This window comes from Mytilus galloprovincialis, chromosome 4 (genome assembly GCF_965363235.1).
Source record: "Mytilus galloprovincialis chromosome 4, xbMytGall1.hap1.1, whole genome shotgun sequence".
Lineage (NCBI taxonomy): Eukaryota > Metazoa > Mollusca > Bivalvia > Mytilida > Mytilidae > Mytilus > Mytilus galloprovincialis.
Genome location: NC_134841.1, coordinates 67476439 through 67764796, shown reverse-complemented (window position 1 = coordinate 67764796; position 288358 = coordinate 67476439). Strand labels below are relative to the sequence as shown.

General features: G+C 31.9%; 8 protein-coding genes and 4 long non-coding RNA genes across 22 annotated transcripts in view; 5 read left to right on the top strand and 7 right to left on the bottom strand.

The window, feature by feature from the left end:
* LOC143072789 (uncharacterized) overlaps nucleotides 1-60936 on the top strand; it is a 115003-nt gene extending 54067 nt beyond the window's left edge. For 2 of the 5 annotated variants that reach the window (XM_076247889.1, XM_076247885.1), the window contains exons 2-11: nucleotides 8791-9632; nucleotides 38481-38644; nucleotides 43844-44044; nucleotides 45639-45736; nucleotides 48376-48426; nucleotides 49906-50055; nucleotides 53059-53277; nucleotides 55011-55157; nucleotides 56132-56375; nucleotides 57086-60936. In XM_076247889.1, the coding sequence (XP_076104004.1) occupies nucleotides 8815-9632; nucleotides 38481-38644; nucleotides 43844-44044; nucleotides 45639-45736; nucleotides 48376-48426; nucleotides 49906-50055; nucleotides 53059-53277; nucleotides 55011-55157; nucleotides 56132-56375; nucleotides 57086-58140 (3147 nt within the window). In that variant the 5' untranslated portion in view covers nucleotides 8791-8814 and the 3' untranslated portion in view covers nucleotides 58141-60936. The remainder of the gene's footprint in view (nucleotides 1-8790; nucleotides 9633-38480; nucleotides 38645-43843; nucleotides 44045-45638; nucleotides 45737-48375; nucleotides 48427-49905; nucleotides 50056-53058; nucleotides 53278-55010; nucleotides 55158-56131; nucleotides 56376-57085) is intronic. The other 3 variants (XM_076247886.1, XM_076247888.1, XM_076247887.1) reach the window with 3 other exon arrangements.
* A 2328-nt stretch (nucleotides 60937-63264) lies between these two features.
* Nucleotides 63265-71459, bottom strand: LOC143070724 (uncharacterized). Its single transcript, XM_076244904.1, has 3 exons — nucleotides 71054-71459; nucleotides 66632-66826; nucleotides 63265-63624 (listed from the first exon to the last, which is right to left on the bottom strand). Exons 1-3 carry the CDS (start codon nucleotides 71414-71416, stop codon nucleotides 63277-63279), a joined length of 906 nt encoding a protein of 301 aa, XP_076101019.1. The 5' UTR covers nucleotides 71417-71459; the 3' UTR covers nucleotides 63265-63276.
* A 7026-nt stretch (nucleotides 71460-78485) lies between these two features.
* LOC143072788 (glycosylated lysosomal membrane protein-like) lies at nucleotides 78486-86828 on the bottom strand. The gene is made up of 6 exons (XM_076247884.1): nucleotides 86675-86828; nucleotides 85361-85645; nucleotides 82875-83084; nucleotides 81361-81588; nucleotides 80045-80325; nucleotides 78486-79173 (listed from the first exon to the last, which is right to left on the bottom strand). Exons 1-6 carry the CDS (start codon nucleotides 86762-86764, stop codon nucleotides 78987-78989), a joined length of 1281 nt encoding a protein of 426 aa, XP_076103999.1. The 5' UTR covers nucleotides 86765-86828; the 3' UTR covers nucleotides 78486-78986.
* Nucleotides 86829-102437: 15609 nt separating this feature from the next.
* On the top strand, nucleotides 102438-166151 carry LOC143072787 (uncharacterized). Of its 3 annotated transcripts, none has more exons than XR_012977307.1 (3): nucleotides 102438-102555; nucleotides 162084-162331; nucleotides 165268-166151. It is a non-coding gene; the product is annotated as an uncharacterized LOC143072787 (long non-coding RNA). The 3 variants fall into 3 exon arrangements; XR_012977309.1 differs by lacking the exon at nucleotides 102438-102555 and adding an exon at nucleotides 102858-103181; XR_012977308.1 differs by lacking the exon at nucleotides 102438-102555 and adding an exon at nucleotides 158630-161212.
* On the bottom strand, nucleotides 104650-113521 carry LOC143072785 (uncharacterized). 3 transcript variants are annotated; one of them, XR_012977303.1, is made up of 4 exons: nucleotides 113387-113521; nucleotides 107400-107531; nucleotides 105637-105707; nucleotides 104650-104790 (listed from the first exon to the last, which is right to left on the bottom strand). It is a non-coding gene; the product is annotated as an uncharacterized LOC143072785 (long non-coding RNA). The 3 variants fall into 3 exon arrangements; XR_012977304.1 differs by having other exon boundaries at nucleotides 105641-105707; XR_012977305.1 differs by lacking the exon at nucleotides 113387-113521 and adding an exon at nucleotides 112636-112657.
* Nucleotides 113685-117605, top strand: LOC143072786 (uncharacterized). The gene is made up of 3 exons (XR_012977306.1): nucleotides 113685-113840; nucleotides 115673-115803; nucleotides 116977-117605. It is a non-coding gene; the product is annotated as an uncharacterized LOC143072786 (long non-coding RNA).
* Nucleotides 166152-173690: 7539 nt separating the features above from the next.
* On the bottom strand, nucleotides 173691-178406 carry LOC143072784 (universal stress protein in QAH/OAS sulfhydrylase 3'region-like). Its single transcript, XM_076247883.1, has 4 exons — nucleotides 178150-178406; nucleotides 176680-176760; nucleotides 175679-175791; nucleotides 173691-174109 (listed from the first exon to the last, which is right to left on the bottom strand). Exons 1-4 carry the CDS (start codon nucleotides 178217-178219, stop codon nucleotides 173882-173884), a joined length of 492 nt encoding a protein of 163 aa, XP_076103998.1. The 5' UTR covers nucleotides 178220-178406; the 3' UTR covers nucleotides 173691-173881.
* A 5363-nt stretch (nucleotides 178407-183769) lies between these two features.
* On the bottom strand, nucleotides 183770-206731 carry LOC143072783 (universal stress protein YxiE-like). Of its 2 annotated transcripts, none has more exons than XR_012977302.1 (4): nucleotides 206638-206731; nucleotides 191747-191827; nucleotides 185856-185962; nucleotides 183770-184152 (listed from the first exon to the last, which is right to left on the bottom strand). XR_012977302.1 is itself a non-coding variant. In XM_076247881.1 (4 exons), the coding sequence occupies exons 1-4, from the start codon at nucleotides 195593-195595 to the stop codon at nucleotides 183955-183957; spliced, it is 459 nt and encodes a 152-aa protein (XP_076103996.1). In that variant the 5' UTR covers nucleotides 195596-195724; the 3' UTR covers nucleotides 183770-183954. The 2 variants fall into 2 exon arrangements, 1 of the variants encoding a protein (XP_076103996.1); XM_076247881.1 differs by lacking the exon at nucleotides 206638-206731 and adding an exon at nucleotides 195523-195724.
* Nucleotides 206732-210607: 3876 nt separating this feature from the next.
* On the top strand, nucleotides 210608-218524 carry LOC143072781 (peptidylglycine alpha-hydroxylating monooxygenase-like). Its single transcript, XM_076247879.1, has 12 exons — nucleotides 210608-210743; nucleotides 211207-211261; nucleotides 212263-212350; nucleotides 212744-212856; nucleotides 213398-213475; nucleotides 213924-213972; nucleotides 214832-214896; nucleotides 215142-215225; nucleotides 216260-216336; nucleotides 217048-217101; nucleotides 217502-217551; nucleotides 218297-218524. Exons 1-12 carry the CDS (start codon nucleotides 210627-210629, stop codon nucleotides 218493-218495), a joined length of 1029 nt encoding a protein of 342 aa, XP_076103994.1. The 5' UTR covers nucleotides 210608-210626; the 3' UTR covers nucleotides 218496-218524.
* LOC143072782 (dynein axonemal assembly factor 4-like) lies at nucleotides 218516-235198 on the bottom strand. Its single transcript, XM_076247880.1, has 11 exons — nucleotides 234941-235198; nucleotides 232461-232611; nucleotides 231495-231628; nucleotides 229991-230101; nucleotides 229402-229483; nucleotides 226596-226723; nucleotides 226037-226137; nucleotides 225532-225612; nucleotides 222574-222646; nucleotides 220315-220420; nucleotides 218516-219676 (listed from the first exon to the last, which is right to left on the bottom strand). The coding sequence occupies exons 1-11, from the start codon at nucleotides 235061-235063 to the stop codon at nucleotides 219570-219572; spliced, it is 1197 nt and encodes a 398-aa protein (XP_076103995.1). The 5' UTR covers nucleotides 235064-235198; the 3' UTR covers nucleotides 218516-219569.
* Nucleotides 235199-240862: 5664 nt separating this feature from the next.
* On the top strand, nucleotides 240863-272582 carry LOC143072779 (uncharacterized). Of its 2 annotated transcripts, XR_012977301.1 has the most exons (12): nucleotides 240863-240987; nucleotides 247992-248069; nucleotides 254668-254692; nucleotides 261584-261660; nucleotides 262150-262343; nucleotides 262771-262842; nucleotides 263194-263399; nucleotides 265223-265291; nucleotides 265643-265848; nucleotides 266218-266286; nucleotides 267268-267331; nucleotides 268338-272582. It is a non-coding gene; the product is annotated as an uncharacterized LOC143072779 (long non-coding RNA). The 2 variants fall into 2 exon arrangements; XR_012977300.1 differs by lacking the exons at nucleotides 240863-240987; nucleotides 247992-248069; nucleotides 254668-254692 and having other exon boundaries at nucleotides 260952-261660.
* A 10088-nt stretch (nucleotides 272583-282670) lies between these two features.
* The window catches only part of LOC143072778 (uncharacterized protein C3orf38 homolog), a 6799-nt gene continuing 1111 nt past the window's right edge, over nucleotides 282671-288358 (bottom strand). The window contains exons 2-3 of the mRNA XM_076247878.1: nucleotides 285306-285499; nucleotides 282671-283475 (exon numbers count right to left, since the gene is read on the bottom strand). Of these exons, the coding sequence (XP_076103993.1) occupies nucleotides 282816-283475; nucleotides 285306-285499 (854 nt within the window). The 3' untranslated portion in view covers nucleotides 282671-282815. The remainder of the gene's footprint in view (nucleotides 283476-285305; nucleotides 285500-288358) is intronic.

Sequence of the window (288358 nt, the reverse complement as noted above, 5' to 3'; positions counted from 1 at the left end):
TTAAATCAATCTAGAATTATTTAATGTTTTCTAAAAACAGTTTACTCGATTTGGAACAAAATAGGGGATATTGATTTAACATTTTGGACCAAAATGGAAAATATGCAAGCAATACCTAAAATATTTTAACCTTTTATACGGATATTGGATTTTTTTCGCCGGATGATATAAATTTAAAACACAAGGCAAATTATCGATAGCTTCAATACACTAACTCTATTTAGATATTCTTAAATCAAAACAAGTTCAGGTTGTATAGAGTTTGTAATCCAAATTCGACTAAAACTCTCTATATATATTAGAACGATAATATCTTGCCTTTATAATTTCCTATGTAAGGTATTCCTGGAGCTAACGATTTTTCTACTCTTTCCTGTTTTTCTTTTCTTTAACTGTTAAAGGAACATCGGCCTGCTTTTGTAAAATTGAAAACAAAATAGAAAGAAAACTAATTTAATTCTAGAACGACGTGACATATTGATTGGTGTTTTGAAGTATATTATATCTTTTGGAGAGTTGGTCTCTAAGGAATCCGCGTTAATGTATAATTGTAAAAAATGAGGAGATGTGGTATGATTGCAAATGAGACAAATATACAACAGAATCCGAAAGAAGCGAAGTTAAACAACTATAGATCACCGTACGACTTTCAACAATAGACAATACCCATACTGTATGGTCAGCTGATAAAAGATCCAGCCATGATATGATGTGAAACATCTTAAACAAATACAAAGGGCTTGATGTATGACAAAACAATAAACGAAAAAGAAATGCGACAGACAGCAACCATTGACAACCACTAACGTGTGTCGTAACTCGTATCGTTTCAGATTTTGTATCGGACTAACCCACGCCATTGTATATTATGACGAGTATTATATACTTAGCTGAAGTCCGACTACAGGTTGGTGATTTGCTCCCTGTGTTAGAGACACATGGGGCTTAAAGTTGTTGTTGTCTTTATAACACATTCCCCATTTCCATTCTGTAATTTATTAGTATTACGAAGTGTTAGGCAAAGACGAATCCTGGTAAACTACTCTTATGAAGAACATTTTTATATTTTTTTTTTACTGCACTTGTTCTATTTGAGCAGTCAAAATGCGTTGACCGTATATGTCTATGTCATATACAGTCACTGACATGATATCACTTTTCCTCGTGAATATTTAAATAGAAATTGCCGAAATCATAATTAATTATTCATACGACCTATTCAACCTGTTCTTGTTTTCAATGTATACAACAACTCAAACTTATGTCTTCTGCAATTTTTATGAAAAAAACATAAATATTTCACTTGTTAATATATAACTATAATAAATCATCATGTTTTATGCTTATTGTTGATATTTTAGTTCATTCTTAAACAAATTCGTTCACCATCGATTGCGAATTTCAATAGGTAATGTCCATTTCATCGTGTTGTATATTTCTCCGCCTGCATATGAGGCCTTTTTATAAAAGGGGGAAGTTTACCAATATCTAAATCAAATGATAACATTAACACATTAAACAACAATGTTTTTTTTAGATTGCAGTATAAAGACAATATTAGTGCATTGACTTGACATATCAAGGATATAAGGATTCGGCCCGAAACGGAGAAAACAAGGCTCGGCAGAGCCTCGCATTTCCCCGTTTCTAAGCCTCATCCTTATATCGTTGATATGTCAAGTCAATGCACTATTATTGTCTATATAGAAAAAATTGTCACCAAGGAACCGCTGCATATACATTTTAATCATCTGTGGTCCCCTTTTTAATAATTGCCTCCAAATATGTTAAGGAAATACATAAAATTTTGTAAATCTTGAAAAAGCATGTAATAATTAAATGAAAATTTGCATGTTTTACGTTGTTTATGAGTAATCACAAATAGTATATTCGATTTTACAATGCCGACTGCCATGCCAGTTTTAATCAGTAAATATCAGATAGCAGTGTCTCTGAGAGCACCAGACAGATAAGGTATATTAATTGCCTTTGACATAAGGACATCTTCGCTAAAAGAAATAATTGTCTTTTATATTGTTGACCTGTACTCGATTGACCATTACATCATTGATTTTCTGTCTAACAGTCTTGTTTATTATTCTTGTATATTGATGATAGTCTAGTGTATGAATTGAATACGACAGTTAAGAGTCAACCTAACAAAGAACAATAAGAGTCTTGAGGCTTTTACCACTGAAAACCCTGATGAACACACGATTTAAAGGATATTGCCACACATCTAAATATGTAACTACTTTAAAAGTTGTAAAAAAGCAAGGCTTCTTTATAGCTTTTTAGATAGGCAAGATTAGATTGATTTCTTCAATTCTGTAATTCGATCAATTTAATTAAAATGAAGTCTGTGATTTCTTTATGCTTATAATATGCTTCGATGAGTAAGTAGGTCAAGGTAGAAAGGTATCAATCAGAACGTTATTGGATACATATATTTTGTATTGCTATGAGTTACAATTTATGACAAAAATCAGCAAAGACCCATCGAAACAACATCTGATACACAAATTTAATAATACTTTTAGATATTTGGATGATATTTTAGCTCTCAATAATGACGACTTCAGTATGTATACTAAAGAAATTTATCCTGTTGAACTTACTTTAAATAAAGCTAATACTAACAATGATCACTGCCCTTTCCTCGATCTTGATATATATATCATTAACGGAGTATATATATCTCAACTTGTACGATTCGCTCGTGTATGTAACAATGTTTTAGATTTTAACGAGAGAAATTTATGTATTACTGAAAAATTATTACACCAGGGTTTTCGATATCACAAACTAGTCAAAACATTTACTAAATTTTATCATCGGTATATCATTCGTAAATATAGCTCAACATGCAGACTTCTTATACGTTCAGGTATTTCACATCCAATATTTTATGGAAATATTCTTTATAAAGCACAAAAATGTCAGTATTCACCTCAGAAGCTAACAAAACCTTTAAATAGACTTATTAAGAAGGGATATAGTTACGATACTGTTGTCAGGTCATTAAAGATTGCATATTTTGGCGTTAATATTGATTAACTTATAGGGTCTTTGCATCGGAACTAAACACATTTATTCTTAATAAACCAGTTGTTGGCATGACACGGGTTATGTTCTTCTCATATATGTTATGATGGTATAATACTAAACCCTCACGGGGAGGATTGTGCCTGATATTCATATGATGAAGACATAATTTTTCAATCAGTTTAATTGAGGTCCGGAGCTGGCATGTCAGTTAACTGCTAGTAGTCTGATGTTATTTATGTATTATTGTCATTTTGTTTATTTTCTTTGGTTACATCTTCTGACATCAGGCTCGGACTTCTCTTGAACTGAATTTTAATGTGCGTATTGTTATGCGTTTACTTTTCTGCATTGGCTAGAGGTATAGGGGGAGGGTTGAGATCTCACAAACATGTTTAACCCCGCCGCATTTTTGCGCCTGTCCCAAGTCAGGAGCCTCTGGCCTTTGTTAGTCTTGTATCATTTTAACTTTTATTTTCTTGTGTACAATTTGGAGTTTAGTATGGTGTTCATTATCACTGACCCAGTATATATTTGTTTAGGGGCCAGCTGAAGGACGCCTCCGGGTGCAAGAATTTCTCGTTGCATTGAAGACCTGTTGGTGACCTTCTGCTGTTGTCTGCTCTATGGTCGGGTTGTTGTCTCTTTGGCACATTCCCCATTTCCATTCTCAATTTTATGAATGCGTTTTTCTTAATATCTACCCTAAAAATACATAAATCGAACGTATCATTTTTTTTTATTAGAAACGATGGTGCATATTGATAGATAAATGTAAACAAATGTTCTATATGCTAATAGAAACCAATTAAGTTATATTATGTTTATAGATTCATTTTTAGAGCTTACAGAATAGCCTTATATGCACGGTATATGAACTTTCTACATATACATTTACTATTAATAACAGTTGTTTGTTGTGTTTGAGCTTTTGATTTTGCCATTTATTGAGGGACTTTTAATTTTGTAATTTAGACTGAAATTTCGTGATTCGCTGAACAATAAAAAAAAATAGCATAAGCGGGCAGTAGTTGCCGAAGACAAATTCACGTACTTTTGTTTTTCAATGTTTATTTAGTGATAATATTACATGTATTTCTATGGTATAAATTGACTATACACGTTTATTACAGTTGTAAGCTTTGAAACTATTTAAATATAAATTTTAAGAGGAAAAGAGGTTAAAAATTGTCTCCCATTTCTTCCCAATATAAACTCCAATCCTGCTTTAAATATTACATGCATACGTTGCAAGTTACAATAGAAGTATGGTAGCTATAAATAGAGATTAATACATGGCCTTTTCCATATCAGCCTGGGTATCATCCCGAGACCCCCATATCAGCCCGAGACGGAGTCGAGGTGCTGATATGGGTCGAGGGATGATACCCAGGCTGATATGGAAAAGGCCATGTATTAATCGCTTTATCATATACTTCCGACAATAGTTTTATGTAAGGCAAATAAACTAACGCAATAACTAAAACAGTCAAACACTTTATAAAGAAAATTAAAATTATGAATCAAATATACTATAGTTGTCCAACAACAGCATCATTAACTCCTTATATATTTATGGTAACATTTCCTATAGAGGCATTTTGAAACATTGAAAATTTGGAAGAGTTTTACGATTATTACTACTCCATGTTTGTTGTACTATAAAATGATTCATAATTGTCAATGGCATTTGTTAGCAAGTATCAAACTATCCCCACAAAAGTTCTCGTAAATTTTGACGTCGTCATAAAAAACATCTGACGTCACAATGGAAAAGTAAACAACCGAAACCGGAAACACCGGAAGTAACTTGCACGAGAGGCACTATTATGGGTTTTGTGCACGAGATGCACCTGATATGGGTTATCAACCCGGGTGGGAAATTATGGCTTGTGTACTTCCGCTCATTACACATATGCAAAAGCTATCATATCAATGCTAAGTATATGATAAATTAAATTTATATTAATCCTGTAGAAAGCAGTATTTCATTTAAGAAACTGAGGGCCTGCAAGTTATTTTCTTTAGTGGTAATTGTTGTTGCAGACGAAATGAATTTACTTTCTTCTGATACAGATTTTCTGATTAAAGACATAATAGGAAAAAGATAGAACTTAGCGTATATCAGATGTCAAATTTTCCAAAGCACATTAAAGTAATTTTTTGAGACGAAAATCGGGCATATGCTATGTGACATAACATCTCCTTCAGACATTCAGAGTCTGTTTTATCGATCAAAGTGCCTTTACATTGTTAGACGTGTAACAATTGCTAAAGCCGTTGATTTTGATTTGTAGTCATTTATAACTTTATAAATTGACTTGAGTATTGGAAAATCCTGGGTTTTCAATCAGTGTTTACCTTATCATACCTTATTGTGTTTGTTTGAGCATGCAATTGATAACAAAAATACACGAGGATGCAACTATATAGTATGAAATTCATAACAGTGTAGCTATGGCCATTCATTGACTGGGGAAAATTAGGTGAACGTTCGTCTGTAATGCCCACTGCTCACGACGTACTTATCATAGAAACTTAAACTGTGAGGTCACCAAAGGTTCTAAACGCCTAAATAAAATAATTAAAAATACTAATAAGGAATAACCTTTGTAATTTGAAAATAAATAAAAATGGCCTTCAACACGGAGTCTTGGCTCACACCGAACAGCAAGCTATAAAGGTTGAATACTTAAAATTCTTTACTTGATTTTTTGTTATGGTTTGACCATCAATTTTCCTAATATGATATCGCACGTTCTTTCAGATTATTTTTTTTACTTAATTGGCTTTAAAACAATCGGAACAACTCGGCCTTTCTGGTTGCACGAAGAAATAACTATTGTACTGCGTAGCGAGAATGGCCGAGTAGTTACGATTGGCTTTAAAAGTTACAATGCATGATGTCGTCTGTTTATGTAGTTCATATGTGTTTTTCGTTTCTCGTTGGTTTTCCCGTTTGAATGGTTTTATACTAGTAGTTTTGGAGCCCTCTATAACTTGCTGTTCGGTGTCACAGGCGCTTGGGTGTATGATACAGATTTTTTTTGGGGATTTTTTTTTTGCTGATTAAAATATTCAATTTTCTATATTTATAATACATATCTATCACTTCTGTGCATGTCTCACCTAGTTTCGAGTGTTTAAACACTCGAAACTAGGTGAAACATGCACAGAAGTGATAGATATGTATTATAAATATAGAAAATTGAATATTTTAATCAGCAAAAAAAAATCCAAAAAAAAAAAATCTGTATCATACACCCAAGCGCCTGTGACACCGAACAGCACCCAAGCGCCTGTGTTCGGTGTGAGCCAAGGCTCCGTGTTGCAGGTCGTACCTTGACCTATAATGGTTTACTTTTATGAATTATTACTTGGGAGGAGAGTTGTCTCATTGGCACTCATACCACATCTTCCTATATCTATCTATATCTATACATATTTTTTTCAACAAAAGAATACATCACAAGAATATAAGTTTTGTAAGAAACGTGAGAAATTGTGTTGGACTTGAAGATAAGGCAAAGTGACAAATATCTGAAAGAATGAATCGTTTTATGGTATTAAACAAAGAAATCAAATGATTTTTTAATTATCCAGAACTCTTCACAAACAAAACCCACATGTATACGCATTGAATAAATAGTAGGCCATTCTTAAATGATCACACCGTAGAAGTAGTTGTGCTCTTAATCAATGAGATATTTTGTTAATTAACCCCATCAACTTAATAGTTTTTTTTTTACAATGGATAAACCTATTTTTTTATTATTATTAAATAATATCATCTCTGAACATTATTATTCTTATAAATGACACGGTTGTATGTGATGATTATAATAAATATTTAAAACAAATTCCTTTCAAGCTTTGTAAAAAGAAAGTTTCATTTTATGTATCGGAATGTGTATCAAGTGAAGATTTCAATCCCCACTGGAAGGCCTCTGACAGACTGGGTGAGCATAAAATCATAGCCGTTGACAAACAAGTTACAACCTACAAACGTTTTACTGTCGACCACACTGTTATGCAATTAGTTCTAATTATGTTAAGAACTATACCATTTAAACAAATGAATATGAGAATTGTAATCTACCCAGCTAAAAATTGATCTCAGCACTTCTGATAAGAATTACCATTGATATGGAAATAATTATAAATAAACTGTTAAAAAACATTTAATTTTATGAAGTACTAAGGATTTTGTACCCCAGGAATAGATTATCTTAGCCGTATATACGTATTTGGCAAAAAAATTTGAAATTTTAAATCCTCAATGCTCTTCAACTTGAGTGGAACAAGAAAGAACACTTGTAATCTCTTGCATTAATGTTCTTCATCTGTACATCTATCAGATGACTATTGGCTAAATAAATTAACATATACAGAAAGACGGTCCATAATGTCAAACGTTTAAGACTCTTCAAATATCTGCAGTGATGTAAATAAAAGATGTCTGTTTGGTGTATACTAGGCGTATTAATGCCTCGCACAAGATGTCATTTTGTCATTCGACATTTATATCAAAGAACAATGTTAAATTTGTTCTCCTGGAAGTAGTCTTCTTCTTCTTCTTCTTCTTCTTCTTCTTCTTCTTCATCTTCATGAAGTCCACCCTATCTGATGGGTCACCGCATTTAAAATTTTTTGTCCATTTTTAAAATTGCGTTATTTGAAATTTTATGTACTAGTTAAAATTTATTAAAAATATTAGTAACAGAGTTAGAATTTATTTTATACATTTATTAGTATCAAAATTCATTTATTAAGGCAATTATTAGTTCTATTAATTCATTACTGTTAAAAAACAGTGAGGAGAATGTTCCACAATCGAGTATGAAACACCAATATAATATGACTTGTGCAAATCAGAAACATGGTATCCAGGGAAAAATGGTTGTTGCAGCTTTCCAGTAATAAAGTATTGTCAATATATCCATAACAAGAGATTTGTGCTTTATCGTTGATAGTCTTTTCTCACCTGCTATGTTCACTTCCGCAGCTTTTGTTTTTGAAAATTAACTATCTAATAGAACGGTTTATCATAATTGATTGTTATACACATATCTCAAAACTGACTGAAAAAATATGTTATGCAATTGGGAATCTTTGGTTTGTTTCCAATTTATCATAAAAAGACTTTTGTTCTTCATAAAGACATTTATTTTGTCAATAATAACCAGTTGTTTTCGTATCATATTTGACATCTAAATAAATTAAATGCCTTTAAAATTAATTGTTTCGATGTACTTTTCTTTAAAACATACAGTACAGTAATTTGTTTAAATTATCTACTTTGGAGATGAGTAAGGATTAATTAGAAGGGTCGTAAATCTACAATGTCTCTCCATTTGTTATTTGCAGCTTTATAATAATCCTCAATCTAAATTCCTTAAAGCTTCTTGTATATATATACTATATACATATAAAAAATGAACTGTACGTGCAGACATGATTAAACTGCCAATTTCCATTTCTTGTTCTGTGCCGCTTAAGACCCTGAAGAAACTATAGAGATGATTAATATCAATTCTTTAAAGTAATCAGGCTTATTAATCTAATCTTAGATTAATTAGTAGAACAGTCATTACAAACTATTGATTAACTTCCAAAGATATTGAAGTTTATTTTGACGCAAGCAAACAAACGAATACGTTTTTAAACACTTTGGGAATTTTGACTACTAAATCATTTAAACAATAGAATATACAATGGAATACATACTTGTTATGTTTATTTTAGGTTCCACCTGTGCGGGCGTCGATCATGGAGGGCTATCGAAATTCACCGGCACAGCCCTTGCTGGACGTAAGTGATCATGATCGAGAACGACCCCTGTCATATTCTTCTGATGAGGAATCGAGTAACCCTGCAACACCATATAAAAAAGTAGAGGACAAAAACAAATCAAATGGGAATAGTTGTGCAGAAAGTGATGACGTCGAAGGAAATAAAGTAGAAAAAGAAAGCAGACAAAAGAAACATGCGAAATTTGTGTCGAGCTTGTCTCCAAAGATAACGCGATCAGATTCCGTCAAGTTTGGAAAATCAGCCAATGGTAATGTTAGTCGAAAGAACTCTCAACCAATCGGAAACTCTACACCTCCAAAACCGTCCAGACGTGTGCCAAGTTTAAAACTTAAACGTATGAGCATTGAAAGACATACTGTAACAGATAAATCAGATTCAAACATGCCGTGTTTACCAAATTGCAATAAAAACAAACAAGGAAATCCGTCTATAACCATCACAATAGATTCTGACGATGATTCGGTATACAGTGATTATTTAAATACAGATATGAATTATAAAAATGACACGAATAAAGTGAAATATATTGGTGATCAAACTTCTTTGTATGGGACACCTAAGGAAGAGCTTTTCACAAATTCTCAGGAAAATATGAATTATGAGCAAAAATCTAGTCCAACCTCATTCCTAAAGGAACAAATTGTGTCTTTCTTTCAACCTTCGGATAATAAACTTGCAATGAAACTATTTGGAAATAAGAATGCTTTGATGAAAGAAAAATTGCGACATAAACGAGTTGGGAATTGGGTTATACACCCATGTAGTAACTTTAGGTAAGTAACTGTGTCATAGAATGTTTGTAGCCAAAGTATATACGATATAATTTCCTTTTTATGCATTGGTAAACATTTCTGTAATTGTTTACTTTTCAACAAGTTTAATGGTCACTTCTTTGGTTTAAGCAAATGTTACTGCTTATGAAATTTACAAGGGCAACAACATGGTCAAAGTCTTTTCCGAATACAATTTTTCTAGACCTCCACAGCGTCGCAATAATTCAAAGGCGAGCACATGAGCAGCAGTGCCACAGTCATACTTTTTCCATTTTAGTTACTCACAGGGGGGGTAAAAGTGCTTGTACTATTTGTATGTCACATGTGGTGGTACTATTTGTATATGTTGGCATTTTTTGTATGTGCTGCCACTTTTTGTATGTGTTGGCACTATTTGTATTTGCTGGCACTATTTGCAAGTACTTGCTTTATGGTTTTTTCCTACACAATTTTATGCTTTCTTAAGTATGCATATCTGATAACCGTTTGTTTTAGCCTACTCAAAACTTAAAAATTATATCAATTACTGTCAAAGTAAAATGTTTATGTAAACGTATTGTGTCTGGAACTGACAGCATTCCAAATGCTTTTTCGTAAAACTGAGCCAATTGGGGATGGTACTGTCTAGTCTTGTAGCCTAAACCCTATCACACACTTCTATTCTAGTCGATATCTGCATCCTTGCATTCAGTCTTAAACTAGCCATTTCGGTAAAAAAAAACAGAGAGGCATTTAGAAATACCTTATTTGGATCTTTTCTAAACATTAGATAAATGTAATACAAATCTGTTTTATTACGTCATTTCCCAACAGTCCCATATTGCAATATTTTCTGGTTAAGTAGATGCAATCTTTCCACCGATATAAGGCTTTTGTTTATGCATGCATCAATGTCACATTTTTGATTAAATGTTTAAATGTATTCAAAAGCAAGCAAGCATATGACTCGGTTCCCATAGGAGCATTTGTAAATAAGATTCCAAGAGATATCTATTAATTTTTCGAGTTAAGGCGGCATTTCCGTTAAAATTGTTGTATAAGTGAAGCAAGAAATAAGTAAAATCACAAAAAAAAATGAACTTCTAGGAAAATTCAAAACGGAAAGTCCTTTATCAAATGGCAAAATCAAAAGCTCAAACACGTCCAACGAATGGACAACAACTGTCATATTCCTGACTTTACACAGGCATTTTCTTATGTAGAAAATAATGAATTAAACGTTTAATAACTAGTATAAAACTATATTGACAACGATGAGTGAAAAAAAAACAAACAGACATTATAGGTAAAAATGTCAAAAATAGGTGTACCGCAGTCAATATTGTGTTATGGTCAAGAGATCTTAAACGTTCTGCTTTACATATTCGATATTTATCTATAGAACGAGCTTTAAAGTTATCCTATATATACAAAGTGCAAAGTCAGGTGTACAACATGAGTATAAAAACTACATATATCGTTATCGATAAAGATTTGGGATCATCCAGATGGTTAATGAAGTAAACATTGAAAATAACTGCTGGTCTATGTATTCTTACAAATCTTATCTACAATATTTCATGCGAGCTATTCATATGCAATTGATATTGGATGTTGGTTTTGCCAATTTTGTTTTATAAAATATCAATACTGTATTTCGTGTTCCTAAAGAAAACTTTCTATGTATTATTCAAGTGCTTGGATCTGAAAGGTCAAAAGATCGGTTACATTGTCAATTTAGTCGATATTCCTTATATTTGTTTGGACTTTCGACATGAACAAACCTTTTGAATACAGTACTGTCCGATGTATACACTACTCATTGATTGTTCTTTATATCTTACTTTTTGACATTATTTTTAACATAGGTTATATGTAATTTAAATATCTTAGATCTTTCCAAGTAAAATCATCATACTTAACTTATATATCTTACTTTTTGACATTATTTCTATATCTTACTTTTTGACATTATTTCTATATCTTACTTTTTGACATTATTTCTACATCTTATTTTTTGACATTATTTCTATATCTTACTTTTTGACATTATTTCTAACATAGGTTAAATGTAATTCAAATATAATAAGAACTTTCAAGGTAAAATCATGAAATAACTAACGAGAAAACTAACGGCCTGAATTATGAAAAGACAAGATGCGAATAACAGCTATGACAGTCAGCAATAGACGACAACCTTTAATTTACAGACTAAACTCTTGTGACATGCACATTAACAATGTGGCGGGGTTAAATATAGTTTTAAATGCTTGACCCCTCCATAACCTTGGACAGTTTCATAGCGTCACACCATGAGAACAAAATGTAAAAATTGGGACTGGGACATGACCATGTGACGAGGTTAAAATAGTTTTTGAAATTTCCTCCTCCTCTCTTTTTGTTTACTGTGTGGATCAGTAGAATAACAAAATTTTCAATAAAAATTCAGTACAGGAAAAGCTTCTCACTTCTGAATTAAACCCTTTTAAGCACTTGTTTACAAATATTTGTCGAGAGGCCAATAATGCCAATATCTAAAATAAATTAGACAATCATAAATGGATCTATCAAACATAACAACTACTCAAGGAAAATAAATGCTACATAGGATTTCCTTATTTTAGTGCAAATGAGTTGACCGTAATGTAAATGATGTTCCTTCGTGTCCTATGTGGCATGTTGAGGATTTAATACGCAATTTCATGCCTTTCATTATTAAAAACTATTGATTAACACCATCACAGAATGTATAATTAATTTCAAATGACAATTATTCCGATTTTGATCTATCTGCTTACTTATATGAGGAAGCAATTTAAAACAGATCATTGTTGTCCGTTACAAAAATCTCGATTAAAATTGTTATTCGTACTGAAGTGGGTTATAATATTTCGTGTGGAATTGTTACTCTTTTAAACATTTAATTTTTGGACACAAAATTGATTCAAAGTTGTATTATCTAAGAGCTGCGATAATTTTTAATCTGTTAGTTGTTCCTACTTTCCATAACTATATAAACTCCTGTCATCAGTTCCTACATTGTGACATCACCGACAGAGACCTAACACGAATTTACACTAACAATGAACAACACACTGGATCTAATTACCCTTAAAGATCACCTGAGATCACCATTGTTTTAGGTCGGGTGTTCGTTTTTGTCATTCCCTAGGTTTTATGTAGTGTATAGAAGATTAATGTTCGATTCTACATCGTTTTATCTGGGAGGGGGACGATTTTGTCGCTCTCCATTCAATCTATAAGTTTTGGTTCTCTGTTTGGTAATCTTCAGCCTTGTTTATCGAACTCTTGGTATAGTTGAATGTTTTGGTAAATTATTATTATGTGGTTTGATTGTGAAAGAGGTATAGATCTGTCTGGAATCAAAACAATGGCAGAATTTCTAAGCATCCGATGGTAGACATGGAATCAGTAAATATCAAATCAATGTCTGATTACATTAAAAATTGTCTTTTTCTACATGATCGATTGTTACCTCGAACTAACATAATGCACGTGTTTGTTATATGAAGTTCGTGTATGCCAGTTACATGAAGCAAACAAATGAATTTCAATGCATAAAAATAAAAATAGAAAAATATATATTTAAAACTAATAATGTAACTCTAAGCTCATTACATTTTGTAAGTGCAAAGACTATACATACATTAAAATCTGTCGTGAAAGACCATCGCTTATGAAATGTAAAAGTGACAGCTCGTGCGTTTAGACCAGGTTCGTAATTATTTTCTCGCAATCAGTTTATAACTTTTGAAACCTTTGCCTTTATTTATACTAGGTGCTAGGCCAACTAATGACTTTTTCATATTTGTTTTTTTTTTCAACTGACTGACAAATTCAATTTAATGTTTTCTGATAAATAACCAGGAACGAAACTGAGAATTTCATAACAAAAGTATCAATACTCAGATTCTTATGTCCACGGCGAGCTCATGTAATCCTTCATTTTGCTTGTATGTCTCTGAGTGATGCTCTTATAAAAAATAATCCTATTATGTCCAACATATCATTTATAGACAATGATTAATCATCAAGTTTGATCACAGATACATCTGACGTGGAATCAGAAACAGCAGTATGTAGACATTTGGATCAAGGGCGGATCCAGCCATTTTAAAAAGGGGGGTCCCCAACCAGAGTAAAGGGGGGGGTTCCAGTTATATGCTCCCATTCAAATGCATTGATCGGCCAAAAACAAGGGGGTTCCAACCCCCGGACTCCCCCCTCTGGATCCGCCAATGTTTGGATCCACATGTTCAACAATTAATCCAGTTGATTATAAACCACCATCAAATATCGAGCATTTGGATCCATTTAAACAAATTAGTTAAAAACAGAAATGAAGATGAAAGTGATAAATACTCAAATGAGTGAGCAACCGTACACTACTAACAACAGTGATTTGTAGGGTAACACCGTTGTTGTCACATTTCCTTTAACCCATCATCTGCTTAATTCATATCAAAACAAAAACAAAAGCATGTATATATTTTGTATGATTAAAAAATAAAATGATTCTCAAAATAGTGTACATTTAAATCGTACATTTACAAACGTATGCATTGAATCCGTTACAAAAAGCCGCTTTAATGTAACGGTTGTTGGTCGCAGAATCATTAGTTGCAGTCGCTGTGTAAGTTTTGCGGATATTTAAAACGTTTTATTTGAACCATTTTATGGTTAATACACTAGAAAAGGAATAATAGTTCTATATTTGAAGACTTACAACTCTCAACTGGGAATGTCAGAATGGTATCTCTGCAAAATCCAGAACTTGTGTTCCTTAAATAGTTGTAGAAGGAGACGAATGTCTTTGTAATGTATTTATCGGTGAATGATCCTTTACGTGATATTGTCGTAATATTTCCGAGTAGAATAACATGATCTGATAATGAAGTGTCCTTTAGCGTATAATGTTGAATGATAAGTGTGGACAGTAGAAAACTGTATTATACTCGGATTAATATTTGTAAGCATCGCTAGAGTAAACAGTAATAAGCGTCTTAGGTTGATAAATGGTAAAACTTGATACAAACCAAGGTCACCAACAAGTTATACAAATGTTTTTACTGTCTAATTGTCGGGTTGCACAAGTATGGTTTTAAACTCTGTACAGTTACGATGTTCTATATTTCTGAGAATGAAAGAGCAAAACAGAAAAGTTATCTGACAAGTAACATACAATCTAATTTGAATATCACCTTACGTCTTTCAATTATCTATGAGTGCATTATAGGGTAAATTGAAAACAATTAAAAAAAATCAATAAAGGCTCTTGTACAAACAGTCTATAACTCAAAGAACCCATAAACAAAAATACACAAATGAGTGAAAATACGGTTCCTCCATGTCCTATTTACGTTTCAAACGTTTATTTGGAACATGTTATGGTTATTGCATTAGAAAAGGAACAATTATAGTTCTGTATTTAAAGACTTACAACTCTCAATTGGGAATGTCAGGATGATAACTCTGCAAAATACAGAACTTGTGTTCCTTAAATAGTTGTAGAAGGAGACGAATGTCTTTGTAATGTATTTATCGGTTAATGATCCTTAACGTGATATTGTCGTTATATTTCCGAGCAGAATAACATGATCTGATTATGAAGTGTCCTTTAGCGTATAATGTTGAATGATAAGTGTGGACAGTAGAAAACTGTATTATACTAGGATTATTATTTGTAAGCATCGCTAGAGTAAACAGTAATAAGCGTCTTAGGTTGATAAATGGTAAAACTTGATACAAACCAAGGTCACCAACAAGTTATACAAATGTTTTTACTGTCTAATTGTCGGGTTGCACAAGTATGGTTTTGAACTCTGTACAGTTACGATGTTCTATATTTCTGAGAATAAAAGAGCAAAACAGAAAAGTTATCTGACAAGTAACATACAATCTAATTTGAATATCACCTTACGTCTTTCAATTATCTATGAGTGCATTATAGGGTAAATTGAAAACAATTAAAAAAAAAAGCAATAAAGGCTCTTGTACAAACAGTCTATAACTCAAAGAACCCATAAACAAAAATGCATAAATGAGTAAAAATACGGTTCCTCCATGTCCTATCTACGTTTCAAACGTTTATTTGGAACATGTTATGGTTATTGCATTAGAAAATGAATAATTATAGTTCTATATTTAAAGACTTACAACTCTCAATTGGGAATGTCAAGATGGTAACTCTGCAAAATACAGAACTTGTGTTCCTTAAATAGTTGTAGAAGGAGACGAATGTCTTTGCAGTGTCTTATTGGTTAATGATCCTTTACGTGATATTGTTGTAATCTTTCCGAGTAGAATAACATGATCTGATAATGAAGTGTCCTTTAGCGTGTAAATGTTGAATGATAGATGTGGACAGTAGAAAACTGTATTATAGCAAGAAAGAAGCAATTGAAACTATCATACCAACAATCTTTTACTAAAAGTAATCTCATAATGAAGTGTCCTTTAGCGTGTAAATGTTGAATGACAAGTGTGGATAGAAGAAAACTGGATTAAACTAAGATTAATAGTTGTAAGGGTGGCTAGAGTAAACATTAATAAGCGTCTAAGTTTGATAAATGGCAAAACCTGATACAAACCAAGGTCTTCAACAAGTTATACAAATAGATCTTAAAAGATGTGGTATGAGTGCCAATGTGACAAATCTCCATCCAAGTCATAATTGGTAAAAAGGTTAATCAGACAGTATAGGTGAAAGTACGGCCTTCAACTCGGACCCTTTGCTTACGCTGAACAGCAAACACATGTTTATATTGTCTTATCGTCGGGTTGCTCAAGTATGGCATTAAGTTCTGTAAAGTTAAGATGGTCTATATTACTGAAATTGAAAAAGAAAAACAGCAAAAAATAACTGGCAAGATGCGTAAAATGTAATTCAAATATCACCAATCACTTCCTTCAATTATCCATGAGTACATTATATGGTAATAGTTTAAATTGAAAACAATCCCAAAAGAAAAAGTCAACGCTCTTATACTAGCAGTCTATTACTAAAAGGAACAATTTAAAAAATGCATAGATGAGTGGGAACACTGTTCCACCTTTTCCTAGCTCAGTTATACATGCATAAATATGGCATCGCAGCACGAACGGTACCCAACAGACATATTGAACTAACTAAACCTTGACACGACATCACACCAGGTAGAAAATTATATTCAAATACTTTGAAATGGTGTTATAGAAAGAAAAAAAGTATTATAGCATTTTTACAAACTAATACTTATTAACAACCAAATACATTTACTAGTTACTAGACCAACAGTCAAACATTTATTAATGTCACTTCAGTTGCTTGAAAATAAAATCAACTGAATAAAACACGATGTCGTGAAGAATCAGATTTCAATACCAAAATTGTTCGTTCCTTATAAACAGAGTTACACAATGTTGTTGTATGACAGATCAAACATCATAGATAATAGTTGTAATCTTTCCAAATAGTGATAGCTTAACATATGTAGGAAAAATACAATGAGCGTCAATTACAAATATGACCTTTGTTCTTAAATTAAAATTCATACAATTCATACATTTAGATTGATACTTTAGATATATCGCTTTCTGAAATACTGAAGGACGTAAAAGATCTGTCATTATTGTAGTTCAATCTTGACACAAACTATTTAAGCCAAAACCATTAAACAGATTGAGAGCATGCAAATCTAAAATGAACCAAAGAGAAAAGTGAAAATCGTCTATAGTAGTTAACATTAAATTACCTGGCAGTGTATTCACCAAAGATTTGGTTCAACAAAATGTCATAATTTATATAACAGCTGGGAATAAACAGACAAAATTTATACAAAAATGGCTACGACAATCTGTGTTCAACTAGGTATGTGCCATATAAGTCATCCCAACACCTAAGTACGGGTGGTCAAATGTTACCCTTTTGGGCTGATGGTCCTCCAGTTGCGATACCAAATAAGTAGTAAAAAAAACGAAGGTCTGTTGTTTCTGTTGACAAGACACGTGTTTCTGAGATAAGCGTCTTCATAAGTGTTCGAGATGTTTGAATTGAACATTAATTTTATTTAATTTGTTTATAATATATCTGTTATTCATGGTGATTTCTATACTTTTTCTCGGAATGAAAGAGTTATAACCCCTTTTAAAAACAACTTTATGATTGAAAGGTTTGAAATATTTTATGCTTAAATCTATTTATAGCTCGTTACCTTTTGTGGGCGCTTCGGTGTCAACCATTGATAACAATATAGATACTCTACCCAGTTTCTGTAGACTTTATTATTTTGTTACTGCCTGATTGACGTTTTACCATATCTACTTACGTTCACAATTTGTTAGCTTCTTTTCAAGTCATAAATTGAGTCTATTTTAAAGAACGACATGCCCGTTAATGCATACAAGTGCACAGATCAATGTAATCTTTTATTTATCACGCACTGAGTTACTCCAAAAAAGTTTATCATTAACAATAATTGAAATTCAATTATATTGCATGCGTCATAAACCAAAAAAAAATAAGATATAGAATTCACATGTTAAGATAATGCATTGATTCGTTCATCCCATTTCATATACAATATCAATCTAATTGAAATGCATATCCCATGTCCACGCTTCGCCTACAAGGAAACGCGGACACAGGGTGTGTATTTCAGGTAGGCTGCATAACATTTACAGCAGTTATAAAATAGTGTTAATCAAGGACATTATGAATATATGAAATAATAGTTTCGATGAATTGTTGTTGCCTAATTGTACGTCATTTGGTCTCTGGTGGCGTTGTCTCATTGGAAATATTACTACATCTGTTTATATAAATGTATTTTCCATTCAAAGAACTATGAAGAGATAAATATGCCGTTTCTACGTAAGAAAACACATAATCTGCCATTGTTTTGCTCATGTGTAAACGAATTATAAGCAGACTATTGCCACTATGCGTGTCTCTGAAATGTGTAGGTTTTGACCTTAGCAACAAGAGAATACTATCAATTTATATAACTTTTTTCACTGAAAAATCTTTATGATAAAAACAGATTCACAATAAACGAGTTGTTAAATAATGTGCAAAAAGATGCTTGTTTTTACATACAAAAGATGGCTTTGGCATTTCTAGAAATATCCTAATTAACACAGTAATGAAGAACCGAACCGTTTTACAACAGATAAGACATCAAAACACTAAATACTCGGCATTCAACGAATATTTAACTAATCCATTGTTCGCTTGGATAATAAACGTAGTATGCTGATCAGAAATAGAGAAATGTACACTAATTGTGCACAGCTAATCGTTTGTAAACGTTTTACAAGATAGTGAAGATGTTTTATCACTTGAGACACTTTTTGTTTTCCGTAGTATGATCTTCCGGATTGATTGTGGCTTTTAAATTTTATCTTTTTGGTCTTTTTGTTTTATTTCGACATGCATCATTGTCTCATTAATGCATTATTTATGTGCCAGACTCAGAACTGAACGAATGAACAAGGTTCGTTGCCCATTATCCCCAGCCCCTATATGCTCTTTGTTTGATATGGGTGTTATACCTTCAGAAATCAATTACAACTCTGCTTGTTTTAGACCAGACAGCACCTGTATGAATGCCAAAACCAAGAATACAGTCTGCGGGAGTGTTACGTCCAAAGATGCCCTATAGCTTTATATCCGAGGTGTTAGATATGAGATCATTTCATTGTCTCAAGACTTTGCTCATGAACTGGCTTCCTAGTACACTTGGTACAATAAAAAAATCTGATAATTAATTGTTCAAATAAGGCCTTTAAAAATAGTGGAATTAATGACTTTTGGAGTGTCAAAAACTCGTTGAAAGTACTTGATAAATTGCATGCATATATTGGTGATTTTGAATCTGTTCAAAGTTTTGATTTTTCTACCATATATACCTTTTTTCTCATTTTCTTATTAAGAAAAAAAATCACATCCCTATTTAACTGGGCATTTAAAAAGTCAGAATGCGAGTACATATGTTCAAACTCTTTTAGGTCATTTTTTAGTAGCAATAAACAAAAGGCCTATGTCAATTGGACATGCTTTGATACCATATATGCGCTTGATTTTTTACTTGATAACATTTTTGTTCGCTTTGGAGATTCCGTATATCGTCAATTTATTGGAATTCCAATGGGGACTAACTGTGCACCACTTATTGCGGACCTGTTTTTGTATTGTTATGAGTTACAGTTTATGACTAAAATTAGCAAAGACCCATCGAAACAACATTTGATACAAAAAAATAACAATACGTTTAGATATTTGGATGATATATTGGCTCTCAATAATGACGACTTCAGTATGTATACTAAAGAAATCTATCCTGTTGAACTTACATTATATAAAGCTAATACTAACAATGACCACTGCCTTTTCCTCGATCTTGATATCTATATTATTAACGGGAAGCTTAATACAAAAATATATGATAAAAGAGATGATTTTTCATTTCCTGTTGTTAATTATCCGGTTTTAGATGGTGATGTTCCCTTGTCACAGTCTTATGGTGTTTATACAGCTCAACTTGTACGATTCGCTCGTGTATGTAACAACGTTTTAGATTTTAGTGAGAGAAATTTATGTATTACTGAAATATTATTACACCAGGGTTTTCGATATCACAAACTAGTCAAAACATTTACTAAACTTTATCATCGGTATAAGGAAATAATTCGTAAATATAAATTAACATGAGGACATCTTATACGTTCAGGTATTTCACATCCAATCTTTTATGGTAATATTCTTTACAAAGCACAACAATGTCATCATTCATCTCAAAAGCTTACAAAACCTTTAAACAGACTTATTAAGAAAGGATATAGTTACGATACTGTTATCAGGTCATTAAAGGTTGCATATGTAGGCTTTAATATTGATTCACTTATAGGGTCTTTGCATCGGAACTAAACATATTTATTTACAAAAAACAGTTGTTGGCATGACACGGATTATGTTCTTCTCATATATTTTATGATAGTATGATACTAACCCCCTAACGGGAGGGATTGTGCCTGATATTCATATGATGAAGACATAATCTTTCAATCAGTTTAATTGAGGTCTGAAGCTGACATGTCAGTTAACTGCTAGTAGTCTGTTGTTATTTATGTATTATTGTCATTTTATTTATTTTCTTTTGTTACATCTTCTGACATTGGACTCAGACCTTTCTTGAACTGAATTTTAATGTACGTATTGGTATACGTTTACTTTTCTACATTGGCTAGAGGTATAGGGGGAGGGTTGAGATCTCATAAACATGTTTAACCCCGCCGCAATTTTGCGCCTGTCCCAAGTCAGGAACCACTGGCCTTTGTTAGTCTTGTATGATTTTTAATATTAGTTTCTTGTGTATAATTCAGAGTTTAGTATGACGTCCATTATCACTGTACTAGTATACATATTTTTAAAGGGGCCAGCTGAAGGACGCCTCTGGGTGCGAGAGTTTCTCGCTACATTGAAGACCCATTTGGTGATCTTCGGCTTTGACACATTCCTCGTTTCCTTTCTCAATTTTATTCCTGTAGTTTTCATGACTACGTCATCTGCTCTTTGTATCAGTTGGCATCGACCCAACTAATAAACTATTATTATTTCTTTACAAACTGTTCACAAAGGGTTCCTTAGTGAATTTAGCATGCTTGATCCTATGAAGAAAGTACCAATTTTGATTTTTTTAAGATATTCTGATTGTATCGTCCTGCAATATGAAATTTTATGCATACAGTTAAAAAAATTGACATACAATTAGGAGCAAGTTGTTTGGTGGCCAAGTTTCATGCTTGTTTTAGTTGTGTTAAATTACAAATTCCCGTTGAAGAGTTTCAAGACTTATTTCTTGAAACATGAATAAAATTCCATGTGTCTAGCGCAGGGTACAATTTTGTTAATAAGTTTTTATAATGACAAGCATAAGAGTTGTATCTTATTTTCATGTAATGGAGCAAGTCTAAAATATTCGAAATAAAGAGGAACAGTGAAAATGGTTAGATGAAGGATATTGCTTCTTAACTTACCTCATTTACTTTTCTGGGATTATCAATGGTTTAAAGCAAACACGTGGGAACTGTGTCTATTGTAAACAAAGATCGGTGGTCGTGTTTTACTATGGATACATGGTTAGTAGGTGAGGGTTTTGTTAAGTACACAGTTAGTAGAAGATTTATGTTCCTTAAGATCAAACGGTTTTGCCCTCAAATAAACAAACCTTGACAACATACATAGGAACCTGATGTTCAGGTTTTTTTGTTTGTTGATGTGGTTCATAAGTGTTTTACGTTCCTCTGGGTTTTTTTTTTATAGATTGGACCGTTGGTTTTCCTGCTTAAACGGTTTTACACTTGTAACTCTTGGGTCCCTTTATAGCTTGTTGTTTGTTGTGAGCCAAGGCTCCGTATTGAAGACTGTACTTTGACCCATATTGGTTTATTTTTACAAAAGTTGTCTCATTGGCACTGACCTATACAGCATCACTATATCCATAATTCTAATTTATAAAACTTTTAGACGAAAACATGTCTTTGAGATGCTGACTTTTTCAAACTTGACATTAGAAAGATCTGTTTAATGTTGTGTTTAAATTGCAATATCAAGATTCTTTGGTATTAAATTGTTATTGTGTTGAGTGCAAAAATGGATTCAAATAGATCTCTGCAATAGCCAACCAGGCACAAGTTACAGATTTAATAACTCCTATCGATCACTTTGATAACAACTGCAAAATATTTATCAGTTTTTTACCACTATGTCTAAATTCTACATATTAACGGATAGTTGGTAGGATAAACTAGTGAAACAATATGCTTGTAACTTGATAAGATATATAAGAGGTCAGAAAATGCCTCTTTGGCTCTCACTCCATATGGAATTAACTGAACCCGATATATCGTATACAGTTATTAGCACACTTTAATTTATTATATAACATGCTCCGCGTATCAGATTCGGAAATATAGACATGCATTTGTAGGGTATAATTGATGGTGGTTGGAAGTACTATTTCTTGATTTTTTTTATTTTTTTTTATTTCATTTATGATAAGTTTTGCATAAAATAACAAGAAATTAAAGTTTAAGAAAGGTAGAATATTCCAATTTATTTAATGATCAAACCTACCTGATTAAAACGAGAAACATCTTTCATTTTATTTCTGTTGTTGATTTTGGAAGGTAAACAATGATTCAAACCAGACATAACAGCCCGAAAACACGTTTGAGTCTTAATTAGAGAATTTGATTGTTTAATTTGGCATTCACGAACTTGGATTAGAACATTAAATTTTAATTCAAGTGCAGTGATTGTTTGCATGTCAAGCTGCAATAATAACCTACTCTATTAAATAACAGGAATTAATGTTTTACAAATGTTTTAGCATACTCAAGTTCTCCGGATTTTGTTTTATCTCTCTTAAAACAATAGATGAACGCACGCTATTAGCGTTAACATGACATTTTAATTTAAGATTGCCTCAAAAATAAAAGCCTTCTATATTTTATAAAAGGAAAACAAGTATACAAAACACAAAAATTCATGATTGATTGTTTGTTTTTGTCTAACGTCCAGTGGCAAATATATAATGATAATTATTATACATAAAAAGGAATCACCGCAGAAATACCCAAGCATGAATAAATTACAAGATTTATTTCACTTGACTAGGCAGAGTTTGAGAAATTCGCTCTTTTAAGACCAGTCCATCTATAGACAGTTATTCGTCCAGTTATTCGTCCCATATCATACATTCTGTTCTTTTGTATAACCGTTTGGTGACACTGATTAGTGATTAGAATTCAATAATAATTATAACGGCAATCATCCTTATCATACACATCTTCAAATAAACTGTTTTTATGCAATTAAAACATAAGCTCCGCCCGATCAGTTGAAATAACATTGGTAATATCTACAACATTTATGATTGCATCAAAAACTCGATTAATTCTATTTCATTTTATTACGAACCCAATGAAAGTTTTCCACAGTGCCATCTCTATCTGACCAGGCTATTTGAATGTTTGTAAGTTCATTTGTCCTATTGAATGAATACAATAGGTTTTCTCCTTTGTGTAGTTTTGTGTAGTTTTGTTTCCTGGGGCCTTTAAATTTCGTCTAGGATAAATCTATTACTCATTGATTAATTTAACTGAGTTGAAAAAAATCTTCTTAATAGACAAAAATAAAATAGCTTTTAGTACTCAAAATTGCAAAAGATGTTGTATTTATGCATCATTATTAATATATTTTTAATTTGATGAATGTAAACAGTGATTCAAACATTTATAAAATTTAATTTCTGACAAAATTTTAAATTTGTTGATTTTTTGAGTTTTACAAATAAATCTTGAAAATTATAATGTTCAAATTAAGACCTACTTAAATGTATTTTATAACTAAATAACAAATAAAAAATGCAAATTTCAATGGGAGCATTACTTAAACTGTTGTTAGAAATCAAATGTTTATGATAAAATCAGTGTTTATATTGTAAAGATTGATATTGTGTTATTAATATTAAATAAACACATCGTCACATGCAATTTATATATTATGTTTTCAGCTTTCCAATTGTGAACTTTCCATTTCTAAGTAGCAACATTCCAGCAGCATCTGCATACGGGATATATATCTCCAAATTGATACGATATTTCCGTGCTTGCATTTCCTATCATGATTTTCTTGATAGAGGGTTGCTGCTCACAAGGAAGCTAGTAAACCAAGAGTTCCAAATAGTGAAGTTTAAATCATCCATTCGTAAATTTTACGGACGCCATCACGAGTTGGTTGACGTTATGGAATAACCGTTTCACAAATGATATCGGATATGTTTCGTACGTCGTAACTACAATCCCCTTCCCTTTCATGAATGACACATATCGAATTAGACTATTTACCGGATTTGTTATCACATAAGCAACACGACAGGTGCCACATGTGGAGCAGGATCTGCTTACCCTTGCGGAGCACCTGAGATCACCCGTAGTTTTTTGGTGGGGCCTGTGTTGTTTATTGTTTAGTTTTCTATGTTGTGTCATGTGTACTATTTTTTGTCTGTCTTTTTTTATTTTTTAACCATGGCGTTGTCAGTTTATTTTCGATTTATGAGTTTGACTGTCCCTTTGGTATCTTTCGTCCTTCTTTTATATGTATAAAAAAGTATTTTTGTTTACATATAAGATATTTTTCTTACTCAGGTAATTTAATCAATGAGTGATAGATTTTTCTTAGAAGAAATTTAAAGGTCCAAGCAAATAGACTACACAGTGAACAATACCTATTGTATTCATTCAATAGGACAGGTAAACTTACAAAAGTTTAAATAGCCTGGTAAGATAGAAATGGTACTGTAGAAAACTTTTGAATAAACAAACAAATGTCGCAATGTTCAGGACTTAATTAAATCTGTATTTGGGTAAGATGGTGCAAGCATACGATTTGTATTCCGTCTTACACTTTAAGAAGCATGTAATCTTTAACTACTCTATTAAAATATTGTGTAAAAACGTTAGCATTTTTCTGAGTAAGTTTAAAAAAAAAATTCAAAGAAATCTTTTTTACAGTAGGTTAGCTTTCATTAGTCTTCACTATCTTATAGATTAACAACTTTTGGTTATGTTTATAACTAATATTAATCACAGATTGGGACTAGCAAGCAATCTTTAATTGTAGCTTATTTAATGTTAAAACAATTTCCCACTATAAACGAATGTTACTTTATACGAATATAAGGACTTTGTTAGCTAAATCTACAAATTTTATTATATAAGATGAATTTTTATTACAATAGATTAACATGCTACATGATAAAGATCCTTTGATAACTGATGACTAGACCTTACATAAAAAAATAAAGTCGTTTAACTGTTGAATTTTTTTAGACAATGAGTTTACCGCCGAAATTGGTTGCATGAGAAATGAACTGATTTTTTTTCAGGCTTTTTACCGTCTACCTTTTTTTATTTGTTAACATCGGTGTGTTCTAATTAAAAAGAAAATCACATTGTGTACAGATACACATATAAGTACTTAACTAATATCATAATCTTACAGTTTTTTTTTTTGTGAATAATATACAAAAGGACCTATCAACAGAAACCAACTTGATATCACCTTAATAAATATTGTAATATTATACAAATATAGCCTTTGTATGAGGTCGATACAAGGATATATTGACCTGAAAGAAGTATATTGACTGAGAACGAAGTCCGAGGTCGATATACTTCTTTGGGTCGATATATCCTGAATTGACCTCATAGAAAGGCTATATTTGTTATATTATTAATTTCTGATCACATTTGTATCAATCTCGTCATTTGATCTTGTTGGAATTTTATAGATATTATATTGTCTCTTAGACAATAATAACATATCCGTTGTTATTTCATTTACCTTCTTTTAAATTTTTTTACATCTTATGTATTTGAATCTTTTTCTCGTTAAATAATCGATCACAGATACATGTATCATTTGTTTCAAAACGTTTAACAATATCATGAAGTTCATTACCTGACGTCACGAAGTATATCGGCTTTTAGATATTCTAAAAATAACCGTGCAATATGCTTTTTGTTGTGCAATATGCTTTTTGCTATCCGCCGCTTTCTCTCTACCTTCGAAAATATTGTTTGTCATGTGACTTTCACTGAACGAATCACATTTGTTAAAATGTACGAATTAATAATATTATAAAAAAAAACACCTGTATTTTAAAATTTCTTAATTGCCAACCTCTTCAAGAATGTAAAACTGAACTATCAAAAAGACGGATTGTTTACTCCTAAAACACTCATCGGCCTATGATAAAAGCAGTAAATCTAATTGCTCGATTTATCAGCATGTCGGTACACAGATAGTTGTTAATTCGATAAACGAATTACATTTCACTAAATTAAATTCTAATTAAATAGCACAATTAAAGTTAGATAGCAATAGAAACAGGCTTTACACAAACACTGATCTACTAATATTGACAAATGTTAATTACAAGGAATGAAAAGGGACACAGTCACATACACATTAAAAGTAAAATCACAAAAATACTGAAATTTGAGGAAATTCTAATCGGAAAGTCCATAATCACATGGCAAAATCAAATAACAAAACACATAAAAAACGAATGGACAAGAACTCTCATATTCCTGACTTGATACAGGCATTTTCAAATGTAGAAAATTGTGGATTAAACCTGGTTTTATAGCGCTAACCCTCTCACTTTGATGACAGACTCATCAAATTCCGTTATATTTTCAATGATGCTTTAACTTAACAGACATAATAAATAAAATAGTCAAAATATGGGAACAGCAGTCATAATTGTGTAACAATTTAAAAAGGAACAATTTAACAGAACACAAAAACAATTAAAGATTCTGAATCTTTAAATATTTCCTCTCATTAGAGAATTACATCAATATTTAATATTTTTGACTTTTAAACTCGATGACATCTTGCATTCATTGAAACAATTGTATGTAATATATTTTGAATGTTTCATCGTTTTCACATAACTAAACAAATAAAGAAATTCTTTTTCGTTCTATCTTGCAATATATCTTAGCATCTTAGAACAATATTTGAAACGATCATGCCAGTGCCATCAACTGATGGATGACTAAGCTCTTTACAAAAACGTTGTTTTCCAGTATATATTTTGTTTCTTACAAATGTAAACAAAAAAAGGAAATATACTCTTGTCAGGTAATAAATTCTTCTAATCAAGTACCTGGTTTATCTTCATTCGATGTTATTTAAGGTTAATGACTGGAGTTTGTTTTTAACACTCTTGTAAAATAGACAGGTGTATACGAATACGAATAAGCATAATGATATAAAAAAGTTACTAGAAATGCCTAAATGTGTTAGTATTACATTTCAAAAGATTGTTTATGGCTTCTATCAATTATAAAAGGTAATCTAAATATTAATATTACATCTGTGTTAACTATGACATAACTTACGAAAAATAAAATAACAAACTTCGAAATAAACTCAAATCGGAAAGTCCCTTATCAAATGACAATTTCAAATGGTCAAACACATAAAACGCTGAGTAAGTTGAAACCTTTTTTTTCTCAATTTATAACCTGACATTTTTGTTATAAATCATGTAAGTACTAATATATAATTGACAACTGAGCTGATAATACCCTTAAGGACTGAAGGTCTAGAAACCAGAAGTTTCTATCGAACCAGTGATGTGTTATAAATGGCTCAAGCATGAAAAAATGTCAAGGGGAATTGATACTTCCTCTTTTATAATTTTATCATGCAAATAGTCGGAATTTGAACCGAATCAAACTTTATTGCCAACCAGTCCATGGAATATAACATAAATCTGATATCATCTTCATGTCAAACTTGTTTTTAAGGGAGACAATAAGTTAAAAATTGAGAATAGAAATGGGGAATATGTCAAAGAGACAACACACCGACCAATGTTGTTTGCATCGACATGTTGGGTTCTCAACTAGTAAGTTTTTTTTTTTTATTGCAAATTTCTCTCCACAATGCAGTGTAATTTTTTTTATTTACCTACATGAGCAGCACGACTGGTGACACGCGTGAATCTGGATCTTACACTTCCGGAGCACCTAAGATTCATCCCCGGTTTGTTTATGGTTTCTTGTTGGGGTATACAGTATTCTATATTGTGTTTTGTATGTAGTGTTGTTTGTCTTTTGGTCGTTTTTGGTCTTTTGCAATGGCGTTGTCAGTTTGTGTTCGACTTATGCGTTTGTATGTTCTTTTGTATAGTTGCCTGTCTTTAACGCACTTCTTCTATTCTAGAAAAAAAGTATTACGTCTTTGATTTCGTCTTTGATTCCGTCTGATACGTTATGTTGTAGGTTGATTATATTTGTCTCACTATGTGGATTAAATTAGTTTTAGTCTGATTCTTTGAAGCGCATACAAAGGAACATTGTAAGTTGATTAATCTATAGTTGCTACAATGGTGGACGCGTATTGAAAAAAGGCGTAGTTTGACATTTCTTTTAATACTTCTTGATGTGATTATTTTGCATGGGTTGTGCTGGTAAATGAATTGTAGTTTCTCATATTTGACCAACTTAAACAGCTGTTGTATTAGGATTCTTTTGAAAGTCAAAACCTTACCATTGTTTTGTATACTTTTATATAAATCTTAATATTTTAAAAGATGTTTTCTGGTTTTAAAGCTTCAGGACGGAGAACAAAAATTAAACCAACTTAAAAAATTATTGAAAATTTCTGAGCATATATGATATATCAGGTCTTTAAAAATCACGGAAGTAAAAATTCACTTTGTTTAACCATGTTCAAAGGACATATGTTGTACAAGGTCTAACAAATCTAGCAGATCCAAAGTACTAGTAGATCTTTTTTATCATATAGTATTCTTTACAACGATAGGATTTGAACTCTCATAGAATCATAGCTTTTCGTTTTGATAATTAACGTTTATTAAGATTTTCAATGTCTTATTTTTACAAACTGTTCCTGAAAACTTTTGACACACCAACATAAGCAATGCTATCTCACGCATGCAAACATCTGATGTTTAGTTATGCCGTCGTAATTAGAAGTTGTTATTGATACACGATAAAAACATCGCACCTTATCTTTAGACTATGAAGATTCCTTGTCTATATATGATCCATATGGCCATGTTATAGTTACGCATTTTCAGAGTTGGGCCAGTTACTATATATTCCTGAGACCCATATCGCCCAAATTTTGATATTAACTTAACTTGTAGTAAATAAAATCACCAGCGATTTGATTTATTCTGAATTTGCTCTATTGTTACTCTGGTAGCAAACTGCAATAAGATATGTGTCCCATATTGTGTGTATACAATTGAGAATGGAAATAAGAAATTTGTCTAAGAGACAACAACTATATGTCGGTTCATCTTGTCAAATGACCTCGAGATAATTTCAAAATATATATTATGGTTTATTTTAGTGTGATTTTTTTTAAATTTATTTTTATAGAGCACTCATTAAATCTGAATATGCTCTGTAATAGCACGGAGAACTTACAGCTCTGTAAAAAAAAATTCTTCAGTTCATAGTTTTTCACATCCTTGCATTGTATCAAATAGTTTTTAGAGAAAAGTATGAAACATGTACTCGTTGTATGCTTACTGTTTGACTTTCACTTATTCATAAGTGTTTGCTTAATCGTCCGAAAGCCTCTTGACAAGACGATTAAGGTACAGTTAAGGTTCGCTTTGACACAACAATAGTGCTATCATCTTAACATATCGATCGAACACAAATAACTGATTTGTAACCTACAACGGTTTTTGTACTATCATGTTCTTGATAATCTGTGTAGGCTGATTCAAAATGAGATGTTAAGTGACGTATGTTACTAGACAAATCTAATACAGAACAGCTGAAACAATCAAATAAAACATCTGTTCATTCTGTCTAATTGTTAAACATAGGGTAATGAGAGTTTTATCCTGCTATGTGGTTATGAACGTTTCCTTCTGACAGTAAATATACAATGTCGTTTGATCGCAGGAAAATCTTTTACGACCAGGAAGTAAAATACCAGTAGAATTTATAAACAAGTTTCTCAGTCTAGGGGTTTCTGATTTTTTATTAGAGTTGCGAACACTTTTTATCTCATTGATTTTAATAGTTTTTTTTTTTTTTATATTTCTTTATAATAGAAAAAAATTGAAAACAAAACGTTTAATAATTTCTTGCGTCATAAGCGCTTTTCTAGATTTACTTTCATCAGGAACGCTCAAAGCCAAACATTTGAAATCCGAAGATGTATAATGACCGAAACCGTTGAAAAGCTATATTCCAAAAATACCTAAAATAAATCCCGATGTTACATCAACAAGAATGAATAAGAATTTGAATCTTGTAGTGACTAGCTTGTTAACAATACGTTTTTACAACATTTATGTAGACAGAATGTTTTATTTTTTGTCAAAAAACCAAACTTTAAAAAGAAACAAATTTTAGGGAGAAAACACAGCTGTAAGATTCAATAAAACAATATGTTCTTAAATGGTGAAGCACTTGAAGTATCAAGCATTTGATTTTCAGCATTAAAAACACAATTAAGCAATTGAGATTGGGACACGCACAAAAATAACCTTTAACGGCACAAAGCCATGTATATCTAAAAGGCTAATTTTGTAAGGTCAATAAACATCATAGATTCAATACAAGATCCATTAATTTTTTACTTTTTTCTTAAAAATATCAAAGGTTAGATTCTTCAGTTTTCTTTGATGCGATTAAGGAATAGAACCCCTTTTCTATCTCTTTAAATTCAATCAAAGGACATGTCGTTTTCAATCCTAGTTAAAACTGTATCTTTACATCTTCTATACTATTAAACGAGAAGACCTCATTTTGTGTGTCGCTTCTCTCCCTTCCACAATAAATTAATCATCATGCCTCTGTGTTCTTTAGGTAACATGCATAGTCGCATTTGTCATCCATTCTTAGGATTATTCAGATTGAGTTATTTTGGGAGAAAACGACAAAATAGGTGTCCGCATATGGTTTCCGTTATCAGACTGACTTTTAGTCATAGACAAGACTTCCGGTTTTAAACATGCACAAGAACAACCAATCGTATGATAGATCACAAAAATGAAAAATAAATAAGCCAATCAGAGCGTTCTCCATATCATGGTTTTTAGATCGCAAGAACCACAACTATTATGCCTCCTTAGAGACAATTATTTTTCGCGTTTATCTATATGTAAACTACGATTATACTACTATAGTATATAGAGACTCTCTGTATTCTGTCTACTTTTTTTTTTTAAATATTTACTATCTAAGGGGTCATACCAGTTGCATATATATTGAAATAAGTAAAACATGTGGAAACAAGGATACCACATCGGCACTATCATTTACTATGTTTAATGGACCGTGAAATGGGGTAAAATTTAGGGTAAAATTTGGCATTAAAATTAGAAAGATCATACCCTAGGGAACATATTTACTAAGTTTCGAGTTGGTTGGACTTCAAATTCATCAAAAACTACCTCGACAAAAACTTTAACCTGAAGCGGGACAGACGGACGGACGAACGAACGAACGGACGAACAGACTAGAAAACATAATTCCCATAAATGGGGCATAAAAACTTATTGTTGAAAGTGAAAACTTTTACCTGAAGCCGGACAGAAGGACGGACGAACGAACGAACGGACGAACAGACTAGAAAACATAATTCCCATAAATGGGACATAAAAAATGTATTGTTGAAAGTGAAAGTAGTGATTTGGCCAAAATAAAAGTAGGGTAGAGATTAGAGGGAGGCAGGACTTATTCGGGACGTCGGGATCGGGTGTTTTCAAGCTCGGGAATTTGCGATTGATCCTTACGGGATGCGAGAATATTTTTTTTTAATTTCGGGATGTCGGGATATGAATTTCGTTAAAATATGCACCTCGGGATTTCATGTTTTTAAGCCCGGGATTTCGGGATCAGGGCCCCTCAGACCACCCCTCAAATGAGCCTTAGTCATTTATACGAGATTAAAATCCTACCATTGGCATGTTAATAGGGCTCTCAAAAGGAAAAGCACTGATGGATTCTCCTAGAAGCACATTTTATTAGAAAAATAATGGTCTACAAAAATTCATCCTACAACAGTTTACAAGGTGTATATGCCCGCGATTTCGCGGGTGTGCTCTAGTTAACATTTAAAGAGTCAACTGGCGGACAACATTTAAACGAAAAAATAAGCTTCTATAATAATATCTATTCAAAGTTGATCGAAAGTATGTATGTTTTATATTTTCAACCACACTCAATGATATTTGATATAATTCCTAAACGAATTTTACCTTTTGTACGACTTTGCCCCCCGCAGAGCTATAGAAAAACAGTACATTAACGGGTGTTACACGGACTCTTTTTAGACGATACACGGACTCTTTTTAGTTGTTACACGGACACTTTTTATGAATAGAATCACTCGTGTATGATAAGTGAGTTCATGGGCACTTTAACTTTCAATTAGATTTGAACTTTTTGGTTCACCGACTTATTTCCTGTCTTTTTATTGAACAAAATATTTACGTTAGCATCAATATCTTTTTTCCAGTAAAATACTATTCATATCAGTACACTAAGGGTTTAGACATTTAACTTAAAAAAGGTGGGGGGGGGTATGGTTTCTCCTAAAAAAGATATTTTGATCCCAAATTTTACGAGAAAAAAATTATTATGGTCAACAATGGTCAAGCAGATGACAAATTAATGTTTTGCATGATTCCTGATTTTCCGAATACCGTAAATACTGCTAATTTAAGCAAAAACATTTGGGTGGTAGCGTTGAAAAGTATATAGTTAATATACACAAAAAAGAACATACCGCCCCCGGGCCCTTCATGAAGCAAAATATTCGGTCAATAAATGTTTTCTTCAATATATGGACATGAATAGTATTTTGGACAACACTGAGAGTAAAGATATGATGATAATGACGTGTATATTTCAATAAAAATAAGACAGGAAATAAATAAATAAAAATCAAATCTTATCAAAAGATAAAATCCCTATGAACTCACCAATGCACGATTGATCCTATAAACAAAAAGTGTTCATGTAATACACGTCCAAATAAGCAGCAAATCTAGAAGAAAATCATTCAACTTATGTCATCAACTTTTGGGCGGTAATTTAAGCTGCGATTGGATCATAATGTAACACGTGTTTAATCCCGATCAAAACACGCACATCTAGAGACGAGCATGAATTTAAAAAAAAAATTAAAGTATATGCCTGAATCTATATAATATTTAGACAAAATCAATTTTTTCATAAATTTATACATTTCATTCACTTATGAAGTAGGAAATTCATTCTTTTGATACATTTATATTGTTATCGAATTTATATTAGTGGCGGGTCCAGGTCCAAATCTAGGACAAATAAGAGAGGGGGCAACTTTATGTCCCCATTTAAATGCATTAATCATAAAAAAGGGTTGTTCCAACCCCAAGGAACCCCCACCACTGAATGTTAAATTCGTGTATTTGGCAACAAACGAGCGATTTTACGATTTTTTTTAAGGGGGATGGGGGGGGGGGGGGATGTCATGAATGTCACATTCTGCATTTTTTCATCAAAAATAAAGATCAAAGCCTGTTTATTTTAAAATGAATTAGCCCCCCCCCCCCGCCCTTTTCCCTGCTTTCCTTTTCATCCATAAAAATTAAACGTTATCCTTCTTACCGCTAAATTATTTCTTTAATAACTTACTTTTTTACGAAGTTGCATTCTAAACTAGTCTTAAATGTGTACAACATTCATCTTTTACTTGAAATGGTTCTTTTTTTTTTTTTTTTTATCAAATTATAAGATTCCTGATTTTTTTTCTTGAACACGGTTGAAGGTAAATGAAAAAAATAAAGGAGTTTATACTGTAACTTACATTTACTGCTTTATGGCTATCTAAGTTTCTCAAATGTTTAGTCTTGTAAAATGTATTATTACTTTCTTGAAACGTCGTACAAGTCAGATAAAAAACAAAAGTAACAAAAGAAACAGGCCGGTAACAACCAGCCGAATAGTTTTTCTGCACTTGTAGTCAGGTCAAGGTCCTCGGCTATCGCCTCGGACCTTGACCTGACTACTCGTGCAGAAAAACTATCCGGCAACGGTTGTTACCGGCCCGTTTCTTTGTTACCTTTGTATTTTATCTAATACTTACCTCTAGTCATGTGACATATATTTTCCTTTGTCATGATCGTTTTGATTAGTCTTGTAAAGAGATACGCCTTCCTTTAAATTGCTAAAAAATTATAAAACTATTTATAGACGCCTTCTCTTTTTATAATCGATTGAAAATTAAACGCAGTGAAAACTCGACAAGTATAATGATCGTTCTAAACTACTAATGAAACAGCACATTATCCGCTTAAAACTTAATCCTCTGTCACGAAACTCGTCGGTTTGAAGCTGTTGGGTCTTAAATACAAGAAGTAAGACCGACAACAAGATATAGCACAGTATTTTGCTGTCGAACACATGCCGTACTCTTGACGATTCTGACAGTTAATAGTAATGCATTCTAATTATATTATATATACAATAAGAAGATATGGTATGATTGCCAATGAGACAACTCTCTCAAAAATAGACCAAATGACAGACTTTAACAACTATAGGTCATCGTACGGTCTTCTATAATTAGAAATGCTCATACCGTATTGTCAGCTATAAAAGGCCCCAAAATGATAAATATAAAACAATTCAAACGAGAAAACTGTCGGCCCGATTTATGTACAAAATAGTGATAGTCTAATTGAAATTGCGTCTAGCAATTTTAGACCAAAAACATCTCATTGTTTGAAGCATAAATGGCTGTCATTGGTACTATTGAAACCTTTTTTGTTTAATTCTTAATTATTGTATAAAAACTATCAAATGGTTCTACAATAACCTAATAATTTGTGTCCTCTGCTCGGTAATTTGTATGAAGGAATCATCATATCCAAAACTACGTGATATCCAGTATTTTTTAATCAGAATATTTCATTTGCCTTGATTTCTTATAGACTAATTTCCGTTTCAGACATTCTTGTTTATATTTTATTCCCTCGCATGGCATTGAATTATTATTTTTGATTACTAAACACTAATGCATTGACGCAAGATTACCACTTGAATGTATCAGTAATATTGAAACCTTGTTGACTGATAGACTCAGACTTTGATATCTTTACCAGGAAGGCAAAAAAAAATTACATAGCATGGTATTTTATATTTGAGAAGGCGAATCATCAAATCTTAGGAGTAATTTAATATCGGACGTTGCCATAAAGATATGCATGAAAATAATATCATAATGTAAAATCCATGTGGTACGAGTAGGAACAAAGCAGAAATCATTTTCAATTTAAATGTTGGTTATTTATTGTCCATGCTAACAAATATTTTATGCATATTTTGACGATAATTTTATAGAACCAAGTTATAAACTAATTGTCCTTCGATACCCATCTATATAAAGGCAACTTTTTCATGCCACTGTTCAATAGTCATAAATCGGTCAAGCGAAAACAAGTCTGGGTTAACAAACTAAAACCGAGGGAAACACATGTACTGTTAGAGAAAAACACGGAACAGCAGAAACACGAAACTGCAACAAAAACAAACACTAACATACATAGTAACGGACTATTCGATAATAACTGACATATTCCTGACTTAGTACATGACATTTTAAGAAAAAATTGCGGGTTGAACCTGGTTTTATGATAAGTCAAACCTCCCGCTTATATGACTATGTTTAATACACCGCTACAACGACAACACTACGTGACAGGAATACAGTACAAATAAACATAGTATTTTTATCAAATGTTTCGGACCCCTGTTCTTCAATTAAAATGAAACCATATGATTTATATAAAAGCAATTGCCACCATCTTATTTTTGTCGTGTCCATACCAAACATGATCGTCTTACCTGATTTTTAATTTTATGTCCCACTTAGGTGCATTATGTTTTCTGGTATATGCATTCATTCGTTCGTCATCTTGCTACATTGGGACATTTGAAATACTACAAAAATGTTTAATAATGCTGAAATACAAACAAAATAACGAAAAATTCGGTAATTCAATTTTCAAAATGTATGTTTTATGGACTGTTGCCTTTACAGTGACCTTTTGATTTATTCTGGTAGTTGTTAAATTACATAAATGATACATATATGTATTTTGGAATTATCATTTTTTTTCTACTGCTGTTCTAAACTATATAAACACACCTGTACACAAATAACATACAGATTTTGGCGTTAGTTAGGATGGTCGTATTTAATCTAAGATATTATTGTTGAATGAATGTTTTAATTAATTTAGGAACGGTTTTTTCAGCGATTTAACCATATATTATTGGAAAGCATGATAAATGCAGGGTATCCAATTTCATTTAAAGACATCTTGGTGTTAATATGAAAAAAATGGCCTAAATGAAAGAACTAGTTCTTTTTTAAATCTTTACAATTTTATCATCGATAAAAGTAAAATCATAAAAAAACGAACCCCGAGGAAAATTCAAAATGGCAAAATCATAAGCCCAAACAAATCAAACGAAAGTATAATTACTTTCATAATCCTGAATTAGTACAGGCAGTTTCTAACGTAGGTAATAGTTGATGAACCCTGGTTTTGTAGCTGGCTAAAGTGCTCACTTGTATGACAGTCACATAAAATTCCATTATATTGACAACGATGTTTGAACAATTCAAACAGACATGATAAGTGAAAATGCCAGCAGTCAACATTGTTTTATTATCTTAATCACTATTAAAACAAACAAATATGTAACAAAGAAATATAAAAAGGCTTATAGACAAAGCACATTTGCTAAAATGGAAGACAAGAATACAAAAATTTACAATAGCTTAATAACACAATGACAGGATGTATAAGTACTGAGCTTATGTGATGTAAATCAATACAGAAATCCGACACTTCAGTTTGCTATAATTATTCAATAATAAGCAGTCCAGTGCAACTGTAATGAAATAACAATGGATCGATTCCGGTTTATGTCGTTACATTTGATAGTTAATGCCTATATGATATTATATAGACGAATGTTTGTAAACCCATGAATAACGAGGTTTGGGATATCTGACAGAATTCTATTCATTACAACGTAATGGCATTGCTATACAACTAGCAGAAGTAATACTTTAAAATATTATAATGGGTGTCAATATTTTAAAATATTTCTTAGATTGCAACAGTGTTATTATCAATTAAATTCACCAAAAACTGTTTAAAATGTTGACATCTAGAAATGTTTTAATCAATAATTTCTTAGAATGTAATTTAAAATGTATCATTACTATTTTCCTTAATTTTATGATGTTAATTATTGTCAAAGAAATGATTATCTACATTTGGCATTGTAATGCAAATCTTAAATAGCCAATTGTCAAAGTAAAAAGGTCTCAATAAGTGGGTTAATGTACTGAAAACAAATGTATAACATATAACATGGTAATGTTCGCAGAAGGACAATAGATTGTTTTGTAAATAGAACATCTATTGACTGAAGGGTCGTTATGTTGTTTGAATATTGACAGAAAATTCATTGAATTCTACTGCCATAGACAATCGATGGAACACAAGTGTGAACTAATTTGAATGTATTGAATGTTTTTTAATATATAGGGCTGTTTTTAGATATAAAAGGAAAAACAAAGTTTATGGAAGTTTGCCAACAAGTATTGATCAGATTCGATAGGATTTCATTTTTTACAAATTTTTCATGCGTTTTGGTCATTTCTGGTTTTCGTTTCCTAAGACAATTTATCTGTTGCAGGAAAATTGGTACCGTTAATGTTATTATCGCATATGTAAAGTGAATATGTTCGAAACTTTAAAAAAAAAACCAGAGTAACAAAATTTCAGATATATCTGTATAAAAACTGATTAAATCAAATGTTAAACTTTACCAACCAACGGAACGAACGAAAAACAACTTGTATAATCCTGACTTTGTACTTGCATTTTCTACAGAATATGGTGGGTAAAATAGCCACTAGTTTTATCCTTATTTTTTTTTTTTTTTTTTTTGTCTTGAAAAGGAATGAATTTTAGTATTTTTAAGACTATGTGTGTGTTTTGTTATGTTAAGTTGTTGCACTGATCCTGAATATTTCCCTGTCATATTTTTTTCTCATTGTTTGCATTTCTGTAAGTCATCATTTTGGTTTTTGGTAAAAAGCAAAAGAGCGTGCATTTCGATTGTTGAGGATATGTTGGTTTATATAATTAAATGACAGATTCATAATTTATGTCTGTTATGTATGAATATTATTGTGTTGATAATACTTTTTTTTCTCAATTTCAGATTTTATTGGGATTTATTTATGTTAGTTCTGTTAATTGCCAATTTGATAATACTTCCTGTTGCCATATCATTCTTTAATGACGATCTCAGTACACACTGGATAGTATTCAACTGCATATCAGATACAGTCTTTTTCCTGGATATTGTTATTAATTTTAGAACGGGTATGTATGACATTAGAGTCAATTATTAATAACTTGATACATTGTAACATGAATTAGTGAAGGACTTGTTCGTATACAGTCAGAAGAAAGAATAAAGTTAACTTTAAATTTTTTCCAACATTGATAAAGAATTATTTGGGTTATAAGCTTTCACGGTTTTAATAAGTTTATGAATTTCCAATAGTTTGAATTCGAGCATCATTGAAGAACATTAATTGTCGAAATGCATCTAGTGCAGACAAATGTATACCTTAAATGTTATTAGCATTTAACACAACCAAAAATATTGTCATTTTGTTTTCATTCGTTTAAAGGTATAATGCAAATTTGTTGTAATATTTTTCTGTCTTGATATTTTAAATATAACTAATGTTAAAGGAGTAAATAGGGAATATTGAATTTGAAGGTTTTAAAAGTTCAAATCAAAGAACGTTTGAAATTGCCAATACTATTAACTTCCGATAGATATGTAAATTTAGATCGATTGAAGTAATAGAGAAGATAATAAAGAAAGGCGAAAAATACCATAGCAGTAATGAAACTCACAAGATGACAAAAGCGAGAAAAGAGGCAATCAAATACCATAAGTCTAAGAAGGACAACTCCCTGTAAAAAAAATCCCACTTTTAACGCTTGTTCGATTGCGCAAATTTCTGGAGTGACAATTCGATATTGTTGATGTTGCTTATTCATTTTTTACTCAGTACATCAGTTTTCTATAATATTTTTTTTACTCAAACAATATATACATTCTCACTCATTTTTGGTCAGTGTTATTCTTAGATGCCATTTTCTAAATCTAAGAAAGTTTTTTTTTACCATAAATATATTCATAAATTTGTCTACATGAAATTGAATATTTTATCCATTTCTATATAGCAACATTCCAGCAACGCCTGCATACGGAGTATACATCTCCCAATTGATACGATATTCCCGGGCTTTTATTTCCTATCATGATTTCCTTGATAGAGGATTGCTGCTCACAAGGAAGCTATTAAGCTAAGAGTTCCAAATGATGAAGTAAAATCATCCCTTCGTAAATTTTACAGACGCCATCACGAGTTGGTTTCCAAAACCGTTTTCACAGATGATATCGGATATGTTCCTTATGTCGTTACTACAACACTCTTCCCTTTTCACGATTGTGACCTACCGAATTATACTTTTTTACCGGATTTGTAATAACATAAGCAACACGACGGGTGCCACATGTGGAACTTGATCTGCTTACCCTTCCGGAGCACCTGAGATAACCCCTACTTTTTGGTGGGGTTTGTGTTGCTTAGTCTTAAGTTTTCTATGTTTTGTCTTCTGTACTAATAGTTGTCTGTTTGTCTTTTTTATATTTAGCCATGGCGTTGTCGGTTTATTTTTAATCTGTAAGTTTGACTGTCCCTTTGTTATCTTTCGTCCCTCTTTTTTAATTACGTCTTTTATGCCGAAATGGCAAATTGTCGTCTTTTCATTTTAAATAATTTTAAAAGTTTTTGACTACCTATTTGTGTTGCATCCCTTATTTAAGGTATGGCAAACGTTTCCGTTTCTATAATGTGAAAACCGGTTAAAACGAGAGGAACTTAGACGTTACCCTTTTTTGCAATAGTTAAACATTAAGACAAAAGTAGTTAACCGATATATTCTTTTAATAATTCAATTAAAACGATACAAAGCAAAGCAACTCGAACTTGAAAGGAACCGCTACAGGGTACGTCTACAGGTCAAGCGTACCTTGCTATTCATACATCTGCCGCCATTCAAATCCAAATTTAGCCAAAATATCCCAATCAGGAATTTGACTATATCGGATAGATTACAGATCCGACATCTATTGTGGTATCTAAATACCTAACCTAACACCGTGATGACATTTCAATAGTGAGTAAAGACAGAAACTCATTTAACAGGTCAATCAATTTGCGATGGTGACGTAAAACATCTGTAGTGTGGGTTTCCGTTGTTCTTCGTCGTATAACTCTGTTGGAATATGTTTTTCTTGTGTAAGCAGCACACATCTGTTATTGAAGTCCCTATATCGTGAACATAAATGATTGTTATGTATTCACTGTGAAATTTTAATGTCATATAATGGTACAGACAGTAGTTTATTGCTGGAAATGGGTATTTGACAATGGGAACGTGGAAACCATCACGTTTGTCATCTATTGTAGTTTTTAATAGTCAATATTGAGGAAAGGGGAAAACTACCTAGCTTCGGTAGTATCCTAAATCTCGAATTTTCTATTGCTTGACTCCTAACATGTCCCTTTTTTAACGAGATCTATTACTTTTCATACACTACAATTCATAGGATACTCGCTATTCCATGTTATTTTGGTAAACAGGTATTGCCTTCTACGAATTTACTGGATTTCCATGTTTACTAAAAGTTCAATACAATACATTTGCAGAATTATTTATTGATTTAAAGTTGTAGCATTCTTAAGTGGTTTTATCGTTGACTTTTCTTAAAATCTGTACGTCATATTAGATAATATATATATTGTCAGAATAACGAGAATGGTAATCTTTGCTTATGTCAATCGAATATGTTTGTATTCCCCAGGGGCTTATAAAATATCGCTTTGTACTAGAACTAAGTATTAACGTGTTCCTGTAATGTACACAATCAGTAGAAAATCACTGGAGTATAATACTTAACGAAACTTATTTTGGTTTCGACGATTCTTGTGTTATGAAGACAATAACACAAGAACAATAATATACTTTTTGTACATTCAAATTTGTCCTCTGGTGAACTCGTATAAAAACTGTCATAGCTCAGGACGTGTCAAGGGAGGGTCAAATGATTGGAGATAAGAGATTACAGCTTTGTCGTAGTACATCCTACTGAAGGAGCTCAAGGATCATGATTTAGAAACAGAACATATTAATATCTTTATTGTAGGAGTATTAACGTGCACAAATACGAGCGAAAACGTGAAAAGTTATACTAAATTGTATGTCACCCATTGTCAGATAACGACTAGACAATCCTGAAATTGTACAATACAAAAGATTTATTAGTTAACATTAAACTTGATAAATGCGCTGTTTTCACGGTTGTTTCATCAACATGATTGTATTGTCTGGATGTGAAAAAGGAATCGTCTGGCAATAAAACATAGTTAAAAGATGACATTCTCTATATTGGTACATTACAAAACTACCATTGTACACAAACTTGGCAATAAAAACTATTACATTTGATTGATCTCTATGGTTGTTTATCCAAAACTATCAAGGATATTATTTCCCATAGGAGTCATTGGATGAGTGTAGAAAACTCCTGGTCGAACTCAAATTGAAAGCTAAAGAGGACTTCTTCGTATTTGAGATTTTTATTTGCAAGCAAAATTGATTGTTTTTAAAGATATTAAATAAGCCATAAAATTTTATTAATGGCTTTGGTAAAGATCGGTGACACATGCATTTAGTCGGTTTATCTGGGTATAATCTCTCGGTTATATCATTTATTCAATATGCACGTAATGTCATTTACCTTGAGTATTATTGTTTAATCGACCAGGTTGCAATAAAAATACAGTTATAGGGGTATAAATAGAATAAGACGTCGAATATACGAAATCTAAAGAAGACAATCAAGGTTAAATATGACATCAAAAAGCCTAATTAAGACAGGTTCTAGTGAAATTTGTCAAACTTTATCTTGTCTGATATGGTTTTTGAATGGAAATGATATCATATACGTTTGTTTGAACGAAATTCTTAATTGTCAAAGCATATCTGATTGTATTCAATCGCAAAGGTCAACGTGCTTATGTTTTGTAGAATGTTATCTAAGATATCTTAAAAATGTCAAATTAATAATTCCACTTCTGGTATAACAGATCAACATGAAATATTTTTTCAAAAATAAAATGTGGAAAATTTACTTCAAATTTCAATAATCTTTTTTTTTAAATTCTGCAGCTCTTTGGTTAGTTTATTCAAATTGTGAACCTTTTTAAGTTTTGGAAAGTATGGCGAGTAAGATGTGCTTGTTGTCGACACACTTACTCTTTACCCTTTTGTGAACTCATATAATGCTTGAATTTATAACTCCAACTAATCTTTTTCAACGATTTTTTTCTTTTTTATACCAATATTAGTAAACGGCTACTTATTTCGATATATTAATTGATTTGAGGCATGCAAGACCTTAAGGCAAACAATGTCATGTAATGCCCATTTTCGCATCATATCTTGTTTAGGTTTTAATATAATAAAAAGGAGACGTCGTTGCTTTGTTCATGTATCAAAGCAGTAAAATGCAATTTTTTCACATGACAAGATTTGGCATGTGTTTTGTAGGTGCTCACTAGCTTGGTGTTCGTTTTGGATTTATCTTTTTTTTTCAAATTTTACTCTCCCTACCATTCGATGTCTATCACAACAAACATTAAATATATTCTCGAAATGTGTTTAAGGTAAAGAGTATCATTTCTGTACCTTGTGATTTTTGTTTCATATTCATATGTTTTCAAATTTCGATATTATAAGTGTTCTTAATAATTCATGGAAAAAGAAGGAAGCTGTCAACTTTATACGATTTTGGCTTTTTTAGCATTTTTTTTATCTGAGCGTCACTGATGAGTCTTATGCAGACAAAATGCGCGTCTGACGTATCAAATTATAAGCCTGGTACCTTTGATAACCAATTACCATATAGCAGAAAACATAAAAGAAGGTAAATTGGGTCATTGCAAACTTTGTTTACCAGAATCTTACCCTTAATTCATACATATCATTTTATAACAATACATGTATATTAGTTTAAACATATTTATTTATAGTGGATTGTGAAACAAGCTATTACAAATTATATTATCCCCTTTCTATTTAGCTGGTGCGAGTGCTGCCTTGTAGCGGCATAAGCCTGCACTTTTTTCGAAATGTACAAGGGTGCATTTTACGTGCAAAAGATATTGCTCTCTCTCTCTCTTAACAAGGGTCAGTCATGTATCGTCCCCTTACAACGGACTATCATCGTTTCTCAAGACCATACTTGCAAATGATGTCAAGGGAGAATCAAAAGCTCAGTCCATGAAATGTTTTCCTCGGAAAGAGAATCGAACCAGGAACCTTTGTGTTTGAAGTCCGATGCGCTCACCACTGCTCTCTATGTGTTATCTTTACAAGCTAAGTTAACCAATAATCTAGGTTGCATGAATATGATAATATTTTATCTATTTGCAGGTGTGATTGTTAATGACTTTGCAGATGAAATTATATTGGATCCAAAGCTTATCGCAAGACATTACATAAAAAGTTGGTTTTTCTTAGATTTATTAAGTTCTATTCCAATGGATTATATTTTCCTGTTATGGGATGCAGAGGCGAACCAGCTGTTCCATGCAGGTACTGAAACCAGATTGGATGTGACTCCTTATTGGCAAGGTGATCATTCTCGTATTTACACGTAGTTGTTCCTCAAGTCTTATGTATATTGAATTTTCTGCTCACGTTACTTCACAAGCTTTTTTTTTTGTCATTTACGAATAGTTAACCGTTCCCATTATTTAGCGTTCATGATTATTAATCAACGATTCCCTTAAATTGTTCTATAAAATAAATGTCTGGTCTATTTTTTTCTTCATATTAGAATTATTGATGTATTTGTGAAAATATGTAATATCAACAAAGACACTTTTCCAATTTATTGACGCTACAAATATTTTTCTTTGCATTTCCTGAAATATAATTTGAATTCTTATTTAAACAGAAGACGACCGTTCCACAATAGTTGTATTTAAACTTTCTTGCTACTATTTATATCCCATTATTATTTGCGTTTTATTGCTGGTGTGAGAATGGTCGCCTTGCAGGAAACATAGTCTACATTATACCTGCATGTTTATAGTGTATTTATTTATGTATCTATCTTTTATTTGTCAATGTTGTTACCTGTATAATGTTCGTGTATTTGCTTCTAGCTTTGCAAATAATTGTCGTCTTTCCGTTTTTTAAATCGTTATCTTTCTGTCAACATATTTGCTTTAGGCGACGTAATATCAAATTCATTTTTTGGTTTTTGGGGCATCAATTCGCCGTCAGTATACTTTGTGCAAAGTGAATAGTATCTTAATATTTTTGGCACAACTATGATAGATTTTATAAACGATAAGATTCATATATTCCTAGACGTATGCTTGACAATGGTCAAATTGGTCACTATAAACTGGTCAGTTCAAGGATGCATGTAGCATATAAAATCCACCAGTCAAATATTTAAATGATTCGGAATGAAAACAAATTACAATAACATAGTTTTTTTCTGATAATGGAAATGTATCGTAATACTTGATTCTGAGCTAATACATATGTCCATCGCTCATCATTGTCATTTTGTTTCTTTTATCTTTAAATCCTCGGAATATCCATCGTGCGAACGAAAATCTATCCTGATGAATCATAAGTAAAAAATAGTACTGACACCAAATAATGGAATGCCGCATAACAATAACATGTAGGATACACGTGTTGTGTCCGTTTTCTTTGTAGGTTGAGCTTCAACGTTTGAATAATATGGTCAATTGTTAAAGTTAAAGGAATCTTAAAAAAGGAATTCAACAACTACAGGATTTGTGAGTTTTCAGTCGTAAATTTTCTCAGCTTAGAATAAGGCATCCGTTTTGATCAACGTTGAATGAATTTAAAACTTCAAGTGTATATTTCCGTTAAATTGTATACCGCATCACATTGTAAAAATGTTTTTCTTTTTAGAACGTTGTATTTTATGTCAGTTAATTTACATTTAGCATTGCTAGGGGTATATAAGACGCAGTCTGTTACTTATATTTTATATAAATCATTTCCAGAATTGATTTTGATATAAGATTATTCTCATCTTGTTCATAGCACTTTTGTATATTCATATAGTATAGATATTCGTGCTTTGCTTTTATGGTTAACACACGATTTACATATGTGAAGAAACTAATAATTCTATATTGATATCGAATAATTTAACATGTCAACCATTATTTTTCAGGGAGAGCCCTCCGAATGTTACGTTTAGCCAAACTGCTCAGTTTACTAAGATTGCTCAGGTTATCACGTTTAGTAAGATATGTACAGCAATGGGAAGAGGTAAAATCACTTTCGATATATTTATGTACTATAGCTGTTTATTATATCCAGTAAAATGTCCCCTTTTATATATGATTTTATCCTTGACACAATATCAATCGGTAACCTCTATATTCATTGCAGATACACGTAAATTTTATAATATATAGAATATTTTTTTATAACTTCTTTCCAATTTTTGGGGGTATCCATTCAGTTCGAAAACTGCATAAAAAGTCTTCTAGCTTGATATGCCCAGTTGATTCCTCACTCTGAAATAAACGTGCCTGTCCCACGTCAGGAGCCAGTTATTCAATGTCGTCGTTTGTTACTGTGTAGCATAATTGTTTCCGTTCTTATATTTTTGTACATTAATTAAAGCGTAGGTTTTCCCGTTTGATTTGTTTTACATTTTTGATTTCAAGGCCGAACAATGACCTATAGCTGGTAATTTATGTGTCATTTGGTCTCTTGTGGAGAGTTGTCTCTTTTGAAATCATATCACATCTTCTGTTTGTACTCATTACCCAGATTCTTCAAATGAATATGTAACTAAAATATATAAAAGAAAATCTGGTGTGATTTCCATTGAGACAACTCTCCACAAGAGACAAAATGACACAGAAATTAATAACTTATCATCGTACGGCCTTCAACAATGAGCAAAGACCATATCGCATAGTCAGCTATAAAATGACCCAACATGACATATAAAACAATTCAAACGAGAAAACTAACGGCATAGTTTATGTACAAAAAATAAACGAAAAACAAATATGTAACACATAAAAAAACGACAACCACTGAGTTACAGGCTCCTGACTTGGGACAGGAACATACAAACAGAATGTTGTGGGGTTAAACATGTTAGCGGGATTCCAAGCCTACCCCTAACCTGGGACACTGGTTTTACAGTACAGAATAAGAACGAACTATAAAAATCAGTTAAAAAGACTTAACTCATCAGATGGTTAAAAGAACTATTACTCCAAATACAAGTGGACGGGTACTTGTACATCACAACAACAACAAAAATACATTAAGTACAGATCCAAGTATTAGCAGTTACTGACAGCTAGTTCAAGGCCACTAATAACTAATAAAACATCATACATCTAAGACTAAATCATCAATCAGTTCACATCCAACATCCGATGGATTTAGTGTTAAGATTACATACACATTCAGAGAAAAAGCATAAATGCATATTTTCAACTCAATACTGAGTGCTTAAAGAAACAGATCCCTAATATGCATCATCCATTGAATTAGAATTCAAACTGACAGATATTATTTTGAATTTGAAAAATTCTGTTACGACTTTTAAAACTTCTTATGATAAGCATGATCATGATGATGCTGAAATTTGCCAGCATATATGTAAATGTATATTAACACAATTGATATTATATATGTACATTTATCTATTTAACAATGACACCATGAACATTTCAGTGCTGGTTTGAAACTCTCGTTCCTTTCATTTCTCTTTTCTCTCTTTCTATTCCTTTATTTATCAATGTGTTTGAACTGTAAATTTATTGGCCAATTTTTCATTACTGTTGAAGTCTCAATCTTTAATCTTGATATCAGTATGATGGTTTTTTTACGCTGCATGCTGATAAATAGCATTCAATGGTATTTTCATAAATTAACACATTTGCACATTAAAAAGTCATTCGCTGCTAAATAGCATTAAACAGCATTTTTACGGTTTCTTAGCTTTTGCTCCTTTGAATTGATTTGCAACCATAATTCTAATATAGATCATCGAGTCATCATTTTAAACACTGGAGCTAAATTTTACTCCAGAAAGAAATTTTTATATTACTGGCGTTCTTAGCTTCTTTGACATTTTCTGTCTGGCAATGTGAACCATAAGTCAACATTTTCCATTACATTCAAATAGTATTGGAACAAAAATCATAGGTATTGAAACCATGTATATTATAAAATGTTCGGTGTTTTCCTTTCGTTTGATGTGTTTGAGTTTTTGATTTTTCCAATTGATAAGGAGTTTTCCGTTTTGCCATTTTAAATTAAATCAGATTTTATCAAGAGACATTTTTCAGGATTTTATATCGTTATATTTAACAAAGAGTTAGCACTTGGAATCAATATTGCTATAGGGATTTCCCTAAAAAAAATAGCTCCGACAACTGGTATTTTTTAAAGATCTTAGAATTAAATAATTTATTGCTGAACATTAAAAATGTTAGGGCATTTCATAAAATTAACAGTTCCAAAATAAATATGAGAAAAAGCTGAACATTGGATTATATCAAGTCATTGGGATTGAAGACAAAACATTTCAAACATGCTGGTTATTAAATGCATTGTGCATATTATGTATGTGTTTAAGTATCTGACAAATTCATTTTAGTCAAATAATCTATTGATAAAATATTCGGTTTAATTATTTATTTTTTTACGTGACAATTCTTAAAATTGATTGTGAGATTGTTTTCATTCCCGATAACTACTACAATAAACAGGAGTTAGTGTCCTCTTAAATTTAAAAAAAGTATAATAATATAAAGTATACATCAACTCTGTTTGCATTCAGTATATTTGGTAGTTATAAATTACTCCAATACCGCACCACGTACTGAGAATGTTATTTACCCATTGTAAAATGTAGGTATTTATTTTTCAATCAGTTTGAGGCCTGCCCTTGTTTGACAAAATGCGGACGTCGCAGGCGACCTGGGGTGAGTTGTCATCTGAAAAGTGATTGAACAATTATTTTGAGGTGATTTTAGCACATGACACTATGCTTTCTAGATGCACGATATTTTAGAATGTTAGATTATAAGTTTTAGCGGTAGATTTTATATAAAGCAATATTTTCTTTATTTAATTATTTTGCATCAATCATTTCTTTAGTTAATTCATCATAGAAGATCTCTCACCAATTTTGAAAAAAAACGGAGAAAACTCCTTATCCATTGAAGTATTGAATTTTCCGGTGACACTCTGAAGGAACTAGCCTGCGGCGTAAGCTGTGCCAGAACAAGTTTCGAAAACAAATTTCAAACAGTATTTTAGAAAAGTGAATGTAGACTTTTGTTTGCCTTGCAGTATGATTGGTTATTGCTGCTGACTGCTTCAAAGCTACAGTTAATACACTGCTTGAATTCAGATCAGTTTTATTAATATCATCAATGCTATGGTCTAAAACCTGCACAACAAATGTATTATATCAATATTTCATCTTTTCAATTATATATTGTTTAACATGACACCGATTTATAACCAATTGAATGCTAAATTTGAATTAGGAAGTTTATGTTTTAAACTTCAGTGGCAAACAAAAGTCTTTGGAAATTCAATATCTTAACCCTATGTTCAAATAAGGATAGTATCATATTCATTATCATAATTATTATAATTTTCATTTTTATACATGCAGCGAGTTCAACTGGTATGAAAACATTCACTTTTCTAATAGTTAGAAGTCTCAAAATAATTAAGTTATCTATAAATGTAAATCTTTATATGTTGTTAGGTTTTGTGGTTTAAAGAAATGATACATCAGGAATCAGCTATTTTCAACATGAACAAAATGTATGGTAACATTATATTGAGACTTTCAAATTAACATATATGTTATCAGTTAAGATCATGCATGTCACCTTTGTAATATAGTGTACTGTGTACAGAATAGAAAAAGTACGCATGAAACATTATCAGTTCAGAAAAAAACACGTAGAAAAGTTACATTATATTGCATATTAGAAAAATAACAATAATGGGAATTGTCGAAAACTGTGATAATTTATGTAGGAAATTACTTAGCTTATGTTTTAATATCTTGGAATTTATTGTGAATTGTAACAATTTGTCCTGGGATCATCAAATCATATACGCTTCATTTTACTTATTTTTGCTTGTGTGTATGCTGTTTTGCATCAGTTACACATTGTTAACTCAGTGTCACTTTATTTCTGCTTTTAACTTAGCTTTGTGATTATTTGCATGACTAGCGACTATTTTGGCAATCTCACTTACTACAATAAACATCGAATTTATAAATGCATTAATGCACTTCAACATTTTTTTATATATGATAAGAAACATGTCAATAGAATTTATCGAGCTAATTACTCGCCTTTATTTTTTATATATATTTTCTTATTCAATGTTGAAAATTTCTCATATTTCTGATTTTGTAATGTTATATTTTTCAGTTTCTTGCACTAGCTGGAAAATTTATGAGAATTTTCAATTTAGTTTGCCTAATGTTTTTACTTGGACATTGGAATGGATGTCTACAGTTTTTAGTTCCAATGTTACAGGACTATCCCAAAGATTGTTGGGTGTCCATTGAGGAGCTGAAGGTTTGTACCTCATAATTATTGTTCTTGTTTCTTGTTAGTTTGTTTATTGATATTGAACGATTGAAAACAGAAAATGGGATTCTCTAAATTTAGGCTTATCAGCAGCATAGCTGACGTACAGCAACACACACGATATATTTACGCTGCATCTCAAATCCTCCTATGATAGAAAGTTTTCTTTTAGTGCATTATTCTCTTTTTACCGTTACCTTGGTCTAAGTTTTTTTAAACAACGCGTTGTATATAAAGAAGTGGATTACAGTGGGGGGGAAAGAGATTTTTCTGATTATCAGGTTCATTACCAATATATTTGTGTTCATGGTTTTTTTTTTTTTTTTCATTACATACTTTCTCAAACAACTTAATTGCCCAATGTAATGTCGATATTTATCGAAACCGACTAGAGTTCCAAGACATACAGAAAAGCAATACGGAACAAACCGGAAAATTTAGAAGGACATGAAAGTGTCAGAAAAAATATTACAGAAATCTCCGTACAAAAACAAACTTGTTTTCTATGAATTTTATTAAACAAAAAGTAGTGCTAGTTGTGCACAAAAGAGGACATTGTAACATATGAGGATCTGGTTATTACTGAACTGAAATACTACACAACCTTCTATATTATTAAGGAGACAGAAGCATTTGGAATCGTTGGACATCCAAAGAAAGAAATATGTTGACTGAATTAGCGACTATATCACGCAAGTTACCCTTTTTGTTGAACGAAGAAAGAATTTTCCCTTATTTAAATAAGTCAGTTTTTGGGGTTTTGTTTTTGACATTTTTACCTATTAATACCGTTTGTTTTTGTCGCACATCGTTGTCAATGTAATGGAATTATATGCGACTGTCATACAAGTCGGAGGTTTAGTGCTATAAAACCAGGTTAAATCCACCATTTTCAGGAATATGACACTTGTTATCCATTTGTTTTTATGTAGTTAAGCTTTGTATTTTATTGTTTGCTTAGGGACTTACCGTTTACAATTGTCCTCGGGGTTCCGTAGTTTTATTATTTTACTTTTCAGTTATATTGATGACAATAAAATTTAGGAAGAGAAATACCTCATACAAATATTTTGATTCGTGAACAATATAAATTTACAGATAAGCATTTTTGTATTTTTAACCCTGTTAATATCATTCTTTTTTAATGGAAGGCTAAAGCTTTGCTCAATAAAGTCGGCTTCATATGCACATATTCCAACAACCGAACAAGTTGTGAAATGTATACGTCATTGATAATGCTTAAGTTGAACATCTCTGTCCACAACATAGGGAACTTTGTGATATAAACTTTGAAATCGTCGTGGATCTGTAGTCGGATATTTTATTCACTTATAATGGTTTTTCGAAAAAGCAAATTTTATCACAACAAATAATCCTTCGCATTATTATTCGTAAAATGAAGTGATTTATAAAATAAAGCAATGCCATTTTAATTGGAGACAGTCACTCAGGCATATACAATATCAGCATTACAATTTTAAGAAATACAGGCAAATTTCGATAAATGACAGTGCGTGAGCAAAAAGGCTCACATATAATTGAATATAATTGGTTGAAAACAAATGTTTACGACAAAAGAGATGATTTAAGCTTCCCCATTGTGACCTTTTCATTTATATGTATCAACATTCAAGTAGCGCCTGCATACAATGTTTATATATGTCAGTTGATAAGATATTCTAAGGCTTTATTTTACTATCATAATTTCCAAGATAGAGGGTTCTGCTGACAAGGAAGCTTTTAAACAAAGGGATCTATATGGTGAAGTTGAAATCTTTCCTGTGCAAGTTATACAGACGCAATGAAAATTGTTTAACTCTTATGAAATATCCGTTTCACAGATGATAGCGAATATGTTCCTATGTCGTAAATTCAATTCCGTCCCCTTTTACTAAACCATTCTTATTACCGGATGTGTACTAGCATGACCAATACATCGGGTGCCACATGTGGAGTAGTATCTGCTTACACTTTCGGAGTACATAAGATCACCCTCAGCTTTGGTGGGGTTCTTGTTGCTTAGTCTTTTGTCTTTTTCATTTTTATCCATGGTTTTGTCGGTCTATATTCGACTTAGGAGTTTGATTGTCCCTCTGGTAACTTTTGTCTCTTTTTTGTATAGGAAGTCCGGTTGAAAAAAAACAGTTTTAAGAAAAAACTGCCAAAAAATAGTAATAAAGTAGTTTTAACAAAAATACCAAACTCCGAGATAAATTCAAAAAGGATTTAGTCGGAAGAAGCTCTTACAAAATCAAATTTCAGACTATATCAAACATCTAAAGGAATGACAAACAGCTGCCATATCTCTGACTTTAAGATTTATTATAGCTATTTGGCAAAATATTACATGCACTTGGTAACAACGAAAACAACCTCGTAATAGAAAATGCAAGCTCTTGTTTAGTTTTTATCAGTTACATACGATATTTTCATTCAATTTAAAGACTTTTATTTATTACTATTGCTTTTTTCTCTTTTGTAATTTTAAAGATTGGAATGAATAAACAAACGTTTAATGTGTATGTGTGTTTGACATATGTTCAGTACAAAAATACATTTTCAACGGATATTCTAAGTCGCAACAATTATATATGCATGTTTATCAAGAAGAACACGAAACGTATTTACCTAATCTGTAATTTATATTAATAACTTTGTATTTGCGTCAGGGTTGCATGTTCATTGAGTGTCCGGTAAGCACATAAATAGAAAACAACTGATAATATTCCAATTTAGTCTTTCTTTAAAATACAAAAACACAGATGTATTCCAAACGTAGAAAATGAAAACTGCCTTTAACGCCTAATTGGCATAAGCAAACATGTAGTTAGAACAACACTTCGTGCAACATAGTTTCTTATTGATGGAACTTAGAAGAGTTATATATATGGAAAACAAAATTAGTACCATTTGACATAATGTAGCATGTTATAACATTATGACGTCGAAAGATCATGCACCAGTTTGGATTGGTTATTTTCATTTTTTCAGGATGCTCCTTGGTGGACACAGTACACGTGGGCGTTATTCAAAGCTCTTTCACACATGCTATGCATAGGATATGGAAGATTTCCACCTCAAAACTTAACAGACACTTGGCTCACTATTTTGAGTATGCTAAGTGGCGCCACCTGCTATGCACTATTTTTGGGTCATACCACTACTATTATACAGTCTTTTGATACATCGAGACGACTTTATAACGAGAAGGTATGGAACACTCTAGTGTAATATTAATTACGCCTTTAACATGTTTAATGTTTTTTATTCCCCTTTATCCAAAACGTAATACTTGGAATCTTTCAAAACGAATAATAAAAGATTTGTATAAAATATAACAAATCAAGCATTTGCAGCATTAATATTTCTATAAAGGATTCCCTTATTATTCTTGATAGAACGCAGTCGATATTGACCCGGCTAAAGCTACGGTAAGCAAATTTTTATTCGAATAGGCTGCATTTTTGTTAAATCAGAAGAGATTGATATGATTCATTTTAAATCATAACCATTCTGATGAAGGACATCTATTATCCTAAATATGTATAGATAATCATTTTTAATGTTACTTTTGTTAGATACTGTTTTGAACACCTTTATGCGTTTATATAATTCATTTATATTTTACATGTATCGTTACTCGTAACGGTGTGTATAATTTTGAACTGAAACGCATCCAATTCATTAGTGATGACCATATCTAAATTACTTAAACTCGCAATTATACTAGATAATGGAATTAATACACCCACGTAAAACGTTTTGACCTAAGTCTGGTAGGATATCGGAAATGATTTCCATCTTATTGACCATATAAAAACATGAATAAAACGATTACTACACTGTGTAAATCATCAGTTATCGTTTAATAAAGCGTCGTAGAGAATTACATGTAGAGATTTCTATGGTTCTTAATAAAGAATGATTGTAATATGAAACAGTTTGATTGATGGATTTACGTCATAGTCGACTATTTGAAGTAAAATCAGCACTGGGTTTTTATTTTGGAACAAAAATGTAGTATATAATTTCAGTATTTGTATCATCTGTCTTTGGTGTAATATGTTCTTTTACAAAACGTTCAATAAGCGATGAAAAAATTTACTTTAATTACTTAGCAACAAATCTCAATGCCTTCTACAATACCTCATATATATATAAAGTAATTATAAATAAAGCAAATACCTACAGATATTCTTGATATAATAAGTTTCATTTGTTAGTAAAAATGACTGTCTTTCGTTAAAACAGCCTGAAACAATTTGTCTTGATTTCTCACAAAAATATTATTATTGGCAAACATGAACATGTAAATGAACTATGATATAAAGAAAGAAAAAGTTTTTAAAGACACATGAATTTTTGTTTAAAATTATGCAAAAGTAAGCAATATTTTATCTTGCGAGATGTTTAAAGTGATAAAAACGAAAATATTTTATATTTGTATGGGCGAACACTGAAGCACATTTGACGTACCATATACGGGCTATATCAAATGTGCTGCCGCTCATGCTTGTATAAATGGAATTGTGAGTCTTTCAATTCTATAACACAATTCTGCGGGGAAAAACGACTGTCAAATGGACATCATTGTAATGTTACATCGTTCTAGTTGTAGACACGTTTACGTTTGAAGCAATTATAACTAGAAAAAAATATTAATTAACATCTATAGACAAACACACCATAGATATAGAGCTTAATTTTGTATACCAGACGTTCCATCAGCTCGAATCAAAAAGTTAAAACAACGAATAAAGTTGAAGAGCATTGAGGTCCGACAATTTCAAACTGTTTTGCCAAAAATTGCTACGGTAATCAAGTGTTACTTTCATTTAAAACATGTTTTTAGACAATGTTTGAATATGATATTTGAAGCTCATGTTAAATGTCATACAATTGTGCATAACGTAGAACTAATTATTCACTCTTTAATATTTCAGTTTAAACAAGTAGAGGAATATATGATATTTAGAAAGTTGCCACATAGTCTAAGACAAAGAATTTCTGAATATTATGAACATAGGTTCCAAGGAAAAATGTTCGATGAAGAGTACATCTTAACTGAACTTAATTCGTGTCTTCGACAGGTAATGTTTTGGATTTTAATTTTCGTCTGCAAAAATTTACATTACCGCTTTTTGTCGGCCGTCAAAGAAGTGAATAAATAAACCCATCAAAGATACCAGGATTGAAACTTTGTATGCCAATGTGACGTCACGAGGTTCAAATGTTTTACTGAACAAAGTAAAATGGTACGATCTCAATTCGCCGTTTCAGAATCTAATGCATTCTGGGTAATATTTCCAAAAGCGTACACCAAAACGTTGTGATTGGTTTAAAACGTGATTAACAATAGAAATTCAACCAATGACGTAACTAGATTCTGAAAAGGCGAATTGCCGCAAAATATGAGATCAAGTATATCAGAATTTAAAGAAGCAGTAAATAAAAGGTTTGCACGATGTACTTCATGTTGAAATGTATAGATCTGAACATTTGTATTTTTCCTGAATATTTCCCCAGTTTCTCTACACATGAAAAAAAAGTCATAATACTTCCGCGTAATTCTGACGTTTACTAATTTTTACATAATGAAGTAATTATAAAACTGAGAGAATTTTCGTTTTTCGCCATCAACTTTATGTCATCTTTATAATGAGGAGTTATCTATTGTTTCTCCAATTACGCCATCCTTTAAGTTAATATTTGGCATGACTCAATAATCACATAACATTTGTTTAACTTTTGATGTTTGCTTTTCGTCTTATCGTACGGTAGTGAAAGAGGGATCTGAATCCTTAGTTTATTGTAAGAATAGAGAACCATCAGTTAGTTCGATGCAATCAGTTACCAATGCAGGCACAATCAAACTCTCTAAGATTAAAACAATTGCCAAATTTTAATTGTTTGTATCAGCGCAGTACAATATTTTAGAATATTCCTCATTTTCATTCTTTTTTTTTCGTAGGTTTTTGTTTTTAAAAATTTTAATAAACATTTACATTATTTAACGTTACATTTTCCTTGCACTAAATATTTAAAGTTCTGTTTTATCTGACAGGATATCATCAATCATAACTGTAGAGCTTTAGTGAAGTCCGTTCCATTTTTCACAAATGCGGATCCGCAATTTGTGTCGGAAGTAATAAGTAAACTGAATTTTGAGGTCTTTCAACCAGGGAATTTTATAATTAAAGAAGGGACAATGGGAACAAAAATGTATTTTATACAAGAAGGAATTGTGGATATTATAACAAAAGATGGGGAAGTAGCAACTTCTTTATCTGATGGATCATATTTCGGAGGTAAGCAATTGTATTCAATGAATAATTAAGGGAATGGTATAGCTACGGATGTGTGCTTGTGTTAAGTGGCACACACTTATATTAAGTTATTATTTTATCATTTTCTGTGTTTTCTGTGTATATCTATATTTTTAACTGTGTCTAATAAGTAATCTTTCCGACAAAAATGTTGTTTTTTTTAAAGAATAACATCAATGATAAAGGTGGTTACTTTAAATGTTAATACGGGACAGCTTGAAACTGAAATTGTATGAATGTGATGATATTTATTAATCCTATTTGAAACGCAATTAACTAAAATGTTTGATGTTCCGCAAACACACATAAACACAAAACCACATATTTTCAATAAAAGGTAAGACACTCATCACAGATACCAGGATGAAAATTGTGTACGCCAGACGCACGTTTCGACTAGAAAAGACTCATTGTTGACGCTCGACTAAAATTTATTAAAGCAAAATGAAGTACGAGAATATTGTAATTCAGTCATCAACATCACAATTTTGATCTTCCACATGTCATGTGTCTTTGAACGATATTATGATTCAAGGTTTGAGTTTCATGATTTACCTTCATCATGATGTGACCGTTTTAAATTTAACATATCTTTTATCATAGGAAAATAAACGATTAGAATTAAAATGCACGCTGATGAGCAAATATTCCATTACATTACTGATTTATACATAACCTTACCTATTTTCCAGAAATATGCCTATTAACAAATGCAAAACGTGTAGCAAGTGTTCGAGCAGAAACATACGTGAATTTATATTCCTTGTCTGTAGAACATTTCAACGATGTGCTGGATAGATATCCAGTAATGAGACGAACAATGGAAAGTGTAGCTGCAGAACGGCTGACTAAAATAGGGCAAAACCCAAGTATTGTAAGTAGCCGGGCAGATCTCGAAGAAGACCAAAAACTTGTTAACGAACTTGTCATGGAGTCAACTCCAGTAGTAACAAGTGCAAGTGAAGACGAAGATAAAGACTCAGATGATAGCTCAGAAAGTTCAAAAAGCTCGAAAAGAAAAAAGAAATTCAAATTTGATTTTACTGGAAAATTGCATAAAATTACAGAGGAACGAAAATCAAAGTCAAGAGAAAGCTTAAAGGATGTATGTGACTCTGAAAATAAAGTCAGAATGCGTAAAGCACCGTCTGGTTCTAACTTGTTTGGACTGAGGGTCCCTAAACTCGGACTTAAACATCGATTTGGAAGTGTAGGATCAAATCTAAACGCTTTATCTTCAGTACAAGAGTCTAGTCTAGAAACATGTCGGAGACCAAGCTTTTTAAATACAAAAATATTTAGAACAGGTAGATCACGTGAAAAGACTAAATCTACTGGAGAAGATTCTCCATCCTCAGAAGGTCATGGCAGTCTTAAGCAATATTTAAATGTTCCTATGTATAGTAAATCCAAGTCAAAATCGACGAACGATAATTCATTATCAAGTGTCTGTGATAGTTTAAGTAAGGAAGATCCTAAATCACCGCAACCTAAATTAGATATTCCTCCTGTTGATTCACCAGTCATATCGTCTAGTGAAGATATTCCTACTGCTACGACCCCCTTGGTAACGGTTGCTGTGAGTAGTCAGGAATCTGCCAAAAAATCAGAACAGAAGTCTCCTCCAAAGGCTAGCAAAAGTAAAGATAATACAAAGAATGTAATTCCGTCAAGTCCGCCAAAACCGGATCATTTAACGATAGACATTGATGACTGTGATACAATTTCCCAGAATTCCTTCCTTTGATAACAATGTTCCTTAGTTCGTTATTTTATTAGTTTCATGATGTTTTGTATAAATGATAGTTAAAGTTTATGTTGATAAAGTTCTTGATTGGTGGATAAGGGTCTGGATGGGATTCACTGAATAGTAAGTAATGCGTAAAAAGTGCTGAAAATTGACAAAGGTATAAAGATAAGAGAACAAATTGCAAAAATAATAAAAATAGAAGAATGTTGTGCTTAAATATAAAGTAAGAAAATAAGGGTCAAAATAGAAAAAAAAATGATTTAAAGAGTTCACGAATACAGAAATAAAGAATCCCCCTTCAGACCCTCATAAATACTCGTGTATAACTGTTATTTCTCTCTATATATAATTTAATTAAAGTGTGCAAAGTGTTACGTTTTGAAATAGAATATATTTGGATTTTTGTTAATTCTTTCGTAATGCTCTATTCTTGTATTTATTTAAATCAAGTATTACAGAGCCATTCTCAGGCTTAAACGTATATTCCGGAACAAAGTTAAAAGTGATTTTGTCCCGAAATAGCGTATAAATATATTAATAAAGATAACATCAATAGTGTTTTGACAGCGACTTAAAAAAAAATATGTTGGGCACATTTTACCCTGCAGTGTTGAATTGTTTAGGTGTAACACCACCAAATCATAGTACTTCACATCCGATCGCAAACAAAAAAGGGTCGAAAAATAATTTGACAGTTGTAGGTAATAATCCTACATTTCATTGCAGTAAAAAAATTCTGGGTCATAAACATATATCTTGGATTTTTCAAAGCACCATTTTCTTTTTTTTTTTTTTTTTTGGTGTTTATATAGAATATGTTGGTAACTTGAGGTTACATGGTTACTAAAGCTTGTACACAGGTAAAACAAAAGAGGTGAACATTTGAATGATTAACTTCTAGCGATGTTTTTTTTTTCTTATATGCAATGAAATGGTAACTATGTGAAAATTTGTCTAAAGTACGTGACTGCATAAAACTTTACTAACTCCAAGTATTTCTTTATTTGTAATAAAGATAAATTCTGCATAATTTTTTGAAAGGTGCAAATTAAACAAAGACAAATAGGAGAAAATCAATAGTGGTATTACACATTTACCTCAAAGGATCATTTTAGTTGTCATTAGATAGGAAACAATATTTTGAAAATACATTGATAAGACAACTCCCCAAAAAATAAAAAGAGGTAGCTGCTGGTCAACACATTGTTACCAACAATAGAAAAGTGCCAAAACAATATTCCAAGCAATAGCTCTGACGCAAAGAAAGTCGTGAATATATATAATACAAACCATAAATAAAACATAAAACGTACATGCAACCATTTACAAGGTTTCTGACTTATGACCGACATTTGAATTTGAAGCTTGTTTTCTCTTTTCTCTAAATCTAAGATTAAATTTTTTACATGCTCGAATATCATATTAAATTCCTAATTCGTTTAACCATGTACCATTTAGGATGCAAATATTCTATCTATCCCCCTTTAAGCCACGTGACAATTTGATTGATATACATATCCTGTGTTCATGCTACCCTTACAAGGACCTCTTTGTAGACAAAGATTGTACACAGGCTCTGCATTGTAATCAGATTGCTCACGTGATCAAAATGTGGCGTTCGGCGAAAGCTGGGTAGTCAGTGATCAACAATATTTTGCTTTTACGATAAAAACGTGCTTCTTTTTTAGAGCAAAAGATAAACTTCCAATTGCATTAATACATTGGTATTATAAAAGCCTTTGACGTTTTTTGTTCTCTCACTAAGGAAGTGCATATTTTTTGTGTGACTCATACCTGTAATATTGATTTTGATTTGTCCTAAAAGTATGTTGTCTATCTTCTGAATTAAAGCATTTAATTCTTATTATTTAGCATAATATAACAGATGTTCTTTTCCTATTTAAAACTTTTATACAATACAAAGTTTCCAAGGGCTTTCATTTCTATTTAATCTAAAATTGTGATAGAAATTTTTTCTCAAATTTTCATTTGACAATGTATGTTTAGAATACGTGTGTAGTTTTATCATGAAATTTTTTGTTTGTGCATTTTTGTATTGCACAACTTACATGCATAATGTATAAAAAATCATTCAGGTATGATTGATGGTTTTAGTGCCAAAGTTTTTTTATATTCGTTATACACAACGAATAAAACAGCTAGAGAACTACGGTTGTTCAGCGTTTAGTTATAGATTTTTTTCTGTTCCTTACTGGTTATTTACTGTTCCAATTGTGGTTGCTAACGTCACCATAATAAAACATTGCGTAAATGCAAGCGATGTTCATGAAGCATTGTATATTATTATGTAAACAATACTTTATAGGTTTTATAAGTATTTTTTGTTTGATTCACTTTAAAATTTTGATATGTTTCTAGGGATTCTTGCATTCAGAAAATGTCAAACAAACATGAATGTAAATTTAAAAAAAAGCGGTACTGTAACACATCAAGTTGTGGTTCGTTGACAGAAAATTTTGACATATAATTTCATCTTTTTTTTTTTCATTCCAATATCATTCCGTTTGACAGTGTGTTAGTTTTGTTAAGGCATTTTTTGTGAATTAATGTATTTATTTTGTATTTTACTGCGATATTTTTCACCTTGAAAAGTGAACAATTTAACGGACAACTTTAAATATGTTGGAATTGTTTTAATTGTCTGTCATTGATTGCATATTAAATTTTGTTTCTATTGACAATGCAAAGTTTTGTTAAACGTTTTATTTTTGTAGCAAGATGACACGTGATATGCAATTTCAAAATTAAATGAATAAAGAGTATCAAATAACAAACAAACACAAATGTTTCACTACATTATTTAGTTATTCTAATTAGTTGTCAACGGTACAAGGCTTGTAATTTAATACACCAGACGCGCGTTTCGTCTTCATTCAAAAGTCATCAGTGACACTCAGATCAAAACATTTATACAGCCAAACAAGTACAAAGATGATGAGCATTGAGGACCCAGAATTCCAAAAAGTTGTGCCAAATACGGCTAAAGTTATCTGTGTTTGAAATAAGACAATCCTTAGTATTTCGAAATATTCATATTTTGTAGACCGGAAATTATTCACCCTTCCGGAGCAACTGAGATCACCCCAGTTTTTCGTGAGGTTCGTGTTGCTTAGCCTTAAGTTTTCTATGATGTGTCTTCTGTACTATTATTTGTCTAGTTGTTTATTTTCAATCTATGAGTTCGACTGTCCCTTTGGTATCTTCTGTCCCTCTTTTATAAAAATTACCATATAATTGATATTTATAACACCGAAGTGCTGACTACTGGGCTGGTTATACCCTCCGTGACGAAACGTCACCAGTGAGTGCCATCGACCCAGTTTGGTATATATTTGTCCAAGGTACCAAGCTTATAATTTAAAATACGCCAGATTGTATATGTTGTTGAGATACTGTGAGTAGTTTTCCTAAAACAATCTTTATAACATTTGATAGAGGATTAATTTTAAACGTCAATGAGACATCAACAAAACAGCACAAAACAATCAAGACACCCAGAGGTAACATATGGTGTCGTTATTATATGCCAAGTTTTTAAAAAAGTGTGGGGTACATAGACCTTGTTGATATATATTCCGTATTAACTTCACAAATAATACATGATGGTCTTGATGTATAGATTCTGCGTACTGACGTTGTTTATCACCTTAACAACGTGTTGTATTGTTCTTTCATTTGTTTTAGTTCTATTATTAATATTACTTTTACTGTTTTGTCTGTTTTCTGTGATATCCATTTGACGTGGCTCGGTACTTATACATCCCGTCAATGTGTTTGTATTCTCCTTCATTTTACTGGTGTGTGTTTTGTATGTGCGACTGTTTGTGTTTTTTTGGTTCATATGACGCGACTCTGTTCTTTTAAAGATCCCGCCCATTTGTTAATGTTCTATTATATGTCATTATGTTATAATAATTGTTCTATTATAAAGTTAAAAATACTTTGAACGACAAAATTATTTTACTCACACAGGAGTATTTATTACATTGTGTACCATATGTGGATTAATAAAAATCTAAAGAACTTCTGAACGATTTTAAATCTCTGTCTGTTTCTGAAATTAGTTCTTACATACTTTTGATTTTTTAACCCTGTATACCACCATTCCCCATGTGAAATTATAATTTGAAAAAACATTGAACGGCAAAATTATTTTATATTTCTTCATATGTGACGTTTACATTTTATGACGTCAAAAAAGCGAAGCAATGCATGTGGTTTTTAAATTTGAAAGATGTTTATTGTGCTTTTTTGTTAAATATTTGTTTGTTTTGAGATTGTGACACAGTGATGTACCCATAGCTTGACTATTTCACCTATTATGTCTATTTTGATCACGGTTGAAGTTTACTATATTAAAAAATTTCAAGTTTGGAAGACTGACAAAGGAGACAGGAACAAAACACAGTAATTATCAGTTCAGTAAAAGTATCTAACTGTAGACGGTATTACGATAAGAGTGAGACTGCTCGCTGTTCTTTTGTGTTTATGTTTTTTTCTGTTAGTACAAATAATGGTATAAAATCATATAAAAAAAAGATTTCCCGTATTGGTATTTATTGTGGTATATTGACATCAAGTAGTATATCAAACAAACAAAAATAAAATATCGTTAAAAAAAACGTGATGGAAAACTTTTGACTGTTATTGTGTATTTACGTACAAGCTTAATTTGAAGACAGTAAACTGAAACATTTTACGAAATAATATTTTATCACCTGGGCTGGTGCAAAAAGGTTATTGTAAAAAAAATTATAACAGAACAAAAGCCTGTACAAATATAATTTAAAAAACTTACATCTTATACGGCATCTGTATATGTTAATAAATCGTCAATATATATTAATGAGTTGAATGAGAAAATATGTCAGAGAGATAGTAAGACGAGTGATGTAGATCTTTTTTTTTTTTTTATCTTTTTCGGTCCTTTTCTGTTCTTTTTTGTAAATTGTTGCACTTTTTTGTAAATCGTTGGACCACATTTTCGGGTCACGTTGACTGCTGTTTTATACCGATTTTTTCCGAAAGGAATTGACGATATAAGTGTATGCTGAGTACAAAGTAAATTGTTGCCACACACGAAAAGAAAACTCTAACACATGACGTTAAATTTTAATTCTTTCTAAATATAATATCATTTGCGAGACCTCCGAAATGAGACATTTTAATAAGTGAGGAGTACCCTTTATTTTCTACAAAAGTTTTCACTGGTGTTTGTCCTCCTGGAACGTGTGCGATTTCAACCGTCATTATATCTATATATAATTTATCAAATGGTATAGTTTCTAAAACTTGTAATTCATTCCCCTCCACATCGAGGCTGAAGAAGTCAACATGTGTAACACTTAAAGCTTTCAATATTGAATACAAAGGAAAGCACTGGACATCCACTATGTTATTGCCTGTCAAATTTCGGTTCTGTACTATCTTTCCTACATTGAAACTTTTTTTGAACTGCAGCTAAAAATTGATAAAAAGACACTTAGTATCAATTAAATTCGAAATAAAAAAAATATGATCCCGTAATAAGTCAACTAGTTTAACAATCGGTTTTAGGATAGGATTTATTGAAAAGTCTAGATGATACTACATAAGTTTGAAGGGAAAGTTCGGTAGTGCGAATATCGCCAAATTAAAACGCCATTGCTTTATTAGTGTAATCAAAATGTACATTTAGTTCCATGATTTTAAAAAAGCTTTTTATGAAAATAAATATCGCAAAATAAATCCTGATCTACAGTGCCGTAATTTATTTAGGCAAAGAAGGTTATTCAGTATCAATTTCTGATTGATGATACAACAACTAAGAATTTTAAAAGTGGCAACAGGTTGAGATGAAGAACACTTACAGCTATATTATACTAGTAGTCATATTGGGATGAATAACACATTAAAAGGGCTTTAAATTGACTTTGAGATAAAGAATGTATGTAATGCCTTAAGGTGGTACCCAACACATTAACTAAAATTAATTTGGCTCGTTTAATTTTCTTAAAATTTTGACAAAGTATTTACTTTGACCCTTTTACAAAAATATAAAAATTCCAAAAAATTTGAACCAACCGTTTTATCAGAAAAATTACACTGGTTATATAGCAGTTTGACAAACACTTATTTTGATCAATGAAAAGCTTAATATTCCCTTAACAACACAACGTAATTAAAACGTTTAGCTGATTTTATAGAGTTATCTCCCTGTAGTGTTAGGTACCACTTTAAAGTGAAATCGAGATTAAAATTATCTTTAGGCCTTTACGTGACTTACAGATAAAGAACATCTTTAAAGCCTTAAATAACTTTGAGATAAAGAAGATCTGTAAGACCTCCAAGTGATTTTGACACAACGAACATCTTTAAGGCCTAAAAGTGACTTTAAGATAACGGACATCTTTAATGCCTTGGAGTGACACAATTCAGAAATATGACAGTTGCTGTCCATTCGTTTGATGTGTTTTGTCATTTGATTTAGCCATTTGATTAGGGACTTTCCAATTGATATTTCCTCGGAGTTCAGTATTTTTGTCATTTTACTTTTTTTTTAGATAAAAAAAAAACATCTTAAAGGCCGTAACGCTTATAAATGACTTAAAGTTAGTTTTCAAGATCATCTTTAATTTTAAGTGATTTGGAGATAAAGATCATCTCAATGCCTAATTATAACTCTGAAATGAAGAACAGATGTAAGGCCTTTAAGTGACTTTGAGATGAAAAACATCTATAAGGTCCAACTGTGACTTTCAGAAAGGGAACAGATATTATGCATAACTATGATGTTGGAAAACAGCCTTACCGAGTCATTCAAATGAAGACTAGATAAAATGAACAGCTTAACGGCCTAACATTGACTTAAGGGCATACGATACAGTTACAGGGAAGGTAATGACGTTGCTAACGTAAAATGTTATTTTCGCGACGTCAAACTCTGACATATCGGGAAAAGATGCATTTTTCGACTGATTTTTATCATTCAAACTGATTTAATTTGAAAACGAGTGCATGGACCCCTATTTTTTAAAACAGCAATTTGTTTCATTTTGCAAGGAGATTATGTGACCAAAATTTTATAAAACTGTAAATAGCGCATTTTTTTTTAATTTTGATAAACATTCAGCAAAAAATGACGTTTTTTCCTCTATTCATGAACGTTTGATAAATATAGAGTTATTTCGGAATAAAAATTGCATAATTTTTAATGATACTTATAAAATACAGAAATTACCGATTTTTTAACAAAAACCATTTTGTGTTTATCTTTTAAAACAAAAAAGTTATGTCTTTCTTTCGAAAAAGAAAATACGGACACAAATCTGAATTTTTAGCAAATATACAACATTTCGAACTCATTTTACTCAAAAAGTAGCACATGAAGGTATATTTTTTATTACATATTTGATTTAATGAGGTAAAAAATAGCCTATATGCAAATTTTCATCAACTTGTAAATACAGGTTCAAAACGGTATCGTATGCCCTTAAGGGCATACGATAGTTACAGGGGAGGTAATGACGTTGCTAACGTAAATTGTTATTTTCGCGACGTCAAACGTTCAACTTATCGGGAAAAGATGCAGTTTTCGGCTGATTTGTATCATTCAAACTGATTTAACTTCAAAACGAGTTCATGGACCCCTCTTTTTTAATATGACATTTGGTTTGATTACGTAAGAAGATTATGTAAACCAATTTTTAAGAAAACGTAAATAATGCATTTTTTTTTAATTTGTTTATATACAGCAGAAAAATGACGGTTTTTTTCCTACATTCATGATCATTTGATAAATTTGAGTTATTTGTAAAAATAAAATGTACAAATTTATGCAATATTTATATAACACATAAATTACAAATAATTTAACAAAAAACAGATCGTGTTTATCTTTTAAAACAAAAACATTATATATTTCAAACGAAAGAAAAAATATGTCAACAAATCCGTATTTTAAGGAACTATCTGAAATTTGAACCTCAATTTACACAAAAAGTAGCACATGAAGGTATATTTTTTATTACATATTTGATTTAATCAGGTGAAAAATAGCCTACATGCAGATTTTCATCAAAATTTAAATACGGACTCAAAACTGTATCGTATGCCCTTAAGATAAGATCAGCAATCAGACCTTACTGTGTGTTTGAGATGAAGAAAAGATGTAAGGCCTAACTTTGATATTGAGATGACGAACCGCGATTACGTGTAATTGTGACTTTAAGATAAAGTAAATTACACGCTCTAATCCAGAACTAAGTAAAAGATATGCCAAAAGAAGAAAGTATTGCCATGTGTTTGGAATCATCTAAATGTTAAAGTCTAGTTATATAAAGTCAGTTTCTCTAGCTAAAATATCTAAGGAAGACATCTTGTCAAGATTCCTAACCGTTTTCAAGAAATTATTAAAACCCTCTCTTTCTATATAAATAACTTAACACTATATACTGAATTTATAGTTAAAATATGTTGTTAAACTTACCTTTACTGGATAAGGGTAAATACTAAGACAAGCGTTTATTGTAAATGCTTTTCTGTTCTTTTTCTTTACCAATGCATAGTTAGATGGGTCAGCTTCAATCAAAAGACCGTTCCAACCCCTCGAGCGTTCAAATATCAAGGTATTTGATCTGGTTTCTCCGTCGAGTGCACCACATTCCACAAAAAATCCACCTTTCTGAAATAATAAGTTAACTCACTGTTTTATTTATTGAACAACCCCCCCCCCCCTCCTCGCACACACACACACACAAAGATTATATTTTAGTTGTTTGGCTAAGAGGTAGGATTTTTTTTAAATCTTATTTGCCCATTTGTTGAAATCTTATGCACTTATTTTTATATGCATGCTGCTAAAAAAAAATAGGCTTACAGAGAAGTACCAAAACAAGACCTCGTTTTATTAAAAGATTAAAGAGAGCACCTAATACTTGTTTCAGGTCAATTGTTAGGTCAATCGTTTTTCGTTGCCATGCAGGCCAGAATATTACCTCTTGTCACTATTTTGTTACATGAATTTCTATAATATGACAGTATACTATTGAAAGTAAGAGATATAATTCATTAAAGTTAGAATAAAAACGGGTTGAACAAGTATTCTACAGCAAATTACAGAGAGGGGTATTCAGTATATCACATGTATTTTACGGCGTATTTAGTTACGGATATTTGTTCACATAGCTTTTAATAATAATGTCCGATTTCCGGAATCTTCTTGTAATATCCAAGTGCAATTAAAAAATTGGACTTATAACTCTTTCTTTTTTTTTTTACATTTAATCCAAAAAGCAAAAACAAAATCTGATCAAATCCTTGTACTTTTTTTATAGTTTTTAAAAGGAAATGTGTCAATGTTAAATGAAAGAAAAATTTATATAGAATCACTGTTATATTTGCAAAGTCATATCATCAGCATACATTAGTCAGATGCAATATTAATTATTGGAGAACATGTTCTCGCGTATTGTATAATCAACACCATAAAAGTCATATAGTATGTTACTATTAAGAAGGAATGTACTGCATGTCTTGTATATTGAACATCATAAAAGCGCAACTAATCAGAGGACGTGTTCTAATTTATTGTATATTGAACACCATACATGATGCAGTGTATCTTCAACATCATAGAAAACTCAGAATGTATGTTGCTTAGGGGCCACGTGTACTGATGATTTGTATCCCTACACGCATAGAAGACTCAGGACGTTGCTAATCAAAGCAAATGTCAGAACATCATAGAAGACACATAATGTATGTTGCTATTCAGAGGACATGTTTTGTTGCATTTTATCATCTTCAGCATCAAAGAGGGCTTAGAATGTATGTTGGTTATCAGAGGAACATGTGCTGATGCATTGTATCTTCAACAATACAAAAGATTCAGAATGTGTGTTGCTAATCAGAGCCCATGATCTGATGTATTGTATTTTCAACAGCAAAGAAGGGTCTTAATGTATGTTGCTTTTCACAAGATGAACAATAGCATCAACCCAATCGCAATATCATATGGTATTTGAAATATAAAGGGACAAGTTCTTGGTTAGTGTATCTTTACGATCATATAGTAGTTAAGTGGTGTGTTACTAATCATAGAACATCATAGAAGAGAAAGGTAACGTTTCAAACGGTCTATTACTACTTTGAAAACATACTCTGATATTGTAGTATCAGGACCAGGGAAGATTCAGAAATAGTGATACTCATACAAAACAAACGGTCAATTTTAGAGTTCAACACCAAAGAATAGCACATTGAATTCTGAAGTATTATATCATCAACACCAACGAAAGGTTAGTAGTAATTCTATAGTATTTTATCATTAACACCAAAGAAGAGTCAGTAACAATTCTAAAGTATTGTATCATCAACGCCAAAGAAAGTCAGATGGAATTCTGAAGTATTGTATCATCAACACAAAAGAAGAGTCAGTTGGAATTCTGAAGTATTGTATCATCAACACAAAAGAAAAGTCAGATGGAATTCTAAAGTATTGTATCATCAACACAAAGAAAAGTCAGTTGGAATTCTGAAGTATTGTATCATCAACGCCAAAGAAAAGTCAGTTGGAATTCTGAAGTATTGTATCATCAACGCCAAAGAAAAGTCAGTTGGAATTCTGAAGTATTGTATCATCAACAAGAAAGAAGAGGCAGATGGAATTCTAAAGTATCGTATCACCAACAGAAATAAGAGTCAGTTGGAATTCTAAAGTGTTGTATCATCCACACCGAAGAAGAGTAAGTTGAAATTCTTAAATACTTTTCAGAGAACATATTCTTGCGTATTATATCATGGAAATGCTGTATTTCATTATCAACACTAAAGTAGAGTCAGATGGAATTCTGGTTAATAGGTTCATCCAAATTAAATACGGGTCAGATAAAATGATACTGATCAAAGAACATATTCTTGTGCATTGGATCATCAACAACAAAGAAGGGTCATAGTTATCAGAGAACATATTTTTGGCATTTTTAATCATCAACACCATAAAAGAGTCACATAAGATGATACTGATCAGGGAACATATTCAGTTTTTGTCACGAATTAAATGGTATATTCTGGGGTAGAGTATCATGAAAAAAATAAAAACAGTCAGATAGAAATAGACTAATAAAAGTAGAACATGATCCGAAATATTGTATCAACAACACCATAGATTATGTGGTTGTATGTTACAATTCAGAGAACTGACTAAGGCGTATTGTAAAATCAACATCATAGAACCGTCAGAAGTATGATACTAATCAGAAAATATGTTTCGGTCCATTATATAAACATAAAAGATTTAAGTGGTGTTTAGCTAATCAGAGAACACATTCTAGCGTTTTGTATCATCATCACTAAAGAAGTGCCAAACGATATGATACTAATCAGAGAACACATTCTAGCGTTTTGTATCATCATCATCAAAGAAGTGCCAAACGATATGATACTAATCAGAGGACGTATAACTGTGTATTATATCATCATCATGGAAGAAGTATAAAACGATATGATACTAATCAGAGGACGTATAACTGTGTATTATATCATCATCATGGAAGAAGTGTCAAATGATATGATACTAATCAGAGGACGTATAACTGTGTAGTATATCATCATCATCATGGAAGAAGTGTCAAATGATATGATACTAATCAGAGGACGTATAACTGTGTATTATATCATCATCATGGAAGAAGTGTCAAATGATATGATACTGATCAAAGGACATATTCTGGCGTATTGTATCATCAAGATAATAGAAGAGTAAAAATATATAAAATTATACATGAATATGTTCTGACATTTTTGTTTTGATAAACACCATATAAGTTAAATGGGAAGTTACTACTCAAAGTTGAATTGTTTGAAAATCACAATATAATAGTCAGGTTGTGTGTTTTTAATTAGCGATGAAGTTGTGTTTTTGCATTATATTATCAACACCATAAAATTTTCAGATAGTTTGCAATGTTAATATTCAGAGAACGTGTTTCATTAAAAGCATATAAGAGACAGACGGCATGTTTGTTATCCGAGAACATGTTCTGGTGACGTTTATGAGCAACATCATAGAAAAAGTTCTTTAATGGTGTTCGCTACTCTTGTTTGACTTTCCGTCAGATATTCGGAATCTTCTAGTTTTATCCATCTCGTGCCAATAAAATGAATTCCGCTAACCCCTACTTTTCTTTTTATAGTTTTATTACAAATAGTCTAGAAAAACTTGGAAAATCTTATAAAATGCTTGTTGTTTTTTCATAGTTTTTTTTAGGGGAAAAGGGTGCCAATGTTAAAAGCATGAAAAATCAAGAACGAATCATTTCCAGCCTACTTTTAGATTGATTATATCTCAACATCAAGGACACGAACCGGTCATTTTCTTCTTTTTAAGTTTTGTTTTTTATATACAATCAATGTATAACAGTCTTTTGACTAGCTTGTTATATTGACACAGCGGAACGAACATCGCTAATTTAAAATTTCTCTTTATGTTGCAGTAAAGGTGGCAAGTGTTTTTTATGGACGGAATATTCTCATTTTCCATTGGAAAGCTTTTTAATGTAAATTCGCGTGTTAAACCCGCCCGTAAAAGTGTGTAGTTTTATAGATGTAATGTTTCTATCGTACAATCTTGATTTTGTGTTAGTCAAGAAAGGCACATATAAGGGGATGAACATTTGATGTGGGGGAAATGCAGAAGGGATTTTGTTACAGATTGACAATTCATCTTCGTTTGTTGCTACGCATGCTTGTTTTTTTAACATTTATTTTCACTGTCGTACATAATATTGCAAAGTTTAAGTTTTTTCTAGGCCAGGATATTCATTTTTCCGACAATCCGCTTACCCGGAAAAAACCAATGATCGTCCATTATCAAAGGGCTTTGTTTAAACATAAACATCAATACACTTACCTTAAAATTTAATCTGTTATCAACAAATGCAGCTTGTCCAATGGAAGGGTCCATTACATGAGGTTGTTTCAGATTGTATGGTTGGTCTGACGGGTTTTCGATCCAGTAATTTCTTATTAGTCTGATTAGACGTGGATCATCCATATCAACTTTTTGTTTATTGAGGATGTCCATCTCATCAAGGTAGTTATCGTTATTTGTTATTTGATCGATAAACATCATCGCTTTAGTATCCGCTCTTGTATCCGTAACAAACCAAATGTGTTGAAGCTGTGATGTAATCCCAAAAAATATCAAACAAAGCGCGGAGAAGGTACCAAGTTTGTAGTAATTAAAAAATCCCATTTTGGGTTGTACTAACATTTGTTGGAAAAGTTGCTATTTCGACCTTTATATATTTTAACTCTAAATGAAATTAAGACAATTACAAAATGAAAAGTAAAATGAAATTAAGACATTTACAAAAAAAATGAAACGTAAAATATAATTAAAACTATAAGTAGTAACGGAGCAAAACAGAACAGATTTTTACTCGGTGACAAATCCTAAGAAAGAATTGTTATATGCAATGACGTGAGAATCCAAACTGATATAAAATCGTGATAAATGAACACTATATTGACATACTTCTCATCTTGTTTTCTAGTAACATATTCAACCTTAAATAAGATAGTTATTATAACTTTAAATTGATTTCGATTTCCAATATGTATAGTAGATTTGTCGTATATAAATTAAAAAGGATAACATATGTTCCACAACGTTTGTATGAACTAATGCATAGGAAATAATTGAAATAAAACTCTTTATTAAAAAATAATATGAAATATATCTATGCACAAGTATAATGTCTGAGGGTCTGAATGGGGGGTCTGTTATTCTGTAAACATTTAATTTTCACCCCTTTTTTTCTCTAATTATCAAAAGATTAGACTTATTTTTTCTCTAATCTTCATTTTTTAAGGGCATTATTCTTTAATCATTTAACCCTATCCAAACCCTCGTGTCTTCTTTTCTTTATTCATTGTGGTAATTACATAAGAAGCTTGTTATACCTGACGTTTAAAATGTGAGGTCAATGCTGCATATTGATATTTGTTTATTAACACCCATGAACATAAGAAAGATGAACTGATTCAAACGATATATTAAAATAATATTCAGACTATAAATATTTAGATACTAACAACAAACTAGATTGGAAAATAAATAATGAAGATACCTTTTTACTTTTTACTTCAATAAATATATATGTGAAGCCAAGGTGGTCGAGTGGTCTAGCGCACCGGATACAGTGCAGGCGATTTGGTGTCACGATATCTCAGTAGCATGAGTTCGAATCCCGGCGAGGGAAGAACAAACAAAAACGTGTCCCAAGTACACGGATGGCCCATCCGCACTATCATTTTCTATGTTCAGTTGACCATGAAAATGGGATAAAATCTCTAATTTGGCATTAAAATTATAAAGATCATATCATAGGGAACATGTTTACTAGGTTTCAAGTTGATTAGACTTCAAATTCATCAAAAACTACCTCGATCAAAAACTTTAATTTGAAGCGGGTCAGACGGACGAACCAACGAACGGACGAAAGGACGAACGATCGGACGCACAGACCAGAAAACATAATGCCAATAAATGGGGCATAGAAATTTGCGAAAGCAAATTTACAGATCTAACATTGTTGGGTTGACGTTTAGACGAGTTATATATATATATACAAAACTTTGAGGAATTTTGGTCCTCTAGGCTCTTCAACTTTATTTGGTCTTTTTAACTTTTCTTTATTCGATCTTCACTGATGAGTCCTTTGTAGACGAAACGCACGTTTGGCATAAAAACAAAATTTAATCCTGGTATCTATGATGAATTTTTTTTTACTACAATTCTAGGAACAAAACAAACAGACATAATATTTATAGAAGTCAAAAAGTGGGTAACAGCAGTTAACATTATGTTATAATTTTTATCTGTATATATAAACAAAAAAGTGGGATTTTTTTCTAAAGTTTTAAGATATCATTATTTTTTGTATTTCATTCTTTTTGTTATTTTTTAAATTCCACCAAATAATTTAAATTTCAAAATACTATGATCGTTATAAAATTAAATAGTTTAGATATCTTATCAAACTTTAAAACTCCTAAACATGACGTTTAGTTTTACAATGTTCTAATCATTTCCCTTTTTATCTAGTAATGACAAAATATCTAACGTGAGGGTACCCAAATTGTATTTATTTTGACAGTTTTTTTCACCTTCGTTTATTAATGATCTAGACTCTAGTTTCCATCTGTGTTTATTTTTTAGATGTATTATTCTTATCTACCAACTGAATTTGAATCCATATTGATTCATAATTAAAAAAATGGGTTTAAACAGACCTACAAACGATGAAAGAAATGTAATAAGGAGTACCCAAATTGCATCCATGATTAAATTCACATCCAATAAAGTCGGATATTAAGATTTTTTGTTTTATTTGATTCAATATTTAGAACAATTTGACATTTGTCTATGCTTACTATTCATTTTTAAGAAATGAATGATTGTAGCATTTTTTTCTAATTAATTTTGTGGACGTCGTATGGCCAGTGAACACTCCTTCTGTTAATATATACTGTGGACGTTTAGTGTCTATTTGAATATCTTAACCTATGTTGAAGGACGACCATAGTGTCAAATCTTAAAAATACAAATTATTTAGTCTCTAGGAAATTATATAAGATTTTCTATGCTGTTTTTGTAAAATATGCCTAATTTGGGTACTCAGCATGCATTTAAGGTACAGTGACGTTAATATTTTGTATAGACTTATGCTTAAACTTTACGAGAGTAACCAAGGACATTTTAAACGGATTGCCTATGTTAAATCTATTTTTTATGAAACAGGGCTTAGTTCTATATGAAATGGTCAAATGAATATGGATATCATTGTTCCGAAGTCTATTCTATAACTGAATTTGACTGATCAATTTATTCAAAACTAGTTTCCGCAAATAAATCACTCATCTAGGGGATAATGTTAGCTTTTTATTTGCATAACGCTTGGAATTGTGGTGCCTGAAAGCTCTTCAACTGTATACTTATTTGGCTATTTAACTGTTTTGTTCTGAGCGTCACTGGTGAGTATTATGTAGGCGAAACGCACATCAAATTAAAAGCCTGGTACCTTCGATATCTATAAACACCACTGGGTCAATGCCAATGATGATGGACGTGTCGTCACCGAGGGTATTACCAGCCTAGTAGTCAGCACGTCGGTGGTGACACAAATATCATTCAAAAACCAATTGTTCAGAGAAATCAACATCAAAGAATTTTTTAAAAGAAGCAGGTTTCGTAGACTGATGCGATAAATAAATGGTTTTGATATGCTTTAAAGTGAACTAAAGGAGATAATGTGCTTCTTCCGGGTAAGGAAATGGTACTTCCGGTCTCATATGATAGCTTCTTTCACACTGATTCCAAAAGTATATACATAGTTTTATATACTTTTGCCTGTAAACCCGGATACCATTGACCACTTCCGGTTTACAGAAAGTCATTTCTAGTCTTTAGTGATAAGTAAATGTATTTAAATTACAAAATGTATCTATTCTGAGTACTTTTTTTATGAAAAAAGTGCAAAAATAGCTACTTCCGGTTTTCTCACAGGAACTCCTATAAGATGCCATTGGATTGTTTCAGACCAAATGTAACATTTCTTTATTACAATAAAAGAAAAAAATAAAGGCAACAGTAGCATACCGCTGTTCAAACTCATAAATCCATGGACAAAAAACAAAATCGGGGTAACAAACTAAAACTGAGGGAAACGCATAAATATAAGAGGAGAACAACGACACAACACTACAATGTAACTAACACACACAGAAACGGACCAAGCATCAGACAAAATCCCACGAGAATAACAAATACATGAACATTTGGCACTTGTTTTTTTATATATACCTTTCAAAATGTTTAATAAAATGCAAAAATAAGCAAAAGTCCAAATTTAGAACTTGACCTTGACCTATGACCTTGACCTCATTTTCTAAGCTTGGACCATGGAACCTCAAATTAAAAGGTTCCAGGGTTATACAGTTAAAAATTTATGAGTTACAAAAACATACCGACAAATTTATTTTGTAAAGGTAGATAACTCCTATAAAATTTCATCGAATCGCTTCGATCCAAGTTAGCTAAAAATTCCTTCTACCACTGTGGCTTTCAAATATTCAGGTTTGAGTGTTCCGCGGATGGATGTAAGTAAAACAATAAGTCTTTGGACGCATGCAATCAAGTGGTTTTCTTTATTTGATATTCCATTTAGTTCAAATGTTAGTGTCAATTGGAAAAAGAACATGAGCTTTTGTTATAATTCTATTGTTTGCGGAGGGCCTCTTTTTAAAAGTAGTAGAATATTTGTGTTTATATTGTTTTTTCCTGATTTTTCGCATCTTTACCTTAGTGTTTATTATTCATATCTATAAAGATGAGGAGTTCGCCACTGTAATATATACCAACACTAAAATAGTGTTGGCTTTAAAGCAAAGGTAACATTAAATGAAATTGAAAAGATTACGAGTCCCTGTACTCGGTTTTAAAGTCTGATAAAAAAAAATGCACCGTCAGACATTGAATTCTTTTCAACCGTAAAACAAGGTTATGGTAACATGATTTCAGTACTGAAATTAGCATTTAAAATCTATGTATAATTTATATTGTAACATGTTTCGTGACACATATAATTGTTTGTATGTTATTCTGAAAACAGAGTGTTCACTATATCCTAGTATAAATTGTTCTTATTTAACTGTTGATCTAATGCTGCTTTTGTTTTGATTTCGGTGAGATAGTGTGGTTGATCAATCGCTGGGACATGTCCCCCAACCCCACAATATATATTAAATAGAGGAACGTAAGTCTTAACTATTCTCTTCGTTCCTGGGGTATCTAGATTTCTAGATTTACAAGTAATCGTCGAATAGTCCCTTTTTCTTTTAGGCGATAAATACTGCTAATGAAACAAGCACCCCTACGTTGTATCGTTCATTTTTAGGATGTCGCCTTTCATTGTAAGGGTCCAAATTGCCTCTACATAATCGAGTGTTGATATCACAACTGAGATGTAAGCGTTTTCACTGCAAGATGAAGAACAGTTGTGCAAATGTCTACGGAGAAAGCCTAATGTTGAACTAGATTTGTTGCTGATATTATTTATGGGGGTGTTCCATTTTATATCTTTTGAAATCTTAATCTAGGTGTTTTGGCACAGGCACTTGTCTCAGAAAAAAAATCCTACAAATGTATATACCTTAATACCTTAAGATATATTAAGGTATATAGGGGGGGAAATCTGAGACAAGTGCCTGTGTGTTTTGGTACTGCTTGGAGTGTGTGCTTGTCCAGTTTGTAAACGTAAGAGTTTTCACAGCAAATCTTACTAGTAAAATTGATCATAATTACACTAAAATATGCATGACTCACACAAGTATTTTTACTCATAAGAATTTGTTGAGAAAATAGCCCTTGATCGTTTTGTTGTTCTTACCGGCCAAAACAATGTTGTACCTGTAAACTTGCGGACAAATAAACTCATCATAGATACCAGGACTAAATTTTGTAAATAAGCCGGACGCGTGTTTCGTCTACAAAAGACTCATCAGTGACGCTCGAATCCAAAAAAAATTTAAAATGCCAAATAACAAGTTACTGTATTGGTTTATAACCATATGTATACTAAAACTTTTCATCTTAATTAATTAAGGTTTTATATCTAATGATAGTTATGCATTGACTGTGTGTCAAGTGTCTTGTATATAATTAAGTAGCATCTTTTGGTTCTAATAAGATCAGTAAGAGTTCGGAAATTGGTTTTTTTTGAGAGTTTGTTTATAAAGCAGATTTTGCTTAAATAAGTGGATCTAAAGTATTCCAATCCCTTATGGTGTTGGGTATTCAGCTGTACTTGTATGAAACTGCTCTTCCGTGAGGCTGAGAACAGTATATCTGTTCTTGCGTCAGGTATTTGAAATTGATTGTTGTCTGTTTCGATTGTTCTTGGTGTTCAATACAAATTACAAAATTTGAAAAGTATTTAAAAACAATTGCCCTCATTACTAAAAATTGTGAGTTTGAAACCCTCAAATGGCAGGTACATGTGACTACAATCTTAATTGACTACGATTGACAGTTTTCCACCCAAAGGTTATGAGTTATATTAACGAGAGCTGAAAGTGGTATTAACACCAACAATCAATCTAACATGTAACTTTTTTACATATTGACCTTGTAATGGTTCAAAGGTTTAGGGATGGACAGTTTAAAACAATATACTAAACAGGTATATATTGTTGTTTTATATATTCAGTTGAAAAATATCTCATGCCTACTCTTGACAGGAACACAAAAGTTATCTATTGTTACAAATTTGCATACAAATTACAAATCCTGACCAAGACCAATGTATAACTCAATTTAAACCTCCAGACTCATGGTTTCTTTTTCAAGAATCAACGCTTATCCCTTGTATCTATATCACATAACCAATGGAGGACAAGACAATTTTTAAAATCAGTTCTTTTTTTGGAGTTAACCTCAAAGTAGTGTAAAGAGAGTTCAATTTTATTTATTTTTTCTTTGTATAATTTTACCAGACAAAACACAAATATCAACATAAATATAATTTTAACTTTTATTTATTAAAGTATAACATACAAACAAGAACAAAGATATCACAGTTAAACAGATAATGTGTACTTTTAAATGGATAGAAGCAATTTCAATGATAATTTACTGATTTCCCCTTGTTTCGCTTTAAACCGTCCATTTATTATTTGTAACTCAACTGAAAATTTGCAATTTTTCCCAGCAACCCTTACATTTTTAACTTTTTAACAGCAAATTTTTTTCACATATTTAAAAACACAATAAACATACTAATAATTCAGCCCATACATTTCCTATCAGATTTCTAGAAATTCTCATAGTACAAAATGCTGGTCTTCAATACTTGTATTTCAAAGTACAGTGCAATAACCCAATAACTTTGATTTATTCTTCATGTTCTTTTGACTAACATTTCATTGAATTTTTTTTTATAATCTGAAAATGTGTTTAATAATTCAGATATCATCATATCGTGAAAGCTGTTGAGTATAAACAAAAACTTATTTTGAAATTAACCTTTATATTTCAAGTGGAGGATAAAAGATAAAATATGAATAAAAATTCAAAAGGGGCATGTGTATTCTCTTACATTTTTACATTTTTTATGTGTATATTTCATATTCGAAACCAATTGATGTATTAGAATTTAAAAAAGTAAACTTCTAAAGATGAAAATAAATTTTATGAATTTTTAATCTTTAGTGCTCTTCTGGAGTTATGTAACTTGATAAATAACCATCAAATCTAAACATTTGAAAGCAAGAGAAGGAAAAATAATTACATCTTCTTTTCTTTATCATTCTGTGATTAGTTTCACAAAGAATCTTTCCAATTAAGGATGTTGACCTAGGAGAAGGGAAATAACTCTTAAAATCATCAGTACGTTTGTGTCAACCATTTTCAAAAATATATTCTAGGCTTCTAGGTTACATAGATTAGTTCCAATCTGTTTCAGGTAAATGCTTAAAATACTTTGATGAACTTGACTTTTACAAACTCATATCTGATTAAAAGAGTTATCTCCCTGAACCAAGGTTAACCCCCTTAAGTTGATTAAAATTATACTGAATAGTTCATGACTTATGATGACCTTTAGTTGTAAGATTTTTACCTCTGTCAACATTAATAATTGTTGGTGGCAGAAACTGCTTTCCTTAGTCTTTGTTTTACAACTTTTGAAGTAGCTGAGACATAAATTAATCTAAGACTTAAAAAGAACAGTCAGTAAAACTAATAAATGAGTATTTTTTTTTATCACTTCACTGAATTGTATTCAGTTTACAGACATAGCATTTTTAGAAACATCAACTAATAGAGGATCTGATTTTTTCTTTAGACAGACAAAAATTCCTCCAAATATAATAAGTACAACAGGTATACCAAGTCCAACAGATATCACAACAACCACTAGAGATGATACAGCATCCATTGGAGGTTTGCCGTAACCTAGGGAACCAGTCCTGAAACAAAAAAATACATAACATTCAAACTGGAAAATTAGTGTGGATTCATTTTGATTTTTAAAATAACAGCAATCTAAAATTTTCATTTTTAATCTTGTGTGTTTTGCCAACATTTTCATAAAAAGTGGTGGTATAAACTTTTTCTTAAACAAAACTGTCATCTAAAAATGTATGCAGATTAATGCATTTAACCTGAACTTGTTTGTCAGTATATATCAACAAATGAAGAAATTCAAACACATCAAAAGGGAGACAATTCATTCTATTTTAACAAAGATGATTGCAATTTATTTTCTCATCAAAATTTTACTGTTTGGGCTGGTTTGTTTTTTTCTTTTTTTTTTCTCTCTCTGCTAAAAACCTTTTGTGGAAAATTTCACAGCTTACTCGGTAAAAATGTTTAAAATTGGAGATTGTTTATTGTAATCTGTAATAAAATTAACGGTACCAATTTTCTTGCACCAGATGCTAAATTGACCTAAACCTTTCCTTTTGTTGTATTTTACACATGGCAGTCCATTTATTTCATCCTCAATTCATATGTAAGCCAAAACTCAGGCCTATGGATTTGTTGGTCATTCTGTTTAAGCCTCCCTTTGGTTTTTATGTACTCAAACTTGTTCATACTTTGTGGTCGACAAACTTTTGACCTTGAGCACTAACTAGCAACATAATGTTTTGCATAAAGTATACAGAAAAATTAGATTTAAAAGATTTACTGAAAAATTTAAAGGTGAAAACCATCTCAGTAAAGCATACATGGATGGAGAGTTGTCTCATTGGCACTCATACCACATCTTCTTATATCTTTGCATGTACCAAGCTTATAATTTGGTATGATTTTGTCCCTAAATTAATATGTACTAACCAAACAGTGTAATTAGTCTTTGTAAATGTTCCATCTTCACTTAGACCAAATGAAAAGTTTGTAGAGCTAATTCTCAATTTAGCCATATTTTCACTTCCAAAGTACGCCAAAACTGCACTTTGGTTTAATAAATACTGAACATCTGTCACTTTGGTCAGACCATAACCTCTGACATAAGTCCCAACGGCTCTTTCACGTTTTGCTTTAGTATAACACACTGGCTTATGTTGAAGAAAACCACCTTGTTCTTCTTTCTCTGGTTTGGTTAGCCAGTTTGATATCTGTCAGAAATAAATTGGGTAATATGAGAAATAAACAAATGGAACAAGAAACATAAATGGATTATTATATGTGGGAGATTATATTTACAATACACTTATTACAGAAATAAAAAAATTACAGCACAAAATTCTACAGAACAGGAAGCAGAATTAAAATTGTTTCATCAGTGTTCAAAATATATGAAAATAAATAACTAAACAAGCCCTCATCAGGAATACTTTGAAAGGTCCAGATGATAAAATTATTTATAGATGTATTTGTTGACTAATGTTTGAAATCACACATTCCTATGCAAAATGGGAAAAATAAATTTCCAGTAAATATGTTATCATTTTCTCTACAAAAAAGGAGTAAAAAAATAGGACAAAAAATTTATTCTGTATATATGTGTGTGTAATTGTTTCTAGATCTACATGTACTTACTTAAGTTTAGAATTATAAGATAGTGTGTTGGTCTTTGTATTACAATAAAAAAAAAAGTTCTTACTCCATCCAGAAATACCCAGTGTGACAATAAATATTATTGTAGATAAATATTACAATATAAATAAATTTGGTGTATTTACTGTCTTTTGATTGGTTAAAAGTATTAGTTTAATTTTCAATGTTGTCAATTTTTATGGCGACAAGCCCACTCTATTTATTGTAGATAAATATTACAATATAAATAAATTTGGTGTATTTACTGTCTTTTGATTGGTTAAAAGTATTAGTTTAATTTTCAATGTTGTCAATTTTTATGGCGACAAGCCCACTCTGACGTTGTGTATTCATACGCCAACATGTGTGTATGTACGTTGTTATTGTTAATATAAATAATATAAAAAGTTCTTTGAGCCATATTTTTGATAGAAATTTATTTATAATGATTGGCAATAATTTATTTTGAATTTATTGACCCATAAAATTAATTTTCGACTCTTCACATTTTACATAATCCGCTTTGCGGATTATTCAATGTGAAGAGTCAAAAATTAGTTTTATGGGTCAATAAATTCAAAATAAATAATAGCCATTCATTAAATAATATATACCGTGAACACCCCAGGTGTGTACTCATCATCTATTGATTTGGTCTCATCAAATTTCATATCTCTATCTGCAGGATCAGTACTAAATAATACAGTTTCTAAAGCAAATCTGGATAGTGACATGTTCCCTGTATTAATATTCATCAGTTTAAAGTCAAACTGACTGGTATCTTCAGTATACTGTAGATGGGGTAAATCTGTAGCTCTATCCATGTGGTCAAAAAACATAAACTGAAATTACAAGTAGAATATATTTTTTATTGTTAACCAAATGAAAGTTTTTCACAGAGTTATCTGCTCTTGGTCTAGATATTTTAACTTTTGTAAGTTCTTTTGTCCCATTGAATAAATATACTAGCTATTGTACTTCATGTAGTTTATTTACTTGGACCTTTAAATTTCTTCTAGGAGAAATCTATCACTCATTAATTAATTTACCTGATCACAACATCTTCTTTGTTGATTGAAATACATGTATAAACTCTATATGATGTTATATTTATTCAATATCAATAACATATTTTCAATCTGTTCAATACAAACACTGATTCATTTTTTGAATTATGAAAAGTGTATTTCTGAAGAAAAAAAAATAGTATTGCTCCAATGAATTTACATGTTTTTTGGGGTTGTTCAGTTATAGAATACATTTAGGAATAACTTGATTTAAACATAATCATTTTAAGTTTTAATTGGTCGAACACACACAGAAAAAGCATTTATTACATGCAAATACAGGAGGATTACATTAGTAATATACATTGTGATATGATAATAAATCCTGCACCAAGCAGTTCAAAAATTAATGTTTTACAGGACAAATTCTCTTTAATCTATATGGTGTGAATACTCATCTTTTAAAACAGTATTTCTATTTGGTTTGGTTGTTATTTGGTTGCTTTCACAAAGAAATATATCATTGTAAATTCTGTGTCTACATTTATCATAATCTGACACAAACATAAATTTACCCTTGAACACCTAACCAATTACAGATTTTGACTGTTCTTGCAGTCATGAGTCATTACACTTTGTAAGTTATAAGTGGCTACTTCAAATAACTGAAGATGTATCTATAATAATCTGTTAAACAATTAAAAAAAAAATATGACCTAATCGTAAGTACATGTACATCTACCGTTTTTAGTACAATATTTTTCCAGAATTATCTTTCTACAAATTTCCTGTTTGTCAATAAAACTCAATTGTCAGAATGAAACATTACTGGTGTGACTCAAATGATCCAGTCATATACTTAGGTAAAACAAAAAAGTATGTGTGTTAATTGTCATGTGATGAAAAAAATAGGGATTTTTAAAAATTTCAATAAACTTTTTTACATTGCATTTATGGGAGCAACATTGTGACTTAAACAGTGCTTAATCAAAAACGGTAAAAAAAACTTTAGGGTAGGGGATAAAAATAAGGGTAAGTGGGGATACAGTAAATTCGCATACTTTTTTGTTTGGCCTGAACAAAAATGAGCCAATGTATGTGCCTGTAAATTTTAAACTTACTTTAAATTCTAAAGAGCCATTATTTATTGTCTGTCCCATCACAGCTGAACTATTTTTAACCCTCAACTTAATTGCAGAATCTGATGAGATGGCTTTCAGATCAAACCATTCAAACATTGATCTAGAGAAGTCAAATACTCTAAAGGCTGTTTTGTTCAAATTTAATTTTCCAAGCTCTGCTACATCTGTTGTGTCATTGTATTGAAATAACTGAAAAGTAAATAAAAAAATGTACATGTAGGTTACAAAACAAGCTAACTTAATTCTGGTGCACATTTTGTGCCAGTGTTCTCCCCAGGGTCTTAAAGCACAGTGGTACCCTGGTGCTATATTTTCTACCATGGCGCTTTCTTGAATGATTTTATGATAGACTGTATAGGGGCTATGGTGCTATATTTTTTGGGAAAACCAGTGCTACTTGGTATGTTAATTTCCATGGTGCTATTTAAAAATTCTGGTGCTAATTGTGTGCCTTATATGATAATATATCATGAAAGTGACTTCAAGAAACTAACTTACTCAATGATAATATATTGTGTTGTCTTCAAGAAACTGACTTAATCTAATTGAAGCAGTCAGGGATATAACTCTATAGGGTTATTACAGAAAAATAACATACATTTGTTATTGTGGACTAAAAAATCAAAGAACTGTGATAACATCGGTATGTTACATGTTTCAAAAGGACAATATATATCATTACTCTAGTTAAAATGCATAAAAGTTCTATTGATATTACTTCTGTCTATATGTATACTTAACTATTGAAAGATATAACAGTTCATAGTTTGCAAATTTTGCATGGTACACCTATACGTTATTACAGAAAAATTATGCCTGTAATAACTAAAGAGTGTTATCACAGCTTCTCTATCTCACTTCAAAGCATTTGCTCAGACATAAATCATTCTTAATTACAATGTATTTTAATTTATTGTAAGAAATAATTACCCGAGCATGTAATGAGGTTCTGCGCAAGATTCTCTGTAATTCCCAAGTGCAGAGCTCCAGATAAGAATTCACAAATTGGGTTTTTAACCCACCATTTTCAAATATAATTGGGTAAAAAAGTTTTTTAATTGCATGATCAATTCCAATTCACCCCTCATGTTAATATCAAATTGGGTTTTTCACCACCAAGCTCCTTAATGTATTGGGTTTCTCATCAACACAATATTGAATATTTAGGCAATAGCAACCCCAGATTTTTTCCATCTTAAATATGTTTCTTTCTTTGTTTAGCTGTTTTATTTGGTTTAGGGTTAGGGTTATTTGATAGCTGTTTTATTTGGTTTATTCACTGAGGAGCAATTGTAGGTTTAATTTGTGTTCCGTTTCAAACCTTCTGCCAATTTTGTATTTTCTCATATAAACTGTAAAAAACAGATAGGTGTATTCACAGGCACTCGTCTTATACCTTTATATAATAAATTCTGCATGTGTGTGTATTCATTAATTAACAGTAAAATGAAAAAAAAATAGTATATAAACTCTAATTATACTTGAATGGTTTTGTTTTATTCCAATTTTCATAAATCTGGGTTTAGTTGTCTTTTATTAGAACTTTTGGTTTCTGATGCTTTATCATGTCATAATTGATTTGGCCTTTCACTTTTTCCATCTGATTTCGTTTTTGAGGAAACCCTGCCTGTTTAGATTAGCAATGTTCTCGTTAAGGTACGCACACACGCCCGTGTGTTCGATGGACACTTCCTAAAAACACTGGCTGAGTCTTGTTATCATCATAACTTTTCCTCAGCTTTTCAAAAGAAGCAGAAAACATGCTTCTATTCAATATTTTTACCGGACATTCACTTTTGTTTTAATTCAATGTATGTTATGATAAATCCCGAGCAATGCGAAAAAAATATGACTACATGACACACGCTAATTGGATAAACGTCGAGAAGATCGAAATGTTTTCAAAAACATGTGTACCCTTTGAGCAACGGAAAACTCTAACAGGGACCTATTTCAGCTACTTGATGCAGGGATCTATTTTTAGAACGAAAGGAAATTTCCAATTATAAATATTATAAAAATAGTTTACGCGACGACTGTAAACAGATAAGGGTAAATAACGCAAATGGTAGCCAATAAAAGGGTTGAGAACTCATGGTTTTGGCATATTATTGGGTTTTCCTTTGAATTAATTGGGTTATTGAACCCTGCAATGGGCAATTGCATTGGGTTTTTCATTATTTGTATTGCGTGATCATGCAAATACGCAGCTTATCTGGAGCTCTGCAAGTGTCATATATAATAAGTTATATTCCTTAAATAACCTAGCCTTGTTATCACAGCTTAGTTTATCCCTTAATAGCCTTGTCTCATTGATTAATCAAAAATATTAATTTAATTAAATAAATAGTTAGCAAGGTTATGCATTCAGTTTCTGCGCAAAGTCTCAAGTGTTCCCTATGCCCCACTATAAATGAAATAATTTTACTAATAACAAACATATGTTATTACAGATTTAGATTTACCCTTGTAAAGACAACTCCATAAGAATACAGTATTTTATAACTTGAATCTAGTTTGATTGAATATTCCATTTCTGTGATATTGCCCGATTTAAAGTTGTCCCAATTGATGCTTATTCCTGCATCTTTTGTTGTTTTCTCCGTTTTGATGACCAGGACTGTGGGAGGTCCAATGGCTGTGAGTATATAATGGAATGTATTTTGATCTCCAATAGCTTTGATGTAAGCCACTCCTCCTGCACAATCTTCCTTTGTGTCATCACACCCAGGATTTAATTCAGTTTGTATCTATAATTGAATCACATATTTTTATAGCATAAACAATTGTATCATATACATGATATACAGAACTACTGAACTAGACTGTTCAGCATTATATAACCGTAAAAATGAGTGCAGAATAAACATGATTTTCCAATAGACTTTTTTCATACTACATAAACATGTACATGTACAAATGAATCAACTTTAAAAATTTAGACCCCTCATTTAAAAAAAAAGGTGGAGGACTAAAACCAATTGTACTGTCCTCAAGTACCTGTGACTTTTGTGTCCCAGATGTCCGCGTTCAAGAGTTAAATAATATTTGGCCAATTTCCATTAAAAAAAAATGCATTATCAGATAAAATTTGTTTTATTTTCAAGTCAAATTTATATCAAATTGAAATAATTTTTGCTCTGCATCCTTGGCAGTGTGCTTGGTTCAAATTCAGCTATATTTCGTAGCAGAAATCTTTCCTATATTCAAAATAAGCTATTTTTGGAAGGCATGTGCGAAATCACAGGACATTTGAGGAACTCTCAGAACAGGACTGTTACAGGAGTTTCCCTAATTTTGGACACACATTACACAAAATCTTAACATGCTTAGGGTGAAACCATACAAACAGATATTTTTATGAAATAAAAGTATCTTATGAATGTGTTCACACAATATTATCCAATACACCTTATCGCTATGTGTCCGCCATTACTGGATATCACACAGGTTCCCGTAAAATTTTGACATCATAAAGCAAAATATCTGACGCCACAATGGAAAAGTAATTGTTGTTGATGTCAAAAGTTGAAGCGGCAGTGTCAGCCGGGATTAGCGATAAGGTGTATTATTAGCTTTATCAGTTGAATGAAGTGAAGTCATAAGTCTTACATGTAGGTGCGCGGATACACCGGACTGCACCGTATATTTAAATAATTTCTAATACCGAATATTTTTTTAGTCTTGGTTTTAAATTTCTCTCATATATCTCATTATTTGACAATAATAATTGAAATATATTATAATTATTTCGTCTTAAAACAAAATCATAGTCTTACCGTTCTTAATGCAACTATTGTCTCCAATAGAACAATAATAAGCAGAACAACTGAAAAAACTTTTGAAACAAATGTTACGGTTACCGCCATCTTTAAACTGTGATGATCACATGATTCATTATCAGCTGAGCGTCAAGTGATAACCAAAAGGTATGTTTTATACCCGCATAAAACTTTTAAAGTATAACGGACTGAAAAGAACTTTATTTTTTCTCTCAAATGAACTGTCACAGGTTAAAAACATATTGTTTTGAAATAGATAAATTAAGTTTTAAGTAAAAAGTTAAATTTCGTAATGGTCCATTTAAAAAATATTCCTCACAAAATATTTTGCCGACCCTAAGTCTTGAGGGCCTGGACAGGGTATTGGGAGCATGGGAGAGAGGGGGCGATACGGAAGGGAGAGAGGGGCGGGAGAAGATAGAGAGAGGGGGATTGAGAAGAGAGAGAGGGGCGCCGGGAGGAAGGAGAGAAGGGACAGGAGAAAGGAGAAAAGGGTTTAAAAGGAGACCGTGAAAAATGTGTATTTAAATTATTAAAATTTAGCAGGAATACAATTATTTAATAAATGAGTGAATCAAAAGATTCAAGAAAGTGGTAATAAAAAGTAAAGCAACAAAAAAAACAAAAAAAAAACCCGACTCCGACGAAATCTAAAAACGGAAAGTCCTTAAAAGAGGGACGAAAGATACCAAAGGGACAGTCAAACTCATAAATCCAAAACAACTGACAACGCCATGGCTAAAAACTAAAAAGACAAACAAACAACAGCACACACGACACAACATAGAAAACCAAAGAATAAACAACACGAACCCCACCAAAAAACTAGGGCCGGGTGATCTCAGGTGGTCCGGAATCTAACTGCAAAATCAAACAAATGAATAACAAAACGGTTATATTCCGAATTGGTTCAGCTAGGCATTTTCTTATGCAGAAAATGGTGGATTGGACCTGGTTTTATGGTTAGCCAATCCTCTCACTTGTATGACAGTCGCAGAAAATTGCGCATAGTAACGGAAAAAATATTCCGAACCTTTACACTAATTCATTACGATCTCTTATATATGGAAAAAGAAATGTCACCATCCTTATTTTTTTTTAGATAAATTGCTTCAAAGTAGACCGATATGCATAGAATTTGGCAGAAAAAGGATGACATTACTTAATATAGAGTAACGGTTTTTTATTTCCCCTGTCTGGTTTCGTAAATTTCCTATTAATTCTAACTGATTTAGTTTGATTTCCAACTAACAGGTCGGAGTCTGAGATTCAGCTTTCAAAATTTCATTGGGTGAACAGTGACTTTCAAGTACAATTTGAATTGATTGATTTGAGGTTGCAAAATGTCCGGTGGCAAATATTTCAGGCATGTTCAGGACCATACAATACAATTTGAAATGGATGTGTCTAAAAAAAACCACACATTTCTAGATCTAATGCAACCATAACAAAGGTTACAAAATCATCCCATCAGTTATAAAAGTGAAAGATAAAATAATACATGTTTTTAACGTAGTGACGTTACGCACGGTATTGCGTCGCAAGACGTAACATGTATAATTAACAAATTTGACGCCATAAACTAACTTTCACATTTTGTTATCAAGAGCGGAGTACCTACTCGGTCGACTTATATCAAATTAATACCATAAGCTGAAGAAATGTTTCAAAATTTATCATGTATAAGGCAATTAATTACGTAAGGATCGTTTTTATTTTCTGATCTGTGATTAGATGAAAACAAATGCAAATTTTTCCAATTTTATTTTGGAAAGAAAACATACCAACCTTTAAAAAAAATCTTGCTTCCGGAGCCGAGGGACACATGAGAAGATAAATTTAGCCTGAACATTTTTTTGACAAATTGACATAAAAATTTATGGTATTTATTTCATTAAAATCGGTCATATAATAATTTAGCAATATTTTTTTTTATAATGATTTTAGTTGAAATGATTTTTTTTTTGTTGAACTCACTTTTGTCCAATATCAGTATGTGTCTGTGTCTGAGTTTTCCGACTATTTCTCTATCTTTTTAGCACTGATGGTTTCATTTTACAAATACGTATTTATATAGTTGTTTAAAATTTATAAGACCATTGTAACTCGGATTCTAATCGGTTTCTAATCTATAAAGGTGAAAACTTTTGTCCATAAGAAATTATCCCTCGGCCCATCCCCCCTTTTCCCGTGTGTCTATAAAGGGTTTATTCCTTATGTGTGTATGTTTTTCTAATCTGAGTGTTATTTTGACTCAGAAGACCATTTTGGAATGAACATTTCCCGGCATCATTTTAACTGCCTAAACAGTTCGTAACTAGTGTGTATTTGTATAAAAGACGCCACTGTGCAGAAACGTCAAAATGACACCATTGGACATAATGGCTAGACATAGGGAATGCTTTCCGAAAAAAAATGTAAGGTCATAATGTTTGTGAAAACACCCGACTCATTTAGCCATTTGTATGAACTTATAGTTTGTATCTTATAAATATGTTAGTTTTGTATTATAAATGCACATTTAGTATTTATACAACATGTTTCACCTAAGGAATGGACAAAAATAACGTTTGGACATTGTGGCTAGACATTTGATTTTTAAAAATTCTGCTTCAAGAAAAAGGTTTTTTTTACATTTGAAACTTTGAAAATGTTTATCTTTTTCTGAACTTTCTATTGAGTATAGTTTTAATATGATTTGATTATTTTATAGGGATAATAATAAAACTGAAATTTTGATAAACTTTCCTCAAAACTCATTAAGACAGGTTCCTCTGCTGAATATTTCGTTGAAGGCTTGCTTCAAATTTCAGCCAATACCAAAAAACGGGTATGATGTTATAATATAAATCTAGTAGGAAGCTGATATACTAAATTTCGCAGATTTTATGTGCAAAATTACAACGGAACATAGAGAAATGCATTTTATTTAATCTGAAATGTTACGCCGGACATGCAATTTTTAACGCAAAAGTAAGATTTGTGAGTTCAATAAAATAAATGTATGGTGCAAAAATTTATAGATTTAACTTAAAATAAGAAAAACATGTCCGGGCCTTTCTGTAGATATATGGATGATGGTGATTTTATTTCTTTATAGGCAAATGGTTGCTGTTCTAAAATCATATAATAACGTAATTTTAATCCGAACGCATTACCGTGCGTAACGTCAGTATATTCTCTGTGTGATGTAAACGTTTGGGTAGTGTGCATAGTTGCAGACAAACCTTGCAAACTGTATTAAATGTAAGTTCAATTAACATTCTGTCTTTCGTGAAAAATGATATAATAAAAAAAAATCTGAGAACATACATGCATCCTCTATAGGTAAAACACTTGGTGCATTATAAAAGTTCCACCTTGAAATTGTACACTGTAGAAAAAAGAAGTCAGACATAGTGGAATATATATATATAGTTGGGAAATCTCAATTGTAAATCATGTCCAACTCAACAACAAAACACACCCATCCCTGTAAACCAAAGTGTAATTAAGATGAACCAAAATGATATTAAAATGTTTACGTGTTTTCAGTTTGTTTCTGAATTTGAAGAAATATATCAAACAAATATATCTCTTTTATTTTGTTTTGGCGTTCGGAGCGCTTTTCTTGGTTTACCTTCGATAATTATTAAAATAATTAAACAATTATTCGTTTATTGTTTGCCACTGAGTTTTATTTAATAAATTGTGTGATTGCAAATTTCAAGAAATATTTTTTGAACTACTAAATTGAAAGAAAAATATGTAACGGGGTCTGAGAGATATAATTTTATTTCGTCCCAACGGATGCGCATTAAGTGTTGACATCCCAAAATGACAGGCCTTTGTTAACTTTTTCCTCATTCCGATGTTGCTGTCCTGTGTAAACTGTAACTTTAAGATTACAGTATCGGAAATCTTTTCGTTTACAAGCTTCCGGAACCATATTTTTCTGTACAGTCCAATATTATTCCAAAACGGGTTACACTTGGAACATATAGGAAAAGTTGTGTGCCAAAATAACCAAGTTCAAGGACAATTGTATTATTCTTCTTTGTTAATTTCATTCCAAAAATCATGTTCTGCCTCATTTTCAAAGACTGCTTGTGCTACGTATTTTCAACAAATTATATCCCGTATTATTTGTCAAAAAAAATTTATTTTTCTATTTAGCAAGAAGCGTTTTTTTGTCAACCATTACAAAACGAATTGGTTTCTTACGAAATTGCTCAAATAGTGTCAGAAAAGTTCCCCGTATTTTCACAAATCAACCTTCGTTTCTATAGTTTTGATTTACAGGGGCGTAGCAGCCGGCTGCCGTACCAGTAATTGTCGTTGATACGGCATGCCGTACCTTAATTTTTCATAATTTATTGAAAAAAACAAAGTTTTTGCACGGGATTAAAGAAAACAAGGTTTTTTCAGGGAAAAACAAAGACAGAAAATCCCATTTTTGAGTCATAGGCAATGTAAACGGTATACATTTATTAATACTGGTTCAATAGAAATAAGGGGATGTGGTAGACTAGTAGCCAATTAATGAGACGAGTTGAACTCTTAATCCAGGTTTCACAATTTGTTAAAAGTAAACAGTTATTGTAGGTCAAACTGAGTACGGCATTCAGAATGGAGCCTATGCTCACACAGATCAGCAAGCCAAAAAAAAAAGTGGGAACCGAAATGAAAAAATAAATTATCGAAACTTTTTTTAAATACTTTTTTATGTCTAGAAGATGCAACCTTAGCCTACCAGTTACGATATTTTTGTGTAGCTGAACTTTATGTGAAAGATTTTAAAAACTTACCACGATTTCTTTAGAAATGATGGTGAATTTGGGATGTCCCTGTCAGAATCGGCTGAAAATGTTCTATTTTCCTTTGTTCATACATTGTCACAAAAATGTCAGTTTTCACCTCAAAAGCTAAAACAACCTTTAAACATACTTATTAAGAAGTGTCTCTGGCCTTTAAAATTGTTAGTCTTGTATTATTTTAACTTTTAGTTTCTTGTGTACAATTTGGAGTTTATATGGTGTTCATTATCACTGAACCAGTATATATTTGTTTAGGGGCCAGCTGAAAGACGCCTCCGGGTGCGAGAATTTCTCGTTGCATTGAGGACCTGTTGGTGGCCTTCTGCTGTTGTTTGCTCTATGGTCGGATTGTTGTCTCTTTGGCACATTCCCCATTTCCATTCTCAATTTTAGTTACGATAGTCAGTTCACTATAAAGATTGCTTATTTTAGCTTTAATATTGATACACTTACAGGGTCTTTGCATAGGAATTAAACACGTTTATTATAAAACCAGTTGTTGGCATGATACAGGTTATGTTCTTCTCATATATTTCCGGGCATCCTGGAGTTTCTCCCTACATTGAACTTGAAGGGGGGGGCAAGGGGGGTTCCAATAACAGCAAAACAGTAAATTTATTTAGCTTAAAACAGATAACAAGGAATTGAAAAGGGACAATAACAGATAACAGTAGATAAAATCTTAAAAGCAGTCCGGTCCAGGACCAATACAGTTGATTTTATTATATAACTGGTTTTATGGACCTATCTAGGCCTTAACAGAGACATTTCATTTTAGTTATTATCCTCATCAGGCATCCTCGGTCATATGTTTTCCTTTTAGTTATTTCAATTGATTTGAATTAAATATACATGTACGCATGGGGGTACAAGGAACATTATCCCCATTTATATGTTAAATTCAAATTTGAACAATTCTTAATATCACAAAAAAAAGTAAAACCTATGGCTTAGATGAGGATAGGCCTAGCCTAAAATATAAATCTTTATAAAAAAAAGTTTATGCTGCTGCCTTAGTTGGATTGTTATCCCCATGTTTGGCACCCAAAAAAAATGTACAAATTATAATTTGTATTTTTACTTTGTACAATTGTAATTTGTAAAAATGCAAATTGTAATTTGTACAAAAAATCCATATACGAAATTACAATTTGTACAAATTTCTACTTAAATTCACTGAAAACTGAACAAAATCACTAGTTTCTGTTTTTGTTTAAGGAATATTTAAAGGGCATTTGTAGATAACTTTTTGTGGTTTTCTTTTTTTCAAGAAAATGAAGCCAATGCCACCTTATATTACTTTAAACATATTTTTTTTCTAAAAAGCGATTTTGTCATAGAATTGCTGCACACTATAGAATTTTTATTTATTAATGACCACATGATAAACCTTAGTTATAAAAAACAAAAACACCCAGAGGAAATGCAATTGATACATGCATACAGTTAATTATGATAATATAATAGAAAGTGACTATTCTGATAGCATAATAGAAATTGGCCTGAGTGACAATTTGGATGACACCAAATGAAACAACACTCATGCATCTTATGTGAAATAATTGAATATGGAGAATGTGAGTACCGCATTGAAACAACTGTTGGATTCTTAAATGGATATTTTGTGGAGAAATTAAATTGAAACTGTTAAAGACACGTCTTTATTTGCAGCAGTTTCTGAGCTTCAACTTTCACTATGTTAAGCTTTTGACAAAATTATAGTCGGGGTTCTCTTTCATGTAAATACAATGACGGGGAGTAGCACTTCTAAATGTGAATGGTAGAAAGATGTTGTGTAATTACCAAAGGCAATATTTCACTCACATACTCAAACAAATGACAAATAACTATTTTTGTATTTTGTAAATAAGTAGATGTGGTATGATTGCCAATCAGACAACTCTCTAAAAGAGACAAAAAGACACAGAAATTAACAACTATAGCTCATCATACTGCCTTCAACTATGAGCAAACCCATACAGCATAGTCAGATATAAAAGGCCTTGAAATAACAAACGAAAAACAATTCAAACGAGAAACTGACGGCCTAGTTTATCTACAAAATACTGAACGAATAACTTAGCAACAAATAACAGCCACTAAATAACAGGCTCCTGACTAGGGACAGGCACATACAGCTAGAGTGTGGCGGGGTTAAACATGTTAGTTGGCGCCCGACCCTCCCCTAACCTTGTGCAGTGGTGTAACAGTACAACATAATGTTTATAATGTGCTCATTGAATTATAATTTTATACAGTGTACCAATGCTTTGTTATAACAAAATCCATACGATAAGTTATTGTAAAAGTTATAAGTGAATTTTAGTCAAATTTTGTACAAATTGTTATTTTTACAAATTCTAATTTGTACAAAAAATGTGTAAAAGTCAAAATACAATATATAGTTTGTAAGAAAAATGTGTACAAAATCAAAATACAAACTATAATTTGTACAAAATTATACATCTAAAAACATGTTCACAGACAGTGGAATTTATTACAAGAATAATGATAATGTAGACTGAAATGGTCCTAGACCCGACTGTTTTTAATATGTTCATGTGATGTATGTTACTGAAATCCTTCTGCAAATATATGACCTCCATATCACCAGTGGAAAGACCCCAATCATGCCAATAGATATATTAAGATGTGATATGAGAGCCAAAGAGACAACTCTTCATCCAAGTCACAATGTTCAATTTTCTTCAATTTCTACTTACGATTGGCTGTCAAAATGCTAACATTCCAATTTTCAATAGCAGTTAACAGCAAATATCATAATAACAGATAACAATAAAAATAATAGTCCTATAACAGCTAACAAGGAATAAGACAATAACAGCTAACAGCAAATATATTTTCAGAATAACAGATAACAAAGAATTGAATTAACCATTAACAGCATAACAGTTAAACCCCTTGCACCCCTCATTGAAGACGTACCCGTTGGTGGCTTTCGGCTGTTGTCTGCTCTATGGTCGGGTAGTTGTCGCTTTGACACATTCCCCATTTCCTTTCTCAATTTTATGATGGTATACTACTTAACCCCTAACGACAGTGATTGTGCTTGATATTCATATGATGAAGACGATATCATTACTCAGTTTAATTCAGGTCTCGAGCTCGCCGCGTCAGTACTTGAACTGGAAGTCCTTTGTTAAATTATGTATCATTGTTAATTAGTTTAGTTTCTTTTGTTACCTATTCTTACATCGGACTGATCACTCGGACTTCTCTTAACTGAGTTTTACTGTGCGTAATGTTGTGTTTGTTTTTTTACATTGACTAGAGGTATAGGGGGAAGATTGAGATCTCAAAAACATGCTTAACTCGCCGCATGTTTGCGCCTGTATCGAGTCAGGAGCCTCTGGCCTTAAACAAAACTTCCCAATAGTCCAAAACAATGAAATTTCGAACCATAAATTCGTAATACAGCCTTTAAAAGTTACTTTCGAAATGAAAATAAACTTCTTAAAATTAGCATAAAAATCTCTGTATTAAATTACGGTTAATACGTTTTAGTTAAATAAATAAGTTTCGAAAACTTCAACACTTGGCCTTACTTTCTATTCAAATTTTGGCAACGGTTCGTTCCCTAGTAAAATGACGTGAAAGTGACGTCAGTGCAGCGTTTTTGAAAGGTTATAAATATAATACCCGCGCTGCATGGGATTCTCTTGGTAAGATATCTGCATAGTATCGCCTATTCTAGACGATCCGTTACGTAGTTAATTTGCTGGTTGGTCCTTTTTATAGACTTTTATATAAGTGTCTAAGAATGTAACTTTAACACACTAATGAGTATTATAAAATTAGTTGTTATATTTTATATATTATTCACGCAATATTTCGCTAAACAAATTAGCTTCATCGGGCGTGTGCATCTATCTAGGTGAAATCGGATGCATGACAAAAAAATATTTATGTAGCTTGAGCTACACAAAGTTCGTGTAAAAGTTTAACATATTGATTGATGGTCTATATGAAACATATTTTTGTCGTTTATTGTACATAACAATTTTTAAATCTTAACAAATAGTTGTTTTAGTTAAATATAGAATGAAATTCATGATTTATTCCTTTGGTTTTGGGTAGAACTGTTTTTCATCCCTCTCATTAAGTCCATCAGGTTCAAGAGTACGTAGCTGATGCATCCAGAACCTTTCTCTCTGTTTTCTTTTTTCGGTGTCCCAATTTTGTTTTACCTCAATTATTTGAAAGGTGATATTATCAAAAGTATGTCCTGTTCTTAAGAGGTGTCTCGTAACTGGACAGTTTCTTCCTTTAGTATAGAACGACCGGTGATTGTTAAGTCTGATGTTGAATTTAGTTTCTGTTTCACCAACATACTGCAGCTTGCAAGTTCCGCAAGTAAGAATATAAATACTATTTTCCGTTTTTCAATTAGATGTAACATAGATGTTGTATCGCTGCTTCGTTACTGTGCTGCTGAAAGAGTGGCCAGTGTTAGCGGCTTTACAGCACTTACAATTGCTTCTACCGCATTGTTTGTAACACCCAAATTTAGAAGTTTCTTGTTTCTTTACTTTTGATGTCACAAGTTTGTCTTTGAGATTTTTGGGTCTGCGATAGGCAATAATAGGAGGTGATGGAAAAATTTCTTTTAAGGAAGAGTCATTTTCGATAAGACGCCAGTGCTTTCGGATAGTAGATGAAATATTTGTCAAATCGGGATGGAAGGTTACAACAAACGGAATTCTATCTTCACGGGTCGTCTTATCTTTGTATTCCACGAGGCTAGCTCGATATTTTTCTTGGGCTTTATCAAAAGAGTCTGTGATGTTTTTGGTTTTGTATCTTCTTGATTTCAGCTGTGTTTTTAGTTGTCCCAAACGATAGTTAAGTTTGGATTCCGAGGAGCAAATTCGCTTAAGTCTGATGGCTTGACTGCACACTCTTTGTTATATTAATCTAAAGATCTGCATACTTTTTGGTGATGATTCAAAATTTCATTTTTGAGTTATTGAGTATTTTGTAAAAAAGGGGGAGGGTATTTTTTTTACATGTTGTGCCGTATCTCAAAAACAATTTATGATTATTGCTTAAAACTTTATACAAGTCTTTGTTATATTAATCTAAAGATCTGTATACTTTTTGGTGATGACTCAAAATTTTATTTTTGAGTTATTGAGTATTTTGTTATATAGGGGAGGGTTTTGATTTAAAATTTTATTTTAGTGATATTTAGTTTTTTGTAAAAAAAAAAAACATGGTGGGGTTTTCACATGTCCCGCCATGTCTCAAAAACAATATATGGTTGTTGCTTTAAACTTTCTCAGAAACTATAAATGATTATTGCATAAAACTTCCACACAAGACGTCCAGCGTATCATGCGCTCATGGCGCAGCTGTTTATTATTTTTTTTTTGGTCTACTGATATTTAATGTGATAACATTTTTGTATACAGATTAGATCACATATTCACTTTTTAGATAATTCACAAAATGAAAAAAGACAAGATTTTTGGTCTTTGACCTTAAGGAATTCGCCTTTATATATTTGACTCTAATTTATTCACTGTGCATTATGAGAGCAAATAGAAAGATGATGTTTTTACAACTATTTTCAGTTAATTCACAGAATATTTATGAACTGAAACTCTTAAGATTTAATAAGAAGAATTATACTGTTAAGAATAGTATTAAGTAGACTATTTTTTTTCAAATGCAGTTTGTTTAAATTTTACATTGCTGCCCCTCCCATCCTTGCACCCGATCTTAGACAGCCTTTTTCTGTGCTTGGTCTTTCATCATCAGTTGATATCGTGCGTTGTGTATGAGGAACCCTAGTCTTCTTGATTGGAATTCTATTTGAGACATCAGGTCAGATGTGACTCTATATGTTTTGTAGTTTTGTAATTATCGTCTTCCAAGAGACGATATTAAGAATTGAACGATGGACAGTCAGTGCGTGAATGCTTCTTACTACCTGATTGGAAGATATTACGAGACGTGAATAATGAAAGTTTATTAATTGGTTAGGACAATCCAAACCTAGTAAATGTCCTTCAATCCCGTAGAGTATCGGATTTGACCTCTCTATTTTAGCAATTGGATTTTTCGTTCATGCATATTCATGATATTGGTACACAGGTAACTTTTATCTATAAATAGCCAAATCTTCTGGAGTTTCGTAAAAAAACAACGTTAAACCATATATACTACTTCATCTCGTGTAACCTCACGTGTGTGGTAAAATTTGTTGATTGATGCACGTAGCTATTCTGTTAAATGAATTAATCTACAAAGCGAGAGCACTTTCCATTTTCATCAGCTAAGAGACGACTAGCCCTTTTTAAAGGCTAATACTTGTGTCCATTAATACTTGAATTGTCATTTCACATGTGAGATCTTCTTCACGAACATTCCCATTTGTGTTTAGTAGGTTCTTAATTGTTTGTAGTATTGGATCTCGCAGGTAATTCCACGCTTCACATTCTATAAGCAAATATTCTATTATCTCTTCTTTACAGTCACAGGCTATACAATAACAATGATCTTCAGTTCCTTCTTTGTATATCTTATATCTTAAAGGTTGTAGCATATAAGTTCCAGTTAATAGTTTGATCTTGGTAGGTACTCTCTTGCTGTCTCTTGGAGATTGGTGCTTGATTTGCAATATTGGATGTATTTTTTTTAAGGATATTCCTGACGAAAAACTGCTAGAAAAATCTAAATTACCATCTTTAAAAATAAGAAGAATAAAAACAATTGCAATAGAAACATTTAAAATAATTCACAAAAAAGTCCGAGCTACCTTCATGATTTGATTGATATGAAAATTAACAAGCATGATTTAAGATCACAGGAAACAGCAGTACTCCCAAGAGTTCGAACTACTAAGTAATGCTGCACAAATCTGGAATGAGCTACCGAACCATTGTCGAATGGAAACATCTTTGGACCAATTAAAAAAATTGGCACAAACATGGGATCCAAGTAACAGCTCATGCCAGTGCAGTGCATGCATATCGGCCTGTTTTATTTTTACTTTTATTTTTTGTGTGATTATATGATTTGTGCAATCTTATTATTAACTTGTGCTATGTTTTAAGTGTACTATATGCTTTTAACTTATATATATGTCATTTATGGTATCTTCAAGAAGTACTATGCATTATATGTTTAAACTATGATTGTGTTGTTTTCATGACTTTTGTATGTGTGTATTGTATCAAGTTGTGTGTGTGTATTGTATTTTGTTATTAAGTCGATTTGAAAAGCTCACTAGAGCTTGTGTTATGTAGTTTATTGAATATCGACTCTAAATAAAACTTTGAATTGAATTGAATGGAATTTTTCCTGACATGAATATGATCACTGTTAAGCTATCGAAAGCCGGTATAGAGCTTAACTAGAGATGTTATTCGCTCAATCCAGTAGGCACTGATACCTTTTTTTAGCTTTATTTAACAGTTCATCATGGCCTTTTTCATCTGAATATCTAGCCACTAACTTCAAGTGCAATTTTCTAGATCGTATTTTAGCATGATTGTTTTTACTTCAATAAACCAACTGTTACTATTCATTGACTTGATGCACAATTGCCTCATTGCTAGTTGTTTTTGGGTTGGGTACATACATTTATGAAGAGGGTCATAACCTTAATTTAAGTGTATTTGTGCTTCTACTGGTACTAAGTATCGCGGCACAGGGGCATGCACGATGGATCTACCCTGAGGACACTATTGTGCGCGAAACGAGCGTTGAGAGCTTTAAAGCTGCTCTCACGAGACGTCAGTAAATCGACGGCGCCTTCACCCCGTTGTATTAAAGCCAGAATTGGTACCTACGACGTAACCATACAGATACAGATACAGATACCCTTAGTGCCTCATCTTGGGGTTACACTAATGACTGGACCGAATGACAGGACCGAATGACAGGACCAAATGAAAAATGCTAATAACTTTTTCATTTCTCAAAGGATTGATCTCAAATTTGAAATATAATAAGATTTCATCATTTGATAAATAGATTTTAGAAAAAAAAAGAAAAAAATTTGTAAGAAACTTTAGAAAACGTGACATGACCAACTCTGATAATGACAGGACCAACATCGAGAAAGACAGGACCAAATAAAAATGCTAATAACTTTTTTATTTTTCAAAGGAATTAGCTCAGATTTGAAATATTAAATGATATGTCATATTTTGAAACCAAAATGTTATAAAAAATATAGATTTATTTTCAAAAACTTTCGAAAACGTGACATGACCATCGCTGACTGACATGACCAACCTCGACAATGACAGGACCAGATGAAATTGCTAATTTCTCTTTTATTTCTCAAAATATTTTTCTGAAATTTGAAATATAATAAGATTTTATCATTTGACAAATAGATTTAAGAAAAAAATAAAAGAAAATATGTAAGAAACTTTAGAAAAAGTGACATGACCAACTCTGATAATGACAGGACCAACTTCGACAATGACAGGACCAAATAAAAATGCTAATAACTTTTTTATTTTTCAAAGGAATTAGCTCAGATTTGAAATATAAAATGATATGTCATATTTTGAAACCAAAATGTTATAAAAAATATAGATTTATTTTCAAAAACTTTCGAAAACGTGACATGACCATCGCTGACTGACATGACCAACCTAGACAATGACAGGACCAGATGAAATTGCTAATTGCTCTTTTATTTCTCAAAATATATTTCTGAAATTTGAAATATAATAAGATTTCATCATTTGAAAAATAGATTTAACAAAAAAAAAATAAAAAATTTGTAAGAAACATTAGATAACGTGACATGACCAACTCTGATAATGACAGGACCATGCAACTTCGACAATGACAGGACAAAATAAAAATGCTAATAACTTTTTTTTATTTTTCAAAGGAATTCTCTCAGATTTGAAATATAAAATGATATGTCATATTTTGAAACATAAATGTTATAAAAAATATAGAAAGTTTAAACGTGACATGACCCTCGCTATCTGACATGGCCAACCTCGACAATGACAGGACCAGATGAAATTGCTAAATACTTTTTATTTCTAAAAATATTTTTTTTAATTTGAGATAGAAAATAAGGGGTAAAACGTTAGGTCTGCGAACGCCCACCGCGTTATTTGAACTTTTTATTGGTATATTGTATTAAACCGAGTTGTAGAAATATTTGTATCTTATATATGTTATGTATATATCATTGTAATATCTTCTCTGCAACTATGTATTTGGTTTATGAGAATAAAGATCATTCATTCATTCATTCAGAATATTTTGTATATTAATTACCGGTCATAATCTGACACATCTGAAAACAATTATAAGGTAACAAACAAAAGGTGTGACATAAGCCATAAATAAGTTGATAAATCCAATAAAGATTGTGATGACAGTAATTAAAATCACATAATAGTTCATGTCGTTGTTTTATTAATATTTTCAGAACAGTAAATAATTATTTCCATGTATGCTTGAGTATATGCAGGGTATATCTTGATAGTTTTCCCCCTCATAATAAACAAATAAACATTTCTTGAAGTATGCCCGACCCTTGCATATCTTACTTATTATGGATCAGAGTTGAACAATTTCAGTAAAATAAAAAAGAAATTATGATTTTTCATCGGCCAGATCATATAGTCGATGTTGGTCAGGTCACAAAACCGCAAGCTTTCAATACGTTTTTTTTCTATATTTTTCTTATATGATGTGCGAAATGGTCTAAATTGTCATTATTTCAAATTTGAGAGGATTATTCTAACAAATGTTATGAATAATTATCATTTTTATTTGGTCCTGACATTAATTGTCGAGGATTGTCCTGTCATTGAATTGACAACGTTAACCAGGTCACATTTCAGCAAGCTTTTTATACCTTTTTCTTATTTTTACCGGTATATATAAAATGGTATAACCTTCACATATTTTAAATTTCAGAGAAATATTCTGAGAAATAAAAGAGTATCTATAGCAATTTCACCTGGTCCTGTCATTGTCTAGGTTGGTCATGTCAGTCAGCGATGGTCATGTCACGTTTTTGAAAGTTTTTGAAAATAAATCTATATTTTTTATAACATAAATGTTTCAAAATGTGACTTATCATTTTATGTTTCAAATCTGAGATAATTCTTTTGAAAAATAAAAAAGTTATTAGCATTTTTATTTGGTCCTGTCATTGTCGAAGTTGGTCCTGTCATTATCAGAGTTGGTCATGTCACTTTTTCTAAAGTTTCTTACATATTTTCTTTTATTTTTTTCTTAAATCTATTTGTCAAATGATAAAATCTTATTATATTTCAAATTTCAGAAAAATATTTTGAGAAATAAAAGAGAAATTAGCAATTTCATCTGGTCCTGTCATTGTCGAGGTTGGTCATGTCAGTCAGCGATGGTCATGTCACGTTTTCGAAAGTTTTTGAAAATAAATCTATATTTTTTATAACATAAATGTTTCAAAATATGACATATCATTTTATATTTCAAATCTGAGATAATTCCTTTGAAAAATAAAAAAGTTATCAGCATTTTTATTTGGTCCTGTCATTCTCGATGTTGGTCCTGTCATTATCAGAGTTGGTCATGTCACGTTTTCTAAAGTTTCTTACAAATTTTTTTCTTTTTTTTTTCTTAAATCTATTTGTCAAATGATGAAATCTTATTATATTTCAAATTTGAGATCAATCCTTTGAGAAATGAAAAAGTTATTAGCATTTTTCATTTGGTCCTGTCATTCGGTCCTGTCATTCGGTCCAGTCATTAGTGTAACCCCTCATCTTGCACTGATAGCCAATCAAAAAGCTCCATTCTTTATCAAGTTGAAACGACAAAGAATACAAAATTATTAAAATATAAACTTTCATATTTTCTAACATTAATCGTAAAATAAAACATTTGTATAACAGTTTCCACAAAAATTAAGGTAAAATACTTTATTATTTTAATCAACCAATGAAATCGTTAGCCTTTCATCTGAAGTAATGGCGATACATGCTGTCAGACACGAAGATCGAGAAGTTTAAACAAAATGCATAACCTTCAGTGGGGAAAAGTAAATTCGAGAACTCGAATTTAGAAAAGAGTGTATATAAATAAGTAAGTTTGGCTGTCATTGTCCAAAACTGACAGAAAGTATGTCTAAAGTGATCCCGAAAAAGTTTCAGATGAAAAAGTGCGGGAACTTTTTCAAAATAGTCTCAAAAATCTGAATATCACAATATTCCTCATTTTCTACCCATTTGTTGGTACAAGTTAATAAACAAACACAATTATTAAAGCATTTGCAATGACTAGATAAACATAAAAATATGGAAAGTAATTTCAACAAAATCTTGATGTTTTATATGCAAAAAATGAAAACATTGCTGACTTGGAATAATTTATGAAAATATCACTTCTATAACAATAAACAAACAGTAAAGTCCTTTTATCATAGGAACTTAGCACTCATATAGAATAAATAACATTATCAACAATTTTAAAAATATATCTTATCTATAACAAGGAAAAAACATATTTACAGCATAATAAAAATAGAAAATCAAAGTACTGAACCTCAGATGACCGCAGGTTCTTGTGGATGGTCAAAAGCACATGTCACAGAAACAGATCACATCTCTATACCTGAAACTGAGGTTAACAGGTTAATCTACAGAGATATTTTTTTCTGATACAAGTTCGTGCTTGGATGATGAATAAATGACAGGAAATTCAACCTCACGGTAATAACTATCATATTGTAGTGATACATTTGTACAAAGCAGTATACCTTGGACTATTATACTAATATAATAATAGTCCAAGAGAATACACTGGTTTGTTTTTATATATTATATTAATGATACGGTTGCGGGTACGGAATTGATGCAGCTTCTATATAATGTCACTAGTTGTTAATTTCAATGGTCTTGTAAAGTTTCGTTTATATCTACCTGCCAGAGATAGGTTTTAACGATACACAGGGAAAAGTGCCACGCATGTTTTACACATGTTTTACATATGTAAAACATATGTTTGGTAACGCATGGGAAACGTCTTTTTCCTACCACGCATGTAAAACGCATGTTTTAAACATGCGTTATTCATGCGTTTTACGCATGAAAAATACATGTTATGTAAAACACATGTTTTAAACATGCATTATTCATGCGTTTTACGCATGAAAAATACATGTTATGTAAAACGCATGTTCAAAACATGCGTTATTCGTGCGTTTTACACATGAAAAATATATGTGATGTAAAACGCATGTTTCAAAATCATGCGTTAAACATGTGTTGTAAGAAACATGTGTATAATATGCGTTTTAAATGATGCGTATAGCATGTGTGTAACAAACATGCGTATAATGCATATTTCAAACAAATTATAAGATATTATTCCAAATCATCCATAAAACCTTTGTCAAGTTTACTAGTTCACATTCCATATGTTCCACACAACCAAGACGACTTATGTTTACTTTTGAAGGCTGTTCCCTGGATTGCTTTAATCAGTTTAATTTGGACTCTGTTGGATAGTTGTCCAATTGGCAATCATACATCTCTTCATGTTATTTTGACCACAAATCTCCTTTTGACATGTTTGACAAGCAACATCAGAATCATATATTGCAGACCAGACTTCACTTTTCATCAGTCTTTAAAATTTTCCTGTTTGAATACACCAATGAACAAAAGAAATATCTGTAACATGATTTTCATGTTTCTAAAACCTTGATCAGGTACATTTGACACTAAGATGATTGAAAAGACCATGATATGAAATATTTCATGGAATATAAACCGACAATCTTTTGTCTCTGTAGTTTCATTGGCAGTAATACCACAACTCTTTTAAAAAGAGGTCAAAATTGTCTTAAATGGATTTTGTGGAATGTTGTACATGTATTTGACAATTTTTGTTAAAATGTTACTTACACATTTGTTGACTTATGCATGTAATATGAAAAGGAAAACCCCAAAAGTGTATAAGATGTTTCCTCTAGCATCAATTTAAATACAATTTTGAAGTTGTGTCCCTTGCCCGTTTGATAATAACCAATGTCTTGAGAAATCTGAGATTGTATTATTTTTTTAAACATGTTAAATGAAAAATTCAATAAATCCACTTTAAAGAATTTCATTCATATTTTTTTTCTCTGTTGTCAATTTGTTGCAGAACATAAATTTTTCAAAAAACTTCCAAAAATTTGATTTCACTCTACTTTTATTTTATACAGCAATCTCAAAACGTTACACAACTTTTCATGTTTTTTTGTTGTTGACATAATAACAATATCAATAGAATGTTCTATCTTCTAAATGTCACTCTTCTTGAAGTTGTCTTCATCTGGAAAAAAAAATTACATTCATACATTTAAAAACTTAATTTGATTTATTCCCATATACTGCAAGTTGTTAGTTTTAAAAATAATGAAATATCCTCAGTGACTTTTAAACATGCTTTTCTGTCTCATTTTGGTCTCTTGTGGAGAGTTATCTAATTGGCAATAATACCACATCTACTTTTTTATGTTTGTCTCCTTTTGATATAACAACATATTTGAATAAAACTGGAAAGTATTTTATAAATATAAATATTGATTTTGTTATCAGTAAATTAAAACCAAACTAAACATTATTGTTATACACATATGACCAGTTTTACAAACTGTTGATACCTATATTTTGGCATTGTACAAGATCATGTCCTTATCCTATGATTAATGGCAGTCTATTCTCTAAATCAATTAGATGTTTACTGATTGATATCTAAGTCTTAGACACATGATTTTTGGTTTTACATTTGGCATGAGTTTTGCTAATTTTTAAATTCTTCTTCAATGGTCTCTGGTGGAGAGTAATGACTCATTGGCAATCATACCACATCTACATATTTTTATATTAAACTTTAATATATGTAGCTAAAAATTGGAAGCAATTAATATTTGTAATAAAAACAATCTTGCAATACAAAATGTAACCACAACTGATCTTTTTACTTACAAAATCGAGCAGTTTTTAAAGCGTTATAACCATAAGAATTAAGTTGAAACTTTTTATTCATTTATTTATAGGTAACCAATGAAACTTTAACAACTGCAATGTGTTTGGAAGAGCAAGGATTAAAACATTTAATTTTTTTAAATCTCTCTCCAAATATTACATAAATATAAATATATATTTATACACATACCTACTTTTTTTGCCTACAGAAGTCCTTTCTATGAAAATATCCTTTGGTTTTGCTTGGCTTTCCAGAAACTCCTGTAACATAAATGAAATAAAATTATGTTTTGAATAAATTCTTTATTAGATGTCATTTTGTACTGATTATGAACATGGTAAAGGTACAAATAGTTTCAATTCACTCTCAATGACAGTGCAGGGCCAAAATTAAAAATATGTTTGTTTCCCCTCCCCCACCCGGGTCAAAAATAAGCCCCCGGGTCTAAAAATTATTTTCCACAAAAAAATCGAAATTATTTTTTTCCTGAAAATAATTTGTTTCCATTTTTGGAAAGTGCTTGAAAGCAGAAGGATTGATAATCTAAATAAATACACTCAAATTGAGCACAAACAACTGATAAGTGGCCTGGACTGGACAAGTCAAACCATTAATGTGACCATGCTATGACAATCGCATCCAGTTAAAAAAAAAAAAAAAAAAAAAAAGAACCTGCCTTCCTGGTCTGTTTACAAAGGGTAGACCCGGGGGAGGGGAAACAGACATTCTTTTAAATGTGGCCCTGAGGGTTACAGTTAATTTCCTAATGCATGTAGAGCAAAACTTTGGTTAGCTTGCTTGCTTTGTTTGTATATTGTACAATCATATTAGGATAACACCCAATTGAATTCAAATATAATATATATACAGGTTTAACTATGTCTATATATATATATATATTGTTTAAAGATGTCAATCTTATTCACAAAGCTTGTATAAACAATTATACAAACAAAGCAAGCAAGCCAACCAAAGTTTTACTTTGCAAGCATAAGGAAATCAGCTGTAATACATGCCGGATCATCATGTTCCATCCTTTTAGACATCTCTAAATAAAACACTAGATTCACTATAAATATTTGGTTAATCAAAATGTCAGATTTGTCCATTTTCATAATTTTGTTTTTTTATCTCCATGGGACACAGATGATGCCCCCTCTTGCATAGGAATACTGTTATAATAAGGGAAATAACTCTAGAACAGTAAAAGTGACCTACCCAAATTTGTACTTGATCTGCATTTAGTGGATATTATCAAGGTGTGTAAGTTTCATAATATTTGATTAAACAATTTTACCCCATGTCAGATTTGCTCTAAATGCTTTGATTTCAGATATATACATTTTTTGTAAGTCAAAATCTATATTTTACCCCAATGTTCAATTTTCCATACAAGGGGGTTAAATTGCCATAGCTGTATTTTGACCTGATGGTCAATTTTCCATGAGGTTCAAAAAACCATATAGGGGCCATCTTGCAATTGTATGTGTTTCTTTTTTTTTGTTGTGTATTTACTAATGTTGATTCATTGTCATTGATATATACCATGTATAGTATACCCCTTATAAGTTATCAGTTGTTTCTCTATTGCAATATATCTTTTTTAATAAATTCTGCTTACTATTTGTAACAGCAGTGAATCCCAAACTCTGTCTCACCAACAAGTCTCAGACAAAAAGCAATTCAGACAGAAAGAACTTTCAAGATGTTTTAGTTGAATGTATAGTAGAAAAGTTCAAATTTCAGTTTGGCAAAGACTGTAACAGCAAAGTTACCTTAATATATAGTAATAAAGTTTCAGCATAAATAATGTATTGAAAGCAAGTTGTCTTACAAAGTTAAGTACATATATTCAATACAGTAAGTCTGACAAAGAGCAAAAAACAACGGAAGGCCACGAATTGTTTTCAACACAGCAAAAAAATCTTGCACCATACAAAAAATATACTTACCATTGCTGAATTGTACTTGAAACATTTACTAGGCGTCTTCCCTTGCCATTTTCTTCACCATTTGTGGAATTTTTTAAACATCCATGTACATGTACCTTCCTGACATAGGGGAGGTCAAATTTGATAACTAGCCTATAGGATAAAAAGAAATCCATTTCATAAAAATTTTACAGAAACTATTTTTATATTACTTTACAATTACAGACACAGTCAGTGTTCATGTGAAAGCCAAAATGAAGATGATAGATATAAGAAGATGTGGTATGAGTGCCAATGAGACAACTCTTCATCCAAGTCACAATTTATAAAACATGTAAAAGTAAACCATTAAAGGTCAAAGTACAGTCTTCAACATAGAGCTTTGGCTCACAATGCACAGCAAGCTATAAAGGGCCCAAAAAATTACTACTAGAGTAAAACCATCCAATGAGAATTGAGAGAATGAGAACATCAAAACATAGAAAGACACACTATAAAATATTAATTGAAATGGCTGCATTCGTGTTCATCCTCAATCTTTATATATGTTATGTGTTATCATCAAATACAACTTACTCTTCAATATTTTTAAGAATGGACACTAATGCGGCCACTTTCATTTAAGACAAAAAAACGTCTAAAATTTAACTAAAATTCTAAAATTGTGAAGATTTCAGTAATTTAGCATGACTTAATGATGCTAGTACCCGATATATGTGTGTTGTATTGTTGAAAACAGCCCACATTTATGTAGCAGTAGCAATCTACTTTCCGATGAATAACTAGAAGTTTACATTTAAACAATTTTGTAAAACTGCTATATTTTGGGGCCGAAAAAGGGGTCTTACTGGACCTAATCCTTTGCATGAGGCAATTGCAAACTAAAGTTAACACAAGGAAACAAAAATTGAATCATCATCCAATGTAATACTGAAAGATGGACCAACAGTCCCTTAAATTTTTAATGCCTACATAAGGCAGTCTGCATAATGTCTCAGTGGCAAATATTTCAGATATCAGTATAAACAATTCATGTCAATCAAATAATAAAACTAAGAAGTGTATATTATACTGAACTCACTATATTGGTTGATGGAATATGCTATATTTTGAACAGTTGTATTAATATTTTATATACATTTTTGTATTAAAACAAACCATAGTATAATGATAACCAGATGCTCCGCAGGGCGCAGCTTTATAAGACCGCAGAGGTTGAACCCTGAACGTTTGGGCAAGTATGGACACAACATTCAAACTGGATTCAGCTCTAAATTTGGATTGTGATTGAATAGTTGACACAGCATAGGTTTCTGACACAGAATGAATGTGGTCTAATGAACTTAAAATTTTTGTTTTGCCTTTAACAATTCACTATGCTGTCGAATATAAATCCTCTCAAAAAAATGTTTGAAGAAATTTTCTTTTTATTTATGAAATCTGAAATGAGAAAAATTGACCCCCCCCCCCCCCATTTTTTTTTCACATCCCCCTTTCCCTTATTCCAAAACTGATCTCAATTCAAATTTCTAATGGAGGTTGCAACAATAACTACTCATTTAAATACATCATAAAATATTAAAATGTAAAAAAAGTGCTTGTTATCACTGAATGGTAAAGATTGTTTTAATTTATCAGTTGGTAGTTAAAGTGAATATACATTGTATATTGTATAAAACAATGATTTAAGTTGATTCAACTACTATTCTGGACAGAGAAAGATAACTCCAATTGAAAATGTCTTGCTATTGCGCAATTAGATATTTCTTGCTATTGCGCAATACTGTGCAATTGAAAATACTTGCTATTGCACAATACTGTGCAATTGAAGATTTCTTGCTATTGCGCAATACTGTGCAATTGAAAATTTCTTGCTATTGCACAATACTGTGCATTTTAAGATTTCTTGCTATTGCTGAATACTGTGCAATTGAAAATTTCTTGCTATTGCACAATACTTAATTAATATAATAATTTTGGATCCTGATTTGGACCAACTTGAAAACTGGGCCCATAATAAAAAATCTAAGTACATGTTATATTTAGAATCAGCATATCAAAGAAGCCAAAGAATTTAATTTTTGTTAAAATCAAACTTTAATAGTTTAATTTTGAACCCTTTGGACTTTAATGTAGACCAATTTAAAAACGGGACCAAAGGTTAAGAATCTACATACACAGTTAGATTCGGCATATCAAAGAACCCAAATTATTCAACTTTTGATGAAATCAAACAAAGTTTAAATTTGGACCCTTTGGGCCCCTTATTCCTAAACTGTAGGGACAAAAACTCCCAAAATCAATCCCAACCTTCCTTTTATGGTCATAAACCTTGTGTTTAAATTTCATAGATTTCTATTTGCTTATACTAAAGTTATGGTGCGAAAACCAAGAAAAATGCTTTTTTAGGCCCCTTTTTGGCCCCTACTTCCTAAATTGTTGGAACCAAAACTCCCAAAATCAATCCCAACCTTCCTTTTGTAGTCATAAACCTTGTGTCAAAATTTCATAGATTTCTATTTACTTAAACTAAAGTTATAGTGCGAAAACCAAGAAAATGCTTATTTGGGCCCTTTTTGGCCCCTAATTCCTAAAATTTTGGGACCAAAACTCCCAAAATCAATCCAAACCTACCTTTTGTGGTCATAAACCTTGTGTTAAAATTTCATAGATTTCCATTCACTTTTACTAAAGTTAGAGTGCGAAAAACTAAAATATTCAGACGACGACGACGTCAACGTGATACACCAATATAAGACCAAAATTTTTTTTAATTTTTGCGGTTGTTTAAAAAGTGATTCTATCAAGTGCTACAATATTATATATTGCAGTGAGGTTAAAATCCCTGTCATTTATTCATCATCCACACAGTTACTTATCCGAGAAATTTTTTTTTCTATCATACCGGTATACATGTATATCATGTATATGTTATGATATTTTTCTAAGACCGGTCACCATCCACCAGAACTTGCAGTCGTCCTATAAAAATACAACTTCCTATCGTGATGCTTCTTAAAATTTGATGGGTAATCTTTAGATCAGTTTTATGTAATGGGACAATAAATCCTTTAGCAGAGCTCCAGATAAGAATTCACAAATTGGGTTTTTTACCCACCATTTTCTTATATAATTGGGTGATAAAGTTTTTTAATTGCATTATCAATTCCAATTCACCCCTCATGTTAATATCAAATTGGGTTTTTCACCACCAAGCTCCTGAATGTATTGGGTTTTTTCATCAAAACAATATTGAATATTTAGGCAATATCAACCCCAGATTTTTTTTCCATCTTAAATATGTTTCTTTCTCTGTTTAGCTGTTTTATTTGGTTTAGGGTTATGGTAAGGGTTATTTGCTAGCTGTTTTATTTGGTTTATTCACTGAGGAGCAATTGTAGGTTTAATTTGTGTCCCGTTCCAAACCTTCTGCTAGTTTTGTAATTTCTCACAAAAACGGATATGTGTATTCACAGGCACTCGTCTTACACCTTTATATAATAAATTCTGAGACCAGTGCCTGTGTGTGTATTCATTAAAAATTTTAACCGTAAAATGAAAAAAAAAAATAACATAAACTCTAATTATACTTGAATGATTTTTGTTTATTCAATTTATATAAATCTGGGTTTAGTTGTCTTTTATTAGAACTTTTGGTTTCTCATGCTTTATCATGTCATAATTGATTTGGCCTTTCACTTTTTCCAACTGATTTCGTTTTTGACGAAACCCCGTGTTTATTAGCAATGTTCTCGTTAGAAGGTACGCACACACGCCCGTGCTTTCGATGGACGCTTCCTAAAACACTGGCTGAGTCTTGTTATCATAACTTTCAAAAGAAGCAGAAAACATGCTTCTATTTAATATTTTTACCGGACATTCACTTTCGTTTTAATTCAATGTATGTTATGATAAATCTCGAGCAATGCAAATAAATATGACTAAATGACACACGCTAATTGGATAAACGCAGAGAAGACCGAAATGTTTTCAAAAACACGTGTACCTATTGAGCAACGGAAAACTCCAACAAGGACCTATTTCAGCTACTTGATGCTGGGATCTATTTTTAGAACGAAAGGAAATTTCCAATTATAAAAATTATAAACATAGATTTACCCGACGACTGTAAACAGATAAGGGTAAATAACGCAAACAGTAGCCAATTAAAGGGTTGAGAACTCATGGTTTGGGCATATAATTGGGTTTTCCTTTGAAATAATTGGGTTATTGAACCCTGCAATGGGCAATTGCATTGGGTTTTTTATTATTTGTATTGCGTGATCACGCAAATACGCAGCTTATCTGGAGCTCTGCTTTAGCCCATATTTCAGGAAATTTTCCTGTTGTTAATACATTGTTAAATATCTTTACAAAACATTTAAGCAGATAAGATTGGCTGCGCTTGAGCATCTCATTTATTTAAGAATTGAATGCTCTTTTTTGTAAATTTATTGGGGTGTAAAAGCGTTGACCGAAGTACATTTTGTATGAAAGCGCGGAAGCGCTTCATACTAAAAATGTGCGCACGGTCAACGCTTTTACAACCCTATAAAGTTACAAAAAAAGCATTCAATACTTATAATTACATTTTTACCTATAGGATCATGAAAAGACGCCTTTTATCAAGTTTTTATTTCATTTACCTGTGCACTTTATTGTGGGGCCTCGTGTCATCATGAATGAAAAGTTGCATTGTGTAATGCAATTGATTAAGGAATATCACGAGATTGCTAGTTAGCCAATCAGAATAACGTATTATAATGAAACATACATCTAATGTAATTATTATGGAGTCAAAGCTGCTTAATTTATTGTTTTTTAGTGGTTCACAGGGGCTTGTTTAGTAGGCCAGACGAGCTTTTACTGTCACAAGCGATTTAATAAAAAAAATGACAAAATGTCATTGAATTTCTTGAATTCCAAATTTTTAAAAAGTTTAAAGAAGAAATTTTTAACTGCACAATATTGCGCAATAGATTTGTAAGATCTTGACATTTGCTTAGTGTCAGAAGCTCATATTACATGTATGTCAAAAATTTGATCAGAATCCAAATTCAGAGCTGTATCAAGCTTGAATGTTGTGTCAATACTCATGATACTAGCCCCAACTATTCATGGTTCACCCTCAGCGGGTCGTAGAAAGCTGCTCCCTGCAGAGCACCTGGTTCTGTAATTTTATAATCCAATTCTCTGAAAATTTTAATTTGATGACATTCTTAAATAAGATGCCCATGATTTATGAATGTGTTCTTACCAGTCACCCCAGATTGAGAAACCAGACCAGGATATTCATTTTATGCCAGGTCACTTGTTTTCACAGTCCTCTAGTCAGGTGTAATGTATTATTACTACTTAGTACAAAATGTATTACTTATAGTTTCGTAACTCTTTCTCCCGAGACCGCCACCTGCCATGTTATTATTCTTGTCAAGACTTTGATCTTGCCAGACTTCCAAACCCTATTGGACTCTTTGTCCCTAGCTAGGAACTATAAGTATGATGTCACTCATTGGGTTCAGGTGTTAGTTACAATAACATTAACAAGTAGACTAGCTAGCGGCAGCCCCACTGTATATTTATGGTATTGTATATAACTTATATTCAACCATATATATATGTCTTTTAAATAAACATCTTATTGTTTACGTGCTTTGATAGTTTATCTCAGAACTTGGGAAGACAACAGGAATATTACGAAGCCAGTGTTAACTTCACTCCGGTTTCACTCGCTACCAAAAAATGCATAGTTATCAGGTTCTACTTTACTGTCTTAACTTAAGTTCGTGCATGTCTTTATAATTTACTCAAACTGGATAAATCACAGAAGATTGATTCGAGTGAAGCTCTACTGTGATATTCAAGTTTGGTATATGTTTACCCCGTTATTGATAGGATTTCAAACTCCTGAGGCTGTGCCTGTGGATAAATAAATCAGTTTTGGAAATGGCATATAAAAATCCTTCGTGAAATGTTAATTGAATAAAATATTAAAGTTGAATTCTTACCCATCTTGTCTTTAGTGTCCTAGATTGAAGATATCCTACATTGTCCTAGCTGCATCTCATATCTTCCATAAAATTTGCGTTTTGCTTCACGAATCATGTCAATATCAGTGTCGTCTGTCTGAACGCTCGTTTCCGGGTGAACCGTACGGGCTAATATTAAACCAAAGGCGAAGCATTAAAAATTCCATTTAAACGGCATTAAATGATTGAAATCCATGCGTAGATTTATAAGTAATAAAAACAAGTAAACATGATTAATAATTGTATGTAACCGATTGGACCTTAAAAAAAATATATGAATGTGGATTCCGTAATTTTTCCTCTGAGTCTCCATGCCAGTGTAATGGTATTTCCCGCGGTTATTTTTGTACAACTTATAAATAAAATACGGTATGACTATCACTTGCCACTATGTACCTAACAGAATGAACAATTTTGCAAAGACTCACTCAGTGTAAGTATATCGATACGGTGAATTAATTAACATGAAAAAAACTCTGTCATTTCTCATGTTTCTAGATAATTTTACTGGACACAAAACACACGGGCACCTGGTAATTAATTCGTCACCTTATTAAAGTCAAATCGGCACCTTTTTTCAGGACATTTCTGCAATTGATTTTTTAACTGTCACCTGATATTAAAAACGGTTTTCATCTTTAATTTGAAAGTAATTATTGGTTCTCTTCTCTACTGAAGTGTATCCATATAAAGGATAAAAAGAAGAGAAAACACTTAAATTTTATCATTGATTTTTTTTGTTGATAATCTGCCTTTCCTGATCTTTTCAGTGGCGGATCCTTAACTTTTCCTGGGGGGGGGGGGGGGGGGGGGGGGCTGACTGACCTAACGGGGGCCCGCTCCAGTCATGCTCCAATGAATTCCCTATATAATCAACCAAATTTTTCACACAAAAGGGGGAGGCCGGGCCCCCCAGCCCCACCCCCTGGATCCGCCTATGCTTTACCTGTATACTTGAAAACAATAAATACTATTGTTTGCTAGTATTGTGCATGCAGTTGTCATGAAATAAAAGTTCATTATAATAAATATAGGTTCCAGTAGGAATTAACAGATCTATTGTGGCTCCATTGATTGTTTATACAGAGAGCACACAAGCTGATCATGTAAATTTAGTTAAATGTCCAATGGTAGATGGAGAAACAGCACTGTATATAAATAGAGCACCTAGATTCTACATGTGAAAATATGGTTCCTTTTTCAAAGGAGGTTTAAGTATCAGTTCAATTATATTAGATAGTTTATAAAACAATTATGCATAGGCGGATCCAAGGAGGGGACGGGGCCCCCCCTTTTCGTGGGAAAAATTTGGTTGATTATATAGGGAATCATTGCAGCATGACTGGACCGGGCCCCCCCTTAGGTCAGTCAGCGGGCCCCCCCTTAGGAAACGTTCTGGATCCGCCACTGTTATGGGAGTCTTCAACAGTTCACTTGCAAAACATAATATTAATTTTGGGTATGGACTTAACTACTGCGGGTTACCCAAATTAACAAGGGACAGATTTGACTTGTTATGCCATATTAACTATCAAAGGTGGCTTAGGTGCCCATTTGACCAGGTTTCCAAACATGGCAAAATGACTAGAATTCAGACACAGTGTTAAATAAATATAAGATATATATACAATTTTGTGTTGGAATGCACACTACACTGGCAGCTTTATCAACTAAGCTACATTAGATTGTAACTTGAGTTATATTCCTTATGACTAATTATACATGTGTTAAAAATAATACAATTTTGAATAATAATATTGAAAATAAGGAGATCAATGTAGTATGATTGCCTATGAGATTACTATCTAATAATGTCCATATGAACTGGATTTAAGCATCTATATAGGACACCTTAATACCTTCAACAATGAACAAAGCTCATACTGTCAGGTACAAAAAATGTATAACAGGCCATCAAGGCTTGACATGACAAAATGTAAAATGATTTGCCAAAATAAATCAAATATGGCAGACTGCATCACACAACAACTAAATTTCATCCGGACTTGGAACAGGCATAAATAGAATGTTGGGACTGTTGTGTAAACAGCACAAAAGAGGAACAAAGTGGTGAAATCGGTTAGAAATTGTTTTGATTCATTGAATTGGTACAAAGCTAAAAAAATCTAACACGAAGACAAACAATCAAAACTTAATAGTACTTTCAGTTGAAAGCTCATTAAAAGCTAATTATCAGAGAAATTCGTTTTACAATTTTTGTTTAACATGTTTAATTATCTATAACTGATATATTTTTTATTAAAGTTTCCAAGCAAGTCAATACATGCAATAACAAAAAACTTTTGGGACAGTAGACGCTGTTTAAAAAACGTGACCAAAGAAAAGAAAAGGAAATGTACTTGTAATCGACACTGGAGAAAAAATGGACTCTTCAGGTAAGAAGTTTTATTCTGCAATAACTTTTGTTTAATAGTTAATCTGTTTTTGAATAAAAGAATGTGTAAAGTATATTTTAGTGGGACAGCATCCCAACAAACAATAAATCTGAAGAGATATCAAGTGGTAAATATTTTGCTTACTGAATCCAACAAAGTTAATACCAAATGTGCCATGCTATAAATTATCCTTCATCTGAAGAAGGTATGAATATATGCAACAGGAATTTTACAGAAAAAATCTGTCCTTTATTATGTCTATATGCTAGCCGCAAATTTTTCACTGCATTTGCATATCTAGTTAGGTTAGTACTTTTTCATCTTTTTAAAATTTTGTCTTGCAAAACAACACATTGCAGGGATAAAGTAAATGCAACAAGTTTTCATTTTATCCAGTTTTTTTCATGTTTGCACATTCTCTTTCCCATACAATGTTTTGGTGAAGTTAAATAATAGTAGTTTGTACACATGTTGCCACTTGGAAATATAAATGATATGGAAAATAGCATTGTGAGCTCTCTCAAGCCTATGTGAGTTGTAGGATTTTAGAAATTTTAGAAATTTGTTCATAAGTAGGGGGCCACTGACTGCCTAAGAGGGTGCCCGCTCCGGTCATGCTTTAGTGATTCCCTATATAATCAATCAAATTTTTACCTGGCCCCACTCTAAATCCACCTTTGCTAAGACCAGTTAAATAATCAGCTTTGGTCAATTATGCATTGGAAAAAGGAAGGTGTTTGACTTTTTCTAGTTTAAAAATTAAGTGCTAAGAAACTATTTTTACAGGAATTAATAGTTCCCCTTTAAAAGGGAAAGTATAATGAAAATTGCATTGTCAATCTCAATCCTATTGTTCAACTTCATGTTTGTTTTTATAATTTTTTATCAAATTCAAAGGTTAGTTTGGCAAGCCAGAGTCATGGATGAGTTCAATAAATGTTGCAGATTAGCTTTTTTGCAGGAGTTAAGCTGCTTTAGAAAACTGCATTTGTTACTTATTTCAAGTATAATAACTTGTTGATTTTGCGCATTTTTTTCATAAGAATGTTCAGTATATATTTGCTTTTCGTGAACTTTTAACTTTCAGTTACATTCAGTTCTTGTGAAATTCAACATCTCTTATATAAACATCACAAATGTCTTTTTACTTAATAACCTTTTTTATGTTTACAGAAGAAATTGTCACACGGAAATGTCTTGGGCAAATTAAAAAGGAGAAGTAACTCTGCTAGGAAGCAGTTCCAGTCATTTGTAGCAACAGGACTGTGACGAATAGAACTTTAATATAAACTGAATCCAAATATAGAATTTACAAAACTTGTGTCAGATAATACTCTCATGCTTCTATTGGAGGACATCAATGATGGGAAGTAAAGGAAAAGACAATAAATGACAGCATATCAAATATCACAATGTATATTTAGTCAGTTAACACACTAATCCATGTACATACTTTACAGCATTTCATTTTAACCATATGTAAATTTTGTCTATTCAAGCTTAACAAAATGCTTTGAAATTAAAATATTAAATATTTTAGGCAGACATGTTTTTGTAATTTTCATTTATTTTTCAAACTTTCAAGTTATTACATTCTTCAGTGGCGGATCCAGCCAAAAGCCCATTTTTCAAAGGGGTTTCCCCAACCAAGGATAAAGAAGGGGTTCCAATCATGTCTTTCATTTATAAATTGTTAATTTCCACTACAAAACTAAAAGAAAATAAGCCAAACATAAAAAATCAGTCATAAAAAAAATATAATTTTGAAATTCATGTAAAACGCATGTAAAACATGTATTTTACATGAGTTTGTATTTACACATGTTTTACACATGTGAAATATTTCATGCGTTTTGTAACGCATATTTAATATGTTTTTGCACGCCTGTTATACACATGTTGTAAAAAACATGCGTTAAACGCACAAAAAACATACGTTTTACACACGTTTTCTTTACCATGCGTGAAACATGCGTGGCACTTTTTGCTGTGTAATACACACGGAAGCGTAATGTGAAACTACGGAAACTGGTCAGCCGTTCATTAACATATTTTTGTTTTAAAAAGTTGTATACCAAATATCTACTCTTAACCATATTCAATTTTATTAATTCTGAATGAACATGTTCTCTGCAAATAAGATGATGGAAGTAGAAGTTTTTTTCAGCCCAATGAATTCTAATGAAAAGGAGAATATACACCTTCCTCTACACTGTCAGTATAAGCAGATGTCATAATATTGCTTCTAATCCCAACCTAGCTAAAGTTTTAGCAAGTGATAACAGCACGCACCATGTTTCTGGTTTCAATGACAAGTGGCTGACTGAGTTTTCATGGCTTACAAATGTTATAGGGGGTATAAGCAAAAGTAATTGTGAGAGGGGGTTGAAGGATAAAGACAAAATTGAGGAACAGACTGTCCAACAAAATAACACTATCTTGAAACAATATCCCTAGAAGAACAGAGAGTACAGAGATGAATATTTATATTTTGACTTCTTTAATTGACTGAATATAAAAATATAATAAATTTGCACAACAGGTGCTTCAAAAACATTGCAATTGGCCGACTTCTGGTATTTGTAACTAATAACGGACCCGGACTTCATGGACTTGGAAAAACCATGATAATTTGTCGGATTTCGTTTATGATGTCCAAAAAAAAAAAATGTCCAACAGAAAAAAGAATTCCGACCTACCGACCCTATTTTACAAAATGATGTTACCCGAAACACAGATTATTTTTTTTTAAGGCCTAATTGTTAAAAAAAAAGAAACAGAAATACCGTAACATTTCTGATTTTAGTTCTGTTGTTAGAGATTTTACTTGGGATGTTATTTAAGTTATGATGTCATTTTCAATGTAAACAAAGAAACACAATGCATCAGGTTACGTTAATTCAGTATAATCAAAGACAAAAAATTATTAAAAATGAAATATTGGTATTGTGTTCCTTGAGTTCCTATATTTTACTAGACTACAACGAGACCGGAAGAAGGAAGTAGATTTATGCATGATGGAAATTTAGGTGATAGCAAGACATTGGAGGGACCTCAAGGTCATCCTTTGTAAAAATATATGCCCTGGGGGTTACTTGTCACAGTATTAAGGGGAGATAATTAATCCAAATGACTTCATAGGGGTGAACAATAAAGATTTGTTTTATACTGTTATGTTTGAGGTAACAGTAGGTTATACTTTGTGTATATAATGTATTAAGGGGAGATAATTCATCCAAATAACTTTATAGGGGGTGAACAATAAAGATTTGTTTTATACTGTCAGGTTTGAGGTAATAGTAGGTTATACTTTGTCTATAATGTATTAAGGGGAGATAATTAATCCAAATAACTTTATAGGGGGTGAACCAAAAAATTGTTTTATGCTGTCAGGTTTGCATTAACAAGGTTATACTTTGTGTATAATGTATTAAGGGGGAGATAATCAATTGAAATGCTTTCATTGGTGGTGAACAATAAAGATTTCTTTAATTTTATACTGTCAGGTATTAGGTAGCATTAGGTTATACTTTGTGTATAATGTATTAAGGGCAGATAATAATCAATCCAATTGACTTCTTAAGGGGTGAACAAAAAGATTTGTTTTATACTGTAATGTTTGAGGTAGTGGTAGGTTATACTTTGTGTAGAATGTATTAAGGGGAGATAATCAATTGAAATGACTTCATAGGTGGTGAAAAATAAAGATTTGTTTTATACTGTCAGGTTTGAGGTAATCATAGCAGTCTGCACGGTTAGCCACTAGTCCGATGCCCCAGACTAGTAAAATTTCATTTGGACTAGTAAGTTTTTGCAAAACTTTGTTTGGCCCAATAAGAAAAATGTAAGAATGTTGGTCTTCGGACTAGTAGTTGAAAAAGTTTTTGGTGCAGACTGCCATAAGTTATATATACCTTGTGTATAATGTATAAAAGGGAGATAATCAATCCAAATGACTTTTTAAGGGTCAACAAAAAAATTGTTTGATGCTGTCAGGTTTGAGGTAACTGTAGGTTATACACTGTACTTGTATTAAGGGAAGATAATCAATCCAAATGACTTCATAGGGTTGAACAAAAAGATTGTTTTATGCTGTCAGGTTTGAGTTAATGGAAGATTATATATACTTTGTGTATAATGTATTAAGGGGTGATAATAATTTCAAATGACTTCATAGGGGGTGAACTAAAAAAATATTTTATGCTGTCAGGTTTGAATGAGGTAACAAAAAGTTATACTTTGTGTATAATGTATATTATTAAGGGGAAATAATCAATCTAAATGACTTCATAGGGGTGACAGTAAAGATTTGTTTTATGCTGTCAGGTTTGAGGTAGCGGTAGGTTATACTTTGTGTATAATGTATTAATGGGAGATAATCAATCCAAATGACTTTATATGGTGTGAACAAAAAAAATATTTTATACTGTCAGGTTTGAGATAACGGTAGGTTATAATTTGTGTATAATGTATTTAGGGGAGATAAATAATCCAAATGACTTCATAGGTGGTGAACAAAAAGATTTGTTTTATACTGTAAGGTTAGAGGTAACGGTAGGTTGTATATACTTTGTGTATAATGTATTAAGGGAAGATAATCAATCCAAATAGACTTCATATGGGGTGAACAAGAAAGATTTGTTTTATACTGTCAGGTTTGAGGTAACGGTAGGTTATACTTTGTGTATAATGTATTAAGGGGAGATAATCAATCCACTTGACTTCATAGGGGGTGAACAATAAAGATTGGTTTTATACTGTAATGTTTGAGGTAGTGGTAGGCTATACTTTGTATATAATGTATTCAAGGGAGATAATCAATTGAAATGACTTCTTAGATGGTGAACTATAAAGATTTGTTTTATACTGTCAGGTTTGAGGTAACGGAATGTTATATATACTTTGTGTATTATGTATTAAGGGGAGATAATCAATCCACTTGACTTCATAGGGGGTGAACAATAAAGATTTGTTTTATACTGTCAGGTTTGAGGTAATGGTAGGTTATACTTTGTGTATAATGTATTCAGGGGAGATAATCAATTGAAATGACTTCTTAGGTGGTGAACTATAAAGATTTGTTTTATACTGTCAGGTTTGTGGTAATGGTAAGTTATATATACTTTGTGTATAATGTATTAAGGGGAGATAATCATTCAAAATGACTTTATAGGGGTGAACAATAAAGATTTGTTTTATACTGTCAGGTTTGAGGTAATGGTAGGTTATTCTTTGTGTATAATGTATAAAGGGGAGATTATCAATCCAAATGACTTCATAGGGGATGAACAATAAAGATTGGTTTTATACTGTCAGGTTTGAGGTAATGGTAGGTTATTCTTTGTGTATAATGTATTAAGGGGAGATAATCAATTGAAATGACTTCTTAGATGGTGAACTATAAAGATTTGTTTTATAATGTCGGGTTTGAGGTAACAGCAGGTTATATATACTTCATGTATAATGTATTAAGGGGAGATAATCAATCCACTTGACTTCATAGGGGGTGAACAATAAAGATTTGTTTTATACTGTAATGTTTGCGGTAATTGTAGGTTATACTTTGTGTATAATGTATTAAGGGGAGATAATCAATTGAAATGACTTCTTAGATGATGAACTATAAAGATTTGTTTTATACTGTCAGGTTTGAGGTAATGGTAGGTTATTCTTTGTGTATAATGTATTAAGGGGAGATAATCAATTGAAATGACTTCTTAGATGGTGAACTATAAAGATTTGTTTTATACTGTCGGGTTTGAGGTAACGGCAGGTTATACATACTTCATGTATAATGTATTAAGGGGAGATAATCAATCCACTGGACTTCATAGGGGTGAACAATAAAGATTTGTTTTATACTGTCAGGTTTGAGGTAATGGTAGGTTATTCTTTGTGTATAATGTATTAAGGGGAGATAATCAATTGAAATGACTTCTTAGATGGTGAACTATAAAGATTTGTTTTATACTGTCGGGTTTGAGGTAAAGGCAGGTTATATATACTTCATGTATAATGTATTAAGGGGAGATAATCAATCCACTTGACTGCATATGGGTGAACAATAAAAATTTGTTTTATACTGTCAGGTTTGAGGTAATGGTAGTTTATACTTTGTGTATAATGTATTCAGGGGAGATAATCAATTGAAATGACTTCTTAGGTGGTGAACTATAAAGATTTGTTTTATACTGTCAGGTTGGTGGTAATGGTAGGTTATATATACTTTGTGTATAATGTATTAAGGGGAGATAATCATTCAAAATGACTTCATAGGGGTGAACAATAAAGATTTGTTTTATACTGTCAGGTTTGAGGTAATGGTAGGTTATACTTTGTGTATAATGTATTAAGGGGAGATAATCAATTGAAATGACTTCTTAGATGGTGAACTATAAAGATTTGTTTTATACTGTAAGGTTTGAGGTAACGGAATGTTATATATACTTTGTGTATTATGTATTAAGGGGAGATAATCAATCCACTTGACTTCATAGGGGGTGAACAATAAAGATTTGTTTTATACTGTCAGGTTTGAGGTAGTGGTAGGTTATACTTTGTGTATAATGTATTCAGCGGAGATAATCAATTGAAATGACTTCTTAGGTGGTGAACTATAAAGATTTGTTTTATACTGTCAGGTTTGTGGTAATGGTAAGTTATATATACTTTGTGTATAATGTATTAAGGGGAGATAATCATTCAAAATGACTTTATAGGGGTGAACAATAAAGATTTGTTTTATACTGTCAGGTTTGAGGTAATGGTAGGTTATTCTTTGTGTATAATGTATAAAGGGGAGATTATCAATCCAAATGACTTCATAGGGGATGAACAATAAAGATTGCTTTTATACTGTCAGGTTTGAGGTAATGGTAGGTCATTCTTTGTGTATAATGTATTAAGGGGAGATAATCAATTGAAATGACTTCTTAGATGGTGAACTATAAAGATTTGTTTGATACTGTCGGGTTTGAGGTAAAGGCAGGTTATATATACTTCATGTATAATGTATTAAGGGGAGATAATCAATCCACTTGACTGCATAGGGGTGAACAATAAAGATTTGTTTTATACTGTCAGGTTTGAGGTAATGGTAGTTTATACTTTGTGTATAATGTATTCAGGGGAGATAATCAATTGAAATGACTTCTTAGGTGGTGAACTATAAAGATTTGTTTTATACTGTCAGGTTGGTGGTAATGGTAGGTTATATATACTTTGTGTATAATGCATTAACGGGAGATAATCATTCAAAATGACTTCATAGGGGTGAACAATAAAGATTTGTTTTATACTGTCAGGTTTGAGGTAATGGTAGGTTATACTTTGTGTATAATGTATTAAGGGGAGATAATCAATTGAAATGACTTCTTAGATGGTGAACTATAAAGATTTGTTTTATACTGTAAGGTTTGAGGTAACGGAATGTTATATATACTTTGTGTATTATGTATTAAGGGGAGATAATCAATCCACTTGACTTGATAGGGGGTGAACAATAAAGATTTGTTTTATACTGTCAGGTTTGAGGTAGTGGTAGGTTATACTTTGTGTATAATGTATTCAGGGGAGATAATCAATTGAAATGACTTCTTAGGTGGTGAACTATAAAGATTTGTTTTATACTGTCAGGTTGGTGGTAATGGTAAGTTATATATACTTTGTGTATAATGTATTAAGGGGAGATAATCATTCAAAATGACTTTATAGGGGTGAACAATAAAGATTTGTTTGATACTGTCAGGTTTGAGGTAATGGTAGGTTATTCTTTGTGTATAATGTATAAAGGGGAGATTATCAATCCAAATGACTTCATAGGGGATGAACAATAAAGATTGGTTTTATACTGTAATGTTTGAGGTAATGGTAGGTTATACTTTGTGTATAATGTATTAAGGGGAGATAATCAATTGAAATGACTTCTTAGATGGTGAACTATAGAGATTTGTTTTATAATGTCGGGTTTGAGGTAACAGCAGGTTATATATACTTCATGTATAATGTATTAAGGGGAGATAATCAATCCACTTGACTTCATAGGGGGTGAACAATAAAGATTTGTTTTATACTGTAATGTTTGCGGTAATTGTAGGTTATACTTTGTGTTAAATGTATTAAGGGGAGATAATCAATTGAAATGACTTCTTAGATGATGAACTATAAAGATTTGTTTTATACTGTCAGGTTTGAGGTAATGGTAGGTTATTCTTTGTGTATAATGTATTAAGGGGAGATAATCAATTGAAATGACTTCTTAGATGGTGAACTATAAAGATTTGTTTGATACTGTCGGGTTTGAGGTAACGGCAGGTTATACATACTTCATGTATAATGTATTAAGGGGAGATAATCAATCCACTGGACTTCATAGGGGTGAACAATAAAGATTTGTTTTATACTGTCAGGTTTGAGGTAATGGTAGGTTATTCTTTGTGTATAATGTATCAAGGGGAGATAATCAATTGAAATGACTTCTTAGATGGTGAACTATAAAGATTTGTTTTATACTGTCGGGTTTGAGGTAAAGGCAGGTTATATATACTTCATGTATAATGTATTAAGGGGAGATAATCAATCCACTTGACTGCATATGGGTGAACAATAAAAATTTGTTTTATACTGTCAGGTTTGAGGTAATGGTAGTTTATACTTTGTGTATAATGTATTCAGGGGAGATAATCAATTGAAATGACTTCTTAGGTGGTGAACTATAAAGATTTGTTTTATACTGTCAGGTTGGTGGTAATGGTAGGTTATATATACTTTGTGTATAATGTATTAAGGGGAGATAATCATTCAAAATGACTTCATAGGGGTGAACAATAAAGATTTGTTTTATACTGTCAGGTTTGAGGTAATGGTAGGTTATACTTTGTGTATAATGTATTAAGGGGAGATAATCAATTGAAATGACTTCTTAGATGGTGAACTATAAAGATTTGTTTTATACTGTAAGGTTTGAGGTAACGGAATGTTATATATACTTTGTGTATTATGTATTAAGGGGAGATAATCAATCCACTTGACTTCATAGGGGGTGAACAATAAAGATTTGTTTTATACTGTCAGGTTTGAGGTAGTGGTAGGTTATACTTTGTGTATAATGTATTCAGCGGAGATAATCAATTGAAATGACTTCTTAGGTGGTGAACTATAAAGATTTGTTTTATACTGTCAGGTTTGTGGTAATGGTAAGTTATATATACTTTGTGTATAATGTATTAAGGGGAGATAATCATTCAAAATGACTTTATAGGGGTGAACAATAAAGATTTGTTTTATACTGTCAGGTTTGAGGTAATGGTAGGTTATTCTTTGTGTATAATGTATAAAGGGGAGATTATCAATCCAAATGACTTCATAGGGGATGAACAATAAAGATTGGTTTTATACTGTCAGGTTTGAGGTAATGGTAGGTTATTCTTTGTGTATAATGTATTAAGGGGAGATAATCAATTGAAATGACTTCTTAGGTGGTGAACTATAAAGATTTGTTTTATACTGTCGGGTTTGAGGTAAAGGCAGGTTATATATACTTCATGTATAATGTATTAAGGGGAGATAATCAATCCACTTGACTGCATAGGGGTGAACAATAAAGATTTGTTTTATACTGTCAGGTTTGAGGTAATGGTAGTTTATACTTTGTGTATAATGTATTCAGGGGAGATAATCAATTGAAATGACTTCTTAGGTGGTGAACTATAAAGATTTGTTTTATACTGTCAGGTTGGTGGTAATGGTAGGTTATATATACTTTGTGTATAATGCATTAAGGGGAGATAATCATTCAAAATGACTTCATAGGGGTGAACAATAAAGATTTGTTTTATACTGTCAGGTTTGAGGTAATGGTAGGTTATACTTTGTGTATAATGTATTAAGGGGAGATAATCAATTGAAATGACTTCTTAGATGGTGAACTATAAAGATTTGTTTTATACTGTAAGGTTTGAGGTAACGGAATGTTATATATACTTTGTGTATTATGTATTAAGGGGAGATAATCAATCCACTTGACTTCATAGGGGGTGAACAATAAAGATTTGTTTTATACTGTCAGGTTTGAGGTAGTGGTAGGTTATACTTTGTGTATAATGTATTCAGCGGAGATAATCAATTGAAATGACTTCTTAGGTGGTGAACTATAAAGATTTGTTTTATACTGTCAGGTTTGTGGTAATGGTAAGTTATATATACTTTGTGTATAATGTATTAAGGGGAGATAATCATTCAAAATGACTTGATAGGGGTGAACAATAAAGATTTGTTTTATACTGTCAGGTTTGAGGTAATGGTAGGTTATTCTTTGTGTATAATGTAAAAAGGGGAGATTATCAATCCAAATGACTTCATAGGGGATGAACAATAAAGATTGGTTTTATACTGTCAGGTTTGAGGTAATGGTAGGTTATTCTTTGTGTATAATGTATTAAGGGGAGATAATCAATTGAAATGACTTCTTAGGTGGTGAACTATAAAGATTTGTTTTATACTGTCGGGTTTGAGGTAAAGGCAGGTTATATATACTTCATGTATAATGTATTAAGGGGAGATAATCAATCCACTTGACTGCATAGGGGTGAACAATAAAGATTTGTTTTATACTGTCAGGTTTGAGGTAATGGTAGTTTATACTTTGTGTATAATGTATTCAGGGGAGATAATCAATTGAAATGACTTCTTAGGTGGTGAACTATAAAGATTTGTTTTATACTGTCAGGTTGGTGGTAATGGTAGGTTATATATACTTTGTGTATAATGCATTAAGGGGAGATAATCATTCAAAATGACTTCATAGGGGTGAACAATAAAGATTTGTTTTATACTGTCAGGTTTGAGGTAATGGTAGGTTATACTTTGTGTATAATGTATTAAGGGGAGATAATCAATTGAAATGATTTCTTAGATGGTGAACTATAAAGATTTGTTTTATACTGTAAGGTTTGAGGTAACGGAATGTTATATATACTTTGTGTATTATGTATTAAGGGGAGATAATCAATCCACTTGACTTCATAGGGGGTGAACAATAAAGATTTGTTTTATACTGTCAGGTTTGAGGTAGTGGTAGGTTATACTTTGTGTATAATGTATTCAGCGGAGATAATCAATTGAAATGACTTCTTAGGTGGTGAACTATAAAGATTTGTTTTATACTGTCAGGTTGGTGGTAATGGTAAGTTATATATACTTTGTGTATAATGTATTAAGGGGAGATAATCATTCAAAATGACTTTATAGGGGTGAACAATAAAGATTTGTTTCATACTGTCAGGTTTGAGGTAATGGTAGGTTATTCTTTGTGTATAATGTATAAAGGGGAGATTATCAATCCAAATGACTTCATAGGGGATGAACAATAAAGATTGGTTTTATACTGTAATGTTTGAGGTAATGGTAGGTTATACTTTGTGTATAATGTATTCAGGGGAGATAATCAATTGAAATGACTTCTTAGATGGTGAACTATAAAGATTTGTTTTATACTGTCAGGTTTGAGGTAACGGAATGTTGTATATACTTTGTGTATAATGTATAAAGGGGAGATTATCAATCCATATGACTTCATAGGGGATGAACAATAAAGATTGGTTTTATACTGTAATGTTTGAGGTAATGGTAGGTTATACTTTGTGTATAATGTATTAAGGGGAGATAATCAATTGAAATGACTTCTTAGATGGTGAACTATAAAGATTTGTTTTATAATGTCGGGTTTGAGGTAACAGCAGGTTATATATACTTCATGTATAATGTATTAAGGGGAGATAATCAATCCACTTGACTTCATAGGGGGTGAACAATAAAGATTTGTTTTATACTGTAATGTTTGCGGTAATTGTAGGTTATACTTTGTGTATAATGTATTAAGGGGAGATAATCAATTGAAATGACTTCTTAGATGATGAACTATAAAGATTTGTTTTATACTGTCAGGTTTGAGGTAATGGTAGGTTATTCTTTGTGTATAATGTATTAAGGGGAGATAATCAATTGAAATGACTTCTTAGATGGTGAACTATAAAGATTTGTTTTATACTGTCGGGTTTGAGGTAACGGCAGGTTATACATACTTCATGTATAATGTATTAAGGGGAGATAATCAATCCACTGGACTTCATAGGGGTGAACAATAAAGATTTGTTTTATACTGTCAGGTTTGAGGTAATGGTAGGTTATTCTTTGTGTATAATGTATTAAGGGGAGATAATCAATTGAAATGACTTCTTAGATGGTGAACTATAAAGATTTGTTTTATACTGTCGGGTTTGAGGTAAAGGCAGGTTATATATACTTCATGTATAATGTATTAAGGGGAGATAATCAATCCACTTGACTGCATATGGGTGAACAATAAAAATTTGTTTTATACTGTCAGGTTTGAGGTAATGGTAGTTTATACTTTGTGTATAATGTATTCAGGGGAGATAATCAATTGAAATGACTTCTTAGGTGGTGAACTATAAAGATTTGTTTTATACTGTCAGGTTGGTGGTAATGGTAGGTTATATATACTTTGTGTATAATGTATTAAGGGGAGATAATCATTCAAAATGACTTCATAGGGGTGAACAATAAAGATTTGTTTTATACTGTCAGGTTTGAGGTAATGGTAGGTTATACTTTGTGTATAATGTATTAAGGGGAGATAATCAATTGAAATGACTTCTTAGATGGTGAACTATAAAGATTTGTTTTATACTGTAAGGTTTGAGGTAACGGAATGTTATATATACTTTGTGTATTATGTATTAAGGGGAGATAATCAATCCACTTGACTTCATAGGGGGTGAACAATAAAGATTTGTTTTATACTGTCAGGTTTGAGGTAGTGGTAGGTTATACTTTGTGTATAATGTATTCAGCGGAGATAATCAATTGAAATGACTTCTTAGGTGGTGAACTATAAAGATTTGTTTTATACTGTCAGGTTTGTGGTAATGGTAAGTTATATATACTTTGTGTATAATGTATTAAGGGGAGATAATCATTCAAAATGACTTTATAGGGGTGAACAATAAAGATTTGTTTTATACTGTCAGGTTTGAGGTAATGGTAGGTTATTCTTTGTGTATAATGTATAAAGGGGAGATTATCAATCCAAATGACTTCATAGGGGATGAACAATAAAGATTGCTTTTATACTGTCAGGTTTGAGGTAATGGTAGGTCATTCTTTGTGTATAATGTATTAAGGGGAGATAATCAATTGAAATGACTTCTTAGATGGTGAACTATAAAGATTTGTTTGATACTGTCGGGTTTGAGGTAAAGGCAGGTTATATATACTTCATGTATAATGTATTAAGGGGAGATAATCAATCCACTTGACTGCATAGGGGTGAACAATAAAGATTTGTTTTATACTGTCAGGTTTGAGGTAATGGTAGTTTATACTTTGTGTATAATGTATTCAGGGGAGATAATCAATTGAAATGACTTCTTAGGTGGTGAACTATAAAGATTTGTTTTATACTGTCAGGTTGGTGGTAATGGTAGGTTATATATACTTTGTGTATAATGTATTAAGGGGAGATAATCATTCAAAATGACTTCATAGGGGTGAACAATAAAGATTTGTTTTATACTGTCAGGTTTGAGGTAATGGTAGGTTATACTTTGTGTATAATGTATTAAGGGGAGATAATCAATTGAAATGACTTCTTAGATGGTGAACTATAAAGATTTGTTTTATACTGTAAGGTTTGAGGTAACGGAATGTTATATATACTTTGTGTATTATGTATTAAGGGGAGATAATCAATCCACTTGACTTCATAGGGGGTGAACAATAAAGATTTGTTTTATACTGTCAGGTTTGAGGTAGTGGTAGGTTATACTTTGTGTATAATGTATTCAGCGGAGATAATCAATTGAAATGACTTCTTAGGTGGTGAACTATAAAGATTTGTTTTATACTGTCAGGTTTGTGGTAATGGTAAGTTATATATACTTTGTGTATAATGTATTAAGGGGAGATAATCATTCAAAATGACTTTATAGGGGTGAACAATAAAGATTTGTTTTATACTGTCAGGTTTGAGGTAATGGTAGGTTATTCTTTGTGTATAATGTATAAAGGGGAGATTATCAATCCAAATGACTTCATAGGGGATGAACAATAAAGATTGCTTTTATACTGTCAGGTTTGAGGTAATGGTAGGTCATTCTTTGTGTATAATGTATTAAGGGGAGATAATCAATTGAAATGACTTCTTAGATGGTGAACTATAAAGATTTGTTTGATACTGTCGGGTTTGAGGTAAAGGCAGGTTATATATACTTCATGTATAATGTATTAAGGGGAGATAATCAATCCACTTGACTGCATAGGGGTGAACAATAAAGATTTGTTTTATACTGTCAGGTTTGAGGTAATGGTAGTTTATACTTTGTGTATAATGTATTCAGGGGAGATAATCAATTGAAATGACTTCTTAGGTGGTGAACTATAAAGATTTGTTTTATACTGTCAGGTTGGTGGTAATGGTAGGTTATATATACTTTGTGTATAATGCATTAACGGGAGATAATCATTCAAAATGACTTCATAGGGGTGAACAATAAAGATTTGTTTTATACTGTCAGGTTTGAGGTAATGGTAGGTTATACTTTGTGTATAATGTATTAAGGGGAGATAATCAATTGAAATGACTTCTTAGATGGTGAACTATAAAGATTTGTTTTATACTGTAAGGTTTGAGGTAACGGAATGTTATATATACTTTGTGTATTATGTATTAAGGGGAGATAATCAATCCACTTGACTTCATAGGGGGTGAACAATAAAGATTTGTTTTATACTGTCAGGTTTGAGGTAGTGGTAGGTTATACTTTGTGTATAATGTATTCAGGGGAGATAATCAATTGAAATGACTTCTTAGGTGGTGAACTATAAAGATTTGTTTTATACTGTCAGGTTGGTGGTAATGGTAAGTTATATATACTTTGTGTATAATGTATTAAGGGGAGATAATCATTCAAAATGACTTTATAGGGGTGAACAATAAAGATTTGTTTGATACTGTCAGGTTTGAGGTAATGGTAGGTTATTCTTTGTGTATAATGTATAAAGGGGAGATTATCAATCCAAATGACTTCATAGGGGATGAACAATAAAGATTGGTTTTATACTGTAATGTTTGAGGTAATGGTAGGTTATACTTTGTGTATAATGTATTAAGGGGAGATAATCAATTGAAATGACTTCTTAGATGGTGAACTATAGAGATTTGTTTTATAATGTCGGGTTTGAGGTAACAGCAGGTTATATATACTTCATGTATAATGTATTAAGGGGAGATAATCAATCCACTTGACTTCATAGGGGGTGAACAATAAAGATTTGTTTTATACTGTAATGTTTGCGGTAATTGTAGGTTATACTTTGTGTTAAATGTATTAAGGGGAGATAATCAATTGAAATGACTTCTTAGATGATGAACTATAAAGATTTGTTTTATACTGTCAGGTTTGAGGTAATGGTAGGTTATTCTTTGTGTATAATGTATTAAGGGGAGATAATCAATTGAAATGACTTCTTAGATGGTGAACTATAAAGATTTGTTTGATACTGTCGGGTTTGAGGTAACGGCAGGTTATACATACTTCATGTATAATGTATTAAGGGGAGATAATCAATCCACTGGACTTCATAGGGGTGAACAATAAAGATTTGTTTTATACTGTCAGGTTTGAGGTAATGGTAGGTTATTCTTTGTGTATAATGTATCAAGGGGAGATAATCAATTGAAATGACTTCTTAGATGGTGAACTATAAAGATTTGTTTTATACTGTCGGGTTTGAGGTAAAGGCAGGTTATATATACTTCATGTATAATGTATTAAGGGGAGATAATCAATCCACTTGACTGCATATGGGTGAACAATAAAAATTTGTTTTATACTGTCAGGTTTGAGGTAATGGTAGTTTATACTTTGTGTATAATGTATTCAGGGGAGATAATCAATTGAAATGACTTCTTAGGTGGTGAACTATAAAGATTTGTTTTATACTGTCAGGTTGGTGGTAATGGTAGGTTATATATACTTTGTGTATAATGTATTAAGGGGAGATAATCATTCAAAATGACTTCATAGGGGTGAACAATAAAGATTTGTTTTATACTGTCAGGTTTGAGGTAATGGTAGGTTATACTTTGTGTATAATGTATTAAGGGGAGATAATCAATTGAAATGACTTCTTAGATGGTGAACTATAAAGATTTGTTTTATACTGTAAGGTTTGAGGTAACGGAATGTTATATATACTTTGTGTATTATGTATTAAGGGGAGATAATCAATCCACTTGACTTCATAGGGGGTGAACAATAAAGATTTGTTTTATACTGTCAGGTTTGAGGTAGTGGTAGGTTATACTTTGTGTATAATGTATTCAGCGGAGATAATCAATTGAAATGACTTCTTAGGTGGTGAACTATAAAGATTTGTTTTATACTGTCAGGTTTGTGGTAATGGTAAGTTATATATACTTTGTGTATAATGTATTAAGGGGAGATAATCATTCAAAATGACTTTATAGGGGTGAACAATAAAGATTTGTTTTATACTGTCAGGTTTGAGGTAATGGTAGGTTATTCTTTGTGTATAATGTATAAAGGGGAGATTATCAATCCAAATGACTTCATAGGGGATGAACAATAAAGATTGCTTTTATACTGTCAGGTTTGAGGTAATGGTAGGTCATTCTTTGTGTATAATGTATTAAGGGGAGATAATCAATTGAAATGACTTCTTAGATGGTGAACTATAAAGATTTGTTTGATACTGTCGGGTTTGAGGTAAAGGCAGGTTATATATACTTCATGTATAATGTATTAAGGGGAGATAATCAATCCACTTGACTGCATAGGGGTGAACAATAAAGATTTGTTTTATACTGTCAGGTTTGAGGTAATGGTAGTTTATACTTTGTGTATAATGTATTCAGGGGAGATAATCAATTGAAATGACTTCTTAGGTGGTGAACTATAAAGATTTGTTTTATACTGTCAGGTTGGTGGTAATGGTAGGTTATATATACTTTGTGTATAATGCATTAACGGGAGATAATCATTCAAAATGACTTCATAGGGGTGAACAATAAAGATTTGTTTTATACTGTCAGGTTTGAGGTAATGGTAGGTTATACTTTGTGTATAATGTATTAAGGGGAGATAATCAATTGAAATGACTTCTTAGATGGTGAACTATAAAGATTTGTTTTATACTGTAAGGTTTGAGGTAACGGAATGTTATATATACTTTGTGTATTATGTATTAAGGGGAGATAATCAATCCACTTGACTTGATAGGGGGTGAACAATAAAGATTTGTTTTATACTGTCAGGTTTGAGGTAGTGGTAGGTTATACTTTGTGTATAATGTATTCAGGGGAGATAATCAATTGAAATGACTTCTTAGGTGGTGAACTATAAAGATTTGTTTTATACTGTCAGGTTGGTGGTAATGGTAAGTTATATATACTTTGTGTATAATGTATTAAGGGGAGATAATCATTCAAAATGACTTTATAGGGGTGAACAATAAAGATTTGTTTGATACTGTCAGGTTTGAGGTAATGGTAGGTTATTCTTTGTGTATAATGTATAAAGGGGAGATTATCAATCCAAATGACTTCATAGGGGATGAACAATAAAGATTGGTTTTATACTGTAATGTTTGAGGTAATGGTAGGTTATACTTTGTGTATAATGTATTAAGGGGAGATAATCAATTGAAATGACTTCTTAGATGGTGAACTATAGAGATTTGTTTTATAATGTCGGGTTTGAGGTAACAGCAGGTTATATATACTTCATGTATAATGTATTAAGGGGAGATAATCAATCCACTTGACTTCATAGGGGGTGAACAATAAAGATTTGTTTTATACTGTAATGTTTGCGGTAATTGTAGGTTATACTTTGTGTTAAATGTATTAAGGGGAGATAATCAATTGAAATGACTTCTTAGATGATGAACTATAAAGATTTGTTTTATACTGTCAGGTTTGAGGTAATGGTAGGTTATTCTTTGTGTATAATGTATTAAGGGGAGATAATCAATTGAAATGACTTCTTAGATGGTGAACTATAAAGATTTGTTTGATACTGTCGGGTTTGAGGTAACGGCAGGTTATACATACTTCATGTATAATGTATTAAGGGGAGATAATCAATCCACTGGACTTCATAGGGGTGAACAATAAAGATTTGTTTTATACTGTCAGGTTTGAGGTAATGGTAGGTTATTCTTTGTGTATAATGTATCAAGGGGAGATAATCAATTGAAATGACTTCTTAGATGGTGAACTATAAAGATTTGTTTTATACTGTCGGGTTTGAGGTAAAGGCAGGTTATATATACTTCATGTATAATGTATTAAGGGGAGATAATCAATCCACTTGACTGCATATGGGTGAACAATAAAAATTTGTTTTATACTGTCAGGTTTGAGGTAATGGTAGTTTATACTTTGTGTATAATGTATTCAGGGGAGATAATCAATTGAAATGACTTCTTAGGTGGTGAACTATAAAGATTTGTTTTATACTGTCAGGTTGGTGGTAATGGTAGGTTATATATACTTTGTGTATAATGTATTAAGGGGAGATAATCATTCAAAATGACTTCATAGGGGTGAACAATAAAGATTTGTTTTATACTGTCAGGTTTGAGGTAATGGTAGGTTATACTTTGTGTATAATGTATTAAGGGGAGATAATCAATTGAAATGACTTCTTAGATGGTGAACTATAAAGATTTGTTTTATACTGTAAGGTTTGAGGTAACGGAATGTTATATATACTTTGTGTATTATGTATTAAGGGGAGATAATCAATCCACTTGACTTCATAGGGGGTGAACAATAAAGATTTGTTTTATACTGTCAGGTTTGAGGTAGTGGTAGGTTATACTTTGTGTATAATGTATTCAGCGGAGATAATCAATTGAAATGACTTCTTAGGTGGTGAACTATAAAGATTTGTTTTATACTGTCAGGTTTGTGGTAATGGTAAGTTATATATACTTTGTGTATAATGTATTAAGGGGAGATAATCATTCAAAATGACTTTATAGGGGTGAACAATAAAGATTTGTTTTATACTGTCAGGTTTGAGGTAATGGTAGGTTATTCTTTGTGTATAATGTATAAAGGGGAGATTATCAATCCAAATGACTTCATAGGGGATGAACAATAAAGATTGGTTTTATACTGTCAGGTTTGAGGTAATGGTAGGTTATTCTTTGTGTATAATGTATTAAGGGGAGATAATCAATTGAAATGACTTCTTAGGTGGTGAACTATAAAGATTTGTTTTATACTGTCGGGTTTGAGGTAAAGGCAGGTTATATATACTTCATGTATAATGTATTAAGGGGAGATAATCAATCCACTTGACTGCATAGGGGTGAACAATAAAGATTTGTTTTATACTGTCAGGTTTGAGGTAATGGTAGTTTATACTTTGTGTATAATGTATTCAGGGGAGATAATCAATTGAAATGACTTCTTAGGTGGTGAACTATAAAGATTTGTTTTATACTGTCAGGTTGGTGGTAATGGTAGGTTATATATACTTTGTGTATAATGCATTAAGGGGAGATAATCATTCAAAATGACTTCATAGGGGTGAACAATAAAGATTTGTTTTATACTGTCAGGTTTGAGGTAATGGTAGGTTATACTTTGTGTATAATGTATTAAGGGGAGATAATCAATTGAAATGACTTCTTAGATGGTGAACTATAAAGATTTGTTTTATACTGTAAGGTTTGAGGTAACGGAATGTTATATATACTTTGTGTATTATGTATTAAGGGGAGATAATCAATCCACTTGACTTCATAGGGGGTGAACAATAAAGATTTGTTTTATACTGTCAGGTTTGAGGTAGTGGTAGGTTATACTTTGTGTATAATGTATTCAGCGGAGATAATCAATTGAAATGACTTCTTAGGTGGTGAACTATAAAGATTTGTTTTATACTGTCAGGTTTGTGGTAATGGTAAGTTATATATACTTTGTGTATAATGTATTAAGGGGAGATAATCATTCAAAATGACTTGATAGGGGTGAACAATAAAGATTTGTTTTATACTGTCAGGTTTGAGGTAATGGTAGGTTATTCTTTGTGTATAATGTAAAAAGGGGAGATTATCAATCCAAATGACTTCATAGGGGATGAACAATAAAGATTGGTTTTATACTGTCAGGTTTGAGGTAATGGTAGGTTATTCTTTGTGTATAATGTATTAAGGGGAGATAATCAATTGAAATGACTTCTTAGGTGGTGAACTATAAAGATTTGTTTTATACTGTCGGGTTTGAGGTAAAGGCAGGTTATATATACTTCATGTATAATGTATTAAGGGGAGATAATCAATCCACTTGACTGCATAGGGGTGAACAATAAAGATTTGTTTTATACTGTCAGGTTTGAGGTAATGGTAGTTTATACTTTGTGTATAATGTATTCAGGGGAGATAATCAATTGAAATGACTTCTTAGGTGGTGAACTATAAAGATTTGTTTTATACTGTCAGGTTGGTGGTAATGGTAGGTTATATATACTTTGTGTATAATGCATTAAGGGGAGATAATCATTCAAAATGACTTCATAGGGGTGAACAATAAAGATTTGTTTTATACTGTCAGGTTTGAGGTAATGGTAGGTTATACTTTGTGTATAATGTATTAAGGGGAGATAATCAATTGAAATGATTTCTTAGATGGTGAACTATAAAGATTTGTTTTATACTGTAAGGTTTGAGGTAACGGAATGTTATATATACTTTGTGTATTATGTATTAAGGGGAGATAATCAATCCACTTGACTTCATAGGGGGTGAACAATAAAGATTTGTTTTATACTGTCAGGTTTGAGGTAGTGGTAGGTTATACTTTGTGTATAATGTATTCAGCGGAGATAATCAATTGAAATGACTTCTTAGGTGGTGAACTATAAAGATTTGTTTTATACTGTCAGGTTGGTGGTAATGGTAAGTTATATATACTTTGTGTATAATGTATTAAGGGGAGATAATCATTCAAAATGACTTTATAGGGGTGAACAATAAAGATTTGTTTCATACTGTCAGGTTTGAGGTAATGGTAGGTTATTCTTTGTGTATAATGTATAAAGGGGAGATTATCAATCCAAATGACTTCATAGGGGATGAACAATAAAGATTGGTTTTATACTGTAATGTTTGAGGTAATGGTAGGTTATACTTTGTGTATAATGTATTCAGGGGAGATAATCAATTGAAATGACTTCTTAGATGGTGAACTATAAAGATTTGTTTTATACTGTCAGGTTTGAGGTAACGGAATGTTGTATATACTTTGTGTATAATGTATAAAGGGGAGATTATCAATCCATATGACTTCATAGGGGATGAACAATAAAGATTGGTTTTATACTGTAATGTTTGAGGTAATGGTAGGTTATACTTTGTGTATAATGTATTAAGGGGAGATAATCAATTGAAATGACTTCTTAGATGGTGAACTATAAAGATTTGTTTTATAATGTCGGGTTTGAGGTAACAGCAGGTTATATATACTTCATGTATAATGTATTAAGGGGAGATAATCAATCCACTTGACTTCATAGGGGGTGAACAATAAAGATTTGTTTTATACTGTAATGTTTGCGGTAATTGTAGGTTATACTTTGTGTATAATGTATTAAGGGGAGATAATCAATTGAAATGACTTCTTAGATGATGAACTATAAAGATTTGTTTTATACTGTCAGGTTTGAGGTAATGGTAGGTTATTCTTTGTGTATAATGTATTAAGGGGAGATAATCAATTGAAATGACTTCTTAGATGGTGAACTATAAAGATTTGTTTTATACTGTCGGGTTTGAGGTAACGGCAGGTTATACATACTTCATGTATAATGTATTAAGGGGAGATAATCAATCCACTGGACTTCATAGGGGTGAACAATAAAGATTTGTTTTATACTGTCAGGTTTGAGGTAATGGTAGGTTATTCTTTGTGTATAATGTATTAAGGGGAGATAATCAATTGAAATGACTTCTTAGATGGTGAACTATAAAGATTTGTTTTATACTGTCGGGTTTGAGGTAAAGGCAGGTTATATATACTTCATGTATAATGTATTAAGGGGAGATAATCAATCCACTTGACTGCATATGGGTGAACAATAAAAATTTGTTTTATACTGTCAGGTTTGAGGTAATGGTAGTTTATACTTTGTGTATAATGTATTCAGGGGAGATAATCAATTGAAATGACTTCTTAGGTGGTGAACTATAAAGATTTGTTTTATACTGTCAGGTTGGTGGTAATGGTAGGTTATATATACTTTGTGTATAATGTATTAAGGGGAGATAATCATTCAAAATGACTTCATAGGGGTGAACAATAAAGATTTGTTTTATACTGTCAGGTTTGAGGTAATGGTAGGTTATACTTTGTGTATAATGTATTAAGGGGAGATAATCAATTGAAATGACTTCTTAGATGGTGAACTATAAAGATTTGTTTTATACTGTAAGGTTTGAGGTAACGGAATGTTATATATACTTTGTGTATTATGTATTAAGGGGAGATAATCAATCCACTTGACTTCATAGGGGGTGAACAATAAAGATTTGTTTTATACTGTCAGGTTTGAGGTAGTGGTAGGTTATACTTTGTGTATAATGTATTCAGCGGAGATAATCAATTGAAATGACTTCTTAGGTGGTGAACTATAAAGATTTGTTTTATACTGTCAGGTTTGTGGTAATGGTAAGTTATATATACTTTGTGTATAATGTATTAAGGGGAGATAATCATTCAAAATGACTTTATAGGGGTGAACAATAAAGATTTGTTTTATACTGTCAGGTTTGAGGTAATGGTAGGTTATTCTTTGTGTATAATGTATAAAGGGGAGATTATCAATCCAAATGACTTCATAGGGGATGAACAATAAAGATTGCTTTTATACTGTCAGGTTTGAGGTAATGGTAGGTCATTCTTTGTGTATAATGTATTAAGGGGAGATAATCAATTGAAATGACTTCTTAGATGGTGAACTATAAAGATTTGTTTGATACTGTCGGGTTTGAGGTAAAGGCAGGTTATATATACTTCATGTATAATGTATTAAGGGGAGATAATCAATCCACTTGACTGCATAGGGGTGAACAATAAAGATTTGTTTTATACTGTCAGGTTTGAGGTAATGGTAGTTTATACTTTGTGTATAATGTATTCAGGGGAGATAATCAATTGAAATGACTTCTTAGGTGGTGAACTATAAAGATTTGTTTTATACTGTCAGGTTGGTGGTAATGGTAGGTTATATATACTTTGTGTATAATGTATTAAGGGGAGATAATCATTCAAAATGACTTCATAGGGGTGAACAATAAAGATTTGTTTTATACTGTCAGGTTTGAGGTAATGGTAGGTTATACTTTGTGTATAATGTATTAAGGGGAGATAATCAATTGAAATGACTTCTTAGATGGTGAACTATAAAGATTTGTTTTATACTGTAAGGTTTGAGGTAACGGAATGTTATATATACTTTGTGTATTATGTATTAAGGGGAGATAATCAATCCACTTGACTTCATAGGGGGTGAACAATAAAGATTTGTTTTATACTGTCAGGTTTGAGGTAGTGGTAGGTTATACTTTGTGTATAATGTATTCAGCGGAGATAATCAATTGAAATGACTTCTTAGGTGGTGAACTATAAAGATTTGTTTTATACTGTCAGGTTTGTGGTAATGGTAAGTTATATATACTTTGTGTATAATGTATTAAGGGGAGATAATCATTCAAAATGACTTTATAGGGGTGAACAATAAAGATTTGTTTTATACTGTCAGGTTTGAGGTAATGGTAGGTTATTCTTTGTGTATAATGTATAAAGGGGAGATTATCAATCCAAATGACTTCATAGGGGATGAACAATAAAGATTGCTTTTATACTGTCAGGTTTGAGGTAATGGTAGGTCATTCTTTGTGTATAATGTATTAAGGGGAGATAATCAATTGAAATGACTTCTTAGATGGTGAACTATAAAGATTTGTTTGATACTGTCGGGTTTGAGGTAAAGGCAGGTTATATATACTTCATGTATAATGTATTAAGGGGAGATAATCAATCCACTTGACTGCATAGGGGTGAACAATAAAGATTTGTTTTATACTGTCAGGTTTGAGGTAATGGTAGTTTATACTTTGTGTATAATGTATTCAGGGGAGATAATCAATTGAAATGACTTCTTAGGTGGTGAACTATAAAGATTTGTTTTATACTGTCAGGTTGGTGGTAATGGTAGGTTATATATACTTTGTGTATAATGCATTAACGGGAGATAATCATTCAAAATGACTTCATAGGGGTGAACAATAAAGATTTGTTTTATACTGTCAGGTTTGAGGTAATGGTAGGTTATACTTTGTGTATAATGTATTAAGGGGAGATAATCAATTGAAATGACTTCTTAGATGGTGAACTATAAAGATTTGTTTTATACTGTAAGGTTTGAGGTAACGGAATGTTATATATACTTTGTGTATTATGTATTAAGGGGAGATAATCAATCCACTTGACTTCATAGGGGGTGAACAATAAAGATTTGTTTTATACTGTCAGGTTTGAGGTAGTGGTAGGTTATACTTTGTGTATAATGTATTCAGGGGAGATAATCAATTGAAATGACTTCTTAGGTGGTGAACTATAAAGATTTGTTTTATACTGTCAGGTTGGTGGTAATGGTAAGTTATATATACTTTGTGTATAATGTATTAAGGGGAGATAATCATTCAAAATGACTTTATAGGGGTGAACAATAAAGATTTGTTTGATACTGTCAGGTTTGAGGTAATGGTAGGTTATTCTTTGTGTATAATGTATAAAGGGGAGATTATCAATCCAAATGACTTCATAGGGGATGAACAATAAAGATTGGTTTTATACTGTAATGTTTGAGGTAATGGTAGGTTATACTTTGTGTATAATGTATTAAGGGGAGATAATCAATTGAAATGACTTCTTAGATGGTGAACTATAGAGATTTGTTTTATAATGTCGGGTTTGAGGTAACAGCAGGTTATATATACTTCATGTATAATGTATTAAGGGGAGATAATCAATCCACTTGACTTCATAGGGGGTGAACAATAAAGATTTGTTTTATACTGTAATGTTTGCGGTAATTGTAGGTTATACTTTGTGTTAAATGTATTAAGGGGAGATAATCAATTGAAATGACTTCTTAGATGATGAACTATAAAGATTTGTTTTATACTGTCAGGTTTGAGGTAATGGTAGGTTATTCTTTGTGTATAATGTATTAAGGGGAGATAATCAATTGAAATGACTTCTTAGATGGTGAACTATAAAGATTTGTTTGATACTGTCGGGTTTGAGGTAACGGCAGGTTATACATACTTCATGTATAATGTATTAAGGGGAGATAATCAATCCACTGGACTTCATAGGGGTGAACAATAAAGATTTGTTTTATACTGTCAGGTTTGAGGTAATGGTAGGTTATTCTTTGTGTATAATGTATCAAGGGGAGATAATCAATTGAAATGACTTCTTAGATGGTGAACTATAAAGATTTGTTTTATACTGTCGGGTTTGAGGTAAAGGCAGGTTATATATACTTCATGTATAATGTATTAAGGGGAGATAATCAATCCACTTGACTGCATATGGGTGAACAATAAAAATTTGTTTTATACTGTCAGGTTTGAGGTAATGGTAGTTTATACTTTGTGTATAATGTATTCAGGGGAGATAATCAATTGAAATGACTTCTTAGGTGGTGAACTATAAAGATTTGTTTTATACTGTCAGGTTGGTGGTAATGGTAGGTTATATATACTTTGTGTATAATGTATTAAGGGGAGATAATCATTCAAAATGACTTCATAGGGGTGAACAATAAAGATTTGTTTTATACTGTCAGGTTTGAGGTAATGGTAGGTTATACTTTGTGTATAATGTATTAAGGGGAGATAATCAATTGAAATGACTTCTTAGATGGTGAACTATAAAGATTTGTTTTATACTGTAAGGTTTGAGGTAACGGAATGTTATATATACTTTGTGTATTATGTATTAAGGGGAGATAATCAATCCACTTGACTTCATAGGGGGTGAACAATAAAGATTTGTTTTATACTGTCAGGTTTGAGGTAGTGGTAGGTTATACTTTGTGTATAATGTATTCAGCGGAGATAATCAATTGAAATGACTTCTTAGGTGGTGAACTATAAAGATTTGTTTTATACTGTCAGGTTTGTGGTAATGGTAAGTTATATATACTTTGTGTATAATGTATTAAGGGGAGATAATCATTCAAAATGACTTTATAGGGGTGAACAATAAAGATTTGTTTTATACTGTCAGGTTTGAGGTAATGGTAGGTTATTCTTTGTGTATAATGTATAAAGGGGAGATTATCAATCCAAATGACTTCATAGGGGATGAACAATAAAGATTGGTTTTATACTGTCAGGTTTGAGGTAATGGTAGGTTATTCTTTGTGTATAATGTATTAAGGGGAGATAATCAATTGAAATGACTTCTTAGGTGGTGAACTATAAAGATTTGTTTTATACTGTCGGGTTTGAGGTAAAGGCAGGTTATATATACTTCATGTATAATGTATTAAGGGGAGATAATCAATCCACTTGACTGCATAGGGGTGAACAATAAAGATTTGTTTTATACTGTCAGGTTTGAGGTAATGGTAGTTTATACTTTGTGTATAATGTATTCAGGGGAGATAATCAATTGAAATGACTTCTTAGGTGGTGAACTATAAAGATTTGTTTTATACTGTCAGGTTGGTGGTAATGGTAGGTTATATATACTTTGTGTATAATGCATTAAGGGGAGATAATCATTCAAAATGACTTCATAGGGGTGAACAATAAAGATTTGTTTTATACTGTCAGGTTTGAGGTAATGGTAGGTTATACTTTGTGTATAATGTATTAAGGGGAGATAATCAATTGAAATGACTTCTTAGATGGTGAACTATAAAGATTTGTTTTATACTGTAAGGTTTGAGGTAACGGAATGTTATATATACTTTGTGTATTATGTATTAAGGGGAGATAATCAATCCACTTGACTTCATAGGGGGTGAACAATAAAGATTTGTTTTATACTGTCAGGTTTGAGGTAGTGGTAGGTTATACTTTGTGTATAATGTATTCAGCGGAGATAATCAATTGAAATGACTTCTTAGGTGGTGAACTATAAAGATTTGTTTTATACTGTCAGGTTTGTGGTAATGGTAAGTTATATATACTTTGTGTATAATGTATTAAGGGGAGATAATCATTCAAAATGACTTGATAGGGGTGAACAATAAAGATTTGTTTTATACTGTCAGGTTTGAGGTAATGGTAGGTTATTCTTTGTGTATAATGTAAAAAGGGGAGATTATCAATCCAAATGACTTCATAGGGGATGAACAATAAAGATTGGTTTTATACTGTCAGGTTTGAGGTAATGGTAGGTTATTCTTTGTGTATAATGTATTAAGGGGAGATAATCAATTGAAATGACTTCTTAGGTGGTGAACTATAAAGATTTGTTTTATACTGTCGGGTTTGAGGTAAAGGCAGGTTATATATACTTCATGTATAATGTATTAAGGGGAGATAATCAATCCACTTGACTGCATAGGGGTGAACAATAAAGATTTGTTTTAAACTGTCAGGTTTGAGGTAATGGTAGTTTATACTTTGTGTATAATGTATTCAGGGGAGATAATCAATTGAAATGACTTCTTAGGTGGTGAACTATAAAGATTTGTTTTATACTGTCAGGTTGGTGGTAATGGTAGGTTATATATACTTTGTGTATAATGCATTAAGGGGAGATAATCATTCAAAATGACTTCATAGGGGTGAACAATAAAGATTTGTTTTATACTGTCAGGTTTGAGGTAATGGTAGGTTATACTTTGTGTATAATGTATTAAGGGGAGATAATCAATTGAAATGATTTCTTAGATGGTGAACTATAAAGATTTGTTTTATACTGTAAGGTTTGAGGTAACGGAATGTTATATATACTTTGTGTATTATGTATTAAGGGGAGATAATCAATCCACTTGACTTCATAGGGGGTGAACAATAAAGATTTGTTTTATACTGTCAGGTTTGAGGTAGTGGTAGGTTATACTTTGTGTATAATGTATTCAGCGGAGATAATCAATTGAAATGACTTCTTAGGTGGTGAACTATAAAGATTTGTTTTATACTGTCAGGTTGGTGGTAATGGTAAGTTATATATACTTTGTGTATAATGTATTAAGGGGAGATAATCATTCAAAATGACTTTATAGGGGTGAACAATAAAGATTTGTTTCATACTGTCAGGTTTGAGGTAATGGTAGGTTATTCTTTGTGTATAATGTATAAAGGGGAGATTATCAATCCAAATGACTTCATAGGGGATGAACAATAAAGATTGGTTTTATACTGTAATGTTTGAGGTAATGGTAGGTTATACTTTGTGTATAATGTATTCAGGGGAGATAATCAATTGAAATGACTTCTTAGATGGTGAACTATAAAGATTTGTTTTATACTGTCAGGTTTGAGGTAACGGAATGTTGTATATACTTTGTGTATAATGTATAAAGGGGAGATTATCAATCCATATGACTTCATAGGGGATGAACAATAAAGATTGGTTTTATACTGTAATGTTTGAGGTAATGGTAGGTTATACTTTGTGTATAATGTATTAAGGGGAGATAATCAATTGAAATGACTTCTTAGATGGTGAACTATAAAGATTTGTTTTATAATGTCGGGTTTGAGGTAACAGCAGGTTATATATACTTCATGTATAATGTATTAAGGGGAGATAATCAATCCACTTGACTTCATAGGGGGTGAACAATAAAGATTTGTTTTATACTGTCAGGTTTGAGGTAACGGAATGTTATATATACTTTGTGTATAATGTATAAAGGGGAGATTATCAATCCATATGACTTCATAGGGGATGAACAATAAAGATTGGTTTTATACTGTAATGTTTGAGGTAATGGTAGGTTATACTTTGTGTATAATGTATTAAGGGGAGATAATCAATTGAAATGACTTCTTAGATGGTGAACTATAAAGATTTGTTTTATAATGTCGGGTTTGAGGTAACAGCAGGTTATATATACTTCATGTATAATGTATTAAGGGGAGATAATCAATCCACTTGACTTCATAGGGGGTGAACAATAAAGATTTGTTTTATACTGTAATGTTTGCGGTAATTGTAGGTTATACTTTGTGTATAATGTATTAAGGGGAGATAATCAATTGAAATGACTTCTTAGATGATGAACTATAAAGATTTGTTTTATACTGTCAGGTTTGAGGTAATGGTAGGTTATTCTTTGTGTATAATGTATTAAGGGGAGATAATCAATTGAAATGACTTCTTAGGGACGACATCAAAAGTTCAATGTAGGATAAAAAACTTAATTCACATAGTTTTTTCACTGACACCCCCACCCCCCTCTTAACTTAATTTGGGAAAAATTGATTTACCAATAGGGATATATGTAAAAATCGATTTTAGATATACAAAACTTGTAGAATTTTAACCCCCCCACCCCCAAACTATTTGATTTAAGTTTTTTATCCTACATCGATCTTTTGATGTCGTCCTTTAGATGGTGAACTATAAAGATTTGTTTTATACTGTCGGGTTTGAGGTAACGGCAGGTTATACATACTTCATGTATAATGTATTAAGGGGAGATAATCAATCCACTGGACTTCATAGGGGTGAACAATAAAGATTTGTTTTATACTGTCAGGTTTGAGGTAATGGTAGGTTATTCTTTGTGTAATGTATTAAGGGGAGATAATCAATTGAAATGACTTCTTAGATGGTGAACTATAAAGATTTGTTTTATACTGTCGGGTTTGAGGTAAAGGCAGGTTATATATACTTCATGTATAATGTATTAAGGGGAGATAATCAATCCACTTGACTGCATATGGGTGAACAATAAAGATTTGTTTTATACTGTCAGGTTTGAGGTAATGGTAGTTTATACTTTGTGTATAATGTATTCAGGGGAGATAATCAATTGAAATGACTTCTTAGGTGGTGAACTATAAAGATTTGTTTTATACTGTCAGGTTGGTGGTAATGGTAGGTTATATATACTTTGTGTATAATGTATTAAGGGGAGATAATCATTCAAAATGACTTCATAGGGGTGAACAATAAAGATTTGTTTTATACTGTCAGGTTTGAGGTAATGGTAGGTTATACTTTGTGTATAATGTATTAAGGGGAGATAATCAATTGAAATGACTTCTTAGATGGTGAACTATAAAGATTTGTTTTATACTGTAAGGTTTGAGGTAACGGAATGTTATATATACTTTGTGTATTATGTATTAAGGGGAGATAATCAATCCACTTGACTTCATAGGGGGTGAACAATAAAGATTTGTTTTATACTGTCAGGTTTGAGGTAGTGGTAGGTTATACTTTGTGTATAATGTATTCAGCGGAGATAATCAATTGAAATGACTTCTTAGGTGGTGAACTATAAAGATTTGTTTTATACTGTCAGGTTGGTGGTAATGGTAAGTTATATATACTTTGTGTATAATGTATTAAGGGGAGATAATCATTCAAAATGACTTTATAGGGGTGAACAATAAAGATTTGTTTTATACTGTCAGGTTTGAGGTAATGGTAGGTTATTCTTTGTGTATAATGTATAAAGGGGAGATTATCAATCCAAATGACTTCATAGGGGATGAACAATAAAGATTGGTTTTATACTGTAATGTTTGAGGTAATGGTAGGTTATACTTTGTGTATAATGTATTCAGGGGAGATAATCAATTGAAATGACTTCTTAGATTGTGAACTATAAAGATTTGTTTTATACTGTCAGGTTTGAGGTAACGGAATGTTATATATACTTTGTGTATAATGTATAAAGGGGAGATTATCAATCCATATGACTTCATAGGGGATGAACAATAAAGATTGGTTTTATACTGTAATGTTTGAGGTAATGGTAGGTTATACTTTGTGTATAATGTATTAAGGGGAGATAATCAATTGAAATGACTTCTTAGATGGTGAACTATAAAGATTTGTTTTATAATGTCGGGGTTTGAGGTAACAGCAGGTTATATATACTTCATGTATAATGTATTAAGGGGAGATAATCAATCCACTTGACTTCATAGGGGGTGAACAATAAAGATTTGTTTTATACTGTCAGGTTTGAGGTAACGGAATGTTATATATACTTTGTGTATAATGTATAAAGGGGAGATTATCAATCCATATGACTTCATAGGGGATGAACAATAAAGATTGGTTTTATACTGTAATGTTTGAGGTAATGGTAGGTTATACTTTGTGTATAATGTATTAAGGGGAGATAATCAATTGAAATGACTTCTTAGATGGTGAACTATAAAGATTTGTTTTATAATGTCGGGTTTGAGGTAACAGCAGGTTATATATACTTCATGTATAATGTATTAAGGGGAGATAATCAATCCACTTGACTTCATAGGGGGTGAACAATAAAGATTTGTTTTATACTGTAATGTTTGCGGTAATTGTAGGTTATACTTTGTGTATAATGTATTAAGGGGAGATAATCAATTGAAATGACTTCTTAGATGGTGAACTATAAAGATTTGTTTTATACTGTCAGGTTTGAGGTAATGGTAGGTTATTCTTTGTGTATAATGTATAAAGGGGAGATTATCAATCCAAATGACTTCATAGGGGATGAACAATAAAGATTGGTTTTATACTGTAATGTTTGAGGTAATGGTAGGTTATAATTTGTGTATAATGTATTAAGGGGAGATAATCAATTGAAATGACTTCTTAGATGGTGAACTATAAAGATTTGTTTTATACTGTCAGGTTTGAGGTAACGGAATGTTAAATATACTTTGTGCATAATGTATTAAGGGGAGATAATCAATCCACTTGACCTAAAAGGGTTGAACAATAAAGATTTGTTTTATACTGTCAGGTTTGAGGTAGTGGTAGGTTATACTTTGTGTATAATGTATTCAGGGGAGATAATCAATTGAAATCACTTCTTAGGTGAAAACTATAAAGATTTGTTTTATACTGTCAGGTTTGTGGTAATGGTAGCAGTGGGAAAGCCAGTGACATTGAAGAGCTCCTTCCGGTGGTCACGCGGGAAAGGGGAGATAATCTAAAAATTTCGAGGTGGCGCTGTAACCAGCGTGTAAACAAAAACATAGCCTATGCTTCAGACAATAAATTTATTAAAACAACTTAACATCCATCAGTATTTGAGGTTAATTTTTCATTAGAATAGATTTTGTCACACGACTGCCAAAATAGGTATTAAAATAAGTGCTGCGTTACTGAAATATGATAAATCAAAAGACATCCTCCGTAGATTTCCAAAAAACCGCGGGTAATCCCCCTGTTTGCTAGGAACTGACACAAATGCATCCTAAAGGTTTTCATTGGTCGAGATATAAATAAATGTGACCCAGAAACATATGGGCACATGACTATGTATAGGATTCCCCGTCACTCTGAGTCTTGTTTACATAATAAATACTTCAACCGCAGGTCAAAATTCAACACTTTTCTAACGTTTTTGGAGTTATTTCGGCGCAAAATTAAGCAAATTATGTCATATTTAACAGTTTTTAACCACGAAATTGATTGAGACAATGAAGGGTGATGATGTTTCCAGGATTTTAAATATATTTCAATTAAACATGATGATGGGTTGAAGGCTTTACACCGTCACTTGTTGATGTTTTTCATGTTGCTCAAACTCCTCGCAGTATTACATTTCACTATAGTTATTTAATTAAGCTGCAGTGTGTAACAGATGTATGTAGTACATTGAAACTGGGTTAATCTATGAACGAATTTGTCCATATAAATGACTTCAGTTGTCTGGAAGTACCCCCCTTTTTTTCCCAACTTTTCAAAAATTTCAGCAAGGGGTAAGTCAAAAGTAATTGTCTGGATAAAAATCCTACGCATGTTCAAAGTGTAAGCACTCAGTTAATCTTTGTTTTAAGCCGTTTTTTTAGGGTAATGGTTACAGTCATTCTTTGATTCAGTAAATATCAATCTGAAATCAAATTATAAAAGTAAACCATTATAGGTCAATGTACGGCCTTCAACACGGAGCCTTGGCTCACACCGAACAACAAGCTAAAAAGGGCCCTAAAATTACTACTATAAAACCATTCAAATGGGAAATGCCTATATGCACTATTCAGCAAAAATAATAGTACTGTTGTTCAGATAAACAAGGGTCTGGATGGGGTGTCTTCCATTACTTTATCATTTATTCTTTACGCTCATTTGTCTCTATTTTTTTTATACTTTTTGTCCATCATTTCTCTTTTCTCTTTTCTCAATATATAAATTAGCACATCAATAGTTCGAATAATTATGACGTCTGGCTAGGATATTTTATAATTTTTTTCGGGGATGCGTAGGAAGGCGTCCCAAATAAAAAATAAAATAGCCTTGTCAGACGTCATATTATTTTGACTAGCATGTCATTTGCTCTATTCCTTATTACAGTCAATTTTCTCTATTCTTTGTTCCTTTAGTCATAGTTCTCCAATTTTTTTATACTTTTAGCCATAGTTCCCAGTGGCGGATCCAGGGATAGGGTTCCGGGATGGAAATCCCCCCTTTTTATGGACAATCAATGCATTTGAAAGGGGACATTTAGTTGGAACCCCCCTTTATCCTGGGTAGGGAACCCCTTTTCAAAATGGCTGTATCCACCCCTGGTTCCCTATTTTGTGAACCCTCACGCTGTACTATCTGTAAGTAATGATGGATAGAGGTTTAGGATAAAATTAAACTATAATTATGTAGTTGTTATATTTTTCCTATAATTTTATTTTGTTTGTTTTTGTTTTTTGTCACACACTTTTTGGGTTCATAAATAATAATATGAAACCATTTAATTAACCTTTTTACTATTCGACACAACCAAACAAATCAGCAAAAATGCATTACACAACCGTAATAATTTAATTAAAATTATAAAGCTAACATTGACATGCCAAAATTCAAGTTTTAATCAAAATTGAAGTCTCGGGCTGATAAAGGGGCGTTTATTTCATGTGGTCTGGGGGAATTTAATGGATTTCAACATCGAAAAAGAGGCAAACATATAGCCATAACCCAATCTGATCAATGAATTATGTTATGGATAATGTTCATATCTTTCTACTAACCATTAAAAGTAATAATTGTAGGATTTCGTGAGCTCAGAAACCTTAATCTGTTGAAAAATGGCGTCGATTTATGTGCTTCCTTTTCGCAGCCTCATTTACAATTTGACAAGGAGTGATGGGTATTTATGCAAATATTTAGGGACTCCTATCATCATAGATACTATTTTGGGTCATTTTATATTTAAATAGCCAATAGGATGCGAATGTGTCAGTTATTTTCAGAAGCGGAAAACACCCGCCATATTTTTATCTTCCAAAATAACAACGTCTCTTGCCATTTTCAGATGTTTGTTTCTTGTAAAATAAAATATCCTAAGAAGAAAATATAGCATAGTCACCTGTAAAACTTACCTATATAACTAATTAATGATGAAATGACAAGTTTAATTGTCTTTAATAGTAAATTTCTTGAAAAATCACACGTACACGATGTAAACAAATTACCGAGATGGCGCGATACTGTTGCCGTCTATGTAAAAATCGCGATTGTCGCCCTTGATTTTTTGGCCGTTACGTCATATGGAAGGAGGCGCAGAACTGATTCGTGGCTTTCCCACTGTAGGTTATATATACTTTGTGTATAATGTATTAAGGGGAGATAATCATTCAAAATGACTTCATAGGGGTGAACAATAAAGATTTGTTTTATACTGTCAGGTTTGAGGTAATGGTAGGTTATACTTTGTGTATAATGTATAAAGGGGAGATTATCAATCCAAATGACTTCATAGGGGATGAACAATAAAGATTGGTTTTATACTGTAATGTTTGAGGTAATGGTAGGTTATACTTTGTGTTTAATGTATTAAGGGGAGATAATCAATTGAAATGACTTCTTAGATGGTGAACTATAAAGATTTGTTTTATACTGTCGGGTTTGAGGTAACTGATTGTTATATATACTTTGTGTATAATGTATTAAGGGGAGATAATCAATCCACTTGACTTCATAGGGAGTGAACAATAAAGATTTGTTTTATACTGTAATGTTTGAGGTAACGGCAGGTTATATATACTTCATATATAATGTATTAAGGGGAGATAATCAATCCACTTGACTTCATAGGGGGTGAACAATAAAGATTTGTTTTATACTGTAATGTTTGAGGTAATGGTAGGTTATACTTTGTGTATAATGTAATAAGGGGAGATAATCAATTGAAATGACTTCTTAGATGGTGAACTATAAAGATTTGTTTTATACTGTCAGGTTTGAGGTAACTGATTGTTATATATACTTCATGAATAATGTATTAAGGGGAGATAATCAATCCACTAGACTTCATAAGGGGTGAACATTAAAGATTTGTTTTATACTGTAATGTTTGAGGTAACGGAATGTTATATATACTTTGTGTATAATGTATTAAGGGGAGATAATCAATTGAAATGACTTCTTAGATGGTGAACTATAAAGATTTGTTTTATACTGTCAGGTTTGAGGTAACGGAATGTTGTATATACTTTGTGTATAATGTATTAAGGGGAGATAATCAATCCACTTGACTTCATAGGGGGTGAACAATAAAGATTTGTTTTATACTGTCAGGTTTGAGGTAGTGGTAGGTTATACTTTGTGTATAATGTATTCAGGGGAGATAATCAATTGAAATGACTTCTTAGGTGAAAACTATATAAAGATTTGTTTTATACTGTCAGGTTTGTGGTAATGGTAGGTTATATATACTTTGTGTATAATGTATTAAGGGGAGATAATCAATTGAAATGACTTCATAGGGTTGAACAATAAAGATTTGTTTTATACTGTCAGGTTTGAGGTAATGGTGTTATACTTTGTGTATAATGTATAAAGGGGAGATTATCAATCCAAATGACTTCATAGGGGATGAACAATAAAGATTGGTTTTATACTGTAATGTTTGAGGTAATGGTAGGTTATACTTTGTGTATAATGTATTCAGGGGAGATAATCAATTGAAATGACTTCTTAGATGGTGAACTATAAAGATTTGTTTTATACTGTCGGGTTTGAGGTAACTGATTGTTATATATACTTTGTGTATAATGTATTAAGGGGAGATAATCAATCCACTTGACTTCATAGGGGGTGAACAATAAAGATTTGTTTTACACTGTAATGTTTGAGGTAACGGCAGGTTATATATACTTCATATATAATGTATTAAGGGGAGATAATCAATCCACTTGACTTCATAGGGGGTGAACAATAAAGATTTGTTTTATACTGTAATGTTTGAGGTAATGGTAGGTTATACTTTGTGTATAATGTAATAAGGGGAGATAATCAATTGAAATGACTTCTTAGATGGTGAACTATAAAGATTTGTTTTATACTGTCAGGTTTGAGGTAACTGATTGTTATATATACTTCATGAATAATGTATTAAGGGGAGATAATCAATCCACTAGACTTCATAAGGGGTGAACATTAAAGATTTGTTTTATACTGTAATGTTTGAGGTAACGGAATGTTATATATACTTTGTGTATAATGTATTAAGGGGAGATAATCAATTGAAATGACTTCTTAGATGGTGAACTATAAAGATTTGTTTTATACTGTCAGGTTTGAGGTAACGGAATGTTGTATATACTTTGTGTATAATGTATTAAGGGGAGATAATCAATCCACTTGACTTCATAGGGGGTGAACAATAAAGATTTGTTTTATACTGTCAGGTTTGAGGTAGTGGTAGGTTATACTTTGTGTATAATGTATTCAGGGGAGATAATCAATTGAAATGACTTCTTAGGTGAAAACTATATAAAGATTTGTTTTATACTGTCAGGTTTGTGGTAATGGTAGGTTATATATACTTTGTGTATAATGTATTAAGGGGAGATAATCAATTGAAATGACTTCATCGGGTTGAACAATAAAGATTTGTTTTATACTGTCAGGTTTGAGGTAATGGTAGGTTATACTTTGTGTATAATGTATAAAGAGGAGATTATCAATCCAAATGACTTCATAGGGGATGAACAATAAAGATTGGTTTTATACTGTAATGTTTGAGGTAATGGTAGGTTATACTTTGTGTATAATGTATTCAGGGGAGATAATCAATTGAAATGACTTCTTAGATGGTGAACTATACAGATTTGTTTTATACTGTCAGGTTTGAGGTAATGGTAGGTTATACTTTGTGTATAATGTATAAAGGGGAGATTATCAATCCAAATGACTTCATAGGGGTGAACAATAAAGATTGGTTTTATACTGTAATGTTTGAGGTAATGGTAGGTTATACTTTGTGTATAATGTATTAAGGGGAGATAATCAATTGAAATGACTTCTTAGATGGTGAACTATAAAGATTTGTTTTATAATGTCAGATTTGAGGTAACGGCAGGTTATATATACTTCATGAATAATGTATTAAGGGGAGATAATCAATCCACTAGACTTCATAAGGGGTGAACAATAAAGATTTGTTTTATACTGTAATGTTTGAGGTAACGGAATGTTATATATACTTTGTGTATAATGTATTAAGGGGAGATAATCAATTGAAATGACTTCTTAGATGGTGAACTATAAAGATTTGTTTTATACTGTCGGGTTTGATGAACGGCAGGTTATATATACTTCATGTATAATGTATTAAGGGGAGATAATCAATCCACTTGACTTCATAGGGGGTGAACAATAAAGATTTGTTTTACACTGTAATGTTTGAGGTAACGGAATGTTATATATACTTTGTGTATAATGTATTAAGGGGAGATAATCAATTGAAATGACTTCTTAGATGGTGAACTATAAAGATTTGTTTGATACTGTCAGGTTTGAGGTAACGGAATGTTGTATATACTTTGTGTATAATGTATTAAGGGGAGATAATCAATCCACTTGACTTCATAGGGGGTGAACAATAAAGATTTGTTTTATACTGTCAGGTTTGAGGTAGTGGTAGGTTATACTTTGTGTATAATGTATTCAGGGGAGATAATCAATTGAAATGACTTCTTAGGTGAAAACTATATAAAGATTTGTTTTATACTGTCAGGTTTGTGGTAATGGTAGGTTATATATACTTTGTGTATAATATATTAAGGGGAGATAATCATTCAAAATGACTTCATAGGGGTGAACAATAAAGATTTGTTTTATACTGTCAGGTTTGAGGTAATGGTAGGTTATACTTTGTGTATAATGTATAAAGGGGAGATTATCAATCCAAATGACTTCATAGGGGATGAACAATAAAGATTGGTTTTATACTGTAATGTTTGAGGTAATGGTAGGTTATACTTTGTGTATAATGTATTAAGGAGAGATAATCAATTGAAATGACTTCTTAGGTGGTGAACTATAAAGATTTGTTTTATACTGTCAGATTTGAGGTAACGGCAGGTTATATATACTTCATGAATAATGTACTAAGGGGAGATAATCAATCCACTAGACTTCATAAGGGGTGAACAATAAAGATTTGTTTTATACTGTAATGTTTGAGGTAACGGAATGTTATATATACTTTGTGTATAATGTATTAAGGGGAGATAATCAATCCACTTGACTTCATAGGGGGTGAACAATAAAGATTTGTTTTATACTGTCAGGTTTGAGGTAGTGGTAGGTTATACTTTGTGTATAATGTATTAAGGGGAGATAATCAATTGAAATGACTTCTTAGATGGTGAAATATAAAGATTTGTTTTATACTGTCAGGTTTGAGGTAACGGAATGTTGTATATACTTTGTGTATAATGTATTAAGGGGGGATAATCAATCCACTTGACTTCATAGGGGGTGAACAATAAAGATTTGTTTTATACTGTCAGGTTTGAGGTAGTGGTAGGTTATACTTTGTGTATAATGTATTCAGGGGAGATAATCAATTGAAATGACTTCTTAGGTGAAAACTATATAAAGATTTGTTTTATACTGTCAGGTTTGTGGTAATGGTAGGTTATATATACTTTGTGTATAATATATTAAGGGGAGATAATCATTCAAAATGACTTCATAGGGGTGAACAATAAAGATTTGTTTTATACTGTCAGGTTTGAGGTAATGGTAGGTTATACTTTGTGTATAATGTATAAAGGGGAGATTATCAATCCAAATGACTTCATAGGGGATGAACAATAAAGATTGGTTTTATATTGTAATGTTTGAGGTAATGGTAGGTTATGCTTTGTGTATAATGTATTCAGGGGAGATAATCAATTGAAATGACTTCTTAGATGGTGAACTATAAAGATTTGTTTTATAATGTCAGATTTGAGGTAACGGCAGGTTATATATACTTCATGAATAATGTATTAAGGGGAGATAATCAATCCACTAGACTTCATAAGGGGTGAACAATAAAGATTTGTTTTATACTGTAATGTTTGAGGTAACGGAATGTTATATATACTTTGTGTATAATGTATTAAGGGGAGATAATCAATTGAAATGACTTCTTAGATGGTGAACTATAAAGATTTGTTTTATACTGTCAGGTTTGAGGTAATGGAATGTTGTATATACTTTGTGTATAATGTATTAAGGGGAGATAATCAATCCACTTGACTTCATAGGGGGTGAACTATAAAGATTTGTTTTATACTGTCAGGTTTGAGGTAGTGGTAGGTTATACTTCGTGTATAATGTATTCAGGGGAGATAATCAATTGAAATGACTTTTTAGGTGGTGAACTATAAAGATTTGTTTTATACTGTCAGGTTTGTGGTAATGGTAGGTTATATATACTTTGTGTATAATATATTAAGGGGAGATAATCATTCAAAATGACTTCATAGGGGTGAACAATAAAGATTTGTTTTATACTGTCAGGTTTGAGGTAATGGTAGGTTATACTTTGTGTATAATGTATAAAGGGGAGATTATCAATCCAAATGACTTCATAGGGGATGAATAATAAAGATTGGTTTTATACTGTAATGTTTGAGGTAATGGTAGGTTATACTTTGTGTATAATGTATTAAGGGGAGATAATCAATTGAAATGACTTCTTAGATGGTGAAATATAAAGATTTGTTTTATACTGTCGGTTTTGAGGTAACGGCAGGTTATATATACTTCATGTATAATGTATTAAGGGGAGATAATCAATCCACTTGACTTCATAAGGGGTGAACAATAAAGATTTGTTTTACACTAATGTTTGAGGTAACGGAATGTTATATATACTTTGTGTATAATGTATTAAGGGGAGATAATCAATTGAAATGACTTCTTAGATGGTGAACTATAAAGATTTGTTTTATACTGTCAGGTTTGAGGTAATGGAATGTTGTATATACTTTGTGTATAATGTATTAAGGGGAGATAATCAATCCACTTGACTTCATAGGGGATGAACAATAAAGATTTGTTTTATACTGTCAGGTTTGAGGTAGTGGTAGGTTATACTTTGTGTATAATGTATTAAGGGGAGATAATCAATTGAAATGACTTCTTAGATGGTGAACTATAAAGATTTGTTTTATACTGTCAGGTTTGAGGTAACGGAATGTTATATATACTTTGTGTATAATGTATTAAGGGGAGATAATCAATCCACTTGACTTCATAGGGGGTGAACAATAAAGATTTGTTTTATACTGTCAGGTTTGAGGTAATGGTAGGTTATTCTTTGTGTATAATGTATAAAGGGGAGATTATCAATCCAAATGACTTCATAGGGGATGAACAATAAAGATTGGTTTTATACTGTAATGTTTGAGGTAATGGTAGGTTATACTTTGTGTATAATGTATTAAGGGGAGATAATCAATTGAAATGACTTCTTATATGGTGAACTATACAGATTTGTTTTATACTGTCAGGTTTGAGGTAACGGAATGTTATATATACTTTGTGTATAATGTATTAAGGGGAGATAATCAATCCACTTGACTTCATAGGGGGTGAACAATAAAGATTTGTTTTATACTGTAATGTTTGAGGTAATGGTAGGTTATACTTTGTGTATAATGTATTAAGGGGAGATAATCAATCCACTTGACTTCATAGGGGGTGAACAATAAAGATTTATTTTATACTGTCGGGTTTGAGGTAGTGGTAGGTTATACTTTGTGTATAATGTATTCAGGGGAGATAATCAATTGAAATGACTTCTTAGGTGTTGAACTATAAAGATTTGTTTTATACTGTCAGGTTTGTGGTAATGGTAGGTTATATATACTTTGTGTATAATGTATTAAGGGGAGATAATAATTCAAAATGACTTCATAGGGGTGAACAATAAAGATTTGTTTTGATACTGTCATGTTTGAGGTAATGGTAGGTTATACTTTCTGTAGAAGGTATTAAGGAGAGATTATCAATCCAAATGACTTCATAGGGGATGAACAATAAAGATTCGTTTTATACTGTAATGTTTGAGGTAATGGTAGGTTATACTTTGTGTATAATGTATTAGGCCAAATTAAAAATATTTTGGTTTGCCCAAACCCTACCCAAAGGTTGACACAGTGGGTAGGTAGGTAGGCATTTTCTTTTTTTTTTTTCTAAAGGAGAAATTGAAGTATCGGGTGTTTATTAGTCTTCATGCCTATCTGATTAAAAAAAAACTTCTGCAAATCAGGACAATAAAAGAATTTGAGTAGGCAGCTTTTTTCAGGGTAGGTAGCGTTTGGGCAAACAAACCTTATTCTTTTTGATGGCCTTAAGGAGAGATATTCAATTGAAATGACTTTTTAGGTGGTGAACTATGAAGATTTATTTTATACAATCAGGTTTGTGGTAATGGTAGGTTATATATACTTTGTGAATATTGTATTAAGGGGCGACAATCATTCAAAATGACGTCATAGGGGTGAACAATAAAGATTTGTTTTATACTGTCAGGTTTGAGGTAATGGTAGGTTATACTTTGTGTATAATATATAAAGGGGAGATTATCAATCCAAATGACTTCATAGGGGATGAACAATAAAGATTGGTTTTATACTGTAATGTTTGAGGTAATGGTAGGTTATATATACTTGGTTTATAATGTATTAAGGGGAGATAATCAATCCACTTGACTTCATAGGGGGTGAACAATAAAGATTGGTTTTATACTGTAATGTTTGAGGTAATGGTAGGTTATACTTTGTGTATAATGTATTAAGGGGAGATAATCAATTGAAATGACTTCTTAGGTGGTGAACTATAAAGATTTGTTTTATACAATCAGGTTTGTGGTAACAGTAGGTTATATATACTTTGTGAATATTGTATTAAGGGGAGATAATCATTCAAAATGACTTCATATGGGTGACAATAAAGATTTGTTTTATACTGTCAGGTTTGAGGTAACGGAATGTTATATATACTTTGTGTATAATGTATTAAGGGGAGATAATCAATCCACTTGACTTCATAGGGGTAAACAATAAAGATTTGTTTTATACTGTCTTGTTTGAGGTAGTGGTAGGTTATACTTTGTGTATAATGTATTCAGGGGAGATAATCAATTGAAATCACTTCTTAGGTGGTGAACTATAAAGATTTGTTTTATACTGTCAGGTTGGTGGTAATGGTAGGTTATATAGACTTTGTGTATAATGTATTAAGGGGAGATAATCATTCAAAATGACTTCATAGGGGTGAACAATAAAGATTTGTTTGATACTGTCAGGTTTGAGGTAATGGTAGGTTATACTTTGTGTAGAAGGTATTAAGGGGAGATAATCATTCAAAATGACTTCATAGGGGTGAACAACAAAGATTTGTTTTATACTGTCAGGTTGGAGGTAATGGTAGGTTATACTTTGTGTAGAAGGTATTAAGGGGAGATTATCAATCCACTTGACTTCATAGGGGGTGAACAATAAAGATTGGTTTTATTCTGAAATGTTTGAGATATTGGTAGGTTATACTTTGTGAATTATGTATTAAGGGGAGATAAATAATCAAAATGACTTCATAAGTGGTGAACAAAAAGATTGGTTTTATACTGTAAGGTTTGAGGTAACGGTAGGTTGTAGGGGTAAATTCAGTAAAAAATCTTCCATTGACTTTAATGCTAATCTATGTGTGGAAATAAATTTATACCTGATTTACCTTTAGAAATTAAAAACTTTCATATATCATTCATGAAAGTACAAATGTAGTCCTATCTTTTGCAACAATAAAAACATAAGGTCATGCGGCATTTTTGGGCATTCACATGGCCTTGTTTACAAACAATGTAGATTCGCACTGAATTCCTATACTGACCCCCATTACTTTTCAACCCTGTAGGGAAAAAAAATAGTACATTCAGCATTTATTTTTTTTTTTTTTTTCAACTTTAGTTTTGATCCATCTACCATAAAATATTTATTAGAAACATTATCTACCAATCAGAAGAGCACATGACTTCACTTTTAGACAGAAAGCTCTCCCCCAAATGGGCGGTCCCTGATGACGTATATTTATTTACTGAATTTACCCCTGTATATACTTTGTGTATAATGTATTAAGGGGAGATTATCAATCCAAATGACTTCATAGGAGATGAACAATAAAGATTGGTTTTATACTGTAATGTTTGAGGTAATGGTAGGTTATACTTTGTGTATAATGTATTAAGGGGAGATAATCAATTGAAATGACTTCTTAGATGGTGAACTATAAAGATTTGTTTTATACTGTCAGGTTTGTAGTAACGGTAGGTTATATATACTTTGTGTATAATGTATTAAGGGGAGATAATCATTCAATATGACTTAATAGGGGTGAACAATAAAGATTTGTTTAATACTGTCAGGTTTGAGGTAACGGCAGGTTATATATTCTTTGTGTATAATGTATTCAGGGGAGATAATCATTCAAAATGACTTAATAGGTGTGAACAATAAAGATTTGTTTTATACTGTCAAGTTTGAGGTAACGGTAGGTTTTACTTTGTGTAGAAGGTATTAAGGGGAGATAATCAATCCAATTGACTTCATAGGGGTAAACAAAAAGATTTGTTTCATCAGTCTTTGCTGAGACGGCGACATCATACCGTTTTATGTAACTTTAGATGTATTACGCATGATTTAGGTAGACAAGAAATAAATAACGTCTCAGGACTAGCTCTCACATGATTGTACTAAAAATGAAATGTGGTTAATCATGGTATAATGAAGCATTCGGGATGGCCGAGAAATATATAAAAGAAACAAGACCCGACATGAATGCTATACAATTTTTTGATCATATAAATAAGGAGATTTGGCCGGTTATGATTGCCAATTAGATAACTATATATCCACTAGTGTTCAAATATAGTGGATCGGCAAGCAAATATAGACATCAATACGGACGGAATGAAAAATTATGAAACATTTCAATTGAGAAAACCGTATACGCCAGCCGTGATTAAAACAAAACGATTGATGAAAAAAAATATACGATTGGCATGAACCGTTGACAACCACTGAAAGAACTACATGTTCTTGACTTGGGTGAGGCAAATATAAAATGTCGTGGGTTTATACAGCATATTTGAAGGCACGACCAACCCTCCCATAATCCGGAACAGCTAGCAATGTCAACAGTACAACATAAGAACTAACTATCAATACGTCGATTCCGGGATGTGAAGTTTGACGTACCTTATCACATGAGAATGCATCATGTGATAATGCATATCACGTGATATTATTTAGGGCAATTTCAAAGTCAAAATGGCCATAAATTTCAAAAATTACTCCGTACAAGAATTGAGAAGTTACCTACAGTCTAGGCTTATTGCTGCAACAAAATACAATAAAAGGAAACCGATTGAACTTGCAGAATATGCGCACGACCTGAAATTGGAAATTATTGAAGAAGATGACTAGAAAGATCTGTAAAGAGCGGCGACGAATTTCAACAAAAAAAGGGCAGTCTCATTATGTAATAGATGTGTCACAGGTAAAGGATTGGACAGTTGATCTCAAAGGAGTGCCTAGTGTTGAAACTGGAGATATTATGATATATTTACTCAGTACTTGTCAGTGGTCAGACGATAGATTGCGTGATTATATTTAAAACAAGACAATGGTTATAAGTTGTATATGTGCAATCACATTTCAGACGTAAAGCTGTTCAAAACTGACACTTTGGGTTACATGTATGTTCATGCCAATTGTTTTCCTGAAACAGAGTGCTGATCCCTATAATACATGGGTACTTATGGATTCTACAGGATATTTGAAGTCTGGAGGATGTACTTGTGTGGCATAAGTAGTACACATCATTTAATTTATGGATATTTAGAACATTAATTTTATCATTGATAACTCTAAAACTAAAATGAAACACATTTGACCTTTTGCATCAACATAGATACATAATACTATAATATACTTCCCTGATCATGATGTCAACATGCATGTAGTCATATATATATGTACAATCAAGGATTGTATGCTATTATACAAATCCTTCACCTTGGTACAATGGACATGTTTACTACATGTACATGTATGTAAAAATAAGATGTGGTACATGTAAGATAGCAAATGAGATAACTCCTCACAAGACCAAATATTGTTGATATAAACAGATATTATACTTGTAAATTGTCATACAATTTTTATCAAGAAGAAGAAAAACCAACAATACAGTTTACTTAACAGTTTTTTTTTTTCTATACATGTACAATGTAGTAGCGTAGAATTTGAAATTTAGGCTCTTACATTTGTGATGAAATGGTAATGTGTAGATACATGTACAGTCTTCACGCTGAACTGCTTAATCTACAGGCCCGCAGCTCAATTTTTGAAATTTTTTAGTTCGATTCTGTGGGCCTAAGGCCTGATTTTTACAGGCCCAAGAGCAATTTTACCAGCCTGGGCTGCCACTCGTGAAGACTGCATGTATATACAGCAGTTATAAGACTAAGACTGTACAGTATCAGTAACCTTATGATATTGTCTTGATAAAAATATTCCAACACAAGTCCATGGCATATGTCATATATCACTCATTCACATTGTATGTACATTTATAATGTAGTTCTCAATTATTACAATTATCAACCTTTTTTTTTGTATTTGATTTAGGACATGTATATTAATTGTACTAAACATGTTTAGAATGTTGTTTCTTTTTGCAGAGATGATGGTAGTTGTAAACACGTGGTAACCTTATTGTTTGCATTAAGTTCCTTTGTTCACGGCATACTGATCGCCATACTTTGGTTGGCACTGATACCATTTGTGCATGGAACAAGCCAAAACAGGAGACCAGACCATCAAAAATTGCTGAACTGAAATACTTTAGCAAGAAATCAGACATGAAGCATACATTTAATCCTGTAAACAGAAAGATACACATGCATCCAAAAGAGACCTTCAACTCAAGGTAAAAATGTGTACATATATAAAAGATTACATGTATGCTATATGATTGCCAATGATACGACTCTTCACAAAATTTAACTGACAGAAATTAGCAAAGCCAATACTGCATAGTCTGAGCTATAAATAGTCTTGAAATGACAAATTCCATGTAAACATTTCAAACAATGTCAAACAAGAGACCTGATATCCTAATTTTAATTTTATGTACAAAGTAATGAATGAAAAACAAATATGTCATTATGTAGCAAAGCAAAAAGCAGCAACTACTCTTTAGAAAATTCTAACAAGAAATCAAAATACAATGTATGTATTATTAAAACTATCTGAATAACAAGGGGATATAACATAAAAAAGTAGTGGCTGAAACCTGTATCAGGGCCGTAACTAGGGTTCGAATTCAGGGGAGGCAGGGGTTATGGGGTGCCATTGGGGCCCCAAAGAGAGGGGCATTGGGGGCATAGCCCCCCTCCAATTTTTTTTTCTCTAAGTCAATGGCTAAAAATGACCCGTTTTCCTTCAATTTCTTTACTTTAAGAAACATCAGTATAACTTGAACCTGGAAGCAATTTTTATGCAAAAAACAAGCTGAGATTGCTATTCGTTGTGAGCCAAGGCTCCGTCTTGAAGGCTGTACTTTGACCTATAATTATTAACTTCAAATACATGGTGACCGCAGATTTTTTCTTAATAAAATCAGTGGCTAAATATGACCCTTACTTTAAGTAACATCAGTATTGCTGGATCCTGGAAGCAATTTTAATGCAAACAATTATTACCTGTATTTAAAGATATTTTATTAGAAATCAAACTGGTAAGTTAAAAAAAAACATATAAAGCAAGATCATAGAACGCAAGATATTTTTTTTATCGAGAACCTTGAATTTCAATATTGTTGAAAGCTGAATGTAACTATAACCGCTAAAAAGAATAGGAGTGTTTAAGGCTACTAAGGCATTGACCATAATGTTCTCGTACGATCGAGAGACGTTAAAAAAAATGATATAGCAGCTGATTCAGCCGGTAACGAATTTCCGATATCATAAAGGAATAGATTCACAATAAGAATAAGAATAAGAATTTTATTAATCTAATCAAGAACCCATAAAGGGCATCATTTTACAACACCATATGATTGGAAAAAGCAAAACAGAAAACTAATACCATACTATAACATTATGGACAGGATCAGAGCCTAACACAACATGTGTTTTATATAACTATTATATTAAATCTTATAACAATAAAATATTATATTATTTCATATATTTTGTTTACATCTGGATCTTATTTCTAAACCTTTAATAATGTAATTTCTTAGGCACATGAGAGTTGGTAAATGCTCATTTGTGAACAGCCAGAAATATTTCTTATCATTAGGTAGTTCTTTAAAATTAGTACAAAAAGTGATAACTTTATCAAATAATAATTTCCTCTGTTCATCATATAATGGACAATTTACTGTAAAATGGGTCTCATCTTCAATAGAATTTGATCCATGTGATAAGCAGTGATGACATAGACGTTGAGTTCTCTCTATGTATTTTTTACTATATTTATCTTTCTCAATTCTAAGATCATGAGCACTTATTCTCATTTTACATATAGCTCTTCTTATACTAAAATCTTTAATTGATAAATAAGCCTCCTTTACAAAGTCAGTCTTGAGGTTGAAATAATTTTCTAATTTACTATTACCTGGTGATAAGGTTTCAGATCTTTTGACCAACCAAAATGTTTTAAAACTATTACAAAGTTTACCTTTTACAAATTTAATTAATTTATTGAGCTTTGTATCTAAATTTTGTATATCAAGTGATTGAGGTACATATTTCATAGATGAATACCAACAATTAATGTTTTCTGCATCTAAAATTTTATTACAAACATAAGCATCATAAAGTAACCCTTTGTCCAACTTGTTAAGCCTGTGTACATATTTTACCATAGATTAATGACAGAAAAATAAAGAGGAAATCTTGCAACCTCTGATAACACTGCTAAATTTGAGGCTTTCTTATTTACACCAAGAATATACTTTAAATATCTGAAATGTGATTTTTCCAAATAATCATTTATGTAGATTAATTCAAATAGATAATCACTTTTTTTCTTGCAAGCAGCAGAGTTAATTTTAAATGAACCCCAAATTTCACTTCAATATAACAATACAAAGGGAACTTCCTCTGCTTAAATGAGCCCTAAGTCAGCAACCATCTGATTTTCTGGTTGGGGGGGGGGCTATGGATTTTTTGGCAGCTGACGGTGAAACAAACAATTTTTTTTTCTCAGGGTCAAAAACAAATTATTTTTTTCTCCAAAAACTGGAAACAAACTTTTTTTCCCAAAACAATCCATAGCCCCCCAGAAAATCAAATGGTTGCTGACTAAATAAATGTGAACAGTTAAGTTTTATTCAAATTTGTTTGAAGCAAACTTTCATATGTCTTCTCCTACGAACACCGAATAGCAGACGGACAGCCACACAAAAAAAATATATAAACAATACTGAAATGTTTCACTATCGATCAAAAATCCAGGAACTGACATATATAACACTGTTAAAACTGTAAACTTGTGGTGTTTATAATATAAATTCAAGTTCTTCGTGAACATATTGTCAATATTTCATTTTATTACTTCAAAGAAAAATTTTGGTGTAGAAAATTCAGGGGAGGCAATTGCCTCCCCTGCCTCATAGGTAGTTACGGCCCTGTGTATAAATAATTATTTTACTCATACACTATGTACATGTATCACCCCTGTTACATGTACAAAATGTAGTAATTCAAGTTTGAATATTGCATTCTGACAGACAGTTTGGAAAAAATATTTGTTGAGACATTGATGAGGTTAATCTTAATATATAAATAAGAAACCAAAATGTGCAGTGCAAAATTTTCTATCACTTTATTAAAATATTAATTCTTTTAATTGCAGGTTTATGATCTATGCAAAGGCTCATCTGCAGGTTTTTTGAAATTAGTAGATCCACCATCGGATGAAAGTGAAAGTGACGAGGAGACCGCTGAATATTTTTCAGACATATTAAGAGGATTCAGTGAAAGTGATGACATTTTGAAATGTTTACACAACAAACATGACAACGCATATATTTATAATGTAGAACAAGGTACAATTGGAAAGAGAGATAATCCTGAATGGCAAAAACATCAGTGAACATAGAAAATGTAAAATAACTGCATCCGTGATTTCTAACATTATGAAATGTAACTTCGATCAACTAAGTTCAAATCATTACTTGGTAAAAAACTTTCTTGGAACATCAATATCTTTCCGCTCAGATGCAACAGAATTTGGAATTAAGATGGAAAAGGTTGCAAAAACACAATACTTTGACAGGTTCAAGACTCATCACAAGAAAAGCAGCTTTAAAGATTGTGGTTTATTTGTGTCAAAAGCAAGCCCATTTTTAGGTGCTAGTCCTGATAGTGTTGTTAAGTGTAAATGCTGTGGTACACATCTTGTGGAAATTAAATGTACATTAAATATGCTGACAAAACACCAATGGAAGTGACTAATTTACAAACTTATCACGTTCAAAACATAAATGGTGAAATTAAACTAAAAACATCTTCACCATGGTACTATCAGATTCAGATGCAACTAGGAGTGTGTGGCAGGGACATTTGTGATTTTGTTTTGTTTACTTGAAAAGCTATTTCAGTTGAGACTTAAGTTTGATCCTGATTTTTACAAGCAGATTGTGGACAGGTCTCATGCATTCTTTGACATTGTATTTCATAATTATTTTAATTAGATAATGAATATGCATTAAACTCAATATGCTTCTTTATTACAAATGGTTTTTTTTATCAACTTCTTGATAATGAAAGATGGCTGCTTTACATCCAGAATTGTCCAGTGGCAATTATTATGCATATTCCTGACAAGAAATATTTAATGTAATGTATACAAATAATAACTCTGCTTTGTAGTAGCCAACACTCTGAGCTTGATTTTTGTCGAGTCTGCAACTTTTGTTGCAGAAAGCTCGACATAGGGATAGTGATCCGGCTACGGCGGCGGCGTTAGCTCACTTCTTAAAAGCTTTATATTTTAGAAGGTGGAAGACCTGGATGCTTCATACTTTGTATATAGATGCTTCATGTTACGAAGTTTCCGTCAGTCACATGTCCAATGTCCTTGACCTCATTTTCATGGTTCAGTGACCACTTGAAATAAAAAGTTCAAATTTTTTGTAATGTTGAATTCTCTCTTATTATAAGTAATAGGATAACTATATTTGATATGTGCGTACCTTGCAAGGTCTTCATGTCTGACAGTTTTCACTTGACCTGGACCTCATTTCATGGATCAGTGAACAAGGTAAAGTTTTGGTGGTCTAGTCCATATCTCAGATACCATAAGCAATAGGGCTAGTATATTCAGTGTATGGAAGGACTGTAAGGTGTACATATCCAACTGGCAGGTGTCATCTGACCTTGACCTCATTTTCATGGTTCAGTGGTTATAGTTAAATTTTTGTGTTTTGGTCTGTTTTTCTCATACTATATGCAATAAGTCTACTATATTTGTTGTATGGAATGATTGTAAGGTGTACATGTCTAGCGGGCAGATGTCATGTGACCTTGACCTCATTTTCATGGTTCAGTGGTCAAAGTTAAGTTTTTGAGTTTTGGTCTTTTTATCTGATACTATATGCCATAGGTCAACTATATTTGGTGTATGGAAATATTTTATTATCTTTATGTCAGTCGCACAGGTTTTATTTGACCTTGACCTCATTTTCACGGTTCATTGCACATTGTTAAGTTTTTGTGTTTTGGTCTATTTTTCTTAAACTATAAGTAATGGGTCAACTATATATGTTGTATAGAAGCATTGTTAGCTGTATATGTCTGCCTGGTATGTTTCATCTGACCTTGACCTCATTTTCAAGGTTCATTGGTCTTTGTTTATTTATCTTGGTTTATGTTAAGTTTATGTGACAGTTGTAATAAAGCTTAGCTTTATACTTAGGACTATCAACATAATATCAATGATTAGTATAGAAGGCGAGACATTTCAGCGTGTGCACTCTTGTTAATATGTTTTAATTAGTTCAAAAGGAAATTGAAAGACATATCATCTTACCCGGACACAGTATTCTGATTCAGGTCAGCGATCTTTGCACTACTCATAAATACTGTGTGTCTACCAGGGAAGCAGCAAATACTAATTTCAAAGTCTTTGGTTTGACCTGGCCAGGGTTAGCACCCTAGACCTCTCCAACTAAAGGTGTCAATCTTTTTGAAGGGCATTTAAACCAGGATAATTAAACAGACCTAAAGGGTTAAGGGCCAAATTAATATATTAAAATTACAAAATCAAGGTTCTTGTGTGATTGCAAATGAGACAACTACATTTATTAGCTAACGGTTTCATCAAATTGCAAATAAATCCTGCCACTATCATCATGGGATAAACAAGTGGTTTTTGTATGTGTCCATAGTAGAATCTGAGATAACATTTTGAATTTCTTCATTCTCTGTATTGCTTTTAGTTTTAACATATATTCTTACGTTAGCAATTTTTCTGGTTTTCCTCATTTCATAGGCAGTCAAACGTTTTCCCTTTCCCCATGAACATTTTCTAGTAAATGGGGGCATAGTTAAATAAGCCCTTCTCTTAAGAAGAAGGTCTCTTACCCTGAACCCGCGGTCGGCCATAATTTCATCTCCTGTAGATACTAAATCAAGAAACCCAGAATGTTCAGTAATATATCTATCAGATGTGTTGCCTCCCTAAAGATCAGAAATATAATTAAAATTACCATTTGGAGTTATGCTGACTAAGCATTTATAAGTGTTATGGGACTTGTAAGTACTGAATGTTTTAGCTTGAGTTGTTGGATTCCTTGGCCTTTGTATAAACAATTCTGTACAATCAATTACAGCTGTGGTATTTGGATATGATTTCTTAAATGATGCAGGCATATGCTTTTCAATTAAAGCTTTGGATGGCCATATTACTAGATCTTTTAATATAGACTTCATATAATATATCCATGTTGTAAATATTTGAGATATTCTACTGACTGAAACACCTAATATATCTGCCAACATTTTTTCTGGTAGAGCTTGCCAAAGCCTTATCATAGTAAGTTAACTGTATTCATGGTGTCTAGACAGTTTTCTTTTAGGGCCTCGTTTTAAATGTTCTCTTTCTTCATGATTTTTTTTCATTTATACTGTCTGGTCCATTCCAGTATTAAATATTTGTTTCATAACTGTCTAATATGTGAAAAATTCCATTAAACATATGAAGACTAGGGAAACCAGTATAAAAACAAATACTTTTGTCATCACCTAAAACTTTTTTCATAAACCTGTCGCCTAGTAAAAATGCAGTGTCTTTTAAATTCTCATTAGCCTTTTTTAATTTTGTTTCCAATTGCTCAATAAATTCACTGTCAATGTCTGTTTGAATCCCAATGTCACTATAGGTTGGAAAACGTTTGTGTTTTATAGTTGTTGTACTAAAACTGTAGCTGTGATCCTCTGGAACATCTATGATATCTATAAAAAAAAAAGTATGTATACAAATATAAAACTTATTTGTAGAAAGAACAATTGAAGAAATGCAGAAAAAAAGGATATATATATATACAGATGTAAAATGTCAACTCTATTGCGTTTGTTAAGTACCCTAATGTAGGTTTACAAATATATTATTGCAGACCGTTTGTAGAATACACAAGTGTATGATGTATCCATCTGTTATCTTTTGTGCAGTGTTATTGGCTGTACATATACATGTGGCATTTTTTATTATCTAACTATTCAAACTGACATGTGCACTTCAATAATACACATTTTGATCATTTTACTTCTGTATTCTTTTATTTTTTCCATGCCAACATACTTCATAAAGTTCATTTTTTTACTTATTATAAATACCAGAATGATTAGTACCTTTAACAGTTACAACTTCAACTTCTTTGATAGATGTGGATCCTCCTGTGTAAATACTGATGGCTGGTGAACCGTTCTCTTTTTCATCTATCCATATAACATTAGTTGTTTCATTTGGAATATCTGTTAAAAATAAAAGAAAATTCTAATAAATATGATGTTTTAAAGCAATTTTCTACAAATTCTAAGATTACAAAACTGCACACACTGTAAAATAATTGGATAAGACAACCAGGAAAGCTTTTTTCACAGCTAGAATAGTAGAGACCAGTTTAATCTTTTCAATGGTTTAAAAGTCAGTTAGTTACATTTATTCAGAGACATATAATTATTATATGTCTCTGATTTATTTAATCAAATTTTATTTTTTAACCATTAACTTGCCACCAATGAGTATTAGTGCATGTACCCTTGTTTACATTTATACATATAGCTCAAAAATGCATAACAGTGGGATAAGATGCAAATCTTTTATTCTTTACACATTACCATTCTTGCTTATTTGTGAAAACAAAATAGGCACTGGCTACGGTTACACGGAAATGCAACAATAATAAAAATATTATTGTTACATTGGGGACTAAATGCCGGAATGCATGGTTGGATAAGGAACCGATTAATAACGAATGTAACAATAATTATTGAGGCTACGGTTACATTGCGTTATTGTTACATGAAAAACTAGTAATATGACTTTTGTACTAAATAATAAAAGTTGAAGACATTATCTTATATTTACAATACATACTAATCATACAAGTATAACATACATTTTTTTGATTTTTTTATAGTACGTCCTCCATGGGTTCTGAAATCGGACTCGGACATCTCTTAAACTGAGTTTTACTATGCGTAGTGTTGTTCGTTTGTTTTTTCTACATTGGCTAGAGGTATAGGGGAGGATTGAGATCTCATAAACATGTTTAACCCCGCCGCAATTTTGCGCCTTTCTCAAGTCAAGAGCCTTTGCATGGCCTTTGTTAGTCTTGTATGATTTTTTAATGTTAGTTTCTTGTGTATAATTCGGAGTTTAGTATGACTGAACTAGTATACATATTTGTTTAGAGGCCAGCTGAAGGACGCCTCCGACGGGTGCGGGAGTTTCTGGCTACGTTGAAGACCCATTGTTGACCTTCGGCTGTTTTCTGCTCTATGTTCGGGTTGTTGTCGCTTTGACACATTCCCCATTTCCATTCTCAATTTTATACAGAAGTTCACAGTGTTAGTTCAGTTAGCAAACTTTTCTTTTGGTAAGTGCGTTTGTATAGCTGTATGAAATTTGTGTCTTGATATTGTTTCAGTTTCGTTTCAAACGCATCCCATGCAAGTTTAAAATTTTTCACCCAAACAAAATTGGTAATAGGAATCTCTTCATCTTTTGTTCAAAGTATAATGACAGTAATACGAGTAGGTGTGCAGTTAAATACTTAAAAGTGAACAGTTTTCTCAGCCCGAGTTTTCAACAACAAACCATTGAACTATATTCTTCGCCTTTGGCACTACTAATTTGAAGTAGTATCTTTAAGAACATCAAATCCATTAATACCTAAAACTATTTAAACACCATTTGTTTAATATAATATTTATTATTAATTATTATAACAAGTATTATTTAGTAGACATGAATGAATTAAGCAACAAAACTATTATAGAAGATTTAAGTTTAATAAATCTAGCGTACATTGCTGTTTTTCATGTAACAACAACGCAATGTAACCGTAGCCTCAATAATTATTGTTACATTCGTAATTAATCGGTTCCTAAACCAACTTTGCATTCCGGCAATTAGTCTCCAATGTACAATAATATTTTTATTATTGTTACATTTCCATGTAACCGTAGCCAGTGCCAACAAAATAAGCAAGTTTAATCAGAGACTTTTACACAGTATTAGGCTTCACTACAATTTTTAAAAGTACAAAATGTATTATATTAATAAACCCAATTTTTGCATGCTTTTTTGTCTTTAAAATATGTTTTTTAAGTCACTCCTTTTCTTTTATTGAATTTTTTTACATATAAAGATACTGATTAAACTTGCAACATATCATACCTTTGTTTTGGAATTTCAATTCTCTTTTTCTTTGGCTTGGTTTAATAGCTGCAAGGATTTGTCTCTTTATAATAGAGCTATCTGGTCTTTCTGATAATGGTTGTTTGAAGTTATTTTTATGGAATAATTCTGGTTAATCATGCAATTTGATGTGTTACCTTGGCAAGGTATATGACCCTTTCTCTATACTATTCTAGGAATATGATTGGTTAAAAGCAACCAAGGAGAATATACGTGTTTATTTCATACGGGGTTAGTAGATGGTGATTATTTCTATACTCGGTTAGTAGTGGTGTTACGTTTTTTTTTCAAGTTAGGAATATGACAGTTCTTATCCATTTGTTTGATGTGCTTGAGCTTTTTGATTTTGCCATTTGATAAGGGACTTATATCTAGAAATTGACCATGAGGGTCGGTTGATAACAAAACTTTACGATAAAAGAGATGATGTCAGCTTCCTTATTGTGACCTTTTCATTTCATAATGGTGAAGTTGTAATCATCACTTCGTAAATATTACGGACGCCATCACGAATTGGTTGACCGTTATGGAATATTCGTTATACAGACTGATATCGGATATGTTCTTTACGTCGTAACTACATTCCCCTTCCCTTTTCAAGAATGTGACCTACCGAATTAGACTATTTAAGCCTCGCCTACTAACCCCATATGAAAAATACACGTTCTCCGCACGGTTGCTTTTAACCAATCGTTGTACGACATAACGTATTCCTAGAACGTAGAAAACAGTATATTTGGTTTGTTTAATTTGTGTTGGTAAACAACAACACCGTCCTATCGATATCGAAGTGGCTTTAGCAACAATTTCAAATTAATAAGATTTGATTGAAACTACGTAAAGCTGAATTTTGAAACAATACAAGTACATTGCTGTTAGCAGTCAAATTCGTTTACTGAATTTTGTAAAAATAGGTTTAAAATCATCGCTGATGTAACATTTGCTTGCAATTCAATCATTCGTCTGATTTCCAACTTACGACTAGTTAGAACAGGATGCCATTAGAACTTGTTTTTTTTTTCTATGTTTTACTCCATCCTGTAACATCAGTGATTGGCATGTTTTGAACTTGTGGTACTGTAAACAAACGGTCTATTGATGACCTAAACATGTCTGTTAGTAATCTGTGTGTCGTTGGATTGCTGACTCATCGACTTGCATCCGACACACGTCCTGGATACGGAAACTATACATTTTCCAATAGCCAGTGCTTTTAATTAGCACTATAGTATATATATCCAGTTAATTTATTACGATGATATATTCTAAAACTAGGTAAGATTCAAAATTCAGAGAAAACAAGCGTTCTTAGAGTATTGCATGGCAATATATAGGCCCCTAACAACTAAAACTCATTGTATTGGAACAAAATTCAAACTTGGTCTATATAGACTTGACATGGTGTAAACTATTATATAACAAACAAGGACCATAATTCTGCACAAAATCATCAGACCGTAACAAAATTCGAACTTGATCTGTAACTTGTCATGATAAAATTATAAACCAATTTTCAAATCCTTATCTTTAAGCTTGGCGAAAAAAATGCGGAAAAATTGCGAAAAACTGATTATTTGAGTGGATTTTCTAAGTCCCAGAACCATAACTCTGCACAAAATCATCAGACTAGAACAGAATTCGAACTTGATCTGTAACTTGTCATGATGAAAATTGAACTCGACCTTCATATTGTCGCAGGACACAACATATCTAAATTTGAAAAAAAATATAGTCAAACGGTGGCATGTGATGGTAGAGACACTGTTTGGCAGACGAATACATCTTCAAATCAATAACCGATTTTTGCTTCAAAAATCCGGTTAAAAAAACACAATTATGGAAAATTAAACCATATACGAATATATTTGCAGCCACCAAAGAAGAAGAAAACAATGACACAAGCAATTTTGTTTTAACATAATCAATCCAGTGGCAGTGACTTTATTAAAACATTTCGCTCTCCACGACTTTAAAACTTTTCTATGGTTTGTCATGTTGCGCTCTTTGTGGTGATGAACATTTGGTCGCACTGTCAGTTGTAGTAGATATCATTGCATTCTACCATTTGTCTGTCCGCAATATAGACAAGATTTTGTCATATGACTGTGATGTCATAGACTTATGTTTCGTGATCTTTTATACTCATTGAACATGGATTAAGATGAATTAAAAGGAATGACTGTTTTTTTCTGTGTGTTCGAAAAAATTGCTGCACACTTACGCATGTTATTCAGTATGCACTACATTTTTTAAGGTTATTTCTTCATAGACAGAAAAAAAATATTATTGTCATTTCTTAAATACTGATAAGTTCCATAAAATATTGTATACACAAAAAGAACGTACAGATATAGTAAAGCAATAAACTTTTATTCGTCCTGAATCAAAAAGATTGTCGCTCGGCATTTATCTTAATATCGTTCATAAAAGAATAATCAATCAATAAAATAAAATGACTATCTTTGTCACATTTCCTTCAAATTAAAAAATAAAAAAACATTTCCTCAGCCTTTAAAAAACCTTTGTCCTCATTTTGTTCATGTTAAGAATGCTTATCATTTCCATGATGATGGTGATGTTCTGATTTGCAGACAACTACAGGAATGTGTGCATGATGCACGAGATAGTCACTGACACTGCCCATAATAGTTCTCCTGATTTTCCCTAAACCACGTGATCCTACTACGATGTATATTGCTTTTAGATCTTTTGCTTTTTCTAGAATAGCCTGGCCTGGTTCTCCGTTTACTCTCACAACCTCGCCTTCTATCTGTCGTGATTAAAAAAGAGATAAAACATATTTTTGAAAATGTAAATGTATACGATAATTTATCTATCTATTGACATTAAGTATTCGTGCCATATTGTTTCGCGAAGATTAACGGTTAAAAAAAACCCGCAAAATATTCATTGTTGTCGTATTTCCCGCTTTCTGACAGGAAAACATATGGTAGTTTAGATGGTATTTTATGCCCTACCTACGATAATAGAGGGGCATTATGATTTCTGCATGGTCTGTGGGTCCATTCGTTCGTTGTACCGTTCGTTCGTCCGTATGTTCGTCCGTTCGTCCTGCTTCAAGTTAAAGTTTTTGGTCAAGGTAGTTTTTGATGAAGTTGAAGTCCAATCAACTTGAAACTTTGTACACATGTTCCCTATGGTATGATCTTTCTAATTTTAATGCCAAATTAGATTTTTTTACCCAATTTCACGGTCCATTGAACATGGTAAATGATAGTGCGTCCATGTACTTTGGACAAATTCTTGTTTTAAAACTATTACCATAACGATAATTTTCTAAATTTTTAAAAATATATAACAAAAAATGTTTGAACCAACAGTGCCATAAATTCCACCAAAATGTGTAAAAAGTAAGAGAGGGAGTAGGGAGCCAGGAAACAACACATATACGTTTTTGTGTAATTGTTGCTTTTAGAAATTTATTGTTGCATGACAGCAAACCTTTAATAGTTCCTTTATATAGCCTTTTATTGTATTCGGTAGCCTTGACAATTTAAGAGCTAATTGCATGGTATATGGCACATCTGTCTTGAAAAGGATATTGACGTCTATAAAGTCTAGAAATAAAGATATTTGGTACGGTTTCCAGTAGGACATTCCGACAATCATACAACAGAGACGAAAAAAGGAGGAGGATAAGTACGGACTCCAACAATGAGCAAAACACATACAGTATAAGGTAGACACTAAGGGACGACATCAAAAGATCGATGTAAGATAAAAAAAAAAAAAAAAAAAAGAAAAAAAAAAAACTTAAATCAAATAGTTTGGGAGTGGGGGGTCAACATTGCTGCAAGTTTTGTTAATCTAAAATCGATTTTACATATATCCCTATTGGTCAATCAATTTTTCCCAAATTAAGTTAAGAAGGGGGAGGGTCAGTGAAAAAACAATGTGAATTAGTTATTTATCCTTCATTGAACTTTTGATGTCGTCCCTAAGACAGTCAATGCATAACGGGCTCCTGATTTAGGAAAGTCACATAAAGAATGTTGCAGGGTTAAAGTTTTGATTGCTTTTCTTTTGTGAGCAATGCATGTGTTTACATGTGTTTTTGTTTTGTTTTTTGGGTTATTGAAGTTCACGCAAAATCTTCTTAAAAAAGATAAACGGAGTTTAAACAAGATTATACATGTACGTTGAATATGCGATGTATCGGGACAAAGTTCTCAAAAATATACAATTAAGCAGATTGTTGATTTTTTTTTATCTCACAAGATACTTTTTTTATTGAATTGAATGCAACTGATACATTTATTAAACAATGAAGTTTCAACTGTGTGAAAAGATGCTATGTAGTCTGTTATAAAGCTATTACCTTCAAGTCGACTAAATCTTTACTTAATTTTTTCACCATTTCTGTGCATTTTACCTCCTCTGATTCCACTATCCTTTGAACAAGAGCTGGATCCCCTGGTATCAGTGCAACAGCTAGAAAAAGTCAAAACTAAAACTTTATCTTTTCAATGTAAAGATAAGAAGACATGGTATGATTGCAATTGAGACAATTCCACCAGAAACCATTTTGTGTTTCAGAAGGATAAAAATTTTGTTTTGAATTTTGATGGATTTTTTTTTCTTCGTTCCTACTGTTGATGTAAAAAAAACAAAAAAAAACACCCGAATTACATTTAATACTGTCCACTAAGTTTAACCCTTTAAATCACCAATTGTGTAGATATCTAGTGTCGATGCAATACAGATGGGGGCATCTCAAAGTTTTAGCCAATCTTAGTTCAGAGACTGATGTATTGGGGCAGGGGACCGGACCCCTCTTTGTGGGAAAAAAATTGGTTGATGATTTAGGAAATCACTGGAGCGAGCTCCTCTCAAAGCAGTCAGTGGGCCCCATTGTATTTTATTTTTACGGTCCTCTGTATACATTATATCACCGTTAGGCAGCTTTCCGTATACATATGAAACAAATTAGGACTAATTTCAAATTCAAATTCCTTGACCTTTACATTTTTCCGTTGCCACCAGCATCAACTTTTGGAACATGTCCAATATATTGTTTATATAAACCTGTGATATAAGTTTCATACGACTCGGTCAAGAATTGTAATCATTAGAGCGCTTACAAGGCATTTTTTGCAAGAATTGTAAGATATGTTAATTGCCCCACAACGCGTCGAACGGGGAACAAAAAAAAACAAATTAGTATGATCTTTAAATTAAAAAGTATCCCAAATGGAATGTTTCTTTTGATTTTGCCGATTTTTCATAATAAGAGTGACTTTTCTATTGTTCTTGCATTATCGGTTTTCCCACTATTATACATGATCGATATAAACCGGTTCGATATGATATCATACTTACATCCATAACTGATTTCGGTGTACGTAGCACAATACACAACGACTGCAAAATTACCAGGCTTGTAGAATTCTGTTGCAAACTCTATAATCAAAAGAAAAGAACATGAGAATATTTTTTTTCAAATATCTGAATATCTGATATTGTTTGGACTTGCAACTTCACTCAGCTTTGAATAATATTTAAATTAAATGTTTTGCATAATATTTGCATCATAACGTATTTTCTTTTTATTTCAGTTCAACGACTGCATTTATAAACTATTACAATAACATATAGACATTACAGATAAGACACATATCTGACATATTTCTGTGTCAACACTTCATTATTCTGCTGACACGGACACTAGCCAGATATTTGTAATAATAATATGGAGAATATTGTGCGAGATGGTCCGAGACTACAATTAATTCGTAGTGCATTTCTTTTAGAACATAAATGAAAATTTAAAAAATCCCACCAGCGCTTTCTCAATGAAATTTTTACAGTGTGTTGTACTACTTTTGGGACAAATTATATCAAAGTTATTGAAAACTTCATCGGCTCTAACTCAAAATATGGACAATTTTATGTTTAGGGCGTCTTGAAATCTTATGACAGCTTCTGAAGTGCTAATTTTTAACCTTTTTCAGCTGGACCAAATCACTACTTTCCTTTGAAATTCTGGACACAAATTTTTTTACAGTGTAATTTCACCCCCCCCCCCCCTTCCCTACTTTCAATTTGAGGCATAAAACATAGAGAAATAAATTTGGAAGGGGTATGAAAAATATTGGCAAGTAACCCACTGTCAACACTAGGGACCAACGAAACAACGAAAATCAAGGGACGACAATTGTGGTCTCGGACCAGATTGATTTGAAATAAAACATGTAAGAAAAATAGCATTGTTTGATTATGGCTCAGACTGCAATCGAATTTTAAAGTTTATGTCAATATCTTTGGTACTTCACTGTCAAAGTTTTGGACACCTCAACTTTATGGATCTTGCAAATAGATTTCTTTAATGCAAATGCATATTTTCTCGTGTAAATACAACATACTTAGGATGAAAAATTCAAAATACATGGCAAGTTGTGTATACGTTTGAATTTTATTCTAATCGTCTGAGAATTTCTTATTCTGCATCTCATTTACAAAAGAAAATATGGAAACTCTACATAAGAAACGGATTTCTCGGTTCGCACTTTTCGTAGACTGACTGAGAACGTTCAAAGATCTTTAAATGAATTCACTTTTCACGTGTTTGTCAGGACAAACAAGGTAGTAAAATTGGGTCTCATTGAGTTATATATACGCTTTGTATTTTGTTATTTGATAATTTAGTACCTAAGTAACTTAAGCATTTTCACTTGGTATTCGCTACATAGAAGTACTTACTTTTAAGTTGCATTTCCAGTATTGAATCAGTCAATTTAATTAAGCCTTCCGAGTTTATTTACATATATATCTACATCTACTAGTACTTACTTTGCAATGCCAATTTGGCATGATCACTACCATCACTTGCTATAACCACCACCTTTTTCTCTTCGGCCATTTTCACATTTAGAAATTCGTTTTTGTGTAATTTAAGGTCAGCGTACGATTTTTATCGCAAGGTCGTATTGGTACAAAGTGTCAATTTTGTATCAATTGTCAGTAACAACAAAGTGTATAACTGTAAACATTGTATATTTTTGTCACAACATGTGTGCAGCGCCGTTAATCATATCAGTGATAATTGTATTGTCAGTTCTGTTATATCTGCAAGATTAGATAAGCTTGTGAAACGTAAATTAAGTAAACTACGCCACACTTTTTTTACGCTAAGAAAACGGTGCAAATACACAGGTCATGGCACTGGACATGGTGCGACATAATTCTTGTTTCAATCGATTATGAGCTCGTTTTACAAAATCAGAAATTTTATTTCTCATGGAAAAAGGTATATTTTATTTACGTGTTTCTAGCAAGTATGCAATTGTTTGATTACATTTTTTAAATATCGTATTTCACAATTTATCATATATGACCCCTTTCATATAGCGGTAGTTGACATCTTTAAGTAAACGCGCAATTGCCTTTTTAAGCTCGGATTATACAGAATTATACATGTATTTATGTCATACATGTAATTTGTATTTATAATCCACTTACATATTATTACTGCATGTATATAACATGATAAATAGATTTAAAGGTTTCTAAATAAGTGTGGATTCTCTCAAACGTTTCACTGGTGTTTAACTGCTAATCGTAACTGGAATTACGACGATCCCAATATGGCGACGGCTGAGTTAGGTAAAATCTGTTCAGTCATTTTCTCAAATGTATCCTGTTGTTGTCACGAGTTTCTGAAAAATAATAAATGTGTCTTCCAGCTTTTCAATGCTATTTTGTGTGTAAAAACAGCAACGTCATATATAGTTAAAAGATGAGAAGTTAACACAAAATAAAAATAAATGAAGCGACTTATGTGATTTTGATATCATTGGGGAACACACATTAACAACATTACCTGTAAGGCAAATAAAACCTTAGGTTTTCTTCGTATAGAAACTTGAAAAACTGCACACGTAAGGTTACGTACAAATCACTTGTCCGTCCAGTTGTCGAATATTCTTCCCCTGTCTTGGATCCGTATTAAAAAAAAAAGCAACACATCACTCAGGTTAAGCAGGTACAGCGTAAGACAGCCAGATTTGTCTTTAACGATTCTAAAGACAGATCACCAGGAGCAGTTTCCAACTTGATAAATTCTTTAGAAAGGGAAAGTTTACATATAAGAAGAAAAAAGGCTAGATTAACTATGCTATATAAAATTAATTTGGGGTTAGTTGACGTTCCAAAGGACAATTTAACAATATCTGATAGACGTACTAGGGGAGAAACATAAAGGAGTAAGTTTGGTAAGGGCCATATTTGGCCCCGATTATAAAGTTTAATTTATCAAGATGAAAAATGTTTTAAGTTGACTTTAGAATGAAGTTCAAAACAGTGTGGCTGTGGCCATTGATTGACACATTAAATTCATTCATTGACTGGGACAATTTACGTGAACCGTTTGTCTGTAACGACCACTGTTCACGACGTACCTACGATAGACATTTAAAATGTGGGGTCACCAAGGTTTCTTAACGCCTTTGATTATAAAATAATTCGAAAAATTAATCAGAAATAACCTTTATGTTTTGATTTTTATAATTGATATAAATCAAAACATCGTGTTATTTCTGATTATTTTTTTCGAATTACTTTATTAAGGTGTTGAGAACCTTTGGTGACCCCATAGTTTAAGTGTCTTTAAAAAGTACACAGTGAGCAATGGTTGTTACATACAAACGTTCACCTAAATTGTCCTAGTCAATGGATGAATTTAATGTGTCAATCAATGGCCACAGCCACACTGTTTTGAATTTCATTCTATGACATGAGAGAAAGTTAAATAGAATCATTTTTGTCAAAGTTTTATTCTAAAGCGTTTATTTTTACAGCCAAAATAGGTCAAAATAGTAGATTTTGAAAAAATTTTACAAAATCGGCCAAATTTCAACCAAATTTAGGACCAGGAAACATGGAGCGCAGGCGTCGACATACTAAATATTCAAGGTAGACAGGTAAAATGTATTAACACACATTTTTTTTTTTAAAGATCCTTGCTGTCGACGAATGCGCTCTATGGTTCCTGTCCAATAATCGAGTGAAATTCACCCGTTTTTATTGATTTTTTCAAGGAAAATCAAAATAAGTACTATTTGTGACGTCATAAATAAAACGCAGGAAGGTAAATTTTCAACAAAACCTTTCAGGTCAGGTAAGCAAAAAATGAAAAGTTGAAAACAACAAAATGAGAAAAAGTGTTTACTTTGTTGATTAGTTAACCGCATGAATTGAAATAAATTAATAAGAATTGGATTTGATTCCACTAGAGACTCCATAGCAAGTTATAAACTGTCCCGACATGAAACATTTAAAACAATTCAAACGATAAAACTAACGACTTGATTTATGGGTCATTTTCAAAAAATGTGGATATTTCAGTTGTGAAATAACAATACAAAAAAATATTCAATTTTCAACTTTAATATATGAAATTGAATAGTTTAACAACAATACAACCTGAAATAAAAATATGCAATCTTAAATGGGTTCATTCTCATTTATCCAACTTTTTAAAATTTTAGGTTGTAAAGGTAAAAAAAAAAGTTGGATTGATGAGATCAAAGGTAATCAAGAACAAAGGATTTTTCAATTAGAGTTTGGGTTGAATGACAGGTGAAAAATAAGACTGAAAATTATACCCGGATTAAATTTTCTGTAGTATTATTTAGCATAGCATGTTAAAATGTGCAACTGACATTAAGTTAATGTAATTTTAATCATTTGAAAGTATTTTTAAGTTTTTTAACCGTTAATTGAAATGTGAACTGGATAGAAAAATATCAGTTGCACTTTTATTCATGAAGAGATTTGTCAATGAGATGGAGCTTTTTTTGTGTTATAGATCCTCTTCATTCGTATTTTTTTCTGTTTTTCTGACCAAATAATCCAAATGGGACAAAATATAAGTTGAATACGTTTTACTACACAAAGACTGAACAGAACAAAATTCAAACAACATATATCAATACTATTAAACATTCTATAGGTACCACGTATAGTCGCATTCACATCCTCTCTTATATATATGATTATTCCGTTTGTGTTATTTTTGGAGAAAAACGAAAATAAAGGCGTCCGGATATAAAATTACAAGTTTATTTATAAATAACAAACAGTTCTGTACCATTTCGCTAGCTTCCCTTGGCCAGAGGTCAATAAATTTTCTGCAGCAGTACCTACAGTGTTGTTGTTATAAGACTCTCTACATTATAAGTTTATTTCTAGTAATGAGTGTTCATAATATACAGATAAACGCTTACATTATTGAAATTAATAGAAAAAAAAAATGTGCTTTTTGTGGAAAAAAAGCAGGAGCAGCGCTAGAAAAACAATGGTCATGTCCCAAAGTACCTATAACTTTTGATACCTTTTCTGAAATTCCCCAGTCATAAAATCTTTTACAAAAATTCATCAGGTGACTGACCGTCACTAAGTAAATGTATATTAAATAGAGAGGATCTATATAATATATCAATGACCACCGTGGATTGATTAGTGAACAAAGAATTGATAGTAAAAAGCAAATACACTTTATTTTCGCAGATTTAAACGATTTCGCGGGTGTGTTTTAGTAGATACATGTATATGTAAATATATAAACAAAATCAAAAGCATCTGATTTGTGGGTTTCTTCTGTATTATTGAAGAAACATTTATTTATTATTTAATATAAACTAATTTTATTTAAAAATAAAATGTAACAAGTTTACTATCGCCTATTTTTTATATAATATTTTTTAGATAATATAAAAACATACAGGAACAAATTTACTGTCAAATTTTATAAAGACACCATATTATTACTAAACAAACAACCCAATAATTAATAAAAATAAAAAGTTGGCTAAATGAGAATGCCTTATTTTAAAAAGTTGGACAAATGAGAAGACACCCTTAAATGCTACTACAAAAATATTTTAAAAAATAACATAGAAACAAGTATGGGACATATGTCAACTACATAACGGATTTAGTTTCGGTCCCTAATTTTTTTTTAATAATATTTACATTTTGCTTGATATATATTTCCATAAAAATCATCACACTTTTTTCAAAACAGTTAACATGGTTAAAATAACACTTTTTAGAAACATATTTTAAAGTGAATTTAATTCAGCATTGTCAACTACATAACGCTTTTTGTCAACTACATAACGATTCACTGCGTTATGTAGTTGACCGTTATGTAGTTGACCTATTTGTGGTTTTTGGATGTTTTTCTTGACCCTAATACTACCAGATAAATGGTTTTTATTGAATTAGAGTCAGTATTATAGACTTTGAATGATTTATGTAAAAAAAAATATTTATGCCAAAATTTATCAATGTTTTTGCCGTTACAAAGTTGACATAGAATAAAATTACGGAGTAATTTGTACTCACAAAAACTAATCTATAATGAAATGAATCAATGATGTCATCCTGTAACTTTAAGCACGTCATCAGAGGATGCAGAGTAAGTAGAGAACACTTCCTTAGTTACACGGGATATAATCAGTTGTTTATTGGCAACATTATTTCATTTGTGTTATGTAGTTGACATTTTTTTAAGTACGAAATGAAAAGTAAAAAAAAATGCTAATAAAATCTAATAATTCCCTGTATTTGTATATACATACCTGCAGTGATACCTATATATTCATAATAACAAAAGAAAAATAATAATTTCCGCTGGATATTAAAACCAGCATTTAAAAAAGACTAGTTTTTCAATTTCGTACAAGCAATTTTGGGGTTTTTGGACCCTTTGAAACCCACTGGAAGCAATTTCTGTAGCTAAATTTCATATTGAATTTGCTGGAACTTGTTACACACACCAAAAACTAAATGGTGTATCTAAAAATTGAATAAAAATATTTACACTTTTTTAGAAATATTGATTGTACAAGAAAATCCACATTTTTTGAAAAAGGCCCTTATATAATATCTGTAAACATTTTTCTGGCGCTGAAGCCTCCACCTTACATAGGATAGTGGTGAAACAGCAAAGCATAGAACAACAATCCATTGAAAGAGGCTTGACTGATCAAAGCGACAAAAACAACTGAATTTACAAAGGACTTGAGACAGAAAGTACACGTTCTGATATGAGAGGACACGCAGTTACTGAAGCAAGTTCTAAGCCAACAACTACTAACAAAATATCCTGTTTCTAAGAATAAAATAAATAAGTGCACATGCCAAAAATAGAGTTAGTGTAAAGACGTCATCAAAATTCAGAAAAAAAACATGACCTTGTGCAATGCAAAAATATTTTTGACAGAATGTAGTACTGTGAATGGTAATTGCTTTAAAGGAATAATTAGGTACATGTATGATTATAATATATTTGATAAATATATTTGATTTTGATTTGTAAATTTTAATTTATTGATAACAAAATCAAAGTTTGTACTGATATATACAGCATTCCAGGATTTTATTACAGTGTTTTAAAAAAAAGAAAACCTTTTTCGAACAAGTTTATTTATAAGATCGATAAGTTTACACCGAGTCTTATCATTTTCGGGTCTCACAATTTTGATCACATTTGGAATCCGAATGCTAACAATATAAAAAAGCAGCAACTGGTCAATTCCCGAACGAAAACCTATAAGGTTACGTTACAATCCATACTGCCAATAATATTTCTCAACTTGGCATCTTGCAAACAACAATCGGGATATGCGCATGGTGTAACAGGTAACTGCTGACGCTGCCCAATAATGTTTTCCGCAGCTTTCCCAACCCACGTGATCCAGTCACGATAAAACTAGCTTTAAGTTCCTTTGCTTTGTCAAGAATTGCTGGGCCCGGTTCTCCAAATGCTCTGACAATTTCCCCTTTTATCTGAAACATAAACAATGCAATTAACAATTTTTGCAATATTTAGTCCAATCTACTGAAATCCCAATCTCGCATCGCTCCCGTTTTCTGGTATGTCGCGTGGTTCATACTCCACACGAAAACGGGAGCGATGCTAGTTTGTTTTCTAATTAGATTTTGTTTAGTTGGGTGATGGCGGTACATATAGAGATGTGTATTAGTGTCCAATATGGTGGCTTATTCATGTTTTCCTCTTTTTAAAAATTAAAAATATTGCATACGTTATAATGTAGTCGTGTTTTAGAATTTGGATAAACATCAAGGTTACACGACAAGATACACGTGAACATTAGATCGGAAACATCACTATCTATCGCTTCCACATATTTCTGGTGAATATTTCAGAATTTGTGAAAGGTAGATAATTGCCTACTTGTGTTGCAATGATATTCATTATCACTGGAGCGTTTGATTGTACAATCAAGTCATACATAAATCTTTATTCTCATAAACCAAAATCCATGGTACAGAGATATAAACAATTCATAATATAACATATAGTCCGAATTAAAACAAATGTATGATCTACAACTGGAAAAAATATTTCCAGCTACATGTAATATAAAAAAAACGCATTATGCATGTATACAATATTATATAAAAAAGTTATTTAAGAATTGAATGCTTCTTTTTGTAAATTTATTGGGTGGTAAAAGCGTTGACCGAAGTACATTTTGTATGAAGCGCGGAAGCGCTTCATTCTAAAAATGTACGCACGGTCAACGCTTTTACAACCCTATAAAGTTTAAAAAAGAAGTATTCAATACTTATAATTACATTTTTTTAGCTAAAATCATGAAAACACGATTTTTATCCAGTTTTATTTAATTCACCTGTGCACTTTTTTGTGGGACCTCGTGTTATCATGCATGATAAATGTTATTGTCTGATGCAGTTGTTTACGGAATAACATGTTAGCCAATCAGAATAACGTATTATAATGAAACTTACATCTAATGTAATTATTAAACAATGTTTCCCCTAAGAGTCCAGCTGTTTGTTAATCAGTCTGATAAATTTGCACAAATGATTCAACCTACTAATGTTTCTAGTATTCATCAAATCATGAAATTTCAATATGTTTGGTCTATTTAGATAATATGGTTTCAAAAACTTTTCTCTATCATGATAAAATACAGATGCTTCATTATATCGTAAACAGTTGTGTTTCATCTGATTATCATCTCTTGAGCATGTTATTGTAAAAGCGATGTTCTTATCAAATGTATCTAGTATCTTTTATTTACAGATTTATATGACACAGCGAATAAGATATACAAAAATCTAATACAACAGTATATTAAAATCGAAGCGATATAAAATATACTTTTCAGAGTACTTTGAGTCAATCAGGTTTCAGTTTCCAATGAAGAATCACACAACTAAAACATAACGTAAAGGGATCATAAATGTTAGAGGATGGAGAATCCTTTATCACTGCTTTCTTTAATTTTATACCATTGTCTCTTGTATTTGAACTTTTTCCCACTGTTTTGCCCACTCTATTCTTTATATTTTAGCACCTCATTTTCTCTATTCTTTATTTATTTATTTTTTTTGTGTTCATATTTCTGTATTCTTTATATTTTTGCCCACAATTCTCTATTCTATCAGCCCGAATAAACACCCTCATAATCTGTATTGGATTCGAGCAATGATTACAGTACCTTACACTCATCCATACACGTCTTTACACGACTGATCTTCTCACTTATTTTTTGTTCCTCTGCTTCTATTAGTGCTTTTACTAAAGATTTGTCCAATGGCCCAATTGCTAGAAAGACAAATTACATAATTATGACGAATTATTTGTAACAGTATTTACACATTGCAAGACTTGAATTGATATTGCTGAAATTGAAATTTTATTATCTTTTCGAATACCCGTTCATTGTTTGGCATTTCGTCACTGGCACGTTTCACTATAACATTTTAACCACAAGTTCATATTACTAAATTTTGAGAAGTCATATCGGATAAAACTTTATCTCACTTGTGCAGTTTCGGCAGGTCTTTAAAATTTTCAGGTCCAACATTGTTTCTTTGCTTCCATCCTTTGACACCGAGTGTTCTTGATGATGACCGTGGCGCTTAAAATTTACAGTAACAAATCTTATTTAACAGGGTTATTAATTAAGGTAAGTATAATTGTCTTCTTTTCCAATGATTGTAATAGTTTTAATGATGCACTAATGCGACTCATTCTATAGAAATACCCTTCCGTCCGTCTGTTCGGTCTTGTAAGTGCTGTGACGTGTACACTTCTTGCCAGATTTGTTATGAAATTCATACATAAAAGGTTTATGATTTCACGGACAATTCATGTTATTGTCGTTGTCTGTTATTTTGAGGTTCAGTGATGTTCGTATAAGACTTCAAAAAATAAGACAAAATAAAAAAACATTACCTTTACTCCTTAACTTACTGTTTATTTGGATTTTTTTTACTTTTATTTGTCGAGCGTCAGTGATGAATCTTTTATATACGAAACGCGCGCCTGTCGTGCACAATCGTTAATCCTGGTATCTACATCTTTAATTTAAAACTAGCCAAGGGTTTACAATCCTGTCCCCTCCTCTGCAGGAGATAAGAGTACTGGGTCGTAATCCTTGGCAAGCGAATATGGTTAACTATGATGAGTTTGTATATATATTTTCGTATCTTGCTTTCTGTTAAAACTTTTAAAGTGAAATAATTGTATCAAGCTGATTAATCGGTTTAAATTTAACCTCAAAGAGGGTTGTTGTTTTTTTCCTTAAAAAAATATTCCAATCCTCAATTTGATATTAAAACAAAATTTGTGGTCAAGCAAATTACTTTCTGTTTATCGCAAATATTTTGTTAGTCTACAATACAGAACTAGTATTTAGGACTGGGTAATTTTGCATGATTGCCTTTAAAAGTCATCGAATACAGACTTTTTCACGTTTTACTTTACTATAATACCAATAATATCACTAGAGGAAACTGTTAGTATATTTGTATTCAGTGTAATCGATGGTCGGTTTAGGTCACAATTTATTCAACAAAAGGCACGTCTTTACTGTCAGTCGGATAAAAACGGATTTTATATCCTGCTCGAATCTAAACTTCCGCTTCCTGTTCGGGGAGATGGAGGCTAAGATTAAAGGATTAATCTTAAAAATAAATATAATATAACAAGGAACGTTTGCTCAAAGAAAGAAAAGCTGCATGCAAATGTTATATTTCTTTTCGCTCAAAAGTAATGCATTGCAGATTTGGTCCCTTTCGTGCGTATATACTGTGAGATATCAATTACAATTACGTCTCCTTGCGGCTACAGTTTTTTTTTTCTAAATATTGCTTTTTATGTTTTGAATTTATTAAGTCATTATATATAGAATGATAAGGGTTAATTCTAAGGATTTGCCTCATCTTAAAAACATAAACGGCTTAACAGTTGTTTAAAAATATATTGTTGTGCTTTTTTGTAAATGTTTGTTTGTTTTAAGATTGTAACACAGAGATAAATGCTGTAACCATATTTTGACTATTTTACCTACTATGCCTGTTTTGTTCACGCATCGTTGTTTATATAACAGAATTTGATGCGATTGTCATACAAGTGAGAGGTTTAGCGCTATAAAACCAGGTTCACTCCACCATTTTCTACATTTGAAAATGTCTGTACAAGCCAGGAAATAGACAGTTGTCATTTAAGTAAGTCATTTTCAAGGTCTTGGACTCAAGTGAAATAAATGACAATGGGAAGTGTACAGATTAATACACCTCGCTATCTTTGCAAATTGTTTGTAATCACTTGAACGGCTCCTTATCGTAAAATTCCGATTGTACTGAATTTTAAGATCAAATACGTTCTAAATTTTCTCTCCATGACACAATGTTTCTTGCAATAATATTTTGTACTGCTCTTACAATTAGCCATGTAAAGTGCACAATGGATGGCGATGTTATAGATGTAAAAACTGTTTATAGAGAAATGGAAGCTTTGCGGGAGACAGTCCAGAACCTATACACTGTGGTTCATGGACAAAATGACCGTATATCAGAACTTGAGCGAACAGTTAATACCCAAAGAAAGACTATTCAGAAATTGACAATAGATAAGAAAACTGAATTAGAATATCGTAGAAAAATAGAACGTCGCTTGAAATTAATTGAAAATAGTTTTATTGAAAAATATACAGATCTCAGAAGACATTTTGTTAAAAATGATGATAAAAATCCTCTAAATGGTGCAGACAAACACGATAACGGTAATGGTGGATTAACCGATTCTTACAAACAAATGGTTAAAACACATGCAATTTCTCGAAAAGGTAAGTTTAAGTGACTGTTTTTTACTTCTTTTATTTTTTTAATTATTTTTTTTTAATGTTTTTTTTTTAATTTTGCTTAATTCTTAATTTAAATGTTTTGGAGTTTAGTGTGACGTCCATTTTTTTTAAACTAGTATACATTTTTTTTTAAGGGGGAAACGGAGGACCGCCTCCAGGTATGGGATTTTCTCGCTGTGTTGAAGACCAATTGGTGGCCGTCGGCTGTTTTCTGATCTTTGGTCGGGTTGTTGTTTCTTTGATACGTTCCCCTTTTTCATTCTCAATTTTATCATCTTATCCTCCGTAAATTGTTCGTTATGGTTGTGATACATAGAGTTTACACGAATATGTTTGTAAGTAATAACAGAAAACTTTCGTCCATAAGAGATATTGAGGAAATCTAACAAACAACCAATTAGAATATTGTTTGCATTTAGTCATAAATTGATAATTTGAAAAAGTTATTATAGGATTAAACACATTTTTTCTACAGGTTATTGATGTGTAAATGCAACAGAATCTAAAATGAAATAACACCTACCTCAAAAACTTCATTTTTATTAGAAATTATCCGAATTTGAAGCGTAAAAGTAACGAAATAATCTTCCGTCTGACAGTTTTCAAACGTATAAAAGGACTGAAGGTTTTTATACGTTTTCAATACTTTAATGCATTATTTCTTTTCGGTTATATATGCATTAAAATAGAAACAAGTCTACTGTTATGTTTTTTGTTTTTCAATCTCAATTTGCTTAGTCCCGGGATCCCTTTATGTGTGTGTATTGTGCATGAATAGATCACTGAAGTTTATGAAAGTAGTTTCGGAAACATGGTTTATCGAAGTGTAAACAAAGAGGGGAAAATGTAATTGACCAATCCCGTTGAAGTACTTGTATTTATAGATATGCAAATCATATAAGACTTTTATTCAGTTTGTGAGTTAATCGCCCCGGTTTACACATCAATAACCTGTAGAAAAAATGTTTTTAATCCTATAGTATCCGGAACAATATCATGAGACTATTTGCTGGCTATCACATAAGTCGGTATACATATCTTAATTAACGATCCAACAAGACTATAAAAGGTTACAGTATTGAGTCCGGTGTATACATGCGGTTAGAATACCTTTCCAAAACTAAATATGACTCATTTTTAAGGAAGAATATAAATCATAATTTTAAAGAAATACATGTAACTATTGATTATGCAAAAGGTTTCCATTGATAAGATTATTTGCTAAACATTGTGAAGGTTGGTGTTTTGTTTTGATGGTTAAACACGAAATACTAGTTTCTCAATATAATTGTAATTTATCATCGATTACAATGACAAAATATGTATCTTCTTAATTACAACAAATTTTGAATATCTTTTATTTCTTGTTTTCAGAACGGTTACTTCTGCCTTCAAATGAAATTGCAAACGATCATGTAGTCGCATTTTATGCCTATTTATCTACAAATGAACCAAATCCTAACGTTCATCATACCCTTATATACGATGTCGCAAAGACTAATTCTGGAAATGGCTACAATGCAGTGACGGGGATCTTTACCGCACCCACAGCTGGGATCTACGTGTTCACATGGAATACTCGCATGTACGAAGCTGCACATTCTACCGAACTTTTGGTTAATAATGCGGTCTTAGGGGCCAGCTACGTTGAGGTAGCTCACGGTCATGATGTTTCCGTAAGTGGAACCGTTGTAACGCAAATCAACAAAGGGGATTCTGTCTTTGTGCGCACTCATTCGACATTAGGTGGTAGTGGTGAGATTGAGAGTAATCAATATGGCCGTTCATCATTTGCAGGCTGGCTCCTACGCTAAATCCCCAATTTAAAACTTTTTTCAAAACTTCTTTCATTAAACAACTAATTGGAACAACTTTATTGGAATTTTGGATCCTCAATGCTCTTCAACTTTGTACTTGTTTGGCTTTATAAATATTTTGATATGAGCGTCAGACGAAACGCGCGTCTGGCGTACTATATTAAAATCATGGTACCTTTGATAACTTTTTCACGTGACACCACTGGGTCGATGCCACTGCTGGTGGACGTTTCGTCCCCGAGGGTATCACCAGCCCAGTAGTCAACACTTCGGTGTTGACATGAATATCAATAATGTGGACATTTTTATAAATTTCCTGTTTACAAAACTTTCAATTTTTCGAAAACTAAGGATTTTCTTATCCCAGGCTAAGATTACCTACGCCGTATTTGTCACAACTTTTTTGGAATTTTGGATCCTCAATGCTCTTCAACTTTGTACTTGTTTGGCTTTCAATAAATATATTGATATGAGCGTCACCGATGAGTCGTATGAAGACGAAACGCGCGTCTGGCGTACTAATTTATAATTCTGGTACCTTTGATAACTATTTAAATACATAACACGAAAATATGAATAAAACATGGTTTGGCATTAAGGACAATAATATAAACGGTACCAATTTTTCTGAGCCAGATGCGCATTTCGAAAATCATCGTCTCTTCGGTGATGCTCGAGGCCAAAATATTTTTAAATTCAAAGCTCATTAAAAGGACGGAGAGCAATAAACCAAAAAGACAAAAAAAAAAGTATAGCCAAAGCCAGGCAAGGAATCAGAGATTTGAATGAGGGAGATATATTCCTTATGTTTATCCCTTATGCAGCAACCACCAGGATCTTCAATTTGCTAGTGGGAAACACATTATATACTCTTCATGGATGTTGTTGTCTTTTCGTGATGAAAACAGTGTTCTCAGTTAACAGGGTTACATTATTTCAATAAGGAATATTTAGATATTTGTTTGAACTCATTTAAAAAGACAAAAAACATCTCTACCGCGCATTTTAATTGATTGATTGATTAAGATTTAACGCCTTGTTTAATTCAAATATGATTAGTTTTGTAACATGCCAGAAATTTAATTTTTAAGACAATACAACATTGATTTTTGATTATTATTCTATTTTTCTGATAAATAAAATGATTTCACTTTTGTCAATATTTCTTTTTACAGTTCAGAACAATGCCATTTTAATGCAACAAAAACGCTCTAAATGATTTTTTCAGCTAACAAACAATATCAATTGCCATCAAAGTATAGAATCACAAGTATTGTTCTATGAAAAAATTCTCGAAGATTGTGTTTTTTTCTCTCCCCGTCTTTCACAGTCTTGCTCGAACGGTGTCTTGTGATAAAAGTGTCGTAAAGTAAACATTTATCAATCAATCCCTTTTGCATATTAAAAAGCGTACAGACTCACCATTGAATGCAACGTCTGTCCTTTCGCCGACCAAAACAGCAACGACGTGATGATTTGATTCCATTAATTCTTCTGAATATTCTATTATAATGAAAATTAAAATAATATGAATTCCTTTGCTGAGTTATACTTAAAGTCTACTTTACATTTTCATAAGACTTGCTGAACTTCAGCTTCTTAGTGTCATAGATATAGTTAAATGATCTCCTCATCTTTTCATGTTTAGATTTTCAAAGGGCAAGGAGTCCTTTTCACAAGGACAAAACAGATCTTTGGTGGAGAGCTGTCTCAAGAGCAACCATATACCACATTTCCTTACTTTGTTTTATAATTAAACCTTATCTACTTGGTTTTTATAGTGTATAATAAGTCTTTCGACTTATTATTTTTATTATTTTTCATTTATAAGTAAGGAGATTTGGTTATATTGCAAATGAAACAACTATCCAGCAGGGTGGATTTAAGCATTTTTAATGGGTCATCGCGTCTTCTATGAGAAAACAAATTCCGTAAATACAGCTATAAAAGTCTCCGACCCGAAAAATGTGAAACAATTTACAGTAGAAAACTAACGGCCTAATTACAAAAAGACAAATATGACAGACATGAACCAACGACAACCATATAAAAAAGAAGATGTGGTATGATTGCCAATGAGAAAACTATCTACAAAAGACCAAAATGGCACAGACATTAACAACTATAGGTCACCGTACGGCCTTCAACAATGAGCAAATCCCATACCGCATAGTGAGCTATAAAAGGCCCCGATACGACAATGTAAAACAATTCAAACGAGAAAACTAACGGCCTTATTTATGGAAAAAATGAACGAAAAACAAATATGTAACACATAAACAAACGACAACCACTGAATTACATGCTCCTGACTTGGGACAGGCACATACATAAATAATGTGGCGGGGTTAAACATGTTAGCGGGATCCCAACCCTCCCCTAACCTGGGACAGTGGTATAACAGTACAACATAAGAACGAACTATAAAAATCAGTTGAAAAAGGCTTAACTCATCAGATGGATGTTTGTGAATGCTCTACCCCCTTCTCCCACCTGAATATAGGACAGTCATATTACATCATAACATAAGAGGAAACTGTAAAACAAGTTGCTAACTGCATAATTCAATAGATCGGAACGAAACACAGGGGGGGAAATATTACAAAAACAATAGACACATAGCTCCGATATAAGAGTCCTTAAAGTTACTGGTTCAAAACTAATTACAGCTGATAAATAAATCATGTTCTCTCAGATTAAAGTATCATATAACCATCACGTAGCTTCGTATTTCTATCTACTAATTTATTTCATGTATTTTAATTTTAGTATATCAATAAAGTGTATCATTTGTATGTAGAATATTGTATACGAAGCTGAAACCGTTACAAAATCTATTTTTTTCAACAAGCTGTGAATTACGACTCTTTCATTATTCAATACAAACTAAAGCGGCTAATTAGTTGGCTAATGACGAACCTGCTGTTTGTTGCAATTGCCAAAATTCCAACATAATCAAAACGCAGTATAAATATGCTTAAAATTTCCATATGGATGACATAGATTGAAGAAGGAATTTGAGAAGAAACAGTCGTTTTCAATTATTTCTCGTAAATATATATTTCAATAGTTACAACATATTACTTCAAAATACAAAGAAAAGAAAGCCGTACATCTTAAATACCATTAAAAAATGGAAACTTTGTCATAAATCAAATGCATCCGAAGCGCTTTTCTGGATTTATCTTTATAAGGAGCACTCATAATTGAATATCTGTAAACCTAGGATGAACTATAATAAACATAATCAAGTCCATGATCAAATGGCAAAATCAAATGCTCAAACACATCAAACGAATGGATAACAACTGTCATAATTAGACATTTTCTTAATATGTAGAGCAATGTGGATTGAACCTGGTTTTATAGCTAACTAAACCACTCACTTGTATGACAGTCGTATCAAATTCCATTATATTGACAACGATGCGTGAACAAAACAAACAGACATAATAGGTAAAAATGTCAATAATACAGCAGTCAACATTGTGCTATAATCCTAATCACTAAAAAAAAACCATACAAACATGTTACAAAGAAGCACAAAATGGCATAAAGACAAGAATACACAAATTAAGGTTGTACCCAACACCTTGACTAAAATTTATTTGGCTCGTTTAATTTTCATAAAATTTTGACAAAATATTTACTTTTGACCCTTTGAAAATATAAAAATTTCAGAAAACTAAAAATTTCAGAAAACTTGAACCAATCGCTTTTTTTGGGGAAAAATGGTTGGATAGATAGCAGTTTTTCAAACACCAATTTTCATCATTGAGAAGCTTTTATTTCCTTAAAAGTACAACGTTATAAAAACGTTTAGCTGATTTTACAGAGTTATCTCCCTGTAGTGTTAAGTACCACCTTAACCATAGTACAATAACACAAGGACGGTAAATCTAAGTTATAACTATTTTCACACTTTTTTAGTTATGCGTTATTTCATGTCGTTTTACGACTTGGCACTAAGACCTTAATCACATGTTATCGGCCATCCACCAAATCAAATGGGCATTCGAGAACACTTTTTTTTAAACCGAAATCGTTTCCTTACCAATTTGCCGAAAACATCGAAAACCTTGTTAATCATTCAACCCAGAAATAGATAGAGCAAGTGCAAATCTAAATGGTGGAAATGCTCTTGTCATTGTAAGAGTCATATCCTGTAGTAGAATAAAAATTCAATTACTACGTGACAAAAAGCCACACATTTCGATATCTGTGTCAAAGTTCTCAGATGACCCGATTTTTTTAGAATTAAACCTTGTAAGTGAATTATCTCACATTCGGTATAAGTTTTAGCATATTTATTTATAGTAGATTGGGAAACAATTTATTGCAACTTATATTAATCCCTCTCCACTTTGCAGGTGCGAGTGCTGCCTTGTAGTGGCATTAGCCTGCTCTTTTTCGAAATCTACAAGGGTGACTTTTACGCACAAGAGATAAATGCACTCTCGTAACAAGGGTCAGCCATTTATCGTCCCCTTCCGACGGACTATCATCATTCCTTTAGACCATACTCACAAATGGTGTCAAGGGAGAGCAGAACATTTGCCACATTCCACACACCGCACATTCCGTATAAGTAATACGCTTGCAATATATGGCTTAAGTGTTCAGAAAGTTCTGGATCTGCCTTTGCTTTAAAACTCATATAGGAATTTCCATATTTTTTTAACTGTCTGTTGTTAATATATCAAAACCGATAACAGACAAATACAGGCTTTAATGAATAAATGTTCAGCATGCACAGAAATACACCAGTGTCCGAAAATCTGCTAAAGCACTCGAACCACATGTTTAACCACTTCATAAACCAGAAACAGATAAATTCTTATCAGGGACTGCTCCGAGTCTGAAAGCCCTTTCGAGACTTGTGACCAAAAATAGTTATAAAAAGATCATCACAAGTCATGGTAATCTAGGACTAAGACATGAAAACTACAAAAGTATAACGACAAAAAACATGTTTTAAACTATACAGTAGAGTGGAAAGACATAGAATTGTTTAAGAACATCTAGTTACTTCTATTTATCATACAAAACTCACAATGGAATATTGAACTAAAATTTAAGAAAACAATGTCCTTGTTCATGACATTAATGTTTGACAATAATATTTGCAAGTTAAACTATAAAAAAGAAACGACATAGCTCAAGATGAAATTCGGAATGCCAATATAACATATACTTACTTTTAATCGCGAATAGAGAAACATCGCTACCATCCACACTTAGAATTACAACTGAAATCTTTCGATCTTCCATGTTTAATGAGTAAATTTAAAGATATAATCCCTATAATCACACTGTATACGTTTGAATTATATTAGATATAATGGCTACTGTTTCATTTAGTCATTTAAACATTTAAAGAGAACAATAAGGAAATATCGTATCTGATGAACATAGTTTTATCATCTTTGAAACCAGAGCACACAAAACTTTTTACAATTCAGGTTCAAAAAGTGACCCCTCTCAATATTCATTGACGTCACACGTCAGATTGGTATTTTGATTGCAAAAACACGCCTTGAAACTAATCTTTATTTTGTACATGTTACGTGTTAGACTGGAGTTAATAATATTTTGTTCTTTACAGAATTAATCATGTAAAAGAGAAATTCTAATATTGATAACATATAGAATATCGATAATAAATATATGAAATTAATCTAACTGTCATTTCAGTTAATGACTTTCTTGGAACAAAGATACCTAATTTTAGCACTATCAAAATTCCCTCGACCAATGATGATTATATGCCATGTATATATAAATGCCCCGTTATGAAAGAAGTAAATCAACACTAGTATTGGATTTCTGAGGGGGGAAACAATAAAAACAAACGAAATGAAAAGATTCAAAGTCCCTAAAGACAATGAATTCATTAATACAACGAAAAACCTGAGTACGAACTTTTCTGCCATATTGATTCTCTGTTTTAGGACATTACATAACAGTCATAACAAGTAAAAATAAAAGAAAAAATAGTCCGAGGAGGAAATATTGACCGTTATCCTTACCCCTATCAATTGCCATAATAGTAATTTACCATCCTTTCATTATTATGAGAATTATTGACAAATAAGTAGAAAGTAAAAAAAAAAAAAATACTGACCTTCGAGTAAAATTCAAAACGGAAAGTCCATAATCAAATGGTAAAATCAAAAGTTCAAACACATCAAACAAATGGATAACAAGTCAACTGTCATATTCCTGACTTGGTACTCGTATTTTCTAATGTAGAAAATGATGGATTGAACCTTGTTTTATAGCTAGCTAAACCTCTCACTTGTATGACAGTCTCATCGAATTCCATTATATTGACAACGATGCGTGAACAAAACAAACAGACATAATAGGTAAAAATGTCAAAAATACAGCATTCAACATTGTGTTATAATCTTAATCGCTAACAAAAACAAAACAAAACAAACATATGTTGGGAGCAATCACCACGAGTTCAATAATATGAACAACCGCTTTACCAACAATTAAGGTACAAAGAGTCACATTTGATACCATTTTAAATATTTGTATGAGACATATCGATGCGAAAATTGTTTTTGACGTATTTTAAAAGTGTAAAGCATTGCCTTGTAAGAGCAGAAAATGAATAATATTCCACAATTAAAACAGGATGAAAATAAATTTGCTGCAAGAGAACAAAACCAGGAACAATTGTGTACAAACTTTTAGATAATTTATCGTGCAGTGCAAACAAAAAACGCATTCGTACCAACAAATGGAAAATATATTCAATCGGTAAAACATTTCCCTCCCTTTTCCTGAATATTGAATCCCATGAATGAAAACGTTTTTAAAAGGCTTACAATAATTACGAAAGACGATAATCTTATTCAAACTTTAATATCGTAATGCATTTGTTATAGACAATTGCACTTTCTCAATAATATTTTTGTATTTTGATGAATGACTAGTGGGACAAATTACATCAAAATTATAGAAACCACCATTAATTAACTAAAAAAATAGAAAATGTTATATAAGGAGATCTTGAATTTAGTTTGACAGACAACATTTTGTTTTCAAAAACTACTTTATTTGAAAATTCACTACCCAATTATTTTACAGCGTAGTGACTACTTTCATCTCTCTGTTTGCTATATCAGGCATGAAATATGAAGAAAAAAGTTAGGAGGTTTTAGGAGACAAAATTGTAATTAATACACATTGTCAATACTAGGGAATGAGATCAGGGGAGGAGAAGTGTGTTCCTGTTTCTGATTGGTAAACATCAACTTTATCAAGGGGTGACACATTTGACTCCTTGTTATTGGGTTTCTTTCTGTTCAATCGGATTCTTGGCTGTTGTTGTCTATTTATTATCGTTTGTTTTGCCCTGAAGTTGTCATATTTGGTTCCTAGTGTGGACAGTGTGTTCATTGCTATTTTTTGTACCTTTTCCAAATGTATTCATTCATGTTTTATGCCTTAAATAGCAAGTAGGGGGATGAAATTACAAAAGTTGTAAAACAAATGGGTCATGAATTTAAAACATGTTAAAGTACAGTAGTGATTTGGTCCAGCTGAAAAGGTTAAAAATTAGCACTTCGGAAGATGTCAAAAGATTTCAAGACCCCCATAACATGAAATTGTCCATATTTTGAGTTGGAGACGATGAAGTTTTCTATAATTTTGATATAATTTGTCCTAAAAGTAGTACAACACACTATAATATATAATTGAAAAAGCGCAGGTGGGATTGTTTTTAATTTTCATTTATTGTCTAAAAGAAATGCACTACGAAATAACTGTGTTCTCGGACCATATGATTTTGATTGCATCTTGTAACTTACATTCTATATTTTCATTTGATACATTATACAACAGGTCAATTTCATAATGCCAAATTAAACTCGAGCATTTACATATCTTATATTTCCTGTATTAGGCAAAATATCATATCACCTTGTTCAATGGTTCGTGACTGATTCATTACAAAATGGCATGAGATGACTACAAATAATTGAAAAGGAAAGCAAAGACATTTTTCCTTCTTATCTTTTAGTATGTTTTGATGTTTTCTATTCAGTAATCAATATTGCCTACAATACTGAATTCCAATAAATGTAATCTTCTGCGCTATGTAAACTCTATGTACAAAGAAGTACATGAATCGTTAATTTTACATTTTAACAATACAAATAAGGTATCTAAGAAGTCATTTTAATAAATATCTGAATCTGCATGAACCTTCAACTATTAGTTTTCAATATCTAACAAGCAGACAAATCGGTCTAATGTCAACTGCCGGAGGTAGTTGAATCATAAGTTTCTTTAAAGTTTCAAAATTTATGAACGGACAGTTTTTTTTAAATCATGTCAATACCGAAATACCAAAGTACTGAGATCATGATACCCTCAGAGACTGGTAGTCCATAGTGCTTTCAAAAATGAAAACAACACATTAAATGAGTGCATGCATCCGTAGCACTTTTCTGCGTGTAAAACATAGGGCATATGTTTCTGATAGAACTAAATAGCACTCACTCACTCACACGTTCAAACCAACCTATCAATCAAACTGGCGACCACATAGTGATCTTGTTCAGTAGTGCATGAGTAAAGTGTAAAGGAAAAAATTGAGAAGAACTGATATAAAAGTTAGTTGCTATGTAGCATCACTTCTAGAATGGAAATATAACATTGGAGATTTGAATCCAATAATTTATTAAAAATTTGTAAATAACATTACAACGTTCACAACAAATAAGTAGGTACATATAACCAATTCCCTTGGAAACCCAAAATATGATCCTACGAAATGTACCAAAAAAGTTATACTGAACAATCGTAGGTCTTTGTTTGATCCTTTGTAATTGCAATATAAGTAAGCGCATTATTTATTCTTCCTATAACTGGACGCTCAAATTTCATAAGAGTCTGAAAAAAATAATGTATATTGCTGGTTTTGTGAATTGTTTAACGAAACCTCTTTCCAAAGTATAAACATCTGTTTTGTCAGCAATCAAAAATGACCTTCTGAGTAACTGTGAAATTACCTACTCTGGGAGCGGTGTGAATAAGATGTGGTGCATAACAAGGCATAATATTTGTAAGAATACAAACAACATAGACCTTTCTTTTTCGTGTTATACAAATAAAGTCAACAGTAGTATACTGCTGGTCAATATTGATAATTCGATTAAGCAAAAACAAATGCGGATAACAAACTTAATCCGGAGGAAATACATCATCTATCACAGGAAAACAACAGAACAACACAACCACTGAACTGCAACAAAAGTAAACCCCAACATATATATATAAATGGATTGTAGATAACAACTGCCATATTCCTGACTTGGTACAGAACATTGCAAGAAAATATGGTGGGTTGAACAATTGGTATTGCTACTCAAACTTCCCGGGTATATGGCAATGTTACAAATACCAAAATTGACTTCTGTACGCTTTACACAGATTTTTCTCATTCTAATATAAAAGACAAACTTTTAAAATGGTCAACTTTGTTTCATTAAAAAGAATATCCAATAAAGATGTACTAGTAACTATTTTGTTTTAGAAAGAAGGGTGAACCATATCTTGTAACTAAACTCTCTCTGTTTCAAAGAAAACGTCTCAGTGACACTTGCATCATCAATGTCCTTGATTGATTTTTTTCGACAGCATATTTGTTACCTTTAAAGAGCATGTTTTCCATAACAGAAAATAGTTTTTTTTCTTTGGGAAAACTATGACCCACTTAATGTTGTCTTGTTTCTCAATTCATAAGAGGCATATTTCAAATAGAACCTTCTCGGGATGAATGAACAATGCTAGCACTATCCTTTATCATTACGCACCGCCATATAGCTATGTAGTCCTCTCATTAAACAATTCAAAGTTTTGTGACTTTGTTGAACTAATCCATCCCATCGAACGACAAAGAATGAATACCGATTAACCAAGGGATCAATGCGATAAAGATAAAGGCATGATCCCTTCTTATTGACGCCAATATTAGTTGGTAGACCTTAAATAATATCTTTGTCACAGATGACAACGGATATGTTCCAATTGTCGCTATCGCAAAATATTCTTACCAAATAACCGTTTGTTTCATGTGAAGTGTTTTTGTAGTCGTTAAACTTTATGTCGTATTTTTTATTCATGTTGTCTCTTCTTTAATTTTTTTTTTAATTTTGATTTTAGCTTTGTTATCTTCTGTTTTTTTTATCTATACAGCTAGGCATTCTTTCTTTTTTTAACATATACAAGTAATGACATATCACTGATGAAAATAAACAACCCCTACATCGTAAAAAGCGTGTATGCTATTAGCACTTCTTAGGGACCAACCATCAACGAAAAATATTCTAGTTTAGCTGTAGGAATTGAAATATTTCATGCAAATCATTAAGGGATTTATTCTTACGTGGGTTTTTTCTCTTTAATATATATAATCTTGAAAACAACACACAAATCTTTGTATAGTAAATTTATTTTATGTATATACATATTTTACAGCTATTAAGTGATATGAACTATATTTCAAATGTATATTTTGTCGCACTGAGCCAATAAGATATACATGTATTATTATACTATCAAATACTTTATACTGCGTCCTATAATGTTATCGCCCTTTAAATTATGCGGCAGTATTCAATAGTTTGATGATAAATTTATAATTAAGTTATGTATTTGAACCAGGTTCATTAACAAACAACCTTTCAAATTGCAGATGTTTGATTAGAATTATGTAATAATAAATTTTATATGTGCATGCTATGAAATTCTATTGACTTATATTGTATCTTAAGAGAAGACGGTCTCAGTTGGACTGTACTTGTGTCTTGCTCTTTTTGTGATTGTTTGCAAATAAAATATGTTGCAACTAAACTAACAATCCAAAGGAATAAGAAGCTTTTGTCTATGTTCCTTTGAATAGTACGAAAATTCACCTAATCGCATTAGGAAAACAATTAAGCAGCCCATGAGATTATTCATTTTAATTTATACCATTTTTTAATGAGTTTCTTTAAATGCTTATTACATGGCTAAACTATAAAGTGCTAGAAGAAAATTACGTCATCACATATCGCTAAAGTACATACAGGTTCAAATACAAGACGGGTTGCAAGGTATGTCATTTTATTGTGTTATCTAAGATAAGCACGTACATACTTCAAATTATCAAATGTATACAAAATATGTCAACGCTTTCGACAAATGAACAATCTTTAAAATAAAACATGGTTCGTAATGTTTTAGTATACATGTTCAACTATATTAATTTGCTGTCAAAAATGAATCAATTCGCGATTGCGGAAGGTATACTTATGGCGCAAATAGTTATCAAATGTAGTATTTGGCAAAACTTTTAGGAATTTTGGTCCTCAATGCTCTTCAACTTCGTACTTTATTTGGCCTTTTTAACATTTTGGATTTGAGCGTAACTGATGAGTCTTTTGTAGACGAAACGCGCGTCTGGCGTATACTAAATTTAGTCCTGGTATCTATGATGATTTTATGTATCAGGCTTGTGCACGTTAAACTATTATTCTTGTCGTATTAGATTAACTGCAAGGTGGCTTCTTAATAGACATTTCATATTGTCTACTTATAATTGAAAATTAAAATGAAGGCATTGTCTTTTCATTCATTTAAGAGTAGATTTTGATTACTTCTATTCAGGTATCATTGTTGTCTCTACGTAGTTCAATAAACTGTATTGAAAATTGCTGCGTATAGTTTTGTCATCTTCATACCTGTTTATATTTGTTCGTTCAAAAATATTGCTACTTTTTCGATAGGTTTGAAATAATCAAAACCTTTTTCATTTTTTTTTTTAAATTATGAATACAGTTATTGATTTTCAACGAATTTTGGTGTACCTTTAACTAAATAGGATTTATGAATTAACTAAATAATAAAACTTGCTACGATAATAATACCCTAGAAAAATGAACAATATATTATTCAGATCCTATTCAACAACATTTCATGAGGAGCAATCATCAATGCAAATAACAGATACTTTGGTTTCTATAATGAACACCTTCATGTAGTGTAACTGATCAAATGCATAAACTTTTTTCATTCAAATCATAAATTTGCTCATCGTTTGAATATGTGACAAACTTTGCAGATATGACACTTTAATTGATCTTGTAAAAATTCCAGTCAACAAATACAAGAACAATAAGTAGTTTTACAATATATTGATATGCTCTGTATTTCACTTCTATTTTCATAGTTGCATTAATACAGATCATTGGGTCGATTATGGTAAATTAATAGAAAATATCTCTATCAATGACCCTTATTTGGCCTTTCAATTGTTTAGATTTGAGCGCCTACGATAAGATTTATGTTTCATGTTGCACGTGTCTGTTGGGCTTAATTTTAGGCCTTATATATTTGTCGAGTTTTTGTCACATGGAACAAATAAATATTTTTCATACAACAGTTGTTAATTTACCGATTGTGTCCTATTCCGTTTTGTGACATTTTATTAAGTGTTTATTCACATGACAAGTGATACATGAATTGCAGGAGACGCTTAACCTGTTGACAAAAGCAGTCATGCTCCTTTTAGAATCATGCGATTCTCTCAGTTCTTGATTGTTGTAACCTTGTGTTGACTACAGGGTTGGCGATACCCTTGTTGACAAACGGTCCACCAGCAGTAGTAACGACTAGGTGATAGTAATAACATTGAAGTTATTAAAAATATGCATCAGATGCGCATTTCAGCAATAAATGTCTCTTCGGTGATCTTACCAAAATCTATACATTAAAATCTGTATATGTAATTATAGTAAACAGGTAAACAGGTGTACCTAGTATATCCGTGTCTATGATACATGTATGTTAAGACAGTTCTATATTGCCTAACTCATTTCTGAAATTATGTAAGAAGCAACAGTTAACCCATGTTCAAATTCCATACATCAATTAAAAAGATATAAATCAAGGTTTAATAAAACGATGGCATGTAACTAATCCCTTCATGTAACATGTATAACGTTTTCTGGGTCCTAACTATACATCAATAAGAGTGTGGGTCGTCTCCTTTAACCCTTCCAGATCGAATTATTAAAAACGTAGACGGTTTCTGGGTCCTATCTTATTCATTTTACAAGTAGACAGTTTGCCAATGTCTTTCTAAGTCAATTCAACAAGAAGCCAGTTTTCTTCAATCCTATCATAATCTATTAAAAGGTAGACTGTTTCGTTTGATGCTACATACCTTTAGTTCTATTTATATTTGTGACCTAGTCACATCAGTTCATCCAAACAATGCATACCTTATAAAATTTTTGGCATAAATGTTATATAAACCGGTATGTAATAGTAAAATAATAAAAATACCGAACTTTAAGGAAAATTCAAAATGGTAAGCGTCTTATCAAATGGGGAAAAAAAGCTCAACCACATCAAACGAATGGAAAACAACTGCCACATTCAAAACTTGTTACAGGCATTTCCTTATGTAAAAAATGGTGAAAACAGTGAGTAATTAAGAACCAATAATTAAAACCTAGTAAAAAAAATTTGCATTTGAGTGTTCTTTAATATTTTAATTTAATTTAAATTTATAACATATTAAATAATAGTAATACATTGATTGATTGTTTATCTTTAGCCGTAGCCGTATCGGGCACGGCTTTTTTTGGAACTTTTGGTCCGCAAAGCTCTACAACTTTGTACTTGTTTTGCCTTTCGAATTATTTTCATCTGAGCGTCACCGGTTAGCCATGTGTGGACGAAACGCACGTCTGGCGTATTAAATTCTAAACCATGTATCTTTTGTTAGTTATTATTCGTATGTTTCTCTGTCCTATATGTTCTCCCATTTATTATGGCACCCTCAACGGAGTTGGGGTGACATATTGTTATTGTTCGTTTCTTTTTGTCTTATTATTATATTTATTCTTCAACACTTTTTTGTCCATACTATTTCTCAGAATTGGCTTGAACAATATTGATGGAACTATACCATAATGTAGACCACCACATTAAATAGTTCAGTGGGGTATGGCACCATCAAGATGGCTGCCTTTGCCATAGAAACGAAAGAAATGTGAAAAAATGTAGTTTTATGTTTTCTCGAACTGTTTGGATAGACTTGAACTCAGAAACATTATATTTTAATACAATGTAGGTGCCCACTATATACAGGTATTGGATGATTTTGACACTCATTGGAACTACCATGTTGCCATGGTTTGTATTGTAGTCCTGTCATGTAATGTTGTCATTTTTATGTTATATTAAACATTGCCATAAAAGCGGAAGGTTTGGCATGCCACAAAACCAGGTTCAACCCACCATTTTTTCTTAAAATATCCTGTACCAAGTCAGGTAAATGGTCATTGTTATACTATAGTTCGTTTCTGTGTGTATTACATTTTAATGTTGTGTTTCTGTTGTGTAGAAGTTCTCCTCTTATATTTGTTTTTTTTTCTCAATCGATTTATGAATTTCGAACAGCGGTATACCACTTTTGCCTTTAATTAGCCTTACTATTCGTCATCTCGTGGCGGCCAATTTGGATGGTGGTCAATCATAGCCAATTCAGATCGAGACGAACACACCTAGCACTTATAACTACGTGTTTCAGATCAGAACAAATGCAGGTGTCCTTGAATACTTTTAAGGTATACTAAACTCAATATATCAACAAATAAAGATATTCATATCTTATTGACCGAATAATTATCCATCCATATAGAATAAATAACAATGTCATTTTAAAATCAAATGATATACATGTCTTGTGTAATTTAAGAAACTAATGAGAAAGCCGATATGGAAATACTGAACATAGAACAATTGTAACTGATAATTTTGTTCATGCTTCAGCAATGGGTGAATATCTGCTTGTATATATGAATATAATTGTTTTACTTCAGGTTGCACTTTACTATTAAAATATGCATTCCGAATATCCATTTTAGGTCGCAAACCTTTGGTTAAACAATTAACTAAACATGTATTTTGTAATTACAACACGCTTGTGTCTTACTTTACAGTTTTACTGTATGTGCTCAATTGATAACGTGCCTGGCGATATATTCGTCTAACTTTGAACTTTATTAATTTTTTTTTCTCTCTTCAATACCAAAAAAATATAAGTATCATTATGACAATACATCATATAAAGCCTTTTTGGCTGGCTGAAAGTCAAATGTGTATTTCAATATATGGTTTGTTATAATTTGGGTTCGCTTTAATATTTAAATATTCATTCATTATTTATTCAACCAAGATGATGCAAATGAGGCGCACATTTTAGTACGTATTAAGCCTTTTTTAATATAAAGGGAAGAATATGTGATTTCATAATTTTCTTTCATTCTGATGTTCATTGTAGCTAGGAAATTAAGAATAATAAGTAGGGGTGATTAATTAGAAACATGAAAGCAGTTTCCATTGGTCCTAACTTATCAGTCATTTAAGGTCAGACGTTTTCCTTAGCACTTCCTAATCAACTTAACAAGTACAGTTTTCTTGGTCCTACCTTATTTATGTAACATGCAGACAGTTTTTCTTGGTTCTATTTGAAATACGTAACATGCGAGTTTTTTTGGCATTACATACTATTATATTTATTTACTTTCGAGCAATATTTATTTCGTTCTTCCTTCGTCTAACGTAATTATTAGAAGTGAATTTATGTTGCATCATAGCTTTATATTAGAAGAAGAATGTGAAATATGGATTTAGTTTATAGCATTAGGGTTGCAATTCATTTGGTGCATATCCATCCGTCTATAAAAGAAATTGGCAGCTAATAATAAGGGGTGGTTTTTTTTTGCAAGTTGAAACGGAAAAACAAAAAACCTGCTGATTTATTGTGTATGGTTCGTAAGGAAAAGATACAACAATAACGAAGATTATAGTGCAATAACAAAATGCAAACGTTTGAAATACGCACTTTAAATGTGTCTGCACAAATGAGAAAGACTGATAGCTCAAGAGGGTATCATTGATCAATTTATCATGTTGTTTCAAAATTTTTACCCAATTCACCTAAATATTCTCTTATTCATTTAACCACTGATAAACTTGGTAAATTTACCATGCGCCGTGAAGTTGAAATCACAATGTGTTCTATTATTTTCGTCACTTTTGGAGTAAATCGCTCGAGGAGTTTTCGGTTTGGGTGTCCTTCATGTTTCATTTGATCTTTCCATCTTTCAAAAGGACTTTGTAAGTCTAATAAAGCAGTAAAACGGTCCATTTTACTATGATCACCAAGTAAAATATAATATAAAGTTTTGAAAAAAAGAAAGACACACTTTCATATTGGTTTTGAAATAAAAACTTACTTTGCAATGCACTAAGACAGCATTTGCTGCCATCGACCGCAATTATTACATTTTGCTGTGTGTCCATTTTGTGCAAAGAAAATGAACATAAAAACTAAAGTAAACAAGCCAAAAGAGTAGCTCTATTTCAAATTAGTAATTTCTAACCTTATCAAGTTTCGTTTATTTTCTTTGGTTCATATATTTTTTTTCTAAAGTTACTGAACTATTACTGGTTTTAAATTAGTAGATATGTCGTTAAAATTCTAAAACAATGGTATCACTTAGTATTTACTTGCTAGTCAATATTGTTGTTTATCATATACTTGTATAAAATATTACTAAAATTTTACAGTTCAATAACATTTGAAAATATCAAAAGGCTATGAAAGGATTACTAGGTTTATTGATCAGATTCCTAAGAAACTCCATAGCGGGCTGATAAAGGTACCTTTATTGACTGCTTCCGGAGTGTTATCACATGCCTTTCCGTTAATTTCCGTGACGTTTATCACATGCAACTTCGTGCATTTCCGGAAATTTGTTTGAAACGACAACAGAACGCGGAAAACGGCAAGTGATAAGACTTTTCACAAAATGTTTGAGGAGCAAAAATAAATTAAGTTAAAAATGTTTTGAAAGACATAAATGAGGTAACAATATTATTGAAGAACATGATAGTTGTTGTGACAAGATAAATAAAATGCTTGTAATATCAATAAAAAAAATTAAAGATAAGATTTTTTTTGGTTGTCGGCTGTAATATCTGAAAGCGCAAAGACAAACAAAATAAAATTTTAATAGTTCTTGTCTGTATTTCTTCTGCTGAAGTATATGATAAAAAGATAATTACATGTCATTTTTCATATCAGACCCTTTATCGGCCCTCGTTCATGATATTAGCCCTCGAGCCTGCGGCTCTTGGGCTGATATCATAACCTTGGGCCGATAAAGGGTCTGATATGAAAAATGCCATGTAATAATCTATACTTATCAATAGGAGAGTTTTGTCGTCGCATATAATCTCTTTTGTTTTAATAAATCATATCATTCTAATAATGTTATGTTTTACAATAATTATGGTATATCGTAGAACAAAGTGTTTTCAACCTGCGCCGACAACTTCGAAAATAGCTATTGACCGTCCAAAAGGCCTTTGGCAGAAAACTTTAATTTGTCAATGTTTTATTTGCTTCTATGAACGGGACTGATTTTATATTAGATCTGCAGCTTGATAATATCGAGTTCCACTTTATATCTACACCGTAGAACTTCTTGTTTGCGGATAGTTTGAAATTTCCATTCATTATACGCAGACCAAAATGACATATATAAATAATCCAATGCACTCTTGGTCGTCAAAATAGATTCCTCTGTCAGAACAATGGGAAACCTATGTCTATCGTCTAAAAGAAGAAACTGAATGGTTAGGATTACATTTCCAATCATAATAAATAAATGTATATGTCACATATGCGAAACACCTTATAGGATATTCACTTCAAAATATAGAAATTTGGTTCACATTGAAGATTTATTGCAGGTATCGTATTTTATACCAAGGTTCTTAATTTCATGAAGTTTTTTCTGGGCGATAAATTTCGGAAATATTCTGAGCACAGAATTTCGAAATAACGCAGGCATAAATTGACGCTTTGGATAATAAAGAGTTCTAATCTGTTATCAAAAAAGTCGTAAGCTCTGAAGGGATGTTAACTTTTTCTTTGACAACTTATCTTTTTATTGGAATTTCTCAAAAAAAATCTTCATACCAAAATCAATTTAAGTGGACGAGTGGTCCACGAACTTTTTCTACTTATCACTAGCCTGCCAACACAGATGTGATTTTGAGCCCGCATGTGGCGTACGCGCTCGACTAATAGCCAATAGTGCTTAAAATGACCTACTAGTAATATACCAAAATCAATCTATAATTTACTTTGTAGTGTTCTTTTTACTCTTTTCTTTCTCCGTACCTTTTTACAGTGAAATCTTAGAATACCATAATTGTACAAAGAACACTAATATCATAATAAGTCTACTTTGCTTGCACGAAAGGATATATTCATTGGCGGATCCAGGGGGTCCAGGGGTTAGAACCCCCTTTTTTTTTGGACGATCAATGCATTTGAATGGGAGCATGTAGTTGGAACCCCCCCCCCCTCCCTTTTACTCTGGGTTGGGAACCCTCCCCTTTTTAAAATGGCTGGATCCGCCACTGATACTAGTATATGTTCCGACCCATATGAGTATTTGGACCATACGCGTATTGTCATGACCCTACACGTATACTCAATTGGTCCGACCGTACGCGTATGGTCGGACCATATGAGTATAATACTCGTTTGGTTAGTAACGGGCCGGACCATATGAGTATTTTGACCATACATTTTTTTTTATTACATTTAAAAGTTTCAATAATACAAAAACTTTAGAATCATATTCAAAACAGTATGTCTGTGACTATTGATTGACGACCTAAATTATCCCATTGACTGGGACAGATTGTGTGAATGTTTGTCTGTAACAACCACTGCTCACTATGTACTTTTTAATGACACTTAAACTGTGATGTCACCAAAGGTTCTCAACACATAAATAAAGTTATTCGAAAAACTAATCAGGAATAACACGATGTTTTGATTTATATCAATAATATAAATCAAAATATAAAGGTTATTCCTGATTAATTTTTCGAGTTTTTTTATTATTAACGGCGTTAAGAACCTTTGATGACCCTACGGTTTAAATTCTATAATAAGTAAGTAGTGAGCAGTGGTCGTTACAGACATAGGTTCACCTAATATGTCCCAGTCAATGGGATAATTTAGGTCGTCAATCAATGGCCACAGCCACACTGTTTTGAATATGATTCTATCTAAAAAAAACAATTATGGTTTACTAACATGACAGTGTATTATTTTTATAATTCACATACTACGTAAAAAACAAACATTGATGCCATAGTTAGTTTTCATCTCTAATTACATTGAATTTCTTGTATGTAGGCTTGGGATGACATTTACTTCCACACGGTATCATAGCTATTTTGCATTTGCAAGTCTTGGTTGTGCACGATCCTTAACATTTACACCTTTTGTTTCCGAGTGAAAAGCTGAAAAGCTAGCCTTTCTGTAGCTGCGTACAGTGATATCGAGGTCTTGGGCCAATCCGATATGTCTACGGTATTTTTAAAAAGCTATAGATCTCAGATATCGTTACATGACTGCAATACATCATATTCACAAGCAAATTAAATAAACTATGTTACTTTCCAGTGCCTTCAAATCTTGTGTAACAGTTCAAGAAATTTTTATTTTTTAAGTCACTCGTAATTAAAAAAAAATCGGAAATGACAATCGGTAATGACCATCGGTTATGACCATCGGTATAAAATGTGTTTATCATTGTTTTCGCATAGTAAAATAATTTACATTTAACTATGTGAAATTTCTAATTCTTAGTTTGCTAATTTTCATTATAATATAATAATAAAATCATCTATATGATAGCGTCTTTTTTTAAATTAACTTTCATACCACATGAATAGTTTATAAGTTTAAAAAGTAAACTGTAACAGAGTGTTAATTACCCCGACCACACGCGTATGGTCCAACCGTACGCTTATGGTCGGACCATATGAGTATCTACCCATATGGTCATGACCATACGCGTATGGTCCAAATACTCATATGGTTCGAAACATATACATCGATGAATATACTCATCACAGATACCGGGAAAAGGTCTTCTGAAATTCAAATATAATGCTAAATTTGGCCAGTGAAAATAAGTCTAAATAAACAAATTGATTATATTAATAACGACTATTGTGAATACATTTACAGGTACCTTTTGTACATAACCGATGCTTGCAACCTGTCGCACAACATGTTAATTTAAAATGACCGAACCCAGAAGCACTATTTGTACAAAGCTTTTGACATTTTATGATAACTATTTTCATTATCTATGACGATTGACCCTTATCTTTCACATTTATAACTATCATGTCCGGTAGAGAAGTTTTGGTATTTATATTTCTGTTTATCATTCAGATTATTGTAACTGAAACAAATGAAGTGTATGGTCTTACTATTCGGATGCCAAATGTAGTTCCACTGAAGGTAAGGAGGGAAAGGTATTTTCATGATTAAATATATCTTTTTAAGTATATGTTGATATTTATTCAGTAAAAGCTAGAGGAGTGTCGAACCAATATTTCAAAGAAACTTTTAAGAACTATACAATAGCAATAGATTTGAACCTGACAGCGCTAATATTAAAAAATAATAGATTGGACTTACTCACATATAAATTGTACGAATAATCAAAAGTTGAAGATTGTTTTATCTATGTTTTCAATTGGGAGGTTATGGTGTCAAACGTGCGGACCATTGCTTGGTTGCAGCGAGACACATATCATATAGATGGAAAACAAAAGGTACTTCAGTGACAAATTTCCAGACAGATGCATGTTACTACAAAATTGAGTATTCATGGTGTATATTAGAAACTGTTTTAAATTATATGTTCATAAATTTTTTATTACTAAAACATGCATTGACAAAATAATCATTCTTTTTATAGCCCGATAGCTTACTCTGCCATGCAGTTAAACTAGATCCAAGAGAGTCATACATATGTAAGTAAAACGCCATGGATATACTATTTACAGCAGATTTCAGTGAGTATGAAGCTATAGGTAATATCTTTGGTTAGCTTGCATGTTAGCTGAACCGTGAAGTCATTGTTAGGTTAGGTAAACCACCCTCTTTTAATAGTAGACTAGCCCAACAGATAACCAATCTATCTCTTTGTAGGACTAAGCTACTTTAAAAGGAGGGTAGTATACCTTACCTCACAATGACTTCACGGTTCAGCTAACAAGCAAGCTAACCAAAGATATTACCATTAGCTACATACTGACTGAAATCTGCTGTAAGTATTTTATTTTATTGGAATTTAACATGATTGAATATTGCATGGTACAAAAAGGTAAAAAGATAAGTCATTAATTATCATACATAAAAAAGGAGGGCGTAAGTACCCATCCCTATATATGCAAAGGACTTAGAATTTACACTAAAGCCTTTGGAAGTGAGCTGATTGATATTTTATAGGGCTTGTCATTCGACATGCTTTAAATTATACACTGCATCTCACTAATGTATCGGTACCTGAAGTTATAACGTACACCTCTTTTTGGAGACTTTACGTTTAAGCAAACAATAATCAATCAATCTGCATGAATACGATCAAATTCGAAACTGTTTAAAGACAGAATAAACAGACATGTTAGTGGTGCACGAAGAATCAAATACAGAACAATGCACCACAACTTAAAAACTGAAACAAAACGCAGACACATTTGCAATGTTATGTAACTATAAACACATGGAGTAAACATGGTACAGGATAATTATTATGTATGTACAAAGTTTTGTTGAAAGAATACTCATACTTGTTGCAGATTCCATACAAAATTTTCAGTTAGAATATTTCTAGCTTCAACAACAAGAGATTTAAAATCAAATCACTTAAAATGTGATCTGACTATAAATTCACAAAAACTGCATCTTATACTTGTTTATTTATAAAATAAACGGTCATGGGTGTATAATATGTATTACAATATTTTTTTAGTGAAATTTGAACCTTTAGCTTCAAAGTCTGTGGCACATCATATGAACTTATTTGGATGTGATGAACCTGGATCTGATCTCCCGTCATGGTGGGTATTTTTTACTCTACTAATTACGGTATGCAACAACATCTGAATTCTTTTGTAAAATTAAATTTGTTGCGTCAAAAGCGCTTTATGGATTATCAGGAAGAATCCAGGAACAATCAACCCAAAAATAAATTAAAAAGCAGCAATGATTTATAACAACATAAACACATGGAGAGCTAAATGATCAATAGGAGCTTTCATTGTAAGGTAAATTTTGCAGTCAAGTGAGTTTGGACCAATTTTTTTACTAATATTTTCTTAATTTATCATCGTGATGTTGTGCTATTCGTATTGGTGATATTCGAAATTGAAATTATAATGAAATTATCATGTACAGATTGTTTTAAGTGTTTTTCTTTGAGTAACAGTGACATCTCTGTTTTCCATACACAGGACTTGTGGCGAAGAAAATGAAGAGGGTCATCGCCTTCCTATATGTAAACACGGACCTCCACGTATCATATACGCATGGGCACTAGATGGAAAACCTAGGTCCCTACCTTCGGGTAAGTGAAAGTAAAAGAGAGGCGAAAAATACCGGATGGATATTTTAAACTTATAAGTCGTGGAAAAAAACTGAAGAAGCCAAGCCAAAAAAAAAAAAAAGAAAACAATTAACAGTACACAAAACGCAGCAAAAAAGACTGTGTACCATAAACCCTATCAGGGTTTGTCTCGGGTGATGCTGAAGGGTGAACAGATCCTGCTCCACATGTAACGCCCGTGGTGTTAAGTAGAAACTTTTCTACAATAAAGTACGTTGATAAGATACATCGAGTGGCTAGGCACCACGCAGTAGCAAATTGGTAATTGTGTCGTGTCTTAACCTATGACATAAACATTATGTCATGTAAGTTTTCTAGCCATGAAACTTTATCAAATCATGGTGACATTTGTCATGGAAAATGATAGGCTGTAACTGGTAGCACAAAGAACATCTGAGACTCCATAACCACCAAAATTGAAGTACAATAATAAAAAATTGTTTTCTTTTCATTGATCCATTTCACGTTTTATTTCAAAGCTATTATATATTTTTTTACAAAGGTACTGGTTATAGAGTTGGCGGAACAACTGGTATTAAGTATTTACTAATAAATCTACATTACAAAGACAAGTTGAGTCGTAAGTTTCGTTTGTAAAATCAATTTGTTGAATTTTGTTCTCCGAATTTGACAATTTTTTTGTATTTTGTTATTATTTGTTAACATCCTTTTTCTCAAATAGAAAATTCCCTAAAATATAATTTCGTCACGTACGGTATTTATGTTCACTTGACATTAAAAGTTGGCGCAAATATATCGAAAATTCATTTTTTTTACGGTCAAATTTTGATGTCTAAACAAAAAGTATAGTAAAACTTATTTGAAAACCGAAGAAAAATTTCTTTAATAGTCATATATATATAACACATAATGTTTAATCTTTGAGCCAACACACATAGAGTAGAAACCCCAAAACCAAGCAACTCATGGGCACATACATGCATACATTTTGATTATCGGCACAGTTAGTCTCTTGTACCCTATTCTGTTTTAATGGAATTTCAAAATAATACTGCTATATATTACAGCTGGTCAAACAGATAACTCGGGTTACTATTTGGAGATGACACACGATAAGTATGATTAACCTTCAATGATCAGATTAATTAACACGAAGTCTTCAACGTATTCATTGGTATTGGCTTCGGTTAAGAAATGTGTCCATCCCCAAACAGCAGACAAAACCTTTGCTGTGCAGTGTGTTTTGATTAGCAGTTACGTTTGGTCAGAATTGAGAAATTAAGAACCCTTGTAACTAGGGTTCCGTCGGAGACCTGTTGCCAGGCTTGATATCTCTCCTTTCCAAAATGCACTCATTTTCAAGTGGCATTCTTAATTTGGCGCCAATCATCTCTGTAGAGCCTATAATATAGGATCTTTATATTGCATCTATCATTAATTAGAACTAGTCCTGAACATGCATGAAATAGCTGCCACTGGACGAAAAAGAATTAAGACAACAATCATTATATCAATCTGAATACTGGAATTGATACTACATACAAGTTAGAGTACTAGTATTTGGTTTTGTTAAAAAGTCCCTTTGTAGAACTTTTAATGAGCAGTTAGCAGATTTCAAAATTCTTGCATGCAATTCTTTTTTTAATCAAAACATTCGAAATGTTAACAATGATTAACTCTTTCTATATTTCTAAATGGATGGGATTAATTAAAACATATTTGATAAAAAGGAGATGTGGTATGATTTCCAATTGGACATCTATCTATCCAGTAGAGTAAAATTGACGAAGACAAGGGCAATTATAGGTCACTGTACATCCTTCAACAATGAGAAAAACACTTACAGTATAGTCATTCAGCGACAAAAGGCCCTGACATGATAGATGTTTAAATTCTTTTAGACATTTATACTACCGATGTATTTGATCCTTAATCTTGTCATATATGCCATTTATGAAACGTGTAACTATTTCAGGCAACCTCTCCAGGTTGGACATTACATTCTTGGGACAATTGGTGAAATTCCACCTATGACCAAAGGTTAGTATATATATAAGGCTCATCTTATTATTACCATGAAATACTAAGCTTTAATTGACAACTGGTTTGATAAGCATTTGAACTAAAACAATGCAACATTATTTATATCAATAGTACTGTTCTATTGTAACTTAGTTGCAGTTATATCTAAAATGTATCAAGGAAATATTTTGTCAATAAAAAAACTAATATACCAAATATAAAACTTATTCATTTGCATGAACAATGTTTTCTTTCTATCCCAGAGTTCCATGCTGACAGTGGATGTAACTATGACTCCAAAGAAACTATCTACCCTATTGCCTATAGAACACATTCACATAATCTTGGTAAGTAGGAATTCAGTTTAGTGAATGAAAAAGTTCAAAGCATGCTTCCCTTTCAGCTGAATGTTATATGTATTTTGTCAGCTCGCAAACTACTTCAAGGGAAAGACGAGAGATACCAAAATGACATTCAAACTCATAAGTTGAAAATAAACTTAAGGATGTTCGCTGCTCAGTTTCTAAATAAATAACTTTTCATAAAACTAGTATGTACTGATAGGGAATAAATTGAGGAATTAAAAAAGCAAAAAAAATATAGGGGTCCTTGTGCTTGTTTTCGAGATATAAGCCATTGGAATTTTGGCGGGAAAATGTTCTCTCTTGATTTTTCATAGCTTTATCATTGACCAGTTAAAGTTCTCAAATACTATTAAAAAATAAATAAAATTTTATAAGACTTTTACAAATGACTTATAATTATACATGTAAAAGATTTATAAAAAGAGAAATGGGGGTTCATGGGGAAAATTTTTTAAAGCATTCAATCTGACAAAAATTCCAAAACATGACAAGCAGACATCCTTAAAATGCCATGAATAAAAAAGAACAAGACGAACACTAGTACACAAAACACAACATGGAAAACTTCAGAATGAGCAACATGAACCAAACCAAAAAATAGGTGTGATCTCAAGTGCTCAGGAAGGTAGAATTTCCTGCTCCACATGACACCTGTCGTGTTGCTCATGTAAGCACAAACCCTGGTTATAAGTATAATTCAGTATGTTACATTTTATGCTAGTATGCATATTTATTATTCCTTACAAAATTCCTTATTGAGATGATTACAATAAGGTAAAATTATTTCAAAGAGTGTATATCATTTTATCATTCATTTTTTTATTTGAACTTTCATGTCTTTAAAATAGATCTATGTAATACCTGGAGCCATACTGCACTCTCGAGTATTTGGTAATTAACAAAAGTGTTATATTGATTATAAAAACAAGAAGACCTTGGTATGATAGCCGATGAGACAGACAACTCTCCACAGTGACCAAATGTCCATTCTATAACAATTCATTGATATTTTTTAGGAGTGGTGACATCAGGATATAGATATAGAGATGGAACCTACACAGAGATAGGAAGAATGTCTCCTCAGCTTCCTCAAGTAACTTTTGCAAAAGATTTAGATGTTTACTTAAAAGATTTAGATGTTTACTTGAAATATTTATATTTATATTGCTGCTGAAGATTTAAGAAAGGTGACGCCTCAGGGAGATGGGACAATTTCCCCTGAAATACATCACACTTACAACAATTTCGAAAAAATATTTGATCTAAATTTTATTTTTATATCACATCTAAAATGGTCACTGTGAGGTTGTAATGACATATATGATGGTGGTTTTTTTCTGAATTTGCAAATGTTTGAAGACATCCTTTGATGAAAAATATCTAAAAAAAAACATGAAAAATTGCATCACATCATTTTGATAAATAAGTTATACAGTAGAATACAATTTTGATTTTGTAGAAATATAAAAACAAGTAAAAATCCATAATAGTATATAATTCTGATATTTAAATGTCAGTAGGTTTTATTACAAAAATATTATTGGGACACAAATTACAAGTATCAATTTCATATTTTCATAAACATTGTAAATTGACAAATAAAATAAAGAATGTGTCAAAGAGACAACCCGACCATAGACCAGAAAACATCCCAAGGCTACTACATGTTTCAGATAATTAAATACATGCAAGTCTAAGTTTTGCTTTGCTTTATGAACACACAATGGATGTGTTAATGTCCTTATGTAATATCAATTCTTAATATTCAATGCTTAGATACAGTCTGACCCCTTTATACTTGCAGACTTTTTATGATGTAGCAGAACCAAACAAAAATATTACAACTGGAGATTTGTTGGTAAATAGTTCATCATTATTTTTATTTCATCATCTCATTTCTTTATAATAAACTTCTATCATTGTTTTCTTATGTCTTGCCTCTGAATTATGTTGAAAATATTTCTCATGTTTTACCCTGCTATGTAAATTGCAGGTCTCAGTAGCCTTTGTTAAATATGTTCATAAGATGTTCTTTATGTGATTAAGTGTGTGACATATGGTAAAGACATATGCCTATTGTGAACTGAACGAACATCATCTTTTCTTTTTTTTTGTGCTGTTGGATTATGGTCTCATTGACAAAAACCTGACATCTCAATTGCATTCATATGTACTTTTTACTTGGTAAATGTCTCTTATACTGATATACAAGTGTTGGTGTCATATGTTTGAAATGAATGAACATTGAAATATTTTAGATATCTCGCTGTACTATGAGCAGTCAAAGAAAATTTCCAACAAATATCGGGTAAGGCTATACACATTTACCCACTAAGATTTTACTAATTAGGAACATACATAAATTAAAACATATTAATATCACATTACAAAACCACATTGTTTTTCTAATAGTAAAGTTGTTATACAGCCTTTTGATGGCAACTCTGTCTTCAGTCACTTTGATTGGTAGCTGTGTTATTGTCATTCATTTTTTTCCAATTTAGTGATATCATTTTCTGCAGATGTATTTTCAACATTTTTTTTACCCAAAATAAAGCAATCAATTTATTTAAAAAATATGCAATAAAATTGAGAAAGGAAATGGGGAATGAGTCAAAGTAACAACAACCCGACTATAGAGCGGACAACAGCCGAAGGCCACCAATGGGTCAATGTAGCGAGAAACTCCTGCACCAGGAGGAGTCCTTCAGCTGGCCCCTAAAAAATATGTATAATAGTTCAGTGAAAATGGATGTCATACTAAACTCTGAATTATACACAAGAAACTAAAATTAAAATCATACAAGACTAACAAAGGCCAGACGCTCCTGACTTGGGACAGGCCCAAAATTGCAGCGGGTTAAACATGTTTATGAAATCTCAACCCTCCCCTATACCTCTAGCCAATGTAGAAAAGTAAATGCACAACAATATGCTCATTAACATATAGTTTTTGAGTGAGTGTTTACAGAGGACTGGTCAAGATAACCACCTTTAAAAATTGTAATTTCTAAGACATAATGAACACACTTCTTTTCTATTTCTATCCAAAGACCAACAAACAAAGATGAGATGTGTAATTTCTACATTATGTATTATACATCCAGACAAGAGGATATAAAAGATGAAAGAATGTGCTTCAGGGATCACAATAGTTTCCATCTCAAAGACTATATAACAACTTTACCACCGAATATCAGCTCAATAGTTGGACTGCCAAAGTTTGAAAGGACTGACCCATACGCTGTATAATCAAATCATTAAATAAAATGTCAATTGTATTATGATTTATTTCATTAAAAGTATAAAATATATAAATAAAAACAATATGCAACATAACAAATAATTCAAAGTATAGAAAAACTGTAAAAAAACAAAACAATACAAATATTTGGACGGAATGACTGTTACAAATCACATAGTGTTTGATGTTAATTTATTTCAATTACTGCGATTGTTGAAAACAATAGTCAAAGTGATAGATTTAATAATTAAGATACATTGTCAGATGCTGTATACAAACAATGCGATTAAAAAAATTAAAATGTTGGTTTTTATATTACACAAAACCTATCTGGCCACAATTTCCACAATAATAACAAATAAATTTATGAATTTAAAGAGTGAATGAATAAATGAATAAACAAATAAAAGAAAGAAGAATAAATAGGTGTATACAACAATAACTGTTTATGTTGTAAGGCACATATAAACTAAAAGATGCTTGTTTTTTTTTGTACTTTCATACATATCAACTCTGAATAACAAACGAAATAACATAAAAAGAAGCTTAGTTTTTACAAATCATATAATTTTTTGATAGATAATTTTAAATTGAATATTGTGTAACATATGAATTGAAGACTGATTTGTTCAAAGCAGCTACTATGCTCTTACAGACTGGTTTAGTTTAGGGACCAGACTATGATTCAAATATTCTGAACAAAATCACAAGAACCTGAGCTTTCAAAGTCTATACAACATAACATAATTATAAAAACATGATGTAATCAGAATTGATAGATGTCACTTTAATCATTTCACAAACATTTAAATAAATAACATTATTAACCATCCATTTTTTTTTTTAACATTATTTGTCGTTTCTTTATATACAAGTTCCTTCAGCATGTTCAGGTGTTTGTTTTTGAAAATCTAAGTTCACACTCTGGTTATTATCAATAATAATGTATGTAAAATCTTTCATTATTGAAAATTCAACACTGCACCAATTACTGATATAAGCCATCCTACTTTTGGAAATATTGATCTGGTTGCTGGTCCTTCGCTTAACCTGGTATCCTTTAAGATCCTTGTCTTTATTCCTCAGCTCCCTGTACTACTCTGTATAATCTGTCTGATTTTCTCTGCATCAGCCTTTAATTGTTCATTGTTTGGTTCAATTTTCAGAGCACATTCATAATCCTGTAAACCTGTAAATAGAAATTATAATTTATTGCTTAAAAAAACGGCAGACTGATTTAATTGCATGCAAAAAGTTAATCAGATATGCATTACAGTTTACAAACTTTCCTTTTTGTAGTAAATCAAAACTTTCCAGATCTGCATCAGTTAATTAGCTCATATCTTTTGTAGTAAATTCTGACAACCAATTCTGGTTTGTATAGACTAGACAATCATTGCACAACAGTCACTTTGTATAAATGGTTGTAATTGGGAATCATGAAACAAACAAAACAAAACTGGTTTTTCAGCATGTAAATTCTAACAAGACTAATTTTCTCAATCATTTTCAGTGTAAGGAAATCGTCATATTTTATTTGCTCTTAAACGACTGAAGTTAACTTTCTTTTATTTATGCACTAGGTATTTGCATATCCATATATATATATCAACAATCTAAAACTATCTTTCAATCAGATTGAGGTACTTTGAAATTGGAAACACATCCAAGTTAAACCTTTTTCAATAACAACTTATGTTTAATTATAATAATTTCATATATTATAAAAACAAATCAAGACTTTTTTTATACCCCCTATAATTCCCTTTATAAGATCTAGAAATTACAATAACCTAATACTTTTGCTATACATTGATTAATACTGACCTTCTACATACAACTCCAGTTGACAGAAAGCTGTTCCTTTTCTTACCAATGCCTTTAATCTACTCGCAGCATTCTGAGGTACTGGTGGATGAAGCAGGTCTATCGCCTTAAATAACAAAAATTTTATCTTACAAAATAATTTAATTTTGAATGTAACACGTTCTCTGATTGGCTGACGTTATTTTGTTATCAGCCCATAGACATAATTTAGTCATGTGACTGTGACGTCATCAACGTTTTTTTCATGGTTTTCTACAGTTTAAAATGGAACCTAGAATTAAATTAAAAGAAATGACTAGAATTTTTTCTGTCTATTCGAAATAACATAAAAAATGTGGTGCACACTTTTAAATAACCCGCTACACGCGTTATACAGTGTGCACCAAATTTTTTACGTTATTTCTTCATAGACAGAAAAAATATTACAGTCGTTCCTTAATTAGTAAATAGATTTAGTCTAAGCAGCACTGGTGTTAACATTGTATTTAAATGGCAAGGTTTATAATATTTATTTGTGAAATCATGAAAGCATTTGGAAATAAGATACTGATTGCACAACAGCATTTTGTAAGTAAGATTCTGAAGTATAAAACATGTTTCACTGAAATAAACAGTGGTTGTAGAAGAGTAGTTGATCTAAAGTGCATACCCATTTTTTTCTATTTATTAGATAATCATTTTTTACTCAGGTAAATTAATCAATTAGTGATAGAAATTTAAAGGTCCCACTAAATAAACTACATAAAGACCAATAGCAAGTGTTTATTGAATGGGGCATAAGAACTTACAAAAGTTGAAATCAACTGGTAACCTTCAAATGAATCTGTGGAAAAGTATCATTTGGTTTGAAATAAAACTGATGTTTTTCCTATTTCTATAATAAGATGAATGTTAAGAGTTGCCTCCCATACACCACAAATTTGACTCTTTCATGGTTAAATGTAATATGATTTTGATATTTGGCATAAATTTCAGTAGTCTACTATTAAAAAGTTTGTGTGGTGGCCCAAATAATTTTTAGCTTATTTTTGTTATGATCAGATACTGTAAATTCAGAAATTAAAATTGTGTGCATCTACCATTGCGATTTTTGAAGAATGGACAAAACTGTGGGAATAATTAACAAGATTTTTTGAAAATCTGCATACAGTTATTTGTATCAATTTTAGAATGCAAGTGCTTATTAATGCTACACTCATCAGGTCACATTATTCGCATTAATAAACACTGCACTTTAATTTTGAATTAACAGTAACAATAAAAAAAAAATCAAGTTAATTTTACCCAAATTTCTTAATTACAAAATTGTTATGGCCAAAACATTTACTGAAACGAAAAAAAAGGAAAAAAGGAGGTGATATGGCTACTTTTGTAAAGAACTTTCACGATCCTCAAGATATCATAACACGGCTGTTCTGTTAAAATATATTGAGGACCCAGGAAAGCTTTATTGATTTTTAAATTCCCAACTATTGGTGGGTGTCTGGACAGTTAAATATAAACAAGGCCAAGCAAATTACATTTTTGTTCAAGATTGAATGATTGATTGATTTTGTTACACCACTTTCAGCAAAACTTTGCTATTCTTTTTAAGCCAGTTTTTATTGATGGAGGAAGCCAAGAGTCCCTGGAATGAATCAAAACCTTTGGCAGGAAAAATCACAATCCTAGTCAATTGCATATTAAGCATGAGACAAAAGAAAAGAATAAGTATTTTCATAAAAGCATGCTTTATTTGACCATGGGTATCATAATATTATCAGCTAAATAGAGGTTATAATCAAGTACTGTAAATTCAGAATTAATTGCGTGAATTTATAATTGTGATTCTTTCATTTTAGGCTAACATGCAATTTTAATTTTTGCAACATATTGAACAAGAATGTGTCCCCAGTACAGGATGCCCCACTCTCACTATCATTTTCTATGTTCAATGGACCGTATAATTGGGGTCAGAACTCTAATTTGGCATTACAATTAGAAAGATCATATCATAAGTAACATGTATACTAAGTTTCAGATTGATTGGACTTCAACTTCATCAAAACGTAACCTCGACCAAAAACTTTAACGTGAAGCAGGACAGAAGAACGAACGAATGGATGCACAGACCAGAAAACAGGTGGGGCATAAAAATCCTGTTTCATATAAAAATTTCAAAATGCAAGTGTAAATTATTGCGATTATAACCCTGTCTCCTTTATCGCAATAATTTCTGAATTTACAGTAATAAATTGTTCTGAAATTAGAGACACATACCTTAGAACAATCTTCTATGGTCTTGAAAAAGTTTCTTAATTTCAAATGACATGCTGCTCTATTTGAATATAATCTAAGTACATGTTAAGGATTATACATGGCCATGGAACATTTAATCTGTGTTACCAAAGTTATATATCTTATTAAAACTATCTCCTATTTGAAAATATATCTCTCTAATCAGAGGTACATGCATGTGACTTCAAAATGGCACAAAATCTTATCAAATTAAATGTAGATGCATTAACTATAGCTTAAGTATCAGGAAAATCTAGAGTAAAATTACTTGAATTAATTGTTTCATCTGTCAGAGAAAGTTAAGCTTATTAGTTCATTGTACTGTTAAATCTGTGGTGTTGTGGTTAGTGCATCAGACTACTCACACAAAGGTTCCTGGTTCGATTCCCGTTCGGGGATGAAAATTTCAGGGACTGAAATTGTTTGACATTATTGAGCCTTTCCAATTCATGGAATTAAAAAAAAATTTAAATCAAAATTCCGTCATGCATGGTGAGTTCAAACTTTGCACGATCGTTAACTTTAACACCAGATAATTTATATCCTCAAGCCTAATCTGTTTCAAGGCCGTAGCTACCCCTGAGGCAAGTGAGGCAATTGCCTCACTAAAATTTCGACACTGATTATTTGTTGTTCTGTCTCAACCTTAATTTCTACTAGAACACACCCGTGATATCACGGGTCCGTGACTGAATTAAAGTATACAACTATGCGCAAGCCTTATTTTAGTATTAGTATTGTCATCTGATAAAGTCATGTCGATTATAAGATACACAGTTTTTCTCTGCTTTCAAGTCTTTCTGTTTAAACCCGTTGAACTGGAACTTATCAGTTATTGGTAATATTAATTATTTTGAAAACAAAAGGTTCTGGAATGGAGTATATTTTAATCAACAGCATTGTCCTATAATAAGTTATAAATAAAGGTGAATTCTTTGCTTTGCTGTTTTACGTCATGCCCACTAACAAATTGAAAACTGTACCAATACGCCTTATTTTTAGTCCAGATTTTTAGTATTCGTATTGTTATCTTAGAAAGTCTTACTGATTAAAATACTACAATAGGTAACAATTTGACAATTTAGTAGTGTTAACCCTGTGGTTATGACCCGTGTATATAGCATATTAGTCCTGAATACAACGTTTGGTGGTGCGCCTGTCAGATGCGGAACGTACAGATAAGGTAATAGGTAACAGGTGAATATACTATTGGTATCGGTAGCGGACTCGACTCGGAACTTCTTAATAATTGGCAATATTAATTACGTGGAAAACAAAAGGGTCTGGAGTGGTGTAATTTTTAATCTACACCTTTGTACTATATTAGTTATATATAAAGTTGAATTCTGTGATTCGTCGTTTTTACGTGATGACGGCTGACAAATTGGACCTCGTAATTTTAGTATTATAGATATAACTTGTCATCATTCCTTTTAAACTATTCTTCCTGGATATAACTCAGCATCTCAACGGGTGATGTTTCTCGATAACATTAACCTAGTAATGATAATCATCATGGATCTCTAGTTAAAAACAGGCTCTTGCAGAAAAGGAAAAGCGACACTGAAGGTAAAGAAGGAATAATTCTAGTAAACTAGTTTTTTTGTGAACAGAGTCTGAATATTGTATATAACTTCATTAGAACAATCCAAAAACGATAAGTAGACTGACAAATCAAGTACTGGTCTTCGGAAGGGGGCAGTTCTGTCTACGTACCGGTATTCATTTCTCCGTTTAGCCAACTTTTGACAAATCAAGTCATCGCAAGGGGGCAGTCCTGTCTGCGTATTCCTTTCACGAACTTTAATCTTTCTCTTTACGGATAAATAAAATATAAATAATATGAAACATGCATGGATTAGTTTCTATCCATGTTTCTTTAACCTTAAAAATTGAAAAAATATCCCATATTCCAATTTGATATTATTGAGGAATGGTAGAACCTTTAACACAGGATTTTGTCTTTACTTATTCGGGACTACGGAATTTCGTTTCTTTATATTCGGGGTTTCGGAATCTGACAACCCATACCCCTAACCCCTAAATTTATAGATTCTAGAACTAAAATACCACCAACTATTTCCAGAAATAATTTGAAATCATGGACCTACATGTAAAAGTCAAAAACTCCATTCCAATTCCCCTGTACCCATATCATATATACTCTATAGATAGAATCATATACATTTATCTTATCTCATTCTATCCCTAGTTTGTCTACTCTTTGTCCGCATAAAAGCGAGTTTAATATTTTGTAACTGCAACTGTATGATGGTGCCTACAGGAAAGCTTAATTCCCTTTTGCAAACAAAACTGTTACTACCGATGCTGCTACCAAATTGCTGATGGAGAAGGAATTGGAAGAAGACATTGATCATTGTGTTGATGAAAATGTGCTTCCTTTAGAAACACAGACTGCCCTGAAACGACTGAAAACTTGGAAAAGAGCATGCATGAGTGGCAAGAGATTGTGCGGGCTTGCCATGTTCATCGCGATAAGGATATCGGCAGACCAAATTATGATTCTGAAACGAGTTGACTGAACCGGCCATAATTTGGCAAACTCTACTGAATCGATGTTTGTTCTATGTTCTGGCAGCAGACTCAAATCAGTGATATTTGGATGATTATCTTACATATAAATTTAATAAAGTTGTTAAAAATTTGGTGTTAGTAAAAGTCTTATAATATAAAAAAAAATATATAAAAAGTGTCCAAATTCAAAACATTATCAAACTCTGTAAAAATGCCTAGAATGCAGGATTTTGCACCATTTATTTCATACCCTCCAAAAAAAAATTCGCCTCGCTTCGCCCGGCTCAATTATTTTGCCTCACTAAAATAAGATGCCTAGCTACGGCCTTGCTGTTTAGCCTAAAGCATCATTACTGAAGTTACATTATAACTTGATATGTGACTAGAACATTGTATAAAGGAAACGATGGCATCTTTGGACTATATCTGAGTGCTGTAGTGTAGGCATTCACTGCTGCTTGGAAATTACCAGCTTTGAAAAACTCACTACAAAATATATAACAAGCACAATATAGTTACTTTACAATACTGACCAATTGATATTAAAGCAGTTATATAATACATGACAGTTATAGTTTTTTTTAAGATCGGAAATTTTGATGATATCTAAATTTCTGTCAAAATCTGAAGGAATTTCAATTCTTTTTTCAAGAAAATGTTAGTTTCAAATGCAGATGAATTTGCTGACTAATCCACACTTTTGTACAATATATAATAATACTAGAAGTAGATATTTAAGAACTATGACTTTCTGACAAAATAATGAATAAAAAAAATATATACAAATCATTATGAATCAGAGAAATATGAAATTTGTTATTAGCATCATTTACATGAGTTCAAGGGTCAGAGGTAATTTGAGTTCCTAATTCGACTGAAAATAATTGACCCCTAGTGTTAGCACACTTACTTTGCCTTATCTCTCATGAATAATGGATTCTTTTCTTCTTCTGTTAAATCTGAATCCTCTACCTCTAATGCCTTCCTAGCATCAGCTTGTTTCTGCAACCACTACAAATAGAAACAATATACTTGGTTAATCTTTTAGTTACTATTTTTCATTTATTAAAAACGTTTAGAGCCTTTAACAGTAGATTTTTTTGTTGGTTTTTCTCATTGTTGAAGGCCATATGTTTGCCTATAATTGCTTAAATACACTTCATTTGAACTTTGGTGGATAGTTGTTTCATTGGCAATCATACCACATCTCTTTATTTTTTATATTTATTACTGTAAACAATTTTGTTTTATGTAAATGAACATACTAATATGAATACAACCATTATAGAAAATAAATATGAGATTTTATCAACAACACATATGTATTTTGCTTAATTTCAAAAAAATATCAGCTGTAAATACAAAAGGTAATTTTCAACTTAAAAGCGTTTTTTTTTTTAATATTTAAAAATGGTATACACATAAACATAAAGAGTTTATATCACTTCCTATTTGGTTTTACTATTTACCTCTTCTTCTTGTGGTGTCTGTGATTCCCTGGCAGCTGTAGGAAATATCCTTTTTGTGAACTTCACTTCAATTTTACCAACCTCCCTCCTTGGCACACCTTCAGCTGTTTCTTCAAATATATTCTTTCCTGAAATCATTTCGAATAATTCATCATATCAATTTGTTAGAAGTATGTTGAACTCAGTTTTAAAAAAAACATAAAGATCAGTATCTTTTCTTTTCAAATTCTTACAAAGACATTTTTGATACAGTTCCTTTTATTAACCAAAGTTTTAAAATTAGCAGTCTGAAATTTTCATTCTATCTATGTGTTTGATTATGAGAAATAAATCAGTCTTTCCTTGGAATTGGAATTTTCCAAATACCTAAAAAAGCTTTAAATTCAAATCAACCTTTCACCAGTTTTAAACTTTCAAAGCAGTTTTTTTTAAATTTCATAGCAGGTTTTTATTATGGATAATGCTTAATATGGTTGTCATTGACCAATTCAGAAAATGATATAAAAATGTATTTAATATAAAAAATGCAGGTCATTGAAAAATTGAAAAAACAAACTCGAAAGTAGCAAAGTGTTAAACAAACTGATATTACTTAAAGTATTTTATAGTAAAAAAAAACTAAAAAAAATACATTTCATTTTCTGAAGCTTTATATATATAGTTTTAAAATTTCTGAATTGCAGTATCAATACAACCTTATCTATCTATTATATGGAAAAAGTGAACAATATGCATTCCATCATTTTTTTCATATTCTGGCAAAATTTACGGCAGAAAATGTAAGAATTGTTTTCAAATTAGACCCTGAAAAAACCTATCATTCTTTATAACAACAACATCAACAATACTTTATTTTAAGAGTGTTACACAGTTAGCTATATAACTAATCTTCCCTAAGGCCCTCATCATAGAAAAACAAGAGTGCACACGCTGAAATGTCTCGCCTTCTATACTAATCATTGATATTATGTTGATAGTCCTAAGTATAAAGCTAAGCTTTATTACAACTGTCACATAAACTTAACATTAACCAAGATAACTAAACAAAGACCAATGAACCTTGAAAAAGAGGTCCAGGTCAGATGAACCATGCCAGGCAGACAGGTACAGCTAACAATGCTTCTATACAACATATATAGTTGACACATTACTTATAGTTTAAGAAAAATAGACCAAAACACAAAAACTTAACACTGTGCAATGAACCATGAAAATGAGGTCACTGTTAAGTAAAAACCTGCTCGACTGACATAAAGATCATAAAATATTTCCATACACCAAATATAGTTGACCTATGGCATATAGCATTAGATAAAAAGACCAAAACTCAAAAACTTAACTTTGACCACTGAACCATGAAAATGAGGTCAAGGTCACATGACATCTGCCCGCTAGACATGTACACTTAACAATCATTCCATACAACAAATATAGTAGACCTATTGCATATGGTATGAGAAAAACAGACCAAAACACAAAAATTTAACTATAACCACTGAACCATGAAAATGAGGTCAAGGTCAGATGACACCTGCCAGTTGGACATGTACACCTTACAGTCCTTCCATACACCGAATATACTAGCCCTATTGCTTATAGTATCTGAGATATGGACTTGACCACCAAAACTTAACCTTGTTCACTGATCCATGAAATGAGGTCGAGTGAAAACTGTCTGACAGACACGAGGACCTTGCAAGGTACGCACATATCAAATATAGTTATCCTATTACTTATAATAAGAGAGAATTCAACATTACAAAAAATTTGAACTTTTTTTTCAAGTGGTCACTGAACCATGAAAATGAGGTCAAGGACATTGGACATGTGACTGACGAAAACTTCGTAACATGAAGCATCTATATACAAAGTATGAAGCATCCAGGTCTTCCACCTTCTAAAATATAAAGCTTTTAAGAAGTGAGCTAACGCCGCCGTAGCCGCCGCCGCATCACTATCCCTATGTCGAGCTTTCTGCAACAAAAGTTGCAGGCTCGACAAAAAATCATATACAAATTGCAAACATTGCATACATTAGTATAAAAGTCAAGTATGATAATAATTTTCAATACAACTTGATAAAATATTATGAAGATTTAAACATGATGAATCTTTGACATAATCAGTTTCCAAATTTTTTTTCAACAGGTTGATTTTAATAAATGATCAGTTATTTTGTATTTGAAAGAATCAACATTAGTAATATTTCTTAATGGTATTGGCAAATTATTGCACAAGAAAGGTCCAGAATGCATAAAAGTGTTTTTTTTAAATTCTATTTTTGGGTTAGAGAGTAAGAGGTTTCCTTGAATAGCATTTCTCAATGAGTATGGATTTCTGTCTGAAACATAATGAAACTTGTTAGTAAGATATGATGGGGCATCATTTTTGATGCACTTAATAAAATTAACGGTACCAATTTTCTTGCACCAGATGCGCATTTCGACAATACATGTCTCTTCAGTGATGCTCGTGGCCAAAATATTTGAAATCCAAAGCTTAAATAAAAGATGTCATAACAAAATATGTCATCACAAACTTATAATGTTTTCTTCTCTGTTCAACTGTCATCCAGTTTAAGTGTTTGAATAAGGGCTCAGAAGGAGCAGCGAAAGCGTCTTTTTCTCGTATTTATCTAGCAGCTCTCTTTTGTAATTTTAATATCCTATTTAAACCATCACTGCTACAACGACTCCACACTATACAAAAATAATCATTTAGTGGCAAGGTATAACCATAAGAGAATAATTTTCTGCTGTCTATAAGACTATCATGTGAAAAGCACAACACTCTACTATAAAACTACCTTTCTTTTTTCTTTGTTTTCTTTCTTCTTCTCTCTTTCTTGCTTCCTCTGCCATTTTCTCCTCCAATATTCTTTGTTTTTCCTTAATTAGTCATTAATATATAATGTATATTACAGATCTATTGTGGATCATTCATTTCTTTGAATATCAGATTTTTACCAAGACAAAAGAATAAAAGCATCAATATCAGATAAAAGCTGTAAATTCAAGGTTTCTGTTGTCAGCAGCCACTTTTATAATTTGCAAAAAAAAAACATGACCATGGTGAAAATTAGTTCAAAATGGTGCAAGAAACTGAAAGGAGCACAAAAAAAAATGAAAACATCTGGTTTTGACATTAGTTTTTTGCATTCAGAACACATTTATAAGATTTTATCAATTCAATTAACAAGTGGAAAAAATTAGTATAAATGATCAGCTTGATTGTTAACTTTTATAGCCTTTGTTGTCATTTCATCACGTTCATTATAGTTACAGTAGATATTGAAAAAAATAAATATTTGAAGCTTTTCTTACATGAACTAGCCATATCAACTTTGTGGTATCTAAGTTTGAACAAAATCAAAAGCAAGTTCTTAAATTACAAACCTCCTGAGCCATTTCTCTTTGTTCTTCTTTCCATCTTTCTAAATCCTCTGTGGCTTTCTGCCTCTCAGATTCTTTTATATTGTTTATTCTCATCCTATCTTCGTCTTCAATCTACAAATAAAATACAATCTATCAGCGTATATATTCCAATTGATATTTTATAGTGGGTCTTTCTATGTTGTAGTGTTTCACTAATGTTTCCGATAAGAAAGAAGGTTTGGTATCAATAAAATGTTTAATCCCATTGCAATTGTTTGCACCTGTCAGGAATCTGATGTTCAGTAGTTGTCATTTGTTGATGTGGTTCATAAGTGTTTCTCGTTTCTTCTATAGATTAGACCGTTGGTTTTCCCGTTTTACACTAGTAACTTTTTAGGGTCCTTTATAGCTTGCTGTTTGGTGTGAGCCAAGGTTTTGTGTTGAAGACAGTACCTTGACCTTTAATGGTTTACCTTTATAAATTGTGACTTGGAGAGTTGTCTCATTGGCACTCATACCACATCTTCCTACGTTTATAGATATTATGTATGCTGTATTTTAAACCTTGTATGGCCATTATATAATACCAACACAAATCATAAGAGGTCACATCTGGTTGCATAAGAAAATTGGTAGAAAAATATTCCCTTGAATTAGACGGTTATAGGAAATTAATCCTACAATACATTGTAGTAAAAAAAAATCTTAGTCATAAACATATTAGTCATTCTAGTGTGTTTTAAAGTACCATTATCTTTTATTTGGTGTTTCTATAGAATATTTTGGAAACTTGATGTAAAATCATGGTAACTGAAGCTTGTACAGAGGGAAAAATTAGCTGAAAAATTAATTGGTAAAATTCCGGTGATGGCTTCTTATATGCAATTGCAATGAAATGTTATGTGAAATTTTTTTCAACAGTACTTGAAAGGATATAACTTCACTAAAGCCAAGTTTTTTTTTAAAATAAGATTAATTTTGCACATTCTATTGAAAAGTGCAAATTTAATAAAAACTTTTAGGGGAAAATCAATGGTGGTATAACATCTATTATAACGATAACATTATTACAACTGGCCTTCGTTTCACATGTATTTGTATAAATTGTAGTTCAGTTTTGTCACTTATCTAAATACATCATTATTAACATGATTAGACTGAGTTGAAATTACATGTCTAGATGATTTTTTTAATCATTGGAATGATATAAGCAACTGTAACTCCAGTAAAACATTTTCATTTTTTTCCCCCAAATGTGTTGACACTATTAAAACATAACATTTTTTAAACTGAGATAGAGTTTCATGATTTCACATTAAATAGGCAAATTATTTTGACTAAACTGTTTTTATGGAGGACAATTAATTTACATGTAAAAGCAATTCAAATTTCACTAGTATAATTCTGTCTTAGTGACAAGACTGGTCCTTACATTTAGCCTCAATTTATTAATACATAATAATTTATGATAGATTTAATTTTACTTAAAGTTCATATGAGTAGGATAAATAGACTATTACCCTACCTTCATCATTTCATTAACTGTATATTTTTCTGATGCCCTCTTTTTCTCTGCCTTATCTTTCCTTTCCTGTTCTGCCCTCTCCTGATTCTTTTGAATAGCTTCTTCTTTCTTCTGTTTTATAAGTTGTTTATCAACTGAAATAAAAATGCCAAATATACCATCAAGAAAAGATGAAAGGGATTCTCAATACTTTGTAAGTATTTTGTTTTAGTATACAATTTTAGATATAGTAAACTGCACATTGCTAGAAAACAAAGAAATATTTCTGTCAACTTGAAAAACGTACAAGTATAATGTGATACAGCTTGGAAATATGTTAAAAAATTAAAAAACATCGATAAAATTTTTTTTGATAAATATGCTTACTGACACTCAATGTGTTGGCCATTGGTACAAGTATTCTTATGAATTTAAAGACACTAAACGTAAAATACAAAATAATTATATTAGGCATCAAACATGTAGTTTTTATTTAGCAGATTTAATTCCAAAACGATAAGTTTACAATTAACAGACATAAATGTTTGCACCTGTCCTAAGTCAGGAATCTGATGTAAAGTAGTTGTTTGTTTATGTAATTTATATGTATTTCTCAGGTTTTTTTTTTTTTTTTTATATATATAGATTAGACCGTTGGTTTTCCTGTTTGAATGGTTTTACACTAGTAATTTTGGGGCCCTTTATAGCTTGTTATTCAGTGTGAGCCAAGGCTCCGTGTTGAAGACTGTACATTGACCTAATTATATATAAATGTATAATGGTTTAACTTTTTTTTAAATTGTTATTTGGATGGAGAGTTGTCTCATTGGCACTCACACCACATCTTCCTATATCTATAAGAATTGTTCCAATAAAGATTTGTACAAATCTTAAGACTTTGGTTCCAACTTTCGAGGACACTAAGCAGGCATTTCATTCATACTGCACACATGTACATGATGTACTACTAGTATCATATTTATTTACCAATTTCATCTTTAGAGAGCTGATACCACATTCCCGGTTCTTGTTTCTTCAGTTTAAACACAACAGCCCCATTTCCTATTTGAGCTGTACTGGTTTGGTCATCCACTGGTGCATGCAATAAACACTCAAATAAATAGGGTGGGAAACTAACCTAAAATTATCAAATTTATTTTATTTCTTTATGTAATATGAAACTTAAAATGAAAAAAAATATGTTTTTTTTAACTAAATAACTAGTAGTTCTTATTTCAAAACATGAACATATACTTTTTTCTCATGAAAATTCTAAAAAAATTTCAATTGTTTGCTTCCCTGAGGAGTTCTTCGTATGCAGTGAACACAGTGTGACCTACCTCGTAAAAATCCTGTGGTCCCAATATACATCTCCCTGTCATTGAAATGAACTTTTTAAACATGTGCTTTATATTCATGCTTCTTTGTTGATTCTTTACTTAGGTGACAATTGTTAAACTACGGCCTAAATACACAATTAATTAGCTGCCATATTAGATGGAGAGACATCACTCATTGACAATCATACCACATCTTCTTATTTCTATATTATCCTTCAGAATCTGTTCAAATTTTACTAGTACAAATGAATATTAATCTTTAACATTTAAAAGCAAAATGGTAGTTACAACCTAATTATTTTAGAGATCCTGTGTCCATTGACATTTTGCTACATTTTTGTACATGTACAGTTTCAGAAGATATAATTTACTGTTTCTAAAAATATGTGATACACCCATTTTATAACATTTCAGTTGGATATAATCGAAGGTCACACATTCACAGATCACCTCTCAGGATCCACAATGCATTAAATCTCATTGACGATCCCAGAATTGCAGTTTCTGTAGTCGGATACGGATGCAAAATGGTTTCAACTATAGTATATGTTTTGAAATTCCTACCAAGGACAATGACAGACAACGTTCATTTGACGACATGGTATAATACAGAAATTACTCTGTTTAGTACATAGTGACATGCGGATAAACAGAGGTTTGCTACCGTTAATGTAAGGGTTAGTACGAATGAGAACAATCTGAAACAAATTAATATGAACAGCCAAATTTTCTATAGGCCCTTAGTTTATTTCAGTAATTAAGATTGTGATTTATCATTTCTATTTGGCAGTGAATCATAAATTTTTGTTTTGTTTTGACAAAAATTTAAGTTTTGTTAAATAAATTATTTATCTGTCTGCTGTATTACAAATGTATGTGCAGTTTTTTAGTTCATAATCCTCAGACCAACGACTGGTAGCAACTCATAAAACATATTTAAGACTATTCTTAGAAAGTTCTTGAATGTACCAGTAATTGGATAATGGACTTTTCCGCACATAATTCAGTCATGAGGGCTCATACTGGACATGGATAGGTAGTCAGTCTCAAGTCTACTATCTACTCTGCCTCTGGTCACATCTATGTCTGTCATCAAGTACATGTACAATGTAGCTCTACCCAATGCCATTGCATTTTGTGCCAACATGATCAATATACTATTCCAGCCAATCAATGTTGGATGTTATGTATACCTCAATATCAAGACACAGAATGTGTTGGACCCTATAAATAAGGAGTATTTATACATAATCCTTATGTCAGTTTATGGTGTTCTCTAAAATACCATATCTTGTCGTGTTGTTACGTAGAAAACAGTAACAGACTATCAGAATCCTGGTTGATCCCTAGCTATCCGTATTGCAACTTTATTAAATCATACCGTTCCGTGACAAGCTTGTTACAAATCATATTTTTCCAGAAAATATGTGGTGTAACCCTATCTCTACGTAGCTCTCTGGAAGTTACCATAGAAATAATTCAGGCCTACCAATAGAAACAGGTTATACAGTTTTGATAATGACTCAATCTGATTTGAACATTCTTAACTCGTTGAGTAAGGTTTACTACAGTTGTAAACTTGTTTGATTCATGGTCAAATTTTGAACACATTCAAGAATTTGTCAAAGAGATACAAGTACAAATATGAATGACTACGTATGACTATAGATACAATACAGAAATCTTTAGACTAATTAATACAGATTGCCACAAATGATGCCAAATCGTATCTGCTTCTAATCCAGCGTCAAATCTGTGAATGTGTGACAAAGGCATAATGCAAACATGGAATTATGTAGTTGAATTAAAAAGCAAAAGGTATGCTGAGGCTGTGTTAAATCACAAAATCAACCCGGACTCACATCCCTTTACTGGTTTGATCGCACCTGCATACTCAGCCTCAGGGGTTTCATTATCTTTCATGTTGACTGGTACTTTCCATGTTTCTAGGTGGTCTTTTCAATTTATTCCATGAATATCTTATATAAAAATTCCTAAATTTAGGCAGTACTTGTCAATAGCATAGGAGGGTAAAGGTACCGGATACCGCCTCCTAATGAATGGCCTGCATGATACTACATAAATTATAATTGTTTAGCTAATTATGTTACTCTAATCAAATCAAACCTTGATAAATTCCTCTGAAGACAACAAATCAACTTTGTTGGCTCGGACACCTTTCAAGGGAACGGTGATAAACATCATTTTCTCTGTTTCTTCCCACGTGTAATCTCTGATTAACAACGGCATGATGGCTTTTGTCTTTTGATAAAACCGTTTCGTGTGAATATTAAAAGCTGACGCAGTGCTGACTGTAAAAGTAATTCTACAAGAATAAACACGAAGTCTGCTAACAGGTATCGTCCATGACAGTTTCAAAAACCAATGAAATTGACTGTAATATCAGTGATTAAAAATTGTCCAATCGGAAAGCCTGTTGGGAACGCTTTGGGTTATCGATGTAAACAAAAGCACGTTGTGAAGTGTCAAAAGAGATGCTTCGAGAAAACCAGAGGCTCCATGTCGAAATTGTCGTAACAGTCGATTATAATAAAAGTTGACGCACTTAATTGTCCATTACTTTTTATATAAAATAAACTCCATTTATCAATAAAAATCAAATGTTTTATTATAGTTTTACTATTTCATACGGTACCCGAGACTACTATAACAATAAAAATTGAAAAATATTACTTACATACACATTTGTATTATAAAAATTGAAAAAAATTATTAAGAAATCAAATATATATATTTTTTAATCATTAACAATATTGTTAAACCAGGCATGCGCCGGAAAGTAATCATCAACCAGTTGATGTTTTTCTGTATATAAAGAAGAAGACATTATAGTAGTCTCAGCTAGTTAATTCATACCTGCCAACTTTTGAAAATGCTCATGGGGGGTTTTGCGTGCAAGATGGCTGTCATAGTCCTTTAAAACCTTCAAGGGTCCTGCAAATACATTTTAATATTGTTTTTGGCCGCTTCATACTTTAATAAGCCTCAGTAAAGTCATTGTAAAATTAATTGTTTTTTTTCGATATTGTGGACACAATTGGTCTTTCAAAATTTCAATTTGGGAGCCTCCATGGAGAAAACCCCCCACAAATAGTGACAGTAAGCAGGTATGCTATTTTAGGGGGTAATTATGGTTGCATTGTAATTAAATATTTGACACACAATAACGGTTTCCGCGGGAACATATATATCTGATTAAAGTTAACTTCAGTTCAAATATGACAGAAATAGATTTATCAGAATTTAGACTCAGAACTCTCACATTTTATCAAACCTGGGGAATTCGATCTGACGTGTTTCTAAATTTGTGAAAACACTCAATATAAATTGTCTGCTTAATTCTGATTTTCCATGTTGTTAAAACACGCATATAACATACATAAGTCAATGGAAATATCAAACATGAAGATTATGGAAGAACATTATAGGAAAGTTGTTTAAGTTCAATCCTTTTGTTTGTCAGTTTTACCTTTTAAAGCAAGACAATCATAAGAATTCCTTAATGTCTAGAATAAAACAGTTGACGTGAGGGCATAACCCTGAGTCAATGGTATAAGTCTACGGATTGCTTGAAACCAATCGTATCCCAAAAAAAACTGACAGCTTCACCTATAGACAATACAACATTTCTATGTACACCATTTAAAAGCAGAGTAAGGGAGGTACTCCAAACATAACGGTGTACTTACGAAATTGTCCATTAACCAGGAAAACCTTGTTATCCCCTTATTCCATAACCGTTTGAGCCAGAACCCCCAGGGCCAATCCCAACTATTCCTTTGAGGTATGGAAAGCTGCGGTATAATTTCAGAGAGCTCCATACACTGTATCACAAGTTATTGTCTGGAAACTAGAAAAATGCTTCCTTGGGCACCTTTTTGGCCCCTAATTCCAAAAACTGTTCCCTCAAATTCAATTCAAACCTTGAAGATTCTTCAGTGGATATAAACTTTGTGTTTAAATTTCATAGATTACTATTAACCTCTACTTAAGTTATTGTCCAGAAAACAAATGCCTTGCTTGATGCTGACAATGACAATGTAGTACCAATACATAACCACAATTATTTTTTTTTGTGGTTGTATTTAAACTACAGAAAAATGGTAGAAAATAAAGAATGGAGAAATAGATCCTGAAAATATTGAAAATAGTAACATTGGGTGTTTAAACATTTGTTATAAATGTACACACAAAAATAGAGAATAACAGATAATCGAAAAAAAGGCCCCAAAAAAATTTAATTATACGTATACAGGAAATGAAGGCTTCCGACTTCCAATCCTTGAACCACAATAATGCATGACTAACCACACCCGATGAAGCAAGCAAGATTTTTGCCCTTGGATTCATGACTTCCTCTTAAGTTGAATCTCCTATGAAACACATCCCCTAATACATGTATGTAAATAATAAATAATATGTATATAATAAATGTACTGTAAATTCAGAAATTATTGTGAGGTTTTTATCATTGCAAGAATTTAAACTCATATTTTTAAATATTTTATCTGAATTATACAGGATTTTTCTCAAAATGGTCAAAATTTAAGTCTAATAAGACAAAATTGCAATAATAAATGCCACAATTATTTCTGAATTAACAGTACTCAAGCATGAAGTCATATCGGCATTTTGTGCAATTGCTGGCATTCTTTCAGATAATTATAGATTATCGTTTATCATCTCAACGAGAAAGGCAATCGAGTTGAGATGACCAATGATAATCTGTTTATTGCTATTTTACCTATGACGACGTTGTCAATTTCATGTCAATTTCATTAGCAACACCACGTGCCTGCTTAGTTTCTAGCGATAATCTTCCATCTCAAGCGCGTAGCATGATATGAAAAATTATCACAACAAAAAAGATCAAAGGAAAAATGCACAAAATAGCGATAACATTATTTATATTGATAACTTGTACAGTTATACATTGTACACGCGCCTGTATTGTTGTCCTTTATAAATTTGTATTTCTGAATTGATTTTGTATGTGTGTTCTTCTGATGTATTTTGTTTTATTCATTTAAAATTAAACCCTGTCACAAAAAAAGTCATGTTGAATTTTGTCTTTTCTAAAGTAAGGATGTCTTTAATTTTATATCTTTATGTTTTTTGTCCTTGATACATAATTTGGTGTTAATCAGTTAATGACAGATAAAAGTTTTTCTCTGATAATATTATCCAAATATTTTTCTAGAGCTTCGCAAATTACAAATACTTTTACCTATACTGTTGAAGAAAGTATGATGACCATAGTACATCTTTTAGTTTTTTTTAAGTCATTTGGTTGCTGTCTGATTGACAATTTACTCAAATATAAATTGAATAAAAAAAACTCTGTGATTTATTGGCAGCAGTCCTTTTGCGCCAATAACTGTTTTTCAGGGGTATCATTTGCGCCAAATTTTATTTTCCAAATGTATCAATTGCGCCAATATTCGGAACTCATTTGCGCCAATTTACCTGTACACATATCTATCATAAATATTAATGAATAATATTCATTCTTATGTTTGGCTTAAAAGTATCACATGTTCGGAGATATTTCACTATGAAGCATCTAGAGAGAAATGACTTGAAGTGCATTAGACAGTCCACGTACAGAGAGAGAAGAAAACTTATTGCTTTGCTGGATATTAACTACAAGATGTGTCAAAAAAGAAGAAAATAGAAGCTTTTTGCTGATTATGTTTTAGCCACATGGGATATGTTGATGACACAGTGCTGTGTTCCCACCATCCGTATGGGCTGAAATTCTATCTATCAGTAATTGAACAGAAGTATTCCACAGGAATTATTCTGAACTGTTTTATGCATTTCATCCTTTAATGTTTGTCTTTTTGGACAATTTTTAAAGTGAAGTTACAAGCTAATACTTACATTAAATTGGGATTACCCATGTAGCAGCAGTTAGAAGAAAGTATGTTTCAGAAAAGGAAACATTTGCCATGTAAACTGCCGGCTCCAAGTCCGAATAAAGGAGGAGGGAAGTCATTTTTCTTCTAATTGGCGCAATCGTATGTTTTAGTTTTGGCGCAAATTTTTAAACTGGTGGCGCAATCGTAATATTTTAGGAAAAAAGTTGTGGCGCAAAAGGACGCATTTTTGGCGCAAACGGATCTCTTCCGATTTATTTATGTCTTAAGCTTATTCATTATTGAACATGCATGTGATCAAATAACTTAATTTTGAAAACAAGGTAATTTTTCGAACTAAAAGGAAAATAATGTTACTCTTCAGTGAGTTCAGGAAAATATAAATATTCTCTAAGGAAAGACATAGAATTGTCAGACACTGACAGCCTTGGCAAACAAAACTGAGGCCTTAAGAAGCTGATCTATGGAAATATCATGTACACGGCATATAATATATTATGAAAAAATCAACTATGTGATAATAACTGATACATTTCAGAAAAAGCAAAGACAATAGTTTACAGAAAAAGAAAATGCAATATTTCACAGAAAAAGCAAATGCAAAAGTTTATTCATAATATTTCCTAAAACAGATTTATGGACTTTTGAATAAAAATTTAGAGACTTTGCATTATCGTTTTGAATCTTTTTGGGATGTGCTATTTAATACAAATAGTCACTTTTCTTTAAATTTTTCAGCAATGTTTTAAACATTCCTCTTTTATACTGGTCACAAAATTCATTTATTAATTGATTTTCATTACATGTACAGGGGCGGATCCAGGATTTTGGAAAGGGCGAAGTAATAATTTTTGGGGACCTTTTTGTTGCTAAAAAACATAAAATAAGTGTAAAATGCATTGTAGTTAAAGTGTAGGAGCTGGACATTTTTGGTGCCGTATTCTCTACATTGATTGTCTATTATAAAATGATTGAATGGATTCAAAGCTATGTACTATTTGATATATTTGAAGTGGAATTTGTCAGTAAAAAATGGACATGGGAAATTCCCGTTTGTTGTACGGTTAGTTAGCATAACTTTACAGATTTCGTGATGTGAACAAGATATACGGCTATTCAATGAAATTTACAATACGACCGACACGAAGAAAAACAAACAAGAATTTTTTATCCATTGAAATGTTTGGTTGAAATGTTTCACCCAACAATGGAAGCGAGGGGTACAAATCAACCAAAAGGCTACGCATGAATCGGAAACGAAAGTGAAGTTGTGAATAACGTTAGACACATGCATGGAGTCATATTGGCCACACCCAGCAGGCCGGTTGCAGTCGGGCTTTGAAAAAATATTCAGTATATCAGTTCGGCGGAACAGACCTTCCGGTCAGATATGGGATTCACATGCAATCCCCCCCCCCCCAAAAAAAAAAAATGCGCCCGTTTTTTTTTAGAGTGTAATAGAGTATAATTTTCTGTTGGGTGTAATTGTGATAAAGAAGTCAATACGTCCTTGCTCAATACTTTGAAGGCGTCATCCTTAGCCCAAACATGTGTTATTTCAAAATGACTGAGTGACGGTTTTTTTCAACGTACTTGTCAACTCCACCGAAGCGAATCCCATAACTTTGACATAATCAATTATATATTACAGTGAATACAAGCGAAAAATATCTTTATAAGTGGAGAACTGTCGCATTAATTGATTAAAATTAAATACACAGCTAAATTCACGAAGTCTAGGCTGATTATTATTCATGTTATATAAAAAAAAAAGTGCCAGCAAAAAGGGGGGGGGGCGTACGCCCCCCTCTGAATCCACCACTGGCCTACCTTACCATTTCAGGAATAAAAACAGTTTTTTTTTCTCAATTTAAGAGCCGTATAATACAGTCTTGGAATGGGTCAAAATGCTTTTGTTTTGCAAACTAGAAAACTAATTGATACTGATGGAAAAAAAATATCCTTATGTTCTAGTGTCTTTGCACCTAAAAATCTAAAAAAAAAAAAAGTTGGCGTATCTTTCTGATACGGCTTTAGAAATGTTAAACTTGTGTTTTTAACTTGAACAGATTTCACAATACTGTATTTAGGCTTCATGGTTCATTAGACAAAATGCCTCACGGCCATTTATTGGGCACTAGGATTTGGCGGAATTGTTCATTTGTTCTAATTTGTGAACACTTTTCATGGAATTCATTTTGAATTACTAGTTACACGAAACAGGCTGTTCACTTAGGATAAATATAACTTTGGTTGGAAAGTCTCTTGCATAAGGTAGATTTTATTCTTTCTTTAATGATAATATGTTAACAAATTAATGGAAAAGTAATAGAAGTGTTGCACAAAATGAATGTCAAGTTTATTTTGGTGGCTGTCGAAAACGAGTTTATAAAAGACAATTCAGAAAGAAGATCATTCAAATTTCATAATTCAGTAATCTGCTTTGAATATGTTATACTATTATATTTTCCCTGTCGGGTCTACTCGACCCGCACGGCATGCATGGTTTTTTTTTGGGTGTAAATCGAGTTGAAATGACATGCCATAGAACTAAATAGAAATAAAAAAAAGCAGGTCTAGTATAAAGTATTATGTATTATAAACCATATTCAATGTTTTACAGGATTGTATAGTTGGAGTCTATCATTTTTGTTGTACCTGAGACTACTATAACAGTCGCAGGTTGTACTAACAACTATATTATTAATTTAACCATTTCAGGTTGGGAAGTAGCAACCCCTCAAATGAGGGGTAACCTCTCAATGTAATGACTATCCCTATTATGAGGGGTACACTTCAACAATATGCAAGTGATATAAAAAATTTTTTTTTGTAAAAATCACTTAGTACAAATGAGCACATATTTTAAATCTTTGAAACGTTCAGAACAACATGGTTCTGTTTGTGATACTTTGTCGTTAGAAGATAAATTTTGCTATGAAATGATTCATAATAAATACTGTAAATCTGTCCTAGGACTTAGAAAAACTGCATGTAATATTTCAGCCAAAACAGAACTGGGCAGATTTTCTATGGCTTCATTTATTAAACCACAAGTTATGCTATATTTCTGTAGATTTCATACCAATGATATTAATCCTCTGTTAAAAGAAGCCTATGAATTAAATAAGTCCCTGCATAATGATGGTTTTCATAGTTGGTATACATTTGCTCTAAATATTTTTAAAGAGACTGGATTAAATGCTAAAGATTTTGAAACTTGTGATAAACCATACAATAAAATTAAATATTCCTTAAAGATGAAGTTTAAACAGGTATCACATGAATTTTATACAAAAAAAGTCTTGAATAAACTTTCTTCTATAACAGACAGTTCGAAATTATTTCTATATGGTCAAATAAAAACTGAGATAAAAATTGAAAATTATTTATTAAAAGAATCAAATTTTAAAACCAGACAATTAATTTCTAAATTAAGGGTTAGTGACCATAACCTAGAAGTTGAAATGGGAAGATATAAAAATGTACCCAGAGATCAAAGGTTATGTAAACTTTGTAATAAAATTGATGATGAATACCATTTTTTACTATACTGCAAACTAAACTCAACTTTAAGAGATTGCTTATTTTTAAAGATTAATAATTTAAATCCTGATTTTACAAATTATCAACCACTTTTAAAGCTAAAACAACTTTTAAATCCTAAATCTGAGCTTTTGACAGAAATTGGTGACTTTATAAAGCAATCATTAGAATTGCGAAAATGAGGTCCATGTTCATCAAAGGCTACATTAATTACCATTTATTACTATGTTTTTTTTTTATGTTTATATTTGTAATTCTTCACTGTCTGTATTAAATGTTGTATTTGTGTTTGCTTGACCCATATGGGTGTATTTTGCAAATAAAATTATTATATTATTTGAGGAAACTTTACCCAAAGAACCATAGGTGGATCCAGGGGGGCCTTTCTTTGGAAAAATTTGGTTGATTATATAGGGATTCACTGAAGCAAGACTGGAGCTGTTCCCCCTTAGGAAAGTCGGCAGCCCCCCCCCCTCTTTATGATAGGTTCTGGATCCACCACTCAGAACTTTACATCTATCTGGTATTATATGGTCAAAACATGTCCAAACATTTTCGCCCTTTTAAGTTAAAAAATCAAAGTTTTTTTCAACAGCTAGAAAATGTCACCCCAAATTTAAGGGTTATCTCCACCTGGGGTTGCAACCTGTATATTAATTTGTGTAGGTCCTGCCGTATATATCATTTATTCTGGTATCACCTAACAGGGGCGGATCCAGCCATTTTAAAAAGGGGGGGTTCCTAACCCAAGACAAAGGGGGGGTTCCAATTACATGTCCCCATTCAAATGCATTGATCGTCCAAAAAAAAGGGGGGTTCCAACCCCGGAACCCCCCCTCTGGATCCGCGCCTGACCTAAGTTGGACAAAGGTATACAGAAAAACACATTAGTTTACATTACATTACATATAAGTACATTTGTTGAGGAAGCATTAAATATGAGTTTTTTTTACAACGGTATGATCAGTATAGCCGACAGGTTAACATCAGAGAGAATCCAGTTTGTCATTTATAATTCTAATAAATTGGCACAATTTTCGGAGTTTCGATTTCTGTTTTTGGTTCATAATAGTATTAAATTTTATAACATTACAGTTCGTTAGGTATTTATTGTCAATATGTAGTGTTCTATCTGTCAGGAGACTGCTGCATTCCATTACATAGTGGTATTCATCACCTATCGCAACTCTGCATAACGGACACTTTCTCTGTTCTCGGGGAATGTTTTGCCATCTGCCATTTTCAATCGGCAGTTTATGGTTCATTGTCCTAAACCGCGACATTGTTATTATATCTTTATCATCAAGTACGTTAAGGTAGTGTTCGAAATTGTGTGATGTCTTGTACAGGCGATAATTCAGGGCTTTCGGCGAATCGTTTACCTTTCCTGTCCATGACTGTTTAAACTGATCTTCTAGTCTTTGTTTAATTGTAGATTTAATGTTAGGTGATGTGTTTTGGAATGACCATAAGTAAGAGAATCCACAATTGTCTAGAATACTTTTCATCTTGTCTAATGATCGCGATCGAAATGTTGTTTCTTGTGATAACTTTAAAAGGTATCTAAACATGACAGCAGCGAGCTTACTTTCTTTACCGGTAATCAACTTTGTCCAATAAGATATAATTCTAGTTTTGATATCTATTTCTAGGGGATACCGACCCAATTCTCCGTAAATGAAGTCGTTTTGAGTAGATGGCTTAAGATGTAAAAGTAGCTTAAAAAATTTAGTTTGAACTCTTTCTAGTATATCTATGTTTTCGTAACCCCATATTTCGCATCCATAAAGCAGAATAGGTTTTACCAGTATGTCAAATAAGTCTACGTGGCATTTAATTGATAAATTGTGAATTCTTCCCTTCCTTAAAATTTCGTACATTGCACTTATTGCTTTGTCCATTAGATTTTGTTTGCATTGTTTAAAGCTGCCTGTTTTGCTGAAAATAATTCCTAAGTAGTTAAAGTGTTTTACAGTTTCAGTAAGATGATTGTTGAATCGGAAAAGTTGAGGGTTTGTTGTTCTTCCTTTTGAAAAAATTAAGATCTTAGTTTTATCAATATTTACTCGCATCTTCCAGGTTTCGCAATACTTTTTAAATTTGTTAAGTGCATGTTGCAGTTGGTCAGGTGATTCTGCCAGGATTACAGTGTCATCTGCGTAGAGAATTATGAATAATTTCATTAAAGTTCCAAGTTTTTCTTCTATATCTTTACTAATTGTGTTCATGCCTAAAACATTTTCTGAGATGAGATAGTCTTCTAGGTCATTCAAGTATAAAGAAAATAAAAACGGTGACAGATTTTCTCCTTGTCTGACACCGATTTCACAAGCGAACGGTTCACAAATTTGACCATTATAGCTCAAGCTGGATTTAATATTCTGGTACATGCTGAAAATAGTATTAAACATTTTCTCCTTTATATTGCTGTTCAACATTTTAAACCATAAGAAATTACGATTAACCGTATCGAAGGCCTTTTCGAAGTCTACAAATGCGCAAAATAGTTTCTTTTTTGAGTGTTGTAAAACTTCAATTAGAGAGTTCAGAAGAAACGCGCAATCAATTATATGCCAAAATAATGAATGATACTACGAAATCATATTTTATGGTCACTATGGAAATGTGCTACATGCACAATATGTGAGGTAAGCTAAGCATTATTTTGAATTAATCAACTTGGCATGTATTTTTTTTCCATATGATTTCTCTTTTCTAAAAATGCCAAGCAAGCTATATATATATAGTTATGAAATTATAAATTTAACCTAATGAAAAGGAACAATTTTAATTACTAAAATGTCAAGGCACAGGTCATCAACAAAAATAACTTTTCAGGAGAACTAGATAATAAGTTTATTTTACATGACTTCATGACAAAGTTTTAAATGGAAAATAAAAAAGTATGAAATTTCTGCATGAAAATTTCAAAGAATTAAGTCTATCAATAAACCAATAAATTAAAAGTCCTTGCCTTATTAAAACTCAAATTACAGGGGTTTCATTATCTTTCATGTTGACTGGTACTTTCCACGTTTCTAGGTGGTCTTTTCAATTTATTCCATGAATATCTTATATAAAAATTCCTAAATTTGGGCGGTACTTGTCAATAGCATAGGAGGGTAAAGGTACCGGATACCGCCTCCTAATGAATGGCCTGAAATTATTTTATATTTTCCCAAGAGAAATTCCTCTTGTCTGATAATATAAACCACCTGAATTTCAATAATAGTCAACATATTTATACAGCTGAAGTTTCTATTCAGAAAAAAGTACTTTTTTTATAAAAGAGACCACAATTTGGCACTATATTAAGCACTGACGCCTGATTAATTTGGAAGATTTTTCAATGTCTTGATGACAATATAAAATGGATGAAGAGGTAATCCCAATGATGGCAGTGTAATGCATTGGAGTGGTACCACAATGATACTATTATATTTGTTAACTTTTTTTATGCACCACCTACAATAGTGGAGGGCATTATGTTTCCTGGTCTGTGCCTCTGTTTTTGTTGTCCGTCTTTTCATTCGTCAGTCCATTCATCTATCAATCTGTCCAGCTTCAGGTTAAAGTTTTTGGTCAAGGTATTTTTTGATGAAGTTGAAGTCCAATCAACTTGAAACTTAGTACACATGTTCCCTTTGATATCATATTTAATACCAAATTAAAAGTTTAAACCCCAATTTCACGGTCCACTGAACATGGAAAATTATAGTACAAATTCATGTACTTTGGACACATTCTTGTTTTTGTTGAGCCTGCAACTTTTGTTGCAGAAAGCTCGACATAGGGATAGTGAGCGATCCGGTGGCGGCATTTGCTAAATTCTTAATAAGCTTTATATTTTATAAGGTGGAAGACTTGGATGCTTCATACTTTGTATATTGATGCCTCATGTTCAGAAGTTTCTGTCAGTCACATGTCCAATGTCGTTGACCTAATGTTTATGATTCAGTGACTACTGTAATAAAAAATTAAGATTTTTGCCTAATGTTAAATCATCTCTTATAAGTAATAGGGTAACTATATTTCGTATGTGAGTACCTTGCAAGGTCCTCATGCCCGTCAGACAGTTTTCACTTGACCTTGACCTCATTTCATGGATCAGTGAACAAGGTGAAGTTTTGATGGTCAAGTCCACATCTCAGATACTATAAGACAAAGGTGTTGCATATTCAATGTATGAAAGGTCTGTAAGGTTTACATGTCCCAACTCAGGCAGGTAACATCTGACCTTGACATCATTTTCATGGTTCAGTTTCTTATACTGTTTGCAATATGTCTACTACATTTGGTGTATGGAATAATTTTAAGGTGTACATGTCTAGCTGGCAGGTGTCATGACCTTGACCTCATTTTCATGGTTCAGTGGTCAAAGTTAAGTTTTTGAGTTTTGGTCTTTTTTTTCTAGTACTACATGTATATGCAATTGGTCAACTATATTTGGTCAGTATGGAAATATTTCATGATCTATGTCAGTCGTACATTTTTCATTTGACCTTGACCTCAAGTTCACAGTCCAATGCTCATTGTTAAGTTTTTGTGTTTTGATCTGTTTTTCTTAAACTATAAGCAATAGGTCAATTGTATTTGTTGTATGGAAGAATAAGGGAAGTATTATGGTATACCTTGTCCAACAATAACTCCAAAATGCTTTAACCAATTTGCATTAAAACTTTGATAATTATTTTTAAAATGTTTTGACGTAAGCTCCCTTTCAATCTTTATAAAGGAGTAGGTTCAGTAAGACCCCTTTTTGGCCCCAAAATATAGCAGTTTTAGAAAATTGTGAAAATGTAATCTTTAAGCTATATTTTGGAAAGCAAAATGCTTCTGCTACATAAATATGAGCTGTTTTTGACAATACAATGCGCAAATATTGCGTTCTAGCATCATTAAGTCGTGCTAAATTACTGAAATCTTCAAAATTTCAACATTTTGGTTAATTTTTAGACGGTTTCCGTCTAAAATGAAAGTGGCTGCATTCGTGTTCATTCATAATATTGAAATGTAAGTTGTATTTGATGATAATACACAACATATATAAAGGTTGAGGATGAACACGGATGCGGCCACTTTCATTTTTGACAAAAACAATCTGAAAAATGACGTATTTTGGCATATTTGATAGATTTTTCATATTTACGCTTGAATCAGAGCGTTTTTAAGGACTAAATCAGTTAAAATCTTTCACATTAACTAATCGAATCGATTGAAATAGACACTTAAGTGTTTAAAAAGTGGCCGAAAACTTTCGTTAGATGAACCTGAAATTTGAGGCCAAAATCGGTCCTTACCGGAACTACTCCTTTTAGATTTTGTGTTTTATAAGTCATGACATTTTATTCATAAAAAATTGGGGATTTTCCCGTTTTTCAGACAATAACTCAAGTGCTTTAATAAGAATGAAAATTTGGTGACAGGTTTCTACTTAATAAATTAAACCTCCTTTAATTATTTTTTTTTTATAAATTTATAACCTTGAGGACTAATGGAACTTTATTCTTTAAAAAGCGTCCAGCGTATCATGCGCTCTTGGCAGTCAACTCTGAATTATCTAACCATTGACAATTGGAAATCTTTTCTCCAATTTAGTCTAACAGAACGAAAGAAAAGTTTCTGATTGTCAATTTGGATATCTTCATATTACTTTGATTTAAGTTAATTTTTTATTTCAATTACTAACTGTTTTCTCATACATATAAGAATAATTTTATTTTGTATTACAGATGGATGAGCCCAGATGAAAGTTCAGTCCTGACACCTACAGGCAGACGATTTCATTTTAGTTGCCAGATAATGATGATGTAAGTATTTGCTCATTACAATTGTATTTGAAACTATGTTAAAATTTGTTAGATAATAAAAAATAGTTTTCAAATTAGTTGGAGAAACAGCTTGAAAATTAGTTTTCAAATTAGTTGGAGAAACAGCTTGAAAAATCATTACAAATTAGTCCAAAATTTCTTTTTCAAAGGAGTAAGTTCGGTAAGGGCCATATTTGGCCCCAATTATAAAGTTCATAGTTACAAGCCAATAAAGGTTTTAAGTTGCCTTAAATACATGTGAGAAAGTTAAACAGAACTGTTTTTGTCAAAGTTTAAGTCTAAGGCCGTGTTCACACCAAACGCCGTGTACAGTAAACATGTTTACAATTGGTTTAATGTAATATACACTAGTTTCACATTAAATTTGTTCACATCTATAAACCTTGTTTAGTTACCTGTACATAAGAATTGTTCACACTTGTAAACTATATGTCATTTAAATGTTCATTACGTAGAACCGTATTCAAATTTTCGAACAACTTTTCTAGCAGTTAGGGAACGACCATTTGACTTTAAAATAAAAGGGGGATGGATTTTTCCATAATTTTATTAAAAATAAATCGGGTCATACAGATGATTAGAATGAACAAATATTCTAAATCCAAAGTTTCCCCATACATTATAGTGCTAAATATTGACTTGGTACCATCGAAAAAAAAAAAATATAAACTTTCACGCGAGAGAAAATATCTGACTCAGACCCCCCCCTTTTTTAGCTCACCTGGCCCAAAGGGCCAAGTGAGCTTTTCTCATCACTTTGCGTCCGTCGTCCGTCGTCCGTCGTCCGTCGTCGTCAGGCGTTAGCTTTTACAAAAATCTTCTCCTCTGAAACTACTGGGCCAAATCAAACCAAACTTGGCCACAATCATCATTGGGGTATCTAGTTTAAAAAATGTGTGGCGTGACCCGGTCAACCAACCAAGATGGCCGCCACGGCTAAAAATAGAACATAGGGGTAAAATGCAGTTTTTGGCTTATAACTATGAAACCAAAGCATCTAGAGCAAATCTGACAAGAAGTTAAATTGTTAATCAAGTCAATATCTATCTGCCCTGAATTTTTCTGATGAATTGGACAACTGGTTGTTGGGTTGCTGCCCTCCAATTGGTAATTTTTAAAGAAATTTTGCTGTTTTTGGTTATCTTGAATACTATTATAGATAGCGATAAACTGTAAACAGCAATAATGTTCAGCAAAGTAAGATCTACAAATAAGTCAACATGACCTAAATGGTCAATTGACCCCTTAAGGAGTTATTGCCCTTTATAGTCAATTTTTAACAATTTTCATTAATTTGGTAAATTTATGTAAATTTTTACCAAATATAGTTCTCTGTTACTAATGGGCAAAGTTCATTATAGATATAATTGTAAGAAGCAAAATTGTTCAGTAAAGTAAGAACTTCAAACACATCACCATCACCAAAATACAATTTTGTCATGAATCCATTTGTGTCCTTTGTTTAATATGCACATAGACCAAGGTGAGCGACACAGGCTCTTTAAAGCCTCTAGTTTTGAAGTAAAGTGGTTGCTCATTTAAGAAAGTCATTTTGGATGATTTGCAGTAGTTTAAAGATGTCTTGATTGCGCATTAAAAACATAGGCTGCATCAGCGTGCAAGGATCACTACATTTCTATCTTTTCTGTTTGTGTCAAATGGTATTTTTCTCCAAGGAAAGACCTTTTCAAAGGAATTATGTGTTCGGCAATGATGATGGATGAGTCTTGATAAGGGGTTAATAAGGCTACGTAAAAGTGTTTTTATAACAAATAAATATATCAAGTTTGGACAAATATTTCTGTAAAGAACTTTATTAATAAGTGTTATAAGAATCAATTTTATATAAAAATCGTTTCTTTTTTAAATATACATGGGAAAATTAAAGTTCTGAATGCCTTGTTTTGTGTACACTTAACCTACACAAGGCCTACATCGACTATCGACTGCATGTAGACAAAACATGATTTAAACTACATGTAAACATTGAGTGTTATCAATGGGAACGTAATTATGTTTAGTTTATGTGTGAGTTACACTAACACTACACCGAGAAAAGGTCCCAAAAAGGTCAAGATAAGGGATTTTGGTGAAATTTGACAAAATGAGCTGGATGTCAACCAAATTAAGGACCAGGAAACATAGAGCGCAGGCGTCGACAAACTTAATATTCAAATAAGACATGTGAAATGTCTTCACAAACATTATTTTAAAAGATCTTTGTTGTCGACGTATGCGCTCTATGTTTTCTGTCCAATAATCTATTGAAATTTACCTATTTTCATTGATTTTTTCGTGAAAAATCAATACGAGTGCAACTTGTGACGTCATAATGTAACGTAGAAACATAAAGTTTTCAATAAAATAGCTTATTTCCTATCTAGTCACTATATTAGCTTTAATTTATTGTGATATTGGTCAATACATCCGAATTTGAAATTTACGCTAAAAAAGGGGGCCAAAAATCCTGTTTTTCCCCATTTACTTATAAATGGACAAGTTTTTCTGCCAGGAAACATTACATTCACTCTGTGGTAAAAGTTTTTATACGACTGCAAAAATTTTTGTCGTCAGCGGCGTCCAAAGACGGATGGTTTCTGAATAATAACTTAAATAGTATAAGTAAATGGAAATCAATAAAATGTTAACAATGTTTATAACCACAAAAGGAAGGTTGGGATTTATTTTGGGGGCCCAAAACATACATTTATCTGTTTCTGGACAATAAGTTGTGTATAAGTATTTCAATTACCCTGAAATTGTACCATAATGGTCATACTATTAAGTAGAAGGTTGGGATTTCTTGTAAGGGTTATGGGGCAAACAGTCAAGGAATTAAGGGTCAAAAAGGGGCCAAAAACAAGCATTTTTGAAGTTTTGGGACAATAACTTATGTTTAATTGTATGGATCTCTCTGACATTGTACAACAAGGTTCCATATAATGAAGGGAATGTTTGGTGTCAGTCTGGGGTTAATATCAATAAACATTTAGTAATAAGAGGCCAAAAAAGGGCCAAAAAGAAGTATTTTCCAGTTTACAGACAATAAGTTGTGTTTAAGTGTATGGATCTCTCTGAAATTATACTACAAGGTTTCTTTAATACTACAAAGGAAAGGTTGGAATTGAGTTTTTGGGTTCTTGCTTGAAGGGTTCCAATAAGTTAGGGACCAAAAAGGAACCCAAATAAGCATTTTTAGCTCACCTGGCCCAAAGGAAGTGAGCTTTTCTCATCACTTGGCGTCCGACCTTGTCCAGCGTCGTTAGCTTTTACAAAAATCTTCTTCTGAACTACTGGGCCAAATTTAACCAAACTTGGCCACAATCATCATTAGGGTATCTAGTTTAAAAAATGTGTCTGGTGTACCGGCCAACCAACCAAGATGGCTGCCATGGCTAAGAATAGAACATAGGGGTAAAATGTAGATTTTGGCTTATAACTCTGAAACCAAAGCATTAAGTGCAATCTGACATGGATTAAAATTGTTTATCAGGTCAAGATCTATCTGCCCTGAAATTTTCAGTTGAATTGGACAATGGCTTGTTGGGTTACTGCCCCTGAATTCGTAATTTTACGGAAATTTTGCCGTTTTTGATTATTATCTTGAATATTATTATATATAGATATAAACTACAAACAGCAATAATGTTCAGAAAAGTAAGATCTACAAATAAGTCAACATGACTAAAATTGCCCTATATAATAATTTTTTACCAATTTTTTGTAAATTTTTGTTATCTTTCACAAAAATTCCTCTGAAACTACTGGGCCAAATTTAACCAATCTTAGCCACAATCATAATTAGCTAGGGTATCTTATTTAAAAAAATGTGTGTGGTGACCCGACCAACTAACCAAGATGGCTGCCATGGCTAAAAATAGAGCATAGGGATCAAATGTAGATTTGGGCTTCTAACTCAGAAACCAAAGCATTTAGAGCAAATCTGACAGGGAATTAATTTGTTAAAAAAAATCAATATCTATGTTTAATAATAATATATATAATTCTGTTCAGCAAAGTAAGATGTAGAAATAAGTCAACATGCCCAAAATAGTCAGATGACCCCTTAAGGAGTTATTGCCCTTTATAGTCAATTTTCAACAATTTTCATTAATTTTGTTAATTTTTACAAAATATTTTCCTCTGTTACCAAAGGGCCAATTTTATTATAGATAAAGAAAATTGTAAGTGGCAAGAATTTTCAGTAAAGTAAGATCTACAAACACATCACCATCACCGAAACACAAATTTGTCATGAATCCATCTGTGTCCTTTGTTTGATATGCACATAGATCCAAGGTGAGCGACACTGAGCCTCTAGTGGTAGTTTTCAGTCAATAACTTGTCTTTTTAAAAGTGTATAAATCTCTCTGAAATGATACCACAAGTTTCCATACTACAAAGGATGGTTATAGGGGTAATGGAACAAATCATTAAGCAATAAGGGACAAAAAAAGACAACTTAAACAATATAAAAGCAGTATAAGTAGCATATTAATCTATTGTAATAAAAATTCATAATATCTAATAAAATTTGTAGACTAAGTTAACAAAGTCCTTATATTTGTATATAGTAACATTTGTTTATAGTGGAAAATTGTTTTAACCTTAAATAAGCTTCAATTTAAAATTGCTTGCTAGTCCCTCTCTGTGATTACCATTAGATAACTCTGGTTCATTTCCCATTCAATCTATCATGAATGGACGATCAATAATTCGATTTTGATTTATAGTCTTTTTCAAAAGTGATGAATGATTCTTTAAATTGGTATGTTATCATTTTAAACGGTTCAAATTTATGAAATGATATTCGTACACCAACGTTTTTGATACACCAATAACAAAAACTGAAATATATTGAATTGATACATTTTGTAATTATTCAAAATTATATCAGAAACATATATTATAAAATAACGAACCTGTTAAAGGGAGACAATACTCGCATAACTTTTTCGAATTGGCACATAATACAACGGAATGTCACTCTTGCATACAAATATCACATCAATATAATTAATTAACTCTGCAATCGTGCTCCACCTTCAATGATGATTCTAAATTATAAATATAACCAAAAGTTGTTAATCTATAGATAGTGAAGACTAATGAAAGCTAACCCACTGTTAAAATATTTCTTTGCAATTTTTTAAAACTTCCTCAGAAAAATGCTTGAGCCACTTGACTTTCATAGCTCATAATTAACGTTTTTACACAATATTTAAATAAAGTAGCTAAAGATTATTCACTTCTCAAAGTGTAAGACGCAATAAAAATCGTATGCTTGCACCATCTTTTCCAAATACAGATTTAATTAAGTTCTGAACATTTCGACATTTCTTCGTTTATTTTTATGAAAAACCGGTTTTAAACAAATCACTAGTACGTATATTAAGATCAGACTAAATACCTATATCCCGATATCATCAGGTAAATTTGCTAGTGTATGGGAGGTAATCCAATTAAAATTTTAATAATACAATGTAGTATTAAAATTATCCTTACTTGTGGAAAGACCTGCAATTGTTCTCTGAACAATTGGATTTAAAGTTTCTTTATACTTTTTATAGCCTATAGAAAATATATAGCATAGGTAACTTCAAAGAATCGAAAGTGATGTATGTTTATCTATACTGAGCCAAAAAAGTTTAGCAACAAAAATATGAAATTTTATTACAAAATGATAATAAAAAAATGGAATTATGACATGTCAGAAGCAACATGAATGTTTAACACTCATATTCATTAGGATATTTTTTGTATGGCGCGCAGGAGGGTCAAAATGCGGAAATGAGTATAGTGTTATTCAAAATCAATTTCTCTGCCATGTTCTAAGTGCATCAATTGACAGGAACACAAACAGCTACCCTTAGTCAATGCACTACTCTTGTGGCCAGAAGAAACTTACCACATGTTGACGTAAAGCGAAGGTACCGCTCCTCCCTTGACAATGGTTGTTTTTGGTCTACGACATATTGACCTATCCTGTGTTGTTGCAATTTGTTGATTTCTGTTTGATAGTCCCTAAACTGTTGACTTATGCACATAAAATCGAGCCACGACGTCAGCAACACTCATGCTGGCATCAACCATTCCAAGAGCCATCTGACCATCATTTTCAGAGAGGCATGGTTGGCGCCCCATACAATTTTTCAAACTTTTATGTGTTTTTCTTACCAATGGTGTGTTTCTGAACGTGTGTGCAAAAAAAAATTAAATTTTGTTTTAAAAGTACAGGTACAGAAGGTAAAACATCAATTACAAGTGCAAAGCTGAAATGGCACGAAATCAAGTACGACGTCTGTTTAAAATTTCAGATAAAACTAAGGATTATATCAATGATGTTTAATAAAAAAAAAATCCAGAAGCAACAAATAACAATAAAAAAAGAATTGTTGCTAAACTTTTTTGGCTCAGTATATTTCATTTTTATGTTTTCATATGTATGGTGTTTTTTCTCTCTTTTTTCTATAGGTGTATTTCTTTCTCCTTTTTTTTTTATTTATTTCCATTTTCTATAGGTCACTTTAAAGAATTATAAGTGAGGTATGGTTATCTATTTCATTTTATGTTTTAGGTGACGTCCAGGATCAGACAGTGAGGTAAGTTTTGATAGGATTGTGTGTATGTTTGTATGCCTTTTTGTCCAAGTATTTTCTAGGTGCATCAAAGGATCCAACGGACAGGTATGTTAAGATAAGATTGTGTATTTGTATGCCTTTTTGTCCAAGTTTCCTCTAGGTGCCGTCAAAGGATCCAACGGAAAGGTATGTTAAGATAAGATTGTGTGTTTGTATGCATTTTTGTCCAAATTTCCTCTAGGTGCCGTCAAAGAATCAGAAGGACAGGTATGTTAAGATAAGATTGTGTGCTTGTATGCCTTTTTGTCCAAGTTTCCTCTAGGTGCCTTCAAAGGATCCAATGGAAAGGTATGTTAAGATAAGATTGTGTGTTTGTATGCCTTTTTGTCCAAGTTTCCTCTAGGTGCCGTCAAAGGATCCAACGGAAAGGTATGTTAAGATAAGATTGTGTGTTTGTATGCATTTTTGTCCACTTTTCCTCTAGGTGCCGTCAAAGGATCCAACGGAAAGGTATGTTAAGATAAGATTGTGTGTTTGTATGCCTTTTTGTCCAAGTTTCCTTTAAGTGCCGTCAAAGGATCCAACGGAAAGGTATGTTAAGATAAGATTGTGTGTTTGTATGCATTTTTGTCCACTTTTCCTCTAGGTGGCATCAAAGGATCCAATGGAAAGGTATGTTAAGATAAGATTGTGTGTTTGTATGCATTTTTGTCCACTTTTCCTCTAGGTGCCGTCAAAGGATCCAACGGAAAGGTATGTTAAGATAAGATTGTGTGTTTGTATGCCTTTTTGTCCAAGTTTCCTCTAGGTGCCGTCAAAGGATCCAACGGAAAGGTATGTTAAGATAAGATTGTGTGTTTGTATGCATTTTTGTCCACTTTTCCTCTAGGTGCCGTCAAAGAATCAGACAGACAGGTATGTTAAGATAAGATTGTGTGTTTGTATGCATTTTTGTCCAAGTTTCCTCTAGGTGCTGTCAAAGGATCCAATGGAAAGGTATGTTAAGATAAGATTGTGTGTTTGTATGCATTTTTGTCCACTTTTCCTCTAGGTGGCATCAAAGGATCCAACGGAAAGGTATGTTAAGATAAGATTGTGTGTTTGTATGCATTTTTGTCCACTTTTCCTTTAGGTAGCATCAAAGGATCCAACAGAAAGGTATGTTAAGATAAGATTGTGTGTTTGTATGCATTTTTGTCCACTTTTCCTCTAGGTGACGTCAAAGGATCCAATGGAAAGGTATGTTAAGATAAGATTGTGTGTTTGTATGCCTTTTTGTCCAAGTTTCCTCTAGGTGCCGTCAAAGGATCAAACGGAAAGGTATTTTAAGATAAGATTGTGTGTTTGTATGCATTTTTGTTCACTTTTCCTATAGGTGGCATCAAATGATCCAACGGAAAGGTATGTTAAGATAAGATTGTGTGTTTGTATGCATTTTTGTCCACTTTTCCTCTAGGTGCCGTCAAAGGATCCAAGGGAAAGGTATGTTAAGATAAGATTGTGTTTGTATGCATTTTTGTCCACTTTTCCTCTAGGTGCCGTCAAAGGATCCAACTGAAAGGTATGTTAAGATAAGATTGTGTGTTTGTATGCATTTTTGTCCACTTTTCCTCTAGGTGCCGTCAAAGGATCCAACAGAAAGGTATGTTAAGATAAGATTGTGTGTTTGTATGCATTTTTGTCCACTTTTCCTCTAGGTGCCGTCAAAGGATCGAACGGAAAGGTATGTTAAGATAAGATTGTGTGTTTGTATGCCTTTTTGTCCAAGTTTCCTCTAGGTGCCGTCAAAAGATCCAACGGAAAGGTATGTTAAGATAAGATTGTGTGTTTGTATGCATTTTTGTCCACTTTTCCTCTAGGTGGCATCAAAGGATCCAACGGAAAGGTATGTTAAGATAAGATTATGTGTTTGTATGCATTTTTGTCCTCTTTTCCTCTAGGTGCCGTCAAAGGATCCAATGGAAAGGTATGTTAAGATAAGATTGTGTGTTTGTATGCATTTTTGTCCACTTTTCCTCTAGGTGGCATCAAAGGATCCAACGGAAAGGTATGTTAAGATAAGATTGTGTGTTTGTATGCATTTTTGTCCACCTTTCCTCTAGGTGCCGTCAAAGGATCGAACGGAAAGGTATGTTAAGATAAGATTGTGTGTTTGTATGCATTTTTGTCCACTTTTCCTCTAGGTGGCATGTAAGGATCCAATGGAAAGGTATGTTAAGATAAGATTGTGTGTTTGTATGCATTTTTGTCCACTTTTCCTCTAGGTGCAGTCAAAGGATCCAACGGAAAGGTATGTTAAGATAAGATTGTGTGTTTGTATGCCTTTTTGTCCAAGTTTCCTCTAGGTGCCTTCAAAGGATCCAACGGAAAGGTATGTTAAGATAAGATTGTGTGTTTGTATGCATTTTTGTCCACTTTTCCTCTAGGTGCCGTCAAAGGATCCAACGGAAAGGTATGTTAAGATAAGATTGTGTGTTTGTATGCATTTTTGTCCACTTTTCCTCTAGGTGGCATCAAAGGATCCAACGGAAAGGTATGTTAAGATAAGATTGTGTGTTTGTATGCATTTTTGTCCACCTTTCCTCTAGGTGCCGTCAAAGGATCGAACGGAAAGGTATGTTAAGATAAGATTGTGTGTTTGTATGCATTTTTGTCCACTTTTCCTCTAGGTGGCATGTAAGGATCCAATGGAAAGGTATGTTAAGATAAGATTGTGTGTTTGTATGCATTTTTGTCCACTTTTCCTCTAGGTGCAGTCAAAGGATCCAACGGAAAGGTATGTTAAGATAAGATTGTGTGTTTGTATGCCTTTTTGTCCAAGTTTCCTCTAGGTGCCGTCAAAGGATCCAACGGAAAGGTATGTTAAGATAAGATTGTGTGTTTGTATGCATTTTTGTCCACTTTTCCTCTAGGTGGCATCAAAGGATCCAATGGAAAGGTATGTTAAGATAAGATTGTGTGTTTGTATGCATTTTTGTCCACTTTTCCTCTAGGTGCCGTCTAAGGATCGAACGGAAAGGTATGTTAAGATAAGATTGTGTGTTTGTATGCATTTTTGTCCACTTTTCCTCTAGGTGATGTCAAAGGATCCAATGGAAAGGTATGTTAAGATAAGATTGTGTGTTTGTATGCCTTTTTGTCCACTTTTCCTCTAGGTGGCATCAAAGGATCCAACGGAAAGGTATGTTAAGATAAGATTGTGTGTTTGTATGCATTTTTGTCCACTTTTCCTTTAGGTGGCATCAAAGGATCCAACAGAAAGGTATGTTAAGATAAGATTGTGTGTTTGTATGCATTTTTGTCCACTTTTCCTCTAGGTGACGTCAAAGGATCCAATGGAAAGGTATGTTAAGATAAGATTGTGTGTTTGTATGCCTTTTTGTCCAAGTTTCCTCTAGGTGCCGTCAAAGGATCAAACGGAAAGGTATTTTAAGATAAGATTGTGTGTTTGTATGCATTTTTGTTCACTTTTCCTATAGGTGGCATCAAAGGATCCAACGGAAAGGTATGTTAAGATAAGATTGTGTGTTTGTATGCATTTTTGTCCACTTTTCCTCTAGGTGCCGTCAAAGGATCCAAGGGAAAGGTATGTTAAGATAAGATTGTGTTTGTATGCATTTTTGTCCACTTTTCCTCTAGGTGCCGTCAAAGGATCCAACGGAAAGGTATGTTAAGATAAGATTGTGTGTTTGTATGCATTTTTGTCCACTTTTCCTCTAGGTGCCGTCAAAGGATCCAACAGAAAGGTATGTTAAGATAAGATTGTGTGTTTGTATGCATTTTTGTCCACTTTTCCTCTAGGTGCTGTCAAAGGATCGAACGGAAAGGTATGTTAAGATAAGATTGTGTGTTTGTATGCATTTTTGTCCACTTTTCCTCTAGGTGCCGTCAAAGAATCAGACAGACAGGTATGTTAAGATAAGATTGTGTGTTTGTATGCATTTTTGTCCAAATTTCCTCTAGGTGGCGTCAAAGGATCCAACGGAAAGGTATGTTAAGATAAGATTGTGTGTTTGTATGCATTTTTGTCCACTTTTCCTCTAGGTGATGTCAAAGGATCCAATGGAAAGGTATGTTAAGATAAGATTGTGTGTTTGTATGCATTTTTGTCCACTTTTCCTCTAGGTGGCATCAAAGGATCCAACGGAAAGGTATGTTAAGATAAGATTGTGTGTTTGTATGCATTTTTGTCCACTTTTCCTTTAGGTGGCATCAAAGGATCCAACAGAAAGGTATGTTAAGATAAGATTGTGTGTTTGTATGCATTTTTGTCCACTTTTCCTCTAGGTGACGTCAAAGGATCCAATGGAAAGGTATGTTAAGATAAGATTGTGTGTTTGTATGCCTTTTTGTCCAAGTTTCCTCTAGGTGCCGTCAAAGGATCAAACGGAAAGGTATTTTAAGATAAGATTGTGTGTTTGTATGCCTTTTTGTCCAAGTTTCCTCTAGGTGCCGTCAAAGGATCCAACGGAAAGGTATGTTAAGATAAGATTGTGTGTTTGTATGCATTTTTGTCCACTTTTCCTCTAGGTGGCATCAAAGGATCCAATGGAAAGGTATGTTAAGATAAGATTGTGTGTTTGTATGCATTTTTGTCCACTTTTCCTCTAGGTGCCGTCAAAGGATCGAACGGAAAGGTATGTTAAGATAAGATTGTGTGTTTGTATGCATTTTTGTCCACTTTTTCTCTAGGTGCCGTCAAAGAATCAGACAGACAGGTATGTTAAGATAAGATTGTGTGTTTGTATGCATTTTTGTCCAAATTTCCTCTAGGTGGCGTCAAAAGATCCAACGGAAAGGTATGTTAAGATAAGATTGTGTGTTTGTATGCATTTTTGTCCACTTTTCCTCTAGGTGATGTCAAAGGATCCAATGGAAAGGTATGTTAAGATAAGATTGTGTGTTTGTATGCCTTTTTGTCCACTTTTCCTCTAGGTGGCATCAAAGGATCCAACGGAAAGGTATGTTAAGATAAGATTGTGTGTTTGTATGCATTTTTGTCCACTTTTCCTTTAGGTGGCATCAAAGGATCCAACAGAAAGGTATGTTAAGATAAGATTGTGTGTTTGTATGCATTTTTGTCCACTTTTCCTCTAGGTGACGTCAAAGGATCCAATGGAAAGGTATGTTAAGATAAGATTGTGTGTTTGTATGCCTTTTTGTCCAAGTTTCCTCTAGGTGCCGTCAAAGGATCAAACGGAAAGGTATTTTAAGATAAGATTGTGTGTTTGTATGCATTTTTGTTCACTTTTCCTATAGGTGGCATCAAAGGATCCAACGGAAAGGTATGTTAAGATAAGATTGTGTGTTTGTATGCATTTTTGTCCACTTTTCCTCTAGGTGCCGTCAAAGGATCCAAGGGAAAGGTATGTTAAGATAAGATTGTGTTTGTATGCATTTTTGTCCACTTTTCCTCTAGGTGCCGTCAAAGGATCCAACGGAAAGGTATGTTAAGATAAGATTGTGTGTTTGTATGCATTTTTGTCCACTTTTCCTCTAGGTGCCGTCAAAGGATCCAACAGAAAGGTATGTTAAGATAAGATTGTGTGTTTGTATGCATTTTTGTCCACTTTTCCTCTAGGTGCCGTCAAAGGATCGAACGGAAAGGTATGTTAAGATAAGATTGTGTGTTTGTATGCCTTTTTGTCCAAGTTTCCTCTAGGTGCCGTCAAAGGATCCAACGGAAAGGTATGTTAAGATAAGATTGTGTGTTTGTATGCATTTTTGTCCACTTTTCCTCTAGGTGGCATCAAAGGATCCAACGGAAAGGTATGTTAAGATAAGATTGTGTGTTTGTATGCATTTTTGTCCTTTTTTCCTCTAGGTGCCGTCAAAGGATCCAATGGAAAGGTATGTTAAGATAAGATTGTGTGTTTGTATGCATTTTTGTCCACTTTTCCTCTAGGTGCCTTCAAAGGATCCAACGGAAAGGTATGTTAAGATAAGATTGTGTGTTTGTATGCCTTTTTGTCCACTTTTCCTCTAGGGGGCATCAAAGGATCCAACGGAAAGGTATGTTAAGATAAGATTGTGTGTTTGTATGCATTTTTGTCCACTTTTCCTCTAGGTGGCATGTAAGGATCCAATGGAAAGGTATGTTAAGATAAGATTGTGTGTTTGTATGCATTTTTGTCCACTTTTCCTCTAGGTGCCGTCAAAGGATCGAACGGAAAGGTATGTTAAGATAAGATTGTGTGTTTGTATGCATTTTTGTCCACTTTTCCTCTAGGTGGCATGTAAGGATCCAATGGAAAGGTATGTTAAGATAAGATTGTGTGTTTGTATGCATTTTTGTCCACTTTTCCTCTAGGTGCCGTCAAAGGATCCAATGGAAAGGTATGTTAAGATAAGATTGTGTGTTTGTATGCATTTTTGTCCAAATTTCCTCTAGGTGGTGTCAAAGGATCAGACAGCAGGTATGTTAAGATAAGATTGTGTGTTTGTATGCCTTTTCTCCAAATTTCCTCTAGATGGCATCAAAGGATCAGACAGCAGGTATGTTAAGATAAGATTGTGTGTATGTTTGTATGCCTTTTTGTCCAAGTTTCTTCTAGGTGGCGTCAAAGAATCCAACGGAAAGGTATGTTAAGATAAGATTGTGTGTTTGTATGCGTTTTTGTCCAAATTTCCTCTAGGTGGTGTCAAAGGATCAGACAGCAGGTATGTTAAGATAAGATTGTGAGTTTGTATGCCTTTTCTCCAAATTTCCTCTAGGTGGCATCAAAGGATCAGACAACAGGTATTGTTAAGATAAGATTGTGTGTATGTTTGTATGCCTTTTTGTCCAAGTTTCTTCTAGGTGGTGTCAAAGGATCCCGGTTGACACGTTGTCCACAAAGTTAAGTATAAATTTTTTTCAATTTACTAACTGTTGTCTCATAAATATTAAGATGATTTAAGTTTGTATTACAGATGGATGAGCCCAGATGAAAGTTCAGTTCTACACCTGGAGGAAGATGGTTTCATTTTAGTTACCAGATAATGATGATGTAAGTATTTGGTCATAACAATTGTATTTAAACTATTTTTAAAAAAAATTTAGGTAATAAAAATCAGTTTTTCCTTTGAAAGACCACTTGAAATTTTATTACAAAATTGTCGTTAATTTCTTGTTCAAATTTATTCTCTAATGAAATATAATTCTAAAAGAATTATTGTATTTGTAAATAGACTGATCCTTCCAATTTAGGATTTGAAATAAAACATGCATCACATTAATTTCTAATTAAATTATTACAACAAATAGACTTAATATTGACAATTTGGATATTTATTTACATATTTATTTACATTTTAATTGGGAAAATATGACTTTGTTTAGATTGTTTGTTCAAAATGTATTCATCAGATTGTTTTGGTTAGCCACCATATTCTGATAATTATCTGCATACATTAATTTCAAAATTAATGATGTGATCATGAAACAGTCTTCATAATACTGATTAAAAGTTAAAATGAAAATGGTTAATGAATTACAGGCAAAAAGAGCAAAGACACAGAAAATTGCACCATTGACACAGATCTGGATAAGAAGCTTAAAGGAAGGACCAAGTTTCAGTCCAGATGGCAGACGAGTAGCAACTCCATGGAAGATGTTTACTGAGATTTTCAACCAAGTCCGAGGCTTTGCCATGTAAGCAATCAAGCAGCAAGGATAGCAGCTGGAATGAAGGTTAATTATTACTTTGATCTTCAACCAAGTCTGAGGCTTTGTCATGAAGGAAATAATGCAAGTATATTCAAGCCGATTAATTCTGTAAATTATCAGGAAAAATGTGATAAAATCTATAACGATTATCTATAAGGCAACACAAATTTTTGTTATTTTGCACATTTACAACACACAAAAAAAGATATTTATCAGTTTGATAAATGTTTTTCTGGTACACGAAAAAAATTAATGCCATGAAAAGTAAATCCTGATAGAATTTTTACTTCAAGGGAGACTAGTACAATATAAACAGCAAGTATGTTTCTTTCAGTGGGAGATAACTCACTATTACACAATCAGAATACAGAATAGATTAATAAAAATTTAGGCTCGCAATTTAACAAATTTGTAAAATATATAGTATGTGTCAATTTTAATTCCTTTTTAGGTTAAAAAACCAAAAAAGCCAATGTTTTCATGAAGGGGAGCAAGACTTGTTGTATAAGATATTTTAATACAAGTACGTATATAATTCCTCTATTTAAACAAATTTTATCATCATAAAACAAGTTTACAGGATAAAAACGTGCACTAGGCTTAAAGTTGAAAGAGGTCATATGGTTTTTTGTTGTTGACTAAAGTTTCTGAAATTGTAAATTGATCACACTGATGTTATTGTAAAGACTTATATGCAGGCTTTGGCTAAACCACGGAATGAAGTACCAACAAAATTACAATTGTTCACAAAAAAAGATGCTGAAAATGGCTCCATTGATGCAGGTCAGGATATGAAGCTTGAAGGATTATATGTCTATTTCATTTATATTAACCAACAGAAGTTTTATAAATATAATTTAATCTATAATTTTAGTTTTTGTTCAAGAAGCCGGCCAGTCCAAGTTTCAGTCCAGATGGCAGATGAGTAGAAACTCCATGGAAGATGTTAACTTAGATCTTCAACCAAGTCCCAGGCTTTGCCATGTAAGCAATCAAGCAGCAAGGATAGCAGCTGGAATGAAGATTAATTATTACATTGATCTTCTACCAAGTCTGAGGCTTTGTCATGAAAGAAATAATGCAAGTATATTCAAGCCAATTAATTCTGTACATTATCAGGAAAAATGTGATAAAGTCTATAAGGATTACCTATAAGGCAGCACACTTTTTTGTTATTTTGCACATTTACAACAAACAAAAATAGATGTTTATTAGTTTGATAAATGTTTTTCCGGTACACACACCTTTCCACTATCTACTGATAAGCCCGCCCCCCTTAGCAACACATGGCAACCCAGCATCTTAGGTCAAGCTAATCAACAAAATGGCAGTTATTATGAACATTGGATAATAACAAAGTAAAGAAAATGTTAAAAAAATATAAAGAAGAGCAATGTATATATGTTTTTGTGTTAAAATATGATAAAATGGTTACTCCTCAAGAGTTGAGAGATAGATTTATAATGAAATTTTGACCATTTAAACTAAATTAAAAGAAACAAATAGAATATTGAAATTTGAAGATATACTAGATTATACAATGTTATAACTTTCATTCACAAAAATGTAGTTTTTACAACAAGATATAGAATATGATATGATTGATAAGATAAATTATGATGATAAATTACAGGTTTAATTAAGCATGGCTAATGAATGCTGATAAGTATGTTTACTATGTAGACAAACACAGCATTGGGTCAACTTGTGAAACAAGCATCATTGCTCCAGTACCTAATAATTGTTTATTGAATAATTTTTAACCAATTTTCCTTTTTTATATCCATAGATAACTTATACTGATAATTAAAATTCCTATCACTAAGTAAAAAATAAAGAACAAAAGAAAATTGTTCTTTTTTTGCTTACATGTATATTTGGTCGTCGAAGTTCGTCTTGGCTTTAATTCATATAGACTCCTATCCTTTTAAAACAGAAATCTTTGCACATTGTACCTTTTTAATTTCAAATTAAGAAAATAAAATATATCTAAAACTTCTCACTACTTTTTTTTCTTTTTATAAATTATATGATAATAATCCCGTTTAATCAGTAAATATTCCCACTTTATAATAACACTTTATTTTACTAATGAAGCATCTATTGAAATATATCTTTTTATTGTTATTCAAGTTTCCCCTACCTTTTAACAAAATTCTAAGAATAACAGTACAAACATAAATACTTTCATTTCTATATTCAATTCTTTAATTGCTGAATCTTTACATTATGATATATATAATATAATTTCAAGAAATAACACATTCTAACTTGGATGTTTTATAGTATAATAAATTCTTAAATAAATGAAAAAAATATCAATTTGAATTCTAATTCAATTTGTAAACCAATCGAAATCTTGTGTTTCAAAATATATATTTTTTCATCATTTGTTTTTAAATACTATTAGCATGTAAACAATATTTTATAATTAAGCACTTCCATCCTATTCCTTTTTAATTGATTAATTACTTTCATTCATTGGAATAACCTTTTTATTTTGTTAGAAATTGACAACTTGACCTTCCTCTACCCTCTTACATTGATTACTTTCCCTAAAACAATATTATTAATGATTTAATTGCAAAAATTTCAAAAAAATTCTATCAAATTAACTGTTCAGATAAGAAAGCTTGACCGAGGTTATGTCCGACAACACGTGCTGCTATCAAATGTTTAAACATGTGGTAAATTGACCACATGTGATTGGTCAATTAACTGATGATTGGCAGGAGAGTGGATAGGTGTATAAACAGCAAGAATGTTTCTTTCAATGGGAGATAACTCACTATTACGCAGTCGAAATTTGAAATTTAAGCTAAAAAAAGGGGCCATTTTAGGACCCTATCGAACATACTCCTTTGTAAAATATATAATTTGTGTCAATTTTAATTCCTTTTTAGGTTATAAAACAGTGTCAATGTTTTCATGAAGGGGAGTAAGACTTGTGGTATAAGATATCTTAAATACAAGTACGTATATAATTCCTCTATTTAAACAAATTTTATCATCATAAAACAAGTTTACAGGATAAAAATGTGCACTAGGCTTAAAGTTGAAAGAGGTCAAATGGTTTTTTGTTGTTGACTAAAGTTTCTGAAATTTTGAATTGAATACACTGATGTCATTGTAAAGACTTGTGTGCAGGCTTTGGCTAAACCACGAAATCAAGTACCAACAAAATTATAATTGTTCACCAAATAAGACACTGAAAATGGCTCCATTGATGCAGGTCAGGATATGAAGCTTGAAGGAATATATGTCTATTTAATTTATATTAACCAACAGAAGTCTTATAAATATAATTTAATTTATAATTTTAGTTTTTGTTCAAGAAGCCGACCAGTCCAAGTTTCAGTCCAGATGGCAGATGAGTAGCAACTCCATGGAAGATGTTTACTTAGATCTTCAACCAAGTCCTAGGCTTTTCCATGTAAGCAATCAAGCAGCAAGGATAGCAGCTGGAATGAAGATTGATTATAACATTGATCTTCAAACAAGTCTGAGGCTTTGTCATGAAAGAAATAATGCAAGTATATTCAAGCCAATTAGTTCTGTACATTATCAGGAAAAATGTGATAAAGTCTATAAGGATTATCTGTAAGGCAACACACATTTTTTTTATTTTGCACATTTACAACACACAAAAATAGATATTTATCAGTTTGATAAATGTTTTTCTGGTACACGAATAGAATTTTATACCATCAAAAGTAAATCCTGATAGAATTTTTACTTCAAGGGAGACTAGTACAATAAACAGCAAGAATGTTTCTTTCATCAGGAGATAACTCACTATTATGCAGTCAGAATACAAAATAGATTAATAAAAATTTAGGCTCGCAATTTAACAAATTTGTCAAATATATAATTTGTGTCAATTTTAATTCCTTTTTAGGTTATAAAACAGTGCCAATGTTTTCATGAAGGGGAGTAAGACTTGTGGTATAAGATATCTTAAATACAAGTACGTATATTATTCCTTTATTTAAACAAATTTTATCATACTGTCAATAAAAAGAAACAATCAGCTATCACTGGGCTTGAAAACTTTTGGTCAGTAGTTTTAATATTTGATTTATTAGTACCGGTAATTGAAAATCTTTTTTGCTATGTCAACTCCAACTAGATAAAGATCTTTGTCTAGTTTTATTGTTGTTTTCATAGGCAGATCCAAGGGCCCCCTTTTGTTGAAAAAAATTTGGTTGATTATATAGGAAACCACTGAAGCTTGACTGGAAACCCCCCCCCCCCTTAAAATTAGTCAGCAGGCCCCCCCTTATGAAAAGTTCTGGATCCGCCACTGGTTTTGTAGATCAGTTAGTGTACAGGTCATATATTTAACTTCAAAATGTCATTAACGCAAAATCTCCCCCTATACTGTCAAGGCTGAGAGGAATTTCTCACTCTTTGAGGTTTCAGAGGTTGGAAAGTATGTAGTATTTGTAAGTGTTGTTGGGATGTTGTCACATTGTGTTCTCTGCATCTTCTTTTACCTTAAGGAAGCTTGCTCGTCATGTTTTGGAATTTTGGTAAGATTTTCAGAATCCTCTAGTTTTATCCATTTGAATGCATTAACAAATTAAGTTAAGCTATCTGTTAAAATCTTATAAAAATTTTAATTATTTTTTAATAGTTTTTTAGGACTTTAACTTGTAAATGATAAAAAGTCAAGAGAGAACATTTTCCCGCCAAAATTTCAATGTCTAATATCTCGAAAACAAGCATGATGACCCAAATTTTTTTTTGCTCTTTTGATTCCTTTATTAATCCCCTATCAGTATATATGCTAGTGTTTTGAAAAGTTAATTATTTTGAAACTGAGAAGCCAACTCCCTTAAAATGTTGTATATCTATTTGTATATTTTTATATATAATGTACATATAAAGTATACCAACAGTCATTCCTTTTTTACTATTTTCAATGACTAAGCATTTTATTTTTCAGGTTAGCATTCCAGCTTGTACTTACAGATTGATGTTGGAATTGCTTTTAGAGTTGACTTTTAAAAGTAAGAAAGAACTGTTTTATAGATTTATAAAATTTTCTATTTAAGATCATGTAAATTCCCCGGCGTTTTGCATTTGCGCCGATCTGCATTTCATTTGCGCCGATTTTTTCTTTCATTTGCGCCAATTTTTTTTTTCATTTGCGCCAATTTTTTTAAAGGTAAATAACAGGTAAATTACAGGTGAAATGATATAAGAAGATGTGGTATGAGTGCCAATGAGACAACTCTCCATACCAGTAATGTTATTTTCATTTATTATTAAAGACCTCTTCCGTTTGTCAATCATAACATGTATATAACTGATTTCGTCTCTTCTATATTTGGCGCAATTGTCGATAACGAAGGCCATTTTTTTTTGTCTGGCATACGTACTGGTGGGGGCATTTCTAGAGTTCGCATTTTCTCACAAGGAAGCTATTAAACCAAGAGTTCCAAATGGTGAAGTTGAAATCATCCCATCGTTAATTTTATGGACGTCATCACGAATTGGTTGACGGTTATGGAATGTGTACTTGTACGTTGTCTAAGAATGTATGACATTTGTCACCAGAAGGAGCGGAGCGTCAGAATATATATATGTCAAACGTGAAGCAGTCATCGATTTCATTTAGGGAAAGGAATGGTTACCCAAAACATTGGGATAGCCATTAACCAATTGCAAGGTTACTTGATTTGTCTTTATACTCTGTGCTCAGCCAATGTAAAAGTATTAACTTACCTGTAATTACCTGTAAATCCAATTAGGAAAAAATATAAAATCGGCGCAAATGAAAGAATGAAAATTTTCAAAATCGGCGCAATTGTCATACGCCCAAATTCCCATGTGGTTTGTATAATCTTTTTACAATTTAATATTTTCTGGAATAACCTGTCAAGTTTTAGAAAGGGACAAATTATTATTTTGAAAAGTTTCTCTGCTTTAATTGTTATTCCCAGTTTGCTATTTTTTGCCTATTTCAGTTTCTTAAAATATGACAGAAAATTGAAAAGTGTATTTCTTTTTCAGATAATTATTACTGTGGCTGAAGGATATAATAGTGTGATTAATTCTCCATACTCCTTAGAGATGTTGTGATGGTTCTTAACATGTTGACAGCTGGGCACTCTCTCTTCACAAGACATCAAATTTAAAATCCCCATTCTGACGCAGGACATGACTGCCAATTTGTATAGCCTGCACTACTAAACAGACACCTTTCTTTTGCCAGGATTTTACTGCCAGTCTGAAGAAGACCAAGAGTGACCATATTTCCCTTAAGGGTCTTTCTAACTCTACTGAACAGTTTCCAATATGAACGGTTCATATAAATCTTGCATATAAACAAGAGAAAGAATGTAGTTGATAAATTCTAAAATAATTAATGTAAAGATTCTCCATTTTCAACAAGAGTGGAAATTTTAATTAAGGTTAGTGTATTGTTTTTTTTTAATTTTCACTCAACTTTCTTTTTCTCTCTACCATTAAATGCTATTGATTTTTATTATTGTGGCTCAACAGATAAAATGTTTCTTATTAAGTTAACATTTACATTGGTTAAGAATGGAGAATCTAAAAATAACAAAAATATTTTTAGTGTAGCAATGGTTTTATATGGAAATCAAAAATATTATTGTCAAAAATTGGTGTAATGATACATTCAAGAGATTACATGTAGCAATATGTAAGTAATCCTTATTTACTACCAGTCACAGCCATTTCTTGACTAAATATCAAGCCTATTGCTATAGGTACTTGACTCAGTTGTAATTGATCATAAGTTTAACAGTGTCAAGGGGAGGTAATGCACCTGTTTAATGCCTCATACTAGAAGTTTTTTTTAGTGCACAGTTTACCAATATAACTTAGACATTCTCTTCTGTAATTTGAGCAGTATGTTTAACAAAGCATCCATTAAACTTTTCATGCATTGAGTTATGCTAAGCATCTTTTGGCCAAAAAACAGGAGAATATTGATGAAACACCTTACTTTCAGGGAATGTAAAATAATATAGTTTCTGTTTCTTTAAACACCAGGGGAAAAACCAGAATATTTAAATTCAGTTTCCAATATTTTTTAGGATCACTGTATTTGTCAAAGTTAAAACATGATACATTTTATAAATATACATTAGTGTGTCTTTATTTTCTCTTCGTTGTAATCATTGATTTAATTGTACTCAAATAATTGTAATCATTTTGTAATCATTGTACCAAATTTAACTTGTGATTATTCTGTCTGTAATGGGCGTCTTTAATTGACAATAAAATATATTTGATTTGATTTGATTGATTTGTAAAACAATAATTTGTGTACTATATGTACTTAATGTAATGTAACATTTTGTATATTATTGAATTACAGACCACCTTAACATATAATTGTCCATATTTTGAGTTAAAGCCGATAGACTTTTCTATAATTTTGATATAATTTGTCCCATAAGTAGTGCACTACACCTTAAAAAACAGTCAAAACAAATGTAATTTATTTTATTTGTGTTTATTGTCTACAGTAAATGAAATGCACATTGAAATAACTGTTGTTGGGCCTAAGAGATGAGTTCAGTAACTGTAGATTCAGCAAATTCCCTGATCAGTAAATGTAGATTCTGAAAATTCCCTGATAAGGAGCTATGTACATCAAAGTTGAGTTAGTTGAATTCTATCTTAAAGAGTTAACTTTAAGTCTGTAAAAAAATCACTTTTCAAAGATAAATGTACCCGTTTCCTTTCATATGAAACTTTTTCTTCTTCTGTAGGATAGTTACTGGTTCAAATATATTCCTGTTGAGAATAAAATTACATGCAAGTTTTCGGAATTTCCACTGAAAAATGAAAATAAAATTTGCTTTAAAGTACCCTGTCTGCAAAAAAAGTTCAATGCAAGAGTCTTATTGCACTTAGACTTTTTGTATCATGTCAATTAAGCATAGAAATAACCAAAAAGAAACAAATTTCTCTTTCCTATAGCTTCTATATGCAATTTTATATGTAAATATGTGTTACAGCCTAAATTGACCTCAACTTATTTTTAGTCTTGCATCGCCTTTGACCATTTCCTAACTGTGTGGTATGCTATTGCAACTTTTCCATCCTGAAAGAATTATTTTTGGCAAAATTGCTTCACAAATTTTAATTTGATGGACAAAATTACAATTTTTCAGAAGCACCGCCCACCTCTCCCAAATACTATCTTAATTTCATTTTATGTAATGCATAAAATAACAAGCCCCTTATTGATATAAGGTGAAATGGGATAATATCAACTTGGTTATCAGAATTTGTGATTATCTTCCCTTATTACTTATTAAAAAGATCTTGTGCCAGTGTAGGAATTTTACTGGAAATATTTCGTTGTAAAGGAGGGATTTCAATACAATTTGAAGTAGTAAGCTGAAATCTGAAAGCACATTTTTTTTATGTATGAAATTAGGAAGTTCATTTGCCATGTTTTGGGATATTTGTCACATTTTCAGAATTCTCTGGTTTTATTCATTTGAATGTCTTAAAAAAATTGACCCCTATTTTTTGATTTATAAATCTATAACATGTATAATGATAAGCCGTCTGTAAAAGTCTCATTAAAACTTAAACTTGTCAATGTTAAAGCTATGATAAGTCTAGAGAGAATATTTTACCCGCAAAAATTTCAATTGTTTATATCTCGAAAACGAGCACATTGACATTTGAATTATTTTTGCTCTTTTGATTCCTTTATTAATCATCTATCAAAATAAACTAGTGTTTTGAAAAGTTCATTATTTTGAAACTGAGAAGCAAACTGCTTTCCCTTTAAAAAAGAACCACCACATAACAGCTTTTTTTTTGCTCATACATTGGTGACAAGCATATATGATAAATGAGAGTTTTCAAATAATCAGCTTCAAGTTTTTAAAAAGGCCTAAATCAAACTTGATTCATCAAACACCTTGTTTTAAACTCAGCAGAACAGTTAATATGCTGGCCAATGCCCCATGTCCTCTGCAAATGGGATATTACTGTAAAGAAAGTCCTTATAAAATGATGAACAATTGTTTCTTTTATCGAAAAAATTAAATATAAGAGGTAGGGGTATACAGTAATCAACTAATGGAAAGATTGTCTTATTTAATAAGATAGACAAATTTTGGTTCCTACCGCACCCTCATCGGCATTAAAACTACAGAAGAGTACAAAATTCCCAAGTGATAATGTGTTCTTCACAATTTGTCACCATAAGAAGAAATTACAAATAGAGAGTGAAAGTAGATATGACATTAAACTGGATTAAGAATGTTAAATAAAATATGTTTTTGCAAATTTGGACGACAATTAATTGCAATTATTTACCATTTCAACAATAGAAGTAGTATAGACTTGCAAATCCGTACCATTACAACACTAGAAGTAGTATGGTTGTCTGAGTGAGCGAAGCCAATTGGAAGCACGTACCTCTTAGTGAAGCTAATTGGGAGCACACCCTCTGTCTTGTTGCGAAGCTAGTTGGAAGCAGTACATATATACCTCTGTCTGCAAAAGCTAATTAGAAGCAGTACCCCTGGCAGAGCGGTCCCAATTAGAGGCACGTAACTCTGAGGGAAGCCAATTGGAAGCAGTACCTCTGCAAAATTTGATTAAAAATTATTCAACCAATTTTATTTAACATTCTTTTTAAAAGTTTACTTTCATACCAACTCGCATTTTCTATTTATAATTACTCCCCTTGTTGACATTGTGACGTGCAAATTATCACTTCACCATTTAGTAGATCATTCTAATAAATTACTACAACACACGCTCAAGTTATGAGTAAAATAATTTTAGTTTATGCTACTTTAAACGATAACTTTACTTATTTTAACTTTTTGATAGCTAAGGTTCCTCAAGATTTATAGAGAGTCTGATATAAGTTTGCTATCAAGGGCATATGATACAGTAACAGGGGAGGTAATGATGTCGCTAATGTCAAATGCTACCAGGTACTTTTAGCCATGTCAAATAGTTACATATCACGAAAAGACCCATTTTTTTTACTGATTTAACATGAAAATGAATTCATGGCATGACCCTCTTTTTAAAAATTACATTAGGCTTGAATATGTCTAAAGATTATTTGTGCCAATTTGAAAAAATCACAGATGGAATTTTCTAAATAAGATAAATATACAGCCAATAATGATGTTTTTTTTTAACTAAAATCATGTATTAAGATCATTTGTGCTAATTTGAATAAATCACCAGTGATATATTTTAAATTAGATAAATATGCATCTAAAAATGATGTTTTTATGCCCCACCATCGCCACCTACGATAGTAGAGGGGCATTATGTTTTCTGGTCTGTGCCTCTGTTCGTCCGTCCGGTTAAAGTTTTTGGTCGAGGTAGTTTTTGATGAAGCTGAAGTCCAATCAACTTGAAACTTAATACACATGTTCCCCATGATATGATCTTTCTAATTTTAATGCCAAATTATAGTTTTGACCCCAATTTCATGGTCCACTAAACATAGAAAATGATAGTGCAAAGTTCAGGTTAAAGTTTTTGGTCACGGTAGTTTTTGATGAAGTTAAAGTTATATCAACTTGAAACTTAGTACACATGTTCCCTATGATATGATCTTTCTAATTTTAATTCCAAATTAAAGTTTTGACCCCAATTTCACGGTCCACTGAACATAGAAAATGATCGTGGGAGTGGGGCATCCGTGTACTATGGACACATTCTTGTTTTTAATGAAATCGTAAAAATATAATAAAAATGAATTATTTCAAAAGAATTGTTTCACAAATTTAACTTAAAACACACTTAATATGTAGAGATGATATTCAAGTATTATTTTTTTTTTAATTTCAAAACTCCCTTGTGTTTGTCTTTATTAACAAAAAAGAAAGTACGTCTTTCCATTTGATGGAAATATCCAAGAAACTGAAATGTCTAGTATAAAATGTCTGAAATTTGACCGCTCATCTATAAAAGTAGCAAATTAAGGTACCTGTATTATTACATATTTGAATTGACTAAGTGAATAAATAACTTGTAAGCAAACTTTGTTTTTTATTTTCAATAAATTTTATTTAAAAGTAAAATACAATAAATTATTTTTTTCAGATTAAATTAAAGTCAGAGGATGGGGCAGAATAATCGGTTATTTATAAGAACAGACTTTGCAATCATATCAGTTTGTTAATTAATATTTGTGGTCTTGAAAAATCATGATATCCTTGAAATAGAATAATTACTCATGGCACCAAATAGATTTTACTAGAAATTATTTTGTTTTGAAGTAGTTTAAGTGAAAATGGAAACCCATAATATTTCTTTTAACAATTTTGAATTATAAACTTTAAAAAATTGTTTTAAATAAAAAAGTTGACAATTTTCAGTTTAAATTCAAATTGCAGATTTGACATGATAAATTCATTATTTTTATTTTGTGTTCCCTAGTGCTTTAGATTAGAAAATCTTGAAAAGAAAAAGAAAAAGAAAAAAAAGTGTACCAGCATTGAAAGGATTAATAAGTTTAGAATGAATTCAAAGTTTTCCCATGTATATAGCTTCACACTAGGAATTGGTATTTGTTAACTTGACAAAAAGAGGATTTTTATTTTCAGTCTTCGGGTCATGTATAAAAAAAATGGATTTCCAGAAAGTTGGCTTTTGAGGCTTGAACTTCTTTTCTTCACACTAATGAACACCAACCAAAAAGATACGTTACTTTTCTCCAAAAGTGGTGTGTTTACAAACAATTCAAAATTTTTGCTATTTCAGTTATTGTTTGAATATAAAATACTCTTTTACTTTGATAGAACCAAATCATCACAATTTCAATATCTCAAAACGGACATTATAAGAACTCCCCGGTGAGAATGTGGGAGCCCTACAGTTTTCACTTTGTTCGTCTGTCTACAATTTTTGTAAATGAAAAACCTCCCCTTAAAAAGATAGGTAAATTAAAGCAATCTTTACCATTCACTGTGCTTCCAAGCACTTTCATTACCATTCTAGGGTTATGCCCCTTTACATATGGAAAAATTCCTGAGTGTTTCCGTTTCTGTTCTCTTAATTTAAGTTTGTCTCAACTAAATTTAATAAAATGTATATACATAATGCCTATTATCACTAAACTCAGTTTAAGTTCAGTTTCACTTTTACAATTCTTGAGTTATGTCCCTTTATAACGTCATATGCTAGCAGGGTCATATTCTGTGTCCCTATGGAGGCATTGACCCTATTTATTTTTAATATAGTGGAAGCAGATTAGCTGTTATTTAGGTATTTTGTAACATGATGCATTATAATTAAATTTTGCTTGTGTTTCATAGACTTACAGTTGGAAATAGTTTGAAAACCTTCACTTTGTACCCAGAGTGTTGTTTCTTTTTATATAATCTAACTTATATATTTACATGTGATTGTGTATTTTGTTTTGAATAGTTCTCCTTTTTTATACTGTCCAAAGTATACCTCCTGAGACAGTTCTTCCAAGCAAATAGTTTCAAAACAGGTTTCCAACATTTTCCCACTACATTGATTTTATCTCGTTTTAAACATAGTTAACAATTATTTCATTAATTATCATTATAATGATTTTCTTTATGTGTATATTTTTATGCTTATGAGTTGTATTCATGTATATTGTATGTATAATAATTTCCTAGGCATAAAAGTATAACAGGAATTGCTCATGTGTGATACATGTACACGTAGGCGTAGGAATTTTAGCACCAAAATATTTGGGTTGTAAAGTGACATCTTTATGTATTTTAGTTCTAGTTTGAACTTTGAACATTGTATTTTTAGGGATGTTTAAAGAACAAAGATTTGCATAATTTTGTATTTTGATATTAGATTAATTTTATGTAGGGGGAATGGCTATTATATTTACAAACATAATCGTATTTCGACTTTTTTGTACCAAATTTTTTATAGCTGTAGTCCTAATGACAAGATTTCTTTTTTACTTACATATTTACAAACAAAATTATTTTTTCTTTTTCTCATTTACCTAGTGAGGTCAAACAATAGAGTTTCACTAGCATTGGCAAAATGACACAGGTTTCCTAAAATAGAGTTTCCTGGTCAGCCACAGAACATACTGGAATATGTATAATTTCTCACGTTTCGTAGTAAAGGGAGAAATTATTGTATATAGGGTACTAGCGTAGTGTTTTTTAAGTTCACGTCAGTAGGTATAAGACACATGACTAACATTATAACGGGAAATTTTTTCCCTGATATAATCACTTTCTAACCTGCTGCAGACAGGGCAACATTCAAGTTCCATTCATATTATGAATATACTTTGATACATGCATTTATATATTTTTCAAAACAATACACGTCCGAGTATGTCTCGTGAGACGACTTGTCGCATTGGGTCGGAGCATATATGACTGTTTCCGGACCCTTGGGTCGGACCCAGGTTTCCAGTTTCCCATTATTGGGTTTGTTTGGTTGTTCCTGGCCGGCGAGGTCGTTCATGATCGAGTTATTCATTTGTTCAGTTATTCAGTTTACACTCATGTCAACCATATTATATCTCTTGTTCGTACAAGGTTTACTTTTTCTAGCTAAGTTGTACCTAATAGTATATTTCAAGGTTTTTGTTATTAGTAGTAATTGTGGTTATTGCTTTTTTCATATGTTTATATAAATATATATATACAACTCATCTAAGCATCAACCCAACAATGTTAGATCTGTAAATTTGCTTTCGCAAATTTTTTGGTTCTTCCCTCGGCGGGATTCGTACCTATGCTACTGAGATATCGTGACACCTAATTGCCTGCGCTGTAGCCGTCCCGCTAGACCACACAACCACCTGGGCTTCTGGGCTTCTGGGCTTTCGCAAATTGTTTTGTTCTTCCCTCGCAGGGATTCAAACCCACGCTACTGAGATATCGTGACACCTATCGCCTGCACTGTAGCCATCCCGCTAGACATTAGGTGTCACGATATCTCAGTAGCATAGGTTTGAATCCCGGCGAGGGAAGAACAAAAACATTTGCGAAAGCAAATTTACAGATCTAACATTGTTAAGTTGATGTTTAGACGAGTTGTATAAACATAATGTACACAGCCATGTATCACCATCATTGCTGGTGATCCGATGGATAAATCTGTTGTAGAGTTGTCACGGACTCAGATGTACTTATAAATATAATTATTTTCTGTGACTGTATCTTGCATTAATTTGTAAGATCCTTTACTATAGATAGTTGAGCTGATCTGTAACAATAACATCTCCATGCCTTATATATCATGTACTGTAGTACAACGCTAGATTAAAACTGACAAGGAAAGGTAACACACGGTCACCGAAAGCTTTATCTTTTGTGAAGCCCAGGTGGTTGTGTGGTCTAGCGGGATGGCTACAGTGCAGGCGATTAGGTGTTACGATATCTCAGTAGCGTGGGTTCGAATCCCGGCGAGGGAAGAACAAAACAATTTGCGAAAGCAAATTTACAGATCTAACATTGTTGTGTTGATGTTTAGACAAGTTGTATATACATAATGTACACAGCCATGTATCACCATCATTGCTGGTGATCCGATGGATATATCTGTTGTAGAGTTGTCACTGACTCAGATGTACTTATAAAAATATATATATATATATATTAAGACACATGTATGTAATTATTTAATAAATTCCGTTGTCCACTATGCTTGCTAGGCTATCAGCAACACTATATATATTGTATTCATTTATGCCTTATAATAGATATGAACGTATAGGGTAAACGTATAGTTATTCAAATGCAAAAGGTTGACATGAGATTATTTCTCTAGTACTGGTACAAGTTATTGAGTTCATATTGTATAGTGTATGTTTATATTGATAATTTGTCTTATTAAATGGCAGCTCACAATATGCAGTTGCTGATCTCGAGCTAGTCAACAAACATAAGTCTGTGTTGTGTTTTTCTTTAAGGATTTAAAGGTTAAATGTTTTTTGTGGAAAAAAGACTAATTTAAGATCCTATGTCATTCAAGCTGTCTGAGTTATTGGTAATAATAAGATGTGGTATAATTGCCACTTAGGCTCAACTGTCCACAAGAGACCAAATGACACTAAAATAAACCAGGTGCTCTGCAGGGCGCAGCTTTATACGACACCAGTGGTTGAACCCTGAACAGATAGGGCAAATTTGGTCACAATATTCAAGCTTGATTCTGTCTGAATTTGGATTGTGATCAAATTTTTGACATAATATAGGTTTTTGTCACAAAATTAATGTGGTCAAAGATCTAACAAATCTATTGCACAATACTGTGCAATTGAAGATTTCTTAAAACTTTTTAAAAATTTTGAAAAAAAAGGAAGCCCTTCAAAAAATGGTAAACAAAAAATCCCCTCCCCCCCAACTTTTTGAAACCCCCTTGGAGCAATAACCCTTAAACTCAATCCTATGCTTTCCATTTCAGTATTGAACCTTGTAGTACAATTTCAGAGAGATCCATACACTTAAACACAAATTATTGTCATGATTGTTTGGAAACTAGAAACATGCTTCTTTTTGGCCCTTTTTTTGGCCCTTAATTCCTACATATTTTGGGCAATAAACCCAAAACTAATTCCCAGCCTCCCTTTTGTTATATGGTACATTGTGGTACACTTTCAGAGAGATCCATACAATTACACATAAGTTATTGTCTAAAAACTAGAAAAATGCTTGTTTTTACCCCTTTTTGGCCCTTAATTCCTAAACTTTGGCTCCATAACCCCTAAAATGAATCCAAACCTTCTACTTGTGGTTTTAAACATTGCAGAGCAATAGAAATACTTCTACACAAGTTATTATCCTGAAACTAGAAAAATGCTTGTTTTGGGCCCCTTTTGGGCCCCTAATTCCTAATCGTTTGGGACCATCATCCCCAAAATCAATCCCAACCTTCCTTTTGTGGTATTGAACCTTCTGAAAAAATTTCATGACGATCTATTCACTTAAACTAAAGTTATTATCCGGAAACCAATGTGTTTTCGGACGACGACGCAGACGACGACATCATACCATTATACGAGCCCAAAATGTTTTTGGGGTCGTATAACAACCATAGGTCATGGTACAGCCTCAACAAAGAGCTAAACCCATACTGAATAGTCAGCTATAAAAGGCTATGAAATGACAAATGTAAAACAATTCAAACATTTGTTAATATAAAAAAGATGTATGATTGCCAATGAGACAACTCTCCACAAGAGACCAAAATGACACAGAAATTAAGTATAGGGTCACAGTATGGCCTTCAACAATGAGCAAAGCCCATACTGCATAGACAGCCTATATATTTGACGGTAAGAAGTTAAGGTTATATATATAGTTATCAAAGGTACCAGGCTTATAATTTAATAAACCAGATGTGCGTATATGTATATCATCTTTTCCTCAAGTTTGTTGTTTTCTGTTTGATTAAATCGATAATTAAGATCCATTTTATTACATCTAGTGAGCTGTTTATTTGGCAATTGCAAATGGCATTCAGCATGGTTTAAGAACATGCGTTGTTCAACCTGCTAGTCAAATGCATTTTGTTAAAATATACTTTTTCACTTTTTTGGTCTTTTGAAAAATGTTGTTTGTGCTGTATTTAGACCCCTCTGCCAAGAAATTTGTTTTCCATGCACACATAAAGTCGTATAAAAATTGTGGTTTTTATCCAACGCAATCGTGTTTGAAATTTGTTTTCAATTTAGACTTGTTTATATTTTTTGCGTGTGAATAGACTCATAAATAAAATTAATTTGACAAAACCTATGTTAATACCCCTGCTATAAAGAGCGGTATATTGAGTGAGGGAAGATGCACATGTCCATCCATCCCTATGTGCTTCTGAAAAGTATAGCAATGTTTGTGAGAGTAGCAGTTCTCATGAATATTCAAATATGACATCAGTTTTTGGATATCTCATTTAAATTTTTTGTCAACTGCTAAATAACTGTGAAGGATAAATAAACTGCCCAAAAAAAACAGCTATGGAATGCTATTTGAATGCCTATATGCAAATTAATCATTGCCTTGAATTTGTAAACTGAATGCTAATGAACAGCTGTCAAGTAAGAACTGTGAATGCTAGTAAACTGCTTAAGAACTGCAGTCCACTTTGACTTGTCAAGTTGGGCTATAGGTCACTGTACGGCCTTCAATAACGAGCAAAACCCATACCGCATAGACAGCAAGAAAAGGCCCCAGAATGACAAATGTAAAACAATTCACACAAGAAAAACTAAGTTAACAGCCTAGTCTATTTACAAAAAAATTAAGGGAAAATAAAAATGTAACACATCAACAAATGACAACCACTGAATTGCAGGCTGCTGACTTGGGACAGGCACATACACAATACAGAATGTCGCAAGGTAATTGAACATGTTAGGGGGATCAAATCCCTCCCTAACCTTTGACAATAGTGAAACAGTACAACATAAGAATGAACTATAATAAAATGCTTCGCTGAGCTCAGCCTGATACAACCGCAGAGGTTGAACCCTGAACAGTTGGTCCAAATTTGGACACAATATTCAAGTTTGAAACTGTCTGAATTGGGATTGTTATCAAATTTTTGTTAAACATAATATATAGGTTTCTGACACACACAAAAATTAATCAAGATCTTACAAATCTATTGCGCAATACTTGAGCAATCAAAGATTTCTTCATGAAACTTTTTTGAAAAAAAAATTTGAACTTCTTAAAAAAGTTGGAACCTCAAAAAATCTTTTGAATCCCCCTTTGGAGCAATTAACCCACACTTGATCCCTGCCTTTCCTTTGTAGTATGGAATCTTGTAGTACAATTTCATAGAGACCCATACCCTTAAACACAAGTTAGTATCTGGAAACTAGATATATGCTCGTTTTTAGCCCTTTTTGGCTCCTAATTCCTGCATGAATGGTACAATAACCCCCAAACTCAATCCCAGCCTTCCTTTGTAATATGGAACCTTGTGGTACAATGTCAGATAGATCCATACTCCATACTCTTACATACAAGTTATTGTCCAGAAACGACAAAAATACAAAAATGCTTGTTTTTGACCCCTTTTTGGCCCCGAATTCCTAAACTGTTGGAACCATAACCCTCAAAATGAATCCAAACCTTTTACTTGTGGTATCAAACATTGTGGACAGTTTCAGAGCAATTGAAATACTTATAGGTAAGTTATTATCCTGAAAGTAGAAAAAATGCTTGTTTTGGCCCCACATTCCTAAACGGGTGAACCATCACCCCCAAAATCAACCCCAACTTTCTTTTTGTGGTATTGAACCTTCTGATTAAATTTCAAAGAGATCCATTCATGTAAACTAAAGTTATTGACAGGAGTGTTTCAGGTATACGTCTCTTGATTCAATTCAATTCCTTATTTTCACTAAGACACAAAATATGTGTTACATGAGGACAAATTACAAATCAAATACAGTATATATATGACAGAATAGACGGGTAACTAATAACAAAAGTGTACATGCATATAACTAAATGAAAGTAGATATTTTCTTGATAAATATTATGGAAAGCATGTTGATGATCAGAATTAAATGCAGTGGTCCCAGCATTATATGCAGTTGCCACACCATTATAGGGCCGTAAATTGCCTGTCCTGTAATGGGACAGGCAGTCTGCCAAAAAATTTTGAACCCATTTTTAATTTTCCTGTATGCAATGAACTTTCCTAGAATCCACCACTTCTTAGATTTTTGTAACATTTTGGAACCCCCCTTTTTTGGACGATCAATGCATTTAAATGAGGACATGTGGTTGGAATCCCCCTCCCCCTTTATCCTGGGTTGGGACCCCTTTCAAAATGGTTGGAATCGCCCCTGACCACCATCACTGATCATCATCTTCATCAACAAACTAGAGCCTCTCAAGAGCCTGTGTCGCTCACCTTGGTCTATGTACATATTAACAGTGGACACAGATAAATTCATGACAAAATGGTGTTTTGGTGATGGTAATGTGCTTGTAGATCTTTCTTTACTGAACATTATTGTTGCTACAATTATCTCTATCTATAATGAACTTGGCCCAGTAATTACAGTGGAAAATATTTCCTAAAAATTTATAAAAAATAACAAAAATTTATGAAAATTGTTAACAATTGACTATAAAGGGCAATAACTCCTTAAGGGGTCAATTGACAATTTTGGTCATGTTGACTTACTTGTACCTTCGGGCCAGGTGAGCTAAAAATGTATAGTGTTGGGACCACTACATATAACTGGGGCGGAACCAGGATTTTGGAAAGGGGGCGAGCGGAGCGAGGCAAAAATTTTTGGGACCTTTTTTTTGGCTACAAAAACATGAAATAAGTGTAATATGCACTTTTGAAACGATTCCTGGCGTGGTGCATGTATATTTTGTAGTTCCTGAAAGGTGTAAGGGTTGGACATTTTCGATGCTGTATTCTCCCTATTAATTGTCTGTCATAAAATGATAGTACGGATTTCAAGCTATTTACTGATAAATTTGATGTGGGACTTTTCAGTAAAAAAAGACATTGAAAATTCTCGCTGGTTTGCTGTATGTTAAGTTATCATAACCTCACAGATTTCTTGTTGTAAACAAGATACAAGTCGAGCTATTCGATAAAATTTATAATACGGCGGACACGAGCATAAAAAGACGAACAAGCAATATTTATCCAAATGTTTGGTTGATATGTTTCACCCAACAAAAGTAAGGGATGTGAGGGATTCCAAACCAACCAAAAGCTACGAATCAGTCTGAAACCATCGGACAACGAATATATGAATGACGGTCGAAAAATGTAGACATTACGGCTACTTCCAGCAGCAGGTTGTAGTCTGATCTTGACAAAAGTATACAATATATCAGTTCGGCGAAACAGACATTTCGGTCAGACATGCAAACTCCGCCCAAAAGAAAAAAATACGCCAGTTTTTATCTATTATGTTCATTTAATGCTTAATACTTCTGTTGGATATTCGTTTCTAATAGCAAAAAAATTGATAAGATTATTGTTTTCAATCCAGATACGGCCAGAATTTTATCTCTCAAATATCTCAGACTGCCTCCTCAAACCAAATGGTTCGTACCTTAGAATTTAAATCTATCTAGAGCTTATAATGACTTGGGATCATTATTCAGCTGTTATTTTAAAATAGGATGCTGATCATGGGGCATTACGAGTTAAACATGTTTTCTCAGAGTGTACTAATATAGAGTATTACTGTTTTGTGGCCTATGAAATAGAAGTCAATATGTTCTTGCTCAATCCTGTGTCGCCTTGAAGGTGTTAAGATTGTCGTGCTCAGCCTAAGCAATTTGTGACAGTAATTTAAATCTCAAAATGACTGAGTGACGTTTTTTCGACGCACTGGTCAACTCCACCATAGTGAATCACATGACTTTCAGTTAGTATACACCAGCGAAAAATATCTTTATAAGTAAAGAATTGTTACATAAAATAAATACAGGGGAAATGACAAAGTTCACGTCATCTAGTCTGATTAATCATTAAACTTTTACAAAAACAAAAAAAAAGTCCAAGCAAAGGTAATTATACTGCTATTAAATCTTTAATTTCACTTTCAGGTCTATCCTTTAGTGCAGGTACATGATCAACATTGATGTTATGAAGTTTTAATTTAGTCAGTTTTATTTTATAATTGTCATTAAATCGAGGATCTTTCACCAATCCAAACATTTGATCGAACACACCTAAATGTTGATTTTGTCTATGAATTGTTCCACAAACTAATACGACTACCATTCCATGGCGCTCAGACTTAACAAACACTCCATCATGGCTAATATTTGGATTAAATAATAAATATTCACTTTTAGTAAATACGAGAAGTCTATCTGAAACTAATTGTGATCCTGACATTTCATCTTTCGTGGACTGATCATCTGTCACTATTAATAACATTAGTTTAGCTTCATCCCAGAAGTGACACGGACCAAATTCTTCTGCACTAACCCCCATATGTGGGTTTTGAGAGTTTAAAACTTTATAGAACCATCTGGCAAAGGTTTCTCCTAAAAGCTGGAGATCATTTGCATTTGAACTTGCAGACTCACAAGCGCTGCTATGGTTACTTGCTCCTGGAGAAGGGGTCAATTCTGTACTGTTTACTTGTGGTATCATAACTTGATTTTTTTTATGTTCAGAAAAATTCTCGGATGATGAGCTTGATGGCATATCCTCGTCATAATGCTGAAATAAAAAATTTAAGAATTAAAAATGCTTTCATGTAGATGTTAAAATCAATCAAATTAAAATTTAATCTCTGCACTCACTCATTTTTATGCTTGGGTGAAGCGTGTTTAAAGTGTGTTTGAATTGGAATTACAGGCTAAAAATGTTTAACATGAAACTTTTACCATATATATTGTGTCCTTTAAAATTATTGTACTTTACTTGGTATTGCCATGCATTTCAGTTTATATAACGACTCATGCATTTAAAGGTCTAAACTTTCTGCCAGAACATTTAGAATGAAATATATGTTCAATTCCTGTATTGGGATTCTTTCTATTTTTTTTTTTTTTTTAATTATATTTCAGTTTAAACTACAAAACTGTCAAATTATTATGGGCTCAGCTTCATCAGATATATGCAAGTAATTAAAAGATGAATAAATATGATGCTAAATCACTGAATATAAGAACACTGTTTAAAAGTACTTTTTTTAACCTTTTGTACAAAAAATTGTATATCGAAAAAAATAATATTGGACTGATTGTCTGATTTGTCAAAATGTGAAATTTATATTTTCACATGAAGCTAAATAATTGTGTGTAAGAGAACAAATGTGTCTATCTATGTTGTGATGTTACACTATTATTTCAGGTTAGGGTGAAGGTTGGCCACTGTTAAAATGTTTGAACCCACTGCATTTGTTTGCACCTGTCCTATATCAGGAACATATCGCTCATAGATTGTCATTTCATTGATGTGGTTCATATGTATTTCTCGTTTCTGTATTTTTATACTAAGATTAGACCATTGGTTATCCTGATTGAATGTTTTAACTATAGTCATTTTTGAGGTCCTGTATAGCTTGTTGTTTGGTGTAAGCCAAGACTCTGTGTTGAAGGCCGTACTTTGATTTACATTGGGTTTTTTTTTTAACAAATTGTGGTGAAGAGTTGTGTCATTGGCACTCATACCACATCTTCTTACATCAATCTGATTGACAACAGTTTTGGTTCATAATATCAAACTATCAAAACATTGGTAAATAGTTAAGTTATACCCTGTCTGTATATACAATTTAGTAGTTGTCAAAATAAAACCTTTTGATTTATAAATTATCATTTGCACAATATCACAAATCTTTATTAATATTTATAAAACTTCAGACTTGCATAATAGGCATTTCTGTAGGGTTTAAAGGAGTAGGTCCGGTAAGGGTCGATTTTGGCCCCAAATTTCAGGTTCATCTGATGAAAGATTATGGACACTTTTTAAACACTCAAGTGTCTACTTCAGTCGATTCAATTAGTTTATGTGAAAGATTTGAACTGATTTAGTCATTTCAGACGCTCAATTTCAAGCTTAAAATGAAAAATCTATCACATTTGCCACTTTTCAGATTGTTTTTATCAAAAATGAAAGTGGCCTCATCCGTGTTCACTCTCAACCTTTATATATGTTATGTATTATCATCAAATACAACTTACATTTAAATATTAAGAATAAACACAAATGTGGCCACTTCCATTCAAGACGGAAACCGTCTAAAAATTGACTCAAATGCTAAAATTGTGAAGATTTCAGTAAATTAGCATGACTTAATGATGCTAGTACCCTATATGTGCATTGTGTTGTTAAAAACAGCCCATATTTATGTAGCAGAAGTAATTTATTTTCCAATAAATAGATAAAAGTTTGTATTTTAACAATTTTGTAAAAATGATATATTTTGGAGCCAATAAGGGGTCTTACTGAACCTACTCCTTTCTATAAAATTGAAATGATTTTGCTTTTCAAAATGCAAAGAACAAAATTCTTAAATTGTTAATTTATAATTATAAAAATTACCGTCATCAAAGCTGATATATTTTTAGTTCCCCATGTCTTTAACAGTCTTTCAATAATAGTCCTTTTATCTGAACTGACAGATACAACTATGCCTTTGTCTACCAAATACTTAAACAACAGATCCCTTTTGATTTTCTTCCTCTTCAACAATTCACATGACGACTGAGAATAAGTCAATATAGCTGATATTGCCTCTGAAAAATAAATGCTAAAAATGTACATTCATTTGGTTTCTTACAGTGGTAAAAATAATGGTACATGGATTGTCAATGAATCTCAAAATGTTGATAATAAATATGATTGCACCTTGGAGCCAATTAGTGATGTTATGATTCGTTTAACACAATCAGGTCATGATCATCTATCAGATTATTCTCCTTATAATATACAAACCCCATAATGTATAGTAAGCTATCAAAAATAAGAAAACCAGCTGCCTGATTTAACGCTACATATTTAGATACTTGAACATGTAGGTCACTGTTAATCATATAGGTCAATTTGTGAATTTGCTAATTTAATTTGGAGCTTATATTACATTTTGATTTACATCAGATTTTTCAAGTAAATTACCACCTTTTGATATATATTCTTAAAATTTTAATACTAGTAAGCTTAAATTTGAAAAAGGTCTTTATGAGATGTAATGTGTGACTGTGATCAACAATGAGACAGCTATCCATTTAATTGACTTGACAAAAAGACCTTAATGATAGAATCATAGGTCTTCAATAATGGGCAAAATCCATACCACATAGCAAGCCATTAATAAAAAAAAAAGGCCCAGACAGTAAAAATTATAACATGATTCAACAGAGAAAACCATAGCCTGCTTTATCATGTTTATGTTCAATACGATAAAACGTATTAAAGATAAACAGAGGATAAACAGTAACAAATGATGACCACTGAATAACAAACTCCTGACTTGAGACAGACGCATACAGAATGTGACAAGTTAAACATGCTACATGTATGTTACTTTATTTCAATTAAATGTGTAATACATGTTTTTGTTTAAATTTAATTCAAATCAATTTATCATTCAAGATTATTATTTTAATCATTTATTACATGTACTATACATGCTTTATTTTGTTTCAGCATGTTTATGATGAGTAGATGAAAACTGCGTCTTCCAAACAACTGTTTACTTTAAGTTTGTGTTTATCGTGATTTTCCATCTAAAATCAAGAGACGTTCCGAAATCCTGTATAGGCCGGATCAGAACTCGGCCAATACAGAAAAAAATCTATATTGGCCAAGTTATTCTGTATTGGTCAAGATGACACCTTATGTTGCATAGGCAGTTTTCATCATATTAAGTCCAATAACAGTGTAGTTAATTAAGAATTGATAGAATAGCTTAAAATTTGGGCAAATGATTGGTAAATATAGATTCCACAACTGCAACAAGTGTATTATGATTTTTCTGCACTCAAGACAGTTAAATTTTAATATTTAAAGCGCGAGGATTGCCGAGCTTTTTAAATAATAAAAATTTTACTGTTGAGAGTGGAGAAATAGCGTAATACACGAGTTACAGTGGTGGAATCTGTTTCTCTTATGATTTTTATCCTTCCTTAAAAATTTTCAAAAGATTTGAGGAAAGTTGTGTACTTTTGATGTGACGTCATCAGGCATGGTCGCCTTTTTCGATGATGTCACAATAAGAAAATTCAGAAGAAAACAAGAAAATTTAACGTCACAATTAAATTTCAACCAATCATTTGTCGAGAACAGATTTTTCACTAGTGAGGAGAAATATTTTTCTCACACTGGTCAGGAAATATGAAAATAGAACAAAAACAAGAATGTGTCCAAAGTACACAGATGCCCTACTCGCACTATCATTTTTTATGTTCAATGGACCGTGAAATTGGGTAAAAAATCTAATTTGGCATTAAAATTATAAAGATCATATCATATGGAACATGTGTACTAAGTTTCAAGTTGATTGGACTTCAACTTCATCAAAAACTACCTTGACCAAAAACTTTAACCTGAAACTCCCACTTTCATTTATTATGTTCAGTGGACCGTGAAATTGGGGTCAAAAGACTAATTTGGCTTTAAAATTAAAAAGATCATATCATAAGCAACAAGTGTACTAAGTTTCAAGTTGATTGGACTTCAGCTTCATCAAAAACTACCTTGACCAAAAACTTTAACCTGAAACTCCCACTTTCATTTTCTATGTTCAGTGGACCGTGAAATTGGGGTCAAAAGTCTAATTTGGCTTTAAAATTAGAAAGATCATATCATAAGCAACAAGTGTACTAAGTTTCAAGTTGATTGGACTTCAGCTTCATCAAAAACTACCTTGACCAAAAACTTTAACCTGAACGGACGGACGGACGCACAGACGGACGGAGGCACAGACCAGAAAACATAATGCCCCTCTACTATCGTAGGTGGGGCATAATTAGACAAATAAAATATCTTGTATCATGTATGTATGTCCTGATGGTAATTTTTTAGTGTTGGCATATCTCTCTGTCGTCTATACTTTTCAAGATAAACTTGATTCAGTGCTACAGGTAGTCTTGAACTTGTAATCAGGCAACTTTTGCACATCATTGTGAATTTAAGAGGTCAGAGGAAGTACAATTACATAAGTCTGCAATATTGAGAAAAGTACTGATCTGTTAATGTGCATATAAATAATGCATTGATGATAAGTCAAGAACTGATTACACACTGATCTTTCTTTTCCATTACAAAAATGGTCAAAATAGCAAGTTATATCTAAGGGCAATAACTCTTCATTTTATAAGGATCTATCACAATCATACAATAGACAACTTTCAAGTTTGATGCATATCCGTCAAAAACTCTGGTTTTAGAGAACATTCATTCATGCGTTTAGGGGCATAGTCACGTCCGTTCCAATGTTGAGCTTGTGGTTGGAAAACTATAATGCTATATTGCATGAATTATTCTGCAATTTAAATTCTCATAATTGACAATTAGAGGTACCTCAAATGACCGAAAATAACACTGTTAATATCCAAATAACACTTGTAATGACCGAATAACACTTGAAATTTTAA

Bases quoted from the DNA above. Each gene is read 5' to 3' on its own strand.
- LOC143072781 (XM_076247879.1), top strand. From the start codon at position 210,627: ATGTCCGGTAGAGAAGTTTTGGTATTTATATTTCTGTTTATCATTCAG. The intron at 212,351-212,743 runs GTGGGTATTTTT...TTCCATACACAG, and splicing joins GGATCTGATCTCCCGTCATG to GACTTGTGGCGAAGAAAATG. The intron at 214,897-215,141 runs GTTAGTATATAT...TTTCTATCCCAG, and splicing joins AATTCCACCTATGACCAAAG to AGTTCCATGCTGACAGTGGA.
- LOC143072783 (XM_076247881.1), bottom strand. From the start codon at position 195,595: ATGGAAGATCGAAAGATTTCAGTTGTAATTCTAAGTGTGGATGGTAGC. The intron at 185,963-191,746 runs GTGAGTCTGTAC...TTGTCTTTCTAG, and splicing joins GACAGACGTTGCATTCAATG to CAATTGGGCCATTGGACAAA. The intron at 184,153-185,855 runs GTACTGTAATCA...TTTATGTTTCAG, and splicing joins CGTGTATGGATGAGTGTAAG to ATAAAAGGGGAAATTGTCAG.
- LOC143072788 (XM_076247884.1), bottom strand. From the start codon at position 86,764: ATGGCGGTAACCGTAACATTTGTTTCAAAAGTTTTTTCAGTTGTTCTG. The intron at 83,085-85,360 runs GTAAATCTAAAT...TTTACTTTTCAG, and splicing joins ATGGAGTTGTCTTTACAAGG to TTATTTCAATACAATGACAC. The intron at 81,589-82,874 runs GTAAGTTTAAAA...TTGTAATTTCAG, and splicing joins ATGGCTCTTTAGAATTTAAA to TTTATGTTTTTTGACCACAT.
- LOC143070724 (XM_076244904.1), bottom strand. From the start codon at position 71,416: ATGTTAGTACAACCCAAAATGGGATTTTTTAATTACTACAAACTTGGT. The intron at 66,827-71,053 runs GTAAGTGTATTG...TTATTATTTCAG, and splicing joins ATAACAGATTAAATTTTAAG to AAAGGTGGATTTTTTGTGGA. The intron at 63,625-66,631 runs GTAAGTTTAACA...ATCAATTTTTAG, and splicing joins TTTACCCTTATCCAGTAAAG to CTGCAGTTCAAAAAAAGTTT.
- LOC143072784 (XM_076247883.1), bottom strand. From the start codon at position 178,219: ATGGCCGAAGAGAAAAAGGTGGTGGTTATAGCAAGTGATGGTAGTGAT. The intron at 176,761-178,149 runs GTAAGTACTAGT...TTTTGATTATAG, and splicing joins TGCCAAATTGGCATTGCAAA to AGTTTGCAACAGAATTCTAC. The intron at 175,792-176,679 runs GTAAGTATGATA...GACTTTTTCTAG, and splicing joins CACCGAAATCAGTTATGGAT to CTGTTGCACTGATACCAGGG.
- LOC143072782 (XM_076247880.1), bottom strand. From the start codon at position 235,063: ATGCCGTTGTTAATCAGAGATTACACGTGGGAAGAAACAGAGAAAATG. The intron at 226,138-226,595 runs GTAAATAGTAAA...TTCTATTTGTAG, and splicing joins AGACACCACAAGAAGAAGAG to TGGTTGCAGAAACAAGCTGA. The intron at 220,421-222,573 runs GTATGTGTCTCT...TTGTTATTTAAG, and splicing joins CCATAGAAGATTGTTCTAAG to GCGATAGACCTGCTTCATCC.